Source organism: Pseudorasbora parva, chromosome 16 (assembly GCF_024679245.1).
Source record: "Pseudorasbora parva isolate DD20220531a chromosome 16, ASM2467924v1, whole genome shotgun sequence".
Lineage (NCBI taxonomy): Eukaryota > Metazoa > Chordata > Actinopteri > Cypriniformes > Gobionidae > Pseudorasbora > Pseudorasbora parva.
Window position 1 is genome coordinate 7,294,821 of NC_090187.1, and position 288,358 is coordinate 7,583,178.

General features: G+C 38.1%; 4 protein-coding genes and 2 long non-coding RNA genes across 7 annotated transcripts in view; 4 read left to right on the plus strand and 2 right to left on the minus strand.

Moving 5' to 3' along the window:
- Window positions 1–63,058, plus strand: part of bcl9l (bcl9 like) — a 75,015-nt gene extending 11,957 nt beyond the window's left edge. Inside the window, exons 2-9 of one of the 2 annotated variants that reach the window (XM_067419279.1) lie at window positions 41,199–41,263; window positions 44,384–44,788; window positions 52,613–52,735; window positions 57,442–57,616; window positions 57,919–58,003; window positions 58,374–60,798; window positions 61,260–61,517; window positions 61,706–63,058. In XM_067419279.1, coding sequence (XP_067275380.1) covers window positions 44,473–44,788; window positions 52,613–52,735; window positions 57,442–57,616; window positions 57,919–58,003; window positions 58,374–60,798; window positions 61,260–61,517; window positions 61,706–62,931 — 4,608 coding nt within the window. In that variant the 5' untranslated portion in view covers window positions 41,199–41,263; window positions 44,384–44,472 and the 3' untranslated portion in view covers window positions 62,932–63,058. Of the gene's footprint in view, window positions 1–41,198; window positions 41,264–44,383; window positions 44,789–52,609; window positions 52,736–57,441; window positions 57,617–57,918; window positions 58,004–58,373; window positions 60,799–61,259; window positions 61,518–61,705 lie in introns of both variants that reach the window. The other variant, XM_067419278.1, reaches the window with a different exon arrangement.
- A 334-nt stretch (window positions 63,059–63,392) lies between these two features.
- Window positions 63,393–65,980, minus strand: LOC137043271 (C-X-C chemokine receptor type 5). The gene is made up of 2 exons (XM_067419466.1): window positions 65,589–65,980; window positions 63,393–64,960 (listed from the first exon to the last, which is right to left on the minus strand). The coding sequence occupies exons 1-2, from the start codon at window positions 65,643–65,645 to the stop codon at window positions 63,875–63,877; spliced, it is 1,143 nt and encodes a 380-aa protein (XP_067275567.1). The 5' UTR covers window positions 65,646–65,980; the 3' UTR covers window positions 63,393–63,874.
- A 6,875-nt stretch (window positions 65,981–72,855) lies between these two features.
- ddx6 (DEAD (Asp-Glu-Ala-Asp) box helicase 6) lies at window positions 72,856–98,117 on the plus strand. Its single transcript, XM_067419286.1, has 14 exons — window positions 72,856–72,974; window positions 82,454–83,064; window positions 83,145–83,208; window positions 87,983–88,087; window positions 90,778–90,907; window positions 91,039–91,185; window positions 91,970–92,064; window positions 92,170–92,292; window positions 93,388–93,516; window positions 93,641–93,757; window positions 93,928–93,991; window positions 94,068–94,169; window positions 94,278–94,462; window positions 94,545–98,117. The coding sequence occupies exons 2-13, from the start codon at window positions 82,862–82,864 to the stop codon at window positions 94,451–94,453; spliced, it is 1,455 nt and encodes a 484-aa protein (XP_067275387.1). The 5' UTR covers window positions 72,856–72,974; window positions 82,454–82,861; the 3' UTR covers window positions 94,454–94,462; window positions 94,545–98,117.
- A 115-nt stretch (window positions 98,118–98,232) lies between these two features.
- treh (trehalase (brush-border membrane glycoprotein)) lies at window positions 98,233–116,902 on the plus strand. Its single transcript, XM_067419285.1, has 15 exons — window positions 98,233–98,779; window positions 99,214–99,314; window positions 99,414–99,561; window positions 99,811–99,898; window positions 101,690–101,790; window positions 104,617–104,709; window positions 104,845–104,961; window positions 105,070–105,192; window positions 107,682–107,731; window positions 108,671–108,871; window positions 109,887–110,104; window positions 110,545–110,656; window positions 114,539–114,651; window positions 115,484–115,537; window positions 115,948–116,902. The coding sequence occupies exons 1-15, from the start codon at window positions 98,703–98,705 to the stop codon at window positions 116,101–116,103; spliced, it is 1,752 nt and encodes a 583-aa protein (XP_067275386.1). The 5' UTR covers window positions 98,233–98,702; the 3' UTR covers window positions 116,104–116,902.
- Window positions 108,731–202,680, minus strand: LOC137043142 (uncharacterized). Its single transcript, XR_010898421.1, has 3 exons — window positions 202,569–202,680; window positions 202,069–202,189; window positions 108,731–108,867 (listed from the first exon to the last, which is right to left on the minus strand). It is a non-coding gene; the product is annotated as an uncharacterized lncRNA (long non-coding RNA).
- On the plus strand, window positions 135,691–136,700 carry LOC137043732 (uncharacterized). The gene is made up of 3 exons (XR_010898564.1): window positions 135,691–135,929; window positions 136,061–136,225; window positions 136,334–136,700. It is a non-coding gene; the product is annotated as an uncharacterized lncRNA (long non-coding RNA).
- Window positions 202,681–288,358: the final 85,678 nt, after the last annotated feature.

Sequence of the window (288,358 nt, forward strand, 5' to 3'; positions counted from 1 at the left end):
GCACGTTCCAGCAATTACTCCTCCGTGTGCTGTATAGGTTGTCGATCCTGGTTTAGGTTATTTAAGAAATGCAATTTCACCAAATACGTTTTTAGAGCAACCTTCAGTGTAGCTTAAATGTTACGATTACATTGTGCTTAACACTGCGAATTTGAATAATTATAATGTGACGATTGGGTGTGGATATCTAAATCATCTCTAATCTTGTTCTTGTTTCCTTCCTGTCCAATAATTTTGCTTCTTAAAAGAGCCACGGAGCTTTCCAAGAAGACAGTAAAGACTTATGTCATGCCTGAGCTGAAGCTGAAACTTGAAAGTTAAGTTGCACAACATAAATGCAATGTTTAGGCATTGTTATTATTTATATTACTATTATTTTGATTTATAGGTTGTAGGTTTAGTTTAGGTTGTACTTTGTTTAACCTTTTAAAGTAATTTGAAAATGAATTGTTATATTTTTTAATTTATATATTTGTATTTTGAATATAATATGGCAACTGAATGCACTAAATTGGTTTAGTTTCCACAGATATTATTATATGCAATTTCAGCAATAAAACTTAAAAAATGTCTAAAAAGGAAACAAATTAGTTGTTCATTTTAAAATCCCTGTCTTATTTTTACTTGTATATTTATGGCCGTTACATACTCCACAAGAACAGAGAAAAAAGTTCTCATTCCCAGGGCTGCGAGAACAAAATGACGTCACTGGGCGTGGTTAATGCGGAGAAACGCAATGTTTGGCACCTGCTTTTCTCGTGAAGTATGGAATGTATAGAACCTTTTTCTTGTTCTTGCCACCTCGAGAAAACTAACACATTTCTTTGTTCTTGCAGAGTTTGTCCCAAGCTTTAGTATTGCTCTTTAATAAAGAAAAATAACTTCTTATCTGATTTCTCAATTAATTGATGGAATAATCGGTAGAACACTAGCCTGACAAGCCAGACCCACATCAAGATGTTTGGTCTGGAAACTCACCATTGACAGGGCTCAATCCGAGGGGCGGGATAAACGGTTGTCTTTCAAACTCCCTCTGAACGTGATAGGATAGCGCTACACCAACCAGAGCAACGAAGGTGAAACGGAGCTTGTTAAACATTCGCCGTATCCGGTCGGGAAAACTCCGAACACATCTTCCCTTCTTAAGAATGACTTCAGTGCCATTCTTTGTTCTTTTCTCAGAGAAAAGCTTAACTCCAAATCTTCCAGAGTCGCGGTCAAAGCTGATTGGTAAGACCGCCATTCGCCAGTTTCTGTGTTTACTAGAAGCATGCAAACGCAACTCGGCCGTCGTCATTATGGCCCCGCCCACTGACTCTATACATGATGTGATTGGCCCGACAAGAGTTTGGTGTTTACAACTCAGAAGTGTATCGAGAGTTGCTAGACGACACTCCCGGGCAGATTAAATTTGCTGCCACTAGGGTGCGTCTAGATTTCTAGGCTAGTAGAACACTTGATTACTAAAATAATCGATAGCTGCAGTCCTGGAGTTTATTTCACAGAAATCTTTATAACATGAAGTTGCGTGTTTAAGAAAAAAAAAAAAAAATGCAATTACCCCCTAGTTTTTTTCTGTGGTGGAAACATGCCTCCATAGGTAATCTCTCAGGTTTATGAAAACCTAACAACTTTGTGTTTTGTAGAAGAAAGTCAGCATGCAATTAAATTTTTTGGATGAACTGTTAATTTAAGCATGCATACCTGATAAAGCTTTATGACATGAATTTAGTTTTTTTTTAAGTTACAGCGCTGAATCTCGATTCAAACATTCACGCGTTCTCATTCCTAAATGACAACGACTGCGCTATGTCTATTAAATCTTTGACAAAATTACAGCGGAACATTCTGATGTCTGTTGGTGCTGCTGTTGACCCAGAGAAAGTAGTTATCATGTATAGGTATTAGAGCTGGGCGATAAATCCATTTTATCGATTAACTCGAGTGCGTAATTTACGACAACTTGTGTGAATGAAAATCATTTTTCTCTTTAACATCCGCCGACGCTTCCCTCTTGGCTCCTGTAATGGGTCAGGGGTTTCAGTCACAAATCACCAACATTCACCCTGATTTACTGTAGTAACATCACATGGATTTAATGTTGTTGTTGTCATTATTTATATCAGGGTTTGTACAACCTTTTGAAATTGAAATTTAAGCACTTTTCAAGGTTTTTCAAGAGCATGACACTTATTTCAATCACGTCAAAGCTCTAAATATTCAATTTTAATGTTATTTTTAATGTGATTATTTGTAAAACTAAAAGTTTAAAGGGGTATTGTGGAAGAAATAGTGGAATGTTTTTTAAGTGTAGAGTCTAGACCATTTTGTGGCAAACAAGCACTTTTATTTTAAAAAAGATATAAAAATGCCCACTATGCCCACTTAGTCATTTACACTCCCTAATATATGGAGGAAAGTAGGAAGTCATTAAAAACATTTTTTTTTTCTTCAAATTGTGACGAAATTAAACAGAAGACAAGTAAAGAGCTCCTTTAATAATCAATGAAGCTGTCGGTCAGTTCAGTGTGAGACTGTTGAAGAACAAGATATTTAATAAGAGCATAATATTACAATTTTACCTATACTTTTTTTGCACATTACTGTTGTTCATAAAAGTTAATTTTATCTGCATATCAATTCATAAACCTTTGATATGTATACTGTATGTTGCAAAAGATATGGTGCACTGCCCTTTTATACTGTGGAATAGTCAGGGTTTATTCACATGCTGAAAGTTTTGGACCCCAGGTAGGCGCTACCAAGCCGGCAAAATTTTACCTAAAAAATTGTTAAAACTTGTTTTGAACAATTTCTTTGTCATGTGCAGATTGATTTTAAGTAGGAGGGGGAAAAAATCGATTTAAATTGTTAATCTGATTTTTTGGGATATATTTCGCCTAGCCCTAAAAGGTATGAAACAGCTTCACAAACACAGTATCATTATTTCTGTGTTACAAGTATTGAAATTATCACAGAAGTACTGGGATAAAAGTTCATAGCTTATATATAAACACTGGTAGAGCAAATCCTTCTGAAAGTAACTTGGCACTTAATATAGCGATTGTATCAATTACTTCGTTACACCAAAGTTTGTAAGTAATTGAACGTAATTATGAGTGAGTCATTGAATCATTCACTCAAAGTTAATTTGCAATTAGCAATTAACATTTTGTAAGAACCTCTAGGGTCAAGTTTTGGCGTTGCAATATCCGCACGCATCTGGTTTAGACGTGGTGTAAGGTTACTGACCCATGCCCTATTCTAATGCCACTTAATTTGCTCTGCTGTATAGCTGAACTGGACCTCTTGACGCTGGCCTGTGTTTTACTGCCTAACATATGGCCTCTCACCTGAGATCGTGTGATGCCACACTTCAGATCATCTTTGCTAAGGGACAGCGTTCGTCCCTATGCTACCATCTGCTTTCATGTTGTTTGAAAAGTAGTGCATCCTCTCAGGCACAGAGACAGGCGTCCAGGGAATGCATATTCACAAAAGACTGTAGTGTGTGTGTGTGTGTGTGTTTCTTTTTTAGCACATCAACTGATCATTCTTATCACAGATTATTTCTGTGTTGTGCATGTGTGCCGTAACACGCAAGAACCACCACGGGTCTATTTATTGTCATATAATCCCAGAATGCACCACCATAGTGTTGCAAAAACAACAGGATTTTGGCGATGATTTTGCAAGGAAATTACATCTTCCATCCATATGATCACAAGCCAGGCAAGGTGACACAGAGGAAGGTGAAATGTGTCATCAAGTGTAGATCTGTGTTTTGGGTCTATTAAAGACTGTTTGTAGTGTGTTGGTAGGACAATAAGATCCAGCGTTTGGAACAAAGTGTTTCTTATCTGGTCAGGTGATCTGAGAGCTTCCAGATGAGTTACAAGCCACGGTGCTAAGGCGAGCTATGAAAGAATAATGTGATATCGAGAAGCTTTCAGCACACCGAAAACAACAGCAGCCAGCTGTGAGACTCGGAACACTCCACACTCAACACAACAAGCCTATGCTTCTCCTAGTACAAACTGAATCGAGCTAGAACTTTGCCCTACATTTAAGGTGGAATGGAAATTATTGTGTGTGTGTGTGTGTGTGTGTGTACAAGATTCCTGTTGAGTTTGTTCCTCCAGTATTGCAATTGGCTGGATGGCAGAGTGTGTATACACTGGCATAATTTAAAGGTTAAATATTTAGCTTTACGCACCAATGATGAAGTGCAATTTCTCTTATAAGAAAAAATGTACTGTATTCTTTCCTCTGTAATGATGATTCTATGTCGTTCATTTACATTTACAAAGACAAAAACCGTGTAGTACTATAACAAAACAGCTGATTAAGCCCCATTAAGAAATTATTGGAAATAAAACATTATTAAGTGGTTTGGCATTGTCTTATTGTTATTATATCTTAGGGTAAAACAGTAAAGCCATTCTGTTAAAATATTATAAATATTATGTCTTTATGGACCTTGCTTTGTGCACTGGTGCACAGTCATGTTGGAACAGGAAGGGGTCATCCCCAAACTGTTCCCACAAATTTGGGAGCATGAAATTGTCCAAAATGTCTTGGTATGCTGACACATTAAGAGTTCCTTTCACTGGAACTAAGGGGCCAAGCCAAACCCCTGAAAAACAGCCCCACAACATAACCCCCTCCACCAAACTTTACACTTGGCACAGTGCAGTCAAGGAAAGTACCCTTCTCCTGGCAACCACCAAACCCAGACTCATCCATCGGATTGCCAGACAGAGAAGCGTGATTCATCACTCCAGTGAACACATCTTCACTGCTCTAGAGTCCAGTGGTGGCGTGCTTTACACCACTGCATCCGACGCTTTGCATTGCACTTCATGATGTAAGGCTTGGATGAGCTGTTCGGCCATGGAAACCCATTCCATGAAGCTCTCTACACGCTGTCCTTGAGATAATCTGAAGGCCATTTGAAGTTTGGAGGTCTGTAGCTATTGATTCTGCAGAAAGTTGGCACACTCTGTGATTTTACATGGAGTTGCTGTTGTTCTTAATTGCTTCCACTTTGTTATAGTACCACTAACAGTTGACCGTGGAATATTTAGTAGTGAGGAAATTTCACGGTTGGACTTACTGCACAGGTGACAACCTATCACGGTACCACATGTTAATTCACTGAGCTCCAGCTCCTGAGCCTAAACTCAATGATTTAGGGGTGTCCCTATACTTTTGGCAATATCGTGTATCTGTGTTAGGGAAATACACACACACACACACACACACACACACACACACACACACACACACCGAGGAAAACACACACCTGTGTTTGTTTTATTTGGTGGTTACATCAATCACAATATTTTATATATTATATATATATATATATATATATGTGTGTGTGTCATATTTGTTTCTTTATTAAGTTTAAAGGTGTTTAAAATGGCATAAACGTTTTTCAAAACCATATGAAACCAACAAGAACCTTTATTCAGTAATATAAATCATTGAATCCTTCATTCAAACAGATTTTTTTTTTTTAAATGCATTAAACATTTTTAAATATAGAAGCAATTAACTTTGATCAGAAGCTCTAGTAAATTACATGTGTAAAATGAATTTGATACTCTTACTTGTTGTTGACCAATTACTGTTGCAGCATAGGGGCGGCAGTGGCTCAGTGGTTCATGTAGTTTGTCTACAAACCGGAAGGTTGGTGGTTCGGTCCCCGGTTCCACCTGACCAAGTGTCGAGGTGTCCATGAGCAAGACACCTAACCCCAGCTGCTCCCGACGAGCTGGATGGCGCCTTACATGGCAGACATCGCCATCGGTGTGTGAATGTGAGGCAAAATGTAAAGCGCTTTGGATGGCCATAGGGTCTGTTAAAAGCGCTATATAAAATGCAGTCCATTTACTTTTTTAGTGATTTAAAAAAAAAACTTAAGTTTTAAGGAATATCTAGAGAGCGGGATATCTTAGTAACTTGGTGGTGGGTTCTTTTGACCCCCTGGAACATCATGGCATTGCGGCAGCAACCTTTGCTCTGGCAAACACCACTCACATTTTCTTCAGAAATTATACAAGTCTCAATTTCCTGCTGATCTACAGAATGGAGGATGTACATCTCCATGTCTCTCTCTCCGTCTCACTCTCACCATCTTCTGTCTGTTTGTGCTGCGGCTGCAATTTGCTCTTTTTCCTTGCTCTAGTTGGCTGATGGCCCAGAGTGTGTTGGAAAAGATACAACCCTTGACCCCCCCCAATGCAAAGTGAGCCGAGCTCTTCCCTGTCTTTACAGAGAGAGAATGAAACGGAGAAAGAGACTGCAGAGCTCACAGAGGGACTGCGGCCTCAGTCACTGTGCTCGCATACACACACACACACACACTGCTGTTCTGTGGCCATGACAATCTGTTTATGCTGTATGTACTTCTGCCCGCTCTCTCTCACTCTGTTTTTCTGTTCTCTTCAGGGTCACATGGCATGTGCTCCAAGAAACTCAGTTCCATGATGTGATCATTCTGTATACACCCAAATTAATGCATGTTTACCTCATACCCTTTGTAGACATTTTTGCAGATAGATCTGGGTAAGAAAAAAACGATCCTTACCAGGCCTACACAGCAACACTGGCTCAACCAATGGTGTGAGTTTGGGGCAGGATCTGTTTGTCTGTCCAATGGGAGACAAGGGGGAGTGTTCAGTACACCAAAAACATCATATAGTCATTTTTTGCAGTTACATTTGGTTGCATTAGTGAAAAAAAGGGCACACTTTAAAATAGCCTACACGCTTAATAATCAAAATAATCAAGGTATGCTTTCTTATTTTTCACTCAAGGAACACAGGAGCACAATTATATAACATTTTAATTTATAGGTACTAAAACAACATTGTTAATATTATTGTTTTTTTTGTTGTTCTTTTACTAAAACATGTTAATATTTTTGATTATATGAAAAATGCCCCACACATTTCTGTGAACATTTTTGAGCATTGACGCAAACAAATAGTTTCAGAATCATATTTTCTGAATCTGAAAGGATTGCAAACACTTCTGTTGAAATCCTGGCATTTCATAAACTTTAGGAATCTTAATGAAAAAAATTAAATGGCATTGAAGTCATTGTGATATTTACCATGCTCCTTCATTTTATATTATCAGCGAAGGCATTCCACATATATTGAGAATATTTTATTTTTCACCCAGCCTTATTTGCAGACTGTCATATTTATTTACATGATGTACACTAGGCTCTTTGCTGACTGAATATCAGATCATTTATTTAAGGAACAGTCCCCACAATCATGGAAAATATGGAAATATCAGAGCATTTACAAATGTTTTGCAGGCATGGAAAAGTTAAAGGGGGGGTGAAATGCTGTTTCATGCATACAGAGCTTTTTACACCTTTAAAGACTTGGATTCCCATCCTAAACATAGACAAAGTTTCAAAAACTAATGTTGGACGTTTGATGGAGTATTTCTGTGTTAAAAATACTCCTTCCGGTTTCTCACAAGTTTCGGCAAGTTTTTTTCGAGTATGGGTCTACTTGACGTTAAATAGAGCGGAAGGTCCTTGTATGGGCTGTACGGGCTCTTCTCCCGGAAGGGTGCGCGCGCGCGTGACTAGAGGGAGAGAGAGGAAATGCACGCTGTAAACAGTCTCTCAGGTGCAGATCCAGTCGTCCGTGAACACTTATGTCGCGCCGCGCTCCACTTTATTCCTATGGGTGACGTCGAGCGACTTCAACGCTTCAGCACAGCATTCCGGGAAGGCAGCGCTGCATTTGAACCGATTTGAACGCAGAAATGACGGGAAGCTTCAAGGCATCGCTTCAGTCGCGTCGCAAAGTGGATTTCCACGGTCACTGCTGTCACAGGACTTCACCAAATCATACCAAAGAAGTGTGTTTTTGACAGAGCGGTCCTGCTTTGGAAGATGCCGGTGAGTAAATCAACTTCAAATGTCTCTGCTATTGGCTAACGTCGCATGAGTAAACATCAGTAAACCACACGATCGCGTGCTTCGTCATTCAAATGCGCTAACGGTTACTCCATTGTTGTTCTGTATAACGTTACACTATTCTGACTCTGACGTGCAAAACCGTTTTGCTTGCTACCTCTAAGGTCTAGTCACATACAATAGTCCATAAACCGAATCATGTCCTCATAAACTGCACACAAAGGCCCCTAAATACAGTACATACCACAGAGACGGACATCCTGGTGTTGCCGTTTCTCCTGTTCAATTTATTTCAGCCTCAGATTTGATTGTGGATCATTATCTGTATTAGCTGAGATAGATGGGTTTCTCCACGCTTGAGGACGTCACCGCTTTGCGCGCTTGTCATTCTTTAGCTCCGCCCACACGATACGCCTCCAGGCGCTCGGTTTTTTCCGGAAAGACTCGGTACAGCCCATATTTCTTTTATAAATATGATAAAACTAAAGACTTTTCGGAGATATGAAGGATGCAATACTACTCTATAGGTACTCAAGATTGACATGAGATTGACTGAAACTGAGTGTTTCACCCCCCCTTTAAGGAAATGAATAAAGACTTAAAGGTCATGAAATGATTTTCTGTTGAATATATATTCCTGGTTGCTAAAACCTGCTATAGGGATGTTGAGTTTGTAAGTTTCAATGAAGTACTGTAGTGATGCAAGGTTAAAAATCACTCTGAATGATTTATCAGGAAAAAAAAATGACACAAAAATATTAATTATTGTTTCAAACCCATGCTATTTTCAGAAAAACAGATTTAAAAAAAAATCTTCATGCAGCTCTTTCTTTATAAAAAAACAGTTCATAGTAACAACAACTGTATATTATAACTGTGTATTGTACACTATAAAAGTATATATATATCCACTATATCCTATATCCAAGTATCAAATGTAGTACGGTTAGATGTGTCGTGTCAGCTTGGAGATCAATGATGTCATGAGACGCGCAATAACAAATGACACCGTGATTTGAAAGTGATTGCAGTACCAGTTGTGGCCAAAAATCTTACATACACTTCCTTTAAATGGACCTAATGTACTTTAACATTAAAAAAAAAAAAAAAAAAAAAAAAATCCAGCTTTCTTTAGTTTGTAATGTTGCTGATCATTAAAAAGGTCCACAAAACACAATCCACTTTAAAGGAGTTCTTCTCTATATCAGTGCGCACTGTTTCTGAACTCCCTGAAATGCCTGATTGTAGTTTTGAGTTTCCTTCACGGAATGTACACGTCGAAATATTCCTCATTTGGCATATGCCAAAAAAAGGGGGGTGAGGCCTTGAATTTCTAGTGTGCTGAAACTCGTTTATGCGGTTATGGTAAGGTTTAGAGCCGCACGATTCTGAACAAATTGAGAATCACAAATACAGATCACAATTCTGAAGTTATTTTATTTAAAAATAACATTATTTACTAGAGATTCTGACAAAATGGTGATTGCTGCAGTCTATTAAAAATGTTTAATTAATATAAATTAATTATTAATCAAATAAATGATTCAATGATTCACAGCAGTCGCCACCTACTGGTGGAACGATGTAATCGATACAGTCGTTATTTGAAGCACCAAGTTACTTTCAAAAGTCAATTTGCTTCCGTAGATCAGTGTTCATATCTGAACTATAAACCTTTATCCCAGTACTTCTGTGATAATTAGAATATTTTTAACAAGGAAACAACAATACTGTGTGGTTGAAAAGACTGTCTGTGAAGATGTTTCATACCTAGATACCCTATCAGCTCTCACTGGGTAAGAGGCAACACAGTTTTAAATGTTCCGCTGTGATTTTGTCAAAGGTTTAATAGACATGGCCGAATCGTTGTCATTTAGGAATGAAATCGTGTGTGTTTGAATCAAAATTGTCATCTTTGAGTGATTATTCATTCAGCTTTAGCAAAACATGCTCCAAGTGGTTGACACAAGGTCCATCCGACCAATCAGAGCAATTGCGGTTTTCGGAAATGGGAGCTTCGAAGAGACCGGAACTAAAATGTGCTACTAACAGACTGGGAAGGTAAGAGCTGCAACAATGTACAGTACGTGACAAATAATGTTTTTTAAAACATTCAAGCATGAAAACTTATTCTAGTAGAGCCCAAAAACAAAACATTGCAAAAGGGCATAATATGGCATCTTTATTCATCTGTTTTCCATGAGAAAAATAACATAATACAGGTTTAGGATGACATGTGGGTGGGTAAATAACGGCAGTGTTTTTATTTTTGAGGAAACTATTCCGTTAACAGTGTCTCAGGCTCTGTCTGTAGTGGGGGTGTTTATATTGGCTCCTTTGCCTTTGATTGCTCCACTCCTCCTTCCTTGTTTCCCTTCTTCAGAGCGCTGCAGTCTGTCCTCCCTTCCTCTTAAATAAACAGTATTCTTTCACTTTGTTGTGGCATTGTTTCTTGGCGCAGGGGCACAGACAGTGTTTTCAAACAAGACCGGCTGCAAGATAATTTCCCCCTGACTGCGTCCGTTCTCGGTCGCTCTGTTTGTTGTTGTGTCATCATCCAGCCCTCTTTAGGCCTCGAGTTCTTCCCTCTTCTCTCATGCTGCATACATTTGCGGAGACCCATGTCATCATGAGTAGCTGCCACAGCAACCCGCCTAAACCCCCGACAAGGTGATTTTTTTGTTTTGTCGCTTTCACCTGTGCACGTCCCACAATGCACTGCACAAGTCACCTACAGTGCACCAAAGAGAGCACTTATTCTTGAAAGTTTTTTAGTTTTGTTTTGAAAATGCCAATCATGTTTATTACAACATGATTATGATTAGTTTGCATTTGCAAATATCCTGGCATGAGGTGTATGTATCCAGCTGATTCTGAGAAACTGGAAGAGAAGCTTTCGGTAATTATAGATAATTACCAAATCGGATTTTGAGAAAAGTAATCACCTGACGTTGAAAAAGGAGTTTGCGAGTGATTATAATTTGTCGTGAGTTGTTGTTGATTATGTTATTTATCATAGTTGCTCAGCAGGGTGTCTCGGATGTTCAATACACTCTTGGGAGATAATACTCCTCTATGGCCAGAAACATCCTCTACACAAGTGCGTGAATGCTAATGTGACTTATTGGTCAATACATTGCAAGTATCGGTTTCTGGAGTGGTTTTCTTTCCTGTGTAGTAGCTTACTTTCTATTATTTTACTGTGACTGGGTCAACCATGTTGCTGAAAAGTACTGATATTTCAATGCGGGATGCCGTGTTTGTTCATGGTTGCGATTAGCGATGCACTGATCGTGATTTTTCATGGCCCTTTCTAATTCACCAAACTGGCCTTAAACTAAAAATACCTGTAGCCATTTACAATTAGAGGCAACCTCTGCATTTTAATCATGGTGCAAAAAAAAGACGCTACACACGTAGCATGAGTGGTTGTTTCTGAAGGATTTAAAGCAGAACGGTCTGACTTTAGAAGTTTCTAAAGACTTTTGAAGGTTTGACTGAATGAAAATGCATATTCACTCTTTGACAGTAGGTGGTGCTTATAGATTACCGCTTTAAAAAAGCAGTGTGTTGCTTATAAACAGCCATTATATGAAGGAAAGTTTTCTTCAGATATACATTCACTTAAACCCCAACCCCCAATTCAATATTTATATTTTTCTTCCTATATTTCGAGCATCGTGAACAGTGAGTTTGCTGTGCCTGGTACAGTCTTTTCTCTCCTGGTACATCTGTGTTCTCTTTGGATCTGTCTTCAGAGTGTCCCGTCTCTTGCCTGTGTGAACGTACTATTTACAGACTGTGTAGTATTTTCATGGAAATTACATTTTGGGAAAATATTGCAATTAGGGATGCACCGACAAGATTTTTTTTGTCCGATACAGATTTTAACAAACAATTATTGGCCTCTATCTTTTTTTTTTTTTTTTAGCTTTTACCTTTTAACATAGATAAATGATGATGTTTTAAATTTAAAGTTATAGACTTGTGTAAGTTGTACTAGCTAATTTATTGCTGCCTCATCAAAGCATTTCTGTTGAACATTTAACATCGAACAGGCCAACATTTTAGTTTCTTTTGTTGTTTAATTAACATTAAAACAGACATCAGTGCAGCATTTAAAGAGGTACAATTTTATGTATCCTATTGTCTGAGGTCAACATCATCCTGGTTTTAAGCCTAGCTCTTGAAACGCTCTGTTTTTATGGGCGTGCTGCATTAAAGACTTGCCACTGCTATGATTGGATAATAGTATGATAGGATAGTTTTGCATATTATAATGAGCTTGGGCTCCCCAGTCAACACGTGAAGGGATTGTTTTGAAAATTCCAATGTGGAGAAACAGCAACTGGAATAATTCACCCACAGGGTTCGCAAAATGTCTTTATCAAACAAACACAATGATTTATCGCTCATCCACCCGCAAATAATTGGAATGTTATTTTTTTTTATACTTGGCTGGCCCGATCGGTGGATGTAACCACAAATCGTGCACGCATATGTCACTATTTAAGATTTTTAAATGGGCGAGCCCTGGCACATACATGTTCGAGTCTGATTTCTTATCGCAATGAACCAACAACACCTCAAATACAAAGCCTGTGACAACGTGGAAGTTATGTTTAGTTAGACATGTACATAATCAGTAGGTATCAAATGTAACGATTAGGGGTGTCCATGGTTAACCGATTGACCGATTAACCGTTAAAAATTGCGTAACCGAGTGAAACATTTTACTCGGTTAAGTGGCGTCAATGACGTGCTTTGAATTTAGTTGTAATATATGTTTGCACCCCTAGAGACCGCAAGAGCGCTGCCAGACATTTGTAATATCCACAAGAAGAAGTCATGACCAGCTTTCTAAGCGGGCAAAGAAAGCGTGGGAGCACTTTAAAAATGAGAGTGACGGGGCAAAATGCAAGTATTGCAATGCAGTGCTTACCGCATTTTTCAGGCTATAAGTTGCTCCGGAGTATGAGTCGCATCAGTCAAAATATGCGTCATGAAGAGGAAAATAACAAACATCGCACTGGACTATAAGTCGCATTAGGGCAGAAGCAGAGCGCGAGCCGCGCGCGCTGTGCATAACGGAGCAGAAGAAAGAAAGTTTTAAGTGAGAAACTTGTGAATGACTAGAGAAAAGCAGACGTTACTTTAACTGTAATGAAGAAAACAAAAAAGCTGATCGCGGACTGAAAGCAAGATGGCCAGAGCTGAAGGGACGAGTCCACAGATGCTTGAACTCTCTGCCGGGAGAGGCTCAGCAGCCGCGCGAGTCAAACGCTGTCTGTGTGAATCATTCTCGGCTGCATATTTTACTAATGCCCTAATCATGCAGGTGCCCTCACCTCGCGGCCACTTGCATTGCTCGTGAACTGGAGCACATCTCATCCTAATTTAACGAAACTCAGCGTACGCCTCGCAGACATGAAATAGATCTTAAGAAACTTGAAATGTCTTTTAACAATTTAAAACGAAAAGAAATAGGCTACTCTCTGATTATGTAATCCATGATGTGCATTTCTCTCTATAGGCGCGTTCACTACGGAGATGGTGGTCGTCAAATTAATAAGCTAAAAATAACCCTGACGCACAATATGGTTAACCGAGTATTAACCGCTAAGGGCCTCGGTTAACGGTTAATGAAAAACTTGAAAACGTGCAGCCCTAGTAACGATGCAATACTATCACATATAAAAAAACTATTTTACTCACATAATTGTGTTGCTAGTCACTTCTAGTCTCTTGTTTACTAACTAATCCACTGAAATGAAGCCAACAAATGCAATGTCTTCCCTATGTGAGCTGGATCTTAATAAAAAATAAAATAAACCATGCATTTTGGAATCCAAAAGAAGGAAATGGTATGTTTCAAACATTCCATAAGTTTTATTGCTTGGAAGTTCGATCTGGTTTAGCTCCGCGATTGCTCTATTAGTGTGGTTCACTTGAATAAGTGTGAACGCTTTCACCCATAACCTGGTGTGCACCAAACAAGTGGACCAAGACTGCTGAAAAGTTGGGTTGCGGTCTGAATACAAACAAACATTGTTTTTTGTCCGAAACCAAACAAATGAAATTAACCAAACACTTAATGTGCATCTCTTCACATTCAGAAATGTGACTAAAGACTGTGGCTTAAGTATTTTCTAAAGTATTTTCTTCCGATGATGGCTCTAGAGTGCAATCATGGATGCACATCAGGTGGATAATTAATCTATAAAGTGATTTTGAACAAGCAGAAAGAAAGTGGCAGATGATGACAGATTTATTGATATCAAGTACATTAAATATGTTTAATGTTAAAATACCTACTACCCAACAATGGCAATTCACTTAATAAACCATTGTGAGTTTAAGAGTGACTCCCAAAAAGTCACTCACATATTTTGGATGACTGTAATGATACAGTCAAATATCATATATCATATATACATATGCACTATATTGCCAAATGTGTTGTCACCCCTCCAAATCAATTAATTCAGGTGTTCCAATTAATTCCAGACGCTTCTACAAACATTTGTGAAAGAATGGGTCACTCTCTGGAGCTCAGTGAATTAAAGTGTAGTACCGTGATAGGTTGTCACCTGTGCAGTAAGTCTAATTGTGAAAAAGTGGAAGCAATTAGGAGCAACAGCAACTCAGCCATGAAGTGGTATGCCACGTAAAAATCACAGAGTGGGGTCAGTGCATTGGTTTCCATGGCCGAGCAGCTCATCCAAGCCTTACATCACCAAGTGCAATGCAAAGCGTTGGATCCAGTGGTGTAAAGCACGCCACCACTGGACTCTAGAGCAGGGGAGACGTGCTCTCTTGAATAAAGAATCACCCATCTCTGTCTGGCAATCCGATGGACGAGTCTGAGTTTGGTGGTTTTCAGGAGAACGGTACTTGCCTGACTGCATTGTGCAAGTATAAAGTTTGGTGAAGGGGGATTATTATGGTGTGGGGTTGTTTTTCAGGGGTTTAACTTGGCCCCTTAGTTCCAATGAAAAGAACTCTTAATGCTTCAACATTCTAAGACATTTTGGATAATTTCAACTTTTTTGGAACAGTTTTGGGATGGTCCCTTCCACTTCCAAAATGACTGTGCACCAGTGCACAAAGCAAGGTCCATAAAGACATTGATGAGCGAGTTTGGTGTGGAGGAACTTTACTGTCCTGCACAAAGTCCAGACCTCAACCCAATCGATTACCTTTGCGATGAATTTGAGCGGAGGCTGCACATTCCTAAACTTTGTGGAAAGCCTTCCCAGAAGGGTTAAAGCTGTTATAGCTTAAAAGGGTGGACTAACTCCATATTAAAACCTTAGGAATGGGATGTCAATAAAGTTAATGGCGTCAATATAGTGTATATACGAGTAGATCAGTCATGCAAAATTTTTGAGAGTGACTTTTATATATCATGACCACGGATGATTGGAAAAGTTGTGGGAATTCATTTGTCCAAAAACATTGGTATAATCACACACACACACACACATATATATGTATATGTATATATATATATATATATATATATATATATATATATATATATATATATATATATATATAATATGTGTGTGTGTATGTATGTATGTATGTGCATAAACATATATATATAAACACATATATAAACGTTGGTAATAAGTCACTAAAACAAAAATCATGCAGATTAGATTTTTTCGGATGGCTTTCTGTGACGCATCAGTGAGGCTTCAGACAGTGAAATATTCAGAAGAAAATTAGATCAGTGTGAATGAGCAAGTTCTTGACGCATGCAGCCTGCAGTTGGCGTCCTAAAGTCTCAGTGCTCTCAAACTGCACTCAGCTTGTCCGGGAGGATGGGAGTAAAGGGTCCGGCCTAGTTCTGTTAAAGTCACACATGCTATCACCTTACACAGTCACCTGCAGCCTCGTCATGGTCCCTGTTGCTGCTGTCTTGCACAAATAAGATTGCACTGTCGTAACCTTTTGTTCTACTAGAGACTGCGCTGCACTCACTCCCACGACAACGGGCAGCTGAAAAACAAGCGGCCTGTTGCAGCAGAAGAACAATAGACTGACTGAAGAGGGAAGACTCACAGCTGGACAGAGAGAGACTGAGAAAATTACTAGATAGACACTGACTCTGACATGTAAACCCTCTTTTGTGATGAAAACAGGATTTAACAATCTTACCCATTTTATTTATTTTACTGAAGGCCAGACTGGGAGTATTCAGCTGCATTTGGTTTTCATATTTATTAATCTCCTAGTTATGCAACATTAATTTGAAAGCCTACATGCACAAGATCAGTTTACAAGATCAGTTACGTTCAAACATGATTCAGCAGGAAAGAGATTTCCATGACCTACTGACCTCTTAATACCTCTTTACCTAGGCAGCCAGATTTCCCATCACCCATTGCAAAAGGTACTACACTTCTATGTGCAAAACTTTCCACCTCAATGCTACGGCGTTGATATGTGGTTGCTATAGGTTGTTTTCTGTGGTTTCTAACACATTCTGATATGTTGCAGGGTGGTTTCTTATACTAAAAAGAAAACAGTTTACTTAAAAACAGTCTTCAACAAAATAGACAATGCAAAGTAAAAAACAACAAGAAAACGTACGTGAAACTGAAATAAAAATAAAAAACGTGTAATTTTCACATCTGATCTGTGTCTTCATGGGATAACACGCCCTACCTGCAGATGATGATGACATGTTAATCCAGTGATTCTGCTGAAAATGCACTCAATCCAGTAAGCTGCCTCTGTTTTGTGCCTGACGGGCCAGGCAAAGATTTGTCCCACCTCCAATAACACTTTTTCTGGAATGGATGAATAGTGTCATGCAAAATCCGCCCCCCATGTAAAATCACACACACATATATATATATATATATATATATATATAATTGTTATCCCCATTGGAGCCTAAAGCATTTCCAATGGCTGTTTTGTTGGAGACTGGGATTCTACATGACGATGAATAGCACTAGAGCGGATTTAAAAGTTATTCTGGCATGTTTTGCCAATCCTGTATGTAAATGCCTTTCTTATGTAAAGGGGTGATGAATTGAGAAATCAACTTTCCCTTGAGCTTTTGATATATAAAAGGTATGTATAAATTTCAGAGCTAATAACGACCTGGTTAGTCAAAGAAAAGCTTTTATGGACACCAGGCCCAGAAAACGATCGTGAAGAAACACCTCAACAGAATAATTAGAGTGTCTAATTCAGTAGCCCCGCCCACTGACTCATGGAGCCGTTTGGATTGCACTAGCCAGCAGCAATAAACATGCCAAAGAATATAGCAAGATATTGCGCTATTCCTGGCTGTAGAAGAACACAGTCGCTGCATAAGCTTCCTTTGGATTCTAATATTAGGAATGTGTGGTTGAACTTAATTTTTAAATGAAGTTCCAGCTGATGTGGGGAAGACATGTTCACTTCAGTTCACTGCGGGATCATTTGTAAACAAATCTCTGGTCGATGCTGGATTTGGAGACATTTGATATTAAAACACAACACTATTTCTTCTATATTGGATCCTTATGTGAGTAAACCGTGTGTTTTATATGTAATAGTTTCGCATTGTTATAGATCGTTTTGCTTATGTGTATGTGTCTAACAGAAACATACCTTTAGTATGCTGGACTCAGACATGAATGGGCCAGGGGTCGCAAAGCCCAATGTCCCGGGCTGTGTGTTTTCCAGACCAAATGAAAGCCCGTCAGCAGGCCGATGAATCTCATAATATTCCTTTTTGGTTCTGCGCTTCTCTCTCTCTTGACTTGACATTTGAAGGGTGTGCGCGCGCGGTTCGCACTTATATTGAACGATCGTGCGGGCTATGTAATACAAAAATAATAGTCCAATCAATCGCGGGTGGATGAGAAATAAATCATTGTGTTTGATTGATAAAGACATACAGGAATCATTCCAGTTTCCAATTTCAAAACAGCCCCTCCCTCATGTGAACTGAACTGACATGGGTATGACAGGAGCTGAAGCTCATTAAATATGCAAATCTTATCCAATCCTAGCCGTGGGCGTTTACTTCCAAGTCTCCAGTGCGTCACACCCACCAAAACCCAGCATTTTGGAGAGAGCCTCAAAACCAGTGTAGAAAATAGCCTATTACTTATTAGTTATGATGTTTTTGAATGTTTTTTGAATATTTGTGGCCTTTCACATAAATCAGGAAATGTTCTGTTGATTCCTCATCTTATTTCTTATCTATAATTACAAAAAACAATGTTTACAGTGGTCAAATAGTCAATTGGTAAGTTTATTAGTGTACATCCAGAGTTTTGCACTTGGTTTAGTTTTAATACTTAATATTTTATTACTTTTGCCTTTGTCTATAAAGGGTTAGAGGGAAAAAGTGATTTTTTTTAAATAGATTTTGAAAATGTGAAAGTTTTTGCACATTCCTACTGAAAATACCTAAAATAACTAACATTCCATTGTTGAATACTTTTTAATACATTGCTAGCATTTTTTGTCATATTGCCGGTATATTACTTTGCAGCGAGCTAAGAAAGTAAATTTGCTACTAAAAAAAACATCTTACCTTGGTCCCACCCTTTAAGGGATAATGCACACAAAAATGACAATTCTGTCATCATTTACTCCCCCTTAAGTTGTTCCAAACCTATATGAATTTCTTTCTTCTGCTGAACACAAAAGGCGATATTTTAAAGAATATGGGTAACCAAAAAGTTGATGGACTCCATTGACTTCAATAGTATGGTATGGAGAGAGAATAAATACTATGGAAGTCCATAGGGTCCGACATTCTTCTTCTTTTGTGTTCAGCAAAAGAAAGAAATTCATACAGGTTTGAAACAACATTAGGGTGAGAAAAGGATGACTGATAATTTGCTCCCTAAATATGCTACACCCATTTCTTTGTCACTTTGTCAAAAAACATTTTTTATATTACAATCACTTTAGACATGTAGGAAAATTTCCCATTCCGTTATAATTAATGGCTCTAAAAAGACAAGACCCTCAAGCATGTCAATTTGTGCATTATATTTAAATTATTCTGAAGTCGTACGACTGTGTGTAAGAAACAAGCTACATTTTGCTCGTTTGTTCCTTGCTGTTCCTGCCATGTTCATTAGATTAGAATCTTTGTGTCAAATCAATATTAAATGATTTAAAAACCTCTTCTCAACAAGGGTACGATGTGAGGTGTAATTCATGTCTATAGCACAAATGAGTCATGTGCTGAAGTTTATATTACATAGAGTTCAAAATTTGAATGAACCTCAAACCCTAAGTATGAGCAATTGTAATGCTTGCCTCAGCAAGCTCCACCAACAAGTCTTTATGTATCATTTATAGAGCTGTCAAACATAATTGATGCTCAGTCAAATGTCAAATGCGATCCTACAGGCAGCATGAATAATGGGTTTGAACATGGTTTAAAACGTGTTTAATGGCTCCCTCTTCACACACTTCATTAGGGAATGAGCGGAACACATACCGAGACAGAAATAGAGAGCGACGGGGAGGGGGGAAGTGTTCAGACTGTGTGAAGTAGAAGAAGGGGAGAAATGAAGGAAAGTAAGAAAGTGTGTTAGTCACCGTTTGGGTGAGAGAGAGAGTGGCCGTATTAGTCAGACTCGGGAAGAAAGCATGTTTGACTCAGGTGGTTTCAGCTGACGCGTGGGAAATTGGGTTTCGGCTCGGCAAGTTTCATGTTCAAACAAGACACGATCCCGTCTTCTAACAATTATGCCTCTCTGTCTCTCTCTCATTCTGATGAGTAGCTATACTCTCGAACGCTGAGTCATCCGTCGTAATTTGGGTGTGGGGCGATATTTTCTATGGTAGTGCCATAAGCATGCGTGTTTCGTGGAAGTTGGTTGTTTTGTTTTTCCCAAGAAATTAAAGTGATAGTCATCACCCCCCTACAGCCCCCGAAAACAAAAATCTATTTTAATCAATTATGATTAAAGGCTTCAAAAGGACACACAAGCACCATAAACGTGTCACAGAAGTGTATTTGTGCATTGTATTTCAAGTATTCTGAAGCCAGAAGATTTCTTAGTGAAAAAAAAAAAAAAACAGGCTAATTTTCATCAGCTGTGTGTTTGTACATTCCTGTAGCTATGGCATATTTTTTCAATGGATTTATCATTGATTCAAATTTAAAAGGAAGTGGTTCAGTGGATATATATACCCTAACCCACCCTAACCCCAAAATTAAAGGGAATTGTACAAATAATAAGGAAAACATAAATATAAGGAAAAATGACAGGGACAATGTTTTTACACATCCCTACCAAAATAATAATCTCAAATTAATATTTAAGTATTGAAAGTTCAACTAGCTGACTCAGTGATCCAGTAAATAACCGCATATGTGTTCCATGACCATGGAAGAGACGGAAAGTTATACATGTTTTTGTGACATATGAGGGGGTATGACGGGTATTACAAGGAGAGGGTGAAATATGAGGACATTGGCCATGTCCCCACTTTTTAAAATGCTTATAAATCATACAGGATGAGTTTTTTTGAGAAAGTAAAAATGCAGAATGTTTCCTGTGATGGGTAGGTTTAGAGGCAGGGGCAGTGTAAGGGGATAGAAAACCATTATAAAAACCATTACGCCTATGGGAGGTCCTCATATGTCACAAAAACAAATGTGTGTGTGTGTGTGTAAATCAAAGCTATCTGATTTATTAAAACTATTTTATTTACACTTGAGCACATAAGTGTATCTACACAAAACGGATATAAATCTGATCTTTAATTCCCGTACTATATACAGATTTAAGTTCAGAGTTCACGCCAAAGAAAACAACAGATATGAGCTGCATTTTTTTTTTATTATATACTAATTTCCGCAGTATGAGCGAGCGTGCTTACAGCACTGGTGGGACCATTCAGTTTCTTTACTTTAAATAAATATCCATGAGTTCACACTTATATATAATTATAGAGAGTAAATTTTAATGCATTTTTGGTGTGCTGTCCAGGGGAAGAGATTCGAGCTTGGAATTTGGCCCGAGTACTTAAGTGTATGTAAGTGGTTTAGAACTAAAAAAAAGATCAAAATGTGAAGAAGGGCTGCTGGAGGGATGCTGATAAACTGTCAACAAAATGGAGGTAAGATGGTATGTATATATATGTGTATATATATATATATATATATATATATATATATATATATATATATATATATATATATATATATATATATATATATATATATATATATATATATATATATATATAATATACACACTCCCCTTTTGTTGATTAGTTGAGTACTCTCCACCTGTGTCAATTATCATATCATGCTCCTCCCGAACCATGTTTAATAAAACATCATTAAGTGTATGTCTTTTTAACAAACTGTGCCGTTAACAATACATTTCCCTGGCCAAATTCTTGACTCAAAATCATGGACTGAAATAATTTGATGCAACCTTTGTGCACAATAGGTCAGAAATAAGAATCATCATATTTGTTGTAATTGAAGCTCAGATCGCTGTTTCTGGGCTTGGCCGAGCGCACGGTAGCGGAAAGACCTGATTGGAGGCAGTGAATGCTCAGTTGTGACCTGGGCGCGCTTATGGGCTTTTAAATGCCGGTAGCAGGTGAATGATTAGAGCTTTCAGCATGGCAGTGAGCTTGAGCATGTTTAACTTTCCTTTATAGTGCTCAGTGGCGTGAGCAAAGGTCTTGGCATCAGGTGATGTAGTGGGATTAAGTACAGTCAGTGCCGCTGACCCTTTGAACTCCATGCCAAATAGGAGCCAGTTGACAGGGTATGTATGTACATAAACTTTCGTCACAGTAATGAGCCTCTGTCTGTGATTTGCATTGATTATATGAGGTGTGTGAGTAACAGCCCTGGCAAAATCGCTTTATTTGCACAAAACATGCTGTTAATTTGTGGGAATCAAAACAGTTGCCAGAAGTTTGTCAAAAGGCTTTGCCGGGAAAAACAACCTTGTTAAAGCCTGTTTTTTTTTGCAGAGAATTTTTGTTGTGAGTTTTACATATTGCCTAAAAAAAATAGTTTTCATTTTTAGCAATCGGATTTTCCATCATTAAAGGCGACATGAAATCAAATTTGACTGTATGTACATAATACCTGTGGCCAGTTGCATTAACTGCTTAGACTAGTTTTACAAGTTAGGCATAACTTTTTTTCTTCAAGACTGGACATAACTTTTAAAAGTCAAAAGTTAGGTCTAATTAAAATCCGAGAAGTAAGACTGAATACCTCTAATGGAGCTTGAGGTAAGTAATTCTAAGTTTTAGCATCATGTTACCTTGATCAATACATCATTTCATGTTGCATTTTTAGTGGCTAGTCAGTAGATGAAGGTCATAGCAGAAACACACTGTGAGATGATCATACTAAATTTCTGCCACTATCACTAAATGATTGGCCGACAACGGCCGTCTTTGAACCGCTCTCACTGTACAGGAGACACGACCACAGAAATCGCCACGATTGGTCATCAGTCATGGTCTGGGACAACCCAAAATCATACAACGTGTACTGGGCATAACTAGCTCCTAGTTGGTCAGTCTAGTCATTGTGGCTGTTTATGCAACTTGCCTATGGTTTTACTGATTCATTGGTGCATGTTATTTAAAAAAATATTCAGTGACTGTTATTTTGACCATTTATTTTTGTCTTTTATGTTACGTATTATAGTATATAACAAAGCTATATATATATATATATATATATATATATATATATATATATATATATATATATATATATATATATATATATATATATATATATATATATATATATATATATATATATATACACACACACACAATACAGTCATGGTCAAAATTGTTGGTACCCCTGGTAAATATGATCAAATATGGCTGTAAAAAAATAATCAGCATTGTTTATCCTTTTGATCTTTTATTTTTTATTTTTTAATCACAAAAATCTAACCTTTCATTTAAGTAAAATAATTGAAAATGGGGGGTAAATCACATTATGAAATAAATGCTTTTTTCTAAAACACATCGGACACAATTGTTGGTACCCCTAGAATTTTAAATGAGTAAAATATCTCTGAAGTATATTTATATTAATATTTACATTTTTTTAGCACACCAAGGTGACAAGGAACATGTAATTGTCCAGCTATGATGTCTTGCATAACAGGAGTATAAATATAAGGAGGAATAAAAGCCAAATTCCCTTAATCATTTATCACAATGAGTGAAACCAAAGAATATAGTTCAGATGTGCGCCAAAGATTTTTGAGCTTCATAAAATAGAAAGTGGCTGTAGGAAAATAGCTAAAGCTTTGAAAATCACCATTTCCACCATCAGGGCAATAATTAAGGAGCTCCATTTAACTAAAGATGTTACAAATCTGCCTGAAAGAGGAAGTGTGTATTCTCCTAATGCACGGCGAGGAGGAACGTTTGAGTGCACAAAGACTCTCCAAGGATCACAGATGAATCGCAGAGATTAGTGGAGTCTTGGGGTCAAAAAGCCAAAAAAAAAAAATTCAAACAACCCCTACATCACCACATGTTGTTTGGGAGGGATTCAAGAAAAATCCCCCTCGCTCATCCATAAGCAAAACTGTGTGTAGCAATTTAACACGTTATTATCGCGTTAACGCATTGATTAACTAAAGGCGACAATTATTTTATCGCGCATTAACGCAGTTATTTATTATTATATTGAAAGGCCGTTGCTCACTGCCTCTGAATACACATACAGACAAACCATTCTACACAGGAGAATACAGTGCTGTCTGTAGCCTAAGCCAAGGGCTTGACATTCTCTGTCTGGGACAAATGGGACAAATAAAATATAAAATAACCAGAAACCAGAAATAACCAGAATGATCCAGATTTTTGGGTTGTTTTTTATTATATTCAATGTAAACAGCGATTGATGAGTGTATCTCTGCCTCTGGTACGTTAACAAGTCGCGTTGAGGCTCGCACTGCCTGTCTCTTTGTCAAGACATTCGTGGAGAAATCAAAACAATTGAGCAGCAATATAAACTCACAGAAGAAACATACTGGGGTAAAACTTTTGTGAGTTTTTTGTAGTTGTTGATATTTATGATTTATGATATTGTTAATAACACAAGTCGACTTTGCAATCGTGAATTGTGTAGCAAGAATGGTGTAGCCTAGTTCAATACAAGTAGCCTAATTAATATTAAGTTACTTACATTTTAGATCCAAGCAACCTTTTTTTGTTCCATTTCACCCATGATTTCACCGACGAAAGTAGTTCCAGAGGAAAGCAACACTCAGCGCCATGTTTTGTTACTAAATGATTCAGCGTTTTGAATGAATCATTTGAATAAACAACTCAATGACTCTCTTATAAAGACGACCACTTGCTGCCCCCTATTGGCGGTTATGTTTAAAAGCATGATTGAATGTTTTATTTAGAACATCAATCTTATAACATTATTTATTGCAGCTGTATTTTTTTGCAGTTTACATTATTTAATTTGATTGGTAACAGTCTAGTGTTTTTACTATTATAACTGAATTGATTAATCAAATGTAAGAATTTAACAGGAAAGATTATGCATACATTTAATAAGATTTTAAAAAATGGCCTTTATAAAATTAAATAACGCCCTGAGGTGAATATCACAAATGTGCAGATTTAAGTAGGCCTATGTTAAAGCTAAAGTTAAAGAGAATATTACTACAGAATCAATATATGTATACCACCAATTTAATTTAATTTGATTAAATTAATGTTTAAGTTGATATTTACAAGAAATATTGTAACTGTTACTAAGTTTTAACTGCTGTAAAAAGCACCTTATTTGTTTAAAGTGTTTGCAAACCATATGTTATTGCACTTTTGTTCATTTAGCAGCACTTTTGTATTCATTATTGAATTTTGCGCATACAGCGATTAATCGCGAATAATCACAGAAAAATATTGCGATTAATCACGATTAAACATTTTAATCGTTGCCCAGCACTAATATATATATATATATATATATATATATATATATATATATATATATATATATATATATATATATATATATATATATATATATATATATATAATATACTGTGAGCTGAATAGCTATTAGGGTTTTCAAAAGTACCAGTACTAAAAAAATGGGTACCAGCATTTCTGGAGTACTGGTACTACTGAGTACCAGGTATATGGGTGTATACGGTACCTGCTGATAAACGCTGCTTTCAAACGCTCGTTCATGTTTGAGTGCTCTCTGGGCATCAGAGGGTTCTATCCAAAGTGTGCTGAGCATTACAGCCAATCACAATCATATATCTTGAGTGTGTGAATGCAATGGCCAATCAGAGGTGCTAGTCACTAAGTTAGTCAGAATTCACTTAAAGGCACAATATGTAAGACTTTTAGATTAAAATATCCAAAAAACACTAGACTTGTTACACGTGCTATCCTCAATTTTTATTTTGTAGAAATCATGGAAACATCAAAGACGCATTAAAGGGTTTTCAAAAATGGAAATTCTGTCAATAATTACTTACCCTAATGTGGTTCGACACCTATAAGATCTCTTCAGAACACAAATGAAGATATTTTTGTTGAAATCTGATGGCTCAGAAAGGCCTTCATTGACACCAATGCCATTTCCTCTCTCAAGACCCACAAAGGCACTAAAGACGTTAAAAAGTCCATCTCACTACTTTGGCTCTACAATCATTTTATGAAGCGAAGAGAATAGTTTTTGTTTGCCAAAAAAATGAAATAACGACTTGTATAGTAAGGGGCCAATTTTAAAACAAAGATTTGAACGGTTATGAATCAGCGTATTGATTCAGGATTCGGATCGCCAATGTCAAATGATTTCAGAAGTTTGGCAGTTTGAAACGCGATCCAAATCATGAATCAATACGCTGATTCATGGCCCATCACTAAGTCATTATTTCGTTTTTTGCACACAAAAACTATTCTCATCGCTTTATAAAATTTCTGTAGAGCCACTGTAGTGAGATGGGCTTTGTAACGACATCTTTAGTGCCTTTTATGTAGCCTAGAAATCTAGACGCACCCTAGCGGCAGCAAATTTAATCTGCCCGCAAGTGTCGTCTAGGAACTCTCAATACCCTTCTGAGCTGTATTCCTCACAATCTGGACGGGCCAATCACATCGTGTACAGAGTGTACAGGGCCATAATGACGATGACCGAGTTGCGTTTGCGTGCTTCTAGTAAACACAGAAACTGGCGAACGGCGGCGGTCATTCGAATCAGCTTTGACTGCAATTCTGGAAGACTTGGAGTTAAGCTTTTCTCTGAGAAAAGAACAAAGAACGGCACTGAAGTCATTCTTAAAAAGGGAAGATGTGTTCAGAGTTTAGCCGACCGGATACAGTGAATGTTTAATCTGTCAACAAGCTCTGTTTCACCTTCGTTGCTCTGGTTGGTTGCAGCGCTATCCTATCGCGTGCAGAGGGAGTTTGAAAGACAACCGTTTATCCCGCCCCTCAGATTGAGCCCTGTCTATGGTGAGTTTCCAGACCAAACATCTTGATGTGGGTCTGGCTTGTCAGGCTACCTTTTATGGGTCTTGAGAGAGGAAATTACATTGGTGTCAATGAAGGCCTTTCTGAGCCATTGGATTTCAACAAAAATATCTTCATTTGTGTTCCGAAGATGAACAGAGGTCTTACGGGTGTCAAACGACATTAGGGTAAGTAATTAATGACAGAATTTTAATTTTTTGGGTGAACTAACCCTTTAATATATCGTGTTTTATTAGACAGGTGAGCAACTGTTTGGAGACATTTATAGACAAAAAACTAATGATTGTTATATCACAGTTAATCTTATTGTTTAAATCTTGTATTCTAGATTTATCAAGAGTACTATGTTTTACCATGCCTAATATCATCTAGCTCAGTCCAGTGTGCAACAGGTGTCTCCTAGTAGCCGCTGAGCGAACGTAGAGGGTAACATTATAACATAACTTTTAACACACTTAAAGCGCCACTGCTCTCACGCTGTGTCACTAGGCATTAGCAATCACTCCAGCAGCCTCATTACAGCTCCAGAATGCTTTATACTATAGTAATAAATCTATACATTAGATCTTCCATGAATATAATTTCTGCCCGAGTCCCGTCGGATTCTTTTCCACTGGCTTTAGAAGTGAAGACATCTCCCATGTTTCTGTGAAATCAAGGCGTAATAAAGCTACACCTGTCTTTTGAATAAGCAACCTCTAGTGGCGAAAATTATATATATTTTTATTTTTTATTAAATGTAAGACACTCAAAAATCTTTTCATTATAACCAACAAAGGGAAAATGCAATGTAAATAAGAGATTCATTCTCTCTTCTTCTCTTCTCTTGCTTTCTGTTTACAAGTTTAGCTTCTCTGCATTGCACAGTTTCTAGATTAACAAGCGTATGTAAATGTGCTATTGAATCGGAAACTGCGATGATTGACAGCTATAAGCAATGCACAGGACAAAATGGGACAATTTTACTGAGAAGCGCATCATTTTACTGGTATTGTCGACTACTGAGATTTTGGTACTGTGACAACCCTAATAGCTATGTCAAATTTCATGTTCTTGTTTTTGTGAGTTAAGTGCTCCGCAAACTAGCTCAGCATACCGCTAGCCGATTAGCCTGCCCTCTTAGCCGTCTATCCTAAGCAAATGTTCAGATATACATTATTACACATATTATATGTTTTTGTATGATCAGGAATTACAAACAATGACACCATGCGACATGATTCATTGGACTGACTGTATTGTTTTTGACCCCGGTTCTCCGCTAATGACTGCAAACTTTCCTGCAAACTTTCCTGCAAAATTCCTGATGCTTAAAATCATTGACCAGCATACATTTTGTTGTTGTTAAACATTGTTTCACCTGGAAATATGTCATATTGCTGAAGTAAAATTTGTTGAAAATATTATTTCATGTTAATGTAAAATTGCGTATGGATCTGCTCTATAGATATTGGTATCACAACACGCTGCTAATAGGACATCCCGCATTAATGTAGGCCCCAGTCCTTATAGTTTTGTCATTCAACTGGAGAATAGGGGTGTAAGAAAATATCGATACACGTGAATATCGCGATATAATGTTTGGCGATACTGTATCGATTCTCAAAAACACTGTATCTATATTTATATATTTTTTTATTTACATCCAAGATTCGTGGCTTTGTGTTCGGTTTAAACCACAGACTGTATAACACCCAACCGCTAGATGGCAGTGTTATCTCAGAACGTATAACTGACGCGGAGCCGGAGAAGCGCAAGGTAAAAGTGCGTGCTTCGCTAGTGTTTGCATTAGCAAACCCAGCTCTCGACGATAGCATTATTCCACTCCTGCAGTATACAGAGCTAAAGTGTGGACTCATGTTGGCTTCAGCTAAAAAGAAGCCACTAAGGAAATCGACAAGAGTCATTTTGTTTACAAAATAGGCCAAGTTATAATCTAATACTCGCGAAACACATTGAAACAGCTCTCTTAACATCCTGACGTCACCCGCGCTGCTGAGAAGTGTTTCGATAGAATGTCCTGCACGTTTTCCTCTCAGTAACAAAATAAACACACACCAAAACTGACAGCAGTGGCAGCAGAATGAAAGATCATAGCGATGTGGATATGATGACCAGCTCTGCAGTTCAGTAACGTTACTTGAAATAGCACTTTATACAATAGACTGCTTTATAGAAAATAGCTTAACTGTATTAAATATAAAACAAACAGTCATTCAGTCATAAAATGGACTGCACTTTCTGTTGTTAAATAGCCACTGCTATACTGTGAACCTTTAAAACATATACACATAAAGAATCCTGCAGTCACTTTACATTTCCTTTTACTCAGATTGCACAAAATAGTGATTAGTGATATAAATTATACTGTATTAATTAAATAAAATACTTTCTCATGTTTTAGGCATATGGTTGTGTTCTATATTCTTTTGAATTATATTTAAAAAAAAACACACAAAAAAGAAATATCGCAATATATTGCCTCTCTTACAATATCGCAATATATTACAATATATCGTATCGTAACCCCTGTATCGTGATACTTATTGTATCGCCAGATTCTTGGCAATACACAGCCCTACTGGAGAACAACTCTCATCTTGCACCATTTTCTCAATTGAATTAAATCTGGCAGCAACACTGACGAAGTTAATTTGGAAAAGTCAAAGAGCTTGTTTTGGAAACAAACAATTTCGTCTGCCAGAGAGACTAAGTCTAAGTGGACAGGCTGGGACAGAGACGGCCATCAGACTCTTTCATTCTTCATCGCTCTCTCTCTCTTCTTTCTCCCCTCCCCGCATTTCCACTGGCGCCGTACTCAAATGTAGTTTGTTAAGCTGGGGCCAATGTCATAAAGCCTTCCCTGTGTGTGCGTCTCTGTGTGTGTGTATGTGTGTTGTTAACGTTTAACTCCTCTGTCACACACTTTGGTCACAGTATTGACCCTGTATTGCCTACAGTACGGCTCTGTGTGCATGTGTGTGAGATTTATGTGTTTACGCAAGTACAAGAGAGAGTAAGAGGTGTGTGTGTCTTAGGAGAGGGCCTAGAACTTTCCTATTGCTTTTCTCCTGCTCTCCTTTGGGCATTTGGAGCTATAAATATACCTCAGCATGCTAAAAATGTGCAACAGTGTAAGTTGTGTGTGTGTGTGTGTGTGTGTGTGTGTGTGTGTGTGTGTGTGTGTGTGTGTGTGTGTGTGTGTGTGTGTGTGTGTGTGTGTGTGTGTGTGTGTGTGTTGCAGACTTGCTCCTATATTTCAATACTACACGGGTAATAGTGTTGGTGTTGGTTTCTGTTTTAAGTTGTTGTTTTTTTAACGTATACATTCTTTCTCTGATGTGAAGGGAAAAGTGTATCACAAAACTTGAAAACTTTAACATGATAATGTTCTATTTATGAAAATATTCACTCCAGTTATGTCTTTTGCTGCTTTAAATGCTCAAGCTCTTTAATGTTTTTTTTTTTTTTTTTTTTGGATTCTGATTGCCTGTCAATGTTTTTATCATTTATTAACTGGGAAAAAAAGTATTCTAAAAAATGATTCCAACGACATTGTTCCTCTGTGTTGATATCGTTATGTGATATGTTCTCATAGAGCGATTATTATAAATGTTTAGTTTAGTGAACAGCCCTTAACTGTAGTGTAACTAATTTAAATTATGAGTATCTTGGCAAGCTACACTTTCAAAGTAACAAACTCTGGCCTTCATGTCCTTACATTTTGTTTTTGCTGTTATTTGGCTGAATAATTACCCATTTGTTGAGCAGATGGGAAAGTTTGTTGATAGACACATATCTTCTGGCTTTTTTTAGTTGTTTGTTTGGTGGTGATTGCTAGTTGTCTAATGTACTCATTTTGCTCAGTTCACACACGCACACACACACAAACACATTTGGGAATGTCCAATCTGAATCTGTCATGTGTGTCATCTGGGCTTTAAATGCTGGTGGTCCCCTTATGACATCACCCCACAACCCCAAAAATTTCTCAGATGTTAATTTTGTTTCTGTCAAATAAAACTTGAATCTCTGTAAATTTTCTTTGGCTGATGTCAGTTTCATGTTCTCAGTTCATTTGCAAGAGACAAACTCCCATTTCGAGATCTTGTTTTCTCATATCAGCCTCTTTCCGTTTTGTCCTGGACTGTGTAAATGGGATCAAAGTGTCAAGCGGTAATAACTGAGTTTTGAGAAGAAACACTTTTCACAGGATTCTCTAGGTCATTCTCTTAAGATGTTCTCTGTTTGTCTCTGTCTGTCTTACTTCTGCTCTCTCCCACGTCTCACTTCACCCTCCCCCCCCTTTCTTTCTCTCACTGTCTCTAATCACTTTCTCTTTCACACAAACAGTTCAGTGGTATAACAGTTATTCAGACACTGATGTAATTCCTGCTTTAAAGACTTCATGGTTTAATGTACACAAACTATGACAAATGTAACACAAATTTGGTTTTGGACATATTAAAGGGCCCAGTTTTTTTGTAATAGTTGCTGTCACAGGTGGTACCGGGGGAGGGGCATTCTTGTTTTAAGCTAGGGATCTAGGGACTTTGGGGTAGTATTAGGTGATGGCCCTGCTTGTAAGGTAGTACTTTTTCAAAGTTCAGGAACTTTCGGGGGTGGGACTTGGGCGCTGAACAATTTGATTGGTTGAGCTCATGTAACATTTTATTTCATCCTAAAAGTCTGTGGCGGTTCGTGCAGTAAGAGTCGTTTACTTTTCAAATCAACAATTGAGTTGTAAAAAATAGAACCGATGGACCGACGACAAGGTTCAGGCTTCATTAGGTTTATTTGTGGAGGACAAAATCCAGTGGGCTCTGGAAAGTCGCGCACAGTCCTATATCACCGGACTAATCTTTTGACCGCGATGGAAATGCTGACAGCGACAGGTCTGCGGGAAAAAGAGTTCCTGGAAAAAATTGTTATGGGTAATTTTGGTTGTAAAGGGGCTGTAGAGAGTCAAAAAATGAACAAATTTTGCCTGCCTTTAGTCCGTGTATGATTAAATATTGTAGTTGATTGAAAGCCCTTGTTCATGTGAAAAAAATGCTTAATTGTTTTGAATGTATTAAATTTGCAGTTGTAGTGTACTTCAAATATTAAAAGTTTTAAAATTCTTGCTGATAATTTAGTATTACTGAATAAAAATGCCAATTAAAAACAGTTTCTAAACACTTAAAGGAATAGTTCACCCAAAAATGAAAATGATCCCATAATTTACTCACCATCAAGTCATCCTGTGTGTATATGACTTTCTTCTTTCAGACAAACACAAGTTATATGAGATAATATCCTGGCTCTTCCCAGCTTTGTAATGTTATTAAACAGTGTCTGAGTTTTTGGAGCTCAAAAAATCTCAATCATCCATCATGAAAATGATCAATTTGACTTGCACTGATGGATGCACTTTTTGAAGCTTCAAAAACTCAGGCTATTCAATGCCATTATCTAATAAATATGATATTATCTAATATAACTCCAATTGTTTCTGCCTGAAATAAGAAAGTCATATACACCTATGGCTTGAGGGTGAGTCAATTATGGGGTAATTTTCATTTTTGGGTAAACTATTCCTTTAAGTACAAGTCTGCTCTCTTTAATAATGTTGTCAAATGAAAAGATTTACTTTAAAGTACATTTTAAATCATTATGCTTGAATTATCTTGTTGTGCTGACTAACATGCTAAAGCTAATTTAACTATATCCCGCCAGCATAAATAAAAAAAATAAAAATAAAAAGTTGCCAGCCACCACCAGCATTTTTGATCAGTTTTATGGCCCCCCAGAATATTTTTTTTGTATGAATATCTCAGCATGCAATATGTAAAAAGAAAGAACAGAGCTTCTGCTATTAAACAAAACAACTACAAAGTTATATTCTAGCTCAATGCTTTATTTTTTAATCAACAGTTGAATATGGGTCATTTTCATAAAAAGCAACATTTTGAGCAAAAAGCTGAGAAAAACATGTTTTCGTAAAATACTGCACCCGGATCAGATTCAGAATGAATAAATCGAGTCCATCAACATCCCCAAAGCTTCACAGTCCTATAGCACGTCCTGGGTCGACATTTCATTCATAACATTAGGCAGTTTTGATTTATATGCGGTTTAATGTTGGTGATCCTGTTATTTTACATGTGCATCTGATTACATGGTATCACTTGTTTCTGCATCTTCTTCACATGCGTTATGATCAGGAGATTCAGTACTCTTTCAGAAGATGCGTAATAGTGCCCCCTACGTATAACAGTGAAAACACGGAAAGCCATAATTTCCATTAGTGGCGGGGAAAGTGTTAAAATTGCTTGTTATAATTTAAGCTATAGTGTTTTATTTAATATTATTTAACATTACATTTAAAGTTAATATGTTTTAAATGGACTAGTTGCAGTAAGAAAGTAAAAAAAAAACAAGATCTCTAAAGTTCAGCTAATTGCATCTAAATTACATTTTAAATATAGTAATTTTTCATATAAATGCAATTAACATGCAATTAAGTGTCTGAAAATGTTGCACTTTAAAGTATAGGCTGTAAAAAGTACTTATTTTTCACTAGAGACTATATAATCATCAGTCTGCCACCTTTCTCATAAGCCATTAAAAAAACATATCGGTCAATCACTAATGCTAACGATTCCAGTTAGTGCAGTCAACATGACCTGTCCACTCTTGAAGATGAGCACAAAGGGTGTTACGATACTTTATCATGAGAGAGTTTCCTCTAGGAGTTAATAAGTAATGAACACTCTGTGTGTTTTAGTTAATGACTAATTGGTGTCCAGCAGGTTGTGTGTGATCTAACTCCACTGAAACATCAATGTAACGGTAAAGTGTTGTTTTAATAATTATTACCTATTTTACAGTTTTATGTGCAGCGATGACAATCAATAAGCCATTTTCAGGTTAATTCCTCTGAGAAATATAAACACTGACTGTATTTGGGTGGGATTATCTGTTTGTTTGATTTATGAAATTATTTGAAGAAGAAAAAACTGACACAGCTTGTGCTACAAACATAGATACAGTAATATAGAACCGTCCAGAGCACCTTAGTAACGGTACAACAATGTGTAAAACACTCTGAGCAACTTAGCAACAGAACAACAATTCATAAAAAAACATTTCAAGCACCTTAGTAACCTCACAACAATGTGTAAAAACACTGTAATGCAACAATGCATAAAAACATTCAGACCACCCTAACAACCACACAGTGTAACAATCTCTGCAAAAGCACAAAAATGTGTAAAAATCACTAAAGGCCAAAGGCTAAAGAGCCATTCACATAAAAAAAGATAAATATAACAAAGACCACTGTATTACTATTCAATTTTATAATCGCTCTAGTTCTTTGAGGATAACGAAGTCTACACTACAACTATAATGACACAGAGTACCAAAATCACTTTCAGAATGATTTTTCCCAGCTGATGAATAATAACAACATTGACAGCCAATCAGAATCCAGCTGACTTAAGGAGCTTTAGCATTTAAAGTGGCAGAAGACATACAGCGCACACTTAGAATAAACAGTGTTATCGTCCCAGTTTTGCACGGGCAAACCCCCTCACATCTTCCTTAGATAATGTTAAAGTCAAACTTTTGCATATCCATTTGGTGCCGCTGTGGCGCAGAAATGACACACCTCACCTTAAACAGAAAGAGAAAGGGGAAAAGTGCATTACTTGAGACCGAGAGGAAGAAAGGGTGTAAATAACTCTCGATGGAGGAAGGAGAGGGTGTTTGTGAACAGCAGTAAGTGGAAAAAGAAAGTTTCCCGTTGAAGGGACGGAGAGAGTGATGGAGGCAGCGAGAGGGGCAGAGGTGTGCGAGTGAGGGGGTGTGAGAGGAACCGATAATGTTTCTTTTGTTTTTGAGGTCAATAGCTTAAATGCCTCTGGGATGGAAATATGTGTGGGACCCCGTTAGCGTCACCGCCACACTTTACATCTGACTGGAAGTGTTTGTGTGTGTGTAATACGTATTGCATATTTGAGAGCAAATATTAGAATGTAGATTTTAAGTAAAATTTGAAATACTAGCTGTTAGGGCTTGACAATTAATCAAAATATACTGATATTGCTGTATGTCTTCAAATCATGACAGCTGTGATTTAATAAGATAAATATATGCGCTCTGTGTTTCAGAATGAAGCGTAGTACTGTGTTCTTTTACACCTAAACAGCTAATGATCTGGAGCCTCATTTATAAGCGTTGCGCATGCGCAAAAGAGGCGTATGCTGCTCTCTACGCAATAATTGGTATTTATAAAAAGCAAACTTGACGTGAAAATGTGCGGTCCTTCACGCAAGCTCTGACCCAGGCGTACGCACAAAAACGGGTGAAATGAGAAATGGCGACACTGTCGGCAGGTGGAAGAAACACGTGAAAGTGTGTGAAACTGTGGACAACGTGGTGGAAAATAAATGCCAATAGGCTACTGCCTCTTATAAAGAACATAAAGACGTCACAAAGCAAGTCAGCTACAATTAGCAGCCTACACGAACACCGTCTGATCGATCTGCAGTGTAAAACAAACAAAATCCAAACACATATTTGCAAAAAGAAAAGTGAAATATGTTCGGCAGCAATATTGGCATGTTATGCAATTCATCCTCATAAATAATATGGTAAACAGAACGAAATAATGTACAAAACTGAGTTTACCATCAGATAGTCTCGTCAATGTCTGTCTGGTGGAGCAGATATAGATGCAATTAGATAAATAGATAGATAGATGGATGGATGGATGGATGGATGGATGGATGGATGGATGGATGGATGGATGGATGGATGGATGGAAGGATGGATGGATGGATGGATGGATGGATTAATTGTCCACTCGGGAAAGTTGTTTTCATAGTAAAAAATTCTTCATCAGCTACGGAATCATCATGCATATGCCTTAAGTTTGTTTTATTTTATTTTTGATAAAATAACGTATGACGTATGTCTCAACCATTCAGAAATAAAATGAGAAATTATCATCAAGCGGGGTCTGCTCCGGTTTCCCATTTCCCCCACCCGTGGCGATGGAGCACTAGATGCTTTTTTGCCTCGACTTGTCCAACCACTTCTTTTTTTATTTCTACCACGGTCCGATATTTAGAATACAACATAGATGACATAGCAAATGTTTAAACTGAGAAAATTTATCATTTTAAGGGAAAAATAAGTTGATTTTAAATTTCATGGCATCAACACATCTCAAAAATGTTGGGACAAGGCCATGTTTACCACTGTGTGGCATCCCCTCTTCTTTTTATCACAGTCTGCAAACGTGTGGGGACTGAGGAGACAAGTTGCTCAAGTTTAGGAATAGGAATGTTGTCCCATTATTGTCTATTACAGGCTTCTAGTTGCTCAACTGTCTTAGCTCATCTTCCTCTTTATGATGCGCCAAATGTTTTCTATGGGTGAAAGATCTGGACTGGATAATATTATCCACTGTAGATGATGATCATTTCAAACGCTTTGCGATTTTTCTCTGATAAACTCCTTTCTGATATTGCTCCTCTATTTTTTGCCACAGCATTGGGGGAATTGGTGATCCTTTGCCCATCTTGATTTCTGAGAGACACTGCCACTCTGAGAGGCTCTTTTTATACCCAATCATGTTGCCAATTGACCTAATAAGTTGCAAACTGGTCCTCCAGCTATTCCTTTGTTAGGGGTTAACAGTTTATGACCCAAGACCAGTAGTGAAAAATGATTTTTTTTAACAGCCATTATTTAAATCCGTTATAACATGTATGCCTGCCTAAATGGTCCATTAACAGTGCAGTGTTTTATTTAGTAGTCCACATTATAGTCTTTCTAAAAAGGCACAAAAACAATTTACACAACACAACACAACACAACACAACACAACACAATTTAAAAGATTAAAATTACACCTTCACTCTTTATTTCCCTTTAGACCACCATCGAGTGTTTGTATTAGTTTCCTGTCACGATATAATAGGGATTTCATTCATGTGGTTATGGTAAAACATGTTATATTTATCATTTTATATGGAGCTTATCTCTACACCTGTTAGCAGTCATAACATCCATTATTGATATAAAATAGCTGAAATCACATGAAAAATCACACAAAAATAAAATAAAAATGATAATTTTATAGTTATCGTGTGTTTATTGTTTTACAATAAACATTGTTGTTTTACATTATGTTGGGATGTTCCACTTCTCGGCTGCGCCGCTTTTTCATCTTGCATTGCGGCCGTGAAGAGGCTTGCACTTCTGCGCCGACCCGGTGTGTCCACAGAAGTGCCCAGAGAGCTTTGTTTGCCTCCTGCATGGGGCTGCGGCGATCCCCATCATCTGATCTTCAGCTGTCATGCCTCGACTGCCTCATCAGGACACTGCCGAATGGGAATATGTGGCAACAGAGCCTCTAGCCCTGGGAGAAATGTAAAACATGGTGTGGAGCACAGTGTGCTGCGGAGCTTACAGAGACTTCCCCCATCAGCTCTGTTTTCTGTTCACCATCCGCTCTGTTCAGTTTTCTGTGTTGGTTGATTGTTTGTAGTATTCTATATTTTTACTTGTTATTCATTTTTTTGTAATTTTTTCCCCCTTTGTTGCACTTTGAGATTCTTCGGAATGAAAAGTGCGTTATAAATAAAATCTATTATTATTATTATTATTAGTAGTAGTAGTAGTATTACTATTATTATTATATCATTAAGAAGAGACCCAGAGAGAGCTCTGTGCATGTTTTAACTATTTTAGATCGAATAATTCAGTGAGAAATTAATAGAAATGTTATTCTGTATGACACAAGTTTTTGCAAGCATGTGATATGTCAATCTTTCTCCAAATATGAGCACTTTTGAACTAAGAGCTAAACTAAAAGCTGTTCTTTGCAATATCTGTGAACACAAATGAGCCGCTGCGGACGAGAGAGAAATAACGTGTGTGATAATCTATTCAAAATATCGTTCATAACGGATCGATTATAATGCACTCCTGACATAAATTAAGAAATGAATGTCACTGCAACCCAGTTTTATCATAAGAAGTGTTCAAATATCGAAACTGGAGGCTTTAATCTGTCTGATGATACTGAGTTTATCCAGATGAAGTTAGAATGTTATGTTTTAACGTGCATTGAATGTTGACATCAGGAATCTGAGGCCGTATACAATCTTTGACTGGTAAGGAGTTAATCTGATGCACGTCTCCAAAGACGTGTCACTTGTTGATGCTTTCACCCTGGAATTAGGCCCGTAGTGACCTTCCAGGTCTGGAGCAGTCCACCCATCTCTTAGGATGCCCATTCTCAACACTAATCTGTAACATAGAATATTGCGCACATACACAGATACACAGTCTCTCCAAGGTTGGAGCTGATTAAGCTCCAGCTCTAACTAGAATGTTCCCCAAAACATGCTGATAATATGTGCTTTCTCTCATTGAGAGGTACAGACAGGCAATATTCATCTTGATTCTTTAGTAAAGGGAAATATACAATACATAAAATATAATACATTAAAAGGAAAGACTCCTCAGAGACCAAATGCACAGAAATAGTCAGTGGTTCTCTTAAGCAAAGTCATAACTGGAAAGGATCATTATAATAATATAGGAAGATAAATATTGATTATGGCTTTTATTACAAATTTTATTATAATATATATATATATTCTTTCTGAGGAGTCTTTCCTTTTAATGCATTATATTTTATTTATTGTATAGTTCCCTTTACTAAAGAATCAAGATGAATATTGCCTGTCTGTACCTGTCTGAGAAAGCACATATTATCAGCATGTTTTGGGGAACATTCTAGTTAGAGCTGGAGCTTAATCAGCTCCAACCTTGGAGAGACTGTGTATCTGTGTATGTGCGCAATATTCTATGTTGCAATATTCTCTCTCTCTCTCTCTCTCTCTCTCTCTCTCTCTCTCTCTCTCTCTCTCTCTCTCTCTCTCTCTCTCTCTCTCTCTCTCTCTCTCTCTCTCTCTCTCTCTCTCTCTCTCTCTCTCTCTCTCTCTCTCTCTCTCTCTCATTTTTTTTGGACACATTACTATTTATAATGTTTTTGAAAGAAGTTTCTTCTGCTCATCAAGCCTGCATTAATTTGATCAAAAATACAGAAACAAATGTAATATTGTGATGTATTATTACAATTTAAAGTAATTTGTTTTTAATTTTTTATACGTTAAATGATCATTTATTTCTGTGATGCAAAGCTGAATTTTCAGTATCATTCCTCCAGTCTTCAGTAAACACATGATCCTTCAGAAATAATTATATTATGATGAATCATTTTCAAAGTCGGAAACAGTTCTGCTGCTTAATTTTTTTTTTCTAACGTGATACTTTTTTAAAAATAATACTTTGATGAATAAAAAGTAAAATAAATAAATAAAAGAAGCAAATGTTTTAAAAATAGAAATCTTTTGTAACAACAATATACACTACTGGTCAGTAATTTGGGGTCAGTCATTTTTTTTCTTTCTTTTTTTTGAAATAAATCAATAATTTTATTCAGCAAGGATGTGTTAAACTGATAAAAATTGATAGTAAAGGAGATTTATATTATTTGAAAATATGTTTTTATTTTGAATAAATGCAGTTCATTTCAACCTTTTATTTATCAAATATATTAGGTAGCAGAACTGTTTCCAGCTCTCATAATAAATCAGAATATTAGAATGATTTCTGAAGGATCATGTGACACTGGAGACTGGAGTAACGATCCTGAAAATTCAGCTTTGCATCACAAAAATAATTGATCATTTAACGTATAATCATTTGAAAACCAAATATTTTAAATTGTAATAATATATCACTATATATATATATAAAGCTGTATTTTTGATCAAATAAATGCAGGCTTGATGAGCAGAAAAAAACTTCTTTCAAAAACATTACAAATAGTAATGTGTCCAAACTTTTGGCTAAATGTTATTGCCAAGGAGGAAGAGCTAGAGGTAGAGGTTCTCTTTGGGAGTGACGAGGATGGATAGGATCAGGAATGAGTACATCAGAAGGACAGCACATGTGAGATGTTTTGGAGACAAAGTTAGAGATGCCAGATTGAGATGGTTTGGACATGTTCAGAGGAGGGAGAGTGAATATATTGGAGGTTGCTGAGGTTAGAGCTGCCAGGCAGCTGGAAAACCAAAGAGGAGGTTTATGGATGTAGTGAAGGAGGACATAAAGGTAGTTGGTCTGAGAGAAGAGGATACAGAGGATAGGACTAGATAGAGGCAGATGATTCACTGTGGCGACCCCTGAAGGGAAAGAAGGATAGGATTTTTATCCCCAAATCGGTCAGCCCTACTAACTTTCAGAGCCTGGAAAAGAAGGCAGATTTCTTTCGATCATTTGCATGAACGCTGGTGTTTTGTTCAATAGAGGTGTCAGGGCGTCCTGTTCAGACCTGTATGTATAACATGTACCGCATGCCTCCTTCACGTTCTACATGAAAGACCTGCAGCGACCGCACGCACACACACACATGCAGGGGAGGTCTGCAGGTTATGGACACAGGCAGGTGGCTGCTGGGATTGTGTGCAGTTTCTTGTCGTTCACTTGAGGGAAACCCAATCCTTCACACATTTCAGCCCTGGCAGCTGTGCTGAGTTCCATGAGATGCATGTATGTGTTTTTATTTGTGTATTTGTTCTGGGTCTACAGTAACTCTTGGAATGTGGTCAACTCCCATTTTCCTCTGATAGAACCTCAGTCTGTAAATATATCTTAAAGTCAACATGAAACGCAAGTTGTGATGAGAAAACTATAGGGTGGGATTTGATTTCGTCCTTCTGGAAGTGATTGGATTGTAGGAAGTTGGGCGTTGCTAACTAAATGGAGGCAGGTCTGAATGGCAGTTTGCTGTCAGCTGTGAAGGATATATTGCCCCACCCTCCACAAAGACACCATGAAGAGAACAGACAATAATAATCATGTGCACAGATACATCATTTATTTATTATGCACTGCAATATTCTGTACATATTTTTTTTTTTAGATTTTCATGACGACTTGAAAAGCCCATGAAATGGTTTAGTGAATACAATTTGTCTTTTCATGTCTTTGCATTTTTTATGCATTTTTTATTTTATTTGTTATCTTTTGCCTTTGGTGGATGCTTGCTTATGAGAGCATTTGATTAAAAAAAAAAGGACACGTCCCTGAGTGCAAGATGACTCATCAAATGATATCCAGAAGTGAAAGACTGTCATTTTTAAATGGGTATATACCGTACTAAGGGTGGATATTAGTCATCTTTTCAGAGTAAACCAGCATATAGATGAACTTTAGGATTTTTAGGATCTATGTAAATATGTAGGCTATATTTTCTAGGTAGATACGCAAAGATGCAAATATCTCTCTATTTTAATTCTCACAAGGTATCTTATATTTTCTACATTTGCAAAGAAATAAAGGCTGTGGGAAATGAGCAAGAAAGAGAAAGTGTAAGGATAAGAATTGTTTGTTGAAAAATGAGACAGTATGGATATTATTATTGAAGGTGGGGAGTTTTTGTGGTTTCTGCTCACCGTGGGTGGAGCAAATTAAACAAGAAACTCACTTCTGGGCATCAGGGTGTCCAAACATCATTTACAGCCCCCTTCTTAAAGGGACAGTTACACCTCTACAAAAGGTTATCATTTCTCTCCTGTCAGAATGCTAAAATGTATCTTATTTGCTTTGTATGTTTCTGTGTGATAATATATCATAATTGAATTCAATTAAATTCTCTCTTGTGTGTGTGTGTGTGTTACAGATCAGTGTGCGTGCAGTGAGGTGACGTCGGAATGCACTTGATTGTTGGACCTTCATCCCAGTGAGGTGTGTATATCAACCTGCAGCATCCTCTCCAAACCTGCCATCAATGTCCTGACATTGTGTCTGCACTAAACATGAGCAATTTGATCATTACATTTCCAAGTGACATCCTTTCCCTTAAAGGGATAGTTCACTCAAAAATGAAAATGATCCCATGATTTACTCACCCTCGAGTCATCCTAGGGGTATTTGACATTCTTCTTTCAGATGAATACAAACAGATTTATATATATATATTAGGGCCGGGACTCGATTAAAAAAATTAATCTAATTAATTAGAGGCTTTGTAATTAATTAATCGAAATTAATCGCATTTTAATCGCATATAAATATTTTACCTGAGAACAATGAGAAGTAATTTTTCACATGTATTTTTAGTATACCATTGAATAATGACTGAATACATAAGCTTAATCAACAAAATATTGTTTATTTATTTCAGTCCAGCAGACCAGCGCAATGTTTGCCATTAAGTGTAGCAAAAGCATATTTGTGATATTTGAGTCTCGATGTACTGCGGTGATATGCAAATTCCTTGTTGTATAGCTTGCACACAACCCTGCTCTTGACGACACTTCCATTCTTTCGTTTTTTTAAACAAAATTTCCCATCCACGGGGCCGAGCAAAGCGGTCTCATCAGCTTCTTCGTTCATGTTCACTCATGCCCTGCGTCTCAATCAGCTCCATAGTTCCCTAGTCAGGGCACTGATCAAGACATAAGTCAATGGGCTGACTCCCTGATCAGTGCCCTGACTACTGAACTAGGGAGCTGATTGAGACGCACCCAAGGTTTGTTGTTGTCTTGACTCCGGAGCGCTAGTTGGTGTTCCAGTATAATCGGTCCGTCGAAACTGATTCATTGAAAAACGTTCCGCGGTGCAAAAAAAAATGCGGTTAAATTTTTAATTTTTTTGCGTAATTAATTAACGCGTTAAAGTCACGTAATTAATTAATCTTAATTAACGCGTTAAAGTCCCGGCCCTATATATATATATATATATATATATATATATATATATATAAATGTCCCGGCTCTTGTAAGAAAATATCCATATTTAAAAAGTAAAATATCTAGCTTCCGGCAGCTTTCCATGTTTAATGTACACAGAAAGTGTAACGTCTCTCACAGTTCAAAACGCTTACGCTATGTCCGGCGTCATCATCGTGCCAGTTAAGCTTTTTTTGTAAGTTGAAAACGGAAAGCAGTCCGGCAGTAGCTAGATAATGTGCTTCAAATTTTGGGCTGCCACTATAGAGCTTGGATTAGCCTGAAAATCTTTTGATATATCTCTGATTGTATTCATCGGAAAAAAGAATGTCATACACACCTAGTAGTGCTGTAGTACTCTAGATCGGTTTTGGTCTCGAGACCACTTTTTAAAGGTCTTGGTCTCGTCTCAGAATCGACTGCATTTTTACTTGGTCTAGTCTCGGCTCGGATGAAGATGACACTCCAGACCAGTCAAGACCACAGCTGAGGGCATATAAAGAGCAGAGAACTCCACCGCTCGCTCTGTCTTCAAAATAAGCAACTTCTTAGCTCTTTCTCTTTCTCTTTCATATTTCACATATTAATCAAAATCAAAAAGTCGGAAGACCGAATCCATGGTGAACGTTGCGCATTCTGACATTTTTTCCCCCTTGAATTACCGCTGGGTGTGAATTGCACTCAACAGCTGACATAAATCATGCTTTATATAAACTGGAAACTGGAAATTCTATCCAGTTATGAAGTGTTTTCTGTGTGACAAATCTTCCGCGATGTTCTAACAGTCGGGATTCACACACAACGCGTCTGCTAATGTTCGATTCACAACCGAATGACTCATTTGAACTGAATCATTTTAACGATGGTAATAAGAACTGATCTGTCCAACACGGAACTGAACGAATCAGTTTAATCATTTACTCCGAACACAAGTGTGCTGCTTACCCAATTTAGCAAGAGTGGATAGTAAGAATTAATTTTAATTATCCACAGTATTTCAGCTTATTTATGTTGACAATGTGTAGTAAAATAAATAGTCTAAAATCATTTAGTTTAGACTGGAGTGAGGTGAAAACAGAACAAAGTGGTTGTTAGCTAGCTGATCATTTTATTTAATTGTATATGGCAGAAAATTAGATTATTTGTTAATTGTTTATTCAATTTCTAATATTAATATGATTATATACCCAAACAATGATTTGTAAATAATGTAAAAATGGTGTTTCTGTCCACCATAGACCGTAAACAATTTGGACACGTCGTCTTCAGTGCCTCCCATTGACGAAAAGTTAAGTGTTATTTGATTATAGAAGAAAAAGATTAATTCCCACATATCTGCACTGCCTTTTGATTATTTGATCAAAACTTCTCTCATGGTACACTTACACACCCACACATACGAGAGAAGTGCCAATCATATGCATAGTCCACATTTTATCATAAGTGTGGGGACTTGCACTGGTCTTGGTCTTGACTCGGTCTCGACCCTTCAAAGTATTGGTCTTAGTCTCGGTTTAGGTGGTCTTGACTACAACACTAACACCTAGGATGACTTGGAGGGTGAGTAGATCATGGGCTAATTTTCATTTTTGGGAGAACTATCCCTTTAATATAATTTATTAATACTACATGCAATGTGTAACCAACATGGATTAGTTATGAGATACCTTTGGAAATACACTGTCATATTTTAAGGCTGTATAAATTTAGTGAACGATCATACTGAGTTGTATCTTCTCTCTTATGAGGTACATTGTGTTGCTGGCAATGACCTATGAGTCCTGTTGAAGCAGTGTTTTGGTAGCCTGACGTGGTCATACTCAATTCTAGCCAGAATATGTGTCTGATGCTCCATTGGGCTGTAATTATGGGGCGTGTTTCAACCAAACCAGGAAAGTCATCAATTGGATAGACCTACAACCAATCAGAGCAACGAAGCGACACATAACGTCGTTGTCAAATGTCAACAGAACTGTGTTGTCAAACACATGTTGTCTAACAATTTTGACTGCACATGAGTATAATAACACTCTTTAAAGATATCCACCATACGATGAAGTGGGTGAATTGTACTGTGTGTTATTACTGGATATGTATAAGACAAACTCTCTGTCATCTTTCTCTCTCTCTTCAGCTGTCTGTTTGCAGTCTCACTGACAGACAGACACGACATATTGCTGCAACCCAACCCCCTCAGTTTCCTCTCCATCACCAGCCAATCAAATGCACTCTGAAAATAAATTATCCAATCATGGCAAGCAAGTGACAAGTGGGGCCCAATCACAGCTCCCCAATGTAAACCAAGCGCAGCAGCAAGGACCTGCTGGCAACCAAGGGTCAAAGGGCAGTGGGTCTGGGAGCCATGGAGTCAAATCCAACCAGATTTCTCCTAGCAACCCTGGACTGAAGAGCCTTAACCAATCAGGTGGTGGCATTGGTGGGATGATGAAGACCAAGGCAAAGAGGGAAAGGAGCGTCTCCATGGACACAGGAGACCAAAGAGAGTCACTCACCCCTGTTTTGGAGCCAGATGCCAAAGGTAGGTGTAATGCTACTCTCATCCAGAAACCGATTGTATGTCTGTATGTATATATATATATATATATATATATATATATATATATATATATATATATATATATATATATATATATATATATATATATACATACAGACATACAATCGGTTTCTGTATATATATATATATATATAGCTCCTTCTCCTTCTCAAAAATTTAGCATATTGTGATAGTTCATTACTTTCCATAATGTAATGATAAAAATTAAACTTTCATATATTTTAGATTCACTGCACACCAACTGAAATATTTCAGGTCTTTTATTGTTTTAATACTGATGATTTTGGCATACAGCTCATGAAAACCCATAATCTCAAAAAATTAGCAAATTTCATCCGACCAATAAAAGAAAAGTGTTTTTATTACAAAAAAAGTCAACCGTCAAATAATTATGTTCAGTTATGCACTCAACACTTGGCCGGGAATCCTTTTGCAGAAATGACTGCTTCAATGCGGCGTGGCATGGAGGCGATCCGCCTGTGGCACTGCTGAGGTGTTATGGAGGCCCAGGATGCTTCGATAGCGGCCTTAAGCTCATCCAGAGTGTTGGGTCTTGAGTCTCTCAACTTTCTCTTCACAATATCCCACAGATTCTCTATGGGGTTCAGGTCAGGAGAGTTGGCAGGCCAATCGAGCACAGTAATACCATGGTCAGTAAACCATTTACCAGTGGTTTTGGCACTGTGAGAAGGTGCCAGGTCGTGCTGAAAAAACGAAATCTTCATCTTCATAAAGCTTTTCAGCAGATGGAAGCATGAAGTGCTCCAAAATCTCCTGATAGCTAGCTGCATTGCCCCTGCCCTTGATAAAACACAGTGGGCCAACACCAGCAGCTGACATGGCACCCCAGACCATCACTGACTGTGGGTACTTGTTTCTGGTTCTGGTTCAAAAGTGTCTTGACCTGGGGAATGCGGCACCTGTAGCCCATTTCCTGCACACGCCTGTGCACGGTGGCTCTGGATGTTTCTCCTCCAGACTCAGTCCATTGCTTCCGCAGGTCCCCCAAGGTCTGGAATCGGTCCTTCTCCACAATCTTCCTCAGGGTCCAGTCACCTCTTCTCATTGTGCAGCGTTTTTGCCACATTTTTTCCTTCCCACAGACTTCCCACTGAGGTGCCTTGATACAGCACTCTGGGAACAGCCTATTCGTTCAGAAATTTCTTTCTGTGTCTTAGGGTGTTTTCACACCTGAAAGTGCGCACCAAGGTCCGAACCAAACTTTGTGTTTAGACATTTGGTTCTTTTTGGTTTGCTTTCACATTGCAGTTATGTTAGCGCACCAAAGAACTTTACATGACGCACTGGCGTCCTGTCATCATCATCTATGTGGGCTGCATCTTAACATTGATTGGTTTGTTAGCGGACGTGCGTCTGACGTCAGTGTGTTGTCAATTCAGCGGCTAACTTTGACAAGAATGAATGAACAGACACATCGTTGCCAATACTGTATATTATGGCATTACTATCTGCAGCACCAACTATACTCGAGGCAAATTCACCAAATGAACGTCCTCGTTATGCAAACATTTTATCGGCGCCGACAGGAAAGGAGGAGTTTCTAGAAGATAGGCTTTTTAGCCAAACAATGTATTTTATTTTATAGTTATGTTTAAATATTATAATGTTATTTTTAAATAATTTCATCTAGGCTATATTGATTATGAAACGTGCACAGATGTCAAAGACATCGAGTCAGAAATAATTTTGACCACTTCATTAAGATTTGTTTTGTAGAAAGCTTTATTTTGTATCTTAATTTTAATAAATGTTTCATCGTTTGCCTGAATTTAATAAATAAGCTTAAAGAAATAATATAACATCCCGTGACGGAGTGATCATTTGCGTTGAACATGAACTGGAGCGGTCTCATAAATAAACCGAAACTCATATAGTCAAGCAGAGCACGCTGTTCACGCGAGCTGACATGACTACACAAGCGGTTCTGGATAAAATGCTGCGCGCTCCATCACTGCATGTGCTGTGAGTTTAATCTTTGTTTTTTCACTAATCCTACACCAGAACTTCCTGTAAATGGTCTGAAAGTCCGAACTATACAGAAAATGCTTTCACACAAGAAACGAACCGAACCTTTGTTCTGTTTGGTCCGGACCGAGACTACCTCTTTTCGTCGGACCAAATTTCGTCTGTTTGGTCCGGACCATGGTCTGAGGGAGGTTTCACACCTGTAATTTTGGTTCGTACCAAACTGAAAAGTCCGAAAATCCGGACCAAACAAGGTAGGTGTGAAAGCACCCTTACTCTCTCGCTTGAGGGTGTCAATGATGGCCTTCTGGACAGGGTCGGGTCGGCAGTCTTACCCATGATTGCGGTTTTGAGTAATGAACCAGGCTGGGAGTTTTTAAAAGCCTCAGGAATCTTTTGCAGGTGTTTAGAGTTCATTAGTTGATTCCGATGATTAGGTTAATAGCTCGTTTAGAGAACTTTTTCATGATATGCTAATTTTTTGAGACAGGAATTTGGGGTTTTCATGAGCTGTATGCCAAAATCATCAGTATTAAAACAATAAAAGACCTAAAATATTGCAGTTGGCGTGCAATGAATCTAAAATATATGAAAGTTTAATTTTTATCATTACATTATGGAAAATTATGAACTTTATCACAATATGCTAATTTTTGGAGAAGGACCTGTATATATATATATGACATACATGTTGAATAACAAGACTTCAGTACATGGACATCACATACAGTGAGTCTCAAACTGCATTATTTCTTCCTTCATATGTAAATCTTGTTTGTGAAAAACACCACGGGAAAAACAGGCGATTCTCAACGCCACCTGTGACGCAATCACTGGGATCATTAATATGTACGCCCCTAGCATTTGTATACAGCAGGGCATGCGTCACGCGAGGATAGCGAAAAAAATGGCAGATCATGGAAATAGATGTTATGTTCCAGGGTGTGCAGGGGACGTGGGGACTTTTCATACCCTTCCAACTGAACAAAACTGTTAACAGGCATGTCTGTCTATAATCGGATACCGCAACAATTGAATTAAAAGTTGTTTGTTTGCTCGGCCCATTTCACCACGGACAGTTTTTCTAACCTGGACAATAGCAGGCTTCACTCCGTGTCTGGAGAAGCGGCAATTCAAACTATATGTATGTAATAATAATGTATATTATTATTTATTGTTATTGTAATAAAAAAAACAATAAAAAAAACAGCTCAACCTGTTTGGAAGTAAATATTATCCAGATAACATTTTAATAATTATTTTTTGCTAACAAAATCATTATACTCAATTTTTTTATTGTTTTATTATGCTTAATATTTTTACAAATTGCCTGTCTTTTCCTGTCTTAAGTTGATGGTTCTGGGTTTAAATGGCCAGAATATGCTGTGAAGTGGACCAGACTAATGCACACTCATTTGCACACATATGATACTCAATAAGTCATGTACAACCAAATTAATTTTACTCATTTATGAGTATCACTGTATCTCTCGATCAACAACCTAGAAAAGTTCTGGAATTCCCCTTTTAACTGGAAACACAGTAAAGATGAAACGTCCTGTTTTCAGCTACTCAAAAATGTCCTGACCTTTCTGAGCACACCTTTCTCTGTGTGTGTGTGTGTGTGTGTGTGTGTGTGTGTGTGTGTGTGTGTGTGTGTGTGTGTGTGTGTGTGTGTGTGTGTGTGTGTGTGTGTGTGTGTGTGTGTGTGTGTGTGTGTGTGTGTGTGTGTGTGTGTGTGTGTGTGTCATGTCAGATGTTATGCCCCTGAAACAGTGCACAGCGTGTGTTCACACAAGTGCTTGTGTTTTCCTGTTGGTCGTCCTGTTGTTTGTCACTCACTAATTAAGTGGGGGTAGAGAAAGTCACTGCACACAGACAGGAAGTAGAATAGAGCGGGGTGGAGAGACTGGGGGAGGGAGGCTCTACAAAAGTTCCTGAATGTCAACAGGTCCCCTAGTGCACACCAAGCGGCAACCTCCCCCAGTTTCTGTTGAAGCCGATACGGAAGTGTCTTAAAATGCACTTCATTGACTGGCCACTAGGGACAGGCTCCAGAAGGGAGCAGAATCTCATTGAGCCCCATGTTAAAATGGCCAACTTTACAGCAGAAAAAAACAACCTGGTACAAATTGTGTTTTTGGTCTTTATGGCTATTTTTGCCCTTCATGAAAACTGTGAGGGAGGTGAATTTTATTTTTTAAAAAAACTAATTTGTTTGCATTATATAAAGCCTTAAAGTTCTGCATAATTATTAGTGTGGCCACTTTGAGTGACAGGTGGATAGCCGTTTATCTGCTGTCTGTTAGTCAACTCGTCACCTCAGCTCCGCCCAAGTCCTGCCTCTTTGCTTATTGCCAGTTATTTGGGAGTGAGGCGGGATGACACGTTGCCAGCTCGTCTACTTTACACTTCAAAACTGCTCTTCAGAATACTATGGGTGACGTCACGGACACTACGACTATATTTTTTTACAGTCTATGATTGACACACACATACACAAGCACATACACACAAGTTTGCTTATGTGGTTTGGTGATTCTGACAAAAACACATCCAGATCATATTTAACACCAAAGCAGAAAATATTGAATTATATTTTCAATATAAAGACAAGAAATGAAGTAAATACAATTTTAAGACCATTGAGGGGTTTTTAAGCACCGTTTTTCCTCAAATTATCATTTCTGTAAATGAGTCGTTTTACTTTAGTTTTTTCTCTTTATTCTTAATGGTGATCCTCATTCAATTGTAATTATTGTAATACAATTATTTTAGCTTAATTATAGTAAAATCTACTATATATTTTTTAATTCAAATCATTATAAAATACTACCGTAATATGTAAATACTTTACAATTTAAATAATATATTAAATGAAAATTAGATAAAATTAAACAAATTGTGATTGTCAATTATTGCATCATACATTCTATTGAAAAAAATGAACACAGTTTTTTTAATAATATTGAAAATATTAAACACTTGTAAAATATAAATAATGTAATAAAAATTATATTTTAAGATGTAAAAATTATTTACGTTTTGATGAATAGTGTAATTTAAGTAAAATGTTTAAAATAATATTAATATATTTGATATTTTTTACAAAGATATCAAATATTTTTATAATATATAAAATATATTTTATAATAATATAATATAAAGGATAATATTTTAAAATATTGTAAAGTGAAAAAATAGTTTATAAAATATGTATTTTTAATTCAATTAGTGTTTTGATTAAAAAATGTAAATTAACTGAAATCTTTAAAATAATATTAATACATTGGATATTTTTTAAAATAGACATTTAAAATATAACATATAATATAAATAATAATATTTTAAAGTATATTAAAGTAATGTACAAATATATAGTTTAAGTTAAATAATTAAATCTCACGAAAATGAGCTAAACAAAAACAAAAAACGAATTAAATGTGATCGTCAATTATTGGGTCACATTCTATTGAAATACTTTTTTTTAATCACTTTTTTTGTCAAATATAATAAGTGAATGTACTTTTTCTTTATTGTTTTATTTTATTGCTACAAAAATAAAAAGTGATTTTCAATCATCACGAATTCTAAATGGTTTACAATATCACAAAATAAATGATAAAATAATTATAAATCAATGTAGCTGCATCATCAGGACCAGACCTTGAAAGAAACCGTTCACCTGCATTCAGATTCTCCAATCAGAGGAAGCACACCACCAACGCCTCTGCCGCTGCACGTCAGCAGCCCCTGTACTGATTGGACGCTAGTCTGTTTCTACTTCTGGTTGCCCTAGTAACACTTATGAATGCCACTACCGCTAAGATGTTGTGCAATGTCACTCCGTGTTAACCTGTTTTTATGCCACATAATGTGTCATATCAAAGATGCAAGAATCAATTTATGCTGAGCTTTTCTGGCATCGTGAGCGTCTGTCTAGACTGACAGGGCACAGACCTGACGGCGCGGTAGATTTAAATGTGAAAGCGAACGAGACTGCATTACGACAATGAGAATTGGAGGTGGTGAGAATGTGCCCAATTGTCATGCATATAATCTATGTAAAATATCATTTCTTTTTTTATTATTTTGGGGAGAAATACGAGCAAAGCATGTTCCTGACAGGTCTTGTGAGAATCACCCAAATAGCTTCTGCCCAATATAAAAAGCAATAACAGGTTTTCTCTTCCTGGATTGCGGAGGCGTGTTTTTCTTTTCACTCTGTGTGCCTGTGCCATTTCTTTTTGTTTGGTTCATTGTGCGATTCTTATTTTATTTCCATGTGCCCAGTGCTGTGTGTATGTTGTGTGTGTATTAGACCGAGAGATCAGGGGAAATAACGGGCAATAGTGTGATTTTGAGAAACTGAGTCATCTGGGCTTCCTGTAATAGCACTGAAGCTGCTTTGTGTGTGAATACACACTCTCACACGTTCACACAAACACTCACACCTGTTTGGCTTTATAACTGCATGGAAAATTGAAGATGGGGTTATTATAGTTTTTTTTTATTTGTGTTTTTTTTTTTTAAGTTAGTGTTTTGATTTTTTTTTTTTTTAAATTTAATTTCAGTTATTTTACTGAAATTTTAATTAATATTTTAAATATTTTAAATATAACATAAATAATATTTTAATATATCTTAAAATGTAAAAAAATAGGATAAACTAAACTAAAATGTTTAAAATAATATTCATATATTTTATATTTTTAATTATATTAAATAGTAACATTTAAAAAATTTAAAATATAATGTAACTAAAATTATTTAAAACAAATCTTAAAATAATGTAAAAAATTATTTATAGTTTTGATCTAAAATAATTTAAAATATATTTTTTAAAATAGTTATTTATTGGAGTAAGCTTATAGATATTATTTTAATCTATGAGTTCAAATGAAAAAGAATTCAAAGCTATCTATATTTTTTTTAAATCATAAATAAATTTAATAAATAATAATGAACAACTGTCAAGTCATGGAATTTATCAGTCAAAATATGTTTTTGTTCTAGTTTAAGTTCATTTATAGTATAGTTTTAACAATAATATCCTTGGTAGCGGAAAAAGAGTGGAGAGGATCAGAAATAGGGTGACGGGATCCTTTCCACCACTATCCAGCTGTTTTTCAGGGGTATTTCCTCTCCCTTTCTCTGTAAATATTGTTCACCTGGTAGAAAAACAAACAGAAAGACATTCAAATTAAATGCAAGTCAGCCACTTCAGACCACTCGACTGCCACACCTGGAAAGGACCAATGATTAAAGAGAAAGTAGACCAGAGAGAGAAAGAGAGAGAGAGAGAGAGAGAGAGAGAGAGAGAGAGAGAGAGAGAGAGAGAGAGAGAGAGAGAGAGAGAGAGAGAGAGCTGACTCACTCATTTACGTAAACTGATGTCTGCTGGGAACAAAAGAGGATGCAGAAAAGGTCAGCTCTTTATCTCTGCCCGCCGCCAACACGGCATGCACAGGCCGAGGACACCACAACCTAACGCTCTGTGCTCTCTTCCTCTCATTTTCACACTCTCTCTCCCTTGTTTTCTCCCTCACTGTGTCTGGTATTCAAGGTTAGGGGATGTCTCAAGGCTTTGGAGGCCTTGTGTCTTCTCATAACGCTTAAATGCCAAAACATTTCTGGAGTGCTCTGTGTCTGGACTGGAGTACGTGACAGTACTATCAGTTTTAAATGTGCGGTTTGCTTATAGCAGTGTGGATAGAAACTGTATTGTCATGTGTGATTGATTTGAAGTATGTTTATGTTGTTGTGACTTGTTGTGTTTTTCTCGATGGTGTCCAGTAGAGGGCGTGATGCGCAGCAAACGGCGGTGTGTGCTGGAGAGAAAGCAGCCGTACAGTGGTGATGAATGGTGTTCAGGGGCCGAAACTGAGGAAGAGGATGAGAAACCGCTTTCTGCCACACACCGTGAGTACACACACACACACACATACAAACACACACACACACATACACACACACACACACACACACACACACACACACACACACACACACACACACACACACACACACACACACACACACACACATTGGTCTATGTGGTTTACAGGTACTCTCCATAGGCGTAATGGTTTTTATACTGTACATCCGTATTTTCTATCCCCCTACACTACCCTGCCCCTAAACCTACCCATCACAGGAACATTCTGCATTTTTGCTTTCTCAAAAAAACATAATTTAGTATGTTTTTAAAGCTATTTGAAATAAGAGGACATTTGAAATGTCCTCATAAACCACATTTATAGTGTAATACCAGTGTAATACCAATGTAGTTATACAAATGTGTGTCCTCATAAACCACATTTGTAAGCTCACACACACACACACACACACACACACACACACACACACACACACACACACACACACACACACACACACACACACAGTACATCCAGGCTCTACCTGTACATAAATACCGTCTTATAAACCTTAATGAATGTTTCTTCCTGAGACTGTTTACACAAACGTCTCGTTGACGTCGCTGTCATAAAAACACGCAGTTCTGTTGATTCAGTGGAAAAAAGGCAAAATGATGTAATTCAACTCACAGATATATTTCCAAAAGAAAAAAATAGAAGACTGAACTCGCTTACAATAATGAAATGAATTTTGTTTATATATTAAGTGTCTTGAACTACTATGCACTAACATTTAAATTAAAGGGTTCACCCAAAAATAGAAATTACCCTGATATCGTTCAAACCCGTAAGACTTTCATTCATCTTCGGAACACAAATGAAGATCTCTTTGATGAAAACTGAGATTTCTGTCCTCCCTTTGACAGTCTACATCCGTTGACACAAAAAGTTAATAAAGAGATCATAAAACTAATCCATATGAATTAAGCAGTTTAGTCCAAATATTCTGAAGAGACTATCGTTCTATATGATGAACAGATTGAATTAAGGCTTTTATTCACATATAAACCTTTTAATTAACAAACCTTATACAGAAACTCAACCATACTTGATGGATGTGCAAGAACAAACCTCTTTGGTTCTTGTAGAAGCTCAAAAGTTCTGCGTAGCACCAGAATGAACCTCTTTGGTTCTTGTAGAAGCTCAAACGTTCTGCCTAACACCAGAATGAACCTCTTTGGTTCTTGTAGAAGCTCAAACGTTCTGCGTAACACCAGAATGAACCTCTTTGGTTCTTGTAAAAGCTCAAACGTTCTGCGTAACACCAGAATGAACCTCTTTGGTTCTTGTAGAAGCTCAAACGTTCTGCGTAGCACCAGAATGGACCACTTTGGTTCTTGTAGAAGCTCAAACGTTCTGCGTAGCACCAGAATGAACCTCTTTGGTTCTTGTAGAAGCTTAAACGTTCTGCGTAACACCAGAATGAACCTCTTTGGTTCTTGTAGAAGCTCAAACGTTCTGCGTAACACCAGAATGAACCTCTTTGGTTCTTGTAAAAGCTTAAACGTTCTGTGTAACACCAGAATGAACCTCTTTGGTTCTTGTAGAAGCTCAAACGTTCTGCGTAGCACCAGAATGGACCACTTTGGTTCTTGTAGAAGCTCAAACGTTCTGCGTAGCACCAGAATGAACCTCTTTGGTTCTTGTAGAAGCTTAAACGTTCTGCGTAACACCAGAATGAACCTCTTTGGTTCTTGTAGAAGCTCAAACGTTCTGCGTAACACCAGAATGAACCTCTTTGGTTCTTGTAGAAGCTCAAACGTTCTGCGTAACACCAGAATGAACCTCTTTGGTTCTTTGTTGCCAAAAGATCCCTGACCCATCGAGGCTGGACTCCACTAGACCCCTGGAGGTGTGCTGTGGTATCTAGCACCAATATGTTAGCTGCAGATCCTTTAAGTCCTGTAAGTTGCGAAGTGGGGCCTCCATGGATCAGACTTGTTTGTTCAGCTCATCCCACAGATGCTCGATTGGACTGAGATCTGGGCAATTTGGGGTCCAAGTCATTACCTCAAACTCATGCTCCTCAAACCATTCCTGAACCATTTTTGCTTTGTGGCAGGGCACATTATCCTGCAGAAAGAGGCCACAGCCACCAGGGAATACTGTTTCCATTAAAGGGTGTACATGGTCTGCAATAATGATAAGGTAGGTGATGCATGTCAAAGTAATATCCAAATGGATGGCAGGAGTTTCCCAGCAGAACATTGCCCAAAGCATCAAACTGCCTTCGTTGCCTTGCATTAGTCGGCTTGCCTTCTTCCCATAGTGGATCCTGGTGCCTTGTGTTCCCCAGATAAGTGACACACATTCACCCGGACATCCATGTGATGTAAAAGAAAACATAATTCATCAGACCAGACCACCTTCTTCCATTACTTCGTGGTCCAGTCCTGTTGCTCACATGCCCATTGTTGGTGCTTTTGCAGATGGACAGGGATCAGCATGGGCACCCTGACTGATCTGCGGCTGTGACCAGCATTCTGTTTGATTGGACTAACGGGCCAGCCTTCGCTCCCAATGTACATCAATGAGCCTTGGCCACCCATGACACTGTCGCCAGTTCACCACTGTTCCTCTGCACAACCGTGGAGGACTTTTGATAGATAATGACCACTGCAGACCGGTAACACCCCACAAGAGCTGCAGTTTTGAGATGCTCTGACCCATCATCTAGCCATGACAATTTGGCCCTTGTCAAACTTACACAAATCCTTACACTTGACCATTGTTCCTGCCTCTAACACATCAACTTTGAGGACAAAATGTTCACCTGCTGCCTAATATATCTCACCCACAAACAGGTGCCGTAATGAAGATATAATCAGTGTTTGTCACTTCACCAGTAATAATGTTATGCCTAATAGGTGTATATATACATTACACACACACACACACACACACACACACACACACACACACACACACACACACACATTGTTGTTAATTATATATATAAATTCATATCATTTAGATCTTAGCCAACCGTCAGATGTTATAACAGTCGTTCCTTTTCCACTGCAACGTCTCACATTAAACTGTGTGTGTTTGTGTCTGTGAGCATGGCTGTGCATCTGTCAGTTGGTGACCACAAGCCTGGAGTGTGTGTGCACCCTGCGCTATCTGCTATTCTGTGCTAGAATAAAGTTCAGAAAGAGCAATTTGGAAAAAAATAAAACCGAACAGCCCTAGTAAGGGTTTTGAATGGCACAATAATTTACCGTTTTTACTATAGTAACTATATGCAATGTGAAACTAGTACACTGTAAAATAAAGTGTTACCTCAGGTCTCGTGAGATTTAGCCAAACCGCTTCTCAAAAAAGAAGTTGTAAAAGAGGCATGCTGTGTGAAGACTTTTTCACATAGTACGTTTTTATTATCAGAATTAAGTGTCTTAAAGTTATAGCTCAACCAAAAAAGCACATTCTGTCATCATGTAAAGAACCTCATGTCTATGAAGCCTAATTCTGTATGACTTTTCTTTTTCTTTGGAACACAAAAGGAGAAGTAGAGGTGATTGACAGTCATTGTACAGGATGCAAATGAAAATAAATGGTAACTGAGGCTGTGAAAGTAGTTTTGAGACATTTATCAACTACAGCTTATAATGCCATTTATATCTGACAAAGCAATTGAAATATTATAAATGTATGTGTAATGTTGACATTACCATGAGAACTTGCCATTTAATAGCGTGCAATGTATGATATCAAGCTGTTGGAGCTATTGTCCCCTCTTGTGAAGTAAGCTCAGCTTCCCTTATCTGTGTATAGACATGTTACTCAAGGTGTGTCGTGAAACATTACCTGCACAAGTGCAACACAACACCACTAACATACTCGGTGTTGCCCTTTAAGAAAAATGTCCAGCTCTGTAACCTTGACCTTCCCTGAGTCATTTCAGAATTTTACAGACATTAGGATGGATTGAAGTTTCCTAATATTTTGTGTCCTGTAACCTCCGTAACTAGATTTCCATTTATTTCATGTGACAGAACATGGCCTATTTTGTACAAATCTTCAGTGTTTCATATCTGCCCACATAAATTCATGACGTAAATGCTTAGCTATTTATCAGACGTTCATAATGGAGCTGTGGCTCTGGGAAGTTATCTGTGGGATTTAGCTCCTCCTTGTGGTTTTTCCGGAATATGTTTTTTTTTTTTTTTGGTAGTAAACAAACTTGAATGTTTTTGGATTGACATCTTTATTGTTGTAAAAGTAAACTAATTCATAGATGCATAATACAATCATAAAGTGTATAAGATACTGATAAAATAAACCAGTGTTTCTCAAACTTTTCAGATTTCACCTGTACCATACTATTTCACATAAACACTAACAGCCAGAGCTATAATCTTATTTATTTATTTCACTTTAAAAATGTGCTTTAAAATCACTTGTATCAGACAATTTTCTGATATTTTTTGCTTACTAATAATTAAATAATAATAAATATTTGTCATATGAATGACTCCTATCAGTGTTTGTAATGTGACATTTTTCTATGAATAAAAACTGGCATATGATATCAAGTGACCTATGTCAAACATTTAAATATTGAATGTAACAAGATCAGTTGACATTACAAATGTTTTTTTCACTTATTCTTATTATTTTTTCACTTATATTTCTTTTCTTGTCTTTTTTCTCCTCTGTCCTTCTCTTTCTTTTTCAACACTTGCTCAGGTGAGCATGTGATGTGTCCTAGTCAGAGCCACTCTGTTTCATCTGCCACGGGCCATGTTAGTGATCCAGGAGGTCCAGGGTTAGGTTCTGGCCATGGACCCAGTATTCGCACAGATCTGCATCCTCGACCCCCTCAGCAAGTAGTTTATGTCTTCACCACCAGCCTAGCCAACAGGTCAGTATGACCACTTTGTTGCTGTCCTAATAGACTCTGCAGCTTGACAGCTTGTTTTTTTTTGTTTTTTTTGACATGAACAAATGGGATATTTACCCTATATTGCCATGTTTAAGCCTGTCATTTTTGAGAAAGCCACAACAAAGGAGTTGACGTACGTATTAACGTATCAGACAATTTTCCACCACACTCTTGTTACAGATGTAGGAGTGTGCTTTTACAAGCCATTGTCACATGTCGGAATAGAAAACGATGAAAATAATATTATTTTGTTGTTTAATAAACTGTTTTATTTTCTGCAGTGCTGCAGAGGCAGTGATGCATGGCCATACAGACTCTATCCTCTTGTATCATCAGCAGAATGTCCCTCGTACTAAGCTGGACCAGGTTTGTTTTTATATATAGACACATACGTGTGTACATACATGCCGACGTATTTTTGTTGTTAGATTATACAATTATTAGGTTATATGTGTTTGTAATCATGATCCATATGTATATGCTCTTAAAATGCAAAGTAGAGTGGAAAAAATGTATCATAACATCCACAGGTGCTGCATGGCGTGAGACATGTATTTGTTTAAATGGCTATTTAAATCACAATGCTCATCTTTGTTCCTGTTTCTGTTTTTTATGAGAAACAGTAGAGTTGAAGACTTTTGTGATGTTCTGAGCTGAGACTAAAAATGGCATTAACAGCACCCCCACCTCTGTCTTTCTCTTTGTATCCTTTTTTTTTTTTTTTTTTGCTGAACAGTCTTCTGGTGTTGGAAAACTCCCCAGCCTAACAGAGCAGATCAGCTCTAGTCATAGTCCACCCATTGGCACACCCAAATCCCAAAGTGGTACGCCCCGGCCAGCTTCCGTTGGAGTTGTGGGTGGACACCTTCCTGGTACCAGTACTCCTTCTTCCACCGGCCATCCAGACAGTGAGCCAGCCCAAACCCACCGAGGAGGAGGAACATCAAGCAGCAACAGCCGCTCTGCAGTTCATTCACTGGGCCCAGGAAGTTCAGGCCCACAGTCTGTAGGAGTTTCAGGAACAGAAGGAGTGGACAGGCCAGGTACAATTCCCCACCATGGTGCAGGTGTATCTCCTTCCTCAAGTCCCTCTGCATTGTCTGTACACCGTCAGAATGAACTTGGCCAACGTGGAGGGTCAGGAAACACAGATGGCCTCTCTAAGGAGCAGCTGGAACATCGTGAACGCTCTTTGCAAACTCTTCGAGACATTGAGAGGTTGCTTCTCCGTAGTGGAGCAGGTGCTGGCCATGAAGAACCAAGAGGTCCTAATGGCAATCCTAACGGCACTAATGTCAACAACAATAATAGTAATGATGGGGTTAGGGGTTTGGATGATACTGAGAATGGTGGGGGGAATGTTGGTAATTGCCACAGCAACAATGCTGGGATGCCTGGTATGCCCCATGCCAGTGGAATGAAAAAGTATGAGGAGCCATTACAGTCCATCATCTCACAGACACAAAATCTTGGTGGGCCTGGATTGGATGACTCTCTGATGGGTGCACATCATGGAATGCCACCACATTCCCACCACCTCTCCTCACCGTCGGGGTTAGACATGGGGCCCCTTCTTGGACCTGAGGGTGTAACGCCAGAGCAGCTAGCTTGGAGGAAGCTACAAGAAGAGTACTACCAGGAGAAAAGGCGGCAACACGAGATGAATCCCCACCAACATCCCCAGCATTTCCGCATGATCCAAGAAATGGGCATGCCTGGGGGACCTCCAATGCTGATGAGGGGCCCCCCACCACCGTATCACAGTAAACCTGGTGATCAGCAGTGGGGGCCAGGGCCAATGGTTGGGGGAGGAATGGGTGGGAATTCACGAATAATGGACATGCATCAGGAAGGTCCTCGAGGGCCAAGGTTTCTTGGACAGATGCGAGGACCGTCAAGTGGTGGGGGTTACCCAGAAAGCCCTGGAGGAGTTATAGGTATGGAGGGATTGGGGCCTCAAAGACCTCCTAGGCCAGGCATGGGTTGGTTAGAGGAAATGCCTCCAAACATGGGTGGTGGAGGCCCATTTCATGGGTGCTATCCTCCAGGGGGGCCTGGGGGACCTCCCCAACACTTTCAAGGTGATTTGGATCGACCTATTACACGGGAAGAGATGTTCCGCAGACTCCATAGATTAGACATGCAGCAAATATCTAGACAGCAGCAGCAGGCAGGGCTTGGAGGCCCTAGGATGATAGATAACTCTGGGGGACCAGGCTTCCCCAATCCTGGAATGGGAGGAGGCCCTCCCTCCCGTGGCGATCCAATGGACTTTCCTGGCTCTCGGACTATAATGGGCTCTCCTATTGGGGGAGTAGGCAGTGATGGTGGCCCCACAATGAGAGACATAGTTGACTCTCCTTTAGGGGGTAACCTTAATATGAACATGGGCATGAATATGAATACACAACAACAGCAGTTGCTGGCTCAGAAGCTGAGGGGAGGTCCTGGAATTGGCGGACCGCTTGGAGAGATGTTGAACCCTGAAGACATTTCCCGCATTAGGGCTTCACAGAATGGCCGGGGTAGTTCTAACAAAGGAATGATCCCTGGGCCAGATGGACCTCTTCAGTTCCCCAATCAGAGCTCCTTTCCTGGTAGTCAAAGTGATGGCTCATACATGCAGCAGCCAGGCCCTGATATGTTTGGACCAGACCAGCCAGGTCCTCCCCACATGGGCAGCACCTCAAGACTTAGTCACATTCCCATAAACTCTGGCTCAAGGGGTACAGACCTTGGTGCCCGACACCCTCCTGACCTGCCCATTAGTGTTAACCCAATGGGTTCCCCAGCTATACCGCCATCTCACCAGCTTAAATCGCCTTCTCTTAGCCAGGAGCCATCACCCCTAATGCCTTCACCCTCTGCAGCAGGCCTGAAATCACCCAGCCAGTTACCACAGAGTGGTTCATCTCACCCTCCTCTACCAGCAGCCTCTGGGGCTGGAACACCTTCATCCACCTCTATCAAGTCCCCCCAGGTGATAGGCCCTTCTCTTGGTCTTCGTTCACCCTCTGGCTCCCCTGGACACCTTAAATCTCCAACCATGCCTGTCGCTTCACCTGGCTGGACTGCCTCACCCAAGACTGCTATGCCTAGCCCTGGAGGGCCTCCTAGTGTAAAGGTTGCAGGCAATGGAGGGAGCAGCTCCACTGATACAGGTAAAAATGTTCTTAGAACATTACTTAGAATGTTCTAAAAAAAAATGTTTTTTTTTTTAAAATAACAATGAATGATCAAAGAAAACAGATGTCTGCATACAGAAATTGCAGCTCCAAAGAGTTTATTTACCAAACAGTGCAACTTTTCGACCAGTCAGATCTTCATCAGGCACAATACCCCCTGTGACTCAATTCTTCATAAGCACAGGTGATGACAAAGATTGTAAAAGCATACAACTCATGTGAAAATTGATAAGAAAAAACACCTAGAAATAAAAAAATACAAACTTTAAATTCTTTAAAAAATGCATTGTTTGGAAATCTCTTTGGTAAAACTTTTTGGGGCGGCTTTCAGGCAGTAGAGTTTTATTTGTTCATAAAAAAATGAAAACAAATGTGTATATTTATGCTTTTTACATGATTTAAAGTCCTTCCACCATTTTTTGTTTTGTTTACATAAGGTATGTCCCTGCCACCTAGGAGTTCCAACTCAACGCCCATCAGTCAGCCTACCAACTCTATCAATCCTAGCATGCCTTTCACATCCTCACCAGATGCCCCGCCCTCCCAGAATCCTCTATCCCTTATAATGTCTCAGATGTCAAAGTATGCAATGCCTAGCTCCACTCCGCTCTACCATGACGCCATCAAGACAATCGCCACATCAGATGATGAGATGCTACCCGATAGACCCCTCCTACCTGGAATCAACATGTCAGGTAAAGATTTACATTTGATCACCTGTTGTAAAAATTCAGAACTCAATGCATCATGGAAATTATGCTATGAAAACTAGTTTTTTATCCTTCAGATCAACGTTTTATACCCAGTTATATTATTTTACCTTTTCAATTGCTTTAATAGAGAATTTATTCTTAAAAATGATAACATGTAACTTCTTTTTCAGTAGGCAACATGGGAAATCACCAGTCTGCACAGATGCTCCTCTCCTCGCAAGGCTCAATGGGACCTCACAGTGGTCCGCAAAGTCCAATGGGAATGGTTCTCCAAGGAGGCCCGCAGCTATCCCATGATCCATCTGGACCTATGCTCCCATCCCCTAACCCTATGGGAATACCAGGAATGACCTCAGCAATAATGGGAGGTGGACCTCCTGATGGAATAGGGCCCTGTAATGTTTCCCCAATGCACCCCCAGAACCAGATGGGAGGATTCCCTCGTATGCAGGGACCCCTTCACTCCCCTATTGGTGGTATGGGTCAGCAGTACCCCCAGCGTCCTGATGAGGTCTTACCACCCCAACAGATGCATCTTCTAAGTAAAGGTATGTCTCACCAGCGGCCTCCTCACCAACCAGACTCTTTTCCATCCATGCCCATGGGTGATGGCCCAGATCTGAGTGAGGTCATCAGGCCCACGCATACAGGCATTCCTGAGTTTGATCTTTCCCGTATCATTCCTGCGGACAAGCCCAGCAGCACCCTACAGTACTTCCCCAAGAGTGAAGCCATGTCCCAGCAGCAGCAAAATCCTCACCAGGGCCAACCGCCTCCACAGGCTTCTTCAGCTCAACTGCTCAAACAGCTCTCCTCGTCTGGACCTCCCCATAGCAGCGTCCCCTCCTCCAACCCCCATATTGCTAACCTACAGAACATGATGGCTGAGCAACAGCTGCCCCTACATCCCTCACATTCACATTGTGGGATGCGCCCAGGTATGGGCATGCCTCAGATTGGCTCTAGGGGCATGGGATCAGGAGGTGGGATGGGGCCTATATGCCACCCAGGGCACATGATGGGCAGGACAGGCATGTCTCCACAACAGCAGCTCCAGCAACAACACCACCATCAGCAACAGCAGGCCATGATGGCCAATAACCTCTTACAACACCCGTCCCACCCTCCACGTGGCATGCTGTCTCCACAGCAGCACTCTCATAATCTTATGGCCCACCAGAATCTGATGATGATGCAGGCTAAGCAGCGGGGCATGGCTCTCCCTGGAGAGCACTTTGGCCAGCAGGGCGCCCTCATGTCCCCTCAGGGACCTATGATGGGACCTCCACATTCACAGTCTGGCATGATGGTCCCCCAGAGCCTTAGACAACGCAGCATGTCACTGGACAGCCCATTGGGCTACGGGCCTGGAAGTATGGCCAACATGCCCTTTTAAACTAGCTTCTCTGTAATACTGTAAAAAAACGTGTTTCTTAATGGCTATTTCTCATTTGGGCGTGTTTTTTGTTTTGTTTTTGTTTTTTGCCATTGAATAACTGTGGCAATAAAATGCTAAAAACATTGGTTTAAGTAATAATCTCTTGATGCTGAAGTTAACATTGGGAGAAAAGGAAACTGTTGAGGGTTATCATTACAGTTAAGTAACAAAATCTGAAGCCATTTTTTAAGATATTTGTAAAATATGTATATTTGAGATCAATGTGTTTGATTGCAAAGGTTAAAGGAAAAAAAAGCCTCTGGGTTTCTATGTTCTAATTACATTCTGGCTACCAAACTGTTGTGGAAGGTAATATATAAATAAATGAATATATATATGTATATATATATATATATATATATATATATATATATATATATATATATATATATATATATATATATATATATATATATATATATATATATAGTTGCTGTAAATAAGATGCAATTTGTGCTTGTTTGCAACTGTTCTGTATACTGTGTTTTATTAGAAATCTAATAACAAATATGAGAAAAATATTGTTCATCTACTTTGTGTTGGGCTTTTTTGATGTGTATGAGGGGGCATTTTGAATGGCGATCACATTACAAAAAAAAAGGAAATCAAGACACCATTGTATCACTCTTTTATTTCCAATTATTTATTGCAGAACAATTTATTTTACATTTATTGATAATCCATTCAAAACAAAATGTAAAGCAATACAGCGTGTTAGGTATGATGCTCAGTTTTGTGAAATTCAGTCTTTGACTAACATGTTATTCAAATTTATATGATTTAATACACCCACTGTGTTTTCAGTCATGTTTCCAGCAATTGGCTCATTGCAGGTAAATCTGTAAATCTCATAGCTGGCCATTTAAAGATAAACAATACGTACAAAAACATTCAGCTGCTTTTATATGTATTGGTTGCTTGATGTGGTAGTAACAGCCTCTGTGACCGACATCCTGTTAACACTCTTCCTTTGCAGATCTGACAGGCATACACGCAGACACTTTGTTTTTGCTAGTAACTGCAGGAGGTCTCTTCGGAAACGGACCCCTATGAAGGCGTACAGGATTGGATTCAGACAACAGTGGGAAAAGCCAATGCTCTCTGTCACTATCAGCACCTGTTGCAGTATGGCACGAGCATGGCAGCCCTGCTCAGGCATAGCCCCCAACACTACCAGGGTGTCCATGAAAACGGTAATGTTATACGGTAGCCAGCACAGACAGAAAACCAGTGTAACCAGTAGGGCCAACCGAATCGCTCCTTGTTTCTCCAGACTTCTCTGGCTTTGGAAAAGAGTGATGATTATTGAAGTGTAGCAGTACCCCATGATCACCAGAGGCAGGAAAAAGCACAGCAGGTGTGTGAGAAAGCGGCTGGTCAACATCCAGTTGCTTGCGTGGATGCCATGGTTGTGGTAAGAACAAGAGAACCTGGTAGGGTTGCCATCCTCTTTCTCCACAGACAGGAACACCATGTTGGGAATGGTCAAAGATAGGCAGATGATCCAGAGCAGTGTACAAGTGAGGTGAACGGTCCTACGCCGTCTGGCCTTGAGACTGGGGATGGCGTGCACAATGGCGAGGTAGCGGTCGAAGCCGATGCATGCCAAAAGCAAACTCCCACACACCAGATTGAGGCGATTAATAAGGCCCAATAGCTTGCACAGAAAGGTTCCAAAAAGCCACCCGGCGACTCCTTGAGTAACTGCGAAGGGGAACGTGAAGAGCAGGAGCAGGTCAGCCAGAGCCAGATGTAGCAGATAGATCTCTGTGATGCGCAGGTTGTGCCGCCGTTTAAGCAGAACTGTCAAGAGGAGACCATTTCCCGTCAAGCCCAGGAGAAACACCACACCATATACAAGGGGTTGGAACACTGTGTGAAACATATGCAGGGGGTTCTTTTTGTTGTCACAGGTGTACTCTTGAATTGTTTCTATTCCATCAGGTCCTTCTGTCATATTTTCATAATCATTTAAAAACTCATGAACCTGAAAATACAACGACAATCGATTTGCAAGTTGCAATATTTAAAGATGCCCCCACGCCCCAAAAATAGATCAATCAAAATTATCTATCATTTAAATCGCTTAATCATTTATTATTTTTTCCTTGTTTTTATTTGACAATTCAAAAATGTAGTGTCATACAGCAAACAGTTTAATATCCACCTGTGGTGGTTACAGGAAGCTATTTAAAGGAAGCGTCTCACTTCCTTTTTTTCGTATTTAAAATGAAAATTATTAATAATACAATTAATAATAATAAAATAATAAGAATAATGGTAAGGGTAGCAAAAAGTAATTAAGATTATTTTTGAATAATCTTAGAATTTTTGAATAAATTAAGAAAAGAAAATGATTCACATGAAAACATCTGAAAATATCATATATTTATTGTGGACTGGTGATCATTTGGTGATCATTTTGTATTTATCATAATAATACATTTCATTTTCGTTTTCAACATCAGAACATCATTTTCGTTCTCAAAATGTACAAATCAGTTCATGTCTATTTTTCACATTTTTGTTTCCACAGGATGCAAATTAAATCAGTGATAACTACTATGCATAAATACTAACATCTACAAATCTATTGAAAGTTTAGAAATACTCACATAAAGAGTGACTTTTTTTGTGATTTGGTCCATGTTTGTCCTTTTGTGGATGACCATACAGTTATCATAGAAATGTGTGTTCTCGTCCACTCCGGGTGATGAAACTTTTCTGATCAACGACCCATGATGCGAGCTCAGATTATCAAGACACGCCTCTTTAAAATTGACCTCCTCAAGGACACAAACTTACCTTATTTGAATTCTCTACAAAAACAATAAAGCCCACACATTTCCTTTACAGAACAAACTTCTCCTCCACGATCCTGCCGTGTCAGATTTATACAGTATTGGCATAGTTTTTGCACTTTTTACACTGCTTTTATAGTTTACTCATTGTTGAGCTGATCATTATTCTTGTAAGCAACAGTGGTTTTCTTTTTTAACACTTGGCAGACCAACACTTATACACCTTACTTTTTTTCTCAGCAATCTGGCTTGCATGGTTAGAGAAACCTATTCATAAATCCACTTTATAAAGTAAGGTTTTTGGTTTTGGCTGCCTACATACAACACACATTTGTGGACAAATATGAATATGTCAAAGTAAACAAATATAAACTGTGCCTATGTATGAATTTACTGAATTAAAATCACAATTACAGAGTAACAGCATGAATGAAAAGTCACTTCACAATTCCCTCAATTATTTAATTATTTCACCATTTATTAAATGGGTAAGCGTCTGCTAAATGAATACATGTGAAGTGTGGATGGGATTGTCTGGTTAAATAAAAGTCCAAACTTTTGAGTGGTATAGTGCACTGCAAAAAAATTATAGCATCAATAAGTTATGATGTTTAAAAAAAAAAAAAGTTAATTTAACTCCTCAAAATAAGTCAAGCAATTTCAACTTTTTAATTTAGCCTAAGTTAAACAAGATTCAACTCAAAATTGTAAGTCAGTTTAATGTAAATTGTAATTTAAAAAGACTTGTTCTTTTAAGTTGTTTTAACTGTAAAAATACAAGGCAGTAATTAAACGCAAGTTTGTTTTTGTTTTTTGTTGTTGTTTTATAGTGGAATGAACAGCTATGTAATATAGCAAAGTCAACCAATATTTTTTTCAAAATACTTTAAACGTACACACACACACACACACACAAATGCTGAATGCAAAAAGGCTGTGATTTATAACCGGGTTGTTATGTCTGTCCCAAAATTTGGGTTACACAAAAACTACTTAAACACTGGAAGAATTTAAAAAAAAAAAAGACCCAATAGCCCCAAACCTGCCTTTTAGAGGTCACACAATTCAAATAATGATTAGTTATTAATATTACATATACATAAGATATATACATATGGACAGTATACAGTGTAAATGTGAATTGTAAATTTAAATGTAAATATATTTATAACATCTGACTCATAGATTGCATGCCAGTGTTCTGCTGCTAGTCAAGTTTTACTTTCACTATTACTCATATAATGTGTACCTTAAATGTTCATCTTCAACATGTAAACCTCAAGCAACCACCTACAATTAACTGCTACAGCTCACTATTTCCCCCCTCGGAAAATGTAAAAGCCTAATTGTGAAAAATATTGCGAAAAATTAGATGGGCACAAAAGAATTGAAAACTTTTTTTTTCTTCTTTTTTACAAGCAATCACTTGTGTAAGAGACTGTGCCATTACAAGTAGACTAAGATACAGCATATTTATTAACAGTGGAGCTAGTTACACACCTAAGTGCTTCCTCCTCCTTAAACAACTTTAAGCATTAGCTAGGATGGATTCTTTTCACTTTTGATTTAATTAATTATTCTTCATTTTATACAAAAAAACTTTAGTTTAAAAAGACTCACAGAATATGTCCTTTCACAGACATAGAAAACTCAGTTATATATATATATATATATATATATATATATATATATATATATATATATATATATATATATATATATATATATATATATATATATATATCCTCATTCTCAATATGACCAAGATTTTATTTCATGATAACAATATACACTCACCTAAAGGATTATTAGGAACACCTGTTCAATTTCTCATTAATGCAATTATCGAATTAACCAATCACATGGCAGTTGCTTCAATGCATTTAGGGGTGTGGTCCTGGCCAAGACAATCTCCTGAACTCCAAACTGAATGTCAGAATGGGAAAGAAAGGTGATTTAAGCAATTTTGAGCATGGTATGGTTGTTGGTGCCAGACGGGATGGTCTGAGTATTTCACAATCTGCTCAGTTACTGGGATTTTAACGCACAACCATTTGTAGAGTTTACAAAGAATGGTCTGAAAAGTCCTGTGGTCAAAAATGCCTTGTTGATGCTAGAGGTCAGAGGAGGATGGGCCGACTGATTCAAGCTGATAGAAGAGCAACTTTTACTGAAATAACCACTCGTTACAACCGAGGTATGCAGCAAAGCATTTGTGAAGCCACAACACACACAACCTTGAGGCGGATGAGCTACAACAGCAGAAGCCCCCACCGGGTACCACTCATCTCCACTATAAATAGGAAAAAGAGGCTAAAATTTGCACACACTCACCAAAATTGGACAGTTGAAGACTGCAAGAATGTTGCCATTTCTGATGAGTCTCGACTTCTGTTGAGACATTCAGATGGTACAGTCAAAATTTGGCATAAACAGAATGAGAACATGGATTCATCAGGCCTTGATGAACCTACCCCTGTGTAGGCTGGTGGTGGTGGTGTAATGGTGTGGGGGGATGTTGTCTTGCCACACTTTAGGTCCCTTAGTGCCAATTGGGCATTGTCTGAATGCCACGGCCAACCTGAACATTGTTTCTGACCATGTCCATTCCTTTATGACCACCATGTACCCATCCTCTGATGGCTACTTCCAGCAGGATAATGCACCATGTCACAAAGCTCGAATCATATCAAATTGGTTTCTTGAACATGAAAATGAGTTCACTGTACTAAAATGGCTCCCACAGTCACCAGATCTCAACCCAATAGAGCATCTTTGGGATGTGGTGGAACGGGAGCTTCGTGCCCTGGATGTGCATCCCACAAATCTCCATCAACTGCAAGATGCTATCCTATCAATATGGGCCAACATTTCTAAAGAATGCTTTCAGCACCTTGTTGAATCAATGCCACGTAGAATTAAGGCAGTTCTGAAGGCGAAAGGAGGTCAAACACAGTATTAGTATGGTGTTCCTAATAATTCTTTAGGTGAGTGTACATCACAATATAGTGATGTACACTTTCTTATTAAAAATAAGAACAAAGATTTAAATAAGAAACAATAGAACAAATTAATTATAATAAATATATACATTAAATAAAGATGCTTTACATTTTTCAGGTATGTCTTCAAATAATACATAATAGAAATGTAATAATCAAATGTAAAATAACATGCTGCATCTTTACTGTATGAAATATAGATTGATCCTTATTAAAGCAACACAAGTTATTTAGTTAAGTAGCCTAGAAATCTAGACACACCCTAGTGGCAGCAAATATAATTTGTAGCCATCAGGGCGTCTGGCATAGAATGTGTTCGGGGTTTTGCTGACCGGATACAGCAAAAGATTAACTAGCTCCGCTTCACCTTCGCTGCTCTGGTTGTTTACCCCGCCCCCTGGATTGAGCCCTCCCAACAGTGTGTTCCCAGACCCAACATCTTGATGTGTGTCTGGATTGTCAGGCTTTGAGTCAAGAGCAATGAGTGATTTTCTCTTTGTCTTTTGTTGTTTGATTAAAATTAAGGATATAGACAGCAGCAGGATATATCAGGCTGCTGTCCCATTAAAGGTGCCCTAGAATGAGTTGAAAGGTAGAGGGTATGTGGCTTATTTAAGGGCAAAAAGTGTAATGCTCTGTTTTTGCCTTATTTGGAAGAGTCATGAATATTAATGTTGAGCTCTGCTCTGATTGGCTTATTTCAACAGCTCACAGCACAGCAGTTCAGCTGTTCAGCTCATGAGTCCTGACAGAACACAGACCGACTGAATGACACTTTTAGCAGAAAATCTCAAGTGGAGATTGATAAAATACAGCCTACTTGTTTATTGGTGTTCTTGCTTGCTCTCTCGTGCGCGAATGATCTGAAAACCAATAAACAAGTAAGCTACATTTCAGCAATCTCCATTTGAGATGTTCTGCTTAAAGTGTCATTCAGTCTACATTTTAGACTTGTCTTTTTTGTCAACGATATTGCATATTTATATAACGTTAGTCACAATGTAGGCTACGCAGTGACTGTGATGTACTCTGAAATACAAGCATGCCAAAACATCATAGGCCTACTTCAGTTCTCAAAAATATAAATATATAACTTATATTTTTACAAAATGAATAGCCTTGTCAAATGACTGTCGTTTTAACTTTTATGGTGGATAAGATGACGTTTGCTAGAAGGATCGAGTGAACGATCTGTAAGCAACGTATCTACGGTTGTATTTTGTAATACAAAATAATATTAACCTTTGTCATTAGACACTATTTAGTTTGTATGGTACTTGGAGTTTCCTATTGTTACTCTACTAGCATCTTTCTTCATCTAGACAATGGCTCTCTTAGAAACTTTCAATTTAATCAGAAATTGTTTAAACAGTCAATAAGTGGATAAATCACTGCTTACTGCTTGCAGGAGTACAGTTGCCCCTTTCTTTTAAGACACTGAGCGAAGCTTGCTTGAAATGGGCTGAACAAACGAACGATTTTGAATTAAATTGTTGTGGTATCCGATTATAATAAACCTCAACCAAGACTGTTGACATATGAAAGTCCCCTGCACCTGCACAGCTTATGTGTCCATGAGAGCTGCCGTTCTCGTTATCCTCGCGTGTCGCTTGTTTACCTGCAGTCCCGATGAGTCGGTCCGTCAGTTCCGCCTGAAAATGAACATGTTTGGACATATGCAAATGTTGGGGGCGTACACATAAATGATCCCCCAACGATTGCGCCACGGTTGGCATTATGTTGAGAATCACTTATTTTTCCGTGGTGTTTTTTATGCACGAGATTTACATAAGAAGTAGGAGGCAATAGTGTTTGAGACTCACAGTATGTGATGTCCATGTACTGAAATCATTATTTCACTATGGTAAGTTTAATTAAATTTTTCATTCTAGGGCACCTTTAAGACAAATACACTGATCCAATTTATTGTCCCTATCACGGATCCATATTTCTTCAAACTGTTTGTTAACACAAGCGACTGTGCTTTATGAATACTTAAGCCGGGCATGTAGACATAATTTGTCAAGCAGTGCGAGTTACTTTTCACTGCTTATTGCTCTTAATAACTCTTTTAACATCAAGCATGTGTCAAAAAGTTAAAGCAGTTCTGCACTACAAAACATATTGTCATATCGCCCTACTCCAGGGGATGGCTCAAGCTATTTCACTGACAACAGCGAATAACATAAAATAAAATAAAAATAACAGAAATAAAATAGCTTCAAAAATGTTGTTAATATAAACAAAAGTAGTAAGTTAGCTTACAAGCTAACATCACTTGTCAGCTAATGAGTAAACTCCCAACAGCACAGCTATTTGCTAATCGCTCTATTCTTCATAATTACATTCAGTGAGCAATATTGGATAGTATATTTTGCTTAACATGCTTGCTTTACATGACATGCCTTTACCTTAAAGCTACACTATGTAATTTTTCTGTCCGCTAGAGAGCGCCTATTCAAACCAAAGGCGTAGCTGGAGCGATTGTTACGCAAACACACACCTTGCAAGCACCGGGGCTTTTGCTATGACGAGACATAGTCGCTGGGCACCGGTGCTATTTCCGCTTTCCTGGTCATGAGTATGAGGTAACGCAGCTCTGTTTATCATATTAGATACATGTAAGTGTGTTTAAAATTATATTATGACCTTAGTCTGTGCGTTTCCTCAGTGGCTGCTGTGACACTTGTTGCACACTGCTAAGAGTAAAGCGTTTCTGCAGAATAAAACAGGAAACCGAGGGTAACTCAGATATGATGCAATTGACAGGCGACTCCCTCAGAAGTCCCGGCTCCTTGGTTAAAATAACTTTTTTTTCCCCACAATTTACAAATAGTTGGGAAAATTTGGGGTATTGTAAGAACTCAACTGAACAAAATATATAACACTGGCTTTTTTGGACATTTTACTGCAAAAATACTACACAGTGCACCTTTAAGGCAGTTTGTATTAAGCACCAAGGCAGCTTTGTTCCTTGTTTCCCCCCCCAATTGAATCCAACCAAATTCGGATTAAGAGAAAAGGAAAATTTTGGAATAACTTGAGGATGACTCAAGTAAATGACGACAGTTTACATTTGCCTGGATCCAACAGAATCTGACATGTGTTAAACTTGCATATTTTGTAGTCCTATTAAAACTGTGAAAGAAACTTTTTTTTTTCTTTTTCAAAAAGTATCTTAAATACAAAACCCTCTTAAAGTATTTAATTATGAATGACATGTTATTTTTTTGTCCAGCAAAATTACAAAATACTTAAAGTAATAAAGTACTGTATTTAAACATTTAATCGAAATACTGCCAATCTCATGGACACATTCTGACCGAGTGTGAAAGTTGTGGGGTACCAGTTACTTTCTAGGGGAGAAATCTCTTCTAGGGCTTATTGATGCACTGATATTGTGTCTGATTCCACTCTCATGTAACCAACATAGTGAACTTTCTAGCATTAACTAGAATGGAACTGTAAAGTCGAGTTTCCAAACTGCTTATCCTCCTGTGTAGAGTCTCAAGGAAGCATAAGCCTAAATTCAGTGTAATTAGTCAGGAGAGTCACTCAGCTACTTAAGGTAATTAATTAACTATCTCTGCCTGAATCCCACAGGTGTCCTTATCAACAGATTTCTACCATGTGCATAGGCGTACCAAACCTTTTCAACACTTATGATGAAAACGTATGTTTTTAGGGACACAAATAAATTATAATCCTCTTTCAATCACCAACATAACCTAATTAGCCAATGTTAACCTAATTAAATGACTCCTCCCTTCACATGTCTGGTTTCTGCAAAGAGTCAAGACAGAAACAAGCCCAGGTAAGAATTAAACAGTGCCGATACATAATTATGATCTTTTTAAGGAAAAGTATAATTGTGCCGATCTCGCCAACGAAAGTGCCAAAAAGTTCAATGCATAGTGATTCACCATATTGATTAAAAAAAAAAATTGAAAAAAAATAAAAATAAACTATTTTACGCGCGTTTAAAAATATAATCCGCAGTAATAATGCATTCATAAATAATTATAATAATCGTGGTGTTTTTGTGGATTAGACAGGGCTCTCATGTGACTGATTATGGGAGGGTTTAAAGATGACTGGAAGCCATCTTACACACTCGCTTTACACCCCCCTAAATATATGTCAGAGCTCTACACCTATAATTCACAAACACGCAGAAAGATATTCCCAACCACGTTTGGTGAGTTTACAGAAAGTCAAATGTATGCAGTCTGTTGTTAGATTTTAAATCTGTTTTGTGTTTCTTTGTAGCTGCGTGTTTACATGTTTGTCTGTGGTGTCATGCATATTTTTGTCTCAAGTTACTGCATTCAGCTCTATGTTGCTTTACGTTTGTAAGCAGTAACGTACATGGGTTTTAACCGATGCCTTGTGGTTTATAAAAACTGGGTGTTTTGTGATTTAGACCAGTAATTGGGAATATGTGGGGTTATTTCGCGTGCGGCCTGTGTGTGGACGCAAAAGCTAATGAACTCGAGCACAATGCTAATATTTTTTTCTTTCAAACAGTTCGAATATTTAATTGCACTTGTAACCGAAGCAGCATGTCGAAAATGCATTTTTAATGGGTGTATTTCTTAACTGTTTAAACGTTATCCGACAGTTAAATTCTGACTGATATGAAGCCGCTAGGGCTAACGTAACGTTAACTGCTTAGCTAAACATTAGCATTAACTGCGTGACAGCGAGTTGCACGCTGTGTTAAAGCAAGACGGTTAAAATGTAAGTGTCTTAACTAAACGACAGAATTACCCTGGTTACATAGAGATACATTGGTTTGCCGTGTTCTTTTAGCGAGTTTCGTTAACTAGAATGGACTTCCAGTTAACTTCAGCTAACTAGCGTTCAACCTCTCTAATTTTAACCAGATTCCGCAGCTGTTTAGTCAGTGTTACTACATCTGTTTAACAAACCCACAACAGCGAATTATCATATTAATGTCCATGTAATACGTAAATGTTTTAAGTGTTATTTTAACAAGAGGCCTATCGTGTTGACTTTGTGCCAGGTACTGCTGCCATCCTTATTGAGGTCAGATTTGACATTTAATGGGGTTTATGGTCCTTCGTATGTCCAAACCATTTATGTTTTTCTCCTTATTGAGTCTATTTCAGTTTGGTTACACATTATTTTTGATTTGACTTACTTTTACTAGGCCACTTCTACCAAAGCTTTTTTCCCCCTCTGTATAATTCCTTCCCCAGTGTGTTAACTCTTTTGCTGCTGTAACATTACAATTTAGTAGAAATGTGCTGTATTAATACCGCACAACCTACATTACTACTTAGATTGGTTTGAGTTGATATGCAGATTTATCAGCAGCACACGTTTTGCTATTGAGAAATAATACCTCATTTGTCAGTTTCAAAATAGTCTTTTGTGACTCAGATATTGTGTAACTATCTTGATTCTTAAATTAAAATAAATAATTTTATGTTTAACTTATATTACATTTGTAATATAATGGTTCCACCACTAAGAGTATTTTTACACAAAGTATTAAAAACCATCGTTTTCCAAAATGATCCCCATTCATGTGGATTTACAAAAATGACTGAGTGCTGTTATGCATGCCAGGCCAGTAGTTGGCGGTCACTTTGTAAAGAAACTGCGCACCAATGCACATTCTTCAACAGAGTGGCGAATCTAAACATTCAAGATGGCATCGATCTGAGGAAGTTGACAAACTACCATATCATAAACGCACAGAAACTCTAAGGTCTTCATGGCAACCCATCAAAATAAGTTTCGTTTAAAATGACACACACATTCCTATTATACCATAGAATTAAGACATCTCATTCTCAATATAAGAATGCTAAGCCTTAATGTAATAAAGGTTTGATAATTTAAGTAAAACTTTTTTCCCCCATGTTTTAATTTTAACAGCTCAGTTGTGCAGCACTTTGACAAAGTTTAAAGGTGCACTAAAAAGATGATAAACTGAAATATCAAAAAACCGCTTGGCATGTGTTCTGTATTTTGTTCAGATGAGTACTTACAAGATTACAAATGTTTCCAACTATTTGTAAATTAGAAAATTGCCTTTTTAATCAAGGACCCGGGACTTGTGAGGGAGTCGCCTGTCAGCTGCCTCATATCAGCGTTACCCGTGTTTTTTTTTGTTTGTTTTTTGAAGAACTCTTACTAGGGCTGGGCGGAATATATATTGTGTATTTGTACAATATAGTCATATGGATGGAGACAGCGAGAGAAACGATATGGAATGAGGCAATACCGTGTATATCGTTATAATATAGTAGATTGATATGAACGCTAGGCCTGTCGCGATAGTCAATAAATCAATTAATCGCACGCTAATTTTTTTGCTTTAATTCATTTTTTACTTGATAATGAGCTCAATAGAGTACAAATTCAATACATCTGACTAAAGTACACATATTTCTATAATGTGTTGGACAATGTGGCATTTATTTATAGTTTATGAAAGTTTTTTTTTTTTTTTTTAAATAAAAAATAAATACTGGGATATATACTGTGTATCGCCATTCAACCAAAAGATGGTTTTTTTTGCCCAGCCCTAATAAAAAAAAAAATGCACTGATGAAACTGATATTTTAGGTGCTATGGCATAACTATAATGGCAAACGTCATTCCTGACTCTTCAAATGTTTACATTTTTGATGTGTAAGGCACCATTAATTATTAGTAACTCAAGGGTTTAAAGGGTTACTTCAGCGATTAGCATATAGCTTTGTATCAGTAGAAACCCCGGAGTATATTCAAATGATATTCAAAAGATAAATGTAATCTCCTGCAGCTAGTGTTGTGAGACTTACACGGCGACTCGATCATTATATTGAACAGACACATTCAGTTTTTAATTGTAGTGTCTGTTCTCTAACTCCGTCACAGTAATCCAGTAGCGGTGGCTTCGGGAATGGCCTCAAGGGCAGCGACGCATTCTGGGAATTGTAGTCTTTTATCCCCATGAGACAAAAATATTTTGTCTTTCTTTTCTAGGGTTGGGCATCGAGATCCGGGTCCAACTTGGAACCATTTAAAAAATAACGATTCCATTGGAATAGTTTAGAAAATTTATTTTCGGTTCCGATCATCGGTTCCAAATGCGCAAGTTTTGGTTTCCATGGCCACCTGATTGTGTTAGTGTTAGTGTGTGTGATTGGTCTGAATTTAAAGCACAACGGGCGCGCGCCTTACGCTCTCCATACGGAAAGATTCTGCGCTGCCTGTGCGTGCAGTGTGAAACCGCCGTTAGTGTCAAGTTTCTTAAATTTTCGCTGATGAAAGCAGAGCCGTAGAAACCAACTACGCCATACTTTAATTCTTTTGAAGAGCGAGCTGAAAAAATGATGGGAGGGGTTGTGACGCCAAGATTTGCTTCCCCGGTCTGCTTTTTCCTCAGACATGCGTTCTCCTCCCACACAAAACAGAATTTAATTAAAAATATGTAAAATTCCGGGAAGTTCTGCATTAACACTAGATTCCGCGTTAATATGCAAATTCCGCGTTAATATGCTGATTCTGCAATCGTGGAAATTATAGGGCCCTATAATCCGGTCAGGTGGTTTACATGGTGAAATGTTTTGTTTGATCGATTTATGAAAACGTTTATCCCACCCATCTCAAAATATGGAGCATTTTCATTCAAATTGGACTTGTTAACTGATTACAGTGCTCCATGTAAACACACCCGACTGTAAAAAATTGTGCTACATACCGGATAAAAACCGGATAGCTTATTTGATAGTTCGAGCCAAGTCAGACACACTTCTGGTGTGCAAATAGAAAACGCACGCAACAGAAACGCATATGCACCCGCACATATGTTTGGTTTGGGTGAACTGAAGGTAGTTTACTGTCTCCCACAAGCTGATCTTGTAATAAAGGTCTCATCGAGGAAAAACACATATTTTTGTATTCATTGAATTTTTGAATTATAAAAGTTAAATAATTCATTTTATAATAAAAATATTAATGAATAATCAATAGTCAATTGTTAATTCTCCTGACGATTGACTATGAAAATTTAATTGAATGCCCATCCCTTATCTGGACGTTACGACTGATTGACAAAATCTATTTTCAAGTGTTTCATGCATTTAAAAAAATGCATCTATTAACCTTTACTGCTAGCCTAGAAATCTAGACCCACCCTAGCGGCAGCAAATCTAAACTGCCGCTCAGGGATGGAAATTAGCACCCGCCACCAGCCAAATGCGGGTGATTTTGAGTTGTGGCGGGTAAACTCGCTTCACCTACCGGCCACCGTGGCGGGTAAATAAAAATAGCATACTGTTTCCCCTCTTTATAAACTGTGTTCAGTGCATGCGAGTGCGGCCGTATGTCCGAATATGACCAGTCGTTTTCGCCGTCATCATCCGGATGTAGTGCCAGAAGACGCGAATAATAACTCTGAGAGAAGATCCGTCACTGTCATCCGAAAGCGCGCACCCGTCTCACAGCGCGCAAATATTGAGTTCTCTTTCAAGTCTTGTGCTTAAACGGACAAACTCACACAAAAAGTATGCCAACATGTTCATCTTGATGAGTATTCTAGCAGACATAGTCTGAATATGCCTTAAGTGAACTTTATAAAGTCGTGAAAGATGACGCATATCCCTCTATTAGGTCTTAAAGGGGCAGTAGCTTTTTTGCTATGTTTAATGTTAAACAAACGATAAGGACATCACTCACTGCTCTTGATTGAATAGCTTTTGTAAGTTTAAAAGGAATAATCTTTCATTTAAACAGTTAAATATGCAGTTATTTTACATTTGATTACTTTACTACATTTCTGTACCTTTCTGCAGGCTAGTAGACCTGTACATTATTATTTAATGTACACATGAGTGAGGTCAAGGTAAACATTTTACTTTGAATTTTATTTTATACTGTTTGATGTTGCAATGTGCTAAATAAATATTTGCATAATTTGTAATTGATTTATTATTTGAAACTTTAATATTAATGCAATTGCAATGCCTTGATTTTTAGTAAAGTTACACAGTCATAGCATTAGCCATAAATGCAGTGGATAATTGGCATAATTTCTTTTAGTGCTTCGGTTTCAGCCAATAATTTTTATTTCGGTGCATCCCAACTGACAATGTTCTGCTATCTATGTCGTCAACACGCTTCAGGAGATGCCAAAACTAGTAGTTTCATTGTTGGTACTAAAAACCTAAAACTGGAAGCCATAAAAGACCACAAATCATCCAAATGCCACATCCAGGAAAAAAAAAAAAAAAGAGAGAGAACACAGAGCCCTACTCATTTAATGAAATGTATATCAGTTCATGGTTTGTGTGTATAAGAGTGAAAAAATGTCAGTATTTCATTGAGATTTGAGATTAAATAAACTGCTTAAGTATTGTAGAGCTTGTATTATTAATTTTCACGTGCCGTTACACATTGTCGGTTAAAAACAAGAAAGTGGCTGGTAAAAACATGGAGTGGCTGGTAGATTTTGAAATCCACCAGCCACAGTGGCCGGTGGACAAAAAAGTTAATTTCCATCCCTGCTGCCGCTAGTGTCGTCTAGCAACACTCAATACACTTCTGAGCTGTAAAAGCCTAACTCTGGTCAGGTCAATCACATCGTGTATAGAGTCAGTGGGCGGTTCTTAACATAGTGATGGCAGAGTTGCCCTTGCGTGCTACTAGTAAACACAGAAGCTGGTGAACCGCAGTCTTTCAAATCCGCTTTGAGTGCGACTCTGGAAGACTTGGAGTTGAGCTTTTTTCTGATGCTGCTGCGTTCACCGGACGCGAATGACGTGATTCGCACAAGTGATTTACATGTTAAGTCAATGCAGAGACGCGGATAGGCATTCTGCGGCGCAATTTGTGGCAAGAATCACGCAAATCACACTCAATTCGCATGATTCTTGCCGCAAAATTGCGCCAAATCGCTCAAGTTTAAAAATCTGAACTTTGGCGGATATTCGCGCCGTGTTAACCAATGAGGAGCCTGCTTACTGCTGTCACGTGCTGAAGTGATTGATGGGAAACCCAGAGGCCAGAGTAATTAAAAAATTATACTGTTATTGTGTAACAAAATGTAGTTTTAATAGTTTTTCAAGGGAACTTGTTCGGAGTTTTGCCGACCGGATACAGTGAATGTTTAATCTATCAATGAGCTCCGCTTCACATTTCTCTGGTTGGTTGTAGGGCTGTGTATTGCTAAGAATCTGGTGATGCGATGCGTGTCATGATACAGGGGTTATGATATGATATATTGTGATATTGTAAAAGAGAATTTTTTTTTTTTTAGAAAGATCATTTTAAAAGAATAAAGAACACAACCATATGCATAAAACACGACAAGTAACAGTTTTATTTTATTAATACAGTATCATTTATATCACTATTTTGTGCAAAATAGTGAAGTGACTGCAGGATTCTTTGTGTACACCTTGTTTTAAAGGTTCACACAGTATAGCAGTTTTTCATTTCTAAACTATTTATCAACAGAAAGTGCATAGCCATTCCATGACTGTTTTATATTTAATACTTTAAAGCTGTTTTCTTTAACGCAGTCTATAGTGCCATTTCAAGTAGGCTGAACTGTAGAGCTGGTGCATCCATATCCACATCGCTATAATCAGATGCTTTCGTTCTGCTGCCACCGCTGTCAGTTTTGGTGTGTGTTTATTTTGTTACTGAGTGGAAAATGGGCTATATTCTATCAAAACGCTTCTCAGAAATGACATCAGGACGTTAAAGGTAGGATAGGTAAGAATTGATTAACTTTTTTTTTTTTTTCCAAATTTGTTTAAACGTTCTTTATATATCAATACATAATTAAAATATAAGTACTCTAAAAAATAAATTATAAAATTTGAGTGTCTGTAGACCTCTCAGGACTGCTTTAAAGGTCCACTGAAGTGCCTTGAAACACGCCGCATTATTCAATGTGTTGACGTAATTTCCCCTGAAACGGCTCTAGCTGTTAGCAGCTTCTCCCCTTTTTTTTTAAAACTGCCAATAGCGTTTCGTTAATATACAGTTTGACTAGAGCATGAGCGGACCTTTGGTAAAGCCAGTTTCCTCTAACTGTTTATCATCTCCTCCATATCGCTTTTGAAATGCAGCATTCTGTGCAGAATTCAAATGGGTTGATATGTTTGTTGTCAGCGCCGACTCGCGCATATGATCCGCGCTGCGCTCTCGTCTCTGTAGTCTAAATTTAGACCAGAGCTGTTGGGGTGTGTGCGCTAAAGCGGTGCGTGAAACTAACGTGAAATGAAAGCATATTTCAAATGAAAGCATATTTACACTGAATCGTTTCCTATCACATATATTGTGTGCTATGTGCCTTTCACCATGTAGAAATTAGTAAATGTGTGTAAACAACTGAACGATTTCAGCCACATCTTCTGCAGTGTAAGTGGGCGGGCTTTAGATTCTAAAGAGCATTTTGATTGGACAGAAGATTTGACGAGAGTGAAGTCTGCGATGATGTCACCAAAATCTGAGATTCCTTTTAAAGGAAGTGGGAGACTTTAAATTTTGAATGCTTATCTCCTTTTTTGCAAATTTTGTCATAGTTTTGGAACATACCAGCTTATTCATAACTTTAAGGCTAACACAGTCATACTAAAAGCTAAAAAAACCTTACATTTTGATTTCAGTGGACCTTTAAAGACAGCTCATTTTCATTCACTCCACCTTCTCCCTTCTGGGCTCTTTCCAAAGCCACGCCCCCAAAATACATGAACGCGCCTCACCGACCGCTCGGCTGGAAGACGCATTATTTACCTCAGATGAGCGGTGTGCATGTAGTGACATCATGTCAGAATCACATGTAATAAAACGTCTAACTATCAGTGTGAATATAAACAAATAAGATGTCTTTTAGTACTCACTATCAAGCTAGAATACCGATACTGGTAAAGTTTAAAATATTTTTTTTTGTTTAATTCGGTAATGAGCTAGTTATATTTATAAGGCAAAGCTAAAAACGGGTAGCATTGATACATTTTTTTTTTTCCAATAACATACTTATACTGTGATGAAGATGAATTTCGTGTAAGATTCATAACATATACTGTGTTTTGCATGTAAAAGTTTCCATGATGAAAGCATTGTTGATTAGTAGCAGCTAAAAATAACTTGGTTCTAAAAAAAGTTCCTGGATGCGGTGTACTAGCTTTTACACATGCATTTTGTTATCTAAAGTAAAATTTTGGGCAATTCAACACGACCGCAATCAACTTGAGCTAAGCATATTGAGTATTTATCATTCTACTAATGGCTAGGTGTATAATATTGTAACTTTATGGTAAGTAATGTTATGCTATATTAGGCAGCTACATGTGCTAGTGATACATGCTTCATGAAAACATAAACCGAAAAAATGTATAATCAAAATGAAAGATTACCTGTCCAGCAGAAATACAGCCAGCAATGAGTCGTTTTTCAGCCCCTTTAGGTCCCTCAGTTCTCGACATCATTGGAAAGCCACGCTGATATGACATCGCGATGTGACTATCGCTCACTCGCACATTGCCGGCACATGCGACGTGAAGGGTAGTAGCCCAAGAGAACGGTAGCACACAGTAAACTCGAGTTTGTTGCTGGAGTGACATGCACGTTCCGCGTGTCTACACAGTGATTGGTTCGCTGTGCCGCCGCTGCTCACCACTCACGGCCAAACATTCACTGCTAAAGTGCGCGACAAAGATTCGCCACAACAACAACAACAAAAAAAAAGGTTTCGTACCAGAAATCATCTTTTTGGTACTATTTCGGCTACAAAAAGGAGGATGTTGGCCAAAAAGAGGTACTCTGCATGGAGTGTGAGAAAGTTGTGGCCACAAAATAAAACCACCAATTTGTCTGATCACTTAAATCGACACCACAAAGCTCTTTACGGCGAATACAAAGCAGGGCTCGCCATTAAAACACAAGTTGCTTTTTTTGAAGGGACAAGTGAAAGAGAATTGTACGTTCCTGACGGACGAGAGCCTGATTAAAACAAAAGATAACTAGCAAATCACCAAAATGCAAGAATGTTTGTGCATTGATTTAGTGCAAGTGGCGATCGATAGTGGATAATAATATATAATGAACTGATGATAAGGTCGCGCTGTTGACGGTCGTGCAGCCACTCGAGGAGTAATTACAACACTTAAGTGTTTTCCTTAAGAGTGCACCAAAATGACAAGCTCACCAAGATATCCCTGATTAATTCCTTATCCTAGTTTTGTGCAATAGACCCCTGGTCTGCTTTAATTCTAGATTTTATTTAGAAATCAAAATAGTGGTTATCAAATGCCTGTCTAAAACTAACATTCAATTGAATATTTTCAAATGTAATTAAAATATTACATCAAATAGTCAGTGATGTTGTGTGAAGTTTTGCTTTTAAAATTGTCTTTTTTCTTATGCTTTTTTCTAAGGCATTTGCATACATAGTTATATTAGACCCAGGGTTAACTTGTCGTGAGGGTGATTTTATTTTATATTTTTTCTGAATGTTGGACAAGAATACCTTAATGGGTCAATGTTTTTGAAAAGTTATAAGAATCTCTTTAGATGTTGAGTGTCCCTCTGTGAAGGTTGGGAAAACCCCATACCTACTTAATTAGTATTGGTGTTGACTAAAATTGTGATTGGTGGGTTTTTTGACATTTTATATTTGTGCTTTAAGATTCTCTTTCTCACACACAGGTGGAAAACCTATGAAATAGTTGAAATTGGAGTGAAAGGAATGGACAGAATCATTGAAAAGACTTAACACTGGCTTCCTGGCCCCTGGTCTGTGAAACTTTCCTTTTGCAAAGGAAACATTCACTCATTCATGGAAGGATAATTGAAGCTAATCTCCCCGCTTATGATATGTGACCTGTTGCTTGAGTGACGTTCATATTAAGATGTTCCACAAGAGACTTGCATATTGAGGAACAAGGAACTGGTAAAAAAAATATATATATTGCTTTAACTTTTTTGTGTGTGCTTTGGACACTGCGAAAGCTGTGGGAAGGACAACTTGCGACTTGATTTGCAAGCCCATCAAGATAAACTTTTATCTCCACTGTTGTTTGTCACTCGCCGTTTGGAGGATAGAATATTTAAGTCATGAGTACAGCCAGAATGGAGAATCCAGTGATTCTGGGACTGTCGAATCAGAATGGCCAAATGCGAGGCTCTGTAAAGCCAGCAGGGGGTCCTGGAGGAGGTGGAGGGGGCTCCCAAACAATGCAGCCTGCCCAGGTCAAAGCCTCCAGCACAGTCAACAATGGCAACTCCCAGCCTGCACCCACAGCCAACACTATCATCAAGTAAGTCCTGGAGGCAGATGACTCAGTGAGTGCTGCTTTATTATGGTGGTGATTGGGATTTTTTTCCTTCCATTTATCAGGCCTGGGGATGACTGGAAGAAGAATCTAAAGCTTCCTCCAAAGGATATGCGCATGAGAACTTCAGTAAGTCTATCTTCAGGTTAACTTGTCTCCTTGTAAGAGCTGCATGATTAACTAAGATCGCAATCTTATTACTAAGTGTAGTAACGGTAGTAATGAAAAGCGTAAATCACCTTTTGAAACTTGACACTTTAAATAAAGATCAGTTACATTGTTACACAAGTAGGTGGTGAGAACTGACTTAAATGTTTTTTTCTGATTAAATCATTAATTCCAGAGATTAGTTAAATGCAGATTCATCCAGTAATAAAATGAGGCATTGAATCATTTGTTCAACATTAGTTAAAGGTGCCTTAGAATGAAAAATTGAATTAACCTTGCCATAGTGAAATAATATGAGTTCAGTACTTGGACATAGGGCTGGACAATAATTCAATATCAATATATATCGCGATATAATTTTTTTCAATAACGGTGATATGATTTTTAAACACATTTCCGATATTTCGATATGACTGACGTTCAGGGCGCATGCCTTCAGAAAGAGCAGAACACGATTGGCTTCTTGCGCGATGACGTACACCACGGAAACGCAGCCAGTGCTCAGCAGTAGTAGGCTGATAGATCCAACGCAGCACGTTTTAGCTACAAAAAGAGTTTCCCTGACTGCAACACAAATGTGACTGAACGAACTTCCACAAGTAAGGAGAAATAGTTGATAAGAGAAGAAAGACTAACTTTCTTTAGTGGCGTGGAAGTGGTTCGTCTATCTAAAGCACTATTCGCACGGGATTAGTATTATCTAGGGACCTCTGTGATTTAGAAATGACTCCCACATCTGAGTTTTGCGTGGCGCATTCGCATGGGATAAGCAAAGCCTGTGATTTTACTCGAATTTACTGACTTCTCCCGGATATGATGTCAAGTCTTCGTTATAGATAGCTGTATGAAATCATAAACAGGCATAGATATCGTTTTGATTATTTTACAGTAGCCTAATAAATAAATATAATTTCGTTCAATCGGCAGGAATCAGATTTCATTTATCACGAGTGAGAAGCTGGCGATATACGGCGGAAGATTCAGTTTCAAAACTAAATGTAAAAGCGCCTATTTAAACAAGATTGTCATTGTACTATACTGTTCTGTTATGTTTTTCATTAAGAACAGTATTGATGTTAATATTAAACACACCATTCAATCAGATTACTCTCAAATTGATACTCATTCTAAAGTGAAAGTATAATCCGTGTGGGCGCGGCTGCACGGGAATGACTGAACGGTGCGCATTATGAATGCAGACTTTATTCTTCGTGAAAGATAAAGATAGAAATGCTCACAGGAAGTATATACAAATCCGCCTAATCCTGGCCAAATCACAGAGATGTCGATTCGCACGGGACTAATGTTATCACAGGACCTCGGTGTTCGGCGAAATATGGTAGGTAGGCTAATTTGCGGGGGAGTTTTTACTTTACAAATTACAGACATGGCCGATTCGCACGGGATTAAGATCACAAACATTCTCTGCAATTATTACAAATCACCAGAGGTCCATACGAATCCCGTGCGAATGGGGCTGATATTAAACTTCAGGTTTCAGTGTGCTGCAAAATGTGCCGGAGAGGTGCCGACCACGGGTGTAACAATCGACATAGATGCATCAATCTAATGTCTAACAATACGATGCCAAGCGTTAAAAATAATCCATGTAGACTATTTATGTAAGAGGCAAGTGGCACATTTGTTTTAATACTTTCCACATTTGCACACAATGTATTAACACCAACGCGTTCATTCTTGTTTAAATTACCTTTCAAAGCTTGTGAAAGACGGTCAGACATGGCTTCACGAAAATCGTATCATTTGCTCGTGTTTAAAGCCTTGCAAAAAGAAGCGTGCACTCATCTCAAACAGAGCACAAATAGGCCACTGAATTGAGTCTTATTTTATTTATTTTGTGTGCACCAGTAGATAAAGGTCTAGTTTTGCATAAAAGGAGAATATAGCGCTATGAATCGTTCTTCACTGAAATTTAAAGCTTAAAAGAAAATGCTCAGTAAACTGCGTCTGCGAAGTGAGAGTCTTATGTTTATTTGACGGTGATTTCACATTTCTTGTTCGTATAAAGGCTAAATACAAATAAAAGGTGAACATTAATTTATTTGTACCGTTTTTATTTCTAAAATATTATATAGTTTTATAGGAGGAGGTTTCATAGACTTGGCAAATTCATTTTTCAGAAGTTTGTAGGTACAGACATCCTTTGTGGCAGTTCTTGGTAGTTTTTCTAAAGCTTTTATATAGTTCATATCGATATCGAAATTATATCGTATCGACCAAAATTAAGAAATATATCGTGATATAAATTTTGGCCATATCGTCCAGCCCTACTTGGACATCACATACTGTGAGTCTCAAACACCATTGCCTCCTACTTCATATGTAAATCTCGTGAATCAAAAAAGGCACGGATAAATCAGTGCTTCTCAACATAACTCCAACCGTGACGCAAGTGTTGGGGATCATTTATATGCTTTCCCCCAACATTTTCATCTGTCCAATCATGTTGGACAGGTCATATTTAGGCTGTGCAGGTGATGTGAGGACTTTTTATATGTCAACAGTCATGGTTGAGGTTAATTATAATCTGATACCACAACAATTTAATTCAAAATCGTTCGTTTGTTCGGCCATTTCAAGCAAGTTTCGCTCAGCGTCTTAAACTGAAGAAAGGGGCAATTACAACTGTATTCCTGTAAGCAGTAAGTAGTGATTTATCCACTTATTGACTAGCTGTTTAAACAATTTCTGATTAAATTGAAAGTTTCTTAGAGAGACCGCATTGTCTAGATTGCAGTAACAATAGGGAACTCCAAGTACCATACAAAACTAAATCGTGTCTAATGACTGTTTATTATTAATTTGTATTACAAAATACAACCGTAGATGCGTTGCTTACAGATCGTTCACTCGATCCTTCTAGCGAACGTCTCCTTTTCCACCAAATAAGTTAAAACGACAGTCATTTGACAAGGCTATTCATTTTGTAAAAATATAACTTGTATATTTATATTTTTGAGAACTTAAATATGATGTTTTTGCATGATTGTATTGTACATCAGTCACTGCGTAGCCTACATTGCGACTAACGTTTTATATAACGTTTTAAAAAAAAAAGACTCCTCGAATGTTCTGAAAACACCAATAAACAAGTAGGCTGCATTTTATCAATCTCCATTTGAGATGTTCTGCTTAGGGTGCGTTCACACTTGTCATGTTTGGTTCGATTAAAACGAACCCTGGTGCGGTTGCTCGGTTAGTACGGTTCATTTGAACATATGTGAACGCTGCCATCCGAACTCTGGTGCGCACCAAACAAGCGGACCGAGACCGCTAAAAAGATGGGTCTCGGTCCGCTTCCAAACGAACTCTGGTGCGGTTCGATTGATATATGAACGCAACACGGACCAAAGACATGTAAACGGACCAAAAACCGGACGTAATGTCACAAGATGCGACGCATAATGCAGCTGATTTGACGACGCGGAAAGATCGGTGTATCCAAAATGAGTAACTTTAACATTAGAGGGCAAACGTGGAGCAACGAGGAAGTGCCTAATCAATATTTGGTCAGATGAGCATGTTTCGAAAATGCTAGAAAAAACACACAAAAAGCATACCTGGCTCTTCTCATCAAAGTTCCTGTGTTGCTCATTAGCAGGTGCAGACGACAGCGGCCGTCTCTGTTCTGCACAACGGAGGAAATCCTGCTGCTGTTTTGAATGTTTTGAACATTTTATGAGCTCTTCATGAGTTCTCAGCGGGTAAAAATAATGCCACATGTACACGCATAAAATGATCGCGTTTAATCCAGCACACAGCGTTGTTTTGAACATTTCATGAGCTCTTCATGAGTTCTCTGGTAAGAAATAATGCCAAATGTGTTGCACGCATAAAATGAGCGCGTTTAATCCAGCACACAGCGTTGTTTTGAATGTTTTAAACATTTCATGAGCTCTTCATGAGTTCTCTGGTAAAAAATAATACCATGTACACGCATAAAATGCCCGCGCGTGTAATCCAGCACACAGCATTGTTTTGCATGTTCGGTAAACGAGCTCCTACGTCATAAACCGACCAATCAAGTTGTGAGCGTCTCCCTGTGCCTTTGTTTCGGTAACTTTAGGTTCGCTGTTAAAAATGCCCGTGTGAACGCTAAGCGGACCAGGACTATTATGTTTGTTTTTGTTTTTTTGGTCCGGACCAAACGAACCAAACGAACCGAACTACAAGTGTGAACGCACCCTTAGTGTCATTCGGTCGGACTGTGTTCTGTCAGGACGGTCAGGACTCACGAGCTGCTTCGGTAAACTGCTGTGAGCTGCTGAAATAAGCCAATCAGAGCAGAGCTCAACATTAATATTCATGACTCTTCCAAATAAGGCAGAAACAAAGTATTACATCCTAGGGACAATTTATAGGGTTGTAAATGGACCTGTAAAACTGTATCTGGACAATTTTTGCCCTTAAATAAACCACATACCCTATGTAGATATCAGAGAACAATGTAACTGTTCTCTAATATTGTTTCAACTCATTCTAGGGCACCCTTTAAATTAAAACTTTTTTTTTTTTTTTTTTTTTTTTTTTTAGTTCTCTCCAGGATCGTGGTAGAATCATGATCTCCCTTTTATACATTAATTTATATTCACTGTTTATCCAAAATCATGCACCTCTAATGTCAGTAAAAAAGGGTATCCTTTGAACCAGAATTTTTTTCTGTGCTGCTTGTGGTCTGTAAAACTCTGAAGTGCAATCACTGTGAAATTTACAGGATGTGACGGCGACCAAGGGAAACGAGTTTGAGGATTACTGCCTGAAACGGGAGCTGCTTATGGGCATCTTTGAAATGGGCTGGGAGAAACCGTCGCCTATACAGGTAAGAGACAAATAAAGGACACAAGATAAATATTTCAGATGTGCATCACTCCGAGCTTTTATGAATAACCCGGTAAGCGTGTCCTGGAGAACACACGCAATGTGTGTTCTTTTCAAAGCTTTCTGATATATCAAAGCTATTTAATTTACACTTGGGCACATAAATGTGTCTCTGAAATATGGATATAAATCTGATCTTCAATTCCCGCATTATATGCAGATTTAATGGCGTTCACGTCACATCAAGTCAACAGATATGAGCTGCATTTTATTGATCAACAGTTGATTTCACAATCAAAGACGGCTATATGAGCGAGCGCGCAAACGTCACTGATAAGACCATTCAGTTTCTTTACTTTTAATTAAGATGATTGCATGTTGAGCACCTACGACTTTACTTTCTGTTTAATTTGCGGGAGTTTGTGTGTTGGCTTAATGAAGAGATGCTCTGCTGTGTTGCGTGCTGTGGTAGCGCTGTCATATCTGGCTATAAAATGACAGCCTATAGCACGCTCATTTTTTTATTTATTTTTTATAGCATTTTTGTGACTCTGACTCCTTTAAGTGAACCAAGTGAAAAAGGACCCAGTTCTCATTGTTCACACTGTCCTTGTACCTGAAAGAGGACTCGGATCCTTTTTGGTACACTTTAGTAAGAATGTGGTCTCGACCCCTTTGTGTTCAGACTTCAGACTAGTTCAGTGTTTGATGGCTGACCCTACGACCTTCTCATTCGCTTACATTGTTTGTTCCTCAGTAACCAAGATATTTGTTTACAAAGATTATCATTACTTTATGACATTGCTACAAATGCTGGACTTTTATCAGTACCGGTACTTTAAGGAAGACTGCGCTAATATGAGCTGTGTTTCTTAATTTGCGTGGATGTGACAGCAGGTGTCAGGGCATGTGTGCAGAGCTCTGCTTCCACCGTTCACTAAACATTGGAAGTAGAAGAGTTAAATATATACGCGCAGCGCATGATAAAGAATGCAACAGATATATGCGCACGATTCAGTTCTTTTGCGGATTATTTGGGTTTGAATGGTCAAACATGTAACAATGCACGGTCTGGCGATTATTCAGGTCAACACAATCTAATTTGTCTTTAGTGAACGTATACAGCTGAGATAATTAAATCCGTGCAGGTCTTAATACAGACCTTATTCTGTGTGATTAATGTTAATCAAACAATGAAAAATAGAAAACCACATGCTTGGCTAAATAACTAAAATACATTTATTAAGAATCGGTTTATTGTTAAATTATAGAGTGAAGACTAAGCAGTTTGATGTTTGATTATTTAATTTCTTGTCTTAATGTATTTTGTTTTTGTCCTACTGTTAAAGACCTAATATAGCAGAAATATAAAGCACTGTTTTTGTCATTGCTTTTCATTTGCATTTTTTGCTTATTTTTAAAAACAAAGATGCAATTAAAAAACTATTTAGAGAAGTGAAAGGTTAGTGAATGATAACTTGATTGATAATGTAATCTCTGTAAGGATGTTCACATTGGCATGTAGTTATTTTGGCAATAAGAGGAGGGAATGGTCAAAAACCAGGGCAGGAACATGCTGGCCAAGTGAATTTTTAGAAAAATAAAATAAAACGATGAATAATAAGTTCTGTCATAATCATATTATCCTTTTTTTTTTTTAACCATGGTATCGATATAGTATCGGTATCGAAGTATTTTAGTCTGAGATAGATAGATAGATAGATAGATAGATAGATAGATAGATAGATAGATAGATAGATAGAACAAATGCAATCTTTAACACTTAACAGTCGGCTTGTTTTAAGCGCAGAACATACTTCAGTCCGATTTCCTACGCGAACATATTAGGTATTCAGTCCATTTTATCACAAAATTCAAACTATAAATGCCATTTGACACCTTTTAATGTGACGTGACTGATCGCAATAGTAGGCTATGCATCAGTTCAAACGGCGGCGGCGCACGCGTGAACGTGATCATCGCTTCCTAAAGAATAAACATAAATTAATATCTTAAGGTATGTTAAGGATACATTACAACTTACTGGAATGTATAATAATTTGTGTAATCACTCAATCAGTGTTTCAATCGCGGAAAGACAACAGCTTGAGAACAATGTCCCGTAGCATCACATTTACCTCAGGCAAGTCATTCAGTGTGTCCAACCCACATCTGTTAGTTCATTAAATATATGCACTTTTAGCCTATATATTCATTATATTCTACTTAAAGACTTTCTAGTGATGTCTTGTTTATTTAATGCATGTTCAAATAAATCTGTCATGATTTGACAGCTGTGTATAAATTATTATATTTCAACAACGAATTAGAGAAAAAAAATCTCAGATTTGTGTTCTGTTACACCCCTTAAATACACTGCGTGTTTTTAGCATACCACACCATAAGATGAGATTGAACCGTACCTAGACCACCTCCCGCGATGGTCTGGGCTCGGTTTGCTTTTAAAGGGGTATGGGATCATTAGGAGTGTTCACATATGGGCCAAAATCATGCAAACCGTGCTCAGACCCTAACTGAATATTGTCTCTTACAGAAACTGGATTCAGACCATTTAGGCTTATTGACCTTTTTGTCTATTAGTGACCGTACAGTTTGCAAGTGAAAGGCAAGAAAAGTGTGCATTTAATCGGACCAATCTGCTCATTACTGTGTTCCTGCTCATTCCCTCAGGAGGAGAGCATTCCCATTGCGTTGTCTGGGAGGGACATTCTAGCCAGAGCCAAGAACGGCACAGGAAAAAGCGGCGCCTACCTCATTCCCTTACTTGAACGCATTGACCTGAAGAAAGATAGCATACAAGGTCAGTGTCTATCTTGGTTTTGACACATTTACAAGAACTTGCTAGGGATCATTAAGTTTAGCCATAATAGGTTTCATACATGATATCTTTATTGCTTTTAAGTGACTTCATGCTTGAAATGCTTTTTGCAGCATTGGTCATTGTGCCCACAAGAGAACTGGCTCTACAAGTCAGCCAGATCTGTATCCAGGTCAGCAAACACATGGGCGGGGTTAAGGTTATGGCAACTACAGGTGGAACCAACCTCCGTGATGACATCATGAGACTTGATGAAACAGGCAAGTGATCGTAATTAAGCGAGAATACTTTTAAAGGCCCACTGAAAGTGCTTTGGAACGCGCCACATTATTCAAAGTGTTGACGTGATTTCCCCTAAAACGGCTCCAGCTGTTAGTAGCTCCTCTCCTTTTTTGAAACTGCCAATGGCGTTTTGTTAATACACCATTAGACTAGAACAGACCTTTTTGTTCGGTGAAGCCAGTTTCCTCTAACACTATCATCTCCTCCATATCGCTTTGGAATGCAGCATTCTGTGCAGAATTCAAATGGGTCCGATATGTTTGTTGTCTGTCTGCACGGACTCGAGCATATGATCTGCGCTGCGCTCTCGTGTCCGTAGTCTAAATTTAGACCAGAGCCGTTGGTGTGCGTGAAACTAACGTGTAAATAGACTTCATTCGCCTTAACTGAAAGCATATTTACACTGAATCATTTCCTATCGCATATATAGTGTTGTGCCTGTGTTAACAACTGCCCAATTTTAGCTTTAGATTCTGGAGAGCATTTTCATTGGACAGAAGATTTGACGAGAAGGTGATGTCACCAAATCTGAGATTTGTTTTAACGGAAGTGAGAGACTGTACATTTTGAATGCTTATCTCCTAAATGCAAATGTTGTCATTGTTTTAGAACATACCAGCTTATTCATAACTTTAAGGCTAACAGAGTCATACTACAAGCTAAAAAAAAGTTCAATTTTCATTTCAGTGGGCCTTTAATGATTTGAGCTACTGTACATATTCATTTCATGGATCTTATTTGTTTGAATGCTTGCCTTTGTAGTGCATGTTGTCATTGCCACTCCGGGAAGAATTTTAGACCTCATCAAAAAGGGAGTGGCCAAAGTCAATCAAGTACAGATGGTCGTTTTGGATGAGGTATGTGAATAAGAGTGTAATCGTGTAGTTATGCTAATTACTTGTTTAATTGCCATATGGTAATTCTTATGTCTCATGGATTTTTTTACCCATGTTACCGAATAGGCAGATAAGCTCCTGTCGCAAGACTTTGTACAGATGATGGAGGAGATGCTGAGCTCTTTGCCCAAACAAAGGCAGATTTTGCTGTACTCTGCCACCTTCCCACTGAGTGTGCAAAAGTTCATGGTAAGGTCACTGAATCATAAATAAAAAAAAAACCCTCCTTAAAAACATTTAAATATATTTTTTTCTGTTCTTTTTAATAGTAATGATAGAGTAGTTGTAACAATGTAATTTTAACTAGGTGCCAACTTGTTAACAGTTATTTATGACTTTGATGTTTAAGTCTTTTTGACTGCACTTTTAAATCCATATTGAATTTTTGCATTTACAATAAATGGCAAATGGAACAAATGTGAAAATACAAACTATATGAGGTGAATCCAGTACTGAATCAAGAAGATCGTTTATTTTGAAAATAGATATGACCAAGTTGTAAGTGTATATATGAGATGCCGAATTGGACATTCAAGGCTCACTCATTCATGTTTATTAAAAGGTAAATTTATCGAAAGGGTTGGGTATGTTCACTTTGGTACTGGTACCCAATGGTACCTTTTTTGGTACTTTAGCTACATCAATAATTGTAAAAAAACAAAGTCATTTATTAACGCTAGTGTTATTGACATTATGCCAGAGCTGCCACGGTGGGCTACTAGCTACTTAAAGGGTTAGTTCTCCCAAAAATTACATTTGTCATTAATGATGCTAATATCGTTCCACACCCGTAAGACCTCCGTTCATCTTCGGAACACAGTTTAAGATATTTTATATTTAGTCCGACAGCATATCTAAGTTTAGGCACACTATACTGTCCATGTCCAGAAAGGGAATAAAAACATCATCAAAGTAGTCCATATGAGACATCAGTTAGTTAGTTAGAATAACAAAAACTACGACTTCAGCATTGTCTTCTCTTCCACGTTTGTTTTCAAACCTCAAGTAAAGATTTAAGCGATCATAAATCAGCGTATCGATTGTTAAATTTAATTATATTGTAATCTAAAAAAAAAAAACATTTAAATTGTATCATTTCCCGCGAATATGGTGTTAAATCATAAATGTTGACTGCTTTTATACTGGCACAATTTTTATGCAGTTAAAGACTTGTTTGTATGTTTGCTACATTTCAGCCTAATGCAATAATCATTTTATGTAATTGTGTTTTAAAGCTGTCATCACTTTTCAGAAAGTATTAATTTACACTGCTTTTGTGAACAGAACGCCCATCTGCAGAAGCCCTATGAGATAAACCTGATGGAGGAGCTGACCCTGAAAGGGGTTACCCAGTATTACGCCTATGTGACTGAAAGGCAGAAAGTCCATTGCCTTAATACTCTGTTCTCCAGGGTAAAAGCCTTTTGAGTCTTGTACATGCCACACTTTATCTGACGGCAGATATGAAAATCAGCATTACTGTCCTCCTGACTGTTGCCGAACATGCAGACATCCTTTTTTAATGTTTGTTTTTCAGCTCCAGATTAATCAGTCTATAATCTTCTGCAATTCATCCCAGCGAGTGGAGCTACTGGCCAAGAAGATTTCACAGCTTGGATACTCTTGTTTCTACATTCACGCCAAGATGAGACAGGTGGGAATGAAGGGAGCCTGTGGTGGCGTTGCACTGCTATTGGCAGAATTTTGAAATGGAGCAAGTGTTTATGAAAGTACAGGATTTAAAATTTCCATTATTTGGGCTTTTAAAACCAGCCTAAATGTTGAGGTTATGAATTTTGCTAATGTGCTTTTTATTGTGTTTAGGAACACCGAAACCGTGTGTTCCACGATTTCAGAAATGGCTTATGTCGAAATCTCGTCTGCACTGGTAAGGACATTTGAAAATCCGATTCCCTCATTTGTGATCAAAATGAGGGTTTTTGACCCCTATTTTTTTTGCTTAGATCTCTTCACAAGAGGAATTGATATACAAGCTGTGAATGTGGTGATCAACTTCGATTTCCCCAAGCTTGGAGAGACGTACCTCCATCGCATTGGCAGATCAGGTGAGTAAGGTTTGGTTTTGCTCTGAGATCAGGTAACGTTGCATTTGGAACGGCCTGCTCGAAAGGGTAGCTGTGTGTTTTAATGACCCTCCCCTTCTCTCCCCGCAGGCCGATTTGGACACTTGGGTCTGGCCATTAACTTGATCACTTATGATGACCGCTTTAACCTGAAAGGTATTGAAGAGCAGCTGGGTACTGAAATCAAGCCCATTCCCAGCAGTATTGACAAGAGTCTATATGTGGCTGAGTACCATAGCGAGAGTGGAGAGGAGGTTAAACTGTGAGCAGAAGAGGTGAGTTCAAAGGTCAATCACGCTACAGCTTTCGGTGTCTGTTTGATTTTTAACAATCTTTTTCTTTTTCTACCTCTTGCAGATCACCGATCCTTTGTCCCCTATCCCCACCTTTTTTCCTTCCCTACTGTGTATGGGGAATAGGGGATAATTTTTTGTTTAAACTAAATCTTCCGTCTATCTTCCTCTTCCCCCGCTTTTATTTCTGTCTTGTTTGGTGCCACCACAAGGAATGTGATGTTGCAACGGCCCAATAATCAGGAAGGACTCATGGCCTAATAAAGGACTGCTGCACTGAAATTTTCATCCTGAAGACTTCAAATCACTCGGAGGGAAAGAGGGGACACGAGGATTTATCTCCTAAGAAAAGAAATGACTACTTCTTGCCTGCAAGCACATTCTCACCCCACTCTCTCTGTCCCTCTGCACTTCTTCATGTTTCTAGTCAATTGAAACAAGTGCCTTAACAAGCAGTCTAACTTGTTCAAAAAGTAATAACCTGATATGATTTTTTTTTTTCCTTCTCCTTTCATAACTCATAAGATGTGATCTTGATTTTTCTATGGCTTTTGGTATTGCTTGTCTGCCCTCATGTTTGACATCAGAAGAATAATATTGCATTTGCCACCTGTAGATTTTTGGGGCGACTAAGAACAGGATTTCACAGCGGGAGAGAGAATGGGGGTGGCATGTGCGATTTTGTGCAGTCTCTGGCATACTTGACTATGGTGTGAAGAGAAGCCCCCTGGAGAACTGAGATGATATCAGTGAGCATGATGACAACGATGGGAGCTAATGTTCATGTGGCAATCTCTCAAAAGTCCCGCAAGGGTCTCTGTGGATTATTTTTTTCCCCCTTCATCCGCTCATGGAACATGCCAATGCCTCTAGAGACCCATAACTCTTTCCCCCTCTGTCTTCAGTGGGCCGACACTAAGAGACTCGAGAGACTCAGACCAGCCTTTCTCCTTGGCCATGAGGACTCCTGCTTTGAGACGAATGTGGATATCTTTTTTTTCTTTTTCCCTCTTGTTTCTTTTTCTTCCCCCTCCCCCTTTCCTCCTGATTTCAGTGCAATTTTGCATTCTTATTGGGTAGGCACTCTGTCCTAAATGTGCCATTTATACAGACCTGGCACATTTGTAAACATTTTGTAAATACTTCATTTATTTTTTTTAAAAAATGGATTGTTTTAAAACAAGCTAAAAAGGCTGGATGACCATTTGAAAAGTGTTTGAAAGATCTTTTAAAATCAGGATTCTGTCAGCACTGAACGGCACACTTTTGTTTGATTTGTCATAATTTTCGCCCATAGGAAAACGTTGAACCGAGTTTAAACCTTTCCAGGTAGTGCACCGCCTTTTTGTTATAACAAAAAATTGGGCTCCCACATTTTCTTTACGAATCCAAAAGCACTTCAATGTTTTGAGTGTTAGCTCCTAAGCGCTTCAGCAGGTGGTGCACTTGTTCTCTCTAAATTGACCAGTGTTGACGAGTTCCTGACGTGGGTTGCTCAAATAAATGGCCTCATTTTAGGGTTGAGAAAACATGAGGCGTTTGCTTTCCAGCCTTTTGCTTGTAACACTGACGTATGAGGCACTCTGCAGGGTCCCCCAACTTGGGTGACTCTAATCATAGAGGTAATTTAATATTTTCATCATGTAATAGTGCTACTCGCTGCAGTGCAGCTCAAATTGGCAACGTGCAAAAAGGTTGAATTTCTAAGCGAGATGTGTAGCTGTTACATGGGTTTGTGTTCACTGGCACTAGGATGTGATGACTTTAAACAGGCCGTTTGGGGTGGGAGGATTGAAAGGAACTTTGTTCCTATTGGAAAAAGGAAAAATGGACAAAAAAAACAACACCAACTGGATGCCAAGACTTCTAAAGAACGATGGACTGACATAATGTAGCGGCAGAGACACGCAGTGCATCGTGAGTCAGCAGGCTTTTTTTTTTTTTTTGTAACAGAACCATGTTCTTAAGATGCTGCACAGATTTATCAGAAGAATCTATAACTTTGCAGTGTGGGCTGCACTTAAGTTTGAACTTTAGTTCAAGGGTTGGGCAATAATACGGGCTGCACACGTGCTAGGAGCACTTCCTCGGTTAGGGCAGAGGTGTTTAGACCGAAGGCGAGTTTGTTTTGAGGAAGTATTGTGGCAGGGACATGGGTATTTAAGATTGGGTATGGGTATTTCATGGGTGCTGATAACCAAATGAATATTTTTTTTTTTTTTTTACACAGCAGAATATTTATCCCCCTCCCCCCAAACACTAATAGCCTTTTGAGTGATTTTTCTTTTAAATAAACATTTCTTTTGTGGGGATTGACAGGGGCTTGCTTGAGACACTTTAGCCCTTCTGCTGCTTTTTGAATAAGTTATGCATTTTGACTCGTGACGTTTCGAGGGTTGTAACTTTATGGGGTGGGTTGGAGGTTGGGAGGGATACAATTTTTCCTTTTTTGTGATTTATTGGCCTTGTATTTACTTTGAATTTTACATTGGAGTTTAACATCACCGATGTCCCCATTAGAATATCAAATACAGGTGAGATGTTTTTTGTTATTTGTATTCATCGGATTCACTTTGTCTACTGTGGAGTGTTGAGACAATTAAGCAAATTTGTTCTTACTGGTTGGTTACCAAATTATAAGCAAAAAATAACTGCCCCATATTCCAGCACTTGCAACCTTTTCCCAGAGACATTGCTCGAATCCAAGCTTGTGTTCTCTTCTCTCTAGCGCACGCTTCCCGGTCACCAGGCTAATCCGCTTTGGTTTCTTTTGGGAGTTTTTTAAACACATCAGCTCTAGAGAGAAGGATATAAGTTACTGGGCTCTTTGGCAGCAGCCCAGCGTTTTTTCAGTAACCACTTGCCGTGAAAATCACTGTTCGTTCCTGATATGCTGTAACGCAGCATGTGATTGGATGTGCTGTGGTCTTTGCCATGGTGGTTGGGGTTTTGATTTCATTGTTTTCTTATCTTTTTATTTAGAAGAATAGGGTGGAGAACATCTCACCTGTTTAATAGTTCTCTCTCGAGCATACAGAAATTGCCATCTCGATATCCACTCATTCTTCAGTATTTTTTCCTTTTTTTTTTTGTTTGTTTGTTTTGTTTGTTTTTTTGTATTGGGGTGGGTGGGAAGGGGTTTTTGCTGCCCCGATGTATCCATGCTTTATTGATCTGGGCTGCTTTTCTCAAAAGCGTCATGAACTAAGTTGATCGTAGAGACCATTGGTGTCAATATTTCTACGATCGGCTTAGGTTTACAATGTCTTCTGGAAACGCAGCCCTGTTCAGTGTTGCTGATTGTTGGATACATCGGTCTGGGTTTGTGGTTGGGAGGGAAATGGAGAGAATTGGTTTGAAAAATTCAATTTAAACAATTTGGGAGCTCAGGGTAAGGAAAATTTGATCTCCAAACCTTGCCCTTAATTTTCTTTCTTTTAGATACTGCAGATTAAAATGACGAACCAAATTTAAAAACAAAACATTCAAAGTTTTTTTTTTTTCACGTTTTCAATTTGAGTAATTTCAATTGGCGTTTTTTCTCAGTGATGCTACATTTTAAAGATTTGAGATGTGTAAAAGTGCAATGGTTAACATCTGTGTGGTTTTTGTTTGAAAATAAAGCTCACTGAAGTTCCATGTGTGTTTAAGGTGTCTCTTTTTTTGCTGAGTTTCTCTTGTTTTAGTGTGAGTTTAACGTGAAGTATTCCTCTTGTTAGACCTTTGACAGTATGTTTGTTTGTGCTGTATGCCGTCTTCACGCACTATAGGAAGTTCAATGCTTCCCACTTCTGAGCTCATGGTTACCAGCTCATTGCTTTCAAATTTTGACTTGAGGGTGTTTATGTCCATATTTTTATTATAAACTAGAAAACTGGTATTTACGATGATTCTGTTAGCACATGGAGGCAGCATTAGTCTATAAATGTCAGTTTCCAATACTGCTTTGTCTCACTAGATGTCAGTATTTTGAGCCTTATTTTATTTATTCCTTACATTCATTTTATGTAACATTTTCAGTCATGGTGACAATATGCATACTGATATCTGACAGCTGAGTACAGACTAGGCATAAAATGCTCTGGAAATGTCATCACTGCAGTATGATTTATAACTGACCTATAACCCCTTATCATGGGTAAACAACAGAGCTATATAAAACGCAGGCTACAGTTTACTGACTGTTCATTACTACTGACTATTGATATTTCAGCTCACCAAGATGCACTGCTTAATTGTGACAGTCTTTTTCACCGTCCTTTTCTCTTCTGGTGATCTGCTTCTGGCACCTTGTGACAGGTTAGTTCCCATAATAATCTTCACTGCTGAAATCTGAGCAGCTTTTTTGAATTTTTCAATGAGATGACGGCATTAAATATTAAGCTGTGTATATTGGTGATTTAACACTTTTTTACATGAACACTTACATTTGCAGGTCTGTCTTTTTGTGAACTTATTTTCCTTATGATGTAAAATGTGCTTTGAATATGGTCCTCACCCAAATTTAAAAAGACTTAACCGTCACTAGATGGTATTCTCATTGTGGCTGAACTTTGAGTCAGTGACAAGGCAGGTGTTGTGCTGAATGCTGAAAAGCTGAGCTTTAACCCTTTATTAAAGAAGTGCAGTAGAGGACGTTGTTGATCTTGGTTTTATGGGCTTAACCTGAGTGCCAGACAAACTATCCTGTTGCCCATGTGCATTAGTTGATAACATGTGTTTGCTGCCACCAGTCCAATCTACTGCACAGGAGAAGTCCTACGACAGGTCCAGATGGCTAAACTGTTTGATGATGATAAGTACTTTGTAGATATGAAGTTGTCAACAGCTCCTGGTGAGTCAAACGTGTTTGATTTGTTCTGATGCACATTTAAGAAGCTCTAGGCCTGTGATTTCTTCCTGTGCTCTCTGCTATTCCCCTGTTAACCCATAGAGGTCGTTGTGGAGGCTTTTGCAAACCTGACCTCAGGGTTCCCAAACAAGACCATCCCATCCTCAGAGCTACAGAAGTTCCTGCAAGCATACTTTGAAGAGCCGGGGAAGGAGTTTGAGAAGTGGACTCCTCCAGACTGGCATTCGAAGTAAGAACGTCATTTACTCACCCTCATGTCGTTTCACTTTGTATGATTTTCTTAGAACACAAACGATTGGAACTTTAAGTAAATGTTGACTAAAGCTTCAAGACCCACACCATGTAAAGCATATGGAAAGGGCAGCCAGGACATTCTGCGAAATTCGATTTCACTTTATTTTAAGGTGTCCTGGTTGCAGTATAATTATACATTGAAGTACCAAGTAATTTAACACGTACTTACTGCACTTTTCCACAGACCGAAATTTTTATCCAGGGTGTCTGACTTAAAATATCGCAGTTGGGCTGAAGAACTGCACGGTTTGTGGAAGTCCCTTGGTCGAAAGGTAACCCGCCAATTACAAAAGAAATATCAATAAACATTTAATTGTGAAATGAATTAGAGGGAAATAGTTTTAAAACATACTCCATTAAGGTTTTTTTTTTTTTTTTTTAAACAGTGTATGGAACTGTGACTACCTAATATTTATCTTCTTACAGTCTTGTTCAAAATAATAGCAGTACAATGTGACTAACCAGAATAATCAAGGTTTTTAGTATATTTTTTATTGCTACGTGGCAAACAAGTTACCAGTAGGTTCAGTAGATTCTCAGAAAACAAATGAGACCCAGCATTCATGATATGCATGCTCTTAAGGCTGTGCAATTGGGCAATTAGTTGAAAGGGGTGTGTTCAAAAAAATAGCAGTGTCTACCTTTGACTGTACAAACTCAAAACTGTTTTGTACAAACATTTTTTTTTTCTGGGATTTAGCAATCCTGTGAATCACTAAACTAATATTTAGTTGTATGACCACAGTTTTTTAAAACTGCATGACATCTGTGTGGCATGGAGTCAACCAACTTGTGGCACCTCTCAGCTGTTATTCCACTCCATGATTCTTAAACAACATTCCACAATTCATTCACATTTCTTGGTATCACACATTTTTGATATCACCCCACAAGTTCTCAATTGGATTAAGGTCTGGAGATTGGGCTGGCCACTCCATAACATTATTTTGTTGGTTTGGAACCAAGACTTTGCCCGTTTACTAGTGTGTTTTGGGTCATTGTCTTGTTGAAACAACCATTTCAAGGGCATGTCCTCTTCAGCATAGGGCAACACGACCTCTTCAAGTATTTTAACATATGCAAACTGATCCATGATCCCTGGTATGCGATAAATAGGCCCAACACCATAGTAGGAGAAACATGCCCATATCATGATGCTTGCACCTCCATGCTTCACTGTCTTCACTGTGTACTGTGGCTTGAATTCAGAGTTTGGGGGTCGTCTCACAAACTGCCTGTGGCGCTTGGACGCAAAAAGAACAATTTTACTCTCATCAGTCCACAAAATGTTCCTCCATTTCTCTTTAGGCCAGTTGATGTGTTCTTTGGCAAATTGTAACCTCTTCTGCACATGCCTTTTTTTTAACAGAGGGACTTTGCGGGGGATTCTTGAAAATAGATTAGCTTCACACAGACGTCTTCTAACTGTCACAGTACTTACAGGTAACTCCAGACTGTCTTTGATCATCCTGGAGGTGATCATTGGCTGAGCCTTTGCCATTCTGGTTATTCTTCTATCCATTTTGATGGTTGTCTTCCGTTTTCTTCCACGTCTCTCTGGTTTTGCTCTCCATTTTAAGGCATTGGAGATCATTTTAGCTGAACAGCCTATCATTTTTTGCACCTCTTTATAGGTTTTCCCCTCTCTAATCAACTTTTTAATCAAAGTACGCTGTTCTTCTGAACAATGTCTTGAACGACCCATTTTCCCCAGCTTTCAAATGCATGTTCAACAAGTGTTGGCTTCATCCTTAAATAGGGGCCACCTGATTCACACCTGTTTCTTCACAAAATTGATGACCTCAGTGATTGAATGCCACACTGCTATTTTTTTTGAACACACCCCTTTCAACTAATTTAACTAATTGCCCAATTGCACAGCCTTAAGAGCGTGCATATCATGAATGCTGGGTCTCATTTGTTTTCTGAGAATCTACTGAACCTACTGGTAACTTGTTTGCCATGTAGCAATAAAAAAAAAAAACGAAAAACCTTGATTATTCTGGTTAGTCACATTGTACTGCTATTATTTTGAACAATACTGTATATTCGTGGCTGTGCAGATCCGTGATGATGTCAGAGAGCACCCAGAGCTGTACTCGCAGATTTACACCCCACACCCAGTCGTCGTGCCCGGTGGCCGCTTTAGGGAACTCTATTACTGGTTTGTCTCTTTATTATATACATACAAGTATTTACACAATTAGTGGTACTTGCTAATGCCAAAATCACTGTCATTGCTCATACTCATTCACTGTGACCAGTGCTTCAGACATGTTATAGCTAGTGTTGGTCTAAAAAAAAAAAAGTAATCAATTACTAGCTACTAATAACATCTAACAACATCACAGTGTAATTAAAGGGTTAGTTCACCCAAAAATGTCATTAATGACTCACCCTAATAACACCATTTATGATATTTTATATTTAGTCTGAGAGATTGTCTCTCCATTGACAATGTATGCACGGTATACTGTCCCTTTTCCAGAAGAACCAGAAAGGGAATAAAAACATCATCAAAGTAGTCCATATGTGACATCAGTTAGTTAATTAGAATCTCTTGAAGCATCAAATACATTTTGGTCCAAAAATAACACAAACTACGACTTTATTCAGCATTGTCTTCTCTTCCGAGTTGGTTTTCAATCCTCAAACAAAGATTTGAACGGTTGTGAATGAGCGGACTAATTCAAGATTCGGATCGCATGTCAAACTGCCAAGTTCCTGAAATCATGTGACATTGGCGATCCGAATCATGAATCAATCTGCCGATTCATAACCGTTTGAATATTTTTGAGGATTGAAAACAAACCCGGAAGATATTAAATCAAGTTGTAGTTTTTGTGATTTCTTTTTTTGGGGGGGACTAAAATGTATTTTCGATGCTTCAAGAGATTCTAATTAATTAACTGATGTCACAGATGGACTACTTTGATGATGTTTTTATTCCCTTTCTGGACAGTATAGTGTGCATACTCTTTCATTGAAGGAATTAAATATCATATATCTTAAACTGTGTTCTGAAGATGAAGGGGTCTTACGGGTGTGGAATGACATTAGTCATTAATGACAATGATCTGACAATGACAATGGGTGAATAACCCTTTTTAAGAGTAGTTTTTCAAGGGATAATGAGTAAATTAGTAATGAAATACTTGGTAATGCATGTAAATCCAATGTAAATACTTGGTAATGCATTACACTCAATCAAGTGTGCCACACGAGTCCTGAAAAGTGAAGCCAAAGCGTCTTGATCGCCCCAGGTGGCTGGGTGCAGTAGAGGTCATAAACCCCGCCCTCTCAATGAAATGTAATGGGACCAAACTGAACAATCAAATTACACTTCAAATAAATGTTTTCTAAAGATGGTGTCTGTCATTTTTGGCAGTTTTTTTCACGCATATATAAACTTAAGTGTTTGTTCTTTAAATATGTTTACTGTAATTCCTCAAATAAAAGCCTGTAGTCAATTAAATGGCAGGCAGGTCTCTGAAAGTGGTCGGGGGTGTGGTCAGCACGAACCGATAAAAGCTGGTCTCAAATTAAGCCAGGGGAAAATTAGTGTGGCTATTAGTGTGGAAAATTAGTAATCTCCTAAGTGCCTTTCATGTAATGTGCATTCAAGTTCGTCGTGGTATTGTCCCGTGACGGCTGACCAACATCACGATGGAGCGCTACCATCCTGATGCCACGCGCCCCGTTGCGAGTCTTGCTAGTGCAACACGCACTTAATCCTGGTCTCTTCTATAGTTAACCTAAAAACTTTGCAGGGTTTGCTTTGTAAATTAAATTGAGAATATAACTGATGCATTTATGCCATTTTAAATAGACTACTGTAGTCAATGAGAGATGCGACGTCTGAAAATACTCTGTCAGGCAGGCTACACATATATTGATCTTTACAAGAAAACAGCATAGGCTTCAAAATAAACTGTTAATAAAATATTGTAAAGTAGTCTAAAATAACCTCACGTGCAACCTGTATAGAAATGAAGTGCGGAATAAACATTTGACATTTTTCAAACTTACTCAATGGTGGTTACCGATTAGGCTACGATTAGTAATTCTGACCCAAATTGCTTTGTCGCCTTTCTGGCTGTTGTTGTAAATGTTTTTTTTTGTTTTTTGTTTTTTTTAAAGAAACATTTGCAAAAATATCACCAATTATACCTGTCCACTGGAACGCTACCGCTTTTAATTCAAAACGGTTTATTTAAAGCAATTATTTTTCAAACAGATGAAATACAGGCCTGCCCCTAACAAAAGCCTGCTTCAAATAAAAGCCGGTTCTCTTCTGCAGTTCAGGTAAATAAAGGCCCGGTCTTTATTTGAGGAATTACGGAAGTTTTAGATATGTAATGCTATCAAAATGGGGGTATGACGTTATGATTGACAGCTTCTCGAAGTACTCACTGAGGAACCAACTGACTTTTTTCAGGAACTTCAGATGGTGACTGGAGCTCTAACTTAAACAATTATGGAAATTGAAAAGTTAATTTCACAAAAAGTTCAGAGGCGTGTGGTTGATTAGGCAGGAGTTGAGTGCGGGACCGTCGCGCTCACTACTGCGCAGGCTCCAAGTTGCTAGACTCAAGACCCAAGATGTCAGTGCCATATTTAAACACTGGTGGGTTCATTTACTACCAGTGGAAGAGAGCGCAGGTACGTCATCCGTTTTTTACAGTCTATGCACCCAACAATGGTCATAGCAAATCAGTAGATCGTTTTCGTTTAAAGGGTTCGTTCAGCCCAAATTGTTTTGCACAAAAAAAAAAAACACAATTTAACCACCTAATATACTAAATGTTAATCTCCAACACGACCCCTGCTCTCGCATCAACATAACACTCATGGTGACAAGGCAGTGCCCTCACAATTATGCACAACACCACCCTCATATCGTAATGCTGTGATCTGCAATGGCTAGAACCAATCATGATTTCTTCAGAAAATGAAAGTTAAATCTAGTTAAATCTTTTTTGTTCTTCAGGGACTCGTATTGGGTAATAAACGGCCTGCTTTTGTCTGAGATGACTGACACAGCTCGAGGAATGATTCGTAACTTCATGTTCCTTGTGGAAAGGTGCACTTTGTTTTTTGTTTTTTTTGTACTGCAACTCTTAATAGCATTTTAACCATTTTAACAGTCAATTAACAAACCAGTTTTATTAAAACCACAACAATTAAATCTACATTTTATCCCTTCACTCCCATTTAGATATGGCTTTGTCCCAAACGGTTGTCGAGTTTATTACGAGCAGCGCAGTCAGCCTCCCTTCCTTCCCATAATGGTGAAAAGCTTCTATGAGGTCACCAGAGACAAAGACTTCCTCAGGTAACCTTTCCTACTAAATTGCCTTCCTGCAGGGTTGTTGAATATTGAGGTGTTGCGCTCGGCCGCACTGAACAACACCTCTGCGCCGTGTGTGCTCTGTGTGTTTAGGCAGGTTTTGCCAGCACTGGAAATGGAGTACAGCTTTTGGATGCAGAATCGCTCTCATGTTGTGGCGATAAATGGACTGACCCACACTCTGAATCGATATAATGTACCGGTGGACAGGCCCAGGTGAGACCAAGACCTCAGGGTCACTGAACTTATTACACTATATAGCCAAAAGTATTGGGGACACCCCTCCAAATCATCAAATTCAGGTGTTCCAATCACTTCTAAAAATCAAGCAACCAAGCCATGTGGACTGCTTCTCCAAACATCTGTGAAGGAATGGGTCATTCTCGGGAGCTCAGTGAATTCAAACATGGTAGTTTGCCTCCTGTGCAAGAAGTCAATTTGTGACATTCCATGGTTAACTGTTAGTGGTATTATAACACATGGATGCATTTGGGAACAACAGAAACTCGTAAAATTACAGAGCGGGATCAGTGTTTTCTGAGGCGTACAGTGCGCAGAAGTCAGCTGCTTTCTGCAGAGACAATAGCTATAGACCTCCAAACTTCGTGTGGCCTTCAGATTATCTGAAGAACAGTGCGTAGAGAGTTTCTTGGAAAGTGTTGAATGCAGTAGTATAAAGCATGCCATGGAGACATTGGGTGACAAATCATGCTTCTCTGTCTGTCAATCCGATTAACATGTCTGGGTTTGGTGGTTTCCAGGAGAAACGCTACTTGCCTGACTGCATTGTGCCAAGTGGAAAGTTTGGTGGAGGAGGGATTATAGGATGGGGTTGTTGTTCAGGGGTTGGTCTTGGCCCCTTAGTTACAGTGCTTCAACATACCAAGACATTTTGGACAATTTCACGCTCCCAACTTTGTGGGAACAGTTTTGGGATGTTTCTGTTTCAACATGATTTCGCACAGTGCAAAAACCACGGTCCATAAAGACATGGATGAGTTAGTTTGGTGTGGAGGAACTTGACTGTCCTGCACAAAGTGCTGGTCTCAAACCGACAGAATTAATTAGAATTGGAGTGGAGACTGCGAGCCAGGCTTCGCATTCTGATATCAGTGCCTCATCTCATAAATGCGCTTCTAGAAGAATGGTCAACAATTCCCATTAACACACTCACTGTGGAAAACCTTCCCAGAAGAGTAGAAGCTGTTATAGCTGCAAAGATTGGACTAACTCCATATTAAAAACTATGGATTAAGAATGGAATGACTTTAAATTTTATGTGTATGCAAACGCAGGTGTCCCAAAACTTTTGGCAATATAATGCATTTTTTTTAAATGAATAAATAATGACTGTTTTTGGACTGCTTTTTTATTTGGGTGAAATTAAGCACATTTAAATAGTATTATAGTTATAAATGATACTGTGGATTAATTTGTATTTTTGTTTTCTGGTTTCATTTTATTTTTATTTAAATGTTTAGTAATTTCATTATGTTGCTTTCATTTCTTTAGTTTTTTTTTTTTTTTTAAAGTTTTATTTCAGTTTTAATGTTCATTTTAAAATATCACACTTTTTTATGGTTATAGTTTTCCATATTACCCCTACATAAAACATTAACATATGTTTTATTGTTTAATAAATCAGCTTAAACTTAAAGGGGTCATGAACTGCATTGTTTTATTGGTTTATAATGTTTCCTGGGGTACACTTGTAGTGTTATGCGATTTTTATTTTTTTATCACAAATTGTCATAATTTAGAAATAAAAGGCATTATTCCTACCCTGATTTTAGCCTCCAATTTGAACTCTGAACTCACAGACAGGGTAAATGCTCACTGCTGTGATTGGCTAACATCTTTGAATGTCTTTGAACATCCATATGAAATGGATAAGTAATACATGTGGAACCCTCTCAAAGGTTTAGCACATTTTTACTATTACAACTCTCAAGGTAATGGTCTAAATAATGCTATAATCACCACGACGCACCATGGCATGAAAGGTTGCAGTGATGAGGAGACGGACATGTTGAGTGCATGAATCCAGTGATCTCGCCATTGCAGCTTGATTTCTGCACACTAATGAATGTTTTTATCACAACTAACAATGCTAACACAATATAAATAAGAGATTTGTTGATTGTGAATTGACTGATTTGCCAAAGAATCCACAGTAAATGTGCTGAAAACAAATAAATGTTCATAAGAGACATTCACATTGTTGAAAATAAATAAAACAACCACATTCCTAGCATTTTGTTATATTTATGCATGTTATATTTATTCCAGTAATCCTGTATCAATCTTCTCTCCTCGTCATCTCACTAAAACGCTAGTGGGCAGAGCCTAAGTTGCAATGATGAAGGCGGCGTTGATTTTCTTCTGTAGAGGCGCTTTTCACCCATCAAAGATGGGCACATTCCACAAAGAGTTCATTCTCTGGGCTTGGTTACAATAAAAGCTGTTTTTGACCTACAAGGAAGCTTTCTGTTCTGAAACTTACTGGATATTCTTATAGTATGATGACCTCCTGTCAAAATGTTTTCAGTTCATGACCCATTTAAGGCAGTATAACAATTCTCATTGCAGTAATAAGAAAATCTAAATAATAATCATTTATTATTATTATTACTGTGTACTCCAATATTGTAATAGATTTATATACTGTAATGCATCCAGATGCTTTAATTTGTGACTGTTTGCAGGCCTGAGTCCTACAGTGATGATGTTGAACTGGCTGAGGGTCTGTCAACAGGTAGGAATCCAGGGCTTGATTCAGGAATCGTCACACTGTATTTAAGTTGATTCTCACTAATATTTAAATGTCTACAGGTGCTGCAACAAGATAAACATTTAAAATGGGTCATATTAAAGGAATAGTTCACCCAAAAATGAACATTTGGTCATTTACACACCCTCATGTTGCTCCAAACCCTATGAGTTTCTCTCTGCTGTTGAACACAGAAGATATTTTGAGGAATGAAATAGTTAACCTAGTATTTTTTTTTCCTAATATGGAAATCAATGGCTACTGTCAACTGTCTGATTACAACATTCTTTAAAATATCATCTTTTGTGTTCAACATAAGATAGAAACTCATACAGGTTTGAAAGACACGAGGGTGAGGAAATGGGTATTTTGGGATCAGCTATCCCTTTAAAGTGCTTATTCTTTTTCAGATATTACATTTCATGCAGTGTGTAATATAACTGTGTGTGCATGTAAACTAAAGGTCTGCACACTTTCAAAGTGCATGATTATTTTCTTGCAAAAGAAAGAATTTCAATTTGGAACTGCCTGAAATGAGGGGAAAGTAGCTGTTTTCTCTCTTAATCCATGCTCACATACTTTATTTTAATATAAGTTATAACTAAATGTCCAATAAAGCTGATCTCATTTACAGAAGTCATACAACATGAGTTTGATGTGGTCATACTGATTACATTATATACTGCTAACAAAAAACATGCATTTCTTTCTCAGTATTTTTGTCTTGTTTCTAGTCCAAACATTCTTAAAACAAGAAGCATTCACTAGACAAGCAAAAATGTTTTTCTTGTTTTGGGGGGAAAATTATTCAAAATTAAGTGGTTTTTTTTGGTGTGTGCTTAAAATAAAGTTACAGTGGCACTTTAAAAGGGATCTCCCTTGTTCTTGTTTGTGCATTAATTTGAATGTGCTTATGTATTACAGAGGCTCAGAAGAGACTTTGGATGGAACTGACATCCGGGGCGGAGTCAGGCTGGGACTTCTCTTCCCGCTGGTATATAGACGGCACAGGCAGAAACAACGGCACCCTGAGCGACACACAGACGAGCTCCATCCTGCCTGCTGACCTCAATGCAATTATGTGCCGCAATGAGCGTCTGCTGGCCTCCTTCCACAGGATTCTGGGTAAAAGAGTAAAGACACTTATTTCTAGATGCAGACACTCCATGTACATAAACAACTAAACAAACAAAACTATTAATTTATAATACTAATTGATAATCTTTGTTAAAAAAAATCATATCCAAAATTGTCAAACAAACATATGAACTTATGTCATGGACTTATGTCACGACTTATTAAACAATTTAATTACTTTAAAGGGCACACTCTTTTAAACCCCTAATAAACTGCAGTATTTTCATCTTCCTTTTATTCCTGCAATCTGTCATGCTGTTATTATATAGTAACTTAATTAGGCTACTGCTTTAAGGAAGAACAATGGTCATAAGTACTGAAAGCAGATATTTTTTTTGCAATTATAACACGTGCACACACACGTTAATAATTGCAATAAATATCTCATTATAATTAGTATCGCAAGTATCTAAATATTTTTTAGCGTCTCTGTATATGTAAATAATAAGGTCTACATTAATTTGTGCTAACAGGTGTGATAAATGTTCAACTGTAGTGTTCAAATTTTTTTGTTTTTGAAAGAAGTCTCATGCTCTGCTCTTATTTGATGAAAATAGTAATATTGTGTATTATTATTATTTAGAATAACCATTTAATTTTTATATTTTAATATACAAGCCGAATTTTCAGCAGCATTACTCCAGTGTCACATCCTTCAGAGATCATTCTATGCTGATGTGCTGCTAAAGAAAAAAAGTTGTACTGCATGATTTAATATATTTCAGTTTTTTTCAGGATTCTCTGATTAAATATATACATTTAAAAAGAGCATTTATTTGACATTGACAATAAAGATGTTGCATTGTTACAAAAGATGTCTAAGTATTAATTTCTTTCAAGAAAATAAAATGTATTGACCCCAAACGTTTGAACTGTAGTGTGTACTTGATAAAAATGCTTGTTTGCTTCCCTTAGGTAACATAGTAAGGCAGCAGTGTATGAACTCTGGTTTGTACGTTTTATTAAAAGCACTCTGGGATTTTTTCTGACGTGTTTCCTGTAGGTAATGAAGAGAAGGCAGTGCAATATGAGAAGGCACATTCTACTAGAATTAAAGCGGTTGAAAGTCTACTGTGGGATGCAGAGAGAGGAGCCTGGTTTGATTTCAGCCTGCTGAACCAGACCCGGCACCGGTCCTTCTACCCATCTAACCTGGCACCTCTCTGGGCACGCTGTTACTCGAAGCCGGAGATGGCCGATCAGGCCGTGCAATACCTGAGAGTGAGCCAGTCACCTTACAAACAAAAAAATCTGACAGTTATTGATCCTTTACAGTGGGTGATTTTTGTGGGCATATCGACTGTATAAAACATATGCAATGCATCCTTCCTGCACACAAGCTCCAGATGTCTCACCATCTGACCTAATGCTGCTTTCATTAGCACCTTCCATGCATGCGCACAGTAAATGAATATTGTAATGCTTTTGTATATAATATATTCCCTCTTGAGAAACACCAGTTTGTTCCCTATTGATTTATAAAGGGTCTTAAATAAAAAAAAGATTTGTTTCACATGAAAGTGAGACCTCAAACAAGGTTTCAATCCTCTTGTTAGAGACGTCTTGTTAGTGAAGCAAACCCCATGCTCAACAGCAGATGGCACTCTTTGCACAATATTTCACAAACCTTCTCAAAACGTTCTTTCTCTTTCTCTGTTTAGAATAGTGGAGGTCTGGACTATCCTAATGGAGTTCCCACCTCTCTTAGTGAAAGTGGGCAGCAGTGGGACATGCCCAACGCCTGGCCTCCGCTTCAACACATGATTATAGAAGGTATATGGTCACCTAATCTTGTTTTTTTGGTTAATATATGATATATAATAAATATCACTTGACACAAGTATACTGTGTGAATGTGGATAAAGTTGGACGTACCTACACATCCAATTTTATTTATAGAGCTCTGTGAGTTAATGGTTTAATTGTGACAAATGTTTTAAATAAAATAAAAATATAAATCGATTATGTTTTATGTGTATGCCATAGAAAAGAGATGTGTTTTTAGTCAGATTTAAACTGGCAGAGTGTCTGCTTCCCAAACAATGAGAAGACTGTTCCAGCGTTTAGGAGCTAAATAGGAAAAGGATTGACCGCCTGCAGTTGATTTTGATATTCTGGGTATTATCAACTGGTCAGAATTGAGACCACAATAGATGTTATGGAGTATGTGTTAAAGGTGTCATGAACTGGCTTTTTCTTTTTTTATATACTGTATCTGAGGTCAACTAATGACGTGTGATGTTTTTATATTCAAAAACATCATAACTAAGTAATAGGCTGTTCTACACTGGTTTTGAGGCTGTCTTCTAATGGGCGTGACGCACTGGAGACTTGGAAGTAAACGCCCACGGCTGGGATTGGATAAGATTTGCATATTTAATGAGCTTCAGCTCCGCTGTCATATCTAGGCCCCTGTCAGTTCACATGAGGGAGAGATTATTTTGAAAGCGGCAACTGCATATTTCTGTATTACATGGCACGCAGGATCTGTCGATATAAGCGTGAACCACACATGTGCGCAACCAGATCAAGAAAGAGTTTCTGCCGATGGGCGTACGTTTTGGTAGCCCATCTGGAAAACACACAGACCTCGGACTACTATTACTACATATAAAAGACATTTTGCTCACATAAGTTTGTTGCACCATTCCTGTTGGATCCAATATATATAAGGCACAACATTGTGTCTGCAAATCCACCTGAGACTCTTATACAAATGATTCCACAGTGAAATGAAGCGAACACGTATGGCCTTCTCCACGTGAGCTGGATTTTTCACACATTCCTAATATTAGGATCCAAAGGAAGCTTATGCAGCGACTGTGATCTTCCACAATATCGTGTTATCTTCTTCCACATGTTTATTGCTGCTGACTAGTGATCTGAATAGCTCCATGATTCGGTGGGTGGGGCTACTGAATTACATGTTCTGCAGAGGTGGTTCTCTTCGCACGATGACATAAAGATGAAGCACGTGATCGTTTTCTGGCGTCTATAAAAGTTTTTCTTTGACTAACAAGGAACTTTTTAGCTCTAAAAAACTTTATATATCACCTTTTATATATCAAAAGCTCAAGAGAAAGTTGATTTTTCTCAATTCATCACCCATTTAAGAGCTCGCTCAAGTACTGGGGAGCTAAACCATTTAGTGCTTTGCATACATTTTAAAATCTTGCCAATTACTTACAATGTTTAATAGAAAGCCAGTGCAGTGTTGACAGAACCGGGCTAACATGATCATACATGGTGCGTTTTGGACCAGTTGGAATTTGTTTATTAAGCGAGCGGGGCAACCACCCAGTATAGGATTACAATAATCTAGCCTTGAGGTCATGAATGCATGAACTAACTGGTCAGCATTTGTCACTGAAAGCATGTGCCATAACTTGGATATATTTTTAAGCTGGTAGATACATCGCTTTCAAATAGAAGATTGGTTTTAAAGAGCCCACCAAGGTTCCTCACTGACGATGAGGACTTGACAGAGCAGCCATCAAGTGTTAGACAGTAATCTAGGTTACTCCTTGTGGAGTTTTCATCCAATAATATATATATTTTCTGAATTAAGTTGCAATTAATTGTGTGTATATATAAAAGGATCCTAAATATTATCCTAAATGTTATTGGTTGTATTGTGCTTGATTCATCATTTTACCTTTTTGTTCCAACTGACATTAACTAAGCCTAAAGTGATCAGACCACTGTTTCAGAGGTCATGTTCCAGACTCTGGGTCCATCAGGATGCCATGTGTCCTGATTAATCAGCCTTTTCTTAAATGTGACTCACACTGCCAGTTAGCAACCACACTAGTTCTCTCATGAAAACCCAACAGCAGTGGGATGTAGCCTAATGTAACGAGAGTGTGAGGGCTGTGTAGTTCTTTCACCTATTAATAGAAAATAACATTAAATAAAGAGCTACATCTGTTGGGCCAAACATTTTGCAACATCCAGGTTAATTGTATGAACGCATGATCTTCTGGTCATCATTCTAAGAATGTGCCGATTGTTGGACATAAAGTACTGGTTAACATTAACCAAAGTAAGATATAATAACCAATGATCTAAAGTGGTGAATAGGGATGCAACAATACAGTTAGTCCACAGTTCAATACATACTTGTTTTTAACCACGGTGGTTCGTTCGTTTATTAATTTTTTTTGCTATTCTATTCTTAGGTGACAGAAACCAAAAAAGGTTAAGGAGAAAATGTTTTTATTGCAATACTCTTTCTTTATTTAACTTAAGACTTGAAAACCCTTACTTAAACTTAACTTTACTTTAAAAACCCTTGTACACATTCCCAGTGTATTGTATAATATAAAATAAATATATATAAAGATTAACAGTGGCAGCTCAGATGTACAGTAGCATTTAAGTATGAAATTGAATAAATAAATGTTGGCTAAAATTAAAACTACATAGTCTTCAATATACAACTGATTAAAAGCTACTGTATTAAAGGCCTTTTTTTATTAACATCATTTTAGAGGTGAACTTTAAGGACTAGGCTGCGCTGCTGTCAATTGAAGACCTGCTGGCATCTCATAGACAGACGCACGCAATTTTACTTTCACTTTAGACATTACCGACTGTGTTTATATATGTTAGCATCTGTCAAACACAGGCGATTACTGGACAATCTTACTGCGCTAATACTGTTAATCACACATAAGGTTTAGTGTGTGCGCTCAATGCAAAACAGTGCATAAGCACGCGAATGAAATGTTTAACCGGCAAGACTTTAAAACGCGAGTAAACACCCCTTAACTTTAGTGCATATGATTAGATATTTGCTCAAATCAGCGCACTCAAAAAGAGCCGAAATAAACTGAGAAATATTTCAAACGGAGAGTAGTAGAAATAAATAATGAAATGCAAAACCGAAAAAACCCAATTCACCAGCGTGTATTGAAGTTTAATTTCCTTTGCTTATTGAGGGTCCACTACATGTCAGCTATCTCAGTAGAGTATTAGTAGGCAGTAGTAGACTGTTGGGTTAGGTAATATGGTTCAGGTTAGTAAAATAAGTTGACGTAACTGTAAAATGACTTCTAGTCAGTGGAATGTCTTTTGGGGGACCATCAAAATGTTAGCAGATATTAAGCAGACAGTCTACTAATACTCTAATAACTGGTAGTTGATGTAGTTACTTATACATATACATACACAGACCTCTATGACTTCTCTTCGTGTATATATACACATTTAGTTTGTCGCGTTTGGCTAGCGTCTATCAAGTGGCAGATGAAGATCTGTTCTCATTGAAAATCCTGGGAACCAAGTGACTGGGAGAGAACATCCCTTGAAAGAAGTGTGATCCTGTAGACAATAACAGTTTGGTTCTCTTCCAACTCCTGACAGCAGTGTACAGTTTATCCAACGGCGCAGGCAGGCTTTAATACATCAGCATCAAACACACATTTTGCACATCAGCCACTTCAGCTAAAACTTGAAGCAGTGTGTCTGAAGAATCTTCTCAATGTGTGAACTAAATCAAATTTTTCCCTTCAAAATTCAATTTGCCTGCTGTCACATCTTGTCTGTGAGTTTGGGAAGTGACTATTAAGATGTGATTAATGATTCTCAGTAGTTGGTGAATTTGCCATTTAAATGACCCACCCACTTCTCACCCCATCCATCATGTCTTTACAGGTCTCTCTGGGCTAGATTCAGCCCACGCTAAAGAGCTCTCCTTCAGTTTGGCCCAACGGTGGATACAGACCAACTGGCGGGCATACATCAAATATGCAGCCATGTTTGAGAAGGTTAAGTCCACTAAAATTCACTCTAGGTCGTGTCTGAAATCCCCCTCCTATATAGTGCAGTAGCCTATTTGAGGGAACAGCCATTTGTAGCGGTGTTTCAAACCATATTGAACTAATTTGATCCCATAATGCACCACAATAACAAGTGTCCAACTGATTTACACTCAACTGCTAGCTGCTAGAGAATACCTATGCACTCATTAATTCCTGCATCTTACAAAAAAATGTAGACCGCAGCACTTGCACATTCAGTGTCTGAATGAGAGAATGAAATTATTGGAGCGAATTCAGTGCACTATATTAATGGAATAATGTAGGTAATAGTGACATTTTTTGGAATGGGTATGATTTTGAATGCAGTCCCTCTTCACCTTATATAAAAAATGTATTAGTTTTTGCATTTGTTTAAAGTTTCCATGAAATTAAAAAAAAAAAATTGTAATGAAGCATTGTAGTGTTTATTGTAAATGACATTTATCCGTGCACCATTATTTTATTGTCAAATTCATGTGCCCTGCGCGAACACTTTGGACATTTGAATTGTCACTTGCATGATCGGACCAGTCGTCAGTAGGGTTGGGCATCGTTTTGATTTGAACGATTCTGATTCTTACTTTCGATTCCGGTTCTTTCCGATTCTTTGAGGGGTGGAGTCAAAACATGTCACATCGATATTCAATGCTATTTTCAATACCACGGGGGGAAACTGCTGCATATACTGTCAATTAGATATTTTTTATATAATTTTTTTTGTCTCTCTTTTGAAAGTCTAGGCAATCAAAAATGTGGTTTTTTTTTCTACAATTCTTTTCACCTCATGTCCTTTTTACAGTACGATGTCAACGGTGATGGAAAGCCCGGAGGAGGTGGCGAGTATGAAGTTCAGGTATTAATGCCCTGTTCATATTTACATATTCAAATTCATAAATCTGCTTCAGAGCTGGGCACAGCGCTTCGGAGACATTTTAATCTCTGGAGGAATTAGGGGTAAATTAAGAGTTCTTCAGCCCAGCAGAACCATTCTTGAAATGTAGATTCTCATTTTCTCCCAGACCCTGAGGACCAATAGTGTCTAGAGGAGAAATGGCAAATTAATAGACGCTCATCATCAAATTCCAAGTTCATAGAATAAATTTCAAAAGATGTATCATGGAAAGTCTTTATATCAGACTTTGGCATTAGTGTTGCGAGTATCAGTATTGCTGATCCCCAACCATATTAGACTTTGGCGAATGACTTGTCCCACACGATTTGTGCAAAGAAATGTGACTGATAACTCTTGTTCCTTTGCCATAGTTGGGATTCGGATGGACCAATGGGATTGCTCTCCAGCTATTGGACCAGTATGGTGATAGGCTGAGCTCTGGAGGGTGTGTCCTGAATGCTAGTGTTCTGATTGGTCTCATCTATCCCATTTTAACATCTGTTCTGATTCTGATCCATGCTGTCTGAAGGCTGAAGCAGAGGAAACTTAAGAAAATCCCACATCTCTATTCAACACCAAGCTGAAATGATTCAATCAATGTCATTGTCTGACTGACTGACTTGCTTTTTTAGCCTCCTGTTGTGTTGTCTTTGTCTTTTTAATTTACAGACCTGTTGATGTTAGTAAGAGAACTACGAGTTAATCTCACTTTGTGTGTGTGTGTGTGTGTGTAAGACAAAAATGACGTTTAATACAAAGAAAATAAGTTTTGCAATAAGGCTCTTTGTTAACATTACAAAATTATTGGTAACTCTTTAGAGTGAGTTAGTTCATTTGTTTTAAATGTACACCTACATGAAAAATGCATGTTATGATATTCCGAAGTAACTATAATAAACTGGTGTGGAAGGCTGTGATATGAACTTGTAGCTGATAATCCAATAAAAGAATAGTAGATACAATGTTATATTTCAGGTTCATTGTCTTGGGTAGTAATTAATGTCAGATGTTTATCATCATGACTAAAACTGATCTGACATTACGAATGATAATTTGCTCTAATCCAATTAAAACGCTTATTGCGGAACTTTGTGTACGAAGAGTATGATCATTAAAAATGTTCCTGTTTGATTCACAAGGTGTGTATATTTAGTGAGTGTGTGTGTGTACTAGTTTGACCTACATTATGAGCTCCTTAAAATGGGTATTCAAGTTTCAGGCCATGTTCACTACATTATGAAGACACGGTGATGTCCATGATGCTAAATAAACATGCAATATATATATAATTAAAAATGTAAAAAGACGTTTTCTGTGATGGGCAAGTGTAGGGGCAAAACTTATTTTCTTTATAGCAAGTATTGGCTCAGTATAAAAAACATTATTTCCTTGGAATGTCGTCATAATATTGATAAGTGTACCAACGTGTATGTCTGTTGACATTTGCTTTCACTTTTAGTCTCTGGGCTTTATAGTTACTTCCTCCTTCTAGGTAGTGAGTGTGAAGGTCATGCGGGCCAAATTTGAAGAATGGCCAACCTGTCAGTTTTCGTTCAAAGAAAAGCATTTCCCAGAAGTACAGATGAAAGAGCGAGCTGAAGATGAAGTGATTCTGCAGGTTCAGCTCATCGTCATACCAGTGGGAACACAATGATGGCTTAAGTGTTTTCATTTATCTCATTACCTATTTATTCTCTCTGAATTGAAATTACGCAAATAGTTCGATAAGTTGTGAAAGATTTTCACCAAAGCTGAATGCTGTGTCGGCTGTCTGCATCATTGTGGTAGTGTTAAATCGTTACTGGCATAAAATGTCTTAATGTACTGAATAGATATTAAATGGAAATTATATTTGTGTGATTTATTTGAACATGCAGTGAAATGTATGCTCAATATCTCACGAGTAGCAGTGGATATGGGTGGAGTTCCATAGGTAATCAGCGTATGGTTATATTCCATGTGTTAATGAGTCACATATTTGAGGTCTAAATACATTCAAACCTAAAAAACAAAACAGCAGTAGTATTTTTTTAAATAGAGTCCGGTTAAGCAGAGTGATACAAACTGTTGTTCTGATACTGGGGGAATATTGTATAGCTCTCTGCTATATAGGAGAGGCAAAACCAAAAGTGATGTCCGGAAGGTAGATCTGTTTTTAATGACCAAACAAGTTCGATTAAACCATCAAAATATGAGAAAACAACAAAACACTCAACTTGGTTGATATATTTATCTGACAATATTTAGCAAAGTATTAGCCTATGTCAGGGAAAATTAAACATTACTTGCAACATAGATTTCATTGGATCTCTCGTTTTAGAATGTGTTCATAAATATGACAAAAAATAATATCTACACAATTTGGCATGTTTCATTGCGTTATCACAAATAAAACAATTCGATCCAAAGCAAAACTGCAACATGCTTACAAAGTTTTTGAATAAAGGGTGAACATTAAAATTTTCCTTTGGGCTGGAAATCACTTTTATAAATACAATTTGTAATATCCCTCTAAATTAAACCAGAAATACTCAAATATGTCAAATACACAGTTCCTCTGTGACATCATTAGCAATGTACTTCATACATTTTTGATGCATTAATATTTTTTTTATTTTTTCGTTTGATAATTACAGAATAATAATAATAATAAAAACTATCATCAAATTTAAAAATAAATAAAACCGAAATGCATATATTTTATAACACAATTATTAAAAATTTACAGAGTTTAAAAAGCACTGTTCTGAGAAACTGTCTGAATCTTTTCTGCAATGTTGAACTGAATATTTTGCTCAAGGGCAAATGTTCATGGTTCTGTCAAACTTTGACCTTTGAGTTCTGACCTTTGAGTTACCAAAATGTGAAAGTATTTTTATTTTTAGTCAATGTGAAAATACTCCTATTATGCTCATTTAAAGCAAAAAGACCACTATAATAAACCAATATGGATTTTTGTTTGGTTTTTAAACCAAACGTCATAAGTAGCATATTAGCATAAACATTACGAAGTACGCATGAAAGTCTATGATAATAAATACTCAAAATCAAAATCGTGAGGATAGGTATGGTAGGCTAGCCTGACAAGCATAAAATAGTTTGGTCTGGAAACTCACCATAGACAGGGCTCCATCCGAGGGGCGGGATAAACGGTTGTCTTTCAAACTCCCTCTGCACGTGATAGGATAGTGCTACACCAACCAGAGCAACGAAGGTGAAACAGAGCTCGTTGATAGATTAAACATTCACCGTATCCGGTCGGCTAAACTCCGTAAGCTTGTATTATTGTGAGAGAGATTGAGTGACAGTGACATTCAGGTTTATTATATTCTTTAAGGTCAGTCATATGTTCATAATAAAAATCCATTGAATTTCCAGTGCGATATCAGCCGGATCTCACGAAAAATCTGCATAAATAGTACAAGTGTGCAATGTCGTGGAATGTATATGGCAAAACTCATTTTGGTGTGCATACGATACACTTTTTCGCGTGCATATGATACGCACTTTATGGCGTATTATACATACGAACCCCCCACCCCACTACCCTAATCCTACCCAAGAGAGCGTGTCATATATACGCCATAAAATGCATATCATATGCACGCGAAAAACAGCGTTGACATGAAAAAATTAGTTTTGGCGTATACATTCCACGACATAAATGCGTATAAATAGTACGAGTGTGCAATGTGTGATCGGGTTGACAGTGACAGCGCTCATTTGTCAGTTGTGTCTTGTTCCCATGTTCGCACAAGTTATAGTCCTTTCAATATAAAAGTCTTCGCTAATGGTGTAATAAGCTACGGGGGTCAACTCCACATCATTCCTAACAACACCCCTCAGCTGTAATAAATTCACTGTAAACCACGGCTTCACTATGCTTATTGCTTTATTTTAATATCAAGTAATAGTCGCAATTCTGTTTGATGCCACTATTGGCCCAGAAATGAATCGCTTTAACTAGTCAAGTCAACTTTATTTATATAGCATAGCTTTTTATATATATATATATATATATATATATATATATATATATATATAGCTTTAACGATGATGCTTTTTTCAAGGCAGCTTCAGAGTGTTAAACGGGAAAATATTGCAACAAAATCTGATTCGGCTGTACAGTCGCTCTGGAGAAAACGGCGATGTTATCAGCTCATTTCAATTCATCATATAGCGACAATGTGGGCAGATCAGACTACACACCTACACTAATGCTAACAGTTGAAAATTAATTTGATGTTGTTACAGAAGTCAGTAGGCCAATGAGTGCAGTTGTCCATCTAAGATTATAAGGGTATCCATATCCATGTTAATAAATAATTGATAATGAGGGTCTTGAACCCTGACAGTCGGAGTTATATTTCCATTCACCAGTTGTCTGCGGTGGCTCGTTTTTAGAGTAAGCTCATTGTGATAAGTCACACATTATGAGCGTCTTCAGCACAAGGAAATCCTAATCAGAGCACCGAGAGAAGGCAGAGCCGTCTGTGAGGGAGAAAAGGGAACTGAGGAGGGGGCAGTTTTTCTTTGTGGGAACATTATTAGAGTAACCGATCCCTGATACATGCGGTGAATGAGAATAGAGCTGCCTGTGAGGCACCATAATGTGGAGAGTTCAAACCATGTCTGATCATATCTGTGTGTTTGATTGCTAAATGGATCCTTTTTTCAAAGATGGCTGCATGCTATTCTCACACCCTCACACTCTAAAGCCCTTGAAGACAGATAATTTGCGGTGTTCAGTGTAAAAAAAATTATGGATTACAGATGCATAATGGCCAAACTTCTCTCAGTTTATTTCGGCTCTTTTCGAGTGTGCCTGTGAGTCTACGCGCTGATTTGAGCAAATATCCAATCATATGCACTAAAGTTAAGGGGTGTTTACTCGCGTTTTAAAGTCTTGCCGGTTAAACATTTCATTCGCGTGCTTATGCACTGTTTTGCATTGAGCGCGCACACTAAGGATCTGTCAAACACAGGTGATTACTGGACAGTCTTACTGCGCTAATACTGTTAATCATTTGGCCCGAACCCAGAGTATCCCCAAGGTATGTATTGAACCATGGACTAACTGTATTGTTGTATCCCTAATGTTCATGATATACTGTATAGCTACAAGAATCATCGGGCTTAAAATGTGAACGAATGGTCAGGACGGACGGGGCATGAATAATAATTTTCACACAAGATTAAAACTTAAATTACTTTCACTTTAAATTAGCATTGGGGTGTGCTGGAGTAGACAGAGTTCTTGACACTTGCATTGTCAATACAAGAGCTTACCCAAAATTGATGCTCCTCTTGATGAAACTAAATATTGCGATGTTATTTACATCAAGAGGTGCATGCATTTTTGGTCAAGATCTTATATTGAAAATGCATGAGTCAAGCACTCTAAAAAACACAGTCCATCAAGTAAGGGATAATGTACATCCAGCCGGTTATATCGCATATAAATTGTTTCTGCTTCTTTTCCTGTTTTGATATGAATAGTCTGTACTCTTTCAGAAGATGCGTACACTGTAAAATAAATACATAAATAAATTAATCAATCATGTTTCCAATTGAAAATGTTCTAGTGACTGATCACATCAAAATTTTTCAGTTGGCCAAATTAACATTTCTGTGAATTGATGCAATTTAATTAACAGAAATTCAATCTGGCCATGTGTTGGCCTGTGGATTTATGCAATTTAATTTACAGAAATTCAATTTTGCCAAAAAAAATTATGTGATCAGTCACTAGAAAATGTTCAATTGGAGACAATATATATATTTTACAGTGTAATAAAACAATTTCATTAATGGCAGGGAAGCGTTGTCTCATAAATGATGGAAAATGCACTGCTGGGGAAAGTGTTAATTGTATTACTTTACTTTATTTATAAAAGGACAATGTACCATTTTTAACAAATGTTTCCATTTCATGTATTGTACCGGATTTAGCTCAAAGCTAATTTTCACCCGCAGTCCTTTGGCAGGTCAACATAAACAATAAAATAACATACCCAATACACATATACACAAATACACAATACAAAAAAATAAAAATCAATAAATCAATAAAACATTGTCAATACAAACAATGAAACGGCAATTGTTACGACTTTAATTCCTCTAGATGGTCAAGTTTGATCGTCTTCTCGACGCTCCGCCAGGGCCCGCGAGGAGCTCCGGTGGGGCCGATCCAAGGACCTCACTAAACCACCCAATCGGTAGTAGCGACGGCCTCTCGGCACAGGGTAGGCACACGCTGATCCGCCCGTTGTGGCTCGCGTGCAGCCCCGGACATCTAAGGGCATCACAGACCTGTTATTGCTCCATCTCGCATGGCTGAATGCCACTTGTCCCTCTAAGAAGTTGGACGCTGGTTGGACGCTGACCGCTCGGGCCGCGTAACTATTTAGCATGCCGGAGTCTCGTTCGTTATCGGAATGAACCAGACAAATCGCTCCACCAACTAAGAACGGCCATGCACCACCACCCACAGAATCGAGAAAGAGGTATCAATCTGTCATTCCTTTCCGTGTCAATCCCTTCAGTATTGAATGTGCACTTGCAGTGTGCTTCAAATCTTAGAAGTCTATTTTTTAGAAAACAGTACTTGTAGATTATAGAATACTTATGAAATAAAAGGCCACTTAAGTGTACTTTAGGTCAGGGCTGTACGTTAACTTTTCTTTGCACACTGCTGCTACAGAGGTTAAAGGTTTTGTAGCACATGCCAAACAATTGAGCTCATGTATAAAACGTGTTACATATCTGAAAAAGCTATAAAGGCTATAAAATACAAAAGTAATTAAGAATAAATATAATGATAATAATAATAATTATTATTATTATTATTTATTTTTTATTTTACAGAAAACCGTAAATCATTAGAAAGTTCTTTTTTATTATAAAATATTAAATTATGGTAAAAAAAAGTGACTGTGAAATCTTGGATTGCCATTCATTTGCCGCCCTGATAGCACGCTCTATGCGATAAATACACTGCAGCTTCACTTTTGCTTGTATTCAAGGTAAATCATCAATACTATCATCCCTTACATGTTTTATTGAACTAAATACATTGTAATCAGCTAAAACACAGGAGCCTTTCTCACTAAGCTAAAATCACAATTTTAGTTTAATTTCAGTCGTGCAGCTCTAGATAACCTCACACAAGCACAAAGCAAATTCTCAATTCACACAAACACTGTTTTGCACGCGTGCTACTGTGCTAAAAGTATTAATTACACAAAACGATTTTTTCGTAACACGTGCGACATGTCACGATACAGCCCTGCTTTAGGTACACTTTAATTTCTAAAAACACTGTGTACAGGTGCAGTACACAATTTCTAAAGCCTAGAAATCTAGACGCACCCTAGCGGCAGCAAATCTAATCTGCCGTGAGTGTCGTCTAGCAACTCTAAATACACGTCTGAGCTGTAAACGCCTAACTCTGGTCGGGCCAATCACATCGAGTATATCGGTGGGTGGAGCTTAACATAATGACGGCCGAGTTGAGCTCGCTTCTAGTAAGCACAGAAACTGGCGAACGGCAGTCTTTCGAATCAGCTTTGATCTGGAAGACTTAGAGTTAAGCTTTTCTCTAAAAAAAGAATAAAGAACAGCTCAGAACACATCTTCCCTTTTTAAGAATGACTTCAGAGTTTGGCCTACTGGATACAGCGACAGTTTAATCTGTCAACTAGCTCTGCTTCACCTTATTTGCTCTGTTTGGTTTTAGCGCTATCCAATTGTGTGCACGCCGTGCAGAGAAAGTTTGAAAGACAACCGTTTATCCCGCTCCTCGGATTGAGCCCTGTCAATGGTGAGTTTCCAGACCAAACATCTTGATGTGGGTCTGGCTTGTCAGGCTACAATTTCTGAGAATCTCTGTTGAAAGTGCATTGGTCTGAGAAGCACAACATATTTGTAGCCAATCAGCAGAATGGAGCGTGTCCAGTCATGATGGGGGAGGAGAGTCAGCAAGAGGGAGATTTGAAAAAAAGACTGTAGAAAAAATAGCCGAGAGACATTAAAAAAGAGAAAAGGTCAGAGGAGTATCACTGGAAATGGAAAGGTTACGATCAGGCAAATGCTTTAGGACTTGCGTTAATATTATAAAAGCTTTTCAGCGCTACAGAGACCCAAGCGGGAAGGCCTGAGGTTGCGTTGTTTCTACTTCCTATACGTGAATATAGCATTGATTTTGCCAAATAATGCTGTTATGTTAGCTTGAAACAGGAAAATTAACTCTTGCTAACAATGAGCTACACTATATAATTGTTCATCTTCCTAGTCATCTATACTACACTTTAACAAGCAGGAACCTGAATTTGCTTTAACACTTAAAATTGAGGTTAGGTTATTAAATATTCATATTTTTAAATAACACAATTAATTATAATAACCTGCCAGTGAAATTTGGCATCTCATAACCAAAAGATGGCTGTTTTCTGAGAAGTCTTATTCACAGTTTTTGATTGAGAAGGTTGAGAAGAAGGTCTCCTGCTTCTGACCCTCTGTCTGTTTTCATAATCTCATCTTTGTTCCCAGATGTCCACATGGACCTTATTCTGACAGCGGTGACTCAGGGTTTTGATATAGGAAGTAATCCTTCCTCACCCTGCCACCTCTCTTTCTTAGCAGACCACACAAAAAGAGAGAGGAGGTGAGAAAAAGACAGCTTATCAGGACAAACCAATCGCTGTGTACCTCCACAGGCTAATCTGATCAATAGCTCTCTTTAAGCATGAATACACAAGAGCTGCTGTACAGATTCAGCTTACTACAGTCATGTGTAAACACACCTGTGCTCAACCAGTCATTTGATCACTAGCTTTGCCTTAAGTGCTTTGACCTCAGATGTGTTTGAATAAACCTCTAAGAAAGACGCAGAGAGTTCAGGCAGAGCTGCATCGATTGGCTGTGGCCTCTGGACCGTTTGGTATTCATTACAATAGAAGAGATAATGGCTGAAAAACTAGATTCTAAAAACCAATTTTAATCTAAATACACGCACCAAATAAAGCCACATCGATCTGGAAAATAATTTGATTCTTTCAGATCTGTTTTCATCTGCATCTGTTCACCCGAGGACCTGTGTTCTAAGTTTGTTGTCACATTCATCATAGGTTAGTTCAGTTTTTCAAATATCAATATGTTTGTGTTGTGGGCACTGACGTGCATTTTTTGAGGCTTTTAAGTTGACTAGAAGCATTAGAAGCATTGATATTCCGAAGGCCACTCTGCCTCGGCCACTGCTTTACGTTAGATGAGCAAAGCACCATTATTGTTCTGTTGTGCAGCACTATGAATTGAATTGAGAATTTGAAATGCTGTGTTATGAATAACATTATGGTTTAGTTTTAGAGTAAAGTTATTATCACGTTTATATCCTGTTTAGTAGTTCCTTTTGTGTCTGTATTAGTTCTTGTTAGTTTCTATGATAGCAGCTTTGTCCAGCTGTTCCTGTTTATTTCCCTCATTTTCCTTATGTATAAAAACGTTCAGTTTGATGTCGTCAGTGTAAATGTTAGTTGTATTTAAGTAATATGCTGTCTTCCTGAGTATTCGAGTTTCCTATAAAAGGAGTATTTTGCGAGATTTCCTGTTTCAAGTCTCTTTGGATTCTAAGACTGTGACAGAATTATAGACCGAATAATGAGTTTAAAGATGGACTTACCAGTGTAGAGTTGCCTAATCATGGAGTACTGGTGGTGGATGCTACAGAAGGAACACACTTTGTTCACCATCTGCGAGGCAGAGAGGGAGCCTAAACCACACCCAGCTAACTGGGTCATCACGGAGCCAATGCAAGCTGCCCAGTACATCTCAGAGCCAGGAGTGGGCTTCTGCCTAATAGATATTTGAGAGTCCCCACCCTCAAGTCTTCGCCCTCCATGCTGGTCCTGTCTGGCTATCTAGATGCTCCTGTCTCATCTAGGACTGTCAACGAATATTCTAAATTAGAATATATATTTGAATAGTTTAACAAAAACGAATTTCAAAGGTGAAAATTAATATCGGAATAAAAAAATGCCCGTGGTAGTAGATGCTTGGTGAGTGGACGGGCTCATGGGCACGGTAGCATGCCTGAGGGTTCAGGCGCAGGTCACAGCGGAAAGTTGACACGTCTTGCATGGAAGATGTCAGAAAGTGCAGAGCCCAACTCGACTGCTACAGAGAAAGCAATTTTAACCCTCCAAAATCTAAAAAGCCATGTCCGGAAGCACTTTGGATTTTGGTGGGTTGGAGGTAAAAATGTTGAGCCGCGAGATAAAGTTGTATGCAGACTATGTAAGGTACAGTTAGCATACCATGCCTCATTTTATTGAGGTGGCAGTGGCTCAGTGGTTCATGTAGGTTGTTTAATCCCCGGTACCACCTTACCAAGTGTCCTTGAGCAAGACACCTAACCCCAGCTGCTCCCGACGAGCTGGATGGCGCCTTATATGGCTGACATCGCTGTCGGTGTATGAATGGGTGGATGTGAGGCAAAAATGTAAAGCGCTTTGGATAGCCATAGGGTTTGTTAAAAGCGCTATATAAATGCAGTCCATTTACCATTTATTTAATGTTAAACAGAAACATTACTAAAGTGTACACTATATAGTACTGACTGAATAGATATTGCATCAATAAAGGATAAATGCACTGCTTCCACTGGTTTGATTATTTACCGTTTCATGTCAAGGAAAAGTTCCATGTTTAGCACAGCTCGCTCGGAGCGCTCAATACTCTGTAAAATGTATGTAAATATTAATAATATTTGTTTTAATCACTGAATGAAGCCTGCTATATTTTGGACAAGAGTCACAACCTTAAATTGCTTGAACAAAACTCTTGATCAGCACTCAAAGTTTGTTCATTTAAACCGTTCTCCGCAGAGAGAGAGTGAGGGTGAGGAGAAAGAGTGAGGTCTGCGGTCTGGGACATTAGTTGATTATTTTGTGTGTGTAAATAATACGTTGTCAAATATGTTTAAACTTAAATAGACTACCTATACAAGTAGTTATGTCTCTTTGTATTAATTTGTCCTGTTATTGATGTAATGCGCGTTATAGACAAAATGTGCAACCAGATGTTCGAATAGCTTGAATAATCATGTTTTTTTAGAGGGAATATTCAAACGTAATTTTTGAAGAATTTTGACAGCCCTAGTCTCATCCAGAAATCTTCCTCCTCTCATGTCCCCGTCTGATTTCCTGGTCCCATCTCATCTGCTGGTTTAGTCCAGTTCCACCACCACTTGCAGCTCTTCAGGTTCACCTTGGATTTGCTGTCTACCAGCTCGAGGCAGAGTCCCTGTGGCTCCAGCATCCAGTTCGAAGTCCCCATCTCAACCCATCCACCTTGCTTCTGCTCTGCAGTCCTTTGCCCATCTGCCCTCAGACTCCTCTGGGCTCACTCATCTCTCCAGGTCGGCCTCCAGTGGTCGTCACTCAGCCTGCCCTGGACTTCCGGGATGCCACCGGTGCCTACACCCTCCACCCTTACGGTGTCATCGGGCTGCACCCTTCCTCTGACCAGACATTATCCAGTGCAAGGACGCGCCATTCTGAGGGGGGCGTAATGTCATGTTTATGTTCTGTTTAGTTGTTCTTGTTGTGTCTGTATTTGTTCTCATTAGTTTCCATAGTTATAGTTTAGCTTATATTTGTCCCACTATTACTGTTCCCTAATTTTCCTTGTGTATAAATACAACACTGATCACAACAAGCAAGAAAGATTGACATGGACCAGCTAAATCTTCAACCTCCAGGGAATCACCCATTTATAAAAAAAGAAGAAAAAAAGAAAAGAAGGGCAAAAGATGAGAGCCTGTTGGTAAAAAAAGAGAAATTAGAACTCTTAAAAGGTCCTGCACACTGTGCGATTTTCAAAATCCTTTGCGAATGTCCCTTGTCAGACTGTACGAACATGATCCCCATGTCACACTGTAAGATCTCAGTTGTCATTAATGTCAGACTGCACGATAGTTTAGGCGCGCTAAAAATGGACGCGCGCAAGAAATCTCACCCGGAGCTTTATATCATCAATGAATGACGCGTTGGGTGACAGTGAGCTGCATTACACGCGGGACTGAAATGCTGGCTACAAATAAATCTCTAGCTCTCGTTTTGGCTATAGTTTGTCTTGAAAAACAAGATATTTGACTGTTGTCGTAGGAGAAGTCACACTGCAGGATTCTGTGCAAAATCTTCTGACACTGCCAGAATTTCATCTGAGGTAAAATTTGATCGCAGAACTCATTAATCGGCGGCTGGTGAACATGTCAAACTAACGACCAAAGACGTCAGATTTTAGCCTAGGATCTGAGGAATCTTTTAGGATTTCCTAAATTTGTCTCAGACGGCCAAATCGTGGCCAAAATCGCACAGTGTGCACCCGGCTTAAGACAGTAAATGTTTTATAAGCATAGGATAACCATCTTCATCCGCAGACAAGCAGAGCAGAAGCACAACCAAAACAATGTTCTTCCCCAAAATGCATGCAATTTTTTTTACCCACTAGAGGGTCAAAGGTACATAGTGTACCTTTAATTTAACAACATTAGATGTAACATAAAACTGTAATATACATAACTGTTAAGATAAAACTATGAAGAAACTAAGTTATTTAAATGTAAAACCATCAAATGTGAAGTGGCACACAGGGAGTTATATGAATGACAATGGAAAAAAAAAAATATATATATTTTTTTTACAGTAAATTATGATTAAATGATATGATTTTTCATTTACAGAAATTGTGCAATTTAACTTTTTTTTGTTGCTCTGTCCTGTGTTAACCATTTTTATGGTCTTACCGTTAAAATAATCTTTTTTACAGCGTAGTAAGCCGGCTGTCATGCCTTCTGCATGAAGACAAACAACAAGAGTGAATCAACAGTATCTAAGCCCTTTGTGAATAATGTGGTCTCTCTACTGCTCATTTGATCGAATGTTTTATTTTGAATAAACCAATTTAATTTCACGGCTGACTCGATTTTGTAGATGATGAGCAGCATTGGCTGGGTGTGATTAAGTGGGTTTCCAGCTTGTTCGATACATGCAGCCCACAGCTTAACCCAACACACAGAACAGTGATCTCATCAACGCTCTCATTTGGGCATGCTTGCACAAATCGTTGGCACAGGCCACTGTTTATGCAAAATAATTATTGAGATGTCATGTTGAGCGTGTTCTCTGGCACACTGGCGCTACTTTAGATGGTAAACAGCAGATTTTATTCTTGCATTGTGACGCAGAGATGATTATGTGGGGTATGGTGAGTTTTTGGTGTGTGGTGAGAGGGTGAATGACTTTAGTTTGTCAGCCCTTATTACAAATGAAAGCACATTCAGATATTAAATAATAAAACAGGAAAGATGTGGCTGTGTATTCGTGTAGAAACTGACAAGAACAATATGTTGAACATTTTTGATTGACAATACTATGAAATTCTTTGAATGAGTGTTTCCTACCCCTGTCTATTGTTGTGTTAATACAGTCCCTGACAAAAGTCTTGTCTCTTATCTATTTTCTAGAAATACCTGATATTAACCTGACTTTTAATTAATTAATTGGTGTTAGAAATAGCTCATATGAAAAGCTAAAACCCTCCCAAATGATGTTTAATGCACTGAAATAAATAATTTTCACAGAAAAAATATTGATAATTTAATCAAGACTGAAAGGTCTAATTTTTGCAAGACAAAAGTTTTGTCGCCTTTACAAAAATGGAACAAATTTACTGCAAATACAAATATATGTCAGCAAATTAAGTTGTGGTTCTGTGAGATCCAAATTTAATTGTATGACTTACATGAGCTTGACGGACTGCATCCATGCGGTTTGGCAAGGATTCAGACAATTTATTGATGAAGTCATCAGGAATAGCTAAGAAAGCAGTCTTGCATGCCTCCCAGAGTTCATCAATATTCTTTGGTTTCGTCTTCCATGCGTCCTCTTTCATCCTACCCCACATATGCTCAATGATGTTCATGTCTGGTGACTGGGCTGGCCAATCCTGGAGCATCTTGATCTTCTTCACCTTGAGGAACTTTGATGTGGAGATGGAAGTATGCGATGGAGCACCGTCCTGCTGCAGAATTTGGCCTCTTTTATGGTTGGGAATATAAGAGGTAGCTAAGATTTCTTGGTATTTTAGACTATTGATGTTGCCTTCCACCCTGCAGATCTCTCGCACACCCCCATACTGGATGTAACCCCAGTCCATGATTTTTCTGCCACCAAACTTCACTGTTTTCTGGGTGAATCTCGGATCCATTCTGGCTCCAGTAGGTCTCCTGCAATATTTGCGGCGACTGTGGTGTAATTCAACAGAAGATTCATCTGAAAATCCACCTTCTGCCACTTTTCCAGCATCCATCCTTTTAGCAGGCTGTGGGCCTTGGCAAATGCCACACGGTTTTTCAATTGTCTTTTGTTTAGTGCTGGCTTCTGGGCACTGATTTGACCATGGAGGCCATTTCGAGACAGAATCCGACAAACTGTTCTGGTTGACACAGGGACTTCAGGTGACCAGGTCTCGTGGAGCTCTGCTGCAGTGGAAAATGGGCTGGCCTTGGATTTTCGAGCCAACAAACGGTCCTCTTGAGCAGTTGTCTTGCGGGGTCTGCCTGACCTGGGCTTGTCAAAAACGTCTCCAGTCTCTTCAAATCTTTTTCTTATCCTCTGTACTTGACGCTGAGACACATTGAAGGCGTCTGCCACATCAGCAGTGGATCTGGTCTTCAGCCTCTTAATAATCAAAACTTTAGTCTCAGGGTGAATCTTAGGCATGTTTGCAGAGGTCTAGTTGCAGTTGATGTGAAGGTCTAGTGTACTGGAGTTCTTTTTATACACACTTGAGACCTAATTGATCCATTATTAGTCACAGGTGAAGCTCATATGACAAGGTGACAACACTTATGTCTTTGCAAAAATTGACTCAATGGGCTTTACCAAGCTGTGAATATTAGAATACTTTTTGAAAGTTTAGTTTTTCACTGAAACATTATCTCAAAAGCTGGTGGGAATAAAATGAGCCATTTCTTGTAAAAAAAAATCTTGATTAGAAATATATTTCAGCGGCACTTTAGGTCAATTTGTACACAAGCAACAAGACTTTTGTCAGGGACTGTATATCAGATAATCCTTCATATACGGCACATCAGAACAAAACATACCGTTTTGACGGTTCAACACTTCTCATGTTGGTCAGAGAGACCTTTCCTTTCTAAATAAGTGTTTCCTGACCAAAATTAGCTGCAAACTGCGCATTACTTTAATGGTGGATAACAAATGTGGGTTTCCAAAACTAGGTGATTCATGGAAATTATATCTAACTGCTTATATCATACAGACTGTTCCCTGTATGATAGAAGCCCATTCCCACCAATCAGGCCTGGACTGAGGCTAAATTTCGGCCCTGCCCATCTGACCCATGAGTTTCCCCTGAATGTTTTTGCTGGAGTTAGGGCCTTACATTTGAGTAAATAAATAAAACTAGGACAGGGACAAATAATTTTTTAATTTAAGAATTTATGGCAAATGCAGATAACACATATATTGCAATTTTGTCGTGCAGAAATGCACTTGACAGTAAGCACTGATGATTTTGAGCTGCAGTTAAGTAAATTTACTGCTTTTAAATGCAGTGATCATTTACTTACTTTTGTGTCCTTCTAAACCTGTATGACTTCCCTGAAACACAAAAGAAGATATTTTAAAGAATGTTGGCAACCAAGCCATTTTGGTTAGGCTCTATTTGTATGAAAAATAAAACAAAACAAAAAACAGACTCTATTTATTTTAGACAGAAGACAGAATTTATTTTATGTTACACTTTGGGTTTGGAATGACATTAGGGTGAATAAACGATCACATTTTTGGGTTGAACTATACCCCTTTAAAAACAATCATATTTTTCAAGAGTTAACATATAATTTATGTAAGACACTAATATCTATCTTTCATGAGGTTCTCATTGAAATAACATTTAGCGACATTTTATTAGATCTATTGAAAAGTTCATGAAACAAAGAGAAAATAAACGTTTAATTTAAATGGAAGATAGTCATAGGTAAAACAATGCTCCTCATTACCATGGGTATATGGTTTCTAAAATATAACATATAATAAACTATTATATTTGTAATTAAAAAAATGTAAACAGCTGTAGAAAATATGAAAATAGTCTCTATAAAATATTTATATCATGCAATATTAATTTAATTAATAATAGCATTTTAATAATAGCAAACATTTTTAATAAATAGCCTGTTTCTTCCAAAACGCCATATTTCCACTGTTAGCTCTGCAAGGTAAACTGTGGTTGTGCTAAAGTGAAAAGATTGTAGTTGTGTATGCCGTTTTCCACTTTACCTCATCATCAATACATGCTTGCGGCTGTAACCTGTAATGTTCATTCATTGTTCCTGGTTGGTGGAACGATCTTCCGTTCTCCATATGCACAACAGAATCACTCGCTTCATTCAAAAGACAGGTAAAAACTCATCTCTTCCATGAGCACTTAATCTTATCATTAAAAAACCCTGTAAAACTCTTCCTCCACTATTTTTCTTTTATTCTTCCCTTTCTCTGGTTTTTGCTATTCTGAGTATCTTGGTATTTAGGGGACTTTTTGCGTTTCTTTGCCACTTTTTGACAGATCGCTTCCTGTACTCCTCAGTTGTAAGTCGCTTGGATAAAAGCGTCTGCTAAATGCATAAATGTAAATGTTCCGATATCACACGATTGTAAACAAAATTCGGAGTCAAGATTCCGTTCATAGAGAGCAGCAGAAACGCAGCGTACGTTCGTCAGCGGCTGCGCTGTGCGGATATTCGCCTTTTGCAGTTCCATGCACTCAATTAAAAATGAATAAATAAATTTAAAAGTAGAAAAAAAGCGCCTAATATGGAGGGGAGGTCTCTCTCGCGTTGGCCTGTAAATTCAGAAGACAAACCAACGGGCCGCTGTCGCTGCATGATGGGCCAGTCAGGGGCAAAAAATAAGTAAAATAAATAACCTATCGGCCCACCGGGAAATGCCCAGTATGCCAGATTACCAGTCCAGCCCTGCCACCAATATAATACAGATGTCCATGCAAGTATCAATAACAGGAACAATATAGTAGGAATCACTTTCAGAACATTTGTAGATATCATTTGTAGTTTCAGAACACTATAGATATCATAAGGGCCAAATTGACTAACAGCTTGCGCCAACGCAAACCCTCTTTTGCTGTCAGGAGTTACTAAATACTTGCCGTGAAAAAGGCGTGGATAGTTATTTTTGCGGCTTTTTCCCCCCTCTTAGTTGCAACCTAAATTTTGTCTAAAACCAGACGCCATTTTGTGCTGCTCTTGGTAGACTGTGACATTGGACATTATGAAAATGATCTGGCTGCGTCGGTGTTCTTTAAATTATGTGTCGTCAGTAGATCACATTGGACTCTCACGCTAATTTGCCCTATTTAGTAAATGGCCCTAAGTGTGAACAGGCCTTAATTCAAAGCAGAGCTGTAGGTTACTCAGCTGGTTCGGCATCATAGGAACATAGTAATGAAGCACGGGACTAGTGAGATCAGTGAGTTCACTCTGATGTCAGATACCTTAAATGAAGGAAAGTTCGAAAGATGAATAAACTGAGATCAAACAACGTAAAAAAATAATCAATCTTAACTCCAGTTGAGGGCTGCAGGATGAGAGGAAAATTGGAAGGAGGAAAGAGGGATGATGAGAAAGGTGAAGTAAAGAGTTGAGAGGAGTATGAAGTAGGTTGGATACATGCATTTGTTAAACTTCCACGTCTTCACTGGCCGGAGATCAAACATATGTATGCACTTCCTAGGCTACTTATCCACTTTGTTTTTTTGCTTTCCATTTCTCTCCATCCCTCTCATTAACCATCTAGGCGTTATACTCATTAGGAACTGCATTTCAGTAGAAAAGAAAAGATGAGAAAAGTAAAATGAAAAAGCAAAGATTATGAAAATAGCAGGAAATTGCTCTGCGAAGGACAGTGTATCAACAGAAGTGCTGAGTCACGACCATCAGCAATCAGTCTGTCGTCTCTCTCTACAGGGATACCAGGCCTTTGTTCGCAATGCATTAGCCATTCCATCACAAACAATTAAATACAAGCTTGACCCTAACATGACAAATTAAAGATCTTTTAAATGCAACCATCTTTTCTGTGAAACACTTTTAGCCTCATACTGTGAGACAGGCAAAGAGACATAGAGCCTCAAGTACAAAAGCCTTTCACAGCCCTCACTGCATGAAAAGTGGGATTTTCGTCAGTAAGCGGCACTGTAGATTGTCGTGGAAGATCAGGTTTACGACTGTACACGGCAGTTTGCAGGCGACACCGAAAACTGCCGTGAATTGTCAGAAATTGACGTGGGCCTTGCTTGGCAGTTGTCCCCCCCAAGACCCCCCTTCCCTTAACTCCAGGGGAGGCTTTAACATGTAAATGAACATTCTGTGAGCTATACAAATGCAAATCAGGGTAGCAGGAGTTTTAACCCATGTGACATTTTTCTAAAAGGTATTAACTTCCTTCTAAGAAAATCTCTTAGATAGATCAGGCTCAGTATAGCCTAATTGTAAAATCTTAAACTTAAGCTTGAATTTATATATTTGATGAAAGTATTCTAGATTATTTATTGTTTGTCATTTGCAATCAGTCCCCGTGAATTCAGTGCGACTCGCAATTTTGACCAATCACCGCAACTTTTACCAATCATTGCGGTCTCCTGCTAATAAGCGGCGTCATACATCAGCAAACTTTATATATCATATATCATTGCCTGTCAAAATTAACGTGTTAACGCAAATTAATTTTAACGGCACTACATTATATATATATATATATATATATATATATATATATATATATATATATATATATATATATATATATATATATATATGTAGTGCTGTTAAAATTAATTTGCGTTAACACGTATATATATATATATATATATATATATATATATGTGTGTGTGTGTATATATATATATATATATATATATATATATATATATATATATATATATATATATATATATATATATATATATATATACACACATATATATGTCAAAATTAACGTGTTAACGCAAATTAATTTTAACGGCACTACATTATATATATATATATATATATATATATATATATATATATATATATATATATATATATATATATATATATATGTAGTGCTGTTAAAATTAATTTGCGTTAACACGTATATATATACACACACATATATATAGACACATATATATGTGTGTATGTATATATATATATATATATATATATATATATATATATATATATATATATATATATATATATATATATATATATATATATATATATACAGGGGTTGACATTAACTTTTTTGCTCACCGGCCACCGTGGCTAGAGGTTTTCCAAAGTTACTAGCCACTCAGCATTTTCACTGGCCACAATTTTGCTGTTTGAAAATTACATTGTATATGTTTAAAGTTGACATGGGCATATATAAATTACTTGATTTTGAATAATTTTACTTTATTTAGAAGATTTAAAACCCTTTCAAACTTTCAAATGCAGAATGACCCCCCAAATCTTGTATATCAGCTGGGATGTGCAGGTGAGCAAGGGGTGGGCAATATAATAGATTATAATAGAATATAATAGGCTAATATGAGAAAGGTAATATGACAGGCTATGAGTAATATATATATATATAATTTAAAAAATACCCTAAGCAAATTACAAAAACAATAGTTATTAAAAATAAAAATTCCGATACTAATACGACACAATGTAATTTATTGAATGTAATTGTCATTGGATACGACTTTCATCGAAAAGAATGTAACAAAATGTGGGCGTGGTCTGTGTTGTGAAATGAAACCACATTAAAAATTCCCTTAAACTGCGTTTGAAACATACAGCAAAGCAGCGACAGAGGAAAACACAGAGCCTGATATTATGCAAACATTTACCAATAATGTGGAAAGCGTTTTAAATATGTTCAGTGGAAAATCCGCTGTGACGAATCTGTCCTCGTCTAACATCTGCTGTAAATCCAGGTAAAACTAGCTGCGTGCACGCGCCCGTCCCCAGATAACATGATCCCCAGTTGATCCGTAACACCGGCGGGAAGAAACAGCTGAATGCAATCAGTGGGCTATCTCGTCAGCTTGCTCAGTTTGCTGCCGATTTTAACGAGCAGTTAACTTTAGTAATCTCCAGGTTGCTGTCCATAGATGATAGTTTGCTTGCTTTGGAGTCGAAAAACTGTGTGGAAGATACTAACTTTAAGAAGAGAAGACGAGTGCCTAAGAGAAGACCAGTCCTAAGATTGCGGTAAGACTGTTATCTAAGCTAAAGTAACCTAAAGCAAAGCTTTTTAAGTAGCACAAGCTGAAATTAGCCTTGTAAAAGAACAAATGTAAGTTGCTTTATAAAAGTGTTTTCTTTTTCTGGTCATTTTACAGGAAGCAGTACGCCGTCTTCACAACTTCGTCATAACACTCATTTAATTGTTTTCCAGCTGCATGTAAGACATAGAGACAGTACGCAGGAGGTACAAACATCCAGTTCTTGCATCGCAAGCAGAAGCTGTGAAGAGTTCAGCTCGGAGTCGATTGAGAAGAAAGAGGGTAAGATTTATTAGATTAGATCCGTTTTTGGTCAGTGTGACTATTTTTCAGGTGCATTTTACGCAGTACATCGCGCAATACTGATTGTCTTTATTGTTTGTTTTACAGCTGCTACAAGCAAGAAAGAGTGTGTTAGCTGAGGATGAGGTGGGCCTTTGGAAGTGCGCTACCATAGACCTGATGTCTGATGAGGAACACGGCATCGTTCGCGCGGTGTCTGGATGGACTGTTCGCCGAGCTCTGTGCCACGCTGCAATCGAGATTAGAGGCGATTCCAAAAGAACAGGGCAACGCACGACAGACGTCTGAAAAATGGACTTAAAACAGACAGAATGGCGCTAGTTACCTACAGCTCTGAAGCGGAAAACAGAGACTTCATGGTGCTGTAGGATTTTGGGCTTCTCGTGAGCTTCCTATTGTTGTGTGGGCAGATCTCACACGTTTTGCATTTGGTTGTGTGTTTGTGTTTGTTCTAATAAAGCTCTTTCTTTGAATAAACTGCACGTCCCTGGCATATTTTCCCTTCCTCAATAAATTAATGTCCTTGATGGTTATAATAGCGTAGTCCATAGGATAACAATGACATGAATATAAAACATAATAGCATATCACATGAATATGAATATATACAATTAAAAAATAATATGCAAATCATAATTTTATATATATATGTGTGTAAAATTATTATAATTTGGGGGTTTAAATTTATTAATTTATTACCCAGGTTGACCAATAGTAACAGATCTGCCAACCAATCACGAGTGATATTTCTTGTTTCAATGTAGTAGTTTCAACCAATACTGAGTGAGGAAATTCAAGCCATTCAAGCCGCCCAGAGCTGCTATTCATATGCTAATTAGAGCCATTAGCGCCGGCGCCAGCATGCCTCCGCAAGCTCCACATACGTCATGGTTCGTTTCCGTCAATATGTGGCACAGACGAACGCGACGTTCACAGGCTGTAAACTGACGTTAATTGTCGAAAATCAGGGAGATTTCCGGCCGTTTACGGGGACGAAAATCCCACTTTTCATGCAGTGCCTCCATTAACTCCTACAGAGATGTTTCACCTCAAGGCTCTGTATTAATATACAAGTGCAGTGCATACGTGTGTGTGGCCAAACTTGACAGGGTTTTAAGGAATTGCATGTGTCCTGATCCAGAGGCTGAAATGGCTTGGGCATCCTTTCTGAACTAAAGGCATAGTTTTCAGGAGAATCATTTTCATCTAGGGCACCTTGAAATGGGGAGTTTCAGAGCAGACTCATATCAGTCATGTCGGCATGTGATCAAGTGTGTAACTGACTGAATAAAGAGGATAACCACATAATTTGATTACGGCATGTGTGAAAAGGTTCAAAGTTCAGGGAAGGAGGAGCCGGGAACCGGTGAACATTCATGACAAAAATAAACAAAAACAAAACAACAAAGTCCCAGGCCTTTTCCTCCCTCGTCTTCCAGTCGTCACTCCTCCTTTTATCATTCCGGAGCTCATCTGTGTGCCCTTACAAAAAAGAAGTTTATTGAAATGTTCTATTAGTATACTTCTTTTAAACTAAAAATAAAGTATAATTTTATATTTATCATATACAAGGTGTCTTGCTCAAGTATAATATACTTTATACACTTCTCAGAAATATATTTAAAATTGCACTTAAGTAACTTTACCTCATTCCCCTCCACTGACTGAATTTTCCAGCTATCCAGCAATATGACATCATCTAGTACAGAATCTCTAGATCAAAGTACAGGTGAAGAAGAAGCTGAAACAAGTGATAGAAGATTGCTCATGTAAATGTAAAATAACGTGGTCATAAAATGTTAAACAGCATGTAAATACAAAAAAACAAGGTAGTCAAGCATTATATTGTTAATAGAGAAAAGTTATCTTCAGGAGAGTTTCTTTTAAATTTGTGTCAGGAGGGACAATAATGAAGTTTCTCCGAGTCAAAGAGACATACTGGCTTCCTACCAGGTCATTCTGTTTTAGTTTCCAACTGCCCTTACAGGACCCAGACACAAAATGGCTGCCGGCGATCATGATGGTGCCTTTTTATGAGGAAGTGACACTGCTGTGGTATAAACAGGAAAGGAAGCTGTGGCAGTATGTGTCTCCTCACTCCTGGTTAATTTCCTAGACACCTGTGGGGCCAGCTGGTGAGAAAATTTGACTGAAGACTGCTGACAGACCAGCAGAAGGGCTGAAACTGATTCTGCATCTCTTGCACAAGAAGAGCGAGGCTCACCATGCCATTGCTCCAAGCCAGAGACAGATGAGGAGACAAACTACTGGCATGTCTGTGGCGCACTGCTCTGCTGTGTCTCGCAATGGCATAAAGAGTCCCCTTGAGGGTGCTTTCATGCTCACAAATGAGTTTGATTATTTGGTCAAAATCTGAGTTAGATTCCCCTCCACACTTCCTCTTGCTGGTCTCCAAAAATGCACCTACACAATTCACTAAATGAACAGTAGTGGCAGTAAAATACCAGCCTTTTTACACTCAAAATATGTGTACAGGGGCATATTGTCTACCCAGAGAGCAACATGGTGTCAACCCAGATCTGACCAACACTGTGAGTCTACATGTACCCGATGTGGCCAGGATTAGGAAATTGCCAAAATGTAAATAATTTTTGTTGCATTTAAAAAATCTTTTAAATAAGGACTTTGAGATTTTGTTTTGCATGCCTTTGTCTCGTCACGGCTAGATTGCTGTAATGCTCTTTATCTGGGCATAAATTAATCTCTGGGTGCTCATTACAGTATGTTGAAAATGCTGCAGTGAGAATCTTAAAGTCCCAGTGAACTGGAAGTAGAGATTCAGTTTTCTTCAGTGCTGTGACATTTTTCTAAGTGAAACAGAATATTGAACAGAGGGCAGGGTTTTACCTCAGCGCTCCTCCTCTTCATCTCTCACTCATAGCAGATGAACGGTTGGAGCGGAGTGGTTATGCATTTTAAAACGCAAGCCGTCAAACTGACATCAGCTGAGAAGGAACGCCGTTTCTAGACCGGAATTACAGGAATTACTATTTTTGTCTCTGTATTAAATTTTGACGGATTAATTGTTCACCCTAAGACCTGTAATATTCGCTAACAAAGTAAATAAGATCGATTCTGATTTCATGAGGACTCATGAGGAAAAAAACATGGATCTTCATAAGAAAAAAAAAAGAAAAAAAACATGGATCCCATAACACCTGCATTAATATCCTGCATTAATATCCTGCATTAATATCTCATAACTGGTTACTGGTAAAATACAGAATACAGTACAAGGTGTTAATGTTTGTCTATAAAGCATTACATGATCAGGGTCCCGAGTACATAAAGGACTTGTTGATCTCTTACCAACCTCAACGAAAACTGCACTCCTCTCAGGGCATGCTGCTAACCATCCCACGGTCTCGCTTGAGGCTCCTGCACAAAATGTGTGTTGCTCTTACATAATCATCATCGAGCAGGGACATTTTTAGAACAGACTTGAAGACTGACTTATTCTATCAAGCTTTTGGCATTTGATTGGGTCTGAGAACTGAGAGTGAATGATTTGATTATTTTCTTGGTGTTATGTTGTGCTGTTATTTTACGTTAGTATGAGTTGATCATATCATCTTGGTATGATTTCTCATTATATTGCTCTATATGTGTTTTTTACTATTTTTATCACTTATTTGACAGCACTTTGGTCCATTTTAATGACTTTGAAAGTGCTTTATAAATAAAATGAGTTGAGGATCTGAGCTGACAGTATGTTGCTGTCTGATAATTAATAAAGACTTAAATTTTCTCTCGATTACTTGTATGATATTATGTTATGACCTCAAAATACTTTTATCATGAATTTGTTATTTATAGGAAATGATTTGTAAACTCATTGAAAAATTGATTTTCATGTTTACATAGCTTAATCTGCTCCATATGGATTTTCTGACATTTTAAGCCTACAGCACCGCATTTGCAATGTGGAGCATTCAGTGTCCAGTAAAACACAAGTCACTATTAAGGAGCTATAAAACCAAATGAAAATGGCATGATTGCTTCAGCCAATGAATAAAACTATTGTTTAGTGTGGGTGGAATGTAATTTTCGAATGTGATGAAGACTAACCTTTAGGGCCTCTCCCTGGAACTTTCATTTCTGAACTGCTGCAATACTAACTATAACCAATGTAATACAATTCTTCTACATTAAGGTTCATTTGTTTCTAAGAAAATTAAACATGGTTTGAGTGCCACTTGCTGGCCAAGTCATTTTGAAAGTGCAACAAAACAAGCAAGAAGCAATGTAATATCATTTTGCCAAAATGTCACCATTAGCATGTTTTTCAACGAGTCTTATATCAATAGAAAACCATACTGGAGTTCCATAAAGACCACTTTCATATTAATAAAACACATATCTCTTATCAGTTTAAAAGCTGCCATATTTCCACCTCAGAGTTTGCAATCAGAATACTTTTTTTAAGTTTGATTTTATTAAGTATATAAAGTATATTTTAAATATACTTTATGTACTAAGTATACAAATATCAATGTACTAGAAGTATACTGTTGCAATACTCCCAAATTGGGACCAAATCGGCCCACTTTTTAGTGTAAAAGTATACTTTAAGTGTAACAGTCGTAAACTTTGAGTACACAACTAGTTTGCATTTAAGTTTTTTTGTACTGCAGCTATACTACAAGTGCACTTATAGGTATACTGATACTATACTGAGAGGTTACTAGTTAAATACATTTTTTAGTTTGTGAAAGTACACTTAGAACTTGAAGTGTACTCTTAGTAAACTACTAGTTTTAGACTGCAAGTATACTTATAAGTTTAAGTGAACATAACATCATACTATAGTTTACTATTTATCGGGGGAACCGTCAGGGCCCTCTAGGTTTTTACAAAACTATAGTAAGAATATTATTTAAAAACTTTTAAATATTAGTTTAAAAAGTAAAAAGGGTCTAATGTTATTTTAGTTATTTATAATTTGACAATACACATCCTAATCTTTTTGAGGAAATAAACCCTTCAAAACAGCCGATTCAGTTTGCCCAATCCCAATTCTATTTTATACCCCTTTGTCTACCCCTTACACTTGCCCCTTGAAACAAAGTGGTGAAAATAAGAAATGGGACACCACTACTACTCATAACATGTGTCTTATATTAGTGTTCTGTAACATTTAATCAGTATGAACAGCAGTGATGCACAGGCTATATCTAACAGAAATCGGCCGCGAGAGCGTATAACAAATTACATTTTCAGTTCAAAAATGTATGAGCTATCGAGTTTCCTAAGATGAGGCAGAATGATACAATACATACAAGACTGTCGAAACCACTTTTCCATCGGGCCAAACTGTTCTCCTTGTTTGTTAACCGTTCCATTCTGTGCCGATCTGAGCCGGCCGGTACGGATGTGGTTTTGTTTTCTACTGTGGTGCTGCGATAACGGAGCTCTTTGCAATGTAATACAAACGAGTCAGTTGTTGCCTTGAAGACGCAAGCGTTAACAGACGATACGTGATATAAATCTCAACTGCGTTATTGCATTAAGAATGACCAGATATATGTTTTAACTGTATTATTAATTATTAGTTCACATCACTCAAATGTGAGAAACTGGCATCCAGACAACACATAAATGATTGATCCCGAGTGGCAACATCACTACGCGCATTAGTAGTACGGTAGCAGCACGGTAGTCAGTATATGCAGGGAAATACCCCTTCACCCATAGTGTAGTCCTGAAATGTTTTAATTTGAAGGGCTATCTGGCTCTTCCCCTTACTCCTACCGCTTCAGTCAAGACACCCCCTTTATGTGAACGCGCAAAACGAAGGGGTAGGGGAAAGGGAAGGGCTAAGGGGTAGTAATAGGATTGGTCATTAGTGTTGTAAAGACCAGTGGTTTTCAATAAACTTTTTTCGTATGGGATGGAAAACTGAGTCCTTGTTGCCTTGTATCCTCAAATGCAGCTTGAAATAACGAATCAAGGTAACATAATGAGTTTCAATAAGTACAATCTGTAAGAGAAAAGGTCAGGTTCAATAATGAAACACCTTTTACAATCAGCTTCCACAATACAGTGACCAAATGGCAATGAACAAACCCAGATGTCACCATACTGTGCAAGTTTCTTTTAGAATAATCCACCCAGGACTCAAGACTCCTGTGTTCCAAAATTCTGCAAAACGTTCAAGGCAGCACTTCAGAGGCACTTCATCAAGCCAAAGTCCTGGTGTAGTTTGTGGCTCATTTCCCACATCGGCATACAGCCGAGATGTTCTCTAGCACATTATACGAGCAGAGAATCTGAAACCAGCAGACCGACATTTATGTGCAGCCCCTGTGCACTTTATCGTACCTTCTCCAGCTGCGAATGAGACCATGTGACCACATTTAAATCAATAACCCAATTCACTTCCCATTCCGTTATCCACCAACCTATTTCGCCTCATCCTCGCCGCTCTCTTACGGAGCTGTCAGCTCTCTGATGGGTGTTGGTTGGGGGGAGTTGGCGGTATGTCTCTCTTGCTGCGCGCAGATGGTAAGGTGTGTGTGATCGGCTGTTCTGTGAGTTGGAGGAAACACTTGGCAGAAACACAGTTAAGCAAGAGTTTACATAAGCATAATAATGCAGATGGTGAATGAGGCAGGTTCTGTGTGCATTAGGAACATTCTGACAATGTGAACACAGTGTCTTTACAAGCATACGGTGCCTCGGCTGCATGCGCGTTGAGGACACCATGTCACAGCACCAACTGCTGTGCAATTTCATTAAGCTACGGTGTGCTTTTCATTTATTTATTTTTGTGGAAATGTCACTTGTGAAATGTTCGCATCTTTATGTATGTGCTTTACCTGGAACCCACAGTAGAAGGACATAAAGGAATACTATAGTTCAGCCTAAAAAACTCTAAATTCTGTCTCATGTTGTTCCAAAACCACATGGTTTTCTTTCTTCCAAAAGGATATGTTGAACGAAGAAGCATTGTTACAGCTTTCATGTCAATGATGACACTAAAGAACAGACTTAAATTTGAGTTTGGTTATAAGACATGTGACAACTAATGGCATTTACGTTTATGTGCATGCTCATTCACTTCCATTGTATGGGAACAATATGAACATTCTTCTACCTATCCTCTTTTTGTGTTCCACATAAAAAAATACTGTAAATGATACAGGTATGACTGTTACTTATTATTTTAAACCACAATTCAAGTAATACACCTTCATGGAGGCCTCATTACATTCAGCAGCAAAAAAATTCACAGTCTCCTGAACACGCCATAAAATCAAGAATCAGAAAATGAATTGAAGCGCAGGCAAATTGTCATATTCTGTCTCATAAACCTTAAGCCCGTGACATTTATTATTCAAGACCATGTTGTCAATGACCCACAGCAGTTTCTTAGCGCTGCAAAGGTATGAGTCGGGAATAAACGGTAAATGCTGCCTTCACTCTCAGCGCATTAAAAACCATCTGGATGAGATCAGAAATCTAGATACGCAACAGGGCTCTTGTCATGAGAGTCATAAGGAGATGCTCCATTTGTCTGATGTATGCTTCCTTTACAACCCATCCGTGCTCCACCCATTGTTGAGACATTCGATAATGCAGCAGATATGGTAATGAAATTGAGGCTGGAGAGCTAAGGCATGGAACATATATGAGGACATGAGCTGCTTTAACATATGGAGGAGAGAGACCGTTTATGCAGAGAATGGAGAACTTATGTGTTTACTGCCAAGAGCCTGCTTGAGGGTAATTCTACAGGTACATTTAGTGTCATTATTTTATTTCAGCTTTTTTCAAATGGTTATATTTTTAATTATGTTAATATGTTACAGGCCATAACAATACAATATTTTCTGTAAAATTGTCTTGTATAGCTGAAAATCACGATTTCTTGCTGCCCGAATTAGTCAGTGTTTTGCATCATGTATCAATGTGTAATCAAAATATTTTTGTATGTTGGTAATAATTTCAATTATTATATTTATAAAAGCCACATGTAGTCATTTTCCTAATTCTACAACATTTAATAACTTTTAAATAACTCATCTTATTTTTATCTTATATAAATCTTGCATCAATTCTGTTACCGTACTATACTTTGCCTTTAAATTGGTGGAATTATCTCCCACAAATATGCAATATAGAGGAAATTATGTCACATTCCCTCACTGAGAAGATCTAAAGCACTGAAAGGTATACATGCTCTCTACCAAGGTAGAGTAACAATGTTGACAGTATGTAACAATTGACAGTAGTATAATTGATAAATCATACTATATTTTTTACAATGATGTGTCAAGTTGTGTTCTAAGATGGGTTATAACATCCTACAGCAGGGGTGCAAAAAACTGGTCCTGGAGGGCCAAAGCCCTGCAGAGTTTGTCTTCAACCCTAATTAAAAGCACATTATCCAGTAAATAAGTCCTTCAAGCCAATCTGAAAACTACAGGTACCTGTGTTGGAACTAAACTCTTTAGGTCTAATACCCTCAAGGACCTGAGGCTGAATCCGAAATAGCCCCCTATACCCACAAACAGTGCATTATTTGTTGTGGTGACCGTTATCAAGTGCACTTAGCAAATTGGCTACCACAATGTAAAAAGCCTTCATGTAAAAAAGTCTTATATGTAGAACCTGACAATATTTGAACATTTTAAAAGGAACTAGTAGAAGCTGCTGGTCTGGCGTCTGGATTATAGCATGCAGTAGCTTAGAAACCGGGCCTCGACAAGTAAAATCCTGGGTTGTGACATTATACACAGGTGGTAAAGCTTACATCTGCTGCCTTCCACGGACAACTGAAGAAGGTCAGCAAAGAGAAAATTAATACGCATGTAGTGTGTATGTAGGACTCCACTGCCCAGTGTAAAGACTCCAGTTTCAGTAGGACATAAAGGGCCATGAGATTCATCTTTCCGTGGAGTGTAACCTCATTAAGAGTGATTAATTCAGCTTCATTGCTAATATAGTCCAGAGTGACCCCAAGCTTCGACACAACTCCCCATGGACCTCTTCATCCTGATTCACATAGTTAATCTAGATAGGACTCTTGACCATTGGGTCAAGTTTTCTCTGATTTACATGACCAGCCAACCCCTGCTGCTCATTCCTATGCCATTTCCCCATCGGAAAGCATCCATTCACATTGACAGTCATGCATAAGCAACTGTAGCCTGACGTGGTCATACTCAATTCTAGTCAGAATATGAGTCTGATACTGCTCCATTGGGCTGTGATTATGGGGCATTTCAACTGAACCAGGAAAGACCTCAATTGGATAGAGCTACAACCAATCAAAGCAACAAAGCGACACATTACGCTAGTTTTCAAATGTCAACAGAGTTCAACTGCACTGTGTTGCCAAGTCCGCGCTTTTTCCACGGGTTGTTTTCTGTGTCTGCGGGTTGAAGCGACTATTATGTGATATATAGACCCATGAGTGCGAATTTTAGCACGCAACCTTGCCAAAATAACACACATTTTACCCCCCAAACGCCATTTTTCCCCCGGAGAACCCCCCGAGAAGCTATTGTTTAGGGCTAGCAGTTGGCGGATTTTGTTGGAAAATCTTGGCAACCCTGTCTGCACATGCGCTGAAATAAACGATCTTTGGCGGTGTTGTAAAAAAAAAAAAAAGAATTTAATGATGCACAGAGTACCTACCCAACATGATCATAATTTTTGAGAGAAATTATGAAGGCGAATGCATATACAAACAAGCTCTCCGTTTAGGATTCGAACAAATATAATCCAAGCCCCTTTGATGACGTGCATGACTACGTTACTGTTGATCATCTGTCCGTCATTGTCTAAAGCCCGCCCTGATGATTTCATTGGTCCGAACAGTTTCTGTTTGGGGATAATCACTCCTCTGTGGATCGAGGCCAGACCGAACCGCCCGACCTAAACATTTTGTGGGCGGGGCTAAGTTCAGCTGGCTTCCAGGCTAAAGCAACTGTGTATTCTGATGAAACATACAGTATGTTGCTTATATTAGAGCGGATGTTTTGCCAGTGACAGATTCTTTACACACAGGTTTCTTCAGGTAATATAGACGTCCTTGGCTTTGACATAAGCTGCTCATCCTTGTTACCAGAACACTACACAACACCAAAGCAACTACCACATCACCCAAACAGATAGACATGTTTGCCCTCAAGCTCACCTTAATTTACCTGAATGAAATAAGACAGACGATAAATGTAGAGCTGTCACCTGGCACAGCACATCACAGATTCCCCCGAGAGGTGAGCTCCGAGCAAAATGCGCTACACCTGCGGTTGGATATTCACTTACTTTTGACAGCCAACTCAAAAGTTTTTGCACAACTTCTTCAGTCACACTCTCCTGTTTTAGCACCACTCATAACCTACTTAAGCTGTATTTTTTTCCACCCTGTCATTCCTACCTTCTTGGGAATGCAAGCCCACGCCAGCTCACTGCTTTTCAGGAGCTTAATATTGTAGCATTCGTGCTAAAGTGAGGTATGAGCTTTACTAATTTACACATCAGTCCTCCTCTCACCGTTCTCCACCGACATGTTTTCCACTGACCAATGTGTGCGATGCTTCATATGAAATATGTATTTATCAGTACCTTGACCCTTATTTTGGCATTTGTGTGAAACTTTTGCAAGAAAATAAGTGGTAGGCTGTGTTGTCTTTTACACTTCACAATAATTTGTGCTTCTTGCATGTATTATTTTGCTCACATTTTGTTATTTTTACCTGTTTAAAATTTACTGATATGATATGTAGACGTAAAAATGTCTTGCCTCAGAAAATCTGTCGTCCTATCTGACTTCATGCTACAATCAGCTGAACGGTTTTCCTTTTCATTTTGAATTCACCAACTCAAAATAACCACCATTAGCTTTTTGCTCTAATACTGTGTAATCTAACTGCCACCAAAAGCCTATGCAATATTGTGAAATGTTGTAAAACATTTCGTGCTTGCTGGAACATCACTGTAGCACTGCCAGCTACCGTCACACTGCGCTATTCCGGTATTAGTCAACCTTTGTGTATCCCGAGGGAACTTCCAGCAGCTCTTCTTACCCGCCATGGTTGTCTTGAGTTTCCCATAGATCATGTGAAGTATGATTCAGTGGTTCCAAACATTAGCAGTCTCCAAGTCAATCAACCCCTGAGGCAAGGACCCCTGCCAGAATGCCAGAAAATCCATCCTGCCCAAAGCCTTTTCTCTATAACCCATCTGAGGAAAGGATTTCCTCACACTTTAAAGTTAGAGTCGATGCCAGGGTAAACATTACCATTTTTATCCCAATCCATTAAACTGGTGGAACACCATCCGAAGAGACACCCTGAGAAAAAAACTCATAAGTAGCAAAGGAAAAAGCAGTTGCTATAGTCCTCAGGCAGACACTGTCTACACCATTAAATCAGAAATCCACTAGCTTCAGTTACGACAAAGCAGATTCAAGCAGTTCCTTATGCTGGCAAACTGCATGCTTATCCGTTGGTGTTGAGTGAAGTTGGATTTCAGCGATATCCCTGAAACAATACCGCATTTAATGGCAAGAGCACAAATACATTAGTAAAGTCTTGGTTAACTCCCGAATGACTCCAGGAAACAGAAAATTACATCAGATACGGCCAATTAAAGCAAGCTGGACTGAGTGTGAACATTCTGAACATAGCGAAACTCTCTGACTCTATATTAAATTCAGTTGCTCAGAGATGTAAGCTGGAGGCAAGGATTTTTAGGAAACTAGGCCTTGGAGTATTTCGGCTCATACAATGAAGGCCAAAGGAATAACTTCAATCAGAGGGACTAATACATGCGGTTTCCTCTTTGCCGTTTATCCACCAAGGCTAGACTTGCAATTAATGAAGCTCGAGAGATTTGGAAAGGAGGAGGGCTACTTGTAGAAAGACAAGATGATTATCACTTGGATGGCACTGATTAAAACATAATCAAAGAGCAAGGTGGGTGAGCTCCCTGTCTGTCTGTTGCTTTCTGCCTCTCTGGTGCTCATCATTTGGATGATGCTGAGAAGACTCTCGAGAATTCATATGCTGTGTAGTTTTGATGAAACGAAACAACTTTGCCATCATGTTAATCAAACCCATGAGGATGCAACAGGTCTCTGACTGTTGGAGCTGGCCGACTCACCACTTAGCTCACTGCCGAGGTACTCAGCATTTGAAATTAAAGCAATGAAGTGAAAAGGAGACTAGGAGAGAGGACTAGGAATGTTTTCTGTAATTTAAATTCATTTTCCTTTCCTCACGCCAAAATCATTTAAGGCGTAATTAGCAGCACTTGCTAAGACATAGGCTCATACCTAAAGGTATGAAAACCTAAATGTATAAACCTAAATGTAATTTTTTTTTACATTTTATCATAATTTTCTCACCCTCATGTTGTTCTTTCATCCATGAAACACAAAAAGGCACTCCCAGAATGTGTCAGAATTTGTCATGTGAATAAAATATGTTGTGCCTTTCCTGTCAGATTCAATATAGAAGACACAGCAGTTTTTTTATTTGTATTTCAGTCTCTGTAAATCCAGATTCAGATGGAAGGTTATGCTCCGGGTATACTTCAAGTATACTCAAACACTGTACGTGGACCATCCGTGCAGTCTCAAAAATTGGGCTGCCTTTCTTGCACATGCGCTGGTGTACGCGGACCATCCACGTGGTCTTAAAACATTGGGTTGCACAGATGGGGTGTGCGGATACCCGCGGACCCTCCTGATGACGGAAATTTCATCACGCGTACACGTTGCATCTCTGTGTTTTTCTAGAACCTGGCACTGCATAACATTTTGCACTCTTTAAAGGCATATTTAACTCTTAGTTGCTCGATCCAATGTTAGCTTCACGTTATTTACCTACTACTTGTCATGTGCGGATCAGTCGGCGGGGCAACAGTGGTAACAATTTGATTCAACTCATGATTTATATTTTGACTGGGCCAAAAAGCAACAACAACAAAAAACATATACACACACACACACATCATCGGGAAAGTATTCACAGCGCTTCACTTTTTCCACATTTTATGTTACAGCCTTTGTCCAAAATGGATTGAATTCTTTGTTTTGTTCCCCTCAATTCTACAAAAAATACCCCATTATGACAATGTGAAAAGTTTGTTTAAAAAAAAAAAGAAAAAAAAAAGTAATACTTTGTTGCACCTTTGGCACCAATTACAGCTTCAAGTCTTTTTGAGTATGATGCTACAAGCTTGGCACACCTGTTTTTGGGCAGTTTCTCCCATCCTTCTTTGCGGGACCTCTCAAGCTCCATCAGGTTGAATGGGGAGCATCAATGCACAGCCATTTTTTGATCTCTCCAGAGATGTTCAATCGGGTTCAAGTCTGGGCTCTGGCTGGGCCACTTAAGGACATTCACAGAGTTGTCCTGTAGCCACTTCTTTGTTATCTTGGCTGTGTGCTTAGCGTCATTATCCTGTTGGAAGATGAATCTTTGCCTCAGTCTGAGGTCCAGAGCACACTGGAGCAGGTTTTCATCAAGGATGTCTCTGTACATGGCTGCATTCATCTTTCCCTCGATCCTGACTAGGCTCCCAGTTCCTGCCGCTAAAAAATATCCCCACAGCATGATGCTGCCACCATCATGCTTCACTGTAGGGATGGTATTGGCCAGATGATAAGCAGTGCCTGGCTACCTCCAGACATGAATGATGCTTGCATTCAGGGCAATGAGTTTAATATTTTTGTTTCATCAGACCAGAGTATTTTTTTTCTCATGGTCTGAGTGAACTTCATGTGCCTTTTGGCAAACTCCAGATAGTTTGTAATGAGACTTTTACTGAGGAGTGGCTTCCATATGTCCACTCTACTATACAGGCCTGATTGGTGGAGTGCTGCAGAGATGGTTGTTCTTCTGGAAGGTTCTCCTCCCTCCACAGAGAAACACTGGAGCTCGTCAGAGTGACCATTGAGTTCATGGTCACCTCCCTTACTAATGCCAGGTGCAAACGGTGCGATTTTAGCCACGATTTGGCGGTCTGAGACAAATTTTGCAAATCCTAAAAGAGTCCCCTGATCCTAGGCTGAAATCTGACGTCTTTGATCGCTAGTTTGACATGTTCACCGACAGCCGATTAAAGGGTTAGTTCACCCAAAAATGAAATTTATGTCATTAATGACTCACCCACTTGATTTTTAGCAGTTTGGCACGCGATCCAAATTTATGTACTTATGACTTATATACTGTATATGAGATCACTTTTTTATTTTTAATACATTTGCAAATATTTCAAACAAACTTGTTTCACGTTGTCATACTGTTTGTAGAATTGAGGAAAACAAATATTTATTTATTATTAAAATATTATTAAGAAAGTGAACATCTAAGGGTGCTTTCACATTTCTAGTTCGGTTCATTTGGTCCGAACCAAGGGCAAACAATTATACATTGTTGCATTTTTCAGATTTTTTGGTTCCTTTTCACACCACACTGATTGCTTTGGTCCGAACCAGTTGAAACGAACCAAAACGCAGGCACGTGACAACATCCACATCACTCATTGGCCATGGCGTATTTCCTAAACTGCTTTTCGATTGGTCAGAATTTACGTGTGGGAAAATTCCAACAGAAGAGGCAAAGCCAGCAAACTATAATAACACTATGGAGAGACGACTGCGCGGGCCAGTTTTGTCCCTGGCCATAATCTCCTACACTGTGTGTATTTACCACAGTATGCAAACAAAACATTTCTATAATGAAGCGCGGATGCGACATGAAAACAACGTTCTAATGCACTGCAGACGGCGAGTGCGCATCGCTCGTCACCAAGAGGAGGCGTGCATTAATTATTAACTCGACATGCTCATCTTCCGAAAATATTGCCAACGATCTATCAGGTAAAAATATCATGCACACAATGTCAGCGCAGCTAACTACGGCAGCTGGTTCAGTCCAAAAATGATCAGTACATTTGCAGTTGGTTCTGTTCGAGGTCGGATCACGTTCTCACCACAAACAAACTGCTCTAGAGTTCGTTTGAAATCGTACCGAGACCACCTCTTCAAGGAGGTCTCGGTACGCTTGTTTGGTCCGCTTTTGGTGCGCACCCGAGTGCGATTGCTGCTTTCAGACCTGACCAAACGAACCGCACCAAAGAGGGAAACGAACTCTAGTACGATTCAACCGAACTAAATGAGGCAGGTGTGAAAGCACCCTTAGTCACATCATAATCATACCACTGAGCTTTACACAAAAAATATTTCCTGCTCATGCTAAGTGTAACCTATATTTGAGTCAGCATAAATCCAGACAGATCTTAGCCAGACAGACATAAGCCCAGAGCACTGGAAACATCTGGTGGATATAGAGGCGTCTGAGGATGTGCACAACTCAACCAGTGCAAAAGCAGAGCACAAGAGTCTACACTGGACTGAAGCCAATGGACAAATTTGGCCAGGATGGCAGGGTTACACCCCTAGTCTTTTTTGGAGGGCATCCTTCAAAGTACTGACCAGACTCAACCCTGCTTCGCTTCAGTGGGAAACCAGTCTAGGGCTACAGGGTGATATCTGCCAGGTTTATATATCCAGATTTATTTGGAATATATCAGCTTAAACTTGTTATTCCCAGTTTTCTTCCAACCCGTTCTTACCTGCATTAATGTGTTTATATCTAGCTAGCTTCACTGAATAATATTCTTCGTCTTAAAGGTGAAGTGTGTATTTTTTGGAGTGTAAAATAATCATTCCTATCAATACATGTGAAGAGACAACTATGAGTACGCCTGCAGGTTGACTTCTCAATAGTGTTCATTTTGTCACCTATTTTTTATTTAGTCTTAGTCTTGTGCTAAATGTCCTTGTTAGTTTTAGTCATATTTAGTCATTTACATATCTTTTTTAGTTAGTCAAGTTTTAGTCGACTAAAAGACTTGACATTTTAGTTTTAATCAAGACAACTTAAGGTATTTTAGTCTAGTTTTAGTCAAAAGAAAACTTGACTAAGATAGCCTATATTGAGTTTTAGTTAAAACATGTTAGTCTTTTTTTTAATACCATTTCAGTCAAATAGTGTTTAATCTCAAATATTGGTTAAATGTCATAAGTACCAGGCAAAATACACTTGAATGATTTTTGTTAAATGCAACTTTGTTAAATGTATCGATTTTAATCAGTAGCCTATCAATTCATACACTGAAAAAAATGACTTTGTGGTATTGTAAAATCTATTACATTAATTCATGTAATTTAAACATTGTAAAAATCAAGATTAAGTTGGCACTATATATGTAAAATGTACACAATTTATTAATGTATTAAATTAAATTAACTGAGAAAGATTAAATTTTACCATATATTTACAAATACTATTTAATGTTTTATAGTCACAGCACATTCACCTAAAAATACTAAGTGAATTTTAATCTGAAAAGCAGAATAAAGCGTTTGAATCCGCCCATTTTATTATAATTTTTTTTAAGATCCCGCTTGTTCAGTGGTGACAGAGACGGTCGGTTTAGGATGTCGCTTTTACATGGCTGGCTTATTCTCGGTTAGTTTTGACTTTTTTATTTTAGATTTGTGAAAACAACACACAAAAAAAATGAAAGTGTTCATTTTGATTATTGCATAGATGTTACTGTTCAAAATTAGCTGAATGTGAGTTTTAATCACAACAACGTTAGCTAAAGCACCGTCATTATAGTCTTCTATAAAGTTGAGACTGGTGGTTAGTCAAAAATAGAGGGGATTAAATGTAGTTAGCCTCGTTCTTTTAGAAAACGTCACCCAGTCTTGCCGTGATTAAGTGCTGGCTGCCTGTGTGTGTGTGTTTTTAGCCTTATTTAAAAGCGTCTTTTTTATCCACTGAAAATTTCGCAGCCATTAAATTATCAAAGCTAATCCCCAAAGAAGGTTCATGTTTTTAGGTTATGTTCACTGTCATGTGCTGTAATGCACTTCCTGGTTTGTCATGTGATCCTGCCATGTGCTCCCTTGTGTGCTGATGTGTCATTGGTTTATTGGTAAATCATTGTTCACAGGTGTGTCTTGTCCAGTCCCCAGTCTTTGTGTATTTAAGCCTCTGTGTGGCTCCTTGAAGTTGTGGTAAGGAGCCAATCACAACAGAGTAGGTTTGTGGAAAGGAGGGATTTAGAGAAACTGATTAACCTGACCATTAATTTGAGAATCATTGAATGTGGTTTGTGGTAAGTACAATGTATATTATGAGAAAATAAAATGTTTTTTTGATCTGTTGGTGACCTCCAAGAGGAGACCTCCAATTAGGAGCCTTTAAAAAAGCATAATAGGGGACCTTTAATCAAGAATATGCCACTGTAATCATAATTTGTGTAAAAAAGAACACCAATGGTTGGTGTTTTACTGAGACTAGTGAAACTGCAGTAAATAGAATGTATAGGTACTTTTTTGTATTTTTGTAAAAATGTAGATAGAGGCAATGTTCTTCCAATGAGCCAATACTGATTAAAACCCAAGATTCCCAAGGTAAAGCTTTCCTTCGAATATTTCAAGGTAAAAAATCTATGCTCTCACTCACTCACACACAAAATATGCGTAATGGTTTTTATACTGTACAGACCGTATTTTCTATCCCCTTACCCTACCCTGCCCCTAAACCTACCCATCACAGGAAACATTCTGCATTTTTACTTTCTAAAAAGTGTGATTTATAAGCATTTTGAAAAGTGGGGGCATGGCCAATGTCCTCATATTTCACCCTTTCTTTGTAATACCCGTGTCATACTCATGTCATTATACACTTGTCCTCGTATGTCACAAAAACATGCCCCCCCCCCCACACACACACACCTCATCCCTCTTCGCATCTTGCTATCCCTCCTTATCTGTCCGTCTTCCACTCCCATCTCATCTGCCGCACCATCTGTGCAGCTGTGATAAGTGCAGCACTTTCTGTCTCCTCCTTGTCGTTCCCCCCAGACCATTTCCCCTTGTATTCCTGTTTGACTGACAGATCTTCCACTACTGTATGATTCAACAACACTTGTCTCCTTCAGTGGGATGGGTGTACTGTTGTCAGAAATGGACATACTGCTGTTAGAGACTGCAATACATCCGCAGTCCAGTTTGTTACAATACAAAAGCATCTGTTCTAACATGGTATTTTCCACACAATGACAATGCACTATGCAGCAGTGATGGCATCTAAAATAAGACATTTTGTGATGCCAAAGTGGCCTCGGCAGTTTCAATTTGGGATGCTTTCAAGTATAATGGTGAATACAATTAACAGAATCTAAAAAGCAAAGTTCTTCAGTGGATATAAATATTAAGGCAGCAGTTTATGTTCTTGTATAAAACCCATTTATATTGTCTGATTAGTATTCTATATTTTTAGAAGTTAATAAGTGACAGTCTGTTAGATGCAAACTACAGTGAAGCTTCTCCAGCACACAGTGCACAGTCACCCGCTTTCACAAACCTATGCAAACAGACTAAGACAGCTATAAATCACAGTCGCTTTCCATTGAATGGGAATCGCACAAGGTTACTTGGCTCAGTCCAACTCATCAATAATCTCATTTTATCACAGGAGAGAGCACCTCATAAAAACATCAAGAAACAACATAAATCCTTTCATGACAACAACACAAGAGTGCTATAACAACACATAAAGATGTACTAATAACAGAGCATCAATGCTGAACCCAAAGACAGGTAAAAATGAGGTATACTGGTTTGTTAGTACCCAGAGAGTGTGAATTGTTGAAGTTTTGACTATGACGATGGGCAAAAGCTGACCGCCAGAGCTGTTCATCCTGCTAAGTGGCCATAGCATGGGTCATTAAAGGCATTAAGCCTTAAAGTGGCAAATGCTTTTTCAAGAAAGCAGTAATTTCAACGTTGTGGCTTGAATTTGTTATTTAACTTGTCAAAGACTGTTGTTAAATGTGGCGTTTCAGCATGTGTTAACATTCAAGGTGGATTTCTACCTGGACAAAATGGCGAGCAGCAAATGAAACCGGGTGACTATTTTTACTCGAAATTGATGTTTATTCGGAAGGAGAAAATCATCATGCCAGCAGAATGAACAACTCAGGCGCTAAACAATGTCAAATCACTTATGAGATAAATGAACGCAGGAGCCAGTGGCAGTTGAGTATTAGTCTCACAAGCACCAGAACTCGGACATCTTTAGGTTTCAGCGCCATAGAGAACCACTGGAAAATCCGAAGCTCTCATCGTTTTGATGGTGTTAATGCTACAAAAATGGTAAAACGGTCTATCTGGGGTACTGTAACACTGATTCAAGGTATCCTGACAGAATTTTCTGGTTGTCATACTCTCAGGAGTTGAAAATTAGCATTAGCTATAAACTGTATGCTGTGCATCAGTTGATGTTATTGTATTGTAACTATATTTGACTCCATTATCCCTGTTATACAAATAAATAAATAAAATTAAGTTAAGCTTAAAGTTAGTGAGTCCCTGCTAAAATACAAATAGAAATAAATAATTGTTCTCATGTCATGTAGTGTTAACAGTGTAAGTCAAAAACACAAAAGTCTGAGAGTTTAGATATGTTTAAGGTCTGCATTATCTGTCTGAGGGATTTTTTTTTTTTTAGATACAAAGATTACAGTTTATTAGCACCCCGAAAAGGCATAATGTCTATATGTTTGTTTACTGTTAGTTGTGTTTTGGTGTAATTTGCCGTGTACGTTAATTAATGTAACAGAGAGAGTTTGTGAATGAGACGTTCATTTGCACTTCTTATGCTTTGTTTGTTCAGCTCTTACAGTGATTTTTTTTAGAGTGAAAAAGGACACAATACACTTAATAAACCATCATTTAAGTTTGAAGATGTTGAGGTTCTCTTTGGGAGTGACGAGGATGGATAGGATCAGGAATGAGTACATCAGAAGGACAGCACATGTGAGATGTTTTGGAGACAAAGTTAGAGATGCCAGGCTGAGATGGTTTGGACTTGTTCAGAGGAGGGAGAGTGAATATATTGGAGGTTGCTGAGGTTAGAGCTGCCAGGCAGGTTTATGGATGTAGTAAAGGAGGACATGAAGATAGTTGGTCTGAGAGAAGAGGATACAGAGGATAGGACTAGATAGAGGCAGATGATTCGCTGTGGTGACCCCTGAAGGGAACAGCCGGAGGAGGAAGAAGAAGAAGAAGAGGAAGAGGAAGAAGAAGAAGAAGAATTAAATTTGGCAATCAATCGGAGGGGGTCTGCTACATTCTGTTTCCAAAAAACCCTTCGGATAAGGTTTTCACACTGATAATGTCATTGTAAGACAGTTAGTGTCTGATTGTCCAAGTTAGCAACAGTAACTAAGGGGGACGGGGCTTACCAATAGATCAGTTGTCCTATCGGTAAGCCCCTCCCCTCGAAAGCAGATGAGCCAATAGCAGTTGAGCATCAGTTGCACGAGCACCCGAACTCCGACATCTTTAGGTCTCAGCGCTATAGAGAAACATTGGAAAATCTGATGCTCTCATCGGTTTGATGGTTGTAATACTCTCATTAAGTTACGATTCAAGTTAGTGATATGTAACTGTTCTCACGTCAAGTTACATCAAAAACACATAAACAATAGTCTACATTTCAGTGTATCTCTCCATATTAAGAAGGTTAAACGTAATGTTAAATTAATTTAATCCAACCCTGTGGTACATGAACAGTACTGATCCTGGATCATCTGCAATCGTAACATGAGGCTTATCCCGCTTGCATTGTGATCTGATCAAATTAATCTCTCATCATATTTTATATGTATCCCACTTGAACACTCCTTGACGAGAGGTGGTCTTTCTACGTCACATTGTGATTTATCGTTTAATTTGATTTTTGTATATTTTTTGATATTTCTGTGAGTTTAAATATGTTTCAGGTATTTTGATAATACTATAATTGAGGGACTCCTATTTTTGGGGTTGAACAAATGCTTTATTATGACAAACTTGAAACAATGTTTGTTTTATTGAAATTTTAAATTTTTAAATTTTAAATTTAAATTCAATAAAAACCGGTTTTAATTAATTAACAGCCATTTTAACAGGTGATAAATTCAATAAATGATCATGAAATAGATTAACAACTTATTTTTACCATTAATTTAATTAAATGTATAGAACTATAAAATAATAATAGAGTCCTTTGAATTTTTTCTCTTTTAATTTTAATACTAATATATAATCAAATAAAATGTTATCCTTTTATTTATTTATTTTTGGAAAACTTACTAATTTAACCAGGGATTAAAACATATATTCTTAAATAATGTTTAAATTGTGTATTATTGTATGACAAGTACATTCTATTGTATGTCTACAATAGTAATATTTTTTGTCATAATTTCAATAGTTAAACCGAAAACGTTTATTTTGACGGGTTTTAGTGAAGACCTATGTCAAAGTGTATCTGACAATGGTTTGTATTAAAATAAAGTGATGAAATTAGAGGCTCATTAGTGATTCTCTTAGATCAGCTCTGGAAATGTTCATGTCCAAATTGTTTGTGACACGGCACCACGAGCATCACGCGCACTTGAGAATGTAATAGACGAAACGGCGCCGCACATTCACACAGAGACAGAACAAGCAGATCATAGCATATTCATATAATATTTTTAATATAGTTATAATATTCACAGACCAAGTCACGATTTGATTTATTGTAGACCTACAGCTCTACTTTCAAGTTATTCATTCATCCATCAGTTTGCATGTTTTACTTGACTATTATGCCAAGCGGCATTATACTGTAAATCTATTGGCATTACTGGATTCCGGGATTCCCTTTGCGCCACACACATCATTCGGCCTTAAGTTATAAACATAGGCCTACCTTTATCTGCACAGATTAGGATGTGTTCTTAAACATGTTCTATGTTTTCTCCTTTTGCACTTTGCACCCACATTTTTTTGCAAATGGATACAGGAAAACACCACGCTAGTTTTTTTTTTATCCTGTACTAGCCATGGGTTCAACGGTGTTTCGCTTTTGTGATATTTGTGCGGTCTTATTCTTCCGCCCTTCAATAGAGGGAATGCATCGATGTCACTTTCCCACCTTAACACGCCCCCTCAGACAGGGCTGAGCGGCAGAAGAGCGGCTGCCTGACTGGAGTTAATGGAGGAAAACACGAGTAGAGCAAACGATCCTTACAACTTACAAAAGATTCAGTGATCCAAGGATAATGATATGCAGCCAGGACACGTGATTTCCTGCCATTTTTAAGAGCCTGATTTCGACATGAATGTTTATAAATGTAATCGTTGGAAATGTAAATGTAATCATTTGACGAGTGCAGAAATACAGATACACACTGGATCTTTTGCAAGCTCCTTTTTGCTGATAATATGCAGTTTATAAATTCTTACAGAGGATTACAGATCACAGACAAGCAGTTATGGGCAGCTTTTCACTCTAAAAGCAGAAGCAGCAGCAGGTGGCAGTGGTTTGAGTGAGAAAATCACACGCTATTATCAAGTCCATCTCTAGTCCGAGAACAGCGATGTCCATGCGGTCCGTGGACAAGCCTCCCCCTACCCTACCCCTAAAGTTTATGGTGACCGAACATGGACTGCGGCCGAGGGATGTTTTGATCGTTTTGTGGCAAACACAGCTTAATGCAGTTTTGCTTTACGTGTGGTCGTGCTTGAAGTGGACATCTTGACAGCTGGACACTGCCAAGCAAAGTTGTTATTTATAATTTTTTTAGTGTAGCCAAACGCTAGCTATCAGATGCCATGTGAATAAAAATCAGTAATGCTAATATTATAACTTTCTGTTTTGAAACAGAACTCTGTCCATTTCAGAAGAACAACCATGCCCATCATAAACAGTTCATGGAGTACAGAAGCTTGAAGTCAAAAGAAGAGTAGTCTTTTTTTAACTATGGGCCAAAAGGAAGATGTAAGCCTAAAGAAAGGAAACACGTCCAGATAAGTTGTACTGACCTTCCTATACAATTTTTGCAATGCTCTATATGTATTTGTATATGTGTATATTTATTTTACCTATGCATGCAAATTATACATCTTTGTTATTTTACTAGATAAATGTAGGATTGATGGTACTGAAGAAACTGTCATTGTAAATTTGTTTCGGGACTGGTAAGTGTTTTGGGTGTTCTAAATTTGTTTCGTCCTTGGTAAAAGTGTTTTGCCAGCGTAATTGTGATTTATGATAGGCAAAACAATGTTTTGAAAATATCAATTTTTGAAATTTTTGTAATTTTTGAAAATATTTTGACCTAAGCCAAACTTAAGTAAAAGTAACATTTCCGATTTTAAAACTACTTTATAAGAGCACAATAATAAACAATGTTTTGAGCTTGTGCTCACCACAGACCTTATTTCAGCTATTTAACCAAAATCCCATGAATAAAAAAAAACAAAAAAAAACAAAACATTGACTTCAGGACAATCAACCAGGGTTCGAGTCCACCTTTTGCCAAGCTTGCTCTTCTCCCATCACATATCGGAAAGGCATTTACTCTTCAATATTTTTTTATTGAAGTGTCTTACGAAATGTTTAATAATAAGTATTTATTAGATTGGGTAGGGTTAGTGATTTTAACAAATTTTAATAAATGTTATTACTGCATCCTGTTAATGTACAGCAACACTGAGGTGCAAATAGTATCTGCCAAAACAAAGTATAAATCGCATTCAATTACTATTTACACATTTTGCAAAGAAATGTTTATTTTACATTGTGTAAATAGAATATATCACGATTTCCACTTAAAAATAGCATCTGCAGCTATTTGCACGTAATCACATATCACAATTTTTTTTTTTTTTTAAATGCAATTTTCACTGTGTCAATAGAATCTAGTTGCTATTTACACTTGGCAACACTAGTCGCTGCTAAATTAAATAGGTGCATTTTAAATGACTCCCCCAGTGGTTGCATTTTGACAAAAAGAGATTGCCATTTTGCTTTGGAGTGTGTGCAGGAAATAAAAACATGGATGCACCATGACTTTAAATATTGAATTGTTCCAAGAGAGAGGTTCTCTTATCGGGGCCCCAGCGGCTATTTACAAAGGTAGCCCTTTTAATTTGATTATGGATGATAGTGTTCCCATCTTCTCAAGCTTGTAACCTCGCTGTGATTTTTGACACTCATCTGACATATTAAGAGGATCACAAATTTGTGTTCCATAATTTCAGAAACTGCTAGAATTAGAATCTCACTCTGCCTGATGCTGAAAGGTTTATTTACGCATTTGTTACTTCGGTAACACTTTACAATAACAGGACATGAATAATCATGTATTAATACATGAATTAATAATTAATTCATCATGAACTCGTCATCAGTTAAGATATGAACTAATCATGAACAAATGAGGAGCTATCCTTAATTAAGACATGAGTCATAATGATTCGTGCATGAATACAGCAGCATTAATACATGTTAGTACATTTGGTAATTAATGCATTAATTAACATGTATGGGTAAACTAAATCAAACAGGTTCCTTAAAATAAATAAGTAGTACTTTGACTTTTAATTAAACTTGTAATTTAATACTGTCATAATTTAAACTGTAAACTGTATTAAAATCTGCATCTGCAGCTTTGTGACAAATAACACGATTATTTAGCCATCAATGTCACAGATTTGTCTAATCAAACGTGAAAAATAGACTAATAACTACCAATAATAATTTTCATTTGATATAAACCGTTTTCTGATTTTTATAGTCATAGCTATAGTTTTCTTCCCGGAACTACAGTATGTTTGTTTTGTTTCTGGTGGGACATTCATTAGTGGTGCTCTCGGTGCTCCTAGCGTGTTAGTTGTGTTCCTTCGGTAATGCTGGCATTTTATCAAATAATAATGTCGACTGCTTTGGTTAACCGAAATAATAATTTAAGAAATGTTTGTATGATTTTTTTATTGGGATATTTATGGAGGTGTGTACAGTAATTAACTGTATTTTTCACAGAGCGACAAGTTAATTTCAAGTTAATTTTACTTTACCGAGCCTTTGTAGCAAAGGCTTCCACAGACGGCGCCCGATTACAGCTCGCTCGGCGCCCTTACGTTACTTCGTATCAGCATAACACCTAGCTTTCCTCCGTGACTTTTCCGCACGCTTCTTTGAAAACTTCCCCACCATGTCTCTACAATAATGATGGAAGACGAACCTGACAGAAGTGACTGTCTCATGCATATTAACTAAATTATCTTGTATGCATACTACACTGCAGGGATTGGACTGAATGAGCTTTATGTCATGAATATATATCGAGAATCACTCGGAGCGGTCGACGTCACCATGTCCCCAGCGGCCCATACTTGGGCCGAAAAGCACATGCTGACGTCAGCATTTGTGACGTTGCTCCGACTGAGCTTTTCAAACCGCAAGACAGAAATCACTCTTAAAAACGCAAAAATAACTATTCTCACATATGAATACCATTAATGAGTACCATTACAGGGAGTGCAGAATTATTAGGCAAGTTGTATTTTTGAGGATTCATTTTTATTATTGAACAACAACCATGTTCTCAATGAACACAAAAAACTCATTAATATCAAAGCTGAATATTTTTGGAAGTTTTAGTTTTTAGTTTTAGCTATTTCAAGTTCAAGAGTTTTATTTGTCACATACCCAGTTATACAGAATACAACCGGCAGTGAAATGTAAACAGGTCCGCTCCATGGACAGCAAATAACAATTAACAAAAAAAGCACAATAAATTATAAAATAGGAATAGGATAAAGGTGCTATATTGTGTATATTATATATATATATATATATATATATATATATATATATATATATATATATATATATATATATATATATATATATATATATATATATATATATATATATGTAGAATTATGAATAAATCAAGTAAAAGAAATAAGAGATGTGGAATAAAATAAGTGAGATAAAGTAAACTGGAGACTATAAAAATAAATACGTGGATAACAGAAGTGCAGGAGTGTAATGTGCAAACAGCATTATAATGAGTAGTTACATGGAACACAAGAATAAAGTGCAGTGCAATATCAGTATGTGAGTTTGTTAGTACTGAAGTGAGGTGAAGTCACATGTTGTTAAGTGACAGCGTTCAGGAGTCTGATGGCCTGTGGGAAGAAACTCCTCCTGAGTCTCTCAGTTTTGGCCATCAGGCTACGGAAGCGCTTCCCAGAAGGCAGCCGGGTGAAGTGGGGGTTGGCCGGGTGATTAATGTCCTTGATGATTTTTGTAGCTCTACCTCTGCATCGTTTGATGTAGATGTCCTGCAGAGACGGGAGAGCTGACCCTGAGATGCGTTCGGACAAGCGCACCACTCTTTGCAGGGCTTTGCAGTCGTGACTGGTGCTGTTACCATACCACGCTGTGATGCACTCACATGATGAGTCATTTTAGGGGGATATCTGTGTGTGCAGGTGACTATTACTGTGCATAATTATTAGGCAAAAAACAAATTTATACCCATTTCAATTATTTATTTTTTCCAGTGAAACCAATATAACATCTCAACATTCACAAATATACATTTCTGACATTCAAAAACCAAACAAAAACAAATCAGTGACCAATATAGCCACCTTTCTTTGCAAGGACACTCAAAAGCCTGCCATCCATGGATTCTGTCAGTGTTTTGATCTGTTCACCATCAACATTGCGTGCAGCAGCAACCACAGCCTCCCAGACTCGTTTCAGAGAGGTGTACTGTTTTCCCTCCTTGTAAATCGCACATTTGATGATGGACCACAGGTTCTCAATGGGGTTCAGATCAGGTGAACAAGGAGGCCATATCATTAGATTTTCTTCTTTTATACCCTTTCTTGCCAGCCACGCTGTGGAGTACTTGGACGCGTGTGATGGAGCATTGTCCTGCATGAAAATCATGTTTTTCCTGTACCACTGCTTGAAGAAGGTGTCTTCCAGAAACTGGCAGTTGGACTGGGAGTTGAGCTTGACTCCACCCTCAACCCGAAAAGGCCCCACAAGCTCATCTTTGATGATACCAGCCCAAACCAGTACTCCACCTCCACCTTGCTGGTGTCTGAGTCGGACTGGAGCTCTCTGCCCTTTACCAATCCAGCCACGGGCCCATCCATCTGGCCCATCAAGACTCACTCTCATTTCATCAGTCCATAAAACCTTAGAAAAATCAGTCTTGAGATATTTCTTGGCCCAGTCTTGACGTTTCAGCTGTGTGTCTTGTTCAGTGTTGGTTGACTTTCTGCCTTTCTTACCTTGGCCATGTCTCTGAGTATTGCACACCTTGTGCTTTTGGGCACTCCAGTGATGTTGCAGCTCTGAAATATGGCCAAACTGGTGGCAAGTGGCATCTTGGCAGCTGCACGCTTGACTTTTCTTAGTCCACAGGCAGTTATTTTGCGCCTTGGTTTTTCCACACGCTTCTTGCGACCCTGTTGACTATTTTGAATGAAACGCTTGATTGTTCGATGATCACGCTTCAGAAGCTTGGCTATTTTAAGACTGCTGCATCCCTCTGCAATATATCTCACTATTTTTGACTTTTCTGAGCCTGTCAAGTCCTTCTTTTGACCCATTTTGCTAAAGGAAAGGAAGTTGCCTAATAATTATGCACACCTGATATAGGGTGTTGATGTCATTAGACCACACCCCTTCTTATTACAGAGATGCACATCACCTAATATGCTTAATTGGTAGTAGGCTTTCCAGCCTATACAGCTTGGAGTAAGACAACATGCATAACGAGGATGATGTGGTCAAAATACTCATTTGCCTAATAATTCTGCACTCCCTGTAGTGTTTTCAATGATGTGCAGCCTATACATATCTGTTTACATCTCAAAAAAAGTGTTTTGGGGTTTCATGACCCTTTGTTTCCTGTTTGGTTATTTTTTGGGGACTGATTCCTCAGAAACCGTTATAAGTCACAGTAGGTTTAGTTTGATGGGAAAGAGATCACAAAACAGACAGACCTTTTGAAATAAAATATAGCAGATTTAGATGATCAGTGAAAGTAATGAAAACCTAATCTTGGCTTTCAGTGATATTTATGAGGAAGCTTCTGATAAAAAATGGTTTAAATTATGACAAATTCATTTGAAAATGTATTTCAAAGTCAAAATATCTGTTATTTTTTCTTAGAGAGCTTGTTTGATTTAGTTTACCCATACATGTTAATTAATGCATTAATTACCAAACGTACTAACGTGTATTAATGCTGCTGTATTCATGCATGAATCATTATGACTCGTCTTAATTAAGGATAGCTCCTCATTTGTTCATGATTAGTTCATATCTTAACTAATCATGAGTTCATGTTGAATTAACTATTGATTCATGTATTAATACATGATTATTCATGTCCTGTTATTGTAAAGTGTTACAGTTGCTTCTATAGGATTGATTATTGCAATGCACTATTTGTTGATTTACCTGATATATACAATCAAAACGGTATTTGCAGTATATCCAGAATTCAGCAGTATGTGATTTCACATGTACTTCATCACATTGTCACGTATCGTTTTTAAAACTCTCACACTAACATACAAAGCTATGCATAGAATAGCCCCTTCTTCTGTCTGTGACTGTCACTCTGTGTATGCCTTCTCATTCCCTTTCGCTCTGCTGATTCTCTTACTCTTCAGCACCTTCTAGATTAAAATCTATGGGTGAGATTTCACTGCACTCTTACTGTTAGAAATGCTCCCACATTAAGTTGCTAAAAACTTTTTAAAACCGTTTACAGATTGTGATGATTAGTACTCTTTGTAATGCAATGTTTAGTATTTTATGATTTATTATTTCTTTGAATTGTATTATTTTTGTACTTCTGCATTTTATTTGATTTATAGGCTATTGTTTGTAGGACTTTGGGTTTTAGAAAAGCGCATTATAGATAAAATGCATTATTATTATCATTATCGTAGATGCAAAAGTTCAGCGTACAATGGTTTAAGTATTTCAAATTACCTGCATACATGAATATATTGGTTTTTTGATATAGAGTATTTTCATGCCTAACCTTTGCAGAGGAAAGCCAATCTCATCCAGGCTTGGCTGAGTGTTGTTTATTTCTGCTGTTAGCAGTAAAATGTCAGCATATAGCCATCTCTCAGCCGCCTCTGTAGTTACTGACCCCAATTTATGAGAGATGCAGAGGAGGTGCATGATGTTGGAATCTGTTATTGCAACATATTCAGCATTTTATAAATCTTATGTTAACTGATGATGTGCTTAAAATTATAATTTTGGCATTCATTATGCACATCTAAGCCTTTAGGGGTACTTTTATGTCCAAAACCTATTTTTGTTCTATTACATAATAGAAGGATACATTCATTAAACAGATGTGCGACATTTACATAGAGTATTTCAGCAAAACTTGCATAAAAAAAGAAGCATAACAAAATATTTTTTGACAGGTTATATATTGATAACATCACTTAAGCTTCTTTACCCAAACCTGTGTACTTAAAGCTGCACTATGTAATGTTTCTGTCTGCTAGAGGACACCTATTCAAAACAAAGGCGTAGTTTGGTGACGCCAAGTTTGAGCGCAGTATCTTGGGACATGCGGTCTTCACCACACAGCCGGTTGAAAATAGGACATGGGCAGAAATCATGTTCATGAATGCATTTATTAACGTTACTGTAGTATGAAGTAGAGCAGGAGCGAGTGTTGAGGAGCTGAGCACGGCTGCTGGAGCGATAGTTATGCAAACACATGGCTTGCGAGTAGAGAGACTTTTATTATGAAGGGACACAGTCGCCGGCGCCACTTTCGCTTTTCCAGTCATAAGTATGAGGAAACAAAGCTCTATTTACCATATTAGATACATTTACGTGTGTTTAAATTATGCTATGACGTTATGACTGTGCGTTCACTCAGTGGCTGCAGTGACACTTGTTGCACAAGGCTAAGAGTAAAGCGTTTCTGCCAAATAAAACCAAGGGTAACGCAGATATGACGCAATTGACAGGCGACGCCCTCAGACGATATGCTCAGACGTGATGGGTCCCTGGTTAAAATAGCAATTTTCTGACAGTGTACAAATAGTTTAAAGGGGTGGATGCATGCGATTTTACTTTTTTAACTTTAGTTAGTGTGTAATGTTGCTGCTTGAGCATAAACAGTATCTGCAAAGTTACAGCGCTGAAAATTCGCTGAAAATGGCCGGTTTGGACTACAACAAGCTTCTTTTCTGGGTTGGTGACATCATAAACCCTTGCTATTAACATTAGCACAGTTAAAACACAGAATTGGGGTTAGAATTGTGACTTTATATCACACAATTGCGAATTTACATCACCGTACTAGTTAATTCATGTTTAGATTAACACGTGGGTGGGTAAATTATGACATTCATTTTTGGGTGAACTATCCCTTTAGGAACACAAACAGATATTTGTTCAACTCAGTTGTTTGTCTAGCTTTCACCAGACCAAGCTCAATTTAAAGTTGAACATTGGTCTGAAGAGTCTGCTCCGTTTTTTCTACTGCACAAGAGGTGTGATAAACGAGCATTATTCAAATGACTCTGAATGCAATTGGATAGTCCTTCAACCAATCAACCACAAGAGGCGTGATCAACGGGCAACAACCAATCGTTTCTCTATCCGTCATAGTGTTAAACCCACCAATAGTGCGCCAAGACGATAAGCCAGTCTGTGATTGGTTCCCGCAAATGTTTAACAGAAGCAGTAGAAATGAATGTACAGGTTACCAGACTGAGTTGCTGGGCGAAATCAAATCGCCAGCAGATCAGGCTGGGTTTACCCAGTCTACTCAGTTGTAATAATTTGTTGGTAAAAGTTGTATACAAATATATATCCCAAGCCCCTACATGCATGAAAAGTCATAAAAACACAATTTTTTGCCATCTCATACAAATTATTGCAAGGTTTAATGAGTGTTGGAAATGACATCTCATTTATTTATAACTGTTTAGTAAGAAAGCCAAATGAATGGTTTACATTCTGCATTTATTTTCTGGAGATGAAACATACCTCCCATACAGAATATCTCAGAGGAGTGAGCCTTCTCTCTCTATCTGTGATTTCAAATGAAGCCTATCTTTCTCTCCGGGCCCTGCTGCACCATTACTTCACTGATATTGTGAAGATACATCTCAGTATCAGGCAAGCAAGGCAAATAGCAGAGCGGGTCTATGGCACGTCACTCTAATGGCGCTTTCTGTCACTCTGACACCACTTCATGTCTAATCTTTATTGAGTTTTATTTTCAACTGCCATTAAAGTGGGGACATGTCAGCGGCAGCCATAAACCACCAGCGGGATTGAATCGCCTTTTTTACATGGAAAAGGGGAGAAGATGTGAATGGAAAAAATGACTAGAAGTAGCGAAAACAGTTAAATGTGTTGTGTACGGATGGCAGTCATTTGAACCCTGATCGTCACCGTACTTTTGCCTATGAATATCAAATGCGAACACTTCAGCGACGGTGCTCACATCTTCAGCCATTACTTCAGAATAATACACACGTTAGCTTTCCTCCTCACTGGCCCTATAGCGCCGAAGAGAAATCTTTTCCAATCGTATAAAATCATTTACCAACATAATTTGAACCAATGAATTATTCAGTAGCCATTCACGAGAATTGCCTCACCATTCAGAGATTCAAAAGTCAACCAAAGTAACGACCTCAGTGTAGACGGTGTGGGAAAGTATGGCTCTTCAAGGGAAGCGTAGTGTCAGGTGCATACGTTATAGGTCAATAACACTCATTATTTCCTGGTTAAATGCCATGAATAATGCAGTCTTCCTATGTTATATTTAAATCTTTCCAGACAGCTGTTAACAAGCGTTTCAGAATACATGCAGGAATGAGGTGCCTCTATTTCCATTCTCATAGTCATCTTGGATGTTATTTCCAAAAACATCTTTCTTGGTAACATCTCACACTTCTTTGATAAGACAGGAAAAACTAGTTTGCATGTCATTTATACTGCCTATTTGGAAACACTTCACATCAAAACCAATATTAAGAAGTGTTGACAGACATATATACCCTCCTGCTCACTGGGCTGTTGATATTCAGAGTTTAAGATAATATAAACCTGGAGGCATATACCAGAAGGATAATCATTGGATCAGTAGCTGGGTCAGGTCTTTGTTTACAGTAAAATGAGGGATGTTTAGATCTTACTTAAGATGCCATAATATAGTTTTGGAGTGCATATAAATCTTTTAATCATTTTGAAATACCTGTAAACTTTGCCTCAAGTCACTTATTACTCAATAATCTCAATAAACTTTATTGTATATAGGTGTCTTTAACTAGCCTAGAAATCTAGACGCACCCGAGTGGTAGCAAATCTAATCTGCTGTAAGTGTAGTCTAGCAACTCTCAATAGACCTCTGCGCTGGAAAAACCAAACTCTGGTCGGGCCAATCACATCCTGTATAGAGTTGGTGGGCGGGGCTTAACATCATGACGGCAGAGTTGTGATGGTTCTGCGTGCTACTTGTAAACAAAGAAGCTGGCGAACGGCGGTCTTTCAAAACGGCTTTGGCCGCGACTCTTGAAGACTTGGAGTTAGGCTTTTCTCTGAGAAAAGAACAAAGAACGGAACTGAAGTCATTCTTAAAAAGGAAAGATGTGAAGGGAAGAAGAGAAGGGAAGATGTGTTTGGAGTTTTGCCAAGCGGATACGGTGAAAGTTTAATCTATCAACTAGCTCCGCTTCACGTTGCTCTGGTTGGTTGTAGCGCTATCCAATTGCGTTCAGAGAGAGTTTGAAAGACAACCGTTTATCCCGCCCCTCGGATTGAGCCCAGTCAATGGTGAGTTTCCAGACCAAACCACTTGATGTGGGTCTGGCTTGTCAGGCTAGTCTTTAACTATTTTGTTCTTAAAAAGTGTTAGAAGAATGGTTTGAAGAACATGACAGGATTATCATATCAACGGCGTGTAGTAAACTAGAATGCAGCATTCACAACAACATGCACTAACACACATAATAACCGACAAGTGAAGAATGAACAAGAAGGAACTTAAAAACAGTGATGAAGAACTAAATAATGAGCAGCTGAGCTGGTTAGTGTCCATGGAAACAGAGGGAGATAAAGAACACATGTGACTGAAGAAACACTAAATGTCCATGAAAACAAAACTAACAAACACAACTGAGTAAGTGTGAAAGGTACAATGTAGGTTTACTTATTTTGTTCATGCGTCCTATTGCAGAACTCTATTGCTGCTATTGAGGTGGAATACGCATAAGGTTAAGGACAGATTTGGTGATAGCTAAGGGGTAAGGGAAGGGTCCATCAACAATTTAAAAACAAATTAAAGTACAATGTAAAAATATATACACTATCAAAAGTTCAAAAGTTTGGAATAATTGTTTTATTACTTTTTAAAGAAGTTTCTTTTATGCTCTGGGGAGTCTGCTTTGTATTTTCTACTGCATAGGCATGATCAAAAGGCATAGTTCAAATTGTATAGTCCTTCAACCAATCAGATCAACGATCCATCACTTCTCTATCCGTCACTGTGTTAAACCCGCCAATAGCGCACCAGGTGGATAAGCCGGTTTGGGATTGGTCCCCACAAATTTGTAACAGAAGGAGGATAAAACAATGTACAGGTTTCCAGCCTGAGCTGCAGGGCAAAATCAAATCGCTGGCAGATCGGGCTGGGTTTACCCAGTCTAACTAATTTCTTCAATTATGTGAAAATGAATGACATTGGGGTTTATTGTGGCTCTCCTTACTCTTAGCTATGCTCGGCTGCATGGATGGGCAGGGAGTTCTCGCCCAGAACAGAACTATACCGCCAATCCAAACTGTATGCTTACTGCAGTCATCTTTGACGATACTGATCCGGACCCAAATTTCAAAAAAGTTGGGACATTTTGTAAAGTGCAACAAAATCAAGAATCTGTAATTTGTTCATTCTCTTGAACAAAAGTACAAAGAAAGAAATGGATGTTTCACTGGACAACTTAATTGTATTTTGTAAATATAAATACAATTTTATTGTTTCAACACAATCCAAAAAAGTTGGGACAAAGGCTAAATTAAAGTGAAAAGATTACAGAATATCCAAGTAAAAAAAGTTTTGAAAGAGTCCACAATAGGCAAACTGGTAATAGGTGAGGGGATCATCATTGGGTGTAAAAGGACTATCTCAGTCTTTGCAAGCAAAGATGGGTCATGACTCATCAATTTGTGCTAAATATCATAGAATTGTCAAACAATTCAAAAATCACATTTCTAAATGCAATATTGCAAAGAATTTAGGGCTTTCACCTTCTACCATACATAATATTGTGAAACGATTCAGGGAATCCATAGAAATCTTAGTCCGTGTAGGGCAAAGCAGGATTGAATGTGCATGACCTTCGAGCCCTCAGACGGCATTGCATGAAAAAACCGTCATGCTACTGTGTTAAATACAGCCACATGGACTTGGGAGTACTGTGAAAACACAGTCTGCTGTGAATAGTCCTCTACGAAAAAAAGCAACTTGAACCTCTGTTTTGCAAGGATATTTTTTTAAAATCTGTTCAATGCAGAGATGCCGCTGAGTTCTCTGCGTCTGAGCTCACCTCAGATGGTCTAAAAGACAGTGGAAATGTGCGCTGTGGTCAGATGAGTCCAGCATGTTTTTCAGCTTGTTTTTTGGAGTTCTCAATCCCAAAGAAGAAAGGGACCTTCCAGACTTTTATCAGTGACAGGTTCAAAAGCAAACAACTGTCCTAGTAGGGAGGTGCATCAGTGCAAACAGTATGGGTGACTCATGTGTAAAAATACCAATGATGTGGAGGCATATATTGGGACTGTACGGAGACATATACTGCCATCAAGATGATATCTTTTCTGCAAAGTAAGACAATGCCAGGCCTTTTTCTACACATGCTACAACAGAGTGGTTTCTAGACACTCTACACGGTTGAAGGGATGTGCTTGACTGGCCTGTCTGCAGTCCAGATCTGTCTCTTATTGAAAATGTATGGCCCATCAAGGAGAATCAGACAGTGACGACCTTGGACTGTTGAGCAGCTGTGTTCTATCAGGAAAGATTGGAAAAAAATTCCTCTTGCAAAACTGCAACAATTAGAATCCCCCATTCCCATTAAAAAGGGTAATTAATAGGAGAGGTCACATGACAGTTGTAAACATGCCTCTGTCCCTAATTTTTTTGGAGCGTGTTGCAGCTTATTTTTATATTTACAAAATCCAATTAAGTTGGTAAGTGAAAACGTTGAATTTAACATGTCTGTTTAATAAAGTTTAAATATAATTAACAAACCTAGATGCCTTTTACACAATGTCACAACTTTTCTGGAAATCAGGTTGCATATTAAAATGTTAGTTCACCCAAAAATGAAAATTCTGTCATTAATTACTCACCCTCATGTTGTTCCAAACCCTTAAGACCTCTGTTTATCTTCAGAATACAAATGAAGATATTGTTTTGTTTGACTACACCGGATCAACCATGAGACTACATTTTGTGTGCAAAAAACAAACAAAAATAACAACTTTATTCAACATCTTTTTCTCGTCTGTCCCAGTTTCCTACACAGATTATGTTAAATGTTAAATACAGTGCAGATGCTGTTCACGTGAGCACCACGAAGCATGTGTGTGATGCTGACGCAGGAGCTAGCCAATGGTGAGCCGCCATTATGCCGTAAAATCACAGAACTTAGAAGTGCTGCACTGTATTTACAACGTAAACTGTGTAGGAGACATGGTTGAAACAAGTCATTCTTTATGTTTGTTTTTTGAGCACAAAAAGTATTCTCGTTGCTTCATAAAATTAAGGTTGAACCACTGGAGTCACATGGACTATTTTGATGATGTCTTTCCATACCTTTCTGGGCCTTGTAAGTGGTAAATGAATGTCTATGGAGGGTTTAGAAAGATCTCGAAAATATAAGTTTTACCGCTAATACGCCACTCTGTCCAACAGCCTTCACCGCGCGATTACTTCCAGTAAGTGAGGTCAATGTACAAGTGATCGCGCGCTGAAAGCTGTTGGACATAGTGGCGTATTTGAGGTAAAAAAAATGATATGAATCCTGACAGACTGCAACAGTTGGAGTAACAAATCTTCATTTGTGTTCTACTGGATGCCCTGGGGGTAAGCAGATAAACATTACATTTTCATTTTTGGGTGAACCATCCCTTTAATTTAAAGTGAACTAATCCTTTAACTTTTGACAGGTATTGTATGTGCTAAATAGATTGCCTAGAAATCTAGACGCACCCTAGCGGCAGCAAATCTAATCTGCCGCGAGTGTGGTCTAGCAACTCTAAATACACTGAGCTGTAAACGCCAAACTCTGGTCGGGCCAATCACGAGTCAGTGGGCGGGGCTTAACATAATGACGGCAGAGTTGCGCGTACATGCTACTAGTAAACACAGAACAGCGGTCTTTCGAATCAGCTTTGACCGCAACTCTGGAAGACTTGGAGACAAAGAACAGCACGGAAGATGTGTTATGAGTTTTGCTGACCGGATGCGGCGAAAGTTTAATCTTTCAACTAGCTCTAGTTGGTGTAGCGCTATCCAATTGTGTGCACGCCGTGCAGAGGGAGTTTGAAAGACAACCATTTATCCTGCCCCTCAGATAGAGCCCTGTCAATGGTGAGTTTCCAGACCAAACATGTTGATGTGGGTCTGGCTTGTCAGGCTACTAAATAGGTGCACTGAATCAAAATTATTATTTAAAATGTTAGTAGTAAAATAGACTCAATATAAAGTAGGTCACATAATACAGTAAATTAGCCAAATTACCCTAACACTGAAACACCAGGTGTGTGTTTATTGCTTTAAATGCAGCTTATTCAAAAATAATCATTATGGACATTTTTCGGTAACACTATAATAACTACACACTTTGAAGCATTAGTAAACAGTTAATTCATCATTTATAAAGCATTAATAGACATTATTAGACAGTTTATACATGCTTTGTTCTTGATTTATAAGCATATCTATACTACTTTATAAATTATCAATTTATCATTCCTAAATTAAGTATTACAGAGCAGTTATTTAGTTGACGTCAGTGGTTCATATGATCATTTAGAAAGTGTAAGTAAAGGGTTAATAAACTATTTAAATGTACATTTATACATCATATTATTTAGACATATAGTAAAAGTTACTCAGTGTGTTAATAAATTCTTTATTAACATGTATGCCTACTGTAGTTCATGAGTAATTAAGGTAGTTATAAAACCTTTAGTAGTTGTCAGTTAACTATTTCTGTGAGCTCAAAGACTCTTTTACAAAGACTCAGTTCTCTTCTGAACAGAAAAAAGAAACGAACAACACAGAGGAATATAGCACAAATAAATATTTATTTCAAACTGCAAAAATAAATAAATAAAATTATAAATCAAGAATAAAGCATTTATATTTGTATTTATAAACTGCCTATTAATGTCTATTAAAGCTTTATAAATGATTTACTAACTATTTACTAATGCTTTATTAATACTTCATAGCGTGAGTTGTTATAAAGTGTTACCCATTTTTCTACGTGCAGACTGTGATGATGCTTTTACACAATTGTTAATTTGCAAAAGGTTCTGATTGTTTGCAAGTATTGATAGTGTGCAGGATTTCCTTTTGTTTGTTTATTGCACAATTGTTAATTAACACTGGAAAGTGGTTATAATGTGATTTCAAACTGTAACATGTCAGATTGATTGTGTCTGAAGCTTCTGACCTGGTTTAGGCCACCAGGATTTAAAGGGCAACCTGTGCTTTGATCATGTGGAGGTGACTTGGGTGCCCACAGGTGTAACTGTTAGTGCTTCAATCTGTTAAAGTGCTCACACCTCGCAACTTTTACCTCTCCCTCTCTCTTTCCATCTCATTCTTTTCATTCCCTTCCATTTCCCTTTCCCGGCCTTCCCCAGGCGCCCTATTACCTCAGAATAAAACCATGAGGTGTCAACACAGGGAAAGCTCAAATCTGTTTTAAAGCACTAACGCAGGCAGAGGACTGTGAGAGTAATACTAGCTTGAGGCTCACACACTCTCTCTCTCTTCGCCATCTGTCATTGTATCGCTCGCTGGCACCACCTCCCGTGCACCAGTCTTTCCTTGATAATGGGATCCTCTGCTTCAAGAAAAAAAAAAATGTATCTGTGATAGAGTTATACTTTTATTTAAAGTAATAATTCACCCAATATGAAAATTCTGTAATTATTTTACTTACTTTTGAATAACTTATATATTCAGTGGTGACTGGAGCTTTCAAACTTTATAAAAGAATGCAAATCTTATGAAGTTCTGTGTTCTTCATTGATAGTTAGATCCTTCCAATTAGGTTTGAAGACTTGTTATACTTATTCATTAAAAAGATTAATCTTAAAAGAATAATTAATAAAATCATGAAATTGTCACCAAGGAAAGGTTAGACAGATTAAGACTTTCATTATTAAAAATACATTTAAATTTTTTTTTTTTTATTGTATTGATTATGACTGAGGTGTACTAAAATGTGTTTATAGATTTGAAAAGATATTAAAATCTTCAAGAGAGTTCACTTTCACGACTATGGGCCAGTTTAATAAACATAGCCGCTAAGTTGAGACTTAAGAACAAGTCTGACTTAGCTGACAAGCCAGACCCACATTAAGATGTTTGATCTGGGAACACACCATTAGCAGGGCTCAGTCCTAGGGGCGGGATAAACGGTTGTCTTTCAAACTCCCTCTGCACGCGATAGGATAGCGCTACAACCAACCAATGAAGGCGAAGCAGAGCTAGTTGATAGAAGCAGAGCTAGTTTATTCACCAGCTTCCTTGTTTTTGAAGTAGCACATGGAACTGTATTAACTCTGCCGTCATTATGTTAAGCCCGCCCACTGACTCTATACACGATGTGATTGGCCAGACCGGAGTTTGGTTTTTCAAGCTCGCAAGCCAGCGGAGAGTTGCTAGATGAGCCTGGCTGTAAATTACACTTGCCTAGATTTCTAGGCTAAGTCTGACTCTGAACAACTAGCAATTAGCTAGGGTTAATCAGTCTTATTTTTCCAATTCAAATGAAATCAACTTAAAAATCAACTTAAAAAAGGCTTGACATGTTTTAATGACACTAAGACTAGTCTATGCAACTGATATTTTGTTTCTAACACATGAAAGTACACTTTTAAAAAGTATTACTAGGTTATTGTTTATTAGTACTTACCTTATTAGTAATGCCTCATTCTACCTCCCTTAATCCATTACCTAAACTTAAAAACTACCTTACTAACTATTTATAAAAAGTAATAAGCAAAAGTCGTAGTATGGTGAAACTTGGTAATGGTGAAAAAAAAGTGTGAGCAACTTTTACTTTAAAATACTAAATAAATGTTTTAATATTCTTATGTCACGGTTTAAAGAAATACACTTATCAGTACACTTGACAATAGAAGTAATTATTAAATTACATATAAAGATGTACAAAACACTCTTAAATTCAACTAATTACATTTAATATAAATGTAAGCTATTTTAATTGAATTGTAAATGATACACAATCAAGTATCTAAAAACATTGCATTCAGGTCCACTTCATTATATTTATTATAGATCTACTGTTTTGAAAAGCAGTCATACTCTTAAAAAAAACTTTGAAAAAACTTTTGCTTTGACATTTTTCTGGCTTCAGATCGCAAATGTTTATAGAAAACATCCACTGCTGACACGGTGAAACAGAATAACAGCAGACCATCAGTGTAAAATGATGGTGAATGGACAAAAAAATTACTTTCATCATTTTTTGCTGGGAGATTTGATCATTAGTATGATTTCCTCACACACAAAGAGCTTGATGTTTTCTTCTTCTCCAGAACATAGATGCTTTGCAAACAAATTCTAATGCGATCTTTAGGACAGACTATTCCCGCTGTCATTTTGCAAATTATATATTTGTTCAGTCAATTTAGTGTGTCCACGTCGGTTTCTATAGTAATGATGTGCATCATCAGCACCATGCCAAAACGCTTTCTCCTACAAAAAAAAAAAAAAAACATGACTGTCAATGTGAAAATCTGCTCATGTCCATTAATGACATCTTGCCACGACACTGAATATACAAGGCGTGTGTGAGAACATAAGCGACAGAGAAATTTTACAAGTGCATGTTCTGAATTCAAAAATTTGTCCACTCATTAATTATTTACTAGACAGTCATTGTCTGAAAACTGTCATTTGTCATCTGTATCCGGACACATGTATGACAGTTAAATGTTGCATTCTGAACTCTGAATGATTAAAGGTGCACTATATGTAACTTTTTCTTCTTCAAAATGAACACATTTTAAATGTGTCAATACATCATCAATCCTTCTTCTTCTATGACTGTTATACGTGTTTATATTTAGATTTTCATGACATTTCAAACCATATATGATTGTGATTGGGTTTCAAAAAATGAGTTTTATTTTAGCTGTTTACAAAAAAAAAGAAAAAGAAAAAAAAGAAATCTCTTTTTTTTTGTCATATCTCTTAAAGGGGGGGTGAAACACTCAGTTTCAGTCAGTGTCATGTCAATCTTGAGTACCTATAGAGTAGCATTGCATCCTGCATATCTCCGAAAAGTCTTTATTTTTTTATAATTATATAAGAAAGATGCGCTTTCCGAAAAAAGCCGAGCGGGTGGGGGCGTATCGTGTGAGCGGAGCTAAATAATGACGTGTGCTTGCTGCTGCTATTGTGTTGAGTGCGTCGTAAAGCTGTGTCATCCCTAACAGCGGGAAAAACTTTATTCAAAATAAAAATATGGCTTTTAATCAGATACAGCCATACATCTATGATCCGGAATCCGACCCAGAGGCTGCAGTTGAACAGGAGCAGCAGCAAAAACGACTAGAGCAGGACGTCTCTATGTGGTACAAGTTATACACTAACTATATAATATGCTTAGCGACTTGTGTTATTTACATATTTATACTTGAATTATATCGTCGTATTTTTGTCTTTGAAGGTGTACATGTGAGAAGTGCAGTTGTGCACGTGTGTGTGTGTGTGTGTTTACGCGTGGTTTGTGTAGAAAATTGTAACGTTATTAAGCGGACTGGTTTTGCACGGCAGGCTAAGTTAGTGTTTACATAGAAAGACACGGAATAGTAGCACATTTGAATGAAGAAGCGCGCTTATTTAGTTCAACATATTTCCCCACTCTTTGTGTATTGTTGTTTGGAGTGCTTTTACAATACACAAACATAAAGTTACACATATAGTGGCCAGCTAAACAAATGTACACGCACTACACATCGCATGCTCCATTGATCACTTTCTATATATAGTAATATATATATATAGTAACTATACGTGATCATGTTTGGGCTACTTGATGAGCATAGGCAAAAACACAGACATTTGAAGCAGTCTAACTCACAGCCTGCGGTACTAACGTTGGGACCTTTATCGTTGGGACTGCTCCATCCTTCAGCATTAGGCGATCGGAAAATCCTGTGTCGAGCTGGGCCTTGTTTATGAAACAGTCGGCACCGAAATGCAGTGAACAGATATAAACATTCGCGCAACTCAGTTGCTGATCCGGAAAAGCAAATTCCATCCACTGTTGCCTTACCGCGGGGTTTTTGGGGAATCTGTGCAGGACTGTCTTGGTCTGGCAACCAAAAACGCACTTTTTGATGTCATTGTTAATTGTGCACATCACCTGTGCAGCGCAGCCTACGAGCCAGCGCTTTGATGGGCGTAGCCTGTTACTTTCGCTCTCTCCCTCTCTCACGCTCTTCCGGTAGAATTGTCCGTAAGGCCCATACAAGGAAATTCCGCCCCCATTAACGTCAAAGGGGACGCATGATCGCAAAAAACTTGCCGAAACTTATGACTAACCGGAAGTAGTATTTTTGACAAAGAAATACTCCCATCAAACGTCCACCTTAACTTTTGGAACTTTGTCCATGTTTAGTATGGGATTCCATGTCTTTAACAGTGTAAAAAGATCAGTATGCATGAAACAGCATTTCACCCCCCCCTTTAATTATCTTATTTCTTGTGATATTTAGAGACTCATTTTGTTTGGTCATCGCCTTCCCTTCATCTTCCCATGTGGTATTCTTATGCCTATGTTATCACTATTTTAATTAATTTCCATGTGAAACACTTTGAATTGTCATTGTGTGTGAAATGTACTATATAAATAAACTCGTCTTGCCTTGCCTTGTTCTTAGCAGTGTGTACAGGACAGTCTATCCCTAAAGCATTTCATACTGAGTGATGGAGTGATAATGTTCCCACAGTGGTAAGTAATGTTCAGACTTATAATGGGTCTCTTTTCTACACCAAAGCTGTTAATCATTAGCACTTTGCACATTCAGAGAATTCATCAAAAGTGCTATTTTAATGAGGTCATATAGTAAAAGACACTTCAATATCTCCCGCTTTTTAAGGCGCTCCTATTTGCTGATTGTCATGATAATTGCAGGACAGATTCACGGTTCGTGATGATTTCTTATTGGCACCAGCCATCCATGACTTGGGCTCTTGACAACATTTTAATACAAAGCCCAATCAAGGCATAAACAGAAGCTCAGAGCTATCAAATCAAAAAGCTTTCATAAACCTTTATGCGGCTCTTGGTGCCGCCATCCGCAGTCCAATAGTGTCCTCATAACAAAGATGAAAGGAAAATCAAATAATAAACAAGGCTTTCAGATGCAGCAATAAAAGATAAAATGATTTGTACTGACACCTCAAAAAAAAAAAAAGAAAAAAAAAAAGAAGAAAAAAAATCTCTGGCATGCAACAGCTATAAAGTTTGCATTTGAAATCCTAAAACATTAGATTTTAATGCTTAACTAATGCTTAACTAATGCACAGATAATCATGAGTTAATGTATTACTAATGGTGACTAACCCATTTATTAAAGATTACTGCTTCAGCAACTAATGATACCTTTATAAATCATTAGCTAATGATGAATTAAAGTAGACAGCTGGAAGTGTAAATGCATGGCTTTGACCTCTTGTGGTAATTAACACATTAATTTACATTATTAGTTAATATAATGTTATTAAAGAATTAATACATTATGACATATTTAACTAATAACAATTTAATGATTACTTAATCTATTAATCGTGTATAATCTTCATTAGTTACTGATGCAGTATTCATTAATAAATGGGTTAGTTCACCATTAGTAATACATTAACTCCTGATTATCTGTGCATTAGTTCATGCATATTAGCGCACCCTTATTGTAAAGCGTTACCGAACATCTCTGGCATGCAACAGCTATAAAGTTTGCATTTGAAATCCTAAAACATTAGATTTAATAGCCAGGCTTGATATACATTCCAGTGTGGCCATGGAGTCAAAACTGGGTAAAATACTTTTTTTCTAATCTTTAATAATAAATGCAGGCGATTTAAAAAAAAAAAAAAAAAAAAGAAGCAAGAGATAACCATAAACTAAATGAGATACAGGTGATCATTTTAAGTAACCACCGAAACAAATAGAGACATTATCAGAAAGCATGCAAGGCTGAACCAGAGATCACCTCATACCCTAAAACAGAGCACTATTTGAGGGAACAGCCATTTGTAGTGATGTCCGAAACCATAGTGGACACTATTGAGTGCACTCATTGCACCTCAAAAAACGAGTATACAGTTGATGTACACTCAAAGGCTGTCCGAATTCACTGACTAATTTCCATTCCCTCAGGGACGTTTTATTCATTCAGGGGGCGATTTCAGATTCAGCCCTCAAAACAACAACAACAACAACAAAAGTCAATATAACTAAACATAATCATTACATTCCATTTTGGAGTCAATTGTTTTATTTGGGATAACGCAACATGCCAAAATGTGAGGACAAGAACCAACAAAATATTAACTGATTAAGTTGTAGTTTGCCTTTTTTTGTTGCAAAATAATTGTGTCCAATAATACCTCAACCAATTTTATTATTTACTCATATTTAAAATGTTTAAAAACATAAAATGGTTTATTTGAAAACAAATATCCCCTATGGACAACTATTATAGTGTGTGTGTGTGTGTGTGTGTGTGTGTGTGTGTGTGTGTGTGTGTCAATATCCGAAATCCTTGTCTGTGGGGACATTTTTGGTCTCCATGAGGAAAGCAGCTTATAAGTCATACTGAATTATGTTTTGAACATGTAAAAGTTCAGGAACATCTTGTTACATTCTACATGTTGTCACTTCTTCCATCATTGTCCAACTCCGGTTGAACATAAAAGTGTAATCGGTTTTATTGCCAGTCTCCATAGCTGCTAACACAAGTTGAAGCTCCGCCCTGTGAGCAGCAGCTCATTTGCATTTAAAGGGACACACAAAAACGGCATGTTTTTGCTCACTGTCAAAAAGTGACATATATAACATTCTGTAAAAAATTATCTGTGGTGTATTGAGCTAAAACTTTACATACACACTCTGGAGATAGAGACTTAATTTACATCTTTTAAAAAATGGCAATCAACCACCCCTTTAATACTGGCATATTTATAAACAACTAAATAAATATCTTATTACTTTTTTTGTCACGATGCCCTCTTACAAAAACAATAATAACAAAATAAGATTTAGAAATACAGGTAGCATCAGCAGCTGAATAGTCATTATGCATAGCACGATACCCAGGTCAGCAGTGTGGTAGAGTTGTTCAGTTCTCTCTACTGAATGAAGCTCTCTGATTGAATGCCCATGCTGTAGGCTAATATCTACTGTGTCCATGAAAGAGTGGTTAACACAGCAAAGTCTACCAGCTAATCATTATCAAAATAAGAGCAGTGTCTAGTTTCCATATCTGCCCATCTGGATGGTTCTTCGCCCTAGCTGCCCACTTTTATAGCCCGTTTCCGCCACCATGGTTCTGGGTGTGGGTTTCCCAGGCTTTGTCCATTCTCAAACCTTTCCACAGAGATACTGATGCTGTCTCTTTGAGCAATGTAATAACCATCAAGTAAATTTTTTTGGCATATTTCCCTTACGTTTGACTGTAAATATTTTAATTATATATATAATTATGTATATATGTAGGTTTAGGATTAGTTGTGGGGGAGGGGTTAGGATTGGGTAATCTTATACTGGTTATAGGCAGGTAATAACCAGTTATAATACAGTAGCATTACATCACAGTTTATGTCTTAAAGGGTTAGTTCACCCAAAAATTAAATTTATGTCATTAATGACTAGGGTTGGGTACCGACCGAATCAGAACGCAGATTTCGGTTCCTCATTTCGGTGCCATCAAACGTGCTTCCGCTTTGGCTGGCGCATATATATGCACATGCTTAAAATACAGAAATTCTAAATTGCACTTTTTTCTAAAGTTTTAATTTACAATTAATTACGTTTGATTGTCTGCAGAGGTACTATGCTAATTTATGCTTGCACCACATGACAAAAAAAAAAAAGTGTAAACGCATTGAAAAAAATCTTTTTATACAACTTCTTAATGAAGTTGTTTAAAAAATAATTGTAATTTATCATACAGTGGTATATTTTCTTTTTTTTTAATGTACAGTATGTACATACTGTAAAATAAATAGATCCAAATAAAGTTTTCAGTTTAGCCACTACTTTTAACCACTATTCAAACAGTCCTGAGCTGCCTTCAAGCAGGCTGTTTTTAAAGGTTGTATTTGAGGGACAGCTTGGTTTATGTATTAGTGTGGATAGAGTTGGACCTGAGGGAGATTTATAGGCAGAGAGAGGTAGCAAGACAAGCCCAGCCCGTATAACTGATGCCCGTTTCACAGCTATAAAGTCCTGGAATTAAGAAAGAAAGAGTGTTTACACAGTGGTTTAAACAGCGATTTCTATATAACACCTTAAGTTTGTACTTAAATGCCAAGTTAATTCCTGGCAATGGAGGCGGTTGTAATTTCTGATGGACAGATGGTCTCCGTGGGCCTGTCGGCATTGACAGAGGTGCCTCAGGCAAAATGGGCTGGACTTTGGAAAGTTGATAGCGGTTGAGTGTGTGCCAGCGGGAGGCTACTTCGGTATCAGCGTCACACATGGATAAGTGGGTAAAGCAGCTCTTTAATCCAATGCCCTTTGGTTAAAGTGGCCCTATCAAAGGCTCTTGATTCCGTTTGACACAGAATGCTGTTTACTCCCCACTATATTTGTCACACCTTTCAGCCAGTCTCATTAATAGGTCGTTGTCCACAAGAGCAGGGACTCCCCAACAAAGCGCTCCACATTAACACAGTAATACCCACAGCCCCGGTCCCTCATGGTCCCAGCCAATTAATCCTAATATAATTAGAAAGTAGCGAGAAGCAAAGGGTCAGGTATTTATATCAAAATCTCAGGCTACACTGGAGTTTTTCCCCACAGCAGCCTGAGAGCTCTTCTCTAGGCTCCTTTAAATATAAAACACACACTGCTGTTTGGCTCCTGTTCAAGGATACGTCCTCAGCCCCTGTAGGGACGCAACAAGGTTGGACAGAAATTATTTGGTTGTGGGAAGAGCTCTGCAATATGGTCCTCTTCCACAGTGGAAAAAAAATATTTACGGACACACATTTAGTAAAGCACTCAAGTGCCATGTCGTACAAGTTAATGTTAAATGACGATATGAAATATTTACAGTGTTCAAGCCCAGATGCAGGGATGCATGAATAGCAAAATAAATTAACAACCAAATGGTGCGTGGCATGAATTTATATGCAGATCGGGTTGCACAGGTGGAATTGCCCAAGCCTGGCTCTTGTACAGTCAGCACATAATTTATATTCCTGAATCCTATCTACCTCTTGAAAATTACACGGCTTCATTTAAAATGTACCTTTTATTCGTTGTGGAAATGGGCTGATTTATATGCTGCTGATATTTGAGACCTGTGCTGACAGTGTGTGGATTCAACTTATATTGACAGTGAAGTGAGAATATACTAAAGTGTGACTGTCCTGGGTTGACTGGGCCATTGTGGTTGACTAGTATACCAACCAAATAGTTATAATGTGATCCATTATAATGGTGCTGGTTGTGCTCAATTTGAGTGTTACAACATAAAAGCCCATAATCGAACATGTTGAATCAGACTATTTGTTTTTAAGTGTTGTGTTTTGAGAACATATCTTAACATCCAACGTAAAGACAAATATTTTTGTCTTTTTTGAAGAAAATCTTATAATTGGGTTAATATTTCATTATGTTGCAAGGCAAATACCCCTAAATATTAACACTGGCCAGATATGTTAATTGCAAAATTTGAAAAAAAGAAATTTGATTGGCCATAAATCAGAAAATATTGTCAAAAAACAAGTTGTCAAAAAAACAACAAGTAAAATGTTATATAAACCAGGCATATTGTATATAACCAAATCCCTCTGTTAAAACCTTCAGATTTTAGATGAGGTATCACTGGAAAGTGCATGAGAGAAAAATAATTTAGAGAAAACTGCCTTTAAAAATATATAGTGAAATTGAAATACGCAGACACATATAGATAAAGTGTTGTAAGATGTGTGTTTTGGATCTTATATCAAGTAGTCTGAAATAAGACGAGAGCAAACCAGCCCAAAATCTCAAAAATTGACCGTGTGGTTTCACATTTTTTATGCCATTTTTGTCAGCAGTTCAAACTTCAGCTCATGCCGCTGACACATTAGTTTCTTCAAACATTGTAAGTGATAGATAGATAGATAGATAGATAGATAGATAGATAGATAGATAGATAGATAGATAGATAGATAGATAGATAGATAGATAGATAGATAGATAGATAGATAGATAGAGAGAGAGATAGATATAGAGAGAGAGATAGATAGAGATAGAGAGAGAGAGATAGAGAGAGAGATAGATAGAGAGATAGATACACACTCACTCACCTAAAGGATTATTAGGAAGACCACATTAATACTGTGACTGACAAACGCCTTAATTCTACGTGGCCCATATTGATAGGATAGCATCTTGCAGCACATCCAGGGCCCGAAGCTCCCGTTCCACCACATCCCAAAGATGCTCTATTGGGTTGCGATCTGGTGGCTGTGGGGGCCATTTTAGTACAGTGAACTCATTGTCATGTTCAAGAAACCAATTGGAAATGATTCAAGCTTTGTGACATGGTGCATTATCCTGCTGGAAGTAGCGATCAGAGTATGGGTACATGGTGGTCATAAAGGGATGGACATTAGGGCTGGGCGATATGGCCAAAATTTCATATCCCGATATAGCTCATTTAATATCCCGATAACGATATACATAACGATATAGCAATTTTTCTGTTAATTCAGTTTATGAATAGTCTATACAAAATTGCAATGTGGAAATGCAGTTTGAAATGATATACAAAACAAATCAAAGTAATATGGACTACATTTTTATTTTATTTAGAACCTTTTTTTCAAGCAAGACTGTTGGTAAAGTTAACACCTGCCTAGAGATATTAACCGTTTGACCGATGGTTGACCGTATCAAATTTAACCCATCAAAGTTGTCGGTAAAAAAAAAAAAAAAAGTGATCTCTTAATTAGGCTAATATACAGTGGACTAAACGCTACTACAATTAGCCGTCTCATTCCAAAATCTTTTTGTGTGAAGTGAACACATCCCTCGCACTTAATTTTTCATAACTGGCCTGTTTGTACTTAATAAACCAATAAAAACATTTGGCGCGAGGTCACAGCGTTTGGGTTTGCGCACTCACAAGGTTTGCAAAAAGTAAACAGGCTAAATCACTCGAGGTTAGAGCCAGGGCAGACGACCGGATGAAGCGTGCATTTCGCTTAAGATGGACTTACATTTGGAAATATATTACATCTACATTTCAGTGGTAACACATAAGGTGTTGATCATCTTTCTTTATTATTGTTAGCACTACCTCGAACAAAAGCGGCATCTCTTCGGAGCTGTCATTTTCTTAAATGAGCCGCGGCAATGTTTCAAACTAGCTTTGCGATGACCTTGTACCCAAACCATTTCGAAAGTAAGGAGCCATTTGTCCTCAGATTACAAACAAGCCCCTCGGCGGCACGTTTGCGGGTTTCGCGCTGTGGGGGATTTTAAAAAGGTGACATAAGTGGAAGGGAGGCGGCAGTGCTAGGACAGTGTGTGTGTGTGTGTGTGTGAGAGAGTGAGAGTGAGAGTGAGAGTGAGAGTGAGAGTGAGAGTGAGAGTGAGAGTGAGAGAGAAGCTCGTGGCTGTTATTTCAAATAGCGCAGCATATTTTAAACTAATCGGTTAACCAGTTTCAACCGGCTAATGAGGCTCGGTGGTCGGTCAAGAAAATGTTTAGTTTTTGCCATCCCTACACCTGCCATTAAAATATTTCAATATATGGCTGGTGTGCCACGCGTAAAAGCCCGTTGCAGCGTCTGTGTCTGAAGTTTGTTTTGAGCGCTTATGCCACCACTCTGGCATAATTACTCTGAGAATTACCCTGGTCTGAACCGCGTCTAATACCGTCTTCCTCCATGTTTGTTTATGTATTGCAGCGTGCATGGGCATGCCATGGTGTGAGGTGCATCTTGACGCAAAACTCTGCCATAAACGCCTTATCGGGGCATAAGCGATAGAGCCTTATATAAAACGATATGACGAAATATCGTCTGGACGATAGAAAATGTCTATCGCCCAGCCCTAATGAACATGGTCAGAAACAATGCTCAGGTATTGGTATTCCTCAGGTATTTCACAATCTGCTCAGTTACTGGGATTTTCACGCACAACATTTCTTGGGTTTACAAATAATGGTGTGAAAAGTGAAAAACATCCAGTATGCGGCAGTCCTGTGGGCAAAAATGTCTTGTTGATTCTAGAGGTCCGAGGGGAATGGGCCGACTGATTCAAGCTGATAGAAGTGCAACTTTGACTGAAATAACCACTTGTTACAACCGAGATATGCAGCAAAGCATTTGTGAAGCCAAAACACACAACCTTGAGGCGGATGAGCTAGAAAAGCAGAAGATCCCACCAGGTACCACTCATCTCTACTACAAATAGGAAAAAGAGGCTACAGTTTGCACAAGCTCACCAAAATTGGAAAGTTGAAGACTTTCTGATGAAGGCTGATGAGTCTCGATTTCTGTTGAGACATTGAGATGGTAGAGTGAGAATTTGGTGTAAAGAGAATGAGGACATGGATCCATCAGGCCCGGTTACCACTGTGCAGGCTGCTGGTGGTGGTGTAATGGTGTGGGGGATGTTTTCTTGACACACTTTAGGCCCCTAAGTGCAAATTGGGCATTGTTTAAATGCCACAGCCTACCTAAGTATTGTTTCTGACCATGACCATTCCTTTATTACCACCATGTACCCATACACTGATCGCTACTTCCAGCAGGATAATGCACCATGTCACAAAGCTCAAATTACCAATTAGTTTCTCGAACATGACAATGAGTTCACTGTACTAAAATGGCCCCCACAGTTAACATATCTCAACCCAATAGAGCATCTTTGGGATGTGGTGGAACGGGAGCTTCGTGCCCTGGATGTGCAACTGCAAGATGCTATTCTATCAATATGGGCCAATGGGCCAACATTTGTAAAGAATGCTTTCAGCACCTTGTTGAATCAATGCCATGGTCAAACAGTATTAGTACGGTGTTCCTAATAATCCTTTAGGTGAGTGTGATATATATATATATATATATATATAGTAATGATATAACAAGAGTCAGTTGATATGTAGTTGCAAATATTCTTATAGCTAGTACAATGTGTAAAGTGGAAATAAAGTGTAACCCCTGTAAAAATAAAAATCTAACGAATTATACACATGGCTTTTCTGTGGTGAAAACATGCTAGGATTGGGCACCAGTTCTTTAATTATTTTGGCATAAAAGAGACCTACAGCAGGAGGCCTTTTAGAATTGCAAGTGCACCCTGACTATGTACCATATTGGAAGAAGCTGTGTTAACCACCCTTCTCGTTTACCCTCTATCAGTCCCTCTGTCTGTCCATCTGTTGTGGGTTGCACTGGTGCGAGAGGTGATTCCTCCATGTCATTGGGTGTGTTGAAGACTGCAGGGCAAAGCTCTTTCACAAAAGGGCCTTGGTGACATCTGTTGCCCAATGTTTCAGACCAACTACCCTCACCGGTACATGGTGCCACTCATGTCCAACAGATAAGGGTAATCTGCCCATCTAATGTGCAAATCATTCTCCTCTGGTCATCTTGTCCAACTTGTCCTGATTGGTTAGTCACCTAGACCTCAGCTCCTCCCTGAGTCTCTCATTAGCTCAAAGTCTCATGTCCCAAAAGTCATTAATCATGCTGTTTGGACACCCCCCCCCCTCCCTCCCTCCCCTGGCAAAAGCATGATTTCCAATTAAATCTCCTAACTGCAAGGTTAAAAGCCAATTTCATGCACCTTACTCTTGATAAATGGGTGATTGACTCAGTCTTTCATTCGCTCTTCTTCCTTGGGTTACCGCTTGACATTGCACAGTTTAAAGACAATGACCAGATGTGATGTATTGTTTAGCTGTGGACTTTGGTGATCTGAAAGCTCCCACTGTCACTGTTTTCCTTGTCTATTTTCTTCCTTTTTTCATCCTTATCTTCCAATAATAATAATAAAAAAATGACTGAGAACATTAGTAATTGGACTCATGCCATTATTTGCTGTTCATAATTCGAAGCATGCTATCTGACTTTCTAATTATGATTCTCTAAAAAAAAAAAAAAAAAAAATTATTTAAGGAACCACAAAACACCGGATACAAGGTAATTGTTATGAAAATTATGAAAATAATATTTATTTATTTTTCTGAATTATTTTAATGAATATCTCCCAAGCCGGGCAAACAAAATCTTGCCAATTAAAGTGTTTAGCAATCCACAGAATATAATTATACTCTCTCTGCAGGCAGCACAGTATACCTTTAAAAAAATAATAAGGCCGTTAACAATCATAAACGCAAAATTGTTTTTTTGTGGCTTTTAGTTCATGAAACCGTCTATATGCTAATGTACTCTTAAATATGACAATTCCCTTTTAGAAGATGTACACATTTAATTTTAGACCAAAGACATTGAAGGCTCTTGCTAAGAACATTTTTGGCCCCTGCCTTTTCTGTAAGCCTGAAAAGCCAGACCCACATCAAGTTGTTTGGTCTGGGAACTCACCATTGAAAGGGCTCAATCTGAGGGACAGGACAAACGTTTGTCTTTCAAACTCCCTCTGCATGCAATAGGATAGCGCTACAACCAACCAGAGCGATGTGAAGCGGAGCTAGTTGATAGATTAAACTTTCGCCGAATCCGGTAGGCAAATCTCTGAACACCTTCCCTTCCGTTCTCATCTCAAAGAAAAGCTTAACTCCAAGTCTTCCAGAGACGTGGTCAAAGCAGGTTTAAAAGAACGCCGTTCGCCAGCTTCTTTGTTTACAAGTAGCACACAGAACCATCGCAAATCTGCCGTCATTATGTTAAGCCACGCCCACCGACTCTTTTACCATTACTCACCTCTTAGTGTTACAACATTAGGGTTAGTTCACCCAAAAATGAAATTGATGTGATTAATGACTCACCCTAATGTCGTTCCACTCCCGTAAGACCTCCGTTCATCTTCAGAACACAGTTTAAGATATTTTATATTTAGTCCGAGAGCGTATGGAAGTGTATGCACACTATACTGTCCATGTCCAGAAAGGGAATAAAAACATCATCAAAGTAGTCCATATGAGACATCAGTTAGTTAATTAGAATCTCTTGAAGCATCGAAAATACATTTTGGTCAAAAAAATAACAAAAACTCTGACTTTATTCAGCATTCTCTTCTCTTCCCTGTTTGTTTTCAGTCCTTAAATAAAGATTCAAATGGTTGCGAGTCAGCGTATTGATTTATGATTCGGATCACCAATCTCACTTGATTTCAGCAATTTGACAAGCAATCCGAATTATGGAATGGATTAATCTGCGTTATTCACTTTAACACGTTTTTTTTTTTTAGATTAATTAATTGAAATTAACATGTTATTTTGACAGCCCTGGTAATGAGCTGAGGTTCTTGAAGGAATGCGTTTCTTTCGTGAGCATGCCATGCTCTCCCGAACTCATTCAGGGACATGACAACGATGTACTGAAAAGGTTTCCCTTGTTCAATGGAAGCTGTGAAGATGACTAAAAGCACTATTATTCATGCCATGCCAGGTGACTTCATTTTTATAGAGAAACACCACACGCCTATAGACTGAACACATGATACACATCCCTTTTTTTCTTTATGTTAATATTTTATTTTACATGGAGACGATAACTCTATTGTTTCCAAAAACGTGCACTTTTAAATGTATTAGCTTTTTAGACCCCCAAAACTCCATTGTCTTGTAAATTAACAGCCAAACCACATTAAAATTATTCAGTTTTTTTGTTTGAAAACAGTGCCATGTAAATGCCACCTCAGCCTTGCCAGAGTACTAACAACGCTAACCTGCTACTCATCAGCCCTCATCATAGTTATAAAGTACACACACCCACACATTTGTTTTTGTGAAATCTGGGGACATTCCATAGGCATAACTGTTTTTATACTGTACAAACCTTATTTTTTTTATCCCCCTACACTGCCCCTGCCCCTAAACCTACCACTCACAGAAAAGATTCTGCACTACTACTTTCTTAAAAAAAAAATCTCTTGAAACTTTTGAAAAGTAGGGACATGGCCAATGTCCTTATATTTCACCCTCTCCTTGTAATACCTATGTCATTATACACATGTCCTCATATTACACACACACGTTTTTCTTATTACAATCTGTATATTCTTTCTCCATCCACTATCCCTACCCTACTCCTTTACATTTTCAAAAAACATCCCTTGGTATTATTTAGAAGATGTTTTCCTCATGGGGCCTGACCAAATGGGCCCACAATGTCAACATTTTCACAATTCACTATCTTTGTAGAGACATTTGGTCTTCTCAATGTAGGTTAAACACAAACACACACACAAACCATCACTAGCTGTCTGACCTCAACACAACACAAACTCTTGCCTGGAAACCTCCCTGGGACATTCCTACCGTCAGCATCATTGATCTTCTGCAACACTGTTACCTTGTTCAGGGTTTTTCCTGGGTCAGAAATGGTCTTCGGTTTTGGCTGACCAGTCATGGTCATCCACGCACATGCATGCATGCACACACACACACCAATAGTAAAAGTACCTACCCGCATGATCCATGAGCCCAATACTCACAATAAATGTTAAATAAATGCTAAAATTTTCTTTTTGCTTTTTTTGCTCATCTAATTTTGATATCTCATTTTGTATGATGTCTTGATGTTTGTTTCTTTAGTTCCTCATTTTCACACAGTTTGCATGGTTTACTGATTCATTATTTTGGCAAAAATTATTAAAAAGCAGCATTAAAAATGTAATAAATCAAGTCTAATTCTCTGCCATAAACAATTTAACCTGTGTTGTTCTGCTTTCACCTTATTCCAGAAAAACATTTTTTTTGTGGTAATTTACTACACATTATCAATATAAATACAGAAAAATACTGTGGATTATTAAGACTAATTCTTACTAACCCCTCTTGTTTGATGGGTTAAGCACTCTTGCATTCTCATTTCAGAGTTGTTGTGAGTAAATGATTACACACCGATTCGTGAGGTCAGTGTTGGACAGATCAGTTCAGTAAAATTAATCGGTTCAAATGAGTCATTTGTTCGCGAATCGGACAAAAGCGGACGCATTATGTGTGAACCCAGACTGTTAAAACAATGCAAAATATTGATCACAGAAAACACTTCATAAGGATATTTTTCTGTTTATTTGAAAGTATGGTTTATGTCAGCTGCGTGTGCAAAACGTCTGTCAAAAGAGCTGCGATTTTTGAGCATCCAGCAGTAATTCAGGGAAAATAGTGCGAACGCGCCACGTGGCGCACACAAACAAGTCATCTCCATGTCACCCAAGTCGTCTTGTATGCTCCCTTGTGTGCGCCAGGACAATTTGTAAGACAAATTAAAGTTATCACAGTCTTATTGCGGTTTATTTTCTGAACTTACATGCACTGGATGTCTTCCTGCTGCCTCAAAACGTACCAGTTTGTTATTCTTCAATCTCTGTCGTCATTGTGTCTGAGTCTAATCATAACAGTTCCATTGTATATAAAGAAAGTAAATGCAACTGATCTTGCAGGACATGCTTCACGAGGTTGCAATGTTGTATACATTTTTTGGATAAAACATGAAGATGAACAACCACCATCCAATGATATTTTTTTAATGAGATTGTATGAATTTGCCACCAAGTCGCCAAAAACTTAAAACCGTTACGAATTTCTTTGGAATTAACTATCCCTTCAAGCCATTTCATGGGGTGTTACAACCAAGCTCAGAAAGGAGGAAACCTGTCTATGTGTGACAGTAATTACATTTCAGAAGTTTATTTCAAAGCAGGACCTGAATGAATAGTATAGCACAGTCCTCTTATCCCGATAGAAAAGGCAGCATCTCAGAGCTTTCTGAAACTAATGATTCATTACTTTCCTTCACCTGGAAAACGAAACATTGATCTTAGCATGTGACAAAGCGGAGAAGATTAACAGCGTCAGCGTCCATTGATTTATGAGGACTGTCCATGCTGAGAAAAAAAAGCATCAAAAGTTTGTTTTTCTCTGACACTTTGCCAGTCATTCTGCTCTAGGGATAGTGCTGGTATTTATGGTTCAGTAGACTCTCTATCGGCCCAGCCAGTGTTCAAGCATGCAAAAGGGCAGAAGATCCACCAGGAATTACACTGCCAATAGAAAAATTATGGGTGCCAAGAAATCACTGTGGTGGAACAAGATCCCAACTAACCTACTGTCCCCTTCAGGTCATTTTAACAAGCAGCAAATACCTAAAACATAGTGTGATGGACTTTAAAAGTACAATGAAAGAACTCACATGGAACAAATTCATTTCCCAGATGATCTGACAACCCTGTGGATTTTGTAGTCTTAAGAATATAAGAACTTACCTCATCCTAATTGGAAGCAAGAAATTCTGTTCTTACTAAAAGCATAATGCTACTCAAAGTATCAAAATCATGCTAAATCAGAGCATATTTGAAATGTAGTACACAGTGGACAGTATGTAGTATCAAATTGTTTTGACATGTAGTGCTGGTCACGAATTTGGACAAAAACTGGAAATGCTAAATATGCTTAAAGGGTTAGTTCACCCAAAAATGAAAATTATTTAATTAATTACTCACCCTCATGTCGTTGGACACCTGTAACACCTTCGTTCATCTTCAGAACACAAATGAAGATATTTTTGTTGAAAGCTGATGGCTGAGAAAGGCTTCAAAAAGGCCTCCATTGGGATTCAGTACATTTCCACTGACCCACTCACAAGACATAAAAGGCACTAAAGACTTCGTTACAAAGTCCATCTCACTACAGTGGCTGTACAATAATTGTACCAAGCGGCGAGAACAGTTTTTGTGCACAAAAAAATCATAATAATGACTTTATCTGCCAAGATATTGTCTTCCGTGTAGGTCTCGGACGTGAACTCACACGATAGCGGCGCTCCTCCTTTTCCGGGTCATGTATTCGCTATGATTCGAACGGCGGAGCTGCGTCATATTCTCGCGCATGCGTCGAGTTCACGTCAATAATTTGGTGGATTATATCGTTATTTTGATTTTTGTGTGCACAATATTTTCATTGCATTGTAAAATTATTGTACAGCCACTGTAGTGAGATGGACTTTGTAACGAAGTCTTTAGTGACATGAGGGTGAGTAATGAAATAATTTTCATTTTTGGGTGAACTAACCCTTTAAAGCGTTACTTCAGTGATTTAGCATATGGCTTTGTATCAGTAATAACCATAGACTGTAAAAAAATATGGACGTAGTGTCCGTGACGTCACCCATAGGATTCCGATAAGTCGTTCTGAAGCTTAAAGTAGAGACGAGCTGGGCATTGCCATCTTGTCAACGTGTGTCACTCCCGGATAACAGAAAACGGGCAAAAAGGCGGGATGTGCGCGGAGCTGAGGTGACGCAATGAATATAGACAGCGGACAAATGGCTATCCACTTGTAACCACGGCCTTAATTATGCAGAACTTTAAGGCTTTATATAATGTAAACGAATGAGTTATAAAAAAAAAAAAAAAAAAAAAAAAAATCACCCCTCTCAGAGTTGTCATGAAGATCAAAATTAGCCTTATAAGCCAAAACCACAATTTGTACCAGGGTGTGTTGTACCCATTGTACAACATTCTCAACACTGATCTGTAACACAGAATATTGCGCACATACACAGATACACAGGCTCTCCAAGGTTGGAGCTGATTAAGCTCTAATTCTAACCAAGACATACTGATAACATGAGCTTTCTTTCAGTGAGAGGGACACACAATAGGAGTTTTACATTTTACATAGATTAATTTGATCATAGATCATTTGGCAAATTAAATAACTGCAAATTATAATAGTTTTCAAAAGTAACATCACTTTCAAAAGCAACACTCACCGAAGAGGTCGAACTGGAAGCCATGACTAAATCGGCCACCGTAGGAGTTGAAACGAAATCGAAATTGAGAGGAACAGAAACTACTATTCACTGGATGGTCATATACCTATTCACCACTAGATGGGGGAAAATATCACACAGTGTAGCTTTAAGAAGGGAAGATGTGTTTGGAGTTTTGCCGACCGGATACGTTGAAAGTTTAATCTGTCAACGAGCTCTGCTTCACCTTCGTTGCTCTGGTTGGTTGTAGCGCTATCCAATTGCACGCACTCACGCTGTGCAGAGGAAGTTTAAAAGACGACTGTTTATCCCGCCCCTCGGATTGAGCCCTATCAATGGTGAGTTTCCAGACCAAACATCTTGATGTGGGTCTGGCTTGTCAGGCTAATTTCCTGCTGTTAGGGGTTAACATCTTATGACCCAGGACCAGTAGTGAAGAAATGAAGACCAAGAGTCAGGAGTGAAATTAATTAAAAAAATAATTTACTAAAAGAATAGTTTGCAGTTTCAAAAGCAGAAGCCAGCTTGAAGTCACACAAGGAGTTCGTAGGCTGCGCTCCCTCGCCCTATCGTACATATAATTGTCCCAACAATTATACCGTTTTCAAGGTCTTATCCACGTCATTACTGCAATGTGGATGGTTCTGATTGGCTCAGAGACAATGCATAGCCATGGTAAATTTCCACTCATGTCAGTTAATCTGATGCACGTTTCCATAGACATGTCACTTGTTGACGCTTTTACCACGGAATTAGGCCCGTTGTGACCTTCCAGATCTGGAGCAGGCGCCAGCTTGCCCAGAACAACAAGTCCACCCATCTCTTAGGGTGCCCATTGTACAACATTCTCAACACTGATCTGTAACACAGAATATTGCGCACATACACAGATACACAGGCTCTCCAAGGTTGGAGTTGATTAAGCTCTAGTTCTAACCAACACATACTGATAACATGAGCTTTCTTTCAGTGAGAGGGACACACAATAGTACAGGCAATATTCATCTTAACTTTTTAGTGTTTCAGTAAAAGTAAATATAAAAGGAATAAAATATAATAAATTAAATAAGACACTTTAGAAAAGAAACAAAGCAAAATCATAACTAAAGAATCATTATAATAATATAGGAAGATAAATATTGATTATGAAGTTAATTAGGATATAAATATATGCAGGTATATTAAAGCAGCAGTGGATTTAAGAATTGCCCTATCACTGCATTCTGGTTCACTGCACATGGCCAACATAAAAAAAAAAAAAAAAAAAAAAATTGATGTGTGAAGGAGTATTTCTGTGCCAAATACACTACATCAGGATTCAAATAAGTTTAATAAAGTATGGCACTATATGACGGCATAAAGGGCAGAGTTGCTTGTATGGGCACTTCTCTCAGATGAGCGGCATTTGCACACATCAACTAGAGCAAGAGCATCAACAACAAGCTCCCTTCGGGTTACGGACACCATCGGCAGGGCTGTCATTTTGTTTTTAGACCAAAAAAATCAGCAATGTCAAAGAAAGTATCAAGGGTTCTGGTTGTGAGAGAAAGATTACCTTGTTTAGCTTCCCAAAGAACCCAGTGTTAAGGAAACAGTGGATGCAGTTTGTTTTCCTGGAGCAGCCCGGATTCTGCAAGTGTGTTTGTTTGTTCCAGGTCGCGATTGGAAACCGCAGGCGGTGACTGAAACTCCATCAAATGTCTGTTTTCTCTTAGCAATCATCACGTAAGTGCATATAATGTCGACAACGCAAACGTATAGTGAATCGGAAATTATCCAGGGACAATGCCATGATGTAGCTCAGCTGTTTTCGGAAAGAATCTGTACAGCGTATCTGTCTTTTATAAATCTGATAAAACTAAAGACTCTCCGGAGATAGGAAGGATGCAATACTACCCTATAGCAACTCAAAATGAACATGAGACGGTGTGTGTTACGTACCCTTTAAATTACTGAGAGTCATTATCTTTCTTTTCAGTGCCAACGCATCTCCTTTTCATATAAATTAGGCTCACTGATTACAGCCTTTTCAAAAAGCCTAGCAGTATTTGCTTGCTGCAATTAGTTTTGCACTATTGAAATTTTTCAGTTTGTGTACATTCTTTATTGATCACGGTGGAAGTAACTCATAAAATGTAAAAAAATTTTTTTTAAAAAGTATTTCAACCGTCCACATCTCCAGACGCACCATGCAGTCACTGACAGCACTGAAGAGGTCAAATCACGTGCCTAAATCTCAGTGATGGGGCAATGCTGCTGTGAATTTATTTCACCCTTCAGACTAACAAGGAAAACATGCAGTTTATCTTTGATTATGACACCGTGTTAACTAGAAATATGCACTCTAAAAGTGAAAGTTTGTCGTTCCTAATTTTCTTTCAAAGTTGTCACATTATGGCCTATTTCATCCATATTCAAATGAATGATTCAGGATATTCTGTGAAGAGACAGATGGTAATGTGGGGCGTGAAATGCATAAATAGTTTTCTGAGCCAATTAACCAGTGCCAGCATAAAATTCTATGTGATGAGACTAACTCAGTAGAGCAACACATTCACTGCTAACTCGAAAAACTCTGTGCCACAGTTTGCTGCTGGAGAAATCTTGCCAATTTTGCAGGCTTTTGTGTGCTGAGGTAACGTGTATTAATTCATTTGGCATTTAAAGGGCCATTCTGTTGATATAAATATATTTCTACTTTAATTACTGTTTGGTTTCGAGACATCACATTACAAAAAATATATTTTAGCTGAAAACCATGTAGAAACATGATGCAATATTGAATATTTTCTACAAAATATCACACGAAAAGTATTGCAAAAGCTCAACAGAATTCACGTACATTAAATGCTGGAAGCGAAACAAGTGTTTCTAGAGATACTGTTTGGGATTTGTGAGGTGAGAGGCAGACAGACGGTTTAAAATTTGCTTTTGAGTTTTCCATGTGGCTGACACTAGCCGTTTTCATGTCCAAATGAATTTTATCTGGGCGTCCAGCTATTTGCTGATCATTAACCGTGGAGCTCAAGCCCCTGGATTGCCACGAGACCTGCTTCGGCCTTCATTCTGGTTTGTTTACTCATTCATTTATTTATGCAATTCATATCTCTGCCCCGTCACCGTTCATTTGGGAGGCTAACAAACTGGTTCAAGGTTGCTGAACCGGGACGTCAAGAGCTAGTGCGGCATGCTGTGCCAACTTGCTTAATTTCCGGGATTTCGGCATTCTCATTCTCCCCTAGTATCCCCAATCTACTTGTGTGTAAAATGTTCATAACATTGTGGAAATTGGAGTTGCTCGCCTGCCAAATGCAGGGCAAAAAGGCAACTTGGGGAGTGGGTTGCACTGATGAACCGGAGAGAGCCACTGCAGCTGGATCCGTATGTGAATGCCAGGGAGCGCGTGCCAAGAACAGCCCTCCACTTAGCACGACTTCTGTCGACACTCGCAGATCTAACAATGGCAAAAGCCCTTCCAATTTGTTTTTGGACTACAGAGCGCCACTTCTCTGCATAATGAGCCATTATAGCCAGTGCTTTATAATGAAGATGTCTATGCTAAGTGGAGATTCAATGAGTAATTGAAAACTGAGATCATAATTTTGTGCTCCACACTAACAAATAAATACCAAAAATTGAAAAAAAAGGCACCAGGGACACTTTTCTTTGGTACCTTGCTACTATAATACAAAGGTACATGATTATGATAATCAAACAGTACCAGGGTGTAATTCTCTGCAAAAAAACAAAAAAAAAACAAAAAGACTTTTGATTTGCATCATGTGATTTCTTAAAAGCCATAGTCTGTATCTCAATAGCTATCTGCACTGATTTATGAATTCTGTGAATACTGGCTTTATTTATTTTAAAGTTTATATATATATATATATATATATATATATATATATATATATATATATATATATATATATATATATATATATATATATATATATATATATATATATATATATATATATATATATAACTATTATTGAAAGTACAGTACAAGTTTGGAAACATTACGATTTTTGAATGTTTTTTGATTTTTGAAGTTTCTAAGCTCAACAGGGTTGCATTTATCTAATCAAAAATCCGGTGAAAACAGTACTAAAAAATTAAAATATGCAGGTATTCTGCATATTAAAATATATCTATTTAAATAGATTAAAAAAATAGAATTTATTCATGTGATGTCATAGCTGAATTTTCAGCATCATTACTCCAGTCTTCAGTTTCACATGGTCATTTTAATATGCTGATTTGCTGCTCAAGAAATAACTATTATTATTTGTCTGTTTTTGCTATATTTTTTAAGAAAAAAATTCAGCCTTGGTGAGCCGACCTTTGGGTGACCATAAGAGACTTCTTACTCAAAATATTAATGTTTCCAACATATTTTGATTGTGCAGTTTTTTTATTTACTTTTCTCTTCATTCCATCAAAATTATGACATTACAAAACAAATGTAAACATATTTAAAATAATAATTGATAACACTTAACAGTAATTTCACATTAGTTAATTAACTAACATTAATGATAAGCATTACATTTATTAGAGTATTCATCCTATCAGCTCATGTCCATTTAATGATATAGATACACCTTTGGATTTTAATAATATTTATTGTAAAGGTTGAAATTAACTAAGATGATCTAATATATATTTACATATGTGATTGAGACGTATTTTTCATTCTTCATTTGTGAAATTGCCAAATATGGATGCAGTTTGACATCCACCTGACTCTCTGTGCGGTGATGTAAAGTATGGAGAAATGACTGAATTGTGGAGAAATGGAACAAAGGAGCTGGTCCCAATGCATAGATGAATACCACTAATCAGATTAATCTAAAATAAGTCCTTTACTGTACATATTTTTGTCCGATTTTTTTCTTCTTCCGGATCTGTTGCGTGCTTTGTCCCAGTATTTAAGATTCAGTGGCTAAGCTCATTAGCTGTCGGAGATGCATTGAAATGGTGCCATCTCCTTTAGAAAGCCCTATGAATGATTTAAGCATCTTTTCATAACATGGCTGATCGATTGCTCCTTTGCCAGCTTGAGAGAATCACACCCAGCCATGCTCCCATCTGTGATAGATCAAGCCTGGGGCGAGACACGTCTCCGATGCAGAGCTCCCACTGGCCACAGGAAGGCGCTAGTGTGACACTCGAGTTTCTCCCGCCAGTCAACACATTTCATCTAGTTAAAGGAATCTGCAGCATCTGTGGCATAATGATAATTAACAGAAAATATTTTTGACTTGTCCCTCAATCAAAGCTAAGGTTATTACAATAAAAGTATGCAGTACCAGACCCTAATAATTAAAATACAAACTATTTTAGAAGTATAACAAAAGAGTAAAACTGGTCAATACAATAGTGTGTAATTCAATTGCTTACAAACCATATCTGTGTAAATTATATCCAGTCTGCAGCTTTGTTGCCATGACAACGTGATATGCACAAGAATACCACCCTTGTGAAAAAGTGTGCCTAATTGTATTGAATGTGTACTTTGAGTGTGCCTATATACTACATACAAATGTATTTTTACTTACTGCCTACTTAATAACAGTAAATTATGCATAATTACAAGTCAGTTACTTACCCAAAACCAACCCCTTAAACTAAGTTCATTAATATTATTTATTACATCTTTGCAATAGTAAAATGTAACGGTCACTTTAAAATACAATTTTAAAATTTAACATATTACATTTAAAACATTTTATATATTTTAACAGGTAACAAACTGAAATCTTATTTCAAATGTGTAATTATAAATATATTTATGATATAAGACTTAAACTTTTCAGTAGAACAAAGATATTTAAAAAAAAATTAATAACATTAAAGGAAGTGTATGTAAGATTGTGAGCAAAACTGGTACTGCAGGTGTATCCCCCCTCCACCTCTAACTCGAGGTTGCCAGATAGGCTGCAGGATCCAGCAGGAACGTTTGTAGCTGCAGCTGTGGTAACTACAGCAGATCTGGCAACGCGGATGCCGAAACACTACTGACTTTGTGATTAGTAGATTAGGTGGAGGGCGGAGCTTCAGGCCAACACACAACATGTCAACAACAACATCAGTCAAGGGCTGCAACAACAACTATTAAATGACAATATCCTGACCGGACGACTGTTGTCAGTGATATAAGTATTTGAAACGAACATGATTTCTTAATGTCTAGTGACATATCAGGGCCATTTTATGATTACTTGAAATACATTTCTTACATACAGTTCCTTTAAAGTATATTTTAGTTTACCATAAATGCTTGCCAGTACTTTCAGTGGTACAATTGAACAATATATAAGTCAAAAGAAGTAATAGTGATGAAATGACTTATAACATGTACCAAAAAAAAAAAAAAAACTTTTAACTAATACCTTTTCATTTAATTGTAAATAAGATTAACTGAAAACATTACATTCAATTAAAGGAACACTACCGTTTTTAGAAACATATTCAGATATGTGGGCAAATGCATTTTTGTCTCAGTGCATGCATTGTTTTAGTTTGGCAGGGTCGTCCCTAGCTTAGCTTAGCATAATGAATAGAATCCTATGTTGCCAGCTAGCACGTCCTCAGTAAAAGTGCAAAGAGCGATGCAGATTAAGACGCGATTTCCTAGGCAGTAAATCCTAGGATGTTTATAGATGTTCGCTCAAACGATGATTTCGGGAAACAGACTCGAACTATGTTGATAACAATGAAACTGATAATGCTTTTGGCTAACGATGCTTTTGTATATTAATTTAATCTAGCACAAACAATATAAATTGGTACATTTATAGTCATTGTCTGTGTTTTATATATATATATATATATATATATATATATATATATATATATATATATATATATATATAAATAATACTTGCCCTTTGTAGTGAACCTATAAGCTGGTCCATTACCTGACTTAAAAAATAAAAAAGTGGTAATTTATCGTTAGTTAGCCGCAGGCTAGCGCCAACATTGTGACAACGACGGTATTGTTAAGCCATAAGTAAACAAAATGTTTTCTTTAAACTGTAGACTGATTCAATAGTTAGGTGAAGTTTGATATCTGGCAATTTGACCTGTGGCATGCTGCAGACTGTCTTTCCATTTGCGCTTTCACTATAACTACAGGAGATCGCGTTGCTTTTCTGACCCCATGCTACGCGATGTTTACAAACATTGAAGGGGTCTATTTGTTGATTTATTGCGATTCGGGGTCAGAACAGATCAGACGTGTAATGTTATTGGCCAGGGGGCTCACTAAGCCAAACGTCCCAGGACTATGTGTTTTTTTCAGACGGGCTACCAAAACGTAAGCACATCGGCAGGCCGTTGAATTTTTAATAGTAAAATAACTAATTTATATTAAAAAAAATTATAATAATTGTTAATAGTTGTTCACGCTCTTGACTTGATATTGTAAGAGTGCGTATCCACGCTTATATCCACCGATCGTGGGTGGATGAGAGATAAATCATTGTGTTTGTTTGATAAATACATTTTGAGAGCCCTGTCAGAGAATTATTGCGGGTGCTTCTTTAGCATATGCGTCAAATAATATTGCACTTGCTGCTAGTATTAATCATAGACCAGTAGGTTCGACTATGGAGGTGTAATGAAGACAACACTAGAATTAGTAAAGAAAATCTTTAGTAAAAAATAGAAATTTCTTTCAAAGGAAAATAAAATTATGAAAACCAAGTGAATCACAGTTATATGAATTTTCAATTCAATTGAATAATTGAACAAGGTCATTTGACTCTTGGTTGGTTTGGGTGCACCCTCTAGGCCAGGGATGGGCAACTTCGGTCCTGGAGGGCCACTGTCCTGCAGAGTTTAGCTCTAACCCTAATCAAACACACCTGATCCAGCTAATTAATGTTTAAGGATTTACATTTACACTGTTAATGTAATTTACAAGGATTTCTAGAAATCTACAAGTGGGTGCGGTTTTTGATTAGGGTTGGAGCTAAACTCTGAAGAACAGTGGCCCTCCAGGATCGAAGTTGCCCATCCCTGCTCTAGGCTATGAAAACTTCCTAGAATAACACACCTTCAGTATCAATTTCACAATTGTATATGTGGACAATTCATTAAACTCACATTCAAAAATAAATCCTTGATTAAACAAGAAAATCCAATGGTTCACAATAAGAGTTCAATAGATCACTCAAAAGATTTGTTGAATGGTTTCAGTTCAAAAAGGTTTAGTTCAAAAAGATTCAGTTCAAAAATGTATATTTGAAGATTCGATTCGAAGATTCGGTTCGAAGAATCGTTTCGAATATACGATTCAAAGATTCGTAAAGTCGGTAGGATGGCTGAAAACGATTCAGTAGTTCAAAAGAAAAATCCGTTTGAGTAAAAATAACACACTCATTGAACAGTCTCTCTCTCTCTCTCTCGAAAAAGAAGAAACTAACAGGCAATCAGATCTTTCCTACCCAATTCCTCAGGTGTTTGTTTTATAGTTCACAATCTTCAGCTCACTGGGAAAGGCTCGCCATCTCGAATCATCACGCTCACGGTGAATTGAACAGTTCCAGCTTAGGCCAAAAACCCGACCTGCATGAGCAACAGGCAGTTTTTAGTTAACAATACACATTACATTAACTGCTTCTAGTTTAACAACATCACATAGTAACAGTTGTTACCTTATTTAGCATAACAGTTACACTTCGATCGTAATTCGACAGCTTAGGTAGAATTACATTGCTTAACAACATAAAACTGCTCGTTCATCACCATCAACAACGAAATATGAACATTAAGAAATCATTTACACAATTAGTTTACCATTACATCTCTTTTACCATGTTAAATAGCAGATCTTATCTTTTCATTCTGATAAGGAAATACGTTTTCGATCTGTCTCAGTTAAACACATCATTACTCATTTAAATCACATTAATGACAGTTTACACATTTCAAAATGTGTACTCACCAAATCCAAAGAAAATCGACCATATGTCTCTCTCTGCTAAATCCCTCTGCACAATTGTTAAACTTTTTCACAAAGTTGCTGCTGGTTGTTTCACCAGTCGCACAGAAAAAAAATGGCTTCTCCCATCCAGCAACATGGTGGGGCGGGCCTTCAACATAAATCTCACGTAATTGGTCAATCATTGAGATGTCAATCATCACACTGACATGCATTTCACTTTGATTTCGTAATTATTTTACATGTTTCTATTCATTTCTAGTTAGTTTATTGTTTTAATAGACTATTTAATTAATTCCTTTTTATAAATAAATGTATTAATTTATACAGGGTTACACTTCTTCAAAACAATCCCTCCCTCATATGTGACCTGAAAAGGAAGCTGAAGCTCATTAAATATGCAAATCGTATCCAATCCTAGCTGTGGGCGTTTACTTCCAAGTCTCCAATGTCTCACACCTACCAAAACCCAGCGTTCAGAAGAGAGCCTCAAAACCAGTGTAGAAAATAGCCTTTTACTTATTAGTTATGATGTTTTTGAATGTAAAAACCACACAAACGTCATTAGTTGACCTCAGACAACAATATACAATTTAAAAAAAAAGCCAGTTCATGACACCTTCAAGTTGCATCTTAACAGCATTACTTTGCTCGCAGCACGGACCATTCAGCTGTGTGCAACAGACAGTACAGAGTGCGATCCAGGGAGAAGTGTTTGAATTAGCTTATTTATTAATTAGCTTCATTTATTCTGATACATAACCTTGTCTTCAGATCATCATATCATATGCATGTATTGGCCTCAAGTCATCACTGATTTATTCTGTTACATGATGTAAGCAGAGCAGAGTTAAACAAACCAATTTTTAAAAAAGATAACGTAAAATAAATTAAATTGTCCATGACATTGTCATTAACTTTAACCAACAGATATCCCTATTCCCTAAATCAATCGACAGTTTTATTTATTTTTTTATTTCTGCAAGCTTCTCATCAATCTGTTTTTTGATCTTCTGCAGAGATGCTTTCTTTTCTTTTGCAGTTCGGCGGAAACTGTTGGATTTGGTGATCAAGGCGAGATTGCTTGACTATTTCACCTTTTCATAATATTCATCCACTGATTTCTCAAGAGAAACAAATGTCTGCCTGCATTTTAGCCCTCTTCTTTTTCTGATAATCTAGTTAATCTGTGAAGGCCTTCCCCTTCAAGTCAACAGCTTGCTGTTCTTTCTTTTTCTTCTCCTCTTCAAAGTACCCATGGTACTTCTGCCTGGCTCCTGCAGCTGCAAGAATCGGCTCTTTTGTGATTTCTACCCTGGTTATGCTCCCTACAGATCCGACATGGTCAACAATGAGCCTCTGAGTTTTCCTCAATGATTCTTATACATCATGTCTTCACCTCATCAAACGACTTCACTTTTGGATTGACTAGTTCCCCTTTCTCTACCATGTTGATGTATTTTATGACATGTGTCCAGAGCAGCAATCCTCTTTCTGAGACATTTACATTTTCAATCCACCAATTCTTGCAAATTTAGGCTTGAGCGTGTCACATCCGGTTGATGCAGAGGGAGCATGTGTACCCCTGAGGGAGGGGTTCTGGCAGACCAATCACAGTGCTTGTGGTCTGCTTACAATTCATGCGTTGTTACATTTTTGGAGAGGTGCACGTCAGCGTACGTCGTTGGCTACACATGCAACACACAGCCAATGACGTAGCTACGGCATACACTCAACACAGAAGTATAAATTGGGCTAAAGTCTACATATTATTCTTTATCAAGACATGCTTGATACTTTTCAGATTGATGCCAAACATGATTAAATCATCATTTTCCCGGCATTGCACAAGTTTTGCTCAGCTGCAAACGGCATGTGACTGATCGCCTAAACGTAAAAAGTATTGCAATTTGTTTAACCAATATTATCAATTAAAGTACACATATATAAAGTACACATACTGTATATTGTACTTGTACACATGACTTTTCCCAAACTTTCTGGGCACATTCATTTTCCAAAACTTTTTCAGGCCTGGAAATTGACATTTTAAAATTTAACCCAAAGATGGGTTTAGATTCAAATGAAATTAGTAATAGTTTGATGTAGTAGTTTGATGGAGTATTTCTTTGTCAAAAATACTCCTTCTGGTTTCTCACAAGTTTCGGAGTTTTTTCCGAGAACGAGTCCGCTTGACGTCAACAGGGTGGAATGTCCTTGTATGGGCCGTACAGGCTCTTCTCCCGGAAGGGTTTACGCGCGCACGTGACCAGAGCGAGAGAACAAATGCACGGCCATAAACACTGCTCTCAAGGTGCTAATCTACTTGTCCGTGCAACACTTCTGTCGCGCCACGCTCCACTTTATTCCTATGGGTGACTTTAAGCGACTTCAACGCGCCCGCATAGCATTACGGGAAGTCAGCGCTGCATTTAACCGATTGAACGCAGAAATGATGGGAAGCGTCACAACATCACGCTTCAGTCGTGTCCCAAAAGTGGATCTCCACAGTCACTGCTGTCACAGGACTTCACGAAATCAACAATGTTACCAAAGAAGTGTGTTTTTGACGGAGCGGTCCCAGCGATAAAGGTTCACGGTCGTGCTTTGGAAGCAGGCAGTGAGTAAAACTGCTTCAAATGTCTATGATGTTGTCTATCGTCGTGTAAGTAAACATCAGTAAACAACACGATCATGTATAGTTAATTTATCAATGCAGCATGCGATGTATGGTGTGTGTTTAAATACATTTGTTTAGCTGACCAATATAGGTGTCAGTTTGTTTATTGTAAAACCACCCAAACATAAACCTAGGGGAGTTCACACAAAGCGTAGCCTAGAAATCTAGACGCACTCTAGCGGCAGCAAATTTAATTTGCCCGCAAGTGTCGTCTAGGCACTCTCAATACCCTTCTGAGCTGTGTTCCTCAAAATCTGGACGGCCCAATCACATCATGTATAGAGTCGGCGGGCGGGGCCATAATGACGACGGCTGAGTTGCGTTTGTGTGCTTCTAGTTAACACAGAAACTGGCGAACGGCGGCGGTCTTTCGAATCAGCTTTGACCGCGACTCTGGAAGACTTGGAGTTAAGCTTTTCTCTGAGAAAAGAACAAAGAGCGGCACTGAAGTCATTCTTAAAAAGGGAAGATGTGTTCGGAGTTTAGCCGACCGGATACGGCGAATGTTTAATCTATCAGCGAGCTCTGCTTCACCTTCGTTGCTCTGGTTGGTGTAGCGCTATCCTATCGCGTGCAGAGGGAGTTTGAAAGACAACCGTTTATCCCGCCCCTCGGATTGAGCCCTGTCTATGGTGAGTTTCCAGACCAAACATCTTGATGTGGGTCTGGCTTGTCAGGCTACACAAAGCGTGCGTCGTCATTCAAATGTGCTACTCCATTGTTTTTCTATACACTAGTCTGACATGTAAAACCGTTTGGCTTGCTACTGCTAAGGTTTAGTCGCATACAATAGTCCATAAACCAAATCATGTCATCATAAACCACGAGTACACACCCACACAAAAGTTGACAGGCCACTAAATACAGTACATGCCACAGAGACGGACGTCCTGTTGTTGCTGCTTCTCCTGTTTAATATATTTCAACCTCCGGATCTGATTCTGGATCATGTATAGCTGAATCTGATTGATATGGTTTATTTAGGGGAACGTTTTCTTTTCCACGCTTGAGGATGTCACAGCTTTCAGTCGCTCTAATGCAAAAGCTGCATGCACTCGTCATTCTTTAGCTCCGCCCACTTGATACGCCTCCATCCGCTCGTTTTTTTCTGGAAAGACTCAGTACAGCCTGTCTTTCTTTTATAAATATAACAAAACTAAAGACTTTTTGGATATATAAAGGATGCAATACTACTCTATAGGTACTCAAGATTGATGTGAGATTGACTGAAACTCAGTGTTTCACCCCCCCTTTAACACAAAACCCTAACAAATTTCTTGAAATACAAATAAAAAATAATGCACAATCGAGGTCAGCTTTGCATCGTGGCCACATTAACACCTCGGGTGTGCATTATTTTTCTAATAATTAAACAGCATTTTTGAATATAGGCATCATTTATGTGGAAATGTCATTTAATTATTGTGATCTGAAGTGGCGATATCTGCTGCTCAGCTTTAGGGTTGTTTTTCTGCCTATTTGCTTTAGTTTTCATCAGTAGCGGATCCCATTGAACCAAGATTCTTCTGTTCAGCTCTCATCTGTGGAAGTAGTGTTTTGTACATACCAAATTGTTTTGTTTTTTCTTCTTGCTTAATGTTATATTCTCACATTCTTTTCCATTCCTTTAAGATGGACAGAAAGAGTCTGAGAGAGAGCAAGAGTGGGTGGTGGAAAGCATCTGTCTCCTCTGACTTCTCCTCGCCCATATCCCATGACAAGGTAGCTCAGTCTAATTGCCCTAACATATTCTCCTACCCATTAGTCCCTTGACCTTGCCAGTGTGTAATAATAGAAGGTCATTGTGGATTACAACCAAATCCCATTCATGTCCCTCCATAGCAAATTATGCCTCTATTTGCTAGATGTTAAATGGTTCAGCCATAAATGAAATTTCTGTCATCTTTTAATCACCCTTATGGTGTTCTTAACCTAGTTGACATTCTGTCTTTTGCAGAATACATTGTGTAATTCCCATGCAATTATAATAATATAAGAACCGATCTTTAAAATAGAACACTTTTTCAAAATAGCTTTTGTGTGATTTGCAGAAGAAAGGAAGAAATACAGGTTTGGAGCAACATTAGGATAAGAAAATGATGACAGAATTTTTATTTTTAGGGAATCGTCTTTAACCAGAATTATAAAAAGCCACCCATGCATTTGCTTTTGAAAGCACTTCCTCACCTCTCTTCTGCTGCCATGTTTCATTTGCATTTCTGTTTTCAGCATCCAAGTATGGAGCCCCTGAGAGGACATGGCAATATAAAAAAATATGAGATGAGAGGAAAACATTTATATTTTGAATATAAATTTGCGTTCTCTTGCACAACTTTTAAGTTCTCTCACGTCTTTTACATTCTTTTGCAAAAATGTAGCGTTCTCTCACAAAGCTTTTGGTTCCCCTGAGACACATTGTGTTTACTGGCAAAACTATAGCATTCTTCCTAGAAAATCCGCAAAACATTTGTATTCTCTTGCAAAAATGCTGCATTACCCAATAAACTTAGCGTTCTCTTGTAAAACATTTCTGTTTTAAAATATTAAAAAATATTGCGTTCTCCTGAGAAACTTTGAATTTGCGTGCAAAACATTTGCGTTCTTTTGTAAAACAGTGTGGCTCCCAAAAACCTTGCAATCTCTCACAAAAGTATTGCGTTTCCCAAGACACTTTATGTTCACTTCCACAACTTTAAGTTCTCACAAGACTTTTATGATCTTTTGCAAAATTTGGCATTCTCTCGCAAAGTTTTGGTTTCCCCGAGACACTTGACATTTGCTCGCAAAACAAAAAAAACTTGCAAAACTTCTCCTGAGAAAATCTACAGAACATTTGCATTATCTTGCAAAAATTTCGTCCCCCAAGACAGTTTAAAAACTTTGCGTTCTCTCGTAAACCATTTCCGTTTTAAAATATTAAAAAATATTGCGTTCTCCTGAGAAACTTTGAATTTGCGTGCAAAACATTTGCGTTCTTTTGTAAAACTATAGTGTGGCTCCCAAAAACGTTGCATTCTCCAACAAAAGTATTGCATTCCCCAAGACACTTCGCATTCTCTTGCACAACTTTTAAATATTATAACAAGTCTTTTACATTCTATTGCAAAAATGTTGCGTTTTTTTTACAAAGCTTTTGGTTCCCTGAGACACTTGATGTTTGCTCACAAAAGTATTGCTTTTCCCAAATAAACTTTGCGTTCTCTCGCAAAACATTTTGGTTCTCTCACAAAAATATTGCCTTCCCCAAAAAACTTTGCATTCTTTCAGGAAAATATTGTGTTCCTCGCATATATATATATATATATATATATATATATATATATATATATATATATATATATATATATATATATATATATATATATATATATATGTTTTTGCAAAACATTTGGCATTCTCGTTTTAAATTTTTGGTCCCCCAGAACACTGCATTTCCTTGCTAAATATTTCCTTGAATTCTCTCACAAAAATATTACGTTATCCAAATTGTTAATTTTTTCAGAATTTAAATTTATAAAAGAAAGTGCACTAGCATATTGAACTGCTTCAATCCATTCTTTTTTAAAGAAATGATTAATACATATTAACGTAATCCCGAAAAGTTCTGCCCTTTGCAAAAAACGTTTCATTTCCCACAAAAATATTTGCATTCTCTCGCAAAACATTTGTGATCTTTTGCAAAGCTTTTGCGTTCGCTCAAGAAACTTTTCACTCATTTTCTCACCAAACATTTGCGTTCTGTCGATAAGGCTTTCCAGAGAAACTTTTGCGTTCTCTTGTAAAATGTGTGTGCATTCTCTCGCTAAACATATGTGTACCCATGAGAAACGTTCTCACAAAATATTTGCATTCTCTCTTGAAACTATACTGTTCCCCCGAGAAAACTTGGGTTCGCTAGCAAAACATTTGCATTTCCTCACAAAGCTTTTGTGTTCCCCCGAGAAATTGCGTTTGCTTGCAAAAGCACTGAAATATAGTACTTCCAATTTATATTATTTTTATCACAAAATTACTTTTCAAAAGAACACAGAAGCATCGATGTGTAATCCCATCACCTTTTAGGAACTCTTTTAGGGCCTCCATGATATTATCATGATATAATGGCAAAAATAGAAAGTGGTTAATTATGGAAAAATGGATCTCCCTCATGTAACTATAAAAGCATGGAAGCTGCATTCTGGGAAAGCAGGGCTGGTGGGAGGCACACTCTTGATTTATTTATGTGCAGAGAGCACACTTAGATACTACAGATGAGTAACTAGCTTCCTTTTTGATGTCTTCATTACACGACCGCAACCTTGCGGGGTTCGCCTGACTGACACAGGCAGAAATAACAAACAAAGGGCTTGTTTCCGAAGGCATTTATTATCCGAATGGCTCGGTTTTGGCATTTCTGAGGAAGCCGCTTCTCTCCTGCTGGGCGCATGAGTGTTACCGTGGCACACGCTGGGGTTGTTCTGGGAAAAATTGCAACAAGAGCTGTTCAAAATCAATAGATGTCTATATGTGTGATGTGCTGCTTCAACACAAAAGCGACCACATCAGACATCTTCATCAGAAAAAAACGGCTCACTGACCTTTCACCTCACCGAGAGCTTACAAGTAGGGAGTATATTTAACAGCCCATGTGACTGACATGTGTTCAGCAGCGTTCGTTGCTCACTGTGTATGTCCATGCCGAGCACAGCTTTACAGTTGGCAATGAGGAGGAATATTCTGAAAGAGAATGAAATCTGTGGGTGCACTATTGAACATTTTTGAAGTCAAGCATAAATTTCACTGATATACTTATATCTAAAACAAAAAAAATATTACATTTTTTAATAATAAATGAATATTTTTAATGGTTTATTAGCATGCATATTGCCTGTTTATTAGTACTTATAAAGCACATATTAATGCCTTATTTTTCATGATTATTCTGTGACCATATTCCACATACCTAAACATAACCCCTACAACAACATACCTTAAAACTCATAGTCAGTGAATAGTATATAGTTAGTGTTCTAATATAAATATGTGCCCTAACCTGCAGTCCCATTTTTTTATGAAATGTATCAAAAAAGTCCCTTGTCCTTTCTAAGTACAGCTCCTATCTAACCATCAAAAAATGCATATTTTTATTTCAGGCTTGTCTGGTCAATTTGCACATGCAGTTTAAAGCTGCAGTTCATAAGCCTATCTAGACGCACCCTAGCGGCAGCAAACCTAATCTGCCGCGAGTGTAGTCTAGCAACTCTCAATAAACTTCTGAGCTGGAAAAATCAAACTCTGGTCAGGCCAATCACAATTGAATTGTGAAGGTTGCGTGCTACTTGTAAACAAAGAAGCTGATGAACAGCGGTCTTTTAAATCGGCTTTGGAATCTTGGAGTTTTGACAAAAAAACAAAGAACGGCACTGAAGTCATTCTTAAGAAGGGAAGATGTGTTCAGAGTTTTGCAGAGTGGATACGGCGAAAGTTTAATCTATCAACTAACTCCGCTTCACGTTGCTCTGGTTGGTTGTAGCGCTATCCAACTGCGTTCAGAGAGAGTTTGAAAGACAACCGTTTATCTCGCCCCTCGGATTGAGCTGTCAATGGTGAGTTTCCAGACCAAACATCTTGATGTGGGTCTGGCTTGTCAGGCTAGCAGTTTGTAACTTTTTGGGGTTAAAAATTATCCCATTTTTTTTTTTGAGCAAGAACATAACCAGCCAGTGTTCAAAACTATCTGCTTACCATAGCTAAATTTACAACGGTAAGCTTGTATTAATGATTTAAATTCCAGTGGTACTGGTGGAAATTCAATTACTGTATATCTTTGCCTCATTACCTCACTTCTGTACACATAAAGAAGGTGTCCCGGCTAGTAGGCTATCTTACATGTGAGGATGTGGAGTTGGAGATTTATAAGCCTTTTCTCACAGCACTTTATATAATTTATACAATTGATGGCAGGTCCAAAAAGGTTCAAACAACAATCACCAGTGACACCTGGAGATTCACCCGTTGTAAAAGGCAAAAGACTTCGGACTTCGGAGTGGCTACAGAAAAAAAGAAACATCAACTGGGCCTATGCAAAAACAAGGATAAAAAGGGCTTTTAAACGTGGCGTGAACTTTGAAGGGTTTTATTCAGCTTTTTTTCAGCTGGACAGGTAAGACATTTCAATGGTTCAATTACGCTATGTAACAGTAGCACAATTGTTCGCTTACTTCATACTGTACAGTAACAGAATTTTCTTAGTTGTGCCTTTCTCGTTTTGTCATGTGCGTAATGGTTAATATCTAATATTTTTGTGCTAGCTATGAGAGTGAGCAGTTCACCTCTACTTCACATTGATTTGTTGGTATAAGACAATTAGAAATTAGACTGCACAGAAATGGAAACTGAATTACAGGTGGCCCTAATACACATTAAATGTAGTCACGCAATGCTAATGTTAACATTAACAATTTGAAAACTATAATTTGCACGGTTTGATATGATATGATAAGCGATCGTTTGATTTAATCTTCACGATTGATTTAAATGCTTTTTTTCCCTTAGTTGGTCAGAGCAAAAGTGGATGTTACTTACTTGTTCAGATGACATTCTGGACATACTGTTGGTCATACTTTCAAAAAGTAGAATCTGTGATTCTGAATGACAGTATCCAACCCGACGCGGTGACTGACAGCCACACAGTCTCCTCAAATCATTGGATTCCTCTGCACTGTGCATTATGTAAAGATAATAATTCTGCGAATAATTGCAATTGCAGATTTCGAACAGAGATGGCGACAAAGAGGAAAACCTACAGACTAAAGATTTAAGTAAAGGCTGAGTGTAATTTTCATAACAACAAACACTTTTTTTTTATTGAGCTTCTAAAAGTCAAACGCTGACTTTGCTAGTAGGCTCTCCTTTTCAGAAGGCGGGACTTCCTTTACAAGAGCTAGGTTTAAATTCACCCAATACAAGTGGCCTGTCTCTGCTACTGTATACTGTCTATGGTATTACCTCACTGTGACTAGATAGGCCAATAACACTAAATAATGTAAACACTGTAAATGTGTCTAAATGTTGACAAAGTAAAAAAAAAAAAAAAAAGTACTATTCTTAACCTAGATGAGCGTGCAGTTAAACACTCATCCCCATACACACTCGCACATCAGTGGATAATTGTGGCTGTTTCTGGCAGGTCAACAAGAGCAAACATTCATGAGGTGAGCCAATCCATCTCATGCCATAATCAGGCAGCACTTGTCCCAGGTCAGGCAGGAGCCAAATACAAGGGCCACAGAACATTTTCAACAACAAAATGATCCATAAACAAATTAAAATTCACCCTCTAAAGCAGCGAACTGCACTGCTGCATGAATAAATGAATAGAGAACAAGGTCAAAATATGTTACACACCCAAAAGTCTTTAACAGCAAATCGCTTTTGAAAGGATGCCCGGAAATGTATTCTCTTAGATACAAATAGCAACAGTGATATAATATAGAAATATAAAATACAATGTCGAACCTTAAACAAATAAGCAGAAAACGTTCAAGGTCCTAAGTTCTAGATTGTGTCTGTTCTTGTTCATTGAAATTAAAGATATGGCTTGAAAATGACTCTCCCAGTCAAAAGTTATAAAATAAAAAATAAAATAAAAAAGTATTTTTGAAAGAAGTTTCTTATGCTCACCAAGGGTGAAATTTGTTTGATGATAAATACAGTATATATATATATATATATATATATATATATATATATATATATATATATATATATATATATATATATATATATATATATATATATATATATATATATATATATATATATATATATATTCTATTGTAAAGCACTGGTTTATATTTTTATATATTTTAAAATGTTATTTTTCATACATTTCCAACAGCTGTTACTCCAGTCTTCGGTGTTGCATGGCACAATCTTTCAGAAATCATTCAGAATACTGCTGAAACTGTTGAAAATAGGTCTATGTTTTTTTTTACTCTCAAGGTAGCCATTGACTTTCAGCTAAACGGTTTCAGCTAAAAAAATTGTCTTTACTGTTCTACTGAAGACAAAAACATACATGTTGGATAGCCTAAAGGTTTTTAATTTAATTTAAATAATTAAATTAAATGTGTCATGAAGAGGCTTTAAAAAAAATTGATACCGTTGCCTGAGGCCTTATGACGTTTGCGTGGTTTTTACATTCAAAAACATCACAATGAATAAGTAATAGGCTATTTTCTGCACTGGTTTTGTGGCTCTCTAAAGAAACGCTCTGTTTTGATGAGCGTGCCGCACTGGAGACTTAGTAAACGCCAACGGCTAGGATTGGATACAATTTTTTATATTTAATGAGCTTCTGCTCCCCTGTCAGTTCACATGAGGGAGGGATTGTTTTGAAAGCAAAATGTCTTTATCAAACAAACAAGATTTATTTCTCATCCACCCATGATTGATTGGAATATACTTTTTTTTTTATTACTTGGCCCGCCCGATCGGTGGATATAAGCGCTAACCACACTCACTTAAAATATCAAGTCAGGAGAGTGAACAAGGCAGCTCAATCCTTTGCGAATGTCCCTTGTCAGACTGTACGAACATGATCGCCATGTCACACTGTAAGATCTCAGTTGACATCAATGTCAGACTGCACGATAGTGAAGACGCGCTAAAAATGGACGCGCACAAGAAAACTCGTCTGGAGTTTTATATCATCAATGAATGACCCGTTCGGTGACAGTGAGCTGCATCAAACGCGGGACTGAAATGGGGGCTACAAAGAAATCTCTAGCTCTCGTTTTGGTCATGGTTTGTCTTGAAAAATTGAGATATTTGACTATTGTCATAGGAGAAGTCACACTGCAGGATTGTGTGCCAAATCTTCTGACACTGCCAGAATTTCATCTGAGGTAAAATTTGATGGCAGCGCTCATTAATCGGCTGCCGGTGAACATGTCAACCTAACGACCAAAGACGTCAGATTTTAGCCTAGGATCAGAGGAATCTTTTAGGATTTGCTAAATTTGTCTCAGACGGCAAAATCGTGGCCAAAATCGCACAGTGTGCACCCGGCTTTACGCATGCGAGCTGGAACTTCATCATAAATAAAGTTCAACCACAGGGGCTACAGAAGAGGGCGTACATGTTGATCTGTTGCGGCGGTGTTCCTGCATTCTATGATGTCAATGGGCGACTTATACTGAGATCCTTGGTTTTCTGTGCCTGGTGTCAGAAAAAGCTTTTCTTTGACTGACAAGGACGTTTTCAGCTTTGAAACGGACAGGATATTCTTATATAATGATTTTTATACATCAAAGGCTCAAGGTAAATTTTATTTCTCAATTCACCACCCTTTTAAATTAAATTTAAAGGGGTGAACTAACCCTTTAATGATAAAAAAACAGCTTTTTTTACAGGTCAGAAGGCCAAATAAGGCTAAAAAATTTAAATTAAACATGCAATGCAACTCATATGCTGTAATTAATTAGTAACCCAATTCAAAGTTGTGTTGAAAGTTGAGTCTTCTACAAACACACTGTGTGAATGACACTGCTTTCATTATCACTTGATTAGCGGGATCAGACATGGGAGGGAGGCATGCTAATTATTCAACTCAGTATACCTCAACATTATACACATGACAGCCTGTTGACACATCTCAAAGACTGTTAAATGAGCATCAGTTTAGCTTGTTATCATAGGAACGATAAGACCTGAAGATGTAAGCGTGTGGGACCGCAACTGTTTGTAAACTTTGAAAGTGTATCCTAAGTGTTCTTCGTGTTTGTGTGTGAGAGATGGATTATCTGCACATTCTGATGTAGTGTTTGAAGATGTGTGAACTTTTAATTGTTTCAAGTAGTGGTGAATGTGATTTAACCAAGTGCAACATCTCTGTTTATCCTGGAGCAACATTCCAATCAACCAATCAGATTTGAGGGCAACTCTACAGTTTATATCAAGTTTAGGCTTACAACCAGGGTTAGCTGTTTCTACATCAGTGTTATTCGCCCCTAGTGTTTCATTTCCCTCTGATTTTAGGGGTAAATTATGGGTATGATTTGTACAAAAGTACTTTTAACCTGTAAACATTTATTTAAAAAACTCTTATTTATTATTAATAATAATGTATTTTTTATTATATTTTACTTAATGGTTAAAGACAAGAGATTTTGGACATTTTATAAATTCTTGGGTGACAATTTTTTTTAAAGCTTTATTTCATTAACACTTTTATTTACAGTGTTACTTACTATAGCAAAGAGATTTTAAGCAACTCCACAAATATACTATTATACTATAAAAATACATTATACTATGTATAACAGTGTGGCACTTCATTAATTTTGTGTCCCAATATTGCAAACCTATAAAAAAATTTTTTATCAGGAAGCATATTGTAAAATGGTAATATCTAAATCAACATTAATTCAGGTCAGAAATATAATTTAATATGACCGTATCAACTTGTCTACTTTAGGTTACACCAATACCAATTTAAGGGTTGGATCAGGTAGAAACAGGCCCATATGGTAATAACTGTACATTTTCCCTTTTTACAGGCAGAATATAACAAGGGACTGTGAATGTTGAGGTGGAATCTTAAAAACCTTATAAGCCGTCTAAAGTTGCTTTGCACCATCAGATTCCCAGGGTGAGAGGATGAAGCTGAACTGAGAGGTAATGCAGGTCTGTTCCTCTGAGTAACAAAAATCTCAGACAGGAGAGCTGCGATGAGCCTCAGCTAACGAGAGCTCTGGTGATGCTGACAGGCTGCAGCTTGGAAGAAATGATTTGGAAACAACCTTTGCTGGTACCCATCAGTTTGATTGGAATAACAGACACCTCCGCATTGCTGTGCTCATGGCCCATCAGAGGGATGAACGTTTCACTTAAGGTGATGTTCTCACCTGAGCCTAGTGAAAGAAAGAGTAATAAAGTTTGTGTCAGTGAGCATGCCACATACACAGAGAATGTATCAGACAAGTGAAGCACATGCATATTTTTGTGTGCTGCACTTTCAGACTGTCAATTGACATTCATGAACCATGACGCATATATTGCACACAATAATTTTCTCCAAACTCCTTGCTACAATCGTATTGTCTGGCTTTCAGTGTTTTTTGTCAATCTTCCACTTAACAAAGCCCAAGATTCCCTGATTTAGATGAAAAACATGTTCAAAAACTACATGTGCAAATAATGTCTTTATATCAAGCTTATTCTGCCTGTTTTAAGAATCTACCAAAATAAGGTCATCAAATATGAAATAATAAATAAATAATGAAATACTTCAAACCCTGTTCAAAGCAGCTCAATGATGTTTTGATGGTAAACGAATAATAAATATTGAAAGTGAATGTACAGGCACATATATCTCACTGTATGAATAATGTAGTTTTGTTTTTATTACATTTTATTTTAAAACTGAATGATACCATTCCTTTTGACAGCCCTGCTAATTTGATACCACAGTAACAATCTATGTAACAAAACAGTCATTTGCAACCCAGGTTCAAAAAACATGCCTGTGGTGATATATCTGTAAAAGGATGTAATGTTGCTTCTTGCTTTCAAAGTGAAATGAGAAAGCTTTTTTTTTTTAAAGTTGACTGTGAATCTGGCAACATTTATGGTGGTTGTTATATGTATTGTAAATATTGCGGCAGTTAAATATCTAAATATTAAATATCAGGAAATTAAATATCTGGTGAGTGCTGTACTGCATTCCAAAATAATGTACCTCCTTCAACCTGAGGTACAAAATAATGTACTTGTTCCCACAAATTGGGGATTGCTTTGAGAGACCAATCTACTTTGAGTGTAAACTAAACGAGCCAATGGACATTGGCATGTGGTTCATGCATCCCACAGTCCGCCCCACCTTCTAAGTAAAAATAAGGACATGGATGCACTGCATATTTGTCTGTTGCTTCTGAGTCGAATGGTTGGATTGTTCCTGCTCTGTTTTACTGAAAGTGTGTGCTATGAGCTTATCTCTTCTGCTGGTGTGGGTGGTATAGCGTGGGCAGTGGTGGTCGTGCTTTCACAGAAAGCTGTCAAAAATTTCTCCAGGGGCATTTGGCATATGCAGCTGCAGTAACGCAGCTCGGATTGCTTCATATGAGGCTGCTTTAGCTGGCTTCATGGCTGAGTCTAGAGATGAGCATGGCAGAGCGTCACACACCAGTGTCCATCACCCCATACTGTCTCCAAACCTTCAGCCTGTGGTCGGACCCTTCAGTTTTACGGGCTGGAGTTCCCCTAGAAAAAGTGTCCAGGCATGCTGTGGGTCTCGGGTCTGTGGACAGGACCTCAGCTGCGTTGGCACATTAACTGTCTCGAGTTGCTAGCAGTTCGTCTTGCGCTGGGCTGCTTCAAAATGCAGCTACATGGCAAACATGCACTGTTCCGTAAGGACAACACTGTTGCGTGCATCAACCAAAAGGTTGATCTACGCTCCTGCCGCATGCTGTAGCTCGTCCCCCATTTCCTACTATGGAGTCAGAAGTATCTGAGGTCGCTTCACACCATTCACATTCCAGGCATGCTCAATCGAGCAGCCAACAAGTTCTCATGACAGCCTGCGCTTCTGGGAGAGTGGCAACTCCATGGCAGTCCAGCTAATATTGAGATGCTTCAGAGATGCACAGACCTGTTTGCCCTTCCGGACATGTCACATTGCCAATTGTTTTCCTCCCTGGCAAACCGCTGAGCTGGCACAGCACTGGCCCCTGGACCCTAATGAGCCTTCCCGCATAGACACTGTGCAAAGTCAGGGAGGATGAAGAGCAGGTCTTGCTAGTTACTTAATGAACTGTGTTCGTTCATTTGCCCAAAGAGAACTGCCCCCAGACTGAGCTTGGGTTCTCCCAAGGTTTTTGTCTCCAATGGAGTTTTTGTTCCTTGCCACGGTTGCCTTTGGCTTGCTTAGTGGAGACATTAACATTTCAGTTAATGTCCTCACGACAGCCCCTCCTTGGCCCATTCTTCTGAGGAATGATCTGCTTTCTCAGAGATGCAGAAACCCTATGGCACCTGCATCCAGACCTATGGAATCTTCATGTCTGGTCCCTGTCTCCCTCCACCCTCAAAGTGTATATTGCCACAATCGGAGTTCATAGGAAAGCACAACCTAATCATCAGGCTCCTAAGAGGTACGAGAAGGTTGAATCCTCCACAACCTACCTCTTAGCACCTGTCTCTGGTGCTCACAGAACTTCAGAGACCTCCTTTTGAGTTTCCAGGCAGCTGAGTTGAAGATTCTGTCATTGAACTAGTTTTCCTGACTGCATTTGCTTCCGTCAAAAAGGGAGGGGACCTGCAAGCATTGTCTGCATTTTCTTGCCTAAATTTTAGGACGGACACAATCACATTGTCCTCAAACCCTGGCCTGGATACATGCCCAAGGTTCCTACCACTCCCTTCTGGGACCAGGTAGTAAACCTGCAGGCTCTGCCCTCAGAGGAGGGAGACCCAGCCCTGGCTTTTCTATGTCCATCCATGCTCTTCGGTTATACATGGAAATAAATCGAAGCTTTAGGACCTCCAACCTTCCCCAGAAATGACTAAACCTGTTGAGTTCCTCTGTAACCCCCGGCAATCAGATGTGGCGGAGCGTCTGACACCAGGTGTACATTAGTATGCATGGTGGAACCTGTGTTAGGCTTGGTGTCCATAGTGATCCCTGCGACTATCCCATATGCATCTTCTTCCATGGTACATCTATCCTGCTCATCTAGCCTGTGTCTGGAGTCAAGCTGACTAGAACCACCTCAGAGACTTCCATATATTGTACTAATCTGCTTGGCTAGTCCATATGTGTAAATTCCACATTTCACCTTTCTACAGGCAGATTGTGGCTTCTGCAGCATTCCTTTTCCCTAAAGTGCAAGCTTTCCCAGCCTTCTCTGCTTAGATCCCTGATTTCCCTCTCCAAAAAATGGTGGCGGGAACCTTTTTTGACAAAGTTGTCATCTATATGTGGAAAAAGCAAAGCAAAAACATTCCATTTTTACTACATTGTTGTTTGTAAACGTAGCCTGAGACTAGCATTTAAACCTCATACTTGCTCTCAGTCAGCATCTGGCCTTGTTTTATCATTCTAGAACCTCCATTTGCTCTGCTTCAAAGGAAATGTACTTATCTGTGTTTACTTGCCTGTATATCCATGATCTGCTCTCATATGTTCAAAATTAGCAATATGGCAATTTCCAATTAGGGGATCATATACATTCTGCTCCGATAAGTTAGTATCATGCTTTTTAGTTTATTTGATAAAAAGGTGTAGCTCAGCTTTATCTCATGATTTGGATATGAAATTGTTTTAAAACGCATAAATGTTGTGTGATCATCCTGCTGACAGACACTAGTCATCCCTCAATATCACCTTCTCAGATCTCACTAACATAAACACAGACTGCTTTTCATTATGTGTGATAAATGCATGTCTGCTGTCATGCCTGATGAGAAAAGATACATCTTTCACGATGTTATCAGTTTCTAGAAGAAAAAATTAGGATTAATTAAACATAATTACGGTTTATTTAACCACCTATTTTTCATCTTTATCAGCTTTAACTATCTGTTACATGTGATCTCTTTAAGATCTAATGAAAATCAACGGGTTGAGCTGAATCTCTTTTGAAACTTCAGTACATGAATAATCTCTATAGAGACAGGAGTTCTGCCTGATCTCATTATATCAGTTGTGCATGGCCATGTCTAACCATATCTGATCTTCCGTGTACACAGACTAGAGGCTGCAAAACAAATATCAGACACAGCAAACCAAAGAGCTCGGTTGCTTCATGGTCTGTCATTTGCAATTGGCTTGTATTGTACCACTGTCAGGAAGTCCTTTCTGATGGCGCTTTGGTGGTTGAGGAAGAATAAGCATTTGTATTTGGTGGAGAAGTTGTCAAACACAGTAGTTCATAACTACAGCACTTATCGCCTGTCAGGGCAACCTACAAAAATGAAATGTGGACTTGGAACGACAGGATTAATTTTACATTTGTCATTAATTTTCTCTAACAAATTCAATTAAGGCCGCCCTTAATTTTCCGCTGATGGACCTGTCTTTGGTTTTTAACGAATGAGACCTGATAGCTGCCAGCTTCGAGCCGTGTTATGCCGAGCTCGCACAGGGGATGGCTTTGAATACTCAACTAATTTAAGCCAAAGGTTCAAACACTTTTCAAATTGAATGACTCTTACTAGTATTTTACATCTATAGAGTCATTAAAAGTTCAGAGCTTTTAACATGACTGATACACCGATTCATCTTTCCTCTTAAATGAAGGGTTCCTGGCTACACGCGGGACATCAAACAAACATCCTCATCTAATAAATTAACATTATGAAATTTAAACCCTTGAACATAAAATAAATAAAGAAGAGAGGTTGAGAATGGGCAAAAGAGAATCTTAATGGCTTGAGACCCATGGAGGCCACAGAGCTGCTTATCTGTCCTGACAGAAGCAATTTCCAGCCATGCTATCCTAAACAGAAAGGTCCTTCGAACAAGCAGAAGATGGGTAGGCCTCCATGCTACAGATAATATGAGACAGACACGTTGACCTCCGGTGAAGAGACCGAAATCTCTCTCCAGGGATCATGTTTGATAAAAGGTTAATACTCTATCTGTCGCATTTGGAAATAATGTACCACCTACACAAACCCTATACCCTAAACCTAACCGAGTGTTAACAAATAAATAAAAGCATGCTATTTTATCTTGTTAGCTCTAAGTCTAAGTCTTTTATTGTGATTTGTGTTTCATGGTACATGTACCTGCTCCACATTCCAGATGCAAAGCCGAAAGGCTGGTCTCATTGTTAATACATAGGTATTATACCAACCCGATCACACATAAATGCGTATAAATAGTACGAGTGTGCAATGTCGTGGAATGTATACGCCAAAACTCATTTTGGCGTGCATATGATACGCTGTTTTTCGCGTGCATATGATACGCACTTTATGGCGTATATATGATACGCTCTTGGGTAGGTTTAGGGTAGTGGGGCGTATATATGACACGCGCTTGGGTAGGTTTAGGGTGGTGGGGTGGGGGGTTCGTATGTATAATACGCCATAAAATGCGTGTCATATGCACGCGAAAAACAGCGTGCCATAGACACGCCAAAATGAGTTTTGGCGTATACATTCCACGACATTGCACACGTACTATTTATACGCATTTTTGTGAGAATACCCTGATTATACATACAGTTCAAATACACAACCTATGCTTTTTATACATTTGGATCATAGACTGTAAAAAAATAATATAGATATAGTGTCTGTGACGTCACCCATAAGTCATATTCCGATAAGCCGTTCTGAAGCTTAAAGTAGAGACGAGCTGGGCGTTGCCATCTTGCGAGCGAGTCTAAGCGTGTCATTCCCGGATAACAGAAAATGGGCAAAAAGGCGGGATGTGGGCGGAGCTTAGGTGACGCAGTGACTATTCATTGACAAGAATCTTGACAATTAAAGATGGCGGCACGCAGCACAGCTCAAACAGGTGAATGGAGCTCTGGCTTTTCTGGTATTTTACCACATTAATTTATTAATTACACTTTTGAAAACATCCTAAGCAAGTATGGGGGGGCCCACGATTGCACAGATGAAAAGAGTGGAGGAACAATTGGAATTGATCAGCTTAACGCTGAGAAACGTAACTAAACAGGAAAATTTGACGGCACTGAATGAGAAACTGTCAGCTGATATTCAGTCGCTTAAGTTGCTACTGATGAAGAAAGATGAGAAAATAGCTATGTTGGAGAAACGAATAGACGATCTTGAACAGCACACGAGAATGAACGACCTCATTATAACTGGCTTGGAAACGAAACACCGTACCTATGCGAGGGTGGCGGATCCAGTGGCAGGAGCCCTCGATGCTAGTGTACCAGAGACCCAATCCTTAGAACAGCAGGTTGTTTCATTCTTGGTGAGCAAAGATATAGAAGTTCAGAGTGAAAACTTCTCCGCCTGTCACTTTATACCTAGGAAGAGTCATTCTAGGATTCCTGGGCCTCCTGCCATCATTGTGCGCTTTGTGAACCACAAACACAAAGTCGCGCTGTTGGCACAAGGGAGGAAATTGAAGGGCACGAAAGTTTACCTCAATGAAAATCTCACTAAAAAGAACGCCGATATTGCTAAGGACGCTAGATTGCTACGTAAGAATGGAAAGATTCAGTCGACATGGACCCGGAACTGCAAAGTGTGGATCAAGACGAATGGATTACGGCCAGAGGATGTGAAGGTTTTGGAGATACGGGAATCAAATCAGCTGGATGAATATAAATGAATCATCTCAGCTTCAAGAACTCTTGTTTCACTGTTGCCGATGGATGGATTGTTCGGATTTCTTGAGTGAAAGGATTAACCCTGGTGTGTTGGTGAACCGTGAGTCATTTTGGTGTGATGTCGTTCTTACAAGGTATTATCTTATCATTTTCTTCTATGACAACAATTGACTCTAGTTTCACAACAAGTGATTGGAATCACAAAGCACATGTAATAGATTCACGGACTCTGAACCCATTTGAGCTGAACATGGACAACAACTCTCGAATTTATGAAACCTTTTTTAATCCTGACTCTAATAATAATTATTTGAACTCTATTAACTTGTCGTGTGAATATTATACCGAACAGCAGTTTAATTTCTTGTCTTGCTTGTCTCCTACATATTCTGATCAAACCTCGTTTTCTACGATTCTTGTGAACGCACGTAGCTTCAGAGAAAACTTCGATCACTTTAAAACCTTCTTATCTACTTTGTCACACTCCTTTTCAGTTTTAGCATTTACGGAAACATGGCTCCATAATGACACATCACACCTCTATAATCTATCACACTATAATGCTATTCACTCTTGTAGAGAAATGAAAAGAGGAGGAGGAGTCTCTCTGTACGTGTCTGATTTTTTAAAGTATATTCTCAGAAAGGATTTAAGTAATGACTTCAACCTAACATTAGTAGAATCTCTATTTATTGAAATTCCTTCTTGTTATTTATTTAAAGGGAAAAGCATTGTGATTGGATGTATCTATAGACCGCCTGCTACAGATATGAATACTTTCATTGATGCACTTGATTCAACCTTAGATATCATTTCAAAGGAACATAAGCTCTGTCTGTTACACGGTGACTTTAATTTGAATATCTTACATGCAGATCTCACTGCTGCACATGATTTTCTTAATACCCTATACTCTGTAAATTTTTACCCTTTAATCACAAAACCTACTAGGGTTACCACTCACTCAGCTTCTCTTATAGATAATATTCTGTTCAACTCATGTGACTATAAAGTGTCATCAGGACTGTTATGGTGTGACGTGTCTGACCATTTTCCAGTGTTTCAAATGATACATTCTGTTTCTGATTCGTGTACTAATAATAATGTGCATGCAAAATATCGAAATTTCTCCCTTAAAAATATTGGAATATTCAAATCAGCCATCAGCTCTATCATATGGGATGAGGTCATGTTGTTGCAGGATGCTATTAAAGCCTATGATTTATTTTTGACTCTCTTTAATTCTGCTCTGGAATCCAGTTTTCCTCTGATAGCTGTGAAATCCAGAGGAGTTAGAGATAAACCTTGGTTTACCGGTGAATTGAGGAAACTATCTAGAAAGAAAAATCGGTTGTATCGTAAGTCTGTCACCAAGCCCACTCCGCATAACTTAGAAACATACAGAAAATATAGGAACAAATTCACAAGTTTAATTAAGTCGACTAAAAAAAAAGTTTTATGCAGACCAGTTTAATCGTGTCTCTAATGACATTAAATCAACCTGGAATATTATAAATCAGGTACTGTGTCGTAATAGGAAGGCTGCATCTGCACCCACAGAGATGAGGGACTATGATAGGTGTCTATCAGACCCCACTGATATAGCTGATGGCTTCAATAATTTTTTTACCAAAATTGGTTCTGATTTAGTACACAATATTCGGAAGACTGATAATGATCCATGTAGCCTAATAAATGGGCGGTACTCTTCCCTCCCTAATCTTGATAATCCAACTACGCAGGAGGTTCGAGATATTATTTTTTCTTTAAAAAACTCAGCCCCTGGCCACGATGGCATTAAGAGTATCCTCCTCAAGGAGACCATTGATCATATTATTCAACCTCTTACGTACGTCATTTCTTTATCGTTTCAATCTGGAATTATTCCTCAAGCTCTTAAAATTGCAAAAGTTATTCCCATTTTTAAATCAGGTGATATAAAGGTGTTTAGCAATTATCGTCCCATATCCATTTTGCCCTGTATCTCTAAAATATTTGAGAAACTCGTCTACGAACGATTAAGCAAACATTTAATTGCTAATAACATTATATATAAACACCAATACGGATTTCGGAAAAAACACTCAACTGAACATGCATTAATACAGCTTGTAAATTATATATCAAATGCCCTGGATAATAAAAAATTTGCTCTCGGTGTTTTTCTTGATTTAAGTAAAGCTTTTGATACTGTTTCACATGATATTTTGATTTCTAAGCTTAATAGATATGGAGTGGAGGGTATTGCTTTAGTTTGGTTCTGCAATTACTTTATTAATAGAGAACAATTTGTTTACTTTAATGGTTTCTTTTCCAAAACTTCTAAAATTTCATGTGGGGTTCCTCAGGGTTCTATTTTAGGTCCTTTATTGTTTCTAATTTATATTAATGATTTATTCCTCTGTTGTAATCATTTCTTACCCTTATTATTTGCTGATGACACCAATCTCATTGCAGTGCACGAGGATTTTGACACCCTGATCAAACATGTTAATGACGAGTTAAAAATATTATCTAATTGGTTTCGTACTAACAGGCTAACGCTCAATGTTAAAAAAAGTAATTTTATGATATTTCACAATATTAATAAATTTTATCCCAAAGAACATGCTTGTATAGAAATTGATGGAGCTCCAGTTATTCAAGTGGCTTCAACAAAATTTCTCGGTGTCCTGATTGACGAAGGTTTAACTTGGTCCAAACATGTTGAACTAGTTTGTACAAGATCCTCTAAAATGTTAAATATTTTAAGAATCGTTTTACCTTCAATTCACTCATCTGCTCATGTAACACTCTATTATAGTTTTTTATTCCCCTTTATGAATTATTGTAACATTGTCTGGGGTGCTACTTTTCCCACTTATCTCGCAAAAATTTCAAAAATTCAGAAAAAGTTCTTGCGTATGATCTCCAACTCTTCTAAATATGCTCCTTCTGCACCTCTATTTCTTAGATTCAAGATTCTTCCAATTGAGAAAGTCAATGTTTATTTATCATGCATATTTATTCATAAGTTCATTTATAAGAGAGAAGACCTTCCACCAACATTACAACACTTTTTTACTTTCATTTCAGATACTCATATCCATCAAACAAGGCATAGAGAAATAAATCTTGTTTTACCGTTCTCTAGAACTTCAGGTCATAAAACTGACCTCAGTTTTAGGGGTCCTCAATTATGGAGTAAATTAAGTTTGTCCCTAAGATCTATGTCATCTTTATTCGTCTTTAAAAAACAGTTGAAAGATCTTTTAATTTTACTATGACAGTCTTTTGTCTTAGTTTCCTGCAGTATATTTCATATGCTGCTCTTCTCCTTTGATCCTCCTTTACCATTACCCTTCAACATCTGTAACCTTAAGTTAAAAGGATAATCAGGCTTCTGAAAATGTGTTTTTCACCCTTTTTTTATTTTTTATTCAATTTATTTGTCTGCGTGTCTTTTCTTGTGTTTTTTGTTTTTTCATGTAAGTGGAGTGGAACTCTGTATAAACCCAATTGGGCTTCGTTCCACCCCTTGTACTGTATCCATGTGATATTCGTGCAGAAATAAAAAAATAAAATAAAAAAAATAAACTATAGATGGTGGATAAATAGCTATCCACCTGTCACTCAAAGTAACCACACCCTTAATTATGCAGAACTTTAAGGCTTTATATAATGTAAACAAATGAGTTATAAAAAAAATTCACCCCCCTCACAGTTGTCATTAAGGTCAAAATTAGCCGTGTAGGCCAAAACCAAAATTTGTACCAGGCTGTAAACATGTTTTTTTCTGCTATAAAGTTGGGAATTTTAACATGGGGCTCAATGAGATTCTGCTCCCTTCTGGAGCCTAGTGGCCAGTCGAGGAATTGCAGTTTACATTACTTCCGCATTGGCTTCAAGAGAGATCTTGGGAGGTTGCTGCTTGGTTTGGATAGATGCTGAGATGTATAATATGGAATTTTTTCCAATTTATTTTATTTGAATTCATAATAATCGCAGGATTTGACGTGTAAGGTTGCTGCTGAGAAGGTTGCTTAATAAAGGGCTGAGTTTGGATCTGTTCCTCACAAACTTATGGATTGTAAAGATTTGGATTATAGTGAATGTCAATGCTGTGTTTTGGCGTAATTCATGGATCTAATGTTAGTCGCTATAAAGAAGAAAACACCTTTTGTGTCTAACAGCAAAAACAGTGTTTGTGTTTCAGGCAAACACACTTAATATTACTGGTAACCTTTCCTGCTTCTGTCTCCTAACCGTAGTTGGGAGATACAGGGGAGATCCGTCTTCTCCAGGGCCGGAAGTTTTCCTCCCAAGGTTAACTCCCTAAATTTCACGCTGTTTAGTGTGATGGTGGCTTAAGAACAAAGAGCCATCTTGCCACCTTTTAGATGCTTTATTTTCTGGCTGCACATACACTACACATATCTAACTGCACTGTTCACCGTATTACTCTCGCACCAAACTAATCCTCTGCTCCGCGGGGACTTACACAGGGGAACGTACCCTCCTCGGACACGCACACACACTCCCTGTGATTCACACACACGCACTGAGCTGTCCTAAACTAAACACATTAGAGATACATCCCACAACATTACAAAAAGGTTAAATGATTAAAAAAAATGTTATACGTTCTAAGGTTTTACAATGCAGTATTGTTTACAACACGATCATATGGTAATGCGTATCAAGAGTGTGCAATCTCGTGGAATGTATGACACACTCTTCGTTATGATGGGGGTGGTGGGGTGGGTCGTTCATGCGTATAATACGCCATAAAGTGCGTATCATATGCACGCGAATAACCGTGTACCATATACACGCCAAAACTCATTTTGGCATATACGTTCCATGTGATTGCACACTCGTACTATTTATGTCAATACGTCAATATTTTGTTTCAGTGTGTATGAATAAATATAACTAGGTGTGGTAGAAATACACTTTACATAACAACACACATGCTGTATTCTCATGAGATCATGTTCCACAGCCGAACCAGGTAAATTGTTGAGAAAGGTTTATTAAAAATGATGACAAGTTAGAATATGTTATAGTTTAGTCAAATAATTTTTTCGGATGAATATGAATATTTTGTTTTAGTATTACATAATCATGACGAATTACAAATATCTTATTTCAGATTCATATTTGACAATAGATCTTTCACAATAGTGAAGCAACTGCTGATATGTTTTTTTTTTTTTTCATTTAACAAGCATCACCTATTGAAACATCATATTGTATATTTGACAAAGGTATAGTTCACCCAAAAAATTAAATTTGATGTTTCTCTCTCTCTCTCTCTCTCTCTCTCTCTCTCTCTCTCTGTCTCTCTCTCTCTCTCTCTCTCTCTCTCTCTCTCTCTCTCTCTCTCTATATATATATATATATATATATATATATATATATATATATATTATTATTATTTTTTTTTTTTTCGTGTCTTAAGACATCAATGTGTAGCCACGAGCCACAGGGTGTAATATGGATTCGTATGTCCGTGTGTTTTTTACTCTCGTAGTGACTCTCATAGAAAACACCCTATTTATATGCATTATACAAGCAATGGTTTTAAAATCTTCATTTCTATTCTACTGAAGAAAAAAACACACCTACATCTTGGATGCCCTGCGGGGAAGCAGATAAACATCACATTTCATTTTGGGGTGAACTAACCCTTTAAAAAAATGTTTGCACAGTTCACTGAAAGGTTCTTTGGGGAACAAAACATGGTTATTCTATGACATCACTGCAAAACCCCTTCTTTTGGAACATTTATTTTTGTGTTTACAGGGTATACTGCATTCACAGAGCTGCTTATCTGTTCTGACAGAAGCAATTTCCATCCACGGCATCCTAAACAGAAAGGTGCTTCGAACAAGCAGAGGATGGGTAGGTCTCCACAGCAGAGATAATATGAGATAGATATGTTGACCCTCGATGTAGAAGAACGAAGAGCAAAAATGCTCTCCAGGGATAATGTTTGAGATTATGCTTGTTAAAAAAAACTAGAGTCCCCCCTCAGTTGATTTTCTACTTGATATCTCGCTTTGATGGATCTGAGAGGCGATGTATTGCGAAGGGCGAATAATAAAGCGAAAGTATACGGCACACGAGGCAGCCTTTCCGCAGCGTAAAAGAGCTATATTTTGATACGACTTGCCATGTCCTAGATATTCATAGCAGATTTCCTGTCCAGACCAAGGGAATGTTGGAGAACATCTCAAACAATAACTGTCATATTAAGAAACACCTGAGGGACTGACGAACGATAGGACCTCATGCAGGTGCAGTGGAAAGACACACTGTTTATGGACTGTCTGACAATAATGAGGAAGTAAGAGGAAGTTGCATGAATGTGTCAACCCAGCTTCACTTCATCGCCGGTCGACAATTTTAGAACCTGCTCGGCTTGTCAAAATAAAGAAGCAAATCAAAAATACCTACATCTTGAAAGGTTGGAAAGTTGAATGGAATTCTGCAGCATTAAAACACTCTTCTTGAGCCTCACTGCAGCATCTTGGAATCTTGTTAACACAAAGTTTCTACTAACACAGCATTTGTGAAGTCCAGACAATGATTCCATAATCAGCAGTACTTTTAGCCCTTTTCCTTACCACCTCAGAATATTCTCTGAAATAGTGTTACATGTTTTCACATCAAGTAATGTGGAGGTACAGTATTGTGATACAATTATAATACCATGCACAAAAAGTAACATTTAAACAATTGGTTTAAATTAGATTTAAAAATGGTTAGCTTTGCAAAATATCAAATTAGTTTTAATAATGCTAGTGATGCAACCATGTGTGTGAAAACTAAGTATATTCTTTTAAATTATATTATTTGCAAGTACACTTAAAAAATAAGTATTATCAATGACACTACTCACAAAAAGTAACATTTAAACAATTCGATTTACACATGGTCAACTTTGAAAAATATCAAATTAGTTTTCATAATGCCAAAGATAATTTACTGAACTTGCTTTGCTATTTACCAAACTGTATTGTTTAAAATGTGTTATTTTTGTTGTCTAAGTTTTACTTACTTTTAATTAATTTAAGTGAAAAACATCACGTGTAATAGATTCATGCACACCTTTTAATTTGTGCAATTCAGTTAATTAAGCAATTCAGTTTGATGGAAGTTTGTCATAACTGAAAGTGTAAATCTAAAAAAGTTAAGAAATCTGTGTCGATATGTGCATACACTATATTGTCAAAAGTTTTGTTACGTCTGCCTTTACATGACATCCCATTCTTAATCGGGTTAAATATGGAGTTGGCCCACCCTTTGCAGCTATAACAGCGTTAACTCTATTGGCAAGGCTTTCCACAAGGTGTAGGAGTGTGTTTATGGGAATTGTTGACATTCTGCACATTGGTGGTGGTTGAGGAGATTCCCCCTTCTATGTAAAGCGCTTTGGGTGCCTAGAAAAGCGCTATATAAATGTAATGAATTATCAATTATTATTATTATTCTTTTAGAAACGCATTTGTGCGGTCAGGCACTGATGTTAGACGAGAAGGCCTGGCTCTCAGTCTCCACTCTAATTCATCCCAAAGGTTTTTTTTTATCGGGTTAAGGTTAGGACTTTGTGCAGGACAGTCAAGTTCCTCCACACAAACTTATTCATCCATGTCTTTATGGACCTTGCTTTGTGCACTGGTGTGCAGTGATGTTGGAAAGGGAAGGGGTCAACCCCAAACTGTTCCCACAAAGTTGAGACCATGAAATTTTCCAAAATGTCTTGGTTTGCTGAAGCATTAAGAGTTCACTGGAACTCCATGAAGTCTGTAGCTAGAGGTATGTATTGACTCTGTAGAAATTTGGTGACTGTGCGCCTCAGCATGTGTTGACCACGCTTTGAGATTTTACGTGGCCTTTTAGTTGCTGTTGTTCCCTAATTGCTTCCACTTTGTTATAGTACCACTAACAGTTGACCGTGGAATATTTAGTAGTGAGGAAATTTCACAAATGGACTTACTGCACAGGTGACAACCTATCACGGTACCACACTTGAATTTACCGAGCTCCTTCTTTCACAAAAAATCCTAAAACCTGAAAATTGATTGGTGAATGAAAAAACAAACAAACATTGTTATTGCCTGATTCTTATTTATGCTTCCTTGTTTCCTTTCCTAGCTTTAATTCATCGTTTCTTATCTACACCTCTTCAGGATGCGAGGGAAGGAGGCAAGAAAAAGATATATCCTCACTCCCTTTAGCATCAGTTCAAAGCCTCCTCACCCCTCGATCCTCGCCTCCTTGCGGTGCAATTAGATAGTTGTGATGTCCTACAAGATGGCTGAGCTTAATCGTTTTACAGGTCATAGGATGGAGGATGGAGGAGCGAGGAAATGAGGAGGGATATTGAGAAGCACCAAGTTGGTTCCCCAAGTACACCAAGTGTTTTTTGTTTTGTTTGTTTTTTTGTGTGAAAAATTATATTTTATCTATATGTTATGCTATGTCATTGTACATGTACACCGGGTCTCAGCTGTGTAAAAATAAAATTACATGAAATTACATGACATGACATAGCTTATAGGCAAAAACAATGGGATGTTTTTTTTCCCTATTTCCCTCTTCACTTGTTGTGTCCCCCAAAATGCCTGATAAACACGATTTAAGTCTTGTTGACCTCTATTGAGAAAATGTCTGAAATCAATGTGCTATTTAATATCAGAAAATCATATTTTGATTAGAAAATTCATAACATGTTGATAACATCCTTTAACATCCTGAGATGTTGATTTATAACATACAATTTGACAAGCAGTTAGATGTAAATAATTATTACAAAATATTATCATATTTTCATAAGAGTGCTAAATTAGAACATTTTAGTCATTTTTAAAGACCAAGCAGAAGTTTTTTTGGTGAAACCTCAAAATAAATGTTATCTCTGAAAATCCCTGAATGTGCTCTTTACAGGATATCCAGACTTAAAACTTTGGCATGTGTTAGAGATTTCACTAAAACATAATCTCTTTGTATGTAGACAGTGCACCCAAAAGGTTAAAACAATAGCTTGAACAAATGTTTTACAGACAAACAAATGTGCTCTGCTATTATTTATCAGGTTTGTTCATAGGCTTTTATTTGACATTTAGAGATGAAAGATGGTGTCAGTTATTTGTTATGTTGGTTTGATTTGTACACTCTCATTTTTCATATGATAGATCACGTCATAAATGATAGGGAAACCCACACAGCAATGATCAACTTCTCTTACATTTTGCTTGGGAACTAATGTGGTCGTTTGTTTACAGGCCTGCATTCTCTGGATTTCTCTCAAGCAGAGCACTTCTACATTCCAAATTTGTTGCCATCGAACCGCATCATAGCTCATTATCAAAAGTTCTGATTTCAACTCTCCTTGACGCCCAAATCATCCAAGCCGCTCTCGCCGGAGCTCACCGCCAGCTCCCATTGAAAATGAATGACTTCCGGCCACCTTGATGCTCTCGCTGCTAGCGGTGTGAATGCACATTCAGACTGTGTTCCAATATGTGTAAACTATTTTTTTTTTTACATATAAATACATATGAATAATAATGTGATCAGCTGAACAAGTTCTTATTATCTGCGTCATTATTAAAGGTGCAGTATGTAGGATTTTTGCTGTAAAATATCCAAATAGTAAATAGTAAAATTCGTACAATAACCGAAATATTCTAGCTATTTGTAAATTGTGAGAAAATTGCTATTTTAACCAAGCTGCCGGGACGTTTGAGGGAGTCGACTGTCAATTGTGTCATATCTGCATTACCCTCGGTTTCCAGTTTTATTTGGCAGAAACGCTTTATTTAGTGCCGTTGTAATTTTTCAGTGTTAATTGAAGTGTTCAGTGTTAATTAACTTAAATTTTGATTTCAGTGGACCTTTAAAAAGTGGACCTTTAATGGAAGCCAGCAACCTGATCTCACAGATTTCCGTGAAATCAACACGGACCCTTAACTCAAAAATCTGTGGTAGTTTCACGGAATCGCTAAAAATTTGTCAGGTCAGGTTTGACAGCATTGGCTGTTGTATGTCGCGTGACCAATTGCTTCATTATGTCAGCTTTGATTGTAAAATGCCATTGGCTCTCGTGTGTCTCGTGACCGATCGCGTCACCATGCTGTTGTCTGTAACATTTGAATCATAAGAAATATGAACAAGTGTGTGTGTGGAGAACGATCATCATTTCAACGATTAAAACATTAAGATCAACTACATGAAGATATCGTATGACTTCAGAAGACTTGGAATGCAACATGAGTTAATACTTCTATACTGTTTCTGGTCTGTTTTTGCAATAAATAACTGTGACTGCAAATAGATTTATTTGCCTGTTATGTGTTTTATATTGTTGAGTGGGTAGGTTTAGGGTAGGAGTGGAGTTGCTCCGAAATATAAAAGTAGGCTATAAATATTCATAAAATCATGTCTACTTTTACAAATGCAAATAATTAAATGTGTGTTGGGAATCCGTGTGTGGACCACGGATGCTGACTGTCATTGACTTACAACCCCAAATCAGAAAAAGTTGGGACAGTATGGAATGTGCAAATAAAAAAAAAAAGAAGTGATTTCTAAAATTACTTTGACTTGTATTTCATTGCAGACAATATGAACACAAAATATTTCATGTTTTGTCTGGTCAACTTCATGTCATTTGTTAATATGCATCCTTTCCTGTCATTCAGACCTGCAACACATTTCAAAAAAAGTTGGGACAGTAAAGCATTTACCACTTTGTAATGTTGTCATTCCTTTTCACAACACTTTAAAGACGTTTAGGGACTGAAGACACCAAGTGATGAAGTGTTTCAGGTGTAATTTTGTCCCATTCTTCCTGCAAACAAGTCTTAAGGTGGGCAACAGTACGGTGTCTTCCTTGTCGCATTTTGCGCTTCAAAATGTGCCACACATTCTCTATTGGAGACAGGTCAGGACTGCAGGCAGGCCAGTCACCCGTACCCTCTTCCTCCGCAGCCAGGTCTTTGTAATGTGTGCAGAATGTGGTTTTGCATTGTCTTGTTGAAATATGCATGGACGTCCCTGGAAAAGATATCTTCTTGAAGGCAGCATATTATGCTCCAAAATCTCTATGTACTTTTCAGCATTAATGGTGCCTTCACAGAAGTGCAAGTTACCTTTGCCAAGGGCACTGACACAACCCCATACCATGAAAGAACCTGGCTTTTGGACTTGTTGCTGGTAACAGTCTGGATGATCCTTTTCTTCTTTGGTCCGGAGCACACGGCGTCCATTCCTCCCAAAAAATACCTGAAATACTGATTCATCTGACCACAGTACACATTTCCACTGTGTGATGGTCCATCCCAGATACCTCCGAGCCCAGAGAAGTCGACGGCGCTTCTGGACACTGTTAACATAAGGCTTCCTTTTGGCACAGTACAGTTTTAACTGGCATTTGTGGATGTAACTACGTATTGTGGTACTTGACAAAGGTTTGTCAAAGTAGTCCTGAGCCCATGTGGTGATATCTCTTATAGATGAATGACGATTCTTGATGCAGTGCCGCCTGAGGGATCGGAGATCACGGTTGTTCAGCTTAGGCTTGCGGCCTTGTCCTTTACGCTCTGAAATTCCTCCAGATTCCTTGAATCTTGTAATTATGTTATGCACTGTTGAATGTGAAATATCCAAATCTCTTCCTATCTTTCTTTGAGGAACATTGTTTTTAAACATTTCAATAATTTTCTCACGTATTTGTTGGCAAACTGGCGATCCTCGGCCCATCTTTGCTCCTAAAGGATTAGATCTTTCTTGGATGCTGCTTTTGTACCAAATCATAATTTCAATCACCTGTTGACATCACCTGTTTCAAATCACATCATTATTTAACCCTTTTACCTCATTACTAGCCCTAAATTGCTCCTGTCCCAACTTTTTTTGAAATGTGTTGCAGGTCTGAATGACAGGAAAGGATGCATATTTACAAATGACATGAAGTTGACCAGACAAAACATGAAATATTTTGTGTTCATATTGTCTGCAATGAAATACAAGTCAAAGTAAATTTAGAAATCACTACTTTCTTTTTTTATTTGCGTTTTCCAAACTGTCCCAACTTTTTCTGATTTGGGGTTGTACATAGGCATCATTTCCGTGAACCTATCATGGAATTTTCGGCGATTCCGTGAAACTACCACGGATTTTTGAGTTAAGGGTCTGTGTTGATTTCACAGAATTCTGTGAGACCAGGTTGGAAGCCAGCTAGTAGTTGCAGTGCGATTCAACCTCACTTCTCTGATCTCAAGTGATGCTCTAGCGACTGATGCTAGAGGCTGCAGACTTTATTCTCTTCGACTCCGACTCTCATGCTGACGTACTGAGTCCCGCTTGGAGCAGACGGTTCAAACAAGAAGGGTTCCACTTAACACCACACCAATTTTAAATGATGCTCAATGTTAATTATAGTAATATTTTGTCTGTATACTATAACATACTATAAAATGATAATCCCATCTCTTCAAACCCCACATAATGTTGGTTTTAAAGTAATGTTTATCAGCATATTGTCAAAGCAACCCTTGAGGTGTTTCATATAACTACAAAATGTTCTCTTTTCATGGATCCCTTGATCATAAAAACAAATGATTGTATCTCCAAAGGGAAACTTCTTGGCAAAAAAACAAAACAAAACAAAAGAAGCAGAGGTATTGGGCACAAACAAATAAATGAGAAAGGAATGAAAGAGTAGCACTCAGTGGAAGGCTAACTGCTCCGACCTGCTTTTCTTTAATGTGTGTGAGAGATGAAAGAACCAATCACTGTTTAATTCCCCAGTTTAATTAAAGCACACAAAACACCGGCTGCACAGCGCTCTAGAGGACCAGAAATGCATTGTTTCCACTGCTGTGTCATTCTATCACAGTGCCTTAAAATTTCTCAGTGTGGCTCTATTTTGAAATCCAGACAGCAAGATTATCTGCTGTTGTAATCTAGTGGAATCGGTGGTCTGACAGCTTTCTGTGGTGAGGGGAGGAATTTAATAAAAGGCTTGTCTTCATTTCCATTTTTATAACAAGTTGCTAGCTTTGCCTCACATAATGAGGGTTTTACTTTACACAAAATAAGAGCCAGATTAAAGCATCACAGGACGGCCACATAAACCTGAGTTCACAAAGACATTCAATCACTCCTCACAAATCGTCTCTCATCCGAAGACTTTCATCTGGGCGCTGTCTGTTTACACTACAGTTTTACAGCTCCTCTTTTTTTATCTTCCTCTTCTACACCCCCCCCCCCCCCCCCCCCCCCCCCCCGCCCGTTTTCTCTACAGCAGGATTTTGAATCATGACATATGTCTAAAAATAGGCCACGGGACATGTCATTCTCTAAAGATTATTCAGATTTAATACACTGTGCTGATAATACTATTGTGGTCGTCACATATTTCCTCTACGTTCTGTCAAAAGCAAAACAATCTATTGCTTCTTTACATTCCCTGCTACCATTTTCTAAAATGAGTCTGCATTTTATTAGAATGCACAGGGGAAATGAAAACAGTGCTGTAGCACTTGCTAGAAAAAGGGTTAAAAGAGATAAATAGACTATAGCCTAAGGTCTGCATTTAATCCGGTTCACTGTGGACTGCTATTCATGCCAATCCATTTTATCCGTTGATTAAAGGAAAATAAAAACAATATGGGAGTTAAACTTAAAAAAAGCATTTTATTAAATTCTGTATTACAAAAAGAGAAAACAATTCTGTGATCAATTACTCAGCCTCGACCCAACAATGACTTTTGCAATGTTTGCGTTTCCATCACGGTCTAAAATACCATAAAGATACGTCCGGTGACATCGGACTGTGAGCGACTTTTCAGTTCACGCTGAATTTCGTGGAACTCCACTTAATAAAGCCTGAACCTCGATGTCAGTCTATCAGTTGTTTTTTTTAAATTCCATTGTTGATTTGAATAGCAAAATACAGTTTCTGCATGCACCATTCTGCATTTAGGTTGGAATAAAATGCTGCAACCAACCAGCATTTTAAGCAGTCCCAACACCGGAAAGTTCCTGAACTTTTCAAAAAGTACTACCTCGTGAGCAGGGCCGTTTTGAGGGGGACATTTTTACACAGAACTTTATTTAGTCTCCAGTTCCTGAGGTCGAAACACACAGCCCCAAAGTCCCTAGTTCCTGGGGAAAGTTCCCGGGGTGGAAATGCGGCCTTAGACGCCATCAGAACATTCCTACTTCCCACTTCTGAAGTCTAGTTTGTCATGTTTTGTTGTCAAGAAAGAATAGGAATTCTTTTCAAAAGATTTTTTGTTTGGAGTCAAACTATATTGATGATATTTGTTTAATATCCAACAGATTTTGATTAAAAAGCATCCCATTTGTTGACAATTATATACATTCACCAGTTAAAAACAAATGTGCCACACAAGTCCTAAAAGGTGAAACCAAAGCGTTTCATTCGCCCCCAGGTGGTTGGCCCAGGAAATCTAGCCCTCACCATGTAATGTAGGGCTTGAACGACTTCTGATTTTTTTTAAAGTCGACATTTATATGATGAAAGTTGAGTCGACGTCAAATAGTAGCTGCTGATGATGTCATTAATGAACAAATAAGCCTGAACTTTGAACTGAGACGCAAAACACAGATTTTCTTGTGCACAGGACATATGATACGTATACAGCACTGCCCAAGGTTATTACTCCGACTCCTACATAACAGCTTTTGTATCAATTCTTTTGTCTTATGGTCCTTATATTTCTCACAGATTTCTGCTCGTTCTTAATAAGATACAGATAAAGTAGCACAATAAAGATTACATATCAATGCAGTAGTGAGTGATTGCTTGAGAATTTATTCTACTTGCCAGCGTCTCTCTACTAATAGTGAAGCTGTGAGTTTTATTTATTAAGAAATATATGCTAGAACTTCTCAGTTTCAAAGCTATTTTATTGATAAAGGACAGAACAGTGTTGACAATACATTTCTGAGCTACTGAATGGTTTTGTGTGAGGCGCGCGCAATCTCCGCGTGATGTGCGATTGGATATGTGTGTGTATTGCAATGCAGCACACATTCGTCTAGTGAGATGATTAACTTACGTGTACAATAAGCGTACATTCTCCTGATCAGTTTTGAGCATCCAGATGGTATAATCAAACATGTCTTATGTAGAGCTCTAGGAGTATGCATTTATTTGTCATTTTTAATTGTTGAAAACAGAGCCTGCATGTCAGAAAATTGCTTATCCTGTTGCGCCCTCTATAGGCCAGCGACTAGTCGACGTCAAGCTTAAAGCGTCATTAAAGTCGACTAGTCGGTGCTTCCCCTAATGTAATAACTAGGGGTGTAACGATTCGTTTTAACAACGATTCGATTTGTATCACAATTTGAGGTTGTCGATACGATTTAAGGACAATATTGGTTCATTTAGAACGATATGATCCGAACGATTCAGTGACTTGAAATTGATTCAGTAACTTTTTAGCCAAAAATTTAAATCAGTGTGACTGTTTTATTTCAGTCGAATCGAATCGTTGTTAAAACTGATCGTTACACCCCTAGTAATAATGTGTGACAAACTAAACAAACAAATTACGTTTAATTTTTTTTCTCCAAAGATCATTTGTGTCATTTACTGTCAAGTAATTTTTATTACGCTGATGTAAGTTTTTATTTTATTTTAATAAGTTTGGTTTTAGTTATTTGATGAAGACGTGACGTCATGAGATTGACAGCTTCTCTGAGTGAAGAGGCAACAACATACTTTTTTTTTCTTGGATTTTCAGGAGAAGATTGGAGTTTTAACTTTAATTTCTAAATTGCCACAAATGTTTATTTCACACTGACATAATGAGTTGTTCTGCAGTGAACTGTACTAACAGATGTGTGGGTGGGTGTGTGGCCTTGATACCGCAGCTCTACTTCACACACTCACTACTGCGCAGACTCAGGTCCATATTTGGACGTTGGTGACTTCACTTTTCTACAATGGAAGAGATGTGTCAACCATATTTTTTATGGAAGGTAATCAGAGCATGCTGATATACAACCGTTTCACACATCTTTGAATGTGATATTGCATTTAAGCAACAGTTTCACAAGTTAGTAAATAAATAATTAACAACAGCGGGGTGTCTTTAAAAACCTTCTTTTGTGTGGAACTACTTCCTTCCGCCGTGGATTCAAAGTGTTTTTTTTGTTTTTTTTTATTGAACAGAAATCATGTACAGCATGCCATGGATTCAAAGCTGACAGTTTGACAGTTGAGCCCAAGCCTACATTACTAATTCTAAAATGTTGCTTTAGACCCAGTAATGGAGGAACGTTGAGTCGCTTCATTGAAGCTTAGTGTATCATGTAGAGTAGAGTATTATGATAATATGAGAGAGAAAGATTGACTAAACCAGTGAACACCTGCATCTAGCTGACATTCTTCTTGCTACTCACACATAAAGGCAGTCTTTGCTTATATCTAGTGGTGTTATAATGTAACTTTCGAAATCACAATCACCAACGGAACTTTTTTTAGTATCAAATATGGCGTAATATTTATGTAAAATATTATTTATTGAGCAATAATATTTAAATGAACAAATATGTCTAAATATATTGTAAAATGGGCACTATGTTTGAATATGAGTCACACATTTGAGTTCTAAATAACTACATTCTCACCTCAAAAACTCTTCAAAGAGGGCTAAATCGTGCGCTCAATTTACTATTTTGTTCCCTTGATTTATAAATAGTGCACACGGTTTACTAATTCGTTCCCTTGATTTGCTAAATCGTGCACATGATTTATAGGAACAAATTAGTAAAATGTGCGCACTATTTATAAATCAATGGAAAGAAATAGTAAATCTTGTGCACGATTTACCATTTTTTTCTTGCATGTCATGTGGGGGCTGCGTAGTTACACAAAAACTAGTATTTGTAAAATAAATAAATAAATAAATAAATAAAAAATATTGGGTCGACGACCATGACAGTTGCCAGAAGCAGAGTGATAGAATCGGTGAAATGGTCCCAGTGCTGATACTGGGGGAACATCTGGCTGGAAAAGGCTATCAGCCTATCAGATTGGAGAACCAGAAATAACTGTTGTATAAATACAATAACCGATGATTATAAATACTTCATTTTATATTGTACCGTCAAAACCACTAAAACAGTGGACTGGTACTTTCATAAATGCTTTGATAAATGATCTGAAGGTCTTTCATGGAAACAGTGTGAAGCCTCAAATTGTCAGACTTAATGATTACTCTGAACTTTTATATTCCTTTTAAGTTCTTGTTGTAGTAATGTTAATCACTTATGACAATTTACACAGAGAAAAGCTCAGATTATGTACTCTGAGCAAATGGGGATTTCAAACGGCAAACATCCAGATAAGGCTAATTGATAAAGAGTAGTGATTAATTTTAGGCAAATTATAAAGAAATGAATTCATAAATCTCATATAATCTTTAGAGATTCTGCCATTATATATTCATGTGAAACCCTTAAGCGGATGATCTTGTCCTCCTTCAATAAACTTTAAATATAATTCAATTTATACACTCGATTAACACCCGATACACCCGAGTAACTCTTTTTTTGTTTACACTTTGTGATTGGTGTTCTAGTAAAATAATTGACGTGTGCACATCCATGCATATCAAAGCGGCAACGTATTATTTTTAGTTGGATTAGGGTTCTCTCAACAGAAATAGCCAGCTGCAGTCTTTACAGTACATCTCCTTTACTCTAAAAATAGTACGAGAGGCATCCAGCATGAGATTAAAGAGAAACATTTTTCTTTTTAGATAAAGACTGTTTTTGTCTTCATCTTTAAGCTTTGCAGAATCATTTTAGGTACAGTACTGTGGTGGATGCCCTTGAACATTGCTGGCTGAACTGTGAGTGGAAATCTGGGCTAGTAAAAGCTTGCTTTCACCTTTATCTCACTAACAGACATTACTGAATTACATACGGGCACAGCATCAACCCTCGAGAGAGAGCAAATAATTATCTGTGGGGTGTGAAACTTTTTCCTATTTTCCTCAAAGTCGCCAGTTGAGAGAGAGAGAGAGAGAGAGAGAGAGAAAAAAACTGCAAAGGTCAGACACTTGACCTCAATGGAAGCAGGTCAGAAACAGTCAAGCTGGCATCGTAGAGATAGCAAAATGGAATATGACAGGCAAAAAATAGTATCCATGAAAAATGGCTGACTGGGGAAAAAACAACCCTTCAAAACAACACAGCCCTACTGAAGAGTAAAACAATATCAAAGCAATTCCATTTCTGAAATTAAACTGCCTGCCTGAACCATTTTCATGAGAAAGATACAATCTTGAGAGCATGCGCCCTGAGAAAAGGTCAATGATAAGACTTGGCACTCAAACTCCATTCATCCCTCTATAAAAATGCAATGTTTTGTGAAAGATATTATCTTTTGTTTCAGTGTGAAATATTTCAGTTTGGCCCCGCCCATCTGCATGGGTACAGCGTCCCATACAGGTGGCTAAATCCATGCTGAGGTGTTCATCTGGGGTTTAAACTCAGAAGACAATGAGCCTGACCTACATCACAACTTTAATTTTTATATACAATGAAGTTAGGCAATATGACATTATGACTCTCTTCACGTAAGTACAGCATTAATTAATCACACAACCAAAAGCAAGCCTTTGTTCTAATCGTGCTGAGCTGGGAACTTGTATTAAAGATCAAGGAGTCACTGTCTTCTTGGCCTAGCCTTATTACACATCCTTCTGCCTCATTAACTTTATGTTGTCTAATTGCTACAGGAGTGTTTTTGTAAGAGAACGCTTTGAACATTCTGGCACATTCTGGAAATGTTACCTACTTAGCAAACCTACGTATTTCATATGAAGTGCAAAAATGAATGGTCTCACATTAGTTTTGAGTTCGCAAGCTGCTAATCTGGCATCATGATACTTTACAAAGCATATGCTTGTGAAAAAAAATACACTTGAGCACATTTAAAAAAGAATACACTTGTGCAAACTGGATGTAATGTTTCCAGACACTTCATTGAATAGTTTAAGTATTTTATTTATAAGTTGAACTTAAGCTTTCTTTGACCCACTTAAGTAGGATTTAAAGGGATATCTCACCCAAAAGTGAAAATTCTGTCATCATTTGCTCATTCTTAAGATGTTCAAAACCTGTATGAGTTTCTTTCTTCTGCTGACAGTTGTTCAACAAACAGTTGTGTTGCACCATTGACCTCCAGAGTATGAAACATTTTACAGGAGTTAATAGTGCCCCAGTACAGTTTGGTTACAAACATACTTCACAATATCTTCTTTTGTGTTCAGCAGAAGAAAGAAACTCATGCAAGTTAGGAACGAGCTGAGGCTTAGCAAATTATGACAGAATTATTTTATTTTTTTGGGTGAACCAACTCTTTAAAGGGTTTAATTAACCCAAAAATGAAATTTCTTTCATTAATGACTCACCCTAATGTCGCTCCACACCCGTAAGATTCATATCAAAATGTATTGTCGACGCTTCAAAAGAGTCTAACTAACCAACTGAGGTCACATATGGACTACTCTGATGATGTTTTCATTACCTTCTGGAAGTGGACAGCAAGTGTGCATACACTTACATTTAAAGGACAGAAAGGCCTTGGACTAAATCTAAAATATCTTAAACTGTGTTCAAAGGATGAACAGAGGTCTTACGGGTCTGGATCGACATTAGGGTGAGTCATTAATGAAAGAAATTTCATTTTTGGGTGAACTAACCCTTTAACTATCTTGGTCTTATTGGTTTGTTTAAAGGAATTACATTATTAAAGGATTCAAAGGGATTCAACTACTATAGAGAGATGGTCAAATTATTCAGCTCAAGAGCAATGATTGAATCATATTAAAAGGATTTAGCATATCCCACTGTAAAAAATAAAAAAATAAAATTTCAACTGACTGATCAGATCTAAATTTTTCATTTGGCCAAATTGAATTTCTGTGAATTAAATCAAAACACAGAATTTCAATTTTTTTAGATGTGATCAGTCACTAGACAATTATCAATTGGAGAAAAATAAATAAAATAATCATAAATAAAATAATAAAATAAATATTAATAATTATTATTATTAGGGCATGCCTACATTTATTATTAAACTATTACATTTTGTTTGCCCGCAACAATTTCAATGCATCAATGTATAATCGACATGCTGCATTATAGACTAGATTAGTTTAGCCTGCTCCTCAATAAAATTAAATTGTTTAAAAACATTTAGGCAGATTATATAATTAATTATAGGCCTATAATTAAAATGATTAACATTCAGTTAATGATTAACATTCAGTTACAAGTCAGAACATTGCAATAATGTCACGTGTCAATGAAAAGTAAGAGCAGCTTTATTTTAAAACGACTTGTTTATCACAAAATAGACCCCACTAGGTTTTTGGGCCACAAGAGAAATATTACGAAAATAAACTAAGACAGTTATAAGTTTTCTGAATATATGTTTACGTATTTTATCTTTCATTGTCTCTGTGTGTCTGTGAGAATATGCGTCGAAAGCTTGTTCAATTATTTTTCACTTTCTGTAGTGAATAAATGACTGGTTTAAAACTTCACTGACATAATTCTAGCACAAAGTTGGCACATTGCGTGATCTGCTGACTCTCCTTCATGATTTAAAACTGAAAAATAATTTACAATATTGTAAAATGAATTTTTCTTTATCACCAATTGTCAAATGATGGACAACAGTTCACAACTCCTGTGATAAAATTAAGTCAATTGTTAAATAAATGAGTAAATAAAGTAAAAAGTAAAACAAGTAAATAAATGATCAAGTAGCTGAATTAAAAGAAGTGCTAGATAGGCTACATGCTGGTTTGGAAGACTTGGATTATCCATGTTACTACACGAACTGGAGGAATTCAACAGTTTGCTACATTTCTGCTCTTTGATAGCTGCCTACAGAACTCAAAGATCTCCCTCTTTTTGTTTTCATTCTTGCTGCATTAAAGATTTAATGGTTTAACTTCTGCTTTCGTGCAGGCACATGGGGGCAGGCACAGAATACTCCTCTACATAATACAGTAAGCTTTAATGAACAATGTCATTTGAGCATATGTTTACATTGCTAAGAGTGGCCGCCAAGGGTGTTGATCAGTAATACACAGATGTTGGGTAAAGTGGTCATAGCCATTAACACAGCTACTGACAAATCAGAATCAAGGACTGGAACTAACTGTTTTTACAAACCCAATTCCAAAAAAGTACAATGTACAAATTATGAACAAAAACAGAATGCAATGATGTGGAAGTTTCAATCATTTTATTCAGAATACAACATAGATGGCATATCAAATGTTTAAACTGAGAACATTTATAATTTTAAGGGAAAAATAAGTTAAAATTTAATGGCATCAACACATCTCCCAAAATTTGGGACAAGGCCATGTTTACCTGTCCCAACTTTTTGGGAATGTGTAGCTCGCATGAAATCCAAAATGAGCCAATATTTGGCATGACATTTCAAAATCTATATTCTATTGTGAATAAAATCTAAGTTTATGAGATTTGTAAATCATTTAATTCCTTTTTTATTCCCAATTTGTACACTGTACCAACTTTTTTGGAATCAGGTTGTATAAATGTGGTTTAGTATGTAACATTAGTTTTACATGTGTTTCAGATTCTACCTTTTAAAGCATGACAAAAGATTATCAAAACAATGATTTAAAATGCATTTTAAAGCAAATATTTTAATTTGAAATCATTACAAAGTACAAAATGTAAAGTGTCTTAAGACTTACAAAAAATAATCATGCTCCATACCCTTGTAAAAAGTGTTTAATTGTGTTAAATGTGCACTTGTAGTGTGTTTATTTAAGTTAAAATACAATACAAGTGCATAATTAACACAATTAAGTACTTTTTTACAATGGTATCTAAAATGGATAATGATTAATCTTGACTAAAATAGTCAGATTGCATATATCACTGTAATATTGCATGTTTCCATTGTTGAGATTTATAGTCCAAACGGTGTAGTGTTGGCTTGCCAGCCATTTACATTATTGCTTCTATTTGCTTGAATTATGATGCTTGCTTATGTTTGTGTTCCATTATGATTCACTATCAATACAATCCTTCTAAAAAGAAAAAAAAAAAGATTCAAGCCGTGTTGCATTTTGCATTAAGTTTTGGAGCAAAGCAAATGTTAATGCTATTGCTTTTTCTTTCCAGCTGCACACCCCTATGGCCACATATGTGCTGTTGACCTTTGACCTATGCCGAGAGCAGACTTAAAAAAAGGATTTGAATTTCTTCAAGAAACAGCTTGAGTTTCCTCTCCCGGAAGAAGGCATTAGGAAAACCAGTCACTCCGTAAATGAGACCAGTGGGAGGCTAATAATATCTCTTCTAGTGTCACTGTCTCAGAGACATGACCACCCCAGGTACCCGGAAACTTCTGCCACCAACAAACACCTCATGGGAGGGTGCTGGACTTGTTTTAAGAGTAATGTACTTTGACAATGCTTCATATAGTTCCGGAGGTCTCGGATGTTTATGAAAAAGGAAAACCACAAGGATATAGGCATGAAAGTCAAGAATCCAGTGGTTGTATTTCAGTGTTGACTACTTTTTTCTTAAATTAAAAGTTAGTCACACTTTATTTTAAAATGTCCTTGTTATAGTGTATACATTTAATTACTGAGTAATGTTAATTAACAACATTAGTGTTAGGATTAGGGTTTGGTGTAGGTCCTGTGTACCTTTACTCTGTCCTCCTCCTGTCAGGGTCTGCTGTGTGTGTGTGTTCATGTATATGGTTTATGAGGACACAAATGTGTATAATGACATGGTTATTACAACTTAAACATGATTTATGACGACATCTGTGTCTTCATACTAAAACATACTAAATTGTGTTTTTTGAAATTCAAAAAATGCCAAAAGCTTTCTGTAATGGGTAGGGTTAGTGTAGGAGGATATATTATAAAGTTTGTACATTAGAAAAAACATTATGCCTATTGAGAGTAACCATACACCACATATCCAAGTGTGTGTGTGTGTGTGTGTGTGTGTAATATGGGTGTGTGTGTGTGTGTGTGTGCATTAGTGAGTGTGTACGTGTGTGTGAGAGACAAATTGTGTGTTAGTGTGAGAGAGTGCAAGAGTGAGTTTTGTTTCTACCCCTGCCGCTCCTACATAAGGTTGCAAATCTTTAAGGGGGGGGGGGGGGGGGGAAGAAATGCTGTTTCATGCATACTGAGCTTTGTACACTGTTAAAGACTTGGATTCCCACCCTAAACATAGACAAAGTTTCAAAAACTAATGTTGGACGTTTGATGGAGTATTTCTGTGTCAAAAATACTCCTTCCGGTTTCTCACAAGTTTCTGAGAGTTTTTTTCGAGTATGGGTCGGCTTGACGTTAATAGAACGGAAGGTCCTTGTATGGGCCGTATGGGCTCTTCTCCCGGTAGGGTGCGCGCGCGTGACTAGAGCGAGAGAGTAAACACTCTCAACTGCAGATCCAGTCGTCCGTGAACACTTATGTCGGTTATAGTCCGCGCCGCGCTCCACTTTATTCCTATGGGTGACGTCGAGCGACTTCAACGCTTCAGCACAGCATTCCGGGAAGGCAGCGCTGTATTTGAACCGATTTGAACGCAGAAATGACGGGAAGCTTCACACCATCGCTTCAGTCGCGTCTCAAAGTGGATTTCCACCGCCACTGCTGTCACAGGACTTCACCAAATCATACCAAAGAAGTGTGTTTTTGACGGAGCGGTCCCAGCGATAAAGGTTCGGTCCTGCTTTGGAAGCAGCTGGTGAGTAAAACTGCTTTAAATGTCTCTGCTGTTGCCTATCGTCGCATGAGTAAACATCAGTAAACGACACGATCGCGTGCTGTGTCATTCAAATGCGCTAACGGTTACTCCATTGCTGTTCTCTGTATAACGTTACACTAGTCTGACGTGCAAAACCATTTTGCTAAGGTCTAACGTTAGTCACATACAATAGTCCATAAACCGAATCATGTCCTCATAAACTTCTAGTAAAGACACACAAATGTTGACAGGCCACTAAATACAGTACATACCACAGAGACGGACGTCCTGATGTTGCCGTTTCTCCTGTTCAATTTATTTCAGCCTCAGATTTGATTCTGGATCATTATCTGTATTAGCTGAGATAGCCATGGGTTTCTCCACGCTTGAGGACGTCACCGCTTTGTTCGCGATTGGAATTCTTTAGCTCCGCCCACACGATACGCCTCCAGGCCCTCGGTTTTTTCCGGAAAGACTTAGTACAGCCTATATTTCTTTTATAAATATAATAAAACTAAAGACTTTTTGGAGATATGAAGGATGCAATGCTACTCTATAGGTACTCAAGATTGACATGAGATTGACTGAAACTGAGTGTTTCACCCCCCCTTTAAATGTGATCTAACAAAGGTAAAGAGAAAATATTAACAAATATGCAGTTTACATTGCTTGTAATTGGGATGAAGTAAACATCTGTTGAGTATTTTAACATAACATTTTTGATTGTGTTGAAGTAAAAACCCAAAAATGAGCAGGTCCACCAGACCCACGAACACTGGCTGAGTAACAAAAATATGAACACCACACAAGGGTTAAAGAACTGTTTGTACTGGGATGATTTTCTCGCGTGTTTATCGCTGATGTTTAACACCTCATGACTAATCAAAAGGCGCCAATGTGATTGTGAAAATGGCAGGCGTAAAAGCGTCATAAAAAAAAAATGCCTTGGGTTTATTTTATTTTTGACGCGCCATGTTAAAAACTGGCCGACCAATGAGATTGGCACTTTTGTTCACGTGCATGGAGCTGCTGAAATTACAGTAAAACACCACTTGTTGGTGCTCAAACACAACACTCTTGCCGCGCACACATTGATATGATGAAGAGGAAGTAAGTAGGCAAAGAAGATGAGCTGCTAATGCTGCTTTAGTAAAAAGTGTGTGAACATGGCTTCTAACCTGACTAGGTCTACAGTCATGAATTACTTTTATGGATCCTCACCATTTACTTACATCATATGGAAAGCAAAAGTGCAGACATTTTTCTTTAGTGTTTAAACTAACATACTTTAGCTTTTCTTCTAAAGCAAAATTAATTTCCTATTATCACTGTAAAGCTGCTTTAAAGCAATCTGTGTTGTAAAAAGCACTATATAAATGAAGGTGACTTGACTTTAATGGAAGATGTAAACTATTTCAGGGTCAGAACGACATGAGGATGAGTAAATGATTACAAAAACCTAAAAAATCTATTCCTTTATATTCTCCCACACAAGATTTGATCTCCAACTGAGTTTCTTATTGATGTAAATCATGGCTTAAAAAGTCTCTTCAGCTTGATGGATCATTCAGTCTTTTTTTTCTCCCTCTAGTGTGCTGTCTTAAAGAACCCATTGTGATGAACAAAGCAAGTGGGGGACTGTCTTTTTATACGCCTGAAAAAGACACCATGACAAATCCCCTACATTCCTCTATCCATGCACTTCAACATATCAGTCTGCCAGCATGTGTGCAGCCTAACACTGAGTTCTGACACAATTAGAAGTCAATGTGAGATATGCATCTCATTTATCCCTATTAGATGGTAATGAAATATAACCGTGATCCGCCATAAGATGGAGGAGGGGGTTTAGAGCATTCTATTAATTTTGTGAAGACTTTATGCAGGCTTGACACTTATCCTGAGCAATGACAGCACGTTAGTCAAGACTATCACTGAAGGCGTCTTTCAAGCTGTGTAATTCTGTCCCTGAAATGTCAACGTGTGCATAGATAAAATGCCATTGTGGAAAAATGAAGGGAACAGGACGGTCGAGGCAGAATGTTTCACTATACAGGCTCTTTTTCTATGTGAGTGATATATGCCGCCGCACACGGCAGCATGTTCAGACTATACCGGATGCGACTCAAGCACTTAATGAGTTCAGTGGATAAATTGAACAACAAAACCCTATTATAAGATTCCTACTCTATGGTTCATTAACATCAGTAAGGAAAGGACATTTGTAGTGTTCATGTCTTGTAGTAAAAGCATCGTTAAGTTTTTTCCTTGGGTCATATTTGACTTGCATGCTCTAAAACTAATCTAAAAGTGATGCCTAGAACAATTACCTACCATGCAAATTACTGTACATTTGCACAAGAACATCTTATCTGTATTACTTTCTGAATATTTTTTAAATAAGTACGAGATAATCCACGGCTAGCTGTGCATTAAACATTTTTAATGCATGACATGAAGGCAAAGAACCACCCGACACAAATCGTTTAATGCACAGATAGCCTTGGATTATCCCTCTTATACTATGGTAATTTACCCGCATTAAACTTAATTTTCCAGACAACTTAAGGCTGCTATTGATGTTTGCAGCGCAATATTTTACTGGAAGGGTAAAGATGGTAGTTATTTTTGTCAGTTATGGCTCGTTCTGGCATCTAGCATTCTGCCCGCTTTGAATCAGACACAGAGATAAAGTAAGATAACATTTATGTCAGTGAAAATTTATAGCATTATTGCAATTATACCATCCATTCTCTTAATGAGTCATGGGTGTGTTTTGGGTGTAATGTGCAATAAACCAATTAGAGTCTAATCTCCTATTCCCATCTTGCTTGCACCATGGCAGATTGCTATACATGGTGGAATAGACACCCTCAACCTGATGAGTCAGATTAAATACATGTGTGTATTAACACGATTTATCAAAAAATTAGCAAATGTAATTTGTCATTAGTGGTAAAATATGCAATGGCTATCCATTATGACATGTAGGCATTTTTTTCTTTATGCATACAATAATAATCTTTTACACTGTAATCCTTTAATTTTTAATACAAACCCAATTCCGAAAAAGTCGGGACACTGTACAAATTGTGAATATAAACAGAAATCAATGATGTGGAAGTTTCAAATTTCAATATTTTATTCAGAATACAACATAGATGACATGTCAAATGTTTAAATTGAGAAAATGCATAATTTTAAGGGAAAATAAGTTGCTTTTACATTTCATGGGATCAACACATCTCAAAAAAGTTGAGGACATGTTTACCACGGTGTGGCATCCCCTCTTCTTTTTATAGCTTCTAGTTGCTCAGCTGTCTTAGGTCTTCTTTGTCGCATCTCCTCTTTATGATGCGTCAAAGGTTTTCTATGGGTGAAAGATCTGGACTGAAAGCTGGGCATTTCAGTACCCAGATCCTTCTTCTATGCAGCCATGATGTTGTAATTGATGCAGTATGTGGTTTGGCAGTGTCAGGTTGGAAAATGCAAGGTCTTCCCTGAAAGAGACGACGACTGGATGGGAGCATAGGTTGTTCTAGAACTTGGATATGCCTTTCAGCATTGATGGTGCCTTTCAAGATGTGCAAGCTGCTCATGCCACACACACTCATGTAACCCCATACCATCAGAGATGCAGGCTTCTGAACTGAGCGCTGATAACTACTTGGGTTGTCTTTGTCTTTAGTCCAGAGGACATGATTGCTCCCCAATTTTTTTTTGTTTTTTGGAATGTGTAGTTCTCATGAAATCAAAATGAGCCAATATTTGGCATAACATTTCAAAATCAAAATATCTCACTTTCAAAATTTGATATGTTATCTACAGTCCCTGACAAAAGTCTTGTCGCTTATCTATTTTCTAGAAATACCTGATATTAACCTAACTTTTAATTAATTAATTGGTGTTAGAAATAGCTCATATGAAAAGCTAAAACCCTCCCAAATGATGTTTAATGCACTGAAATAAATAATGTTCACAGAAAAAAATATTTATCATTTAATCAAGACAGAAAGGTCAAATTTTGGCAAGACAAAAGTTTTGTCGCCTATACAGAAATTGAACAAATTTACAGCAAATACAAAAATATGTCAGCAAATTAAGTTGTGGTGCTGTGAGATCCAAATTTAATATCTTGTATGACTTCCATGAGCTTGAAGGACTGCATCCATGCGGTTTGGCAAGGATTCATACAATTTATTGATGAAGTCATCAGGAATAGCTAAGAAAGCAGTCTTGCATGCCTCCCAGAGTTCATCAATATTCTTTGGTTTCGTCTTCCATGCGTCCTCTTTCATCCTACCCCACATATGCTCAATGATGTTCATGTCTGGTGACTGGGCTGGCCAATCCTGGAGCATCTTGATCTTCTTCGCCTTGAGGAACTTTGATGTGGAGATGGAAGTATGCGATGGAGTACCGTCCTGCTGCAGAATATGGCCTCTTTTATGGTTGGGAATATAAAAGGTAGCTAAGATTTCTTGGTATTTTAGACTATTCATGTTGCCTTCCACCCTGCAGATCTCTCGCACACCCCCATACTGGATGTAACCCCAGACCATGATTTTTCCGCCACCAAACTTCACTGTTTTCTGGGTGAATCTCAGATCCATTCGGGCACCAGTAGGTCTCCTGCAATATTTGCGGTGACTGTGGTGTAATTCAACAGAAGATTCATCTGAAAAATCCACCTTCTGCCACTTTTCCTGCGTCCATCCTTTTAGCAGGCTGTGGGCCTTGGCAAATGCCACACGGTTTTTCAATTGTCTTTTGTTTAGTGCTGGCTTCTGGGCACTGATTCGACCATGGAGGCCATTTCGAGACAGAATCTGACAAACTGTTCTGGTTGACACAGGGACTTCAGATGACCAGGTCTCGTGGAGCTCTGCTGCAGTGGAAAATGGGCTGGCCTTGGATTTTTGAGGAAACAAACGGTCCTCTCGAGCAGTTGTCTTGCGGGGTCTGCCTGACCTGGGCTTGTCAAAAACGTCTCCAGTCTCTTCAAATCTTTTTTTAATCCTCTGTACTTGACGCTGAGACACATTGAAGGTGTCTGCCACATCAGCAGGGGATCTGGTCTTCAGCCTCTTGATAATCAAAACTTTAGTCTCTGGGTGAATCTTAGGCATGTTTGCAGAGGTCTAGTTGCAGTTGATGTGAAGGTCTAGCGTACTGGTCTTCTTTTTATACACACTTGAGACGTAATTGATCCATTATTAGTCACAGGTGAAGCTCATATGACAAGGCGACAACACTTATGTCTTAGCAAAAATTGACTCAATGGGCTAAGCTGTGAATATTAGAATACTTTTTGAAAGTTTAGTTTTTCACTGAAACATTATCACAAAAGCTGGTGGGATTAAAATGAGCCATTTCTTGTAAAAAAATCTTGATTAGAAATATATTATATATAGGACTGTATATTCTATTGTGAATAAAAAATAGTTTATGAGATTTGTAAATTATTGCATTCTCTTTTATTCACAAATTGTACAGTGTCCCACCTTTTTGGAAATCGTGTTTGTAGTTTTCACTTCTTTTAAAGTATATTATTTCCATAAAAAGTACTCTTTATAAAAATATGATGAAGTGTACTTTGTCTCAAGGGTAAAGTAAATAGACTGACTTAAATATCACCAACCCTACATACACATACACAAGTAACAGTTTCTTATAACCGCTCTGAGCTCTAACTGAATGTATTTTTCAGTGGCAGATCTGTAAGAGGGAAATGTCATTTAGACATGATGCTTCAGACCGTTCAGCCGTATAAACCCATTCAAGTTTCTCAACACCTAATTAGTAAAGGTCACTGTCACACCTCACTTCAATTCACATGGACTCAACAGATATGGCTGGAAACTCAAAATATCCCCTCGCTGAAGGAGCAGAATTTATCAAATGAATTAACATGTTTTTTATATTAGTAACTTTCTAATATCACAACAAGCCTTGGATAAAAGTCCTTTACTTTCTGGCTGTTTTCTGAAACACCCCAATTGATGTGAACCAGTTGATCGAAAATAACAGACTCAATAGATTGATTCTGAATCATTAGAATTGAATTTTATTGTATTTGATTGTGTTTTACCTTCACATGAAGCATAACAATTTAGAGTCATATCATATTGTTATACTTTAGATTTTTTTAAATGAGTTAATAAATTATTTGTCACTGGAAATAAGTACTTCTTAAGTTTAATCAGTTCTGAAAATGTATCTTAGCCTGAAGTCCATTATCAGCAAGAGGCTAACAACATCTGTTCTCTTGTAATGGAAACCTTAATTATACAGATTAATTATGCCAAAGAGAATGCAAATGAAATGAAATGATATAGGCATCATCACTATTATAACTTGAACCAGTTTGCCTTTTCTGATGGACATGTGACCCAACTGGATTTCCCTGCATTGGCTCAACACATTTCCATTACAATGTTCTCCTTTCTAAAGATTGAGGGGGAGGTTTCCAGACACAAATACAAATGCTACGAAACACCAAAAGTATTTTGTTTCAATCACGTCTCACAATGATGGGTTTTTTTATCAGTAGACCTGAGGGAAGAATCTTTCCGTACAGCAAGCAGACAGGTACTGAGATAGCCTGCCATTATCCACAGCACCATCAATCTCAACTCTCATGCCTGCTTACCAACCGCATCTCAGACATACGCCTGCTTCTCTTTATGGGGAAGTGAGGAATGGACATCTTGCCTATAAAGGTATGCTTTTGGAAGGTATTTTACCCTTGTGAAAAAGAAGTACACTTTAGTATACTTTTATAAAGAGTAAAAGAGTGAACAGAATTTGTTTTTGTCCTAGCAGGACTTTTGTAGGACATGTACTTTTGTTACAATTACTTTGTCTCAGAAATATGCTTAACGTGTACTGTCGACTGTCCTGACAACTTTACTTTAATATAATTTCTGTTAAGCATCGTATCTCATGTATTTAAATTGGCAAAACTTAACTGCACACTCACGTCAGCATTTCATGATTATTTTTTTTGTTGTTACAAAAACCCCTGCGTTATGTGTTGTTATTTAAAGGGGAAGTTCAAGCATCAGTGAGTAACAAAACTGCACTGAATCAATATTTATTCTTATTACTTTAATGTGAAATGTAATAATAACATGTAATAATTATGTAGTTATGTCTGAGAACAATATAGCAACTTTGCAATTGACTATTGTCAATTCTTGATAATTCGCACACCTATTATCAATTATTAGTTGTAGCTGTGCCTAACTGTCATGTTTTTAATTGTAACAGTAGCAAACCCACAAGATGGGTGTTGGTGTTGATTTGCACTTAAAGGGATAGTTCACCCCAAAATGAAAATGTTATGTTTATCAGTGCATCCAACATGTAGGTGTCTTTGTTTCTTCAGTAGAACACAAATGAAGATTTTTAACTCTAACTGTTGCTGTGTGTAGGTCAGATAATCATGTTTGATTATGATTCTCATGTCATTACATGTTGCAATGAGCAACAACAAAAAAAAAAAAAACTTGCCAAGACAATATGCACAAAGAGCCCTGTGGCTCATGACGACACATTGATATTTTAAGACAAAAAACGATCCGTTTGTGTGAGAAATCGAAAGCGTGTTCCAGGCTGTTTGATATAGCGTTGTATTTGAGGTAAACATTATATACATATGGCTCCATTTCTCACACAAACTGATCGTCTGTTTTTTTTTAGATTGCACCTCTTTTTAACGGAATAGCATGGCTAGAAGGAATCGCACATGATATCAGTCACAGTTTATCCTACATGATAACAATAATAACAAACAAATGATGTAATGTAATTTTATTTCAAACGAATAAGAAACATAAAGTGGGTAAAATCTGTAAATCATTTTTAGAATAGTTACAGAATAACCTGTCATCATTCTGAAAACACTCTGCCTGTGCTTAAGCTGTTGAATGCTCTGTTGATCATTTAAACGTGTCAATTACACAAATAAAATGTTTATTAAGCGAAGCAAAGGGCATGGTTTATCCATAGATCAGATGCGGGTGAAAGTTGTGTTCCTTGCTAGAGCAACAGTAGACTCTGGGTGCAGTGCAGTTTCAGAAAAAAACAATCATAAGAAAAATAAGTTGTGACTGCTAAATAGAAAAAAATAAAAAATAAATAATCAATGGCTGTTTAGGGCTTTCATAGGAAGCTAACAGCTATGCTATACTCTGTCCAATACATGTGTAACGGATGCCGGCTAGTAGTTACTGTGCAAGTAAACCTCACTCTTCTGTCCTCAAGAGACGCTCTAGTGACTGACGCTAGAGGTTGCAGCCTTTAGCCTCTTTGATGAAGTGTCCGACTCTCATGCTGGCGGACCTGGGTTGGAGTCCTGCTTGGAGCGGGTGGTTCAAACAGGAGGGGTTACATTGGTGCCGTGACCCGAATAGGAGTGATGTTTAATGGGGTGAGTGTAACGGAGGCCAGCTAGTAGTCACTGTGCAAGTAAATCTCATTCATCTATTCTCAAGAGACGCTCTATAGCGAATGACGCTAAAGGTATCAGCTGACTTTCATGCTGAGTGAGCGGTTCAAACAGGAGGGGTTATACATGCAGCACATCAGATAATATATTCCCACTAAACCATATTGCATTCTCAGATCCATTCATAAAAAGGTTACCGGGCGAGTATAGCTCCGTCAGCTTTTTTGAACCTAGCCTGACAAGCCAGACCCACATCAAGATGTTTGGTCTGGAAACTCACCATTGACAGGGCTCAATCCGAGGGGCGGGATAAATGGTTGTCTTTCAAACTCCCTCTGTATGGCGTGCACACAATTGGATAGCGCAAAAACCAACCAGAGCCCGAAGGTGAAGCAGAGCTAGTTGACAGATTAAACTTTTGCTGTATCCGGTTGGCAAAACTCAGAACATATCCTCCCTTCTTAAGAATGACTTCAGTGCCGTTCTTTGTTCTTTTCTAAGAGAAAAGCTTAACTGCAAGTCTTCCAGAATCGCGGTCAAAGTCGATTTGAAAGACCGCCGTTCGCCAGCTTCTGTGTTTACTAATAGCACACAAGCACAACTCGGCCGTCATTATGTTAAGCCCCGCCCACCGACTCTATACACGATCGATTGGCCAAACCAGAGTTAGGATTTTACAGCTCAGAAGTGTATTGAGAGTTGCTAGATAACACTTGCGGCAGATTAGATTTGCTGCCTCTAGGGTGCGTCTTGATTTCTAGGCTATTTTGAACCCTGGCTAACTAGCTAATAGTGTCCAGCGGATGGCACCGCGAGCTTGTGCAGTGTTGTCAAAATCAATCTGTGCATATATTAGAAAACGTAACATTTTGCAGCTTATTTAGTAATTGTATAAAGCCTTTTCGTGATTCCAATCATCATAAAGTAACATGCAAGGTCATTTTATGTGCTTTTGGGGGCTCCCTGGTGTCCAAGGGGGGCAGCCGTTTAGTTGACTTGTGCCGGCTCTGCTCCATTACATTGTGTGTCATTTACAAAACAAAATGGTCAAAACAAGCAAATAATCTTCTGAAGCGATCCAGGACAGCATTAAAATAAACCATCCACTGATGCTGGGATCCTTTTGAAGTCTGTGCAGAGACGGAAACGAGTTGTTTTAACTGGACGTGTAAAGAATGAACACTCAACACTATTTCAATTATATTTTACCCACTGAGCAAGGAAATGTCCCCCGTTTCCATTTCAGAAATTGGTCACCGTAAGCTACAGTGTTTCCACTCTTTGGATGTTGACTTCTCTCAGCATTCCAGTGGAAAGACATTGATGGATGGTTTTGAACTAGGGCATATGTTCAAAGTCAGCAGCTTCTTTGATGTAACTCTGATCGATGTGATGAAGTGAAGAAGTGAGCAATGCTACGTTTGCGCAGTAATTGTTTTCCATATGAAGGTCTGAACAGATTGCATTTCTAAACTTAATTACTTATATTACTACTTAAGCTCCCCAAAGATCCTTTCTGGAAATTAAACCACATAATTTTCACTGACAGAATCATTATGTCTATAGTATATCATAAACAATACATCCCTCTGAAACCATATCTTTTCAGGCTCAAATTAAATCACAATAATTCACATTTATTAATAAGTCTCCAATTGTTATGAACAAAGAAATGGCATCACCATCAACACTAGTGAGGTTCTTCATCAAGACAGCAAAGAGATTTTTTTTTCCAAAGAATTTTCGACTAACGGCTTTGCATAATAAAAACAAAGACATTCTGGATGACAAATGCTTTTAAGCAGAACCATAGCTACACAAAATGCCTCATTCTCGTAACACAAGCAGAACGAATCATTCCTAAATCTTTTCTTGCGTAAATTGCTAAACTGAATTGAATGCGACAAATGATGTAAGCGTGATTTTACGAACAATTTACACAGAAATTAGTTCTGCTTGTTTTTTTTTGTTTTTTTTAATGAGATCCTCTGCAAGCCAGAATCATTTTTGGTATCTCTAAGAGGTTTTTGGCATCGCTGTTCTTTGAAGCTTTTAATGGTCCTTTTCACAAGGACAATATCATATTTCAGTACTGTAAATAGCACCCATCTGTCTCTTTTAGAGGTGTGATGATTGGGAGGTGAAGACAAAAAGTCTGAGTTATAATTTTTACAGACATGTGTGCGAATCTTGGAAATTTATTTTGACTTTTCATACAAAATCAGCAATATTAGCAAAAATCTTTTCAACCAATGTGCCCTTTCTTGTTCTTTGTAGAACCATGTTCTACATATAATGTTACAAAACTCCCCAACAGGCTCCATATAAAATGCACAAATTTCATTTTTTTTTCTTTTAAAGTGCACATTGCATAACAGATTGGCCAGTGTGCTCAGGCCACAGATTAACTACAGCAGCAAGCTCTCCTGCTGTGAACTCTACTCAGTTCTCAGGCGTTTTAAACGCATATATACTGGCTCACTAGAACCATGTTACAAAATATCCATAGCCATAAAATATTCATTGAATTCTCCGCTGCCAATGAAAAGCAGACAGAGCAGAGGCAGCTATCCTCCCGTAATGTGGCATGACAGATTTTCAGAGCAGGCCTGACTCCACGATGATAGCTTTGAGGGTGAACTGAACAGGCCTGGGTTCATTTTTCTTCATTGTGCGTTTTTGATTGTGCGAACCAGACAGTGATTTGAGATTGATGTTTAAAATGTACAAAGATGTACAGGGAAATTTCTGAAGAATTTCAGGTGAAAGCTCAAATATAAGTGGTAGTGTATACAAATAAATGAAACATTACTTAATTAATAACATCGATATTTGCAGAGAAAATGAAGATGGTTCTGAGGCAGACGATATCATCATTGAATATAAAGTTTGGAAGTCAATGTTACAATAATAAATATGCTGCTGAGTTGAGTTGTTTATTTTTGTTCCACTCTGTGTGTGAACATGCAAAGAAAGCCTCACAGAACATATAGACCGATTAGGCATAACGTTATGACCCATAACTCAATTCCTAATATTGTGTTGGTCCCACTTTTGCAGCCAGAACAGCCCTGGCCCATCGAGGCATAGAGTCCACTAGACCCCTGAAGGTGTGTTGTGGTATCTCATACCAAGATGTTAGCAGCAGATCATTTAAGTCCTGTAAGTTAGGAGGTGGGGCCTCCATAGCAGAACATTGCCCAAAGCATCACGCTGCCTCAACCAGCTTGACTTTTTCCCATAGCGAATCATGGTGCCATGTGTTCCCCAGGTAAGTTATGCACACACACCCAGCCATCCACGGGATGTAAAAGAAAATGTGATTCATCAGACCAGGCCACCTTCTTCCATTGCTCCGTGGTCCAGTTCTAATGCTCACTTGACCACTGTTGGCGCTTTCGCCACAACAAACTGTTATGCACTGTGTATTGAAGGTAGCGGCTTCTGAAATCCACTGCTGCTTCTATATATATATATATATATATATATATATATATATATATATATATATATATATATATATATATATATATATATATATATATATATATATATATATATATATATACATATATATATATATTGGTCTCTGAGGAGTGACTGAGAGTCTGGCCCATGCCAGTAACAGTGCTTACTCACTTAGCCCGGATTCCAGAGATTAAATATGTTTTTTTTTTTATGCTATATTAAATTTTATTCATTTTATATTTTACACTAAATAATTATATTGAATATAGTCTGTACATCTTACTGAAAGAAAGCACATGCTATCAGTATGTTTTGGGAAACTTTCTGATCAGAACTGTATGGCTCAACTAACTCCAACCTTGGAGAAACTGTGTATCTGTGTATGTGCGTAGTATAATGTGTACAACACAGAATAAAGGATGAAAAAGATGTACAACAGGCATCCTAGGGAGAGTGACAGTATGTTTTTCCGGACAAGCTTGCGCCTGCTCAAAATCTGGAAGGTCACTACGTGCCTAATTCTGGGGTGAAAGTGATTTATGAAGACATGCATCTGATTAACTGACAATGTGTCGAAACTTAAATGACTATTTATTTTCTCTTAGCCAATCAGAATCATTCCACCTGAAATAATTAAGTAGCTAGACCTTGAAAAGTGTATAACTGCTGAGAAATTGTATGTATGAAAGTCTGGGAGTCCGGCCTAAAAGCTGGCTAAAAATTATACAAAAAATATTATATTCACATATAATCACCAAGGAGGTAATCTAGCACTCGGAAAGTGTACCTCCCATAGGGGCGGCCTTTGCTAATCAAGCCATCACCTGCTGTTAGCATCCCATTGACTCCCATTCATTTTGGCGTCACTTTGACAGTGAATAACTTTACATCTGAGGCGTTTAAAGACTCCATTTGTCCATTGTTTATTTATATAGAAACACGGCAACGTATTAAAGGCTCCATTACCTTGTATGTTACATTATTGCCCGTATAAGCAGTTTTTGTAAAAATAGGCTAACAATTGCGTCATAACCAACACGACTCTGTCGCACTGTAGAGAAATTACAGTATAGACAGGAGGAGATGCTCGCAGGCAATCTTTTACTGTCTGTGAGGCAGTCGGGGGGACGTGGAAGCATAAAGTCCGATAAAGTCAAGGGAGATGCAAGAGGAGAAGCCAAAAGCAATGGTATAATAATATTTCAACAACGTGATTCAGATTTTACTTTGCACAACTACTAGAAGACTTCCAACTGTCAGACAGGTTGCTCACGTCACATCTACGTCGTCAAGCTCAGTCTGAGCCTACGCAGTATGCTCAGCTATCAGTAAATGAGTGCTTCTAAATGACTTCACTTTTCACCGTTGAAGTCTATGGGGTCGCTATGTCCATTTCTTTTAGTGTCTATGATACTTAACCATTTTGCATGGTGTATAGTCATTGAAACCATAATAAAAAAGATTGTAAAATGAATCCATGTGAATCAAATGGTTTAACCCAGATAGTTCTGCTCCTTGATTCTGATTGGTTAATGGTCTGATACTGTGTAAAGACACTTATCCAGCAAACTTGCCCTGTGGCTTGAACAGGTCTAGGTCTAAAATACCGTAAACTAATACGGGGGATATTAGTTTACTGTATTTTAGACCTAGACCGCATGCTTAGAGCCAAGTATGTGTGAGGAAATTTCTTGTCTAGTCTCTCTCTCTCCTACTCTCTGCGATTTTTCATATAAGTTCTCTTAATTTTTTATTTCCTTTTAATAACTTCTGGTGTAGTAAACTGCACAACCTACCCACAGCCATTTGTTCCTATACAAATACCTCCTTTCACAAAAAAATTATTAAGAATTCACAGTTAATTTATTTATCTTCTCTCCAAATGGTAGCTTTAGTGCTGCTCTCTTGAAATCACACAACATAATTATATAGACTTTTAAATGTTTTTTAATAATTTTATACACATGCATAACAGTATACTCTCCACGATCACTATAATTTTTTTGTTTGTTGTTGTTGTAAATAATTATGATGTTAAGAGAAGAAAAATGGTCTGATTATAAGCCCTTGATTCACACATGCATAATGAAAACAAATGGATGTAAAAGTCTTTAACCTTGTTGCAGTACCATTAGGTTTTAAGATTGATAACTTGTACACTGATATGGAGATACCTGCCCACATCCATTTTTCTTGTTTATGACTAGTTCACTGAACCACCTGCATCGCTCATTTATAATAAAGCAATTACCTTCATAAATCTGGGTTAAAGAGTGAATCAGGTGCAAAGAACAAGACAGCGAGAGCTGTGCTGGGACTCAACGCTTTTTCTTCTTAGAAAGCCTTCTCTCTTTAGGCTGCTCTCTATGAACTGTCAGAAGCTTTGCTTAGCACTCTGATTTAAGATCAGTATCTGCATAAACAGAAGGCATATTGATATCACACTTGAATCAATGCTCACAGAATCTGCTCAGCAAACTGGATCAGCTTTTTCACAAGCAACCAAAAAGATGAAGGAGTTCATCTATCACAAAATATTTCCAAACTGAGATGAAAAGCAGCTACTGTATTGTCTGCCTGCACTGTCAACACATTATAGATGTGCTTACTTTAATGAGCACATTTCACATGAGAATGCTGACTTTCAAAAATCTCAGGGTGTCTTTTCACTGTAGTTACTCTACTTGAAAGATAAATGTATTGCAATAAACCATAGGATATTGGAATGATATAGAAATTATAAAGGATACATGATATTTGAAGTATATAATTATACATAAAATGCAAGTGACAGTTACATGACGTGTATGACATACTTGGAATTTGTTCTCTGCATTTCCTAGTTAGTGCTGCAGTGAATTAGCTCAGAAATGTGAATAATTATTCATAATGCATTATGATTAATCATTATGATTAATTATGAATATTTTATATAGCTTGATATAGGTACATTAACTTGATATAGTTTTGACATGACCATATGACAGCCTAAATTGCTATCTGATTCCATCCATCCATCCATCCATCCATCCATCCATCCATCCATCCATCCATCCATCCATCCATCCATCCATCCATCCATCCATCCATCCATCCATCCATCCATCCATCCATCCACCCACCCACCCACCCACCCATCCACCCATCCATCCATCCATCCATCCATCATCCATCCATCCATCCATCCATCCATCCATCCATCCATCCTGTGAAAGCTCAGCATTGATTAGAACAGATGGATGAAATTTATGGAAACACCTGGGAGAAACCACCATTGATAAGCTCCTTTGTGTAAACAAAGGGATTTACAGTTTTACTAACTACACCATGATTTGAATATTGTGTGTTACTTGCATTAATCACTTGCCTGAGCTGCTGATGAATGTCTGATGTACAATCATAGGGGAAAGCCTTGATAGTTTGGTCCGATGGTGTTAATATCTCTTATTTTGACTGAAGAAGGTATGATGAATACCTCATGAATTGCATCTCCCTTTAAGCTTTTGAGAAGTCCTAATCTCTATGGTCGATTTGATCCCTTGGATTGTGACCTATGTGACATCAGTTAGTTAATTAGAATCTCTTGAAACGTCGAAAATACATTTTGGTCCAAAAATAACAAAAACGACGACTTTATTCAGCATTGTCTTCTCTTCCACGTTTGTTTTCAAACCTCAAATAAAGATTCAAACGGTAATGTATCAGCGTATTGATTCATGATTCGGATCGCCAATGTCACGTGGTTTCAGCAGTTTGACACGCGATCCAAATCATGAATCAATACGCTGATTCATGACCGTTTGAATCTTTATTTGAAGATTTGACTAAATATAAACAATCTTAACCTGTGTTCCGAAGATGAACGGAGGTCTTACGGGTGTGGAACGACATTAGGGTGAGTCATTAATGAGCTTTAATTTGATAGGAGACAAGACATATAAGAGGTTACGTGAACTAGTAAGCTGCTCATAAGACATGCATAAGCGAAATACCATACAAGAGACCCTTTACAAACTCACAATATCCGTACACACAATATCCTGGGGTGCATGTTCATTTATAGAATAGTTTTTCTATAAATGAATGTAGGACAGTCCTTTTTTCAGGGCTATATGTTTAAACCTTTACACTATACTAGTGCTCTTAAGCTGATGATAAACAGGGCAATTTTTTGAGCAATGTTGCCGGCCAATGTGGCTGAAAGATGTTGCTTGGGCACTTTCCCATTGAGGCAGCAAATTTCTATCTGGATATCCAAAAAGAAATGTGTCGCCCATTCTCAATGGTAAAATGCCCACAGCAACATCGCTTGTCCGGCAACATTGCTCAAAAAGTTGCCCTGTCTATCATCAGCTTTAGTTCTATTAGGAGAGAGCAGGGCACATCCTAATGCTTTATTTTTAGTTTGTGTAAATCCATTTTGGGTTCAGAGCATTTTTTGATATAAAATATACCCTATTCATATCTTTGCTTTCAGTTTATAAAGACGTCAGTCTTCAAACTGCATGTTCTCAGATTTGACTATTATATCAAACTCATTTCATTATGAACTCAAAGATTTCTCACCAAATTATCCTAAACCCAAATGATCTAAACTGCTATCCACTATTTTATATCTTCAATCTCTTATTGTATGTTATTATATTGTTTTTTTTTCTCCCAAGAAACATGAACAACCTCCTAGACTGTGTAAGATCTTCCAAATATCTCAGGTCTGTGTGTGAATTTAACCAATTGTTCAAGAAACTGTCTGTTTAAATGCACATTTTCAATCTAAGGTATATGGAATCAAGTGGAGTAAATATCCATCAGCAACAACTCTACCCTTCTTTAAGATGCAGTGTGATTTGAAGCATTTAGTTCACTTTTCCCAAATGCATTTAACAGTCTCTTGTTCCATCATAACAAAAAGGCTTCCCAGTTTTGCCATCTGATGCGAAATTTCCATAGTGTCATACTTTAATTTAACACTTCTCTCACTTTCTGTCTGCCATGATGCTATTTTAAAACAAGTCTCATCTGGCTCGAGCTCACCACAATATTGCCCAATGAACTTTCATTTCCTCTGTTGTTAAATAGAAATGAGACTGGCCTCAATCACAGGTGGGAGGCAAACCTAATTGACTTCTGTCTACCTCTCACTTTGCCTGCCACACCTGAGCTCTTTTATCTCATTCCCTCTGTAGAACACAGCCAACATGGTTACTTCTCTAACTGTCACATTCAGTCATCCCACCTGTCTGATCACACTGCGTCCCGTCCCGACTCCCTGTCTTGGGTTTCATGAGAATCCACCATCTAGCGTCTGATATGACATGGTCGGCTCTGTCATGGACTGTGAAAATAAAATGGAGATCAGGCGTCTTTAGAAGGTTCTCTGTGAAGCGATTGTCATTATGCCACAGGGAAGGCTTTGGTCAGAGTAAAAGAGAGAATATATTCTGCTAGTCTTCATGGATTTATCAACCAAGCAGTGTTTTATGAATATATTAAATACTTAATGAAAATAATATCTGTTGTTGTTTGTGCGCGCATGTGTTTAATCAGTGAGATATGTTCAAATTGCATCACTTACATAGTGTATATAAAGTTCTAACAGCTGAATTGTTTTCTGCTGTAACTTAATGTCGTTTTTTGACATTCATTTTACCACAAAAAAGCCATCTTAATCAGGTCACTGTGCATTTATCCACATATGTGTTTTATATTGTTAAGTTTATGTTACTGTTAAAGATTTTAAGTTTATATGTGTGTTGGTAGGTGTGAAATGTAAAACAGTAAAGGGTATAAATGAAATATAAATAGGGCTTGTACAAGGTGCTTAAAAGTACTTGAAGTACTTGAATTTGACTTTTTGAAATTGAAGTCCTGGAAAACCCTTGAAAATGGCCATATTTCTGAAAAGGTACTTGAAAAGTGCTTGAATTATTGAAAGACTATATATGAAATTTGTGTTAAGTAGGGGTGTAACAGTACATGTATTTTTCCCAAACACAGAATGTAAAAAAGACGACACCTTCACTCTCTTCCATTGTAGAAATGTGAAGCCTCCAATGTCCAAATATGGTACTGAAATCTTGGGACTCGAGTCTGCGCAGTAGTAAAGCTTGGAACATACTCTGCAAGAACGAAGAAATTTGTTCGTTTTCTCGAGATGGCAAGAACAAGAACAAAGTTCGTTCTGGACAGTACATCCCATACTTCACGAGAAAAGCAGGTGCTGATCATCTGCGTTTCTCCGCATAAACCCCGCCCACTTTAAATGTATGACCAATCACACAATAGTTCTTGGACATCTGCAAGAAAAAAGTTCTGCTCAGGCGATGTGTCGGGAACAAGCTGCGAGAACTCCCAAACCAGGGCTGCGAGAACAAAATTACATAATTTTGTTCTCGCAGCCCTGGGAGCGGAGTATATTGAAGCCTTAAAGGGTTATATCACCCAAAAATGAAATTGATATTATTAATGACTCACCCTAATGTCGTTCCACACCCGTAAGACCTCCGTTCATCTTCGGAACACAGTTTAAGATATTTTATATTTAGTCAAATCTTCAAATAAAGATTCAAACGGTCATGAATCAGCGTATTGATTCATGATTTGGATCGCGTGTCAAACTGCTGAAATCACGTGACATTGGCGATCCGAATCATGAATCAATCCGCTGATTCATGACTGTTTGAATCTTTATTTGAGGTTTGAAAACAAACGCGGAAGAGAAGACAATGCTGAATAAAGTCGTCGTTTTTGTTATTTTTGGACCAAAACGTATTTTCGATGTTTCAAGAGACTCTAATTAACGAACTGATGTCTCATATGGACTACTTTGATGATGTTTTCATTCCCTTTCTGGACATGGACAGTAAATTGTGCATACACTTGTATATACTCTCGGACTAAATATAAAATATCTTAAACTGTATTCTGAAGATGAACGGAGGTCTTACGGGTGTGGAACAACATTAGGCATTAATGACATAAATTATATTTTTGGGGGAACTAACCCTTTAAGAGTGAAGTTTAGCCGCGGTGTCAAGGCTCGTCCTCACTCCTGCAGAATTATTTAGTAATTCCTACAGTTCACTGCAGAACATCTATTATGTCGGTGTGAAATAAACAGTTATGGAAATGTAGAAATGAAAGTTAAAGGCCCAAAGAAGTACGCACAGCATTATTCAATGTGTTGACCAACAATAGTTGAGATTATTTATTTATTTAAAAAGAGATACATAACTAATAAACTAATAAATGTTTTTTGTTTTGTTTAGTTTACTCCCTCCCGCTGTACCAAACCCCGAACAATACCGAGGTTCATTCCAAAGCGTTACACCCCTAGTGTTTAGTTTTTTGTTAAAACACACTTTTTTTTAAATGCAAAAGTAGCGCTGCAGCCGGTATGAAATAACTATTTTGCATGGCAATAAACATGATATTGTTCCAGTATTTCCAAGAATATGATACAGCTTTCATTCTTTAGGTTAATCATGAAAATCAGTATTTCTCAGTAAATAAGTACATGTACACAATCTGAATTCGTTTTTAGAATTATACTAAAAATTACGGTGGCCGAGACAGCTCAACACGCGGCAAATTAAGAAAGCACCAGCAAATAAAGAAAACATCTTCATCAGTTTGACAACACGCGCGCTGGAAAAGTTCATAACACATGCAAATACAAAAACGCGCAGCAAATCCTCACAACACATGCAAATTCAAAAACGCGCTGCAAAAATTTACAACACATGCAAATTCAAAAACTGACCTGAAAGGTGAGGTTTTTTTTTGTTTACTTTTATATCATGATGGTATAATTGCTTAGTCGTTTGGATATTGTTGGCCTAAATATATTGTTACACTGTATAAAAAAGACCATGCAATCATACGTTCAGGATGTTTAAATAAACAAAACAAAAAACTCACCTTTCAGCTGGTCAGTGACAACAACAGTGGTGACAGGCGAGTAAACAAGCAGGTCCCAGTAGGGGTTCGTCACTCAAAGGAGTCCCCTTAAAACATTTCCGTTGTGGTCTGTGTTATTAGTAGCGCGTTTTTGTATTTGCATGTGTTGTGAGGATTTGCTGCGCGTTTTTGTATTTGCATGTGTTGTGAGGATTTGCTGCGCGTTTTTGTATTTGCATGTGTTGTGAGGATTTGCAGCGCGCGTGTTGTCAAACTGATGAAGATGTTTTCTTTATTTGCTGGTGCTTTCTTCATTTGCTGCGTGTTGAGCTGTCTCGGCCACCGTAAAAAATACTAAAACTAACAAAAAATGAGATGACAGAGGTCATGTATTTCAGCAAAGCTTTGATCAGATTGATAATTTAGAGGCTTAGGAATTTGCCTATCATATATGATGCCAGTAAGCTTTATAGGGTTAATACTTGTGCATTTCTAAAACTGCGCATACATAAATACCTTGAAGCCCTCGTTTTCTCAAAAAACTACTCAGTTCAAGGTAGAATCATCTGGAAGTTGCATGAAGCTGTCAATTATATATGAACAACCAGTTCCCTTATGCATTATCCATCAGCCGGTCAGCGAACAGTCTGTTTGTGGTGCATTGGTGTGTGGTCTGATGCTGAGCTAGTAGGCCTACATTTTCACTTCAGTAATGACAAATAAAATGTTTCATTGTTAGTCTAGAATATCTCTGTCTGACATTCAGTAGCATGTAGAGATCTGAATGTATCCTGTGCAGCAGGAGACAGAGACTAAATTATCTGAATGATTGATGTCCCACCTAAACAAGTAATCAAAACACAGGAAAACACTGCTCTGTTTAAAGTTGTGTCTGGGGTTGAGTGCTCTACCATTGATCACTGTTGAACTGATGAACAATGCTTTGAGCTTTTACCTTGGCGTGTTTGTTGGAACCCAAAGGCATTAATTTAGCAGAGAAATGTGTTTACAGCAGTCAGAAGTATATAAAGCAAGCGGCTGCCCTTGATCATCAGAGAGGATGAGAGAGCAGAGGGACGCTGGAGCCTTTGATGACCACTAGCCAACATGTTGGGCAACACATCAGCATCGACTCCAAAGCCTAATGGAAACTGGAATGAAGCAAATGAGTCTCTAGTGTGGCGAGAAAATAGAGAAAATACCCTCTTTACATTTTCTGCTTTGCCAAATATGTTTATTTAAATTAACATAATTTGTCTAAAAACAACTTCAATTGCATAACAAGGTATATCAATTCACACGTTTTCTGGGAATCAAATCCTTGACTGTAATTCTTAATACTATATTCTACTGTTTAAGCTATGGGTACTACAAACCTGAATGTGGTCTTCTCAACTGTCCAAAAAATGAGTTCTTAGTGTTTGCCACCTCAGTCTTGCTTGCTAAAAGAAGCTGAAGATGAAAATAAAAGTTTCTGAAACAAATCGCCTACTGTTAGGCTATGTAGTGCTCAGAGACATGATGTTTGAGGATCCACATGCATTCTTTATTGTGTGGGCAATCCACAAAAAAAGTCAAAAAGGCAGGCAAAAGGTCATACACCAGTCAAAACGATAACTGAGAGAAGGGCTGAGATGAACGGAGAAAACCAAAAATAAGGAAAAGTAAGAATACAAGGTTCAGCATAGCAATACTAACAGTCATGCAAGTTCTAGCGAGAAGTGACTGATAAACCGGCATTACTTACGGTGAGCTTAATGAGACTAATGAGACACAGCTGAAAACAATAATGGAAGATTAGTCTGGGGAAAGGGATGATGGGAAATTAAGTCTTTGAAGGAATTATTAAACTCTGGTGTGGAGGCCCTCTAGTGGCTCTCAGGGGCACTCCAGTTGGTGACTGTAACACCTACCCTTAGTGTTGTTACCATGATGGTGTTTTGTGTTTGTGTGCATGGCACAGACACTGAAAAAAATGAATTGTGGTCTGGGTAAATATGTTGTATGAAGCGTATACAAACTATAGTTGGTGTTGCACAATTCGCTGAATATTGGCTTTTCAAATAATAATAATAAAGTGTTTGCTCTGGATTTTATACCCGGTCTCTTGCATAGAAAAGTACTACCACAACACCATTTTAAATAAATAAAAAAATAACCGCACACCGAATGTCCCGAATGACTACTTCCAAGCACATTTCTTGTGTCACATGTTGGCTCAACAGTAACATGGGTCATAGTTGTGGAGTCAATGTGATGCCGCTGGGTATCAAATTTCTACAAACCATTTGTGCATCTGTGCATCTACACCTCATCTGTCCTCATTTATTCTGGAATATAGAAGAGACAGAGATGGAGAGAGAGAGAGAGAGTGATCGAGAGATAAACCTGCTCCAGCAAACCATGCAGCCGTGCAGCTGACAGGGCCATCCACTCTCACAGGGACAGAAATGCCCCCATTTAAATGTATCTGCCTAAAGTCTCGGTTTCACGTGAATCCCCAGCCCTTCAGTGGACACACATGAATTGCCTGAGACAAGTTATGCAAAAGCATGACAATTCTTCAACCTTTTAGCTGTCTAAATAGTGAGGGGGCTAGAGTGTGTGCTCAGGGACATCTACCATCCTTTTTGCGTGCATATTCTCATGCTAACCTACAAAACAATCTTTAGAAATAATATTATTTTAAGCGATTGTTCTTATTTTTAGCCATGTTGCTTTGTATTTTCCTAATATGCGGCACATGCACTACAAAAGGTGTTCATAATATTATATGCACTATAATATATAGTTATTTGGTTTACCTTACCATTTACACTGCTGTTATTTTTTTAAATTATTTTTTTTAAAGAAATCTATTTTTTTAAGAAGACAATATATGTACTTATTATTATGAAACATTTTAAAAATTAGGTTTTTGTCAGTACAAAAGTCACTTTCTTGTGAAAAATAATAAAAGTCCCATGAATGACACGACACGTATTATTATCATCAATATGATGGTCATTTATTTTAAGGTACCATCCAAAACAGATTTTAGTAGTTAGTAGTATTTTGTTTTATTAAAAGGTAGTATTAAGAGAGGCTAACAATAGCAAGCTAGCTTTTTTAACATTTAAGATCCCCTCCTCCCTTCATAGCACTCTACAAAGCCACGTCTCCTTCCAAACACATGAACGCATCACGTTCAGCCAGAGCAGAAAGTCTGTAAAGTATCACGGGAGACGGCATCAAATTGCCTCATGTATCAATGCACATAACAGTACAATAATAGTGAACATACATGTGTTGGATTTTCTAAAATGTTACACCTGTCCAAATCCATGATTGGTCGAATCACAAACTGCCTGACTAGACTTGGTATAAGATGAATATGTGCTTGAATTGAAAGATGACAGAGGTTAACTCATTTAAAACCAATGTATTTGTCTGTACACTCACTCACACACACCGACGTCCTCTTTAAAGGTCAATGTTAGCATCTGAGATCAATTTCAGTGAAGGTGATAAATAGACCTTTGTTTCACTGTCGAGAAACATAGCATTTGACACTCGCTTGGCAGTATATTTTTATCAAAATAGCCGTTATCAGTACATCATTCAAAGATGTGATGGTTGTAACCTTGAAAGGGCCAACCAATAGCATTTACCAGAAAGCCAGCGGAGCGGACTAACACCCAGACGACTGAAGTGTGTGTGTGTGGAGCAATATGTCATGGAGGAATAGATATTACATAATTCATTATTACTGAGTTAACTGCATTAAACCTGCATGGAAGCAAAGGTTCAGATTCAATCTCATCATTAAATTATTATTTATATGTTTTTGTACTTTTTTTTTTTTTTTTGATAGCTAGATACAGACTGCTATACAGCATACACCGATCAGTGTGTTGGTCCCCCCTTTGCTGCCAAAACAGCTCTGACCCATTTAGGCATGGACTCCACTAGACCCCTGAAGGTGTGCTGTGGTATCTGGCACCAAGATGTTAGCAGCAGATCCTTTAAGTCCTGTAAGTTGCGGGCCTCCATGGATCAGACTTGTTTGTTAAGCACATCCCACAGATGCTCAATTGGATTAAGGTCTGGGGGATTTGGAGGCCAAGTCAATACCTCAAACTCATTGTTGTGCTCCTAAAATCATTCCTGAACCTTTTTTTCTGTGTGGTAGGGAGCATTATCCTGCTGAAAGAGGACACAGCCACCAGGGAATACCGTTTCCATTAAACTGTGTACATAGTCTGCAACAATGGTTAGTGGTACATGTCAAAGTAAAATCCACAAAGAGGCAGGACCCAAGGTTTCCCAACATCACACTGTCTCTGCCGGCTTGCCTTCTTCCCATAGTGCATCCTGGTGCCATGTGTTCCCTGGGTAAGCGAAGCACACGCTCCTGGCCATCGACATTATGTAAAAGAAATGTGATCCATTAGACCAGTCCACCTTCTTCCATTGCTCCGCTGTTCAGTTCTGATGGTCACATGCCCACTGTTGGTGCTTTCACCGGTGGACAGGGGTCAGCATAGGCACTCTGACTAGTTTCTGGCTATGCAGCCCCATATGCAACAAACTGCGACGCGCTGTGTATTCTAACACCTTTCTATCAGAACCAGCATTAACTTCTTGAGGAATTTGAGCTACAAAAGCGCATCTATTTGATCGGAACTCACAGGTCAGCCTTCGTTCCCCACGTGCATCAGTGAGCCTTGGCCGCCCATGACTCTGTGACCTGCTCACTACTGTTTCTTCCTTGGACCACTTTTGATAGATACTGACCTCTGCAGACCGGGAACACCTCACAAGTGAAAACCTCACAAGTTTTGGAGATGCTGGTCAAATCCTTATGCTTGCCCATTTCTCCTGTTTCTAACACATCAACTTTGAGGACAAAATGTTCACTTGCTGCCTAATATATCCCACCCACTAACAGGTGCCGCAATGAAGAGATACTCAGTGTTATTAATTTTCCCTGTCATAATGTTATGCCTATTTGGTGCAAATATCTCTCTAAAGTTGTGTTCACATTTTGCAATTATACATTCTGATTAAAGTAAATTTAATTAAATAGTTATTATGTGTGTTTTTATATTTTATGCTTAATACAAACTGAGTGTTTCTCTGCAAAATGACTAGGTTGAAAGACGAAGCTGCTTAACCTGTTTCTAACAGAGATTATCTATTTTAAGCTGGGTGCAAATATCAAGCATGATCTACTGTCTTGGTCTCATATGAAGTTTGATCTCTTTATTTTTCCTGATACCCTTCTACCCTTTTAAACTTCTGGTTCAATTCGTATAGGCAATAAATGAGGAAAGCTTTCTGGTAGATCAGGGAGTATATTAAAAACTAGATGCATGAAAACAGGCTTCATCACTTGTGTGGAATACTTAAACCCAACTCTGAAGGGTCATTTCATTCTTTTGAGCTTATGTAAGGATGCAAGATGATGGGTTTGGGAAGAATTCTAGTTTTCAATAAACCATAAATGTAGTTTCCAATTATGAGAGAGTCAGATAACTTTTTCCTTCTGTTGCATTTGGTCACATACCAAATAAAGAAAGACAAGACTGATTTAAATATATTCATCTTCCATTTGCCTTTGGATTATATATGGCTCATGCAGTATATTCATAGACTTAGGATGTGTTCCTTTAAAATAGGTTTTATTTATTTCCTAGCCATTTTATTGGCATAGGGCTAAAAAACAACTCACTCTGTTCAGATTTTTTTTTTTACTCAGTCTCTGCAGAGATGTTCAAAGGTAACATATCAGAATCCTGGCGTCTGTGTATCCTCCCAGGCTGCTGTTGCTCCACATCTTAAAACACTGACAGGTTTGCTCAACCATCCTCAGCCTTATGGAAGGTGAATCATTGGCTGCTTTTGCAGTCATGGGTTTCCATTATGAAGACGAATCAGATCTGTGCAGTGGCAGTCATGCATTGATCTGTCTGCTATTGCCTGAAAATGTATGTATGTTAAGTATGTTATGCAAATATGTTTGGAGGTATCCTTGTTTCTTGCTTGGATGTAAGCTACACTTGAAATGGTTGCCTTTAGGTAAGTGGAGTTAGTTACAATGCAAAAATAAAATTAAAATAAAATAATAAAAGAAGAATTCACCTAAAATTAAATAATTTACTCACCTTCATGTCTTTCTTTTGTGAGACATAAATTATATTTTGAGTTTTTTTTCTTCTCTCATTGTAATAAAAACCAAAACTGTTTGGTTGCTAACATTATTCAGTGTCTTCTTTTGTGTTCAGCAGTATAAAGTAAGTTTTAAGGGATTGGAAAGACAAAAAAAGGTGAGTAAATGACACCCTTATCCTTTTGGAATAAGCCACCAACATGTATATGCCATTGCATAAAATGACAAAATATCCTAACATTTATTTTAAAGGAGCTGCATTTTAGACTTTTTTTTTTTTTTTTTTTTCAATTAATCATACAATGGCCCTGATTCCCTAGATTTTAAGAAGTTATGTTAATTTAAAATCACTGACAACAGTAGTCCGGCCAGGATATTGTCATTTAAAAGTTGTTGTTGCAGCCCTCAACTCTCCCCTACAAAGGCAAAAGACCTTAAAGGTGCCCTAGAATGATTTGAAACAAAGGGCCCTATCTTGCACCCAGCGCAATTGACTTTGCACACCAACGCATGTATAGCCTTGTCAAATGACTGTCGTTTTAACTTATATGGTGGAAAAGATGACGTTTGCTAGAAGGATTGAGTGAACGATCTGTAAGCAACGTATATACAGTTGTATTTTGTAATATAAAATAATATTAACCTTTGTCATTAGACACTATTTAGTTTTGTATGGTACTTGGAGTTTCCTTTTGTTACTGTACTAGCATCTTTCGTCATCTAGACAATGGCTCTCTAAGAAACTTTCAATTTAATCAGAAATTGTTTAAACAGTCAATAAGTGGATAAATCACTGCTTACTGCTTGCAGGAATACAGTTGCCACTTTCTTCAGTTTAAGACGCTGAGCGAAGCTTGCTTGAAATGGGCCGAACAAACGAACGATTTTGAATTAAATTGTTGCGGTATCCGATTATACACATCAACCATGACTGTTGACATTTTTTATCTGTGGGAAGGGTAGACAAGTCTCCTGAACTGCCTGGAACATGAAGTGTGTCCATGCAAGTTTTGATGATTCGCTCCCATTTCCCCCTGACACTGAACATGTTTGGACAGATGCAAATGTTGGGGACGTACATATAAATGATCCCCAGTGCTTGCGTCACGGTTGGCGTTATGTTGAGAAGCACTTTTTTCCACCTTGTGTTATGGATTCATGAGATTTGCATAAGAAGTAGGAGACAATGATGTTTGAGACTCACAGTATGTGATGTCCATGTACTGAACTCTTATTATTTCACCATGGCAAGGTTAATTCAATTTTTCATTCTAGGGCACCTTTAACTCACTGGAGTGTGGAACTGAGAATAATGACTTTAAAGATTTTTTGTTGTCCAGCCAAATTAATTATAGGTAGGACACTGGAAATCTGGCATTTAGTAATGAAAATGTTTTAGTAATGAAAATTATCTATATACAATTATTTTTTTAAAGACTTTTGACCCCTATTTTGAAGTCACTGCACTCTGCCTTTGTATTTTCTGCAAAAAATTGAGGATCATGCCAAGGCAAAAGGCAGTAATTTTCCATATTTCAATATTTGGTTGCTGATCCCATTTACAAAAACATTGTAGTACACCTGTATAAAATCTAATGATCATGGCATTTATTTTGGATGATTTACAATTACGTATAGCCATCTTCTTATGACTATTATCTGCTTTGGTTGCATTCTGATGCCATTATTAAGACATTAGACATGACACAACACATCTAGTAAAGAGTATCTTCAATTGGTGTGCAGCAAAACTTACAGGTTGACTGCTAGTAACACTGAATTAAATGAAAATATTCAAGATAAGCATAATACTATGAGCAAACATTTGACAAACATTAAACAAAGAACAAATCATGTAAAAAATGTAAAATGCATGGAATTGGAATAAGATAAATAGCAATTAGTGTCGATGGTTAATCAAGGGTTACGTTTGTCTGTCACGCTCTAATGACAGCGCTGACTGGATCGGATTGGCCAATCATATATGCTAAACAGAATAATTATTTATTGCAATGTTTTTAATGTTTTTATCTAGTAAAAAAAGGATACAATAGGCTACATAGCTTAATTACTTTTAAATCAATTTGAATGAAAATCGCCTAGCCTAAAAGGACTACTTTTAGATTTACGTGAATACCAAGTAGGAATAATTCTCAGAATGCTTGTGGATTAAACATCTCCGATGACGGTCATTGCCATGGATTTGATCGGGTTTATAAGAAAAGGTAGGATATGGATTTAATTGCGAACTGTTACTACTGATTTTATGTGTGATCACACGCTGATGCGGCATTCAAGTTGCCTACACACTCGATAAAATAATTTTCGATAAAATTTTTATTTTTGATAAAATAATTTTTTTGTAATTTTCGTGCCAGGCTGCCTGACATGCTCGCTGAGTGAATATTCTGCATTATGAAAAGATGTAAGAAAGTACACAGGCTACACCGTAACTTAAACACGGCAAACTTTAATGGACAGGGAAACAAAGGCGGGACACCATAACTGCATGTCGGCACCGTAACTTAGTTTTGATGCATGGCTAAACAAAGGCAGAGTACCATAACTACCATATCATAAGTTTGAGCGTTCCAAAACAAAGGCAAAGAGCGGGAACTGCTGTTACGGTGTTCTGCCTTGGTTTCTCCTGGGCATTTGGAAGTTACTGTTAAGACAATCCATAATTTTCTGGAAAAAAACCCCCGGAATTGACTAACGATATTTATCCACATGATAAAGGAGGTTTTGAATGTCCCAAAAATGTTTATCTCATTTTCGACCAAAAACGAAGTTGCACGGCAGTACTGATGTTGATGTTGACATGTTGTGTTTTGACCTGAAGCACCACCCTCTACCTATCTACCAATCACAAAGTCGGTAGTGTTTCGGCATCTGGGTTGCCAGATCTGCTCTAGTTACCACAGCTGCAGCTAAAAACATTCCTGCTGGATCCTTAAGGCTATCTGGCAACCTCGAGTCAGGGGGGAGGGGGAGAGGGGATACACCGCTCTACATTCTTCTACATTCTGATTGCAGTACCAGTTTTGGCCACAATCTTACATACACTTCCTTTAAAGAACGATAACACTTAGCTGATCAACATCACAGTAAACCCATCTTTAAAACATTGCCAGATTAATGCTCATCTAAAACTGATAAATCTGATTGCACTTTATTTATGGCAACGTTCTATTATGTTGGTTGTTGGAGGTGACCGTGACGTATTGTGGCAGTACATAAATTAAATACTCATTGAGTGGCGCTAAAATATTAATGTTCAATCTGGTCAAACATATTACCTTCACTACCGATAGTGTTAACAAAAGCAATGGAAAGATAAAACATATCATGCAACCCAGTTGCGTGCTGGAGGGGTGGGATTCCCTTCAATTGTGGAAGTGCCCTCACTGCAAAAAAAATATTTTCTTACCTAGTATTTTTGTCTTGTTTCTAGTCAAAATTTCTAAAAATTCTTACATTAAGAAACATTTACTAGACACACACACACACAAAAAACATAGCAAGGGCGAGTCAGTAAACCCGAACCGTGACATATGCACCTATAGGTGGGTGCACAACGCGTGTAAACTCTACTTATTACTCACACAGGGATGCAAAACAAACACGCAGGGAAGCCGCACACAAACATTTTTAAATATTACAATTCCTCTCTGGAGAAGCGTCTTTCCGCTAGTAAATTAAGCCACATAAATAGTGACTCCGCCTTGGCTCAAGCACAACTGGCTTTTAAAAGGGCTTTTTAAATGAGACTCTATTGCACTTTATTGCATGTCAAGTCCAAAACCCACCTGTGACTCATTAGGAGACTAGGTACAACCCTTTTGGACCATGCACCTGGTGTGTAGACTGTTTTTTTCCCCTGTTGTTAAACAAGCAAAGGTGGATTCGGACATGCCCTAAGTGTACCCGCGGCATGCCCTTCAGACCATGTGGGAAATAGGGCTCTGGAGACGCACCGAATTAAACATTTGGCCAATACTGATAACCGATAATTCTTTGTATTTGAAAGCCAATAACCAATATATTGGCTACTACATCTTAATCCAAATTTGTAATATAATTTTTGAGAGCTTTACAAAAACAAAAGTCTCACCATTAAAAGCCATGTCCAATTACAGTGGGGCAAAAACGTATTTAGTCAGCAACTAACTGTGCACGTTCTCCCACTTAAAAAGATGAGAGAGGCCTGTAATTTTCATCATAGGTACACTTCAGCTATGAGAGACAAAATGAGAAAAATAATCCAGAAAATCATAGTGTCTGATTTTTATAGAATTTATTTGCAAATTACGGTGGAAAATAAGTATTTGGTCACCTACAAAAAAAGCCAAATTTCTGGATCTCACAGAGCTGCAAGTTCCTTAAGAGGCTCCTCTGTCCTCCACTCATTACCTGCATTAATGACACCTGTTTGAACTTGTTATCAGTATAATATACACCTGTCCACAACCTCAAACAGTCAGACTCCAAACTTCACTATGGCCAAGACCAAAGAGCTGTCAAAGGACAACAGAAACAAAATTGTAGACCTGCTCCAGGCTGGGAAAACTGCACCTGCAATAGGTAAGCAGCTTAGTGTGAAGAAATGAACTGTGGGAGCAATAATTAGAAAATGGGAGACATACAAGAACACTAATAATCTCCCTCAATCTGGGGTTTCATGCAAGATCTCACCTTGTGGGGTCAAAATGATCACAAGAACGTTGAGCAAAAATCCCAGAACCACACGGGGGGACCTAGTGAATGACCTGCAGAGAGCTGGGAACAAGGTAGCAAAGGCTACCATCAGTAACACACTTGAGCCAGGGACTCAAATCCTGCAGTGCCAAACCTGTCCTCCTATTTAAGCCAGTACATGTCCGGGCCCCTCTGAAGTTTGCTAGAGAGCATTTGGATGATCCAGAAGATGATTGGAAGATTTCAAATGACCAGATGAAACCAAAATAGAACTTTTTGGTAAAAATTCAACTTCGCTGAAGGAGAAAGAATGCCGAGTTGCACCATACCTACTGTGAATCATGGGGGTGGAAACATCATGCTTTAGGGCTGTTTTTTTGGGGGGAAGGGAAAAGGAAAAATGATCCATGTAAAGGAATGAATGAATGAGGCCATGTATCATAGGATTTTGAGTAAAAACCTCCTTCCATCAGCAAGGGCATTGAAGATGAAATGTGGCTGGGTCTTTCAGCATGACAATTATCCCAAACACACCACCCAGGCAATGAAGGAGTAGCTTCGTAAGAAGCATTTCAAGGTCCTGGAGTGGCCTAGCCAGTCTCCAGATCTCAACCCCATAGAACATCTTTTGAGGGAGTTGCCCACTGACAGCCCCAAAACATCACTGCTCTAGAGGATGGCAGAATGGGACAATCTACCAGCAACAGTGTGTAAAAACCTTGTGGAGACTTACAGAAAATGTTTGACCTCTATCATTCCCAACAAAGGGTATGTCACAAAGTATTGAGATTAACTTTTGTTATTAACCACACTTATTTTCCACCATAATTTGCAAATAAATTCTTTAAAAATCAGACAATGTTTTCTCATTCTGTCTCAAAGTTTAACAGGCCTCTCTCTTTTTTTTTAAGTGGGAGAACTTGCACAATTGGTGGCTGAGTAAATAATATTTTGCCCCACATGACAGACGTGTGCTGCACGTCAGACTTAACTGTATTTTACTTTTATGTAGGGATTCCAATCATATTTCAAGCAATTAAAAACCATCATGGTGAACAGAGCATATCGAGCAGAGTCGATTCAAAATTGAGCTTGCGCATAAATAATGTGTGCATCTGGTGTGAGATATCTGAGATGTGGCGCTGAGCTTCGTGTCCGGTGTGTGACCCCCCTTTAGGCATAATCGGCTTAAGAACGTGCATGTAAACGCACTCAAAGTGTACTTTTCCTCTCTAGTCAGGTATTCATTTTAGGTTTATTTATCAAAATGTTATTGTGATAAAGTTCGTTTGTGTAAGGAAGGAAGAGGACAAGGGGGTCGGTTTGACTGCTGACGCTTCTCTTTATTAGAACAAAAACTCAGTTTCTTCACACGGCTATTGCCAGTGTGTATTTCTCTCAGTCACTTCCGGGTTCCGGTTAAACGTTCCGCTTCCGGGTCAACGTGTCTCACAACTCAATGTCCGTGGGTGTGTGTGTGTGTCGCGTCAGCAGTCCCTCTCTCTCTCCTCGATCTCCGGTTCCACCTAGGTTTTATCCCCTCTCCGCGCTCATTACTGGAACAAGAGACAGGTGTTATTAATCTGCTTCCAACCCACTCACTTACCGCTCGTCCCGCGGCTCTCTCTCCCGCTGCAGACCTCGCTGAACCACGCCCCCCTTGCCACATACCCCCACCGCCCGACTCAGGCCGGGGAGCCGTCCGGCCTGCAGCCCCCCCCCCCCCATTTCTGGAGAGGAAATCGGCCACAGCCATCTGAGCACCCGGCCTGTGGACCACCTTGAATTTAAACGGCTGAAGAGCTAGATACCAACGGGTGATCCGCGCGTTGGTATCCTTCATGCGGTGGAGCCATTGGAGAGGAGCGTGGTCCGAACAGAGGGTGAACTCCCGCCCCAGGAGGTAATAGCGGAGAGTGAGAACGGCCCATCTGATGGCCAAACACTCCTTCTCTATGGTGCTGTACTTAGCTTCCCTCTTGGAGAGCTTACGGCTAATGTACAGCACTGGCCGCTCTCCCCCCTCCACCTCCTGGGCCAGGACTGCGCCCAGCCCCCTGTCCGACGCGTCAGTCTGCAACAAGAAAGGGAGAGAAAAGTCAGGGGAGTGTAAAAGCGGCCCGCCACATAGAGCAGCCTTCACTTGGGTAAAAGCCTGTTGACACGGCTCCGTCCACTGGACCGTATCTGGTAGCCCCTTTCTAGTAAGATCAGTCAAAGGGCTGGTGAGGTCCGAATAATTTGGTATAAACCGTCTATAATATCCCGCCAGCCCCAAAAACTGTCTTACCTCCTTTTTGGTCTTGGGCCTTGGACAGGTTGCAATTGCGGCAGTCTTATCAATTTGGGGACGCACCTGACCATGACCCAAGTGGAAGCCCAGATACCTTACTTCCACCCGCCCAATCGCACACTTCTTTGGGTTGGCCGTGAGCCCCGCTCCCCTCAGCGACCTCAGGACCGCCCTCACATGCTGCATATGCCGCTGCCAATCGTGACTATAAATCACTATGTCATCCAGGTACGCAGCAGCATAAGCAGCAGAGGCTTGTGGAACCTCCCGCACGGCAAATAAGAGGGGTTCTAACCACCGATCCCAATTTTTGGCGTCTTCCTGTACGAACTTACGGATCATGGATTTAAGAGTGCGATTAAATCGTTCGACCAAGCCGTCCGTTTGTGGGTGATAGACGCTTGTTCGAATGGATTTAATGCCCAATAATCCGTAGAGTTCGCTCATCGTGAGTGACATAAACGCCGTGCCTTGATCAGTGAGGATTTCTTTCGGAATCCCCACTCGGGAGATCAGACGAAACAGTGCGTCCGCAACACTCTTCGCGGAGATGTTGCGGAGAGCCACTGCCTCCGGATATCGTGTTGCGTAGTCCACGATGACTAACGCAAAACGATGTCCGCGTGCGGATCGCTCTAATGGCCCGATGAGGTCCATCGCAATTCTCCCGAAGGGGATCTGCATTAATGGAAGGGGGCGCAATGGCGCTTTTGGGGCGGCCAGTGGATTCACCAACTGACATTCAGGGCAAGACGCGCACCACCTGCGCACATTGTCATGAATGCCTGGCCAAAAAAATCGGGTCATTAAGCGATTCAGTGTGGCCGCCTGCCCCAGGTGGCCCGCCATCGGGTTCGAGTGAGCCGCCTGGAAAAGCATTTCCCGGCGGCTCTTTGGTACTAATAACTGGGTTGTATCCACTTTTGTCTGAGTGTCTTGGGTCACTCGATACAACCGATCCTTAATTATGGCAAAATAAGGATACGTGACGGGCAATGCGGGTTGGAGAGACTGACCGTCGATAGAGCGGACCTGCTGAAATGCATGTTTTAGGGTCTCATCTTGAGACTGCTCCAGAGGGAAGTCATCGCGGTCCGAGAGAATCAGTCTCTCGACCCCGCTCGGTTCCTCTGAAGCTGTTCCCAAGGGTCCCGTATCAGTCTCGCCAACCTGCACTCGCACCGCCCCGTTCCTAGCCTTGTTTTCCCAAGCGGCATCCGCGCATAACGACCCCAATAATGCCGAAAAGGCGGGCCAATTCGTCCCCAGAATTAGCGGAGGCCGGAGGTGGGGACTAACCGCCACCTCAACACTATGCTTTTTCCCCCTAAACTGTATCGTGACTGGGACAACCGGATATTCCACCACATCCCCGTGCACACACCGCACCTTAACCATGCGGCTTGTATCCAATGCCCCAGGCTGCATCAGGCTTTGATGGATCGAGGTTTGGTTACATCCTGAATCCACCAAGGCCTGATATGTACCCCCCATGATACTTACAGGAATTTGGTACTCTCCTGCTTGATCGGGGGTGGTCCGCTGGACGTCCGGGATCCTGATCATTGTCCCGATGTCCATCCTCGGACATCGGTCCACAAAATGATCCGGATCACCGCACCGCCAGCAGGCCAGCCCAGGCTTACCCGCCACCCCTGCGGCGGGGAGTGGGTTGGAAAATGAGCGCGGGGAGGGTGTGAAACCGGAGCCATTGTCGCCTGGGCGGAGCCCGCGAACTCCCGGACGGTCCTGGGCCCATCCCACCCCGACCTCCGGGGGGAACGCGAGGAGGGCCTGGAGGACGGGACCTGGGGAGAGGGACAGGGCGAGAGGGAGAGACAGAGGGGGAGAGAGAGAGTGAGAAGTTAGTGAGGGCTCGCCGACCCCCGGGCACGCCACCAGGTGGTCCTCCGCCAGCTGGATGGCCGTCTCCAGCGACGTGGGCCGGTGGCACTGGACCCACTCGGCGGTCTTTCTGGGGAGCCGAGTGATGAATTGCTCCAGCACCACCAGATCGATGATATGGTCCACGTCGCTTCCGCCGGCCAAGAGCCATCTGCGGCACGAGTCCCGGAGCTGTTGGGCCATAGCGAAGGGTCGGCCGGCCTCGCCCCATTCCAGGGAGCGGAACCTCTGGCGGTGTTGCTCCGGGGTCCGACCGACCCGCTGTAGGATGGCCCTTTTTAGATCCTCGTACTTCAGGAGGTTTGCTACCGGCAAATGTTGGGCGGCCGCCTGGGCTTCTCCTGTTAGTAATGGAATGAGGCGCACCGGCCACTGTGCCCGGGGCCAGCCGGAGGCCTCCGCGGTCTTCTGGAAGAGGTCTATGAAGGCCTCCGGATCGTCCTCTGGCCCCATCTTGTGGAGGGGCACGTGGACCGTTGCGCTAGCCCGCCCGGCGGCTTCGGCGCGAACCTCCCGATCCATCCAGCTCCGGAACCGCTCGCGGTCCTCTTGCTGGCCGCGGACAATCGCCTCGAAGCGGCGCTCCTGGTCTGCCCGCAGGTCCAGCATTGCCTGATGTTGGTCTTGGTGGAGGACCACGAGGGAGGTGATGATGTCCGCAAATGGCGAGGCGGAGGGCGTTGTCATGGCTGCGGCGCTGTCCTACTTCCTTCCCGGGTTTCGGCACCAGTGTGATAAAGTTCGTTTGTGTAAGGAAGGAAGAGGACAAGGGGGTCGGTTTGACTGCTGACGCTTCTCTTTATTAGAACAAAAACTCAGTTTCTTCACACGGCTATTGCCAGTGTGTATTTCTCTCAGTCACTTCCGGGTTCCGGTTAAACGTTCCGCTTCCGGGTCAACGTGTCTCACAACTCAATGTCCGTGGGTGTGTGTGTGTGTCGCGTCAGCAGTCCCTCTCTCTCTCCTCGATCTCCGGTTCCACCTAGGTTTTATCCCCTCTCCGCGCTCATTACTGGAACAAGAGACAGTTGTTATTAATCTGCTTCCAACCCACTCACTTACCGCTCGTTCCGCGGCTCTCTCTCCCGCTGCAGACCTCGCTGAACCACGCCCCCCTTGCCACAGTTATTTTATATATTTGTGTGATGTTCTGTATTCCGATCGCGCTCTGTCAGTTGGAAGGCAGTTTTGGTCGCTTTATTAAAAGTTGTTGCTGTGTGCAGTGAGGAAAGGAAAATAAAAATAATTTTACCCTACTGCTCACTTTTGTCGTGCCCTTCCCAGCCCATTCACACACACACAGATGATTCGACTATCAGTCGACCATAGAGCGATTTGACAATTCTGATTCAAATGTGTAAATCCTTAGTCGCTTTATTTAAAATCACAACTGACGTAACATTTGAAAAACTCAAAGTCAGATACGGACATTATTATTTTTGACGTCACTACAAGGAAATAACCCGGTTTATTAATAAAGTCATGCAAACACGGTTTACTTGCATTGTCAGTTTACTGGTTTGCATGTAAAAGGGGAAAACTGATTATTTAAATAAGCAAAAACATAAGCATCATCATCATCCAGCTCACTTTTTGTTCTCATCCAATAGTGTCAGTTGCATCAAATCAATACCATTACTGTATATCAAGTGTCTTTTAAACCACCGCCTCAGGAAGCCAAAGGCAACAGAACCCAAGAACCCAAGCTTCATCAGGTGACAGAAATAGAGAAAATAATCCCTGGGAGAAACCAGGCTCAGTCAGGGGGCCATTTCCAGTCCAAATTTAAAGTAAATGTTTTCAACATTTGATACAGTAAGCAGTCTGATGAGTTCAAGGCTCTTAAAGGCAATTTAACGTCGGTGTCCTAAAACGACATCATCAATGCTGCATCCATCTCTGAGAAAGTCTGTCTGGTTGGCAAAGGGGTCTTTACAGGTCTGAAGTCTTCTCAAAGAGCCAAATGGACACAATAATAGGGAAACCTCAAAGACAGAGAAAAGATAATTGAAATGTGAAGAACCACAGCACGGACATCACATGCACCCATGAGGGAATATGTCTGTCAAATCCTAAAGCTATTCATGCCTGTTCCTAAGCATGCCAAAGTGTGGACATGGATATAATGTGATTTGGTTCTTTGACTGAAAGGTCCAGGTTTTCTTGCCAGATCTCATTGTGAGGGACGGTTCTGCCTCCTCTACACAGTTTGGACTTTTGCCCCACTCAATACATTCATCTTTAACACCATGTAACATAAACATGAGATGCGAGATGCAAGACGCTTGCTATATTTCTAACATTGCCAATGTCTGATATAATTCAAGATATAATTACTAGAGTAAATACTGTATAAATCTCATCTTTCCGCTCTGTAATCAACCCTCAAACATATGAACACACGACTGCTGGTGAAAATTGTATAGTGCTGTACTCAAAATAAAACTATAACCTTGAGCAAAGGTAGCTAGATGAACATGTTAGATCTCATTTCTTTGACTGTAAAATATACAAACATTATATATCATTTATATTGATTGCCTTTTAATTAATGTTAAAAAGTTTTAATGGATAACATTTTTCTCTTTGGCTCAACAGAGTTACCGTTTTACATTACTGTGTATTGAGCTAATCACAAATGGAGCTGAACATTGGACTATTGGAATTTAACTCAGTCCAGTAATACACAACTGCAAGGCCTCCCCACGGTCCACAACAATATTTCAATAATTTACAAAAACTAGGGGTCATTTTGAGTCACCGTTATAAGTTTGCTGAGGCCCACTGGTTGTGAACCTCTACCTTATCCTAATAATGTATGTTTGTATAATTCAAGCTCAAATGGGTTGAATTATGTGTTCAGTAATTTCTTGCCATTAGTCTGACATTTCAAAAAGACCACACATATTTTTGCATGTTGAGGATAATCATATTCTGTGTTGGGAAACAATGCGTTTTCTTTTCTGAATCACATTACCAGCAGTCTAGCTCTTTATTTCCTGCGTGGCTTATGAGTGGGTGAAATTAGTCAGACCTGTCAGGGGTGTCCATCCTGTCTAAATCGAGAAAAGTCTCAGAAAGCTTTTGACCAACACAAATACAAGTTTTCTGTTGTTGTGTTTTGTGCAGGTCTTTTAGGAATGGCAGCTCCAAAGTAAATTAAACAAAAGTGTCATGTCTTGTAAGAGTGCAATTTCTTTCAACATCTTTAGTGATGATTTAATCTGATAGACACGTCTATCAAATGTTACTTTTAAAACAGCTTTTTATTATGGAATGTGTTTGCTTTTAAACAACATTTGCTGTCAATACACAGGCATGAAGGACATGGGAATGTTATCATTATGACATTATTTAATGGGATTAAGTTTTTTTTTCTTTTGATATCTATATTGGGATATTCTTTTCAATTTTAGAATTTTACATTACATTAAACATTTTGAGCACCAATTACTCAACTCAACTACCCATTAACTGAACCATTTCTCAATGTTAAACAATACCAGGCACATAAAAAGCAGATCACCATAATTTATTAAAATTACAATGATTCCAAGTCTTCAGAGTTCAAACAACTTCTGTGGAACAGACACAAAAGTTATCCTACTGCTGTAACACTCAGACCATTTAGAGACATTTAAAAATTGCCACCTGCAATGTTAGACTGGGTAAACCCAGCCTGATCTGCCAGCGATTTGATTTTGCCCCGCAACTCAGTCTGGAAACCTGTAGGCTACATTCATTTCTACTGCTTCTGTTACACTTTTGCAGGAACCAATCAAAGACTGGCTTTTACTCCTGGTGCACTACTGGCGGGTTTAACATGATGACGGATAGAAAATCGATGGGTCGTTGACTGTTTATCACGCCTCTTGTGCAGTAGAAAATACAGAGCATACTCCCCAGACCAATGTTCAAACAGAGATTTTAAACGAGAGGGCTAAAATCAGGGTAGGAAAAATGCATTTTATCTATAAATTATGACAATTTTGATGTAAAGGCATTCTAACATTATAAGTACACTCCAGGAAACATTATAAAACAATAAAACAACACAGTTCATGACCCCTTTAATATTATTTATAAGCTGTATCCTTTAGGGGGACCAAAAATGCCCACACAACGTAGAGTTTTCCAGGCCACACACTTTCTGCATTTTTACATTTTCAAAACATCGTAATTTTGTATGATTTATAAGCTGTTTTCTTCATTGGAACAAAGAGGGGGAAAAACTTCCACAAGATCAAAAATAACTAATGGATAGTACCAGCGGCATAGCATCACATTTTGGGCCCTGGGTACAAACCATGTTGCTGGGCCCCCATACCATGTATGTGTATGTATAGAAAACTGACTTTTAAGGGCATTTGGTCCATATAATGTAGGGAATACAGGGTGTACACACACACACACACACACACACACACACACACACACACACACACACACACACACACACACACACACACACACACACACACACACACACACACACACACACACACACACACACACACACACACGTCTTGTCCACTATCTTTGTGGGGACTCTCCGTAGACATTCTATCCCCTTACACTGCTCCTGCCCCTAAAGCTACCAGCACAGGAAACATTTGTGCATTTTTACTTTCTCAAAAAAACAAAACACAAAAAAACCATCATCCTGTATGATTTATAAGCCTTTTGAAAAGTAGGGACTGCTGGCTGGTACCCACAATGTAGGCGATCTCAGGTTTTACTATCCTTATGCGGACATTTGGTCCCCATAATGCACAACACCACACACACACACACACACACACACTAGTAGCTAGTTGTTCTCTGAGATGTGAATCCATATGATACTGGCTCTGGTTCATTCCCTGGAGTGTCTCAACCATAGAGCGCCATCAAAAAGAGATCTTACTGAGCTTTGACCCAACAACAGCTCACCACACTGCCTCTCTCTTTTTCTCTCTCTGGAGTAAAGGATCTACATTCAGATTGATCTCTCATCTGAAGAGATCAGCAGAGCATCAACAACTGCACTGTGGAGAGTAGCTGAAGTCCTGCTTTAAATTCTGAAGTCCTACAGTGTAAATGACAAGACTGGTATTGTTCATTTATCTGGACTCCTCTCAGCGGATTGTCATTAAGGTCTTACATCGAGAAACGCATGCAGAAGGAAATGCTTTTCAAATGATTTCCTTCATTTTCAACCACATGTAGCTGAAAATGAATAATTGCTCTGATCCTCAGCATGGCTAAATCTACAGGAGCTGGTAAAAAGCAGAAGGAAAACTGCACTTGCTGGCACTACAAAAAGAGCTGCTGATTAGGGCTTTTGTTGCTTGCTCTGCAAATGGTTTACTAAATGACTGGCAGATAATATGTGAAAACCCATTCATTCCATTTATGCATGATTTTAGATGTACAGACAGAAAACAGAATAAAATCCAGTCCAAAAAGAGAGAGTGAGCGAAAGAGTGTGAGGGAGAAAAAGAAGAAGCAATCACTATACAAAATAAATAAATAAATAAATGAATAAATAAAAATGATACTTATAAATACCAAATCAAATGTGAAATGATTTATTTTAGAGTCAGTGAGCTCGGGATGCTGAGAACCACAACAAGTATGCCAAACACCCTCGTCTTATTTTCCACCCAGGAAAGCAAAAAAAAAAAAAAAAAAAAAAACACAGGAGAAGATTCATCTTTGAGATTCTGAGGGCTTAAATCCTCTGTGTACTATAACAAAGACTCCTCTATTTTGGGAACCACAATCATTAATCTACCCGAAGATGTCCCTTGGGCACGAATGTGTTCAAAAACAGACAATAAAACTTAAAAGAATAAATTCTGTCATTGTTTACACACTCTCATGTCGTTCCAAACCTGTCTGCTGTCTTCTTTTTATGAAACACACACACACACACACACACACACACACACACACACACACACACACACACACACACACACACACACACACGCGCGCCTGTTTTTTCATACAAGTTCATAGTGAGCATGATTTATGCTACAAAAAGGAGGAGAAATACCATTAAGGCAAAATAAGTGAATATAAATAGGAAGTATTGAAATATATAGTGCACAGGCTAATTAATTGTATGCGTTTTTTTGTCCTTTTTGGAGTTGATAGATGTAGCCAATTTAAACTGGACTGGAATTTAAAATATAATTTTAGGATACTTTGAATTTTTTTTTTTTTTTAAACAATTATTTTTCGAAGCAACTGCAAGTAAATGACACTGTGGCGAGGTAGACGAGCAAAAGACGTGGGAGGAGCGTTTGAGACCGGGACGTGATTGAGAATGAGTGTCATCTGAGAGCCACACCGGTCTCGAGACCTCTCATAAGGAAGTTCGGAGGCTTATATGGACAAGCGACACCAGTGAAGGACGAGAGAGGACTAGGCCTAGAATTTAAGTTGTGTTTTGTTTGTTTTATTATGTGTTGTTATGTGTATGGCAGTCGTCCGTGAGGGGCTGCCCGCATTACTTTCATTTAATTTATTATTTGATTAAAGTTGTTGAATGTTCACCGGTTCCCGCCTCCTTCCTTTCCATATCTATAAACTTCATTACAGAAACAAATAACACATTGGGCCTTATTTTAATTAACTAAGCGATCTAAAACTACGTGCACTTGCACAGTGTGCTTTAGACTTTTGGTGGTTCAGAAAAAAATGAAAAAACAACAGAAAAAAATGGTTGTTTCGCCAAGCACATTGATCAAAATGGTTGTACATAGTCTCTTAACTCTTTCCCCACCAAACACAGAATTTTCCATTATGCTTCCCGGCCAAAAATTGAATTTTCCAGGTTTGCGTGTTTTCACTGTCGGACACTAGGAAGTGCTATTACTCATCTTCTGAATGAGTACTGAATCTCCTGATCAAAACACATGTCAGGAAGACACGTGATTGTATGTAATCATATGCACATGAAAAAATAACGTGATCATCAGCATTAAACATCATATGAATTAAAACTATAATGTTACTGTATGAAATGTTGACCCAGGATGAGCTACAGGACTGTGCAAGCATTAGGGCTGTTGAAGGACTCGATCTACACCATCTGTGTTTGATCATCGCTCTGAATCTGATCTGAATGCAGTTTTTGACAAAAATGTGATTTTCTC

Excerpts from the sequence above, each read along its gene's own strand:
- ddx6 (XM_067419286.1), top strand. The coding sequence starts at position 82,862 with ATGAGTACAGCCAGAATGGAGAATCCAGTGATTCTGGGACTGTCGAAT. Across the intron at positions 83,209-87,982 it reads ATATGCGCATGAGAACTTCA|GATGTGACGGCGACCAAGGG; the intron begins GTAAGTCTATCT and ends TGAAATTTACAG. Across the intron at positions 94,170-94,277 it reads CCATCGCATTGGCAGATCAG|GCCGATTTGGACACTTGGGT; the intron begins GTGAGTAAGGTT and ends CTCTCCCCGCAG.
- treh (XM_067419285.1), top strand. The coding sequence starts at position 98,703 with ATGCACTGCTTAATTGTGACAGTCTTTTTCACCGTCCTTTTCTCTTCT. Across the intron at positions 104,710-104,844 it reads TTCATGTTCCTTGTGGAAAG|ATATGGCTTTGTCCCAAACG; the intron begins GTGCACTTTGTT and ends ACTCCCATTTAG. Across the intron at positions 114,652-115,483 it reads ATGCAGCCATGTTTGAGAAG|TACGATGTCAACGGTGATGG; the intron begins GTTAAGTCCACT and ends TCCTTTTTACAG.
- LOC137043271 (XM_067419466.1), bottom strand. The coding sequence starts at position 65,645 with ATGGTCATCCACAAAAGGACAAACATGGACCAAATCACAAAAAAAGTC. Across the intron at positions 64,961-65,588 it reads CAAAAAAAGTCACTCTTTAT|GTTCATGAGTTTTTAAATGA; the intron begins GTGAGTATTTCT and ends TTGTATTTTCAG.